We start from the raw sequence: 267,500 nt of genomic DNA, 5'->3' as shown, positions 1-267,500 counted from the left end.
TCTAGCAGGCCCGGCAAGTCCTGCTCCAGACACTCGCGGTAACGGTTGCCGGGGTTACGCATTCACCTACATCCAAAACATGCTCTTTTCTCTCTCTCTCTCTCTCTCTCTCTCTCTCTCTCTCTCTCTCTCTCTCTCTCTCTCTCTCTCTCTCTCTCTCTCTCTCTCTCTCTCTCTCTTCTCTCTCTCTCTCTCTCTCTCTCTCTCTCTCTCTCTCTCGTCATTGGTTGTGGTGTGGTTGGTATTCATTTAGTCCTGTGGTCAATGTTGCTCCATTCCCTCTGGTCTGGTCATTGAGCCATGGCTCCGCCTACCCATGGCTCCGCCCACCCCTCAGAGCTCCGCCTCCTACCCCTCAGAGCGCTCCGCCCCCAAATCCTTAAAGCCACATTTATCCTTTTGGTCGTATCGTCGCAACACTTAGTGACGCGGCCATACAACAAAGAATAAAGAATACGTTTGGCCTTAGCTTTGACCTATACTTAGCCTGATGCAGGCTAACCCATTAAGACCGATAAAGCAACCGCTTTAACCATTATTTTATACTTTGGCGATTCAAAAACAGCAGATATACAAGCTCATAGCTGCCGCGCTATGAGCTTGTAGATCTGCTATTTTTGAAAAATCGTGAACATTTTTGCAAATCTTTGACGTATTTTTAAAGCGAACATTTGTAACTCAAATCTTTGCTTCTGTGGGGGGGTCCCTGGAACAAAACATTTTGAGATGGGGGGGGGGGTCCGCGGCCAAATACATATCTAAAAATGTTTTCTAAATCATAACGGTATGTTTCTATATCAGTGGCGCTCCAACTTTTCCATGACAAGGACCCCCAGAACTATATGTATTTGGCCACGGACCCCCATCTCAAAATATGTTGTTCCAGGGACCCCCAGAAGCACAGATCGGAGTTAAAAACGTTCACTTTAAAACATATATATATTCAAAGATTTGCAAAAAAATCTACAAGCTCATAGCCGCGCTATGAGCTTGTAGATCTGCTATTTTTTGAATAGCCAAAGAAACTTTAAAATGACACAGATGCGTTCCCTGTCTTAATGGATTTAAAGAGCCAATCTACAGGCTAGCTTGTAGGCTGGCTCTTTTTGGTGGGTGACGCTTGTGCCACAACTAAGGAATCAGGCTTTTAAGCACAGATCTATCCAACCCGCACTATGAATAGATCTGTCTGTGTGGGGTCAGTGCTGTGTGTTAGACGTACTGTACGTCCATCATTATTGTGCTGTATGGTACCGTACTGTGTCTGTAGTTTGGGTCAGTAGTGTCTGTCATTACTTAGAGAGGCGGACACTGCGACAGCATTCTTCTTCCAAGCAGATAATATTGGAAAATGTGACTTAACAAGGGAACCAGGGGACCTGGTACTGCCAGACCCCTAGTGGTTGAAATCTGAATGGCCGGAAATCTGAATGGTTTCTAAACTACGTCACGCTAAGCTTGGCCAATCAAAAAGAGGGACATGTAAGAAAACGTTTTCGTCCATATATGGACGTATATGGACGAAAACGATAGCAAAAGGGGACCGACAAAGCCTCATGTAGGCCCGACCCCCTGGGTCTGGCAAAAATCCAGCATTTACCAAGAGATACAGTAGATAGATACAGGTTAAGAGATAGATACAGGTGTAGGTCTTACCGTGCAGTGTAGTGCAAGGGTTCCCAAACTTCTCAGGCCGCAACCCTCCCCCCATATAATCATATTTGAACTGGGGACCCCCCAAAATAATCATATTTGAACTGGGACCCCCCAAAATAATCATATTTGAACTGGGGACCCCCCACCTTGGCAAGCATTTGGAATTACATTTAGTTTGACTCGGTTCCACAGGTAAATATTGTGAAAATAGACGATCTGCAAGCTCGCACTGTGAGGCATTGTGAGCCTGTAGATCGGCTATTTTCACAATGTTTGCCTCTTCCTTACGTAATATATGACAATTTGGTATTAAAAAAGGTCTTAAAAGTCAATAAATTGTAACTTTAGATACCCTGTATACACTTATACTGTATGTTGATTTGTTAACTGTTGAGTGAGAAAACAATGTTGCACATTAAGCTATCATTAAGTCATCAGGGGACCCCCCCAAAATCATTTTGGGAACCACTGCAGTAGATGAATGCTGGTTATTGCCAGACCCAGAGGGTCGGCCCCCTTTCGTCCATACATGGGCGAAAAAGACCGGCTGTATAAAAGGGACCCTTTCTTCTCCATACATGGGCATAAAAGGGACACAGGCTGACACGTAATACGAAGTCCGTCATACAAAGTCCTTATAAAGGACTAGGAATTTATTCTGGGTCTGGCAGAACCAGGTCTCCTGGTCTTGTTTCTGGAGGTTGGCTGTGCTGTTGTTCCTTGGATGATGGTGGTGACAGTAATGTGATGCTTCCCCCCTCATGATGTGACCATGATGTGACCATGATGTGAACATGATGTGACCATGATGTGACGTCATGATGTGACCATGATGTGACCATGATGTGACCTCATGATGTGACTATGACGTGACCATGATGTGACCTCATGATGTGACCATGCTGTGACTATGATGTGACCATAATGTGACCATAATGTGACCATGATGTGACCTCATGATGTGACCTCATGATGTGACCATGATGTGACCTCATGATGTGACCATGATGTGACCATAATGTGACCTCATGATGTGACCTCATGATGTGACCATGATGTAACCTCATGATGTGACCATATGATGTGACCATGATGTGACCATGATGTGACCTCTTGATGTGACCTCATGATGTGACCATGATGTGACCATGCTGCCCCTCGCTTGCGTTGTTGTATACGCTCCTACAAAACACCTGGTGGCCGAGCAATGATCTGCTTTAACTTGATCTTTCTTGACCCCCCCCCCCCCCCCCCCCGTAGGGCCAAGGGCTTCCAGCACCAGAGGATGACCAACGGGGCCATGAACGTTGAGATCGGTAACCCCGCCTACAAGATCTACGAGGGCGAGCCCGACGACGACGCCGGGGAACTGCTGGACGCAGACTTCACGTTAGACCCGGACAAGGTAAGAAATAAATAAATAAATAACACAATTCTATTCAGTTCAACTCAAAGGAGCTTCATTGGCATAAGAAATCATAATTTTGTTTACGTTGCCAAAGCCAGTGTCAAAAGCATAAAATAGTATAGTTTGATGGCTACTTTTGATGTAGTAATAGTCTTACTGTATTACTAGTTTTCTTTATTTATTTTATTTTTAGAGGTATTAAAAAGCTCTGAAAAGTCATTAAAGGGATAGTTCACCCCCAAAATGACTTTTTTTCTATTGATTAGTCACCCCATAGAGACTTGAATTCATGGTTATAGATATAGAAAAAGTATTTTTGGGGGTGAACTATCCCTTTAAATTGTAACTTTATAAATGTGCAGATACTCTGTATACACTTATACTGTATGTTGGTTTGTTTACTGTTGAGTGAGAAAACAATGTTGCACATTAAGCTTTATTAACAAATTCATTAACAAATACAAACACTAGTATGTATAAAAGAGATGGAAAAGCTGATCTAATGCTGTACCAATGTTGAGCCTTTGATCTAATGTTGTGATGTGGCCGTCTCTCTCCTCCTCTCCCAGCCAACCAACTTCACCAACCCGGTATACGCCACTCTGTACATGGGAGGCCAGAACAGCCGCAACTCCCTGGCCAGCACGGACGAAAAGAAGGAGCTTCTGTCGCGGGGGGACGAGGAGCCCCTGGTGGACCCACTGACCTAGACTGTCGACTGGCCCCCTGGGGGTCACTCTACGCCCCCCCAACACATGGCCCCCTCTTTTTTGCCTTTTAAAAAGAAAAGAAAAAGAAAAAAAAAGAGAGAGGTGAAAACTTAAAGAAAAGAATTGACAAAAAAAAGCGCGAACACTGTATAAAATGTACAAAAATGAAGGACTACTTTTGTATGTGATTGCAGTATTATATTTTGTTCTTTTGAGATTTCCTCTGGTCAACGAAAAAAAGAAGAATAACATTTTCTATGAGAGATTTTTAATTTACACTTGTCCTCTTCCCCTTTTACCTAAATAGCCACTACCTCTGTGCAAAATGAAATGGAAACAAGAAAAATTTGAAGAAAAATATGTTAATCATCGGAGCAATTTTAATTTTTTATTTTTGTATGAATTGTATAGAGAAAAGAAAAATACATTGTTCCATTTCACCAGTGCCAACTGTTTGTTGTTTGTGTTGAGACTTTGAGCGGGGAAGGTAATACTCAAAGTTTTATAAAAAAAACGGTACCAATGTTGTCTTGATGACAGTTTGGTTGTGTGAGACAGATTTATTATTGCACCGTTTGTGTATAGCAGCACGTGTTAAAATGTCAATACCAGGTGGCAACTACAGTATTTCCATATAATTTTCTCAGAGAACAATGTTCATGAAATGATTGTGTTTTCTTCCTTGCACAGAATTCATGTTTTGCGGTGTAGCGTATGCACCTATGCCGTAAGATGTAAAGCAGGTCGATGTATGTTTGTTTTTATTACATCCTATATGATGTTGGAGGGGAAACTTTGTCGATTTTCAACCTTAGATCCCATTGTTCTGATGATGTGTGGGGATCAATATTATCCCCTATGTCTTCTGTGTATTTCTCCACAAAATGTTGACGTCGCCAAACGATGACATCAAACGCGTCGCTTCACATCATCAAATCGTATGGAATGTTCGCCCGATGATGGTTTGCGACGTCAACATTTCACAGAGAAATGCACAGAAGACATTTTTGTATTTTCCTTTTGCCACATTATAATATCGATCTCACATCAGAAAAATTAGATTTGGGTTGAAAATGGGCAACGTTTTTCCTTTTAAGGCTCAAGTGTTGTTGAAATGAGAGGATGAGAGGCATTATGTCAGTGTCTGATGGAAGTTGGAGTACGATGAAACGAATGATGTGTAGAAAACATTCCAGACAGAGTGGTTGATAGAGGTGTATCGCCTAAATTATAATCGTCGGCGGGCCGCGTCGCTCAACCGAAATAACTGATTTTCAAGTTGAAAAATCGTGTCCGTTATTTTCGGCGAGTCGAGCATAAATTAGCCATAACAATCAAGAGAATCTGGAATGGTTGGATTTCCAGGCTGGTGGTGAAGGTGAATGCTTCCGCGGGGTGGGCACTTCAGTGATGAGGTGCCCATTATAGGGCCACAGCAGGCCAGCACTAATAATAATGATTAAGGGGACATAACCACAGATACTTTGATGAGTGGTCATGGGAAGAAGTATCAACGTCCTGAACAAGCCTTGAGTTGACTGTTACAGGGGTGTTCCTCCGTTTGTGTTGAACAGAGGAACGCTACAGTTATGGCGACAGTGAAAGGAGAAAGGATTGAGTTGGGTCCTTTTTTTCTTTTTTTTTTTGCGTCTTATAATTTCTTGGGGTTGATTTCTGTGAAGACTAAGATAATGTACGTCTGGTCTTGTCCCGTAGGTGATGTTTCTGCCTTTTTGTCTGTGCTTTAGCGTTTTTTGTAATGGCTCAATTTTAACCACTTACGCCTGTTTTGTTGTACTTTGTCGTACAACAGTGTCGCAAAGCGAAAATAGCTGATCTAAAAGCTCTCAACGCGATGCATTTTGTGACGCGTGGTGAGCTTGTAGATAAGCTATTTATTCGAGGCCATTTTGGAGATTTCTGCCTATAATGATGTACCCAAAATAGGGACGCCAGTTTGAAAATGGTTGAGTACATTTCTCAGTCAGTCCCCCCCCAGCATTCCCCCGTGTTTCTCCTTAGCCGTCCCCCCCAACCCCCCGCTATCCCCCCTATCCTTTGTGCCCTGCTGCTGCTAATGCTAACCGTTCTGGTTGCTCTGACGTGTCTTTTAAGCCTCAGCCTCTGTCCCAAAATGCTGCTTCTGTCAGAAGGTGGTCAGCCATATCTTAATGCATGTGAGAAAAAAAAATAACAATCTTTAATGTAACTAGAATAACAACTCATATTTTTTTTTGTGCTTATCTGTCTGCAAGTGTTGTTTTTTTTATCTATGTTTTGTCTTTTAATTGAGAGAAGAGTACAATCATTTTACCTAAAGAACATTTTTGCAAAATCATATGTGCGTTTTTCTTTTATTGTTTGTTTTTTTGATTAGTCCTTTTTTTTAAATGAAAAATGACACATAGCTTTTATAGTACACAATGCATGGAGGCTCAGACTTTTTTTTTTTTTAAAGAGAATAATGTTTTAATTTTTGCTGGAGTACTTTGCAAACAAAATAACAGATATTGTTATAAATAAAATTTTAAAAACTGTACAGAAAACAAGCACATATCCTTGTCTTCTTTTTACTGGTGTATAAGGGATAATGTACAGCAAGCTGGTCACTATTAGAACATTCAACGCAGACATTCAACTTTACTTTATTCAAAAAAAAATTTTAATTATTATTCAACCTTTTTCAAACACTTTCAAGACCAAGATAAAAAAAATAGCAGATGTACAAGCTCACAGCGCGGCACAAAGTGACACGCTGTGAGCTTGTATATCTGCTATTATTGAAAAGCCTAACGCTAAAATCTAAAATTTCAAAGGAAAAGGTTCAAGCATTTGTGTCCACAGTAAGATGAATTATAAAAAGTGTGAATGGAGTTTCTAGGTGAAAGTGTTTCTTGAGGTGCCAAAACTTTTAAAGGGGTATATTTCTAAAACTATGAAACACTTCAAAGATTCGTTTTCAGGCAAACATGTTCACAGTAAGATGAACCTTTTAAAGTTTGAATGGGGTTTCTAGGTGTAAGTACTGTATGTAGGACTAGTAGCCTGCCAAATTTTTATTTTTCCCCTAATATCTAATATCTACGCAGTGATATTAGTCTGGAATCTCTGTGGTCCCTCACAACTTTGGAGGGAGAGAAGTCCAGTCTGGAACCAGGCTATTGTCAATGGACATTTAAAGGGAAAAAAGTACAAACTTTGGCAGGCTAAAAAGTATGAACCATGGTGGAGCAGTGGTTAAGATACAGGCCTTGCACACAGAAGGTCTGAGTTCAAAACCAACAAGGACATCTTTCCAACTTATACCTGTGGCTTTTACCTTTATCTAATCTTTCAGTTAATAACACAAAAGTTAACAGAGTTAGTAAGAATCTCTGTGGTGCAATGGTTTATATACAGGGCTTGCAACCAGAAGGATCCTGGTTCAAATCCAACCAGAACACTTTTCCAACTTTTACCTGACTCTTGCACCGTTATGTAATCTTTCAGTGAACACTGTGCAAAAATCATGGTGGAGCAGCGGTTAAGATACAGGCCTTGCAACCCCTGGGTTGTTGGTTCTAATCCAACATAATATTTTTCCAAGTTTTATCTGACTCTTGTGGTCTGTATCTTTCACTGAAGATCGTGCAAGAGAACCAAAAGGCATGAACCATGGTGGAGCAGTGGATAAGATACAGTCCTTGCACACAGAGAGTCCGGAGTTCAAAACTAGCGAGGACATCTTTCCAACTTTTACCTGGCGCTTTTACCTTTATCTAATGTTTTAGTAAATACCACGCAACAGAATGAGTAAGAACCACTTTGGTGCAGTGGTTTAGATACAGGGCTTGTAACCAGAAGATTCCCGGTTTAAATCCAACTAGGATATTTTTCCATCTTTTTACTTTGAAAAGTTTTGTAGTTTTTTTTTAACATTTAAAACATACATCTGAAAACTTTGCCACCTCACTGTTCCTTCATACTTTAAACGCTGTTACACTCTGATGAGGCTCCAGGTGAGTCTCACAGTAGGAGGCCAGACACACCAGGGAGGACTTCACGGCCTTGAGCTTTGGTTCAGTACAGAAGTCACAGGAGACTTCATCTGGTTCAGCAGGTTCTTGGTTTGTGCTGGAAGTTTGTTTCAGCTGCTTTGAATTCTTGAACTGATCAGCCATCTCAGAGAGGACTTTATTAACAGAGGATTCTGGTCTACTATAGAAGGTTTTGTTACATAGAGGACACTGACACACCACACTGCTATCCCAGTATTGTGTGATACAGGTTTTGCAGTAGTTGTGTCCACATGGAGTGGTGATTGGATCAGTGAACACATCCAGACAGATGGAACACAGAAACTGCTCTTCAGACAGGAGACTGCTGGTATACGCCATTTTTACGCACTGAGAATAAAAACAACATGCAGTTTTTGAATGATATATGAAAAATGTATACGAAAAACCTAAATTTCATACAATATAGTATACTATACTGTATATAATATGTTTTGTATTGGCTAAAATATCATATTTTTTATCAAAGTAATATCAAATAATCATATTTGATATTTGAACAGGGGGGACCCCCCAAAATATTCATGTTTTAACTAGGGACCCCCCACCCTGTCAAGCGAGCCCTTGGAATTGTAGGAGTTGAGGCATTACATTTAGTTTGACTCAGTTCCACAGAAAACCAACTTCATTATATACTAAGGTATAAATATTGTAAAAATATCCGAAAATAGCCTACAAACAAATTCTAATGTCATTTTAATCTGACGTCTGTCCAGTCTATAGTTTCGTCTATAGTTTGAAAATATATATTTGATTTGCCTCTCCCCTCTCCCCTCCTCTCCTCCCTCCTCTCCTCTACCCCTCCCCGTAGGAGACTCACTCACTGTACCATCCTGTTTTATTTCTCTTTTAAATGGTTCCCCATTTGTAAGAAACATGCATTTGTGGGATGAGCGTCACAGCTGAATATGTGGGTTGGTTGCTAATGAAAAATGTGACAAATCTTCTGTCAATCAATGCCAGACAGCTGTTGAACTTCCTCCTATACCCTCTATGCCTAAACCCCATAAAAGGCTGGTAAACATACAAGAAGACTGGGCACTAAGGAAGAGTGGGCACCTCAATGTAAAATGTGCTATTTTGTCTAAAGTGTTAAAAAATAAAATATTAAAATAATGTAAAGAATACATGATTTGAACATGCACAGTACATCATTATCAGAATGTACCCTTCAACTTCTTGTTTATGCCCAAAATGACTGTATATACAGGTTTTGTAGCAATTGTAGAAATATTACACCTTAATTGTCAAATGTTCAATCATGTTCTAATCATATCGGCTACTTTACATTACACACATATATATATAATTTTTTACATTTTTGACCCAATAGTCAATTTTACATCGAGTGGCTCACTCTTCCTTAGTGCCCACTCTTCCTTAGTGCACTCTCCCTTAGTGCCCACTCTCCCTTAGTGCCCACTCTTCCTTAGTGCCCACTCTTCCTTAGTGCCCACTCTCCCTTAGTGCCCACTCTCCCTTAGTGCCCACTCTTCCTTAGTGCCCAGACTGCCCACTCTTCCTGTTACCAACGAGACGAGGCTACTCAAGCATTGAGGTATGGATGACTATCCGTGCAGGAATGTATACAGTCCACTACGGGGCACTATCACACAGGAGAAACAACACACAGTATGTAGAGCTGATATGAGCTCTGAACACAACAGTAAATAGAAAGCAGGCTTTCTACAGGTTGGCCTTCTGTGGAAAACCACCAAGGTTACTACCAAGATAATCAATAGGTCTAATATCCTTTAAAACCACCAAGGCTACTACCATGATAATCAATAAGTCTGATATCCTTTAAAACCACCAAGGTTACTACCAAGATAATCAATAGGTCTGATATCCTTTAAAACCACCAAGGTTACTACCAAGATAATCAATATGTCTAATATCCTTTACACATCATTGTATGAATTGATGAATCGATGAATTGAGTACACAGGACCCCAATGGAAACAAGCCATAGTGCTTTCTTGGGTTTATCCTTTTAGCATCCTTTTGCATAAAACTGTACTTTGTGTTTTTTAGCACACGGTTAATAAACTATTCAATCAATCAATCAATATATACTTGACCATATTTTCAGGTTATTGGTAAAAACTGATCCAGGGACCAAAGAGAATTCATTTATAAATGAGTTGTAGTAAATTAAAATGTAAATAAGTTCCATAAAATCAGAAAGCATTTTGTGAGAATAAACTAATGTACACAGTCCTGCTAAAAAGAGGTTAAAATGTGTCTATCAACAAACTGACACATTAATATTACATATTTGATATTGAGCTACACATTAACCCTTTCAGACATAGAAAACCATATAATGATAGAAATTGTAATTATAACCCTATTTCATAGCAGTTGTGTGGTGGAAACGTCATGAATCAGACACTTCAGTGAGAGAAGGACAGTGGTGTAAAGTAACTATTGTAAGTACATTTACTTAAGTACAAATTTGAGATATTTGTACTTTACTTGAGTATTTCCAAATTCCAATAATTTTACTTCTAGGCCTACTCCACTACATCTCGGATCCAAATATTGAACTTTTACTCCTCTACATGTATTAGAACACTTTAGTTACTAGTTACTTTGTAGATTTTGATTTTTACAAAACATACATTAACCACTTCAGCCCTGTATAATTTTTCGCCATTTGAAAATGGCCGATCTACATGTGGGCACCTGGACAACTAGGAACTAGGGAAATGTGGGCACAGGAGAGGTGGGCACCTGGACAACTGGGCAGCAAAACCATCTGGGCACTAGGGACATGTGGGCACCTGAACGAGTGGGCACTTAGGGGTGGAGACATCTGGCCACAGAGGCAGAGCCAGTTCATGTTGAAACAAACACAGACTGCCAGATATTTGCCTCTGTGAATAATACCAATAATAATGGCTCAGTTTTAGATTTTCTAAGTACCCAAAGTCTCTTTAGTCATGGGAGAGACTGGATGATGACACTGGATGATGACGACTAAGAAGTCTTTCCAGGAATTCACACATTTTCATCCGTGTCTTTGTTGAGATGACGTGAGATTATGCTTCCATTGTTCCTGTGTGCCTCAGCGAGTATTAAATGATGACTTGATAAGTGATACACAAGATATTCTGAGGTGCGGCTTTTACAAGGAATCGAAAGCTTTTCTCTTTTTAAATATATATATATTTTCAACTGTAATCAGGGTCATCATGAGGGGAAGACCTTTAGGTAGAAGCACACTGGACAACAAGCCCTCGCCATTTGATTCTTTCTCTGTCTTTCAGCTGCTATCAATCCATCTCCTCCTTTGTCCTGTTGCTCCCTTGTCACAACTGACTGTATACACAGGACCACAATGGAAACAAGCCCTCAGGGCTTTTTGTGTTATTCTTTTAGCATCACTGTATAATCGTACCACTGTTCTTTTTGCTATTCTGTTAATAAAAGGTTAAAGGTTAAAGGTTGTGCTTTATTGTTACATCTTGTAAACGTATTTTTGTTCGGCTTCCTTCAGATAATGCAGCAGCATAAATAATAATAATAATACCAATAATAATAAAAAGAAAGAGAGAGCAAAAAAGAGCCAAAAAAAAGGGAGAACATCAGTGTATGTGTAGCCCCCACAGGCAAATTAGCCAGAACAGGCGTGCAACAGACCTGCCAATCGGGCTCAGCCCTATTGGCATGACTGGTAAAACGTCGGACTGGTGAGTGGGAGCTTCGGGTTCAATTCCAGCTCACTGCATTCCACTACATATGTACATGTGCAAATGATCTTGGTATATTATATACACCAACAGCAACAGTATTCAATCAATCAATCAATGCTTGGCCTAATCCCCATTATGTCACGTTAATATCTCTGTATGATCCAGAGATGTAAAACACCCGTTTTATTTCTCCTCAAAATGTATTATGAAACCCCACAAGGAAGTCAATGACTTACAGTAACTAAGTACTTCTCTGTTGCTCTGGGAATTCTGTTGAAATTGCACGTGACGATAACGATCATTTTATCATTTCCAAAGGACTACAGGGAAGCTAGTATACAGTATCCAACACTGTATCCCGGAACAGGTGTTATGTAAGTGAATGTGATAGGCTGTTCCGTGTGTTACTGTATGACAAGGCGAGGCGTTAACAATAGGTCCACACCTGTGCCACCCGTCTCTGCAGCCTCACCGGCTGATTCTGTTTGTCTCTAAGCAATATGAGGTATATAGTGGTTATTTTGTGATTATTATTATTTTTTTAATACTTTATTGAGTCCAAACATGTTAACAATAAATCATTCAGTTTACTTCCATAATAGTACTAATACATTTCACATGTTTATGTCTCTGTTATCAACAGACATTTCGACCCATTTTCTTTTCTTTTTTTTTGCATGTAAAACCCCTTCACCGACATACATAAAGTAAAAATGAAAAGGATAAACTATATTAAGACATTTCAATAAAGATCATTATTTCATCCATGCTCCGCATAAAACCCCATTTATGAGGAGGCATAAGCAACAAAATTGACACCAAGAAATGAAACAATAAAGAAAAAACACACAGAAAATTAAAAATAAAAAAGGGGGGGTGGGGTGTTAGGCTTTGTTGTGTCATTTTGGTAATATATCTTCCATATTTTTATTTCATTTTTAGTTCTGAATACTTGGGTGGTTAAAATAAATAAAAATCTGCAGAAAAAAAAAATATATATATATATTTTTTAAGTATATTGTGATTTTCTAAATTAACAGCTCTTCCAAATATTTATTTGTTATTTTCAGAAGAATCAGAATCAGAATCAGTTTTATTGTGATTAAAGCGCCAAATTTGGTAGAGGTGTTGATTGATATATTGGGAACAAATCTGGATATTGGGCCATCACAAATTCTCACCCTGGTGGGCGTGGCAGCCACTTTTCAAAATGGCCACCAGCGGTTGATCAAATCTTCCTAATTTTTGTCCTAGTAGGCCGAAATGTTGCTCAAGTGTGAGTATGAAGGTGTGTTCATGCTAGTTGCCTAAAAGGGGGCGTTGCAATGGGAGTGGCCTAAATAACAGCACTATTTTGGGAGAATTGTTCAAATGGTGATGCAAGCGGGAAATTTGGTACAAATCATCTTTGGAGATCACGCTTCGATTTAGGAAACCAGGCCAGTCTTAAATCAAAGATGGCAGCCTTTTGTCAAGATGGCCGCCAAAATTTGTTTTTGCATTTTTGCATATCTTTGCCTATAATTATTTGAGGTCAATCACCAGATCACCAAATAGCACTCCCATGGTATGTTTTTGAACATTTTCAAACAGGAGTTACCATTTATAACCATCTAAATTAAAACTTTTCAGAAACACGCCCTACAACTGTGCTCACAGTCAAACTTAGGGATTAAAGCAAAACAATATCTCATGACTGAACCTGTACTACATTTTTTCCCCATCTGGTTCTGTGTCTTCCTCAGTGAATCCAGCCACCTGCATGTCGTCTCTCACCGCATCCTTAAACCTCCACTTTGGCCTTCCTCTTCTCCTCTTACCTGGCAGCTAAATCTTCAGCATCCTTTTACCAATGTACCCCTCATCCCCCCTTTGCACATGTCCAAACCATCTCAACCTTGCCTTGCTCGCTTTATCCCCAAACCTTGTCACCTGGGCTGATCCTCTAATTTAATTAATTTCTGATGATGTCCTTCCTTACTTGTCACTCCTATAATGAGAATCGTAGCATCCTCAATTCTGCCACCTCCAGCTCCTGTCTTTTTGTCAGTGCCACCGTTTCCAAGCCGTACAGCATCATGGCTGGTCCCCCTCCCGTCTTATACATCTTCCCTCTCACTGGTATCCTTCTGTTACAAATAACTCCTGACACTTTCCTCCATCTGTTTCCTCAAAGTGCTCCTTCCATCTTCTCAACACACTGTCTTAGGTTGCTAGAACATTTCCATCCATCCTTTATCACCTTAACCTGTTGCTCATCCTTCCCATCTCAGTGCCTCTGTCTAGCCAAAAGGTGCAGGTCCTTTCCTCCCTCCTTGGTGTCCAACCTGTCATACAATTACTCATACTCTTTTCCTTAATAACACACCCACACACCTTCATACTCACATACTTGAGCAACATTTCGGCCTAGGACAAGAACTAGGAAGATTTGATCAACCGCTGGTGGCCATTTTGAAAAATGTCTGCCACGCCCACCGGGGTGAGAATTTGTGATGGCCCAATATCCAGTTTTGTTCCCAATATATCAATCAACACTTCTGCCAAATTTGGCGCTTTAATCACAAAATTGAACGATTAGGCTGATATATCGTGCTACGCCAACCCACTAATGGCAATCGATGCCATTGTGAGAGCTCCTTGTTGTGTGTGAAAAGACTGACACGTGACGCACACACGTTTCAACGTCAGAACATACACTGCATTTACTTCTTACAGTACAGATCATACTTCCTTGTCCTAGCGCGCTCCACGCGTAATGTCAGCGTCCCATTAAAACCATAGTCTCTTAAAAGGGACCTTAACCACTATATAGCAACATACAGCAAACCCCATGGTCCTTGGTGACAAATAGCTTGAGTTCAGCTCCCCAGACCTATAGGGATCAATAGATCCTGAAGAGACATATTGTTTCCATTTACCTCGCCATTGTCCCATGCAATTATGTTCAGAATATTTGGGAAATTCTGAGTAGGAGAGGGAAGATCATCATTACTATTATTAACCAGATTTAAATTGTTGTCAACATGAACTTAAGCTACAGTAGATATTGTATCTCGACATCCCCCTCAACTTTAGTCACTTCCTTCTTCCACTTTTTCATATTCCATCCTGGCTAATATTGTCTTCCAAAGTTTGCAGGATTGGTTTCTTTTGAACAAATGCCTGAAATCATGAGCACAGCATGCGACTTCCATAAAATTTTGCACGGCCTCATGGTGGCATCAGCCTCATGGTAGCCTAAGCCTCATGGTGGCGCTATAACGGGCCCATTCACGTTTTTACCTATAACTGCACCGATCTGCGTGAAACTTTGCATGCACACTCCCTAGAGGCCAAAGAAATACCTTTGCTCTGCATTTTTCACATCTACCTTTTAGAGCGCCACCAGGAGGCTGACTTTGGTAAAAAAAAATTGCCATTACTCCAGTACACAGTATCTCTATAGTCATGTGATCAAGACGGATATGTCCGATATTTCATATTCCATCCTAATTGGCTAACATTGGCTTCCAAAGTTTTCAGGATAGGTCCATTTTGAACAAAATGCCTCAAATCATGAACACAGCGTGCGAATTTGTTCCCACTAGGCCGAGGAATAAATGCACAGGTTTTTCTCAGTTTTTTGCAATAATTAGAGGACATTTTAGGTCAGTGGGCACTTGCTTACGGTCATACTCATGTCTCAGGAGTATTACTGTCTGACTCATAAGTACAGTGTGAATTAATCCACCATTTAAGAAGTAGTTACACATGCTCTTATAAAGATAATTCACGTTTAATTTTGGCCCGGGAGAGAGAGAAAGAGAGAGAGTGAGAGATAATAGGACCAGTGTGTAACTTATGTTAGCTATAGTCTCGCAGAAGCTCTGATCATGATTAAAATATAAACCGGATGTGAAGCCTCCTCTCCACTTCCGTTTCGTCTTTACAGTCGCGCAAATTTATCCTAATATAAATCAAAATCATCTAAGTATATTTAGCTTGCTGCTTAGCAGAAATAGAAATTAAAAGACAAAATGTAAAGATATTTTAAAATATATTATCGTGAGCGGAAGTGCCAGTTTCCTCTCTCGGATTTCGGGAGGTGTAGTTCCAGATTCTATATAGCATTCGGAGATTGTGGAATAGTTGTCTGGCTACGCGAGACTAGCTATTACCTAACCTGGTTGATACGATGAAAATCTCTAGAATTTTTCCCGGAGAGTTACGATGGAAATGAGATACTTATCCTGACCCGCCCAAATTGATATTCATGAAATTAACTTCTTAGTTCAAAGTTACAATGACAAACTCCTAAAGTTTTTCAGTGAGAGGAATGACTACTTATTTCCCCCTAAATGGACATTTGATATTCATGAAATTAGCTTCTTATGTGAAGTTGACATAGGTATTGTGAGAAAATGTTTGGGATCTTTGTGCTAAAACACCTGACTGACACTTAATGAGCCATACCCTAACCTTACCATCATACTACCTCATTAGCATAACACACAAACCATTACAAAGAGGGCAAGGTATAACCCCGATAACTGTAATAAAATATTCCTATCATGTAACCCTTTCTTTCTTTTTCCTTTATTTATTCAGGGAAGCCCATCTCTTTTTCAATGTGTTTTATAAAAAGACACGTGTCCAAAAAAGACACGATATGCTCGGGTACTTTTTGTAGATTTCTCTTTGGCATTTAACACAATGAGACCTCATATTTTGATGAGGAAATTGTATGATATGGGTGTTAACACCAATATCATCAGATGCACCAAACACCACACAAATCGGTACACATTATCTCTATAGTCATGTGATCATCACAGATCTGTCTGATTTTTCATATTCCATCCTGATTGGCTAAGATTGGCATCTAAAGTTTTCAGGAGTGGCTCGTTTTGAACAAATGCCTCAAATCATAAACACAGTGTCCGATTGCCGTGAAACTTTTCACGCACATTCCCACTAGACAGAGGAAAAATGCAACCCTTTTCACTTTGTCCTGTTATAGCGCCACCAGGAGGACGATTTTATTTCGATTTTATTTATTTATCTTCGATTTTATTTATTTATAAGGCCTTGTGTGGTGAGCTTCCTATCCTCGCTTTTAGAACCAAAGGTTACTGGACATGCACGTTTACAAGCACACATCAGATATACCAGTCCACGTGAGAGCAGTGAACAAGGAAAGACTGCTTTCATTTATTATTCTCCACACAAATGGAGCAAACTTCAGGACTCTCTGAAACTGGTGCGATTTGTCTCAATAGAGACATTTAAGGTGCTTCTTGAGGACACACTACATAGTGACTGCACCTGTTTCATGTAACACTATCATTATTTGCTATATGTGACATTACATTACATTACAGTCATTTAGCAGACGCTTTTATCCAAAGCGACTTACAATAAGTGCATTCAACATAGGTAGGGAACGAAACTACTAATCACCAGAAGTTTTAAGTGCATTTCCTGCAAAAACAAGCAACCAAGAGTATACCTAGCGCTAAGGTAAAAGTGCAATATATCAGCTACCTACTTTCTTAAACAGATGAGACAAAATAGCTAAATCAAATGAGCACGAGCTAAAACAAATAAGTGTATCGACTAAACAAGATCCAATAAAACAATACAACAATAAAACAATAAAACAAGAGTTTGTACAACTAGTTAACAACAAGTAGGCCAGGCAAAGAGGAAGGGTAGTGTTTCCTGAAGAGGTGGGTTTTCAGCCTGCGGCGAAAGATGGGCAGTGACTCTGCTGTCCTGACATCAGTGGGAAGTTCATTCCACCACTGTGGGGCCAGAACAGAAAAAAGTCGTGACCGTGTCGATCGACCAGAAGGACCCTTGAGTGACGAGGCAGTCAGTCGCCCCGAGGTGGCAGACCGAAGTGGTCGGGCAGGGGTGTAAGCATCGACCATAGCCCGGAGGTAAGAAGGAGCTGTTCCTTTCACTGCCCTATAGGCTAGCACCAGGGTTTTAAACTGAATGCGAGCCGCTACGGGGAACCAGTGTAGAGAACGGAGAAGGATAGTTGTGTGGGAGAACTTGGGGCGGTTGAACACCAGACGAGCCGCAGCTTTCTGAACAAGCTACAGAGGTATGATGGCAGATGCCGGAGCACCAGCAAGGAGGGAGTTGCAGTAGTCCAGGCGGGAGATTACAAGAGCCTGGATGAGCACCTGGGCTGCCTTCTCCGTGAGGAAGGGGCGAATCCTCCTGATGTTGTAGAGGAGGAATCTGCAGGACCGTGTCACCGATGCAATGTTTGCCGAGAACGACAGTTGATCGTCCAAGGTCACACCCGGATTCGCAGTCCGAGTTGATGTCACCACAGCATTATCAATGGTGATGGCCATGTCTCGGTGCGGACAGCCCTTCCCCGGGAGGAACATCAGCTCGGTCTTGTCCAGGTTGAGCTTCAGGTGGTTCGTCGACATCCACTCCGAGATGTCAGCCAGACAAGCAGCAATGCGTGCCTCCACTTGTGTGTCAGAGGGGGGGAATGAGAGGATCAGCTGGGTGTCATCGGCATAGCAGTGGTACGAAAAGCCATGGGATGACAGCACCAAGAGATGTAGTGTAGAGAGAGAAAAGAAGAGGACCCAGAACCGAGCCTTGGGGAACCCCAGTAGTGAGCCTGTGTGGTTCTGACACAGACCCTCTCAGCATCACCTGGTAGGAGCGACCCGTCAGGTAGGATGCAAACAGGGAGAGTGCAGAGCCTGAGACACCCATCCCCTCGAGGGTGGAGAGGAGGATCTGATGGTTCACTGTGTCGAACGCTGCAGACAGGTCCAGGAGTATCAGGACGGAGGAGAGAGAGTTCGCTCTAGCGGCATGGAGCGACTCCGTCACTGCCAGGAGGGCAGTCTCTGTCGAGTGACCCACTTTGAACCCAGACTGGTTGGAGTCCAGGAGGTTGTTCTGGTGACATTGTAATGTGATTCAAATGTCAGTTATTGTTTTTCATTATGTACGCGTTTTATATGCTTATAAAAGGGAGCTTAATCGCAATGGGCTTCCCGGAATAAATAAAGGGGGAAAAAAGACAGAAAATAAAGATTGTTTAGCAGACAATAGCATGAATGCGTGTGAACAATGGCTTCAGAGGGGAGGGGCATGTATCTACAGTATGCAATAAGTGTGTGTCCAGGTAAATAGTGAGAGTATAAAAGTGACCAAACCTTATGTCTGGGATGTGAGAGGAACTTGAGCAAGTGTGTGTGCTCTTGTGTGCTCTTGTGTGAATGCATCTCTGTGGGATTTGACCAGCATTAGAAGTGTTTTTTATTTAAATTTTTCAGTTGACTGCTGAGGTAAGGCAACCAATAAGGATTTGTGTTGAATATTGTGTTGTATAGTTTCAATGTACAGGCTGATGATAGGTTCTTGGTTTACGTATGTATTAGTTATTATTAGATTATTGGTTTACTTACAAATTACTTTATTATTAGATTACTATTTCTATGCATTTGATGTATCATTGATGTACTATGATGTATTATCTTGTGTCCTTGCTTACTGTAAATCGCTCTGGATTAAGAGCGTCTGCTAAATGCCTAAATTGTAAATTGAATATCGTCTCTTTCGGGTGGGAAGGCGTCCAAAACTGTTACTTTTCAGGATTCAAAAGCATCAAAAGTAGCAGATCTACAAGCTCGAAATGCAGCACGAAGGGATCTGCTACTTTTGACTTGAGCGATCAGTTAACGACGAGTATAATAATCATATTAATAATATAATCATGAAATGAGAATAGAAATGGTTTGAGATGAGGTTCTCTTGTGTTTCTCTCTTGTTGGTACTGTAGCAATCTTGATAACTATGGCTCAAATCACCTCTCAACTCTCACTACTCCTGGGTCTTCTCCACATCACAGGTAAGGAGGGGTTTTGTTTAAAAAAATATGTTTTGGCTTTTTCTGCCTTTATTTGATAGTATACAGTAGACTGACAGGATATGGGGGAGAGATGGGGAGTGACACGCAGCTAAGGTCGAGCTCGGGATTTGAACCCGCGACGCGCTGTCAGGCTGCATCAGGCCTAGGTGCCCGGACCACTATGCCAGCCGTCAGGGCCAGGAGATTATTTTTCTTCTAACCCTACCATTTTGTATAGAATATATATCGTCTCTGTCGGGTGGAAACCTCATATGTCCAAAACTGGTACTTTTCAGGATTCAAATAGCAAAAGTAGCAGATCTATACAAGCTGAAAGATGCGCTGCTCCGCAGATCTGCTACTTTTGGTGCTTTGATGTGACGCTGTAGTATGAAGTCCTCATGCATGCACAAAAAGCACATGCTTCGATTATGCATCGGTGTCTCAATGAATTGAATAGCCTACACAGGACTAGAATGGAAACAAGCCCTTAGGGCCTTTTGTGTTATCCTTTTAGCACCATTGTATAATAATCGTACCACTAACCTATCAGGAAACGGGCTTAGTAACGCCGCCAGGGGTGAAAGTGGCTGAGAGTTCTTGCCGGAACTGGGAGGCCGCGCGGCGAAGCCGCGCGACCGGGGGAGTGCGTTCGGCCGCGCGGCGAAGCCAACCAGAAACATGTTTTGAACGTTGGTGGGATTTAATTCGTCGTAAAGCCCGCCTTCTTTATCCGGTAATTTGCACACACACACATATGCACGGACAAAGGCCGTTTCCGTATCCGTTTTATACCGGATCTCCAAGCTGCAAAGTGAATTAATCCCAGTCCCAGTTTCGTTTCGCTGGAGAAGAGGAGACGCTTCTCGGCTCCGTAAAATAAATAAACACCGTAAAAATAGCACGGATTAAGCTGACACAAACACACAGTGGAACAATTCAAAAGCACTTTATTAGAAAATGTAATAATTGTGTATGTTAATCTGACGTTTGTAGATTATGTTTTCTTCTTGATCATGGCCATGGGGCTGTGGCAGGTTATTTAATATGGGATTTTCACAACTACCTTCGAATTTTTCTTAACGGTACGGCGTTCCGGCACCTAATCTTTTACCGGAACGCCGTTCCGGACCGTGCCGGCCCACTTTCACCACTGAACGCCGCCCACTTTCAACGCCATTTTCTAGTCTGACCAGTTTGACGCGCTGGAACGTCAGACTGTAGTTCCATTCTTCTTGTCTAGCAAGCAGCAAGTAGTCGTGACGGTGGATACATTTTTTAATTAAGCAATGGGACGACGGTGCTGCGTTGTTGGAAATATAGCAATAGCAAGTGTTCAGTCGTTGGAGTTAAAATGTACACATTTCCAACTTGGAAGCAAAAGTACTGTGATCAGATGTCGGAGATCTCAAATAAATGTCGTATGGCTTGGGTGTCAGCTGACGAAATAACATAACCTTCAACAACATTCCCAAACACATATAAGCTCCCTACTTGTGCTCAAACGAGCATGACAGCAAACAATCAAAATATAAACATCTGTTGTGTTGATCAGACAGAGTCTCGCAGGACCGGCTAGTGGCTACTGCCCAGTGATGGAAGAAGTACTCAAATGTTTTACTTAAGTAAAAGTATCAATACTGCAATGTAGAAATACTCTGTTACAAGTAAAAGTCCGGTAATCAAAATGTACTTGAGTAAGGTACAAAAGTATTGGCATCAAAATATACTTTAAGTACCAAAGTAAAAATACTCATTATGTCAAATAGCCAAAGTTTAAATAGGGCTGAAGTGGCTGTTTTATATTTAAAAAATCTAATCTACAGAGTAACTAGTCGCTAGTTTTCAAATAATTGTAGTGGAGTAAAAGTACCTCAAAATTGTACTTAAGTACAGTACTTGAGTAAATGTACTTATAGACTACAAAATGGCAACCAGAACTATGCCATTCTCTGCGAGTCTCCGTTCCCTATACTATTTGCAAAATGTTAATAAAGTATTCAATCAATCAATCTTCTCTCTCCTTAAACGGTGCAATAAGTGATAAACTCTCCTGTGTTTCCCAGGTGTGTTTGCAGACCAGAATCATACGAGTCAGACCAGAATCATCGGAGGTTACGAGGTGTGGCCGAACTCCATCCCATACCAAGCCTCCCTCCAGTACAAGAGCTACCAAGGATTTCGCGCCTCCTGGGAGCACCGCTGTGGAGGCACCCTCATCCACCCACAGTGGGTGGTGTCTGCCGCCCACTGCTATAAACAGTGAGTAACTGCACTTTTATTCAGTATATGCTATCATTATAGGTTAACAGTGCCATCTGCCTGAATGTTGTCATGGTGTTATCATGAATATTGTCTCTGTCGGGTGGAAACCTCATATGTCCAAAACAGGTACTTTTCAGGATTAAAATTCAAAAATAGCAAAAGTAGCAGATCAACAAGCTCCAAATTTCGAGCATGTGGATCTGCAACTTTTGAGCGTAGTATGATCAAGTAAACACCTCAACAGCTTTTTATTTATTTATTTCACACACTGATAGTTATACTATGTGTAAAAATGTATAAATATCTAATTTGTTATTTCCATCATGGATGTTTTATTTGATGGCATTCCTGCCCTGGCATTTGGCCTTTGTGCCAAGTCAAGTGGCCTTGTCCCTAAAATGATGAAATCACAAGCCTAGTCGACACAGTGGAATGCCGTGCCCAGAAAGACTTAACAAATTTAAGAAAACTATTCTAAAGCTTGATTTATGCCTCAGCCGAACTTTTTTATTGGTGAAAAGAGTTAACAGGACGCAAGTGATATAAATGACTTTTTTTTAAAAATATTTTTAAATAATTCATACATTTCCAAAATCATACAGATATATAAGTGGAATGATACATTCACAACAGGAAAAAATAATAATAAACATAACAATGAAGATGATAGAAACAAAACAAAACCGACAAAACAAGCTATAGGTACTGAATGTTCTATTGTGTTAGTGTCCAGGGATATGTAGTCTGTGATTAGGTTTTTCCAGTGAGCAGTGTTTATGTTTCCCTTTGATTTACAGTTCATAAGGATAGTTTTCGTGGCAACAGTTTGGGCCAGCACAAGGAGTAGTCTATTCTGTGTGGAGTTTGCATGTTCTCCCTGTGTCCCCTAGGGTAGGTAGTGGGTACACTACCCTCACAAAAAAACATTAGCAGTAACAGCAGAAATCCTGGTCTCTATACTGCCTCCCCCTGGGACGTGTTCCTTCCACGCGCTATGTCCTATCGGGGATACTCTCCCCTGTCAGGTGATAAGAAGCGGCCAGCTCACTCCTCACGCATTGAAGGAAGCATGAGCTCAGTTCGGGGCTCCCCCCAGGCTGGCAGAGAGAGAGAGTTGCTTAGGCAATTGACAATGGGATAAAAAATAAGAAGTAGTCTATTGTGTGCATTGTTTTGATACATGTTTGAGTAAACATACTGATGACGTACTGTAGTAATCGGAATGTGGGATGTGACTTGAACTCTTTGTCTTGTGCTGTGGTCTTTGTAGGGGACAGCTGTTCAGAGTGGTCCTCGGTGAACACAGCTTCTCTCATGTCGAGGGTTACGAGCAGGAGTTCCAGATGTCCAGAGCGTCCAGCAGAGTCATTGTCCACCCATTGTACAATTCCAGGACATTTGACAACGATATCATGCTGCTCAAGGTATCTGACCATGGGTCATCTTCTAGCCTACTAGCTGAACATCAGAACAACACAGATTCACACAACAGACAGTGGTGGAAAGTAACTAAATACATTTTTATTACGAAACGACTTCAGACCAATATACTTTTATTGAAAATACTCGTACCACTTATATACTTTAATTTGAAAATAGTTGATCTACAAGCTCACAACGTGTCGCTTTGCAACGCATTGTGAGCTTGTAGATCAGCTATTTTCAAAAGATTTTTATACATCTCGTGAAATGGGACCTTTTTCACAATGAGTACTTTTTCTTTGGTACTTCAAGTGTATTTTGATGGTAATACTTTTGTACTTTTACTCAAGTACATTTTTCAATGAGAGGCGGACTATTATTTGGGACGTGCGGAGAAGTTGAGGGGCGGTGAGGCGAGCGGGCGCTGTCCCGTGAAATTCTCGCGCACGTGCACGTTTGTGCACATGCGCGGAGGCGGCAAAAGCTGGATTGTGGTGGGCTTTTCTTTTCCCCCGCACCGCGCAGGAGGACAAAACAACAATGATCGTGGCGCGATTCCCGCTGATCCGAGTCCGCGTCCACCGCTCCCAGTCTGTTAAGACCTTAAAAGGGTTCAACTGAATTACACCTCTCTTGGTTCACAGCTGGATCGGCCGGCGATCCTCAACAACAGGGTGCAGGTGGCCAGCCTTCCATACACCAACACACCCCGCCTGACCGCTTCCACCGAGTGTAGGGCCAGTGGCTGGGGGCAGACCGAGGTCTCCGACGCGTCCCCCGAACTGAGGGCCGTGGTTGTGAACTCCAGGCCCAGCTGCGGGTCCTGGAATGCCTTACAGATCACCCAGAACATGATCTGTGCCGGACGCACTGGAGGCGCCTGTTTTGTAAGTAAAGGAAAGAGAGTCAGCTGGAAGGATGGGGTCGCATTCATGAGCCAATAATGTGATGACTGGCGGAGTCAAGAGTTTCCATTCAGTCTCCTACCGGAGCCTCCGGCTGTCATCAAATTATCAGCTTAGGAATGCGACAAAAAAAAAAAAGATCTCCATGAATTCAAGGCTTCATGGGGTGTGTAATTGATAGAAAATAAGTAATTTTTGGGTGAACTACTCCTTTAACCACTCGAACCCTTAGCATCCCTATTCCGGGGGCGAACGAACATTCACCAAAGTTGGCCGATCTACAAGCTCTACAATACCCCATCTACAAGTTGTAGATAGGGTATTTTTGGCAAAAGGATTTGGTGTAGAGGGACAAAAAGAGCACACCAAGTACAGAGGCAACTCATGTCCATTTTTACAAAGTATAGAGGGTACATTTTTACTAAGTATCCAAGTCTACATATCAATTTGGGGGTCCTTGGCACAAACTACTGTCCTATGACAGGGGTTCTCAAAGTGGGGTCAAGGGACCCTCAGGGTTCCTTGATGGGGTCCAAATTGGCCAGTCCACTACTGGTCTCTGTACACTTGAAATTAAAACGTTTGAGAACCAACGATACAAAAGTGACCCGCTCAATGACGATGGCACTTTTCCTCTTCTGTCCTGCAGGGGGATTCAGGTGGGCCTCTTGTCTGTAACGGTAACTTGGAGGGCATCGTGTCCTGGGGCAATACACGCTGTGACAACCCTGACTATCCCAGTGTGTTCACCCAGGTCAGGAACTACCTCAGGTGGATCAACTGGTACCTTCAGCACGTCTAGCGAGACGCTAACTACCAGCAACCTCTAAAATGCACTAAGGAGGACTCTCTATTGTTATGGGAGATCACAGTATATGTCTCATTGGACAAATGCTGTAGGCCTACACTGTAACAGAACTAAAGTTTGCCATGTTTTCTTTTTTGAATCCATATAATTTGCTACAGTATAATCAAAAGACATGCAAGCAGGGGCGGATTAACCCTTCGTGGTGCCCGGTGCTTGGGGGGGGGGGGGGGGTGCTCGTTTGGTGCCCCCCCCCCCCAGGTTGGTGCCCTGTGCTTCAGCACCTCAAGCCCGTTGGATAAGCCACCACTGCATGCAAGGAGGATGAATAATGTTTATTCTTAACCCATTGAACTGGGTAAGCATCTGTCATTTCACATTTTTGCATTGGCTATTAAAAAATAGCAGATATACAAGCTCATACGAGCTTGTACATCTGCCATTTTTGAACTACTGATTTAGAAGGCATTTTGTAGAATCGTCCTCGGGTCTTAATGGGATTTATCAATGATCGCAGTTTAAAAAAAATGTGTTTACTTTATTTTTCTTATATTGTCGCTTTCATTGTTATTAGTTCTTGTTTCATTTTATGTGCAAGTTCAAAATAAAGATTATAAAAAAAAAATAAAAAAATCCAGTCATGATGTCACTGCGACAAAATCTATGAATGTGAAAACTACAACCCTTGCATCCTGGTGTTTAGCTGCTAACCTCAATGACCGTGACCTTGTCCTTGTCCTTGCTGTAGAGTAGACCATAGTGCCCCCCCCCCCCCCCCAACCCCATTGATTGTTTGATTGATAGAATACATAATTTAGAAATTTGCAGAAAAAAAGCACATGAAAGAACAGTTTAAATACGGTCAACTAAATAGGATTGAAAAGTCCATGAAAGCCTAATGGTTTGTTTCACAAGGGCCAGTTCTGAATTGCAGCCACCTGAAGCCTGAAGGTACTCTTTTAGGGCAGTTTTGAAGGAGAGTAGGGTTTTACTCTCTTTCACTGCTTTTGGTAGGGCAGTCCACATTTTTGTTGCATAGCAACCAGAGAAAAACAACAACAACAATGATCATCAACAATTAACCACATGAAATCTAGCATCCCTGGGGCTACGATGATACAATACAATACAACGTTGTGAGCTTGTAGATCTGCAAAAATTCGGCAAAGAGAATTGGTGTAGAGGAAGAATGGAGGGGGCCTAGTATACTGTAGTCAGTCTTACTACCAAGATAATCAATAGGTCTAATATCCTTTAAAACCACCAAGGTTACTACCAAGATAATCAATAGGCCTAATATCCATATCATTGTATGAATTGATGAATCGGATGAATTGAGTACACAGGACCCCAATGGAAACAAGCCATAGAGCGGATCCAAATATTGTACCTTTACTCCTCTACATTTATTAGCAAACTTTAGTTACTAGCTACTTTGTAGATTTTTATTATTACCAAACATACATTAATCACTTCAGCCCTGTATAAATTTCCGCCATTTGAAAATAGCCGATCTACATGTGGGCACCTGGACAACTGGGAACTAGGGAAATGTGGGCACCAGGAGAGGTGGGCACCTGGCCAACTGGGAACTAGGGAAATGTGGGCACCAGGAGAGGTGGGCACCTGGACAACTGGGAACTAGAGAAATGTGGGCACCAGGAGAGGTGGGCACCTGGACAACTTGGCAGCAAAACCATCTGGGCACTAGGGACATGTGGGCACCTGGACGAGTGGGCACTTAGGGGTGGAGACATCTGGGCACAGAGGCAGAGCCAGTTCATGTTGAAACAAACACAATGAGATCTCATATTTTGATGAGGAAATTGTATGATATGGGTGTTAACACCAATATCATCAGATGCACCAAACATCACACAAATCGGTACACATTATCTCTATAGTCATGTGATCATCACAGATCTGTCAGATTTTTCATATTCCATCCTGATTGGCTAAGCTTGGCATCTAAAGTTTGCAGGAGTGGCTTGTTTTGGTCAAAATGCCTCAAATCATAAACACAGTGTCCGATTGCCGTGAAACTTTGCACACACATCCCCACTAGACAGAGGAAAAATGCAACCCTTTTCACTTTGTCCTGTTATGGCGCCACCAGGAGTACGATTTTATTTCGATTTTATTTAGATTTTATTTATTTATAAGGCCTTGTGTGGCGAGCTTCCTTTGTACCTATCCTCGCTTTTAGAACCACAGGTTACTGGACATGCACGTTTACAAGCACACATTAGATATACCAGTCCACGTGAGAGCAGTGAACAAGGAAAGACTACTTTCATTTATTATTCTCCACACAAATGGAGCAAACTTCAGGACTCTCTGAAACTGGTGCGATTGGTCTCAATAGAGACATTTAAGGTGCTTCTTGAGGACAGACTACATATAGTCCATGAGCCAGAGCCCCAAAATTGAGCAATTATTATCGAAAGAGTGGGCAAAACCAAACCTATATTAAATTGTTCAGAGGGTCAATACGAGTAAATAAATGTATGATAACCTCACCACAGGAGCAGCTTTTTCATGGTTATCACACATTTTGTAATTTTCCCCATACGTACATGACAGGTGAAAAAATGACAAAATTTAAAAAAGAGTTATCATAATGAAACTTCCTGAGTTGATTACTTACATGAAGACAATGATTTATCGTATTACAAGTTTTCTGAAATTGTATATTTAAATATGCAAATTAGGCATTTAGTCCATGAGCCAGAGCCCCAAAATTGAGCCAGATATTGAATATTCCCACGTTAAAAACCTTTGAATCCAACATCTTAACAAAATGAAATAAGTATGTTGACTCTGGCTTTGTCCAATGTTGATTCTGGAAAGTTATGCAAATTTGGGCATATTTTCCTATGCCTAATTTGCATATTTAAATATACAATTTCAGAAAACTTGTAATACGATAAATCATTGTCTTCATGTAAGTAATCAACTCAGGAAGTTTCATTATGATAACTCTTTTTTAAATGTTGTCATTTTTTCACCTGTCATGTACGTATGGGGAAAATTACAAAATGTGTGATAACCATGAAAAAGCTGCTCCTGTGGTGAGGTTATCATACATTTATTTACTCGTATTGACCCTCTGAACAATTTAATATAGGTTTGGTTTTGCCCACTCTTTCGATAATAATTGCTCAATTTTGGGGCTCTGGCTCATGGACTAATAGTGACTGCACCTGTTTCATGTAACACTATAATTATTTGCAATCTGTGACATTGTAATGTGATTCAAATGTCAGTTATTGTTTTTCATTATGTATGTGTTTTATATGCTTATAAAAAGGGAGCTTAATCGCAATGGGCCGGAATAAATAAAGGGGGAAAAAGACAGAAAAGAAAGATTGGTTAGCAGACAATAGCATGAATGCGTGTGAACAATGGCTTCAGAGGGGAGGGGCCTAATAAAGAGGAAGACGACAGTGGCTTTTGTCATGTGCTGTACTAGGTCAGTCTCCTCGCTTTGTGTGCGTGTGTGTGTGTGTGTGTGTGTGTGTGTGTGTGTGTGTGTGTGTGTGTGTGTGTGTGTGTGTGTGTGTGTGTGTGTGTGTGTGTGTAATGGAGAAAGATGGGGGGAGATCTGGGGTGTGAGAGGAACTTGAGCAAGTGTGTGTGCTCTTGTGTGCTCTTGTGTGAATGCATCTCTGTGGGATTTGACCAGCATTAGAAGTGTTTTTTATTTGAATTTTTCAGTTGACTGCTGAGGTAAGGCAACCAATAAGGATTTGTGTTGAATATTGTGTTGTATAGTTTCAATGTACAGGCTGATGATAGGTTCTTGGTTTACGTATGTATTAGTTATTATTAGTGTAATGGCCTTCCAATGCACATTACTTCACAGGTGTGGGGTGTATGGAGTGATCCTACGAAGCCAAAGTAAAAAACAAACAGTATGGAATGTCCAGTCTTGAAGTCCAGTTTTAGGTGTATTTATTGTTGTTTGCAGTTATGATGAACATACCAGTGAATATTGCAGGGTTAAAAAAAAAAGAAAAGAAAAAAATATATAAAAAATTGAACTGAAAAACGTGAGGGATTGTACCCTGACGTGACGTCACGTCAAGTCAGGGACCAAATCAGTTTGGCCTGTTTTGAGACCAATTTACAGAAAACCCCAGATTTGCTGTGAAAGCCTGAATGTTCAAACTGAGGTATTTTTGGGGATAGAAGAGAGGTAGGGGAGACCAAAAACACAAAAAATAAGAAAAAGTTAAAATTCATGGTGTAGTCCCTTTAATAATATAATCATGAAATGAGAATAGAAATAGAACGGATGACATCATCTGTTGAGGTGACCGCAAAGCCTGACAGTAAACTGTAAACCATTGGATAATAAACTGCAAACTGGATAATAAACTGTAAATCATTGGATAATAGGCCCACAATCTAAAAGGATTTGTAATTAATAATCTTTAGAACGATAATGACATTTAGTTATACAGGATAATAAAGTACCACAGACAGGGTTGCCAGATCTATTTATTATAATTTCCACGCAAGATTTTATTTGAAAATAGCCGATCTACAAGCTCACAACACGTCGCATCGCAACGCGTTGTGAGCTTGTAGATCTGCTATTTTCAAATAGCTGATGTATATGTTAAAGTGCTCATGTGGCCCATAGTCGCTTCTTTTGGGCTGGTTGCTTGTTTCTCTCACAGAATCTGGCAACACTGACCACAGAGTACCAACACTGTTATCATTATATTTCCATGTTGAGTTTTATTGATTGAATGCTAAATGCAACACAAGTGAAGCATTTCTCCAACCGTGATAATTAAGAGTACATGATGTATGAAAATGGGAAGAGGTTGTTTCAAACTGTTTGAGATGAGGTTCTCTTGTGTTTCTCTCTTGTTGGTACAGTAGCAATCTTGATAACTATGGCTCAAATCATCTCTCAACTCTCACTACTCCTGGGTCTTCTCCACATCACAGGTAAGGAGGGGCTTTTGTTTTAAAATATTTGTTTTTGCTTTTTCTGCCTTTAGTTGATAGTATACAGTAGACTGACAGGATATGGGGAGAGAGAGATGGGGAGTGACACGCAGCAAAGGTCGTCGGGATCAGGATTCGAACCCGCGACACGCTGTCAGGCTGCATCAGGCTGCATTAGCAGCCTATGTGCCCGGACCGCTACGCCAGCCGTCCGGGCCAGGAGGGTTTTCATATAGTCTCTGTCGGGTGGAAACCGCATTATGTCCAAAACTGTTACTTTTCAGGATTCAAATAGCAAAAGTAGCAGATCTATACAAGCTAAAGAATGCGCCTCTCCGCAGATCTGCTACTTTTGGTGCTTTGATGTGACGCTGTAGTATGAAGTCCTCATGCATGCACAAAAAGCACATGCTTCGATTATGCATCGATGTCTCATCGATTATGCATTGATGTATCAATGAATTGAATAGCCTACACAGGACCAGAATGGAAACAAGCCCTTAGGGCCTTTTGTGTTATCCTTTTAGCACCATTGTATAATAATCATACCACTAACTTATAAGGGAACAGGCTCAGTGACGTCAGAGTTAAGATTTGTGGTTATAACTCACTTTCAACGCCATTTTCTAGTCTGACCAGTTTGACGCGCTGCAACGTCAGACTGTAGTTCTATGCTTCTTGTCTAGCAAGCAGTGTATAGACTGTGTACATTAACGTCCATCTCTCCATCTATCTCTATCATGTCTGTCGCTCTAATTTAGCAATGGGACGACGGTGCTGTGTTGTCGGATCGCAATAGCAAGTGTTCAGAGACGTTGGAGTTAAATTGTACACATTTTCCACTTGGAAGCAAAACTACTGAGATCATATACGAACGAAATATTCGTTCGATATGAATAGACGAAATATCAAATTAATGTTGTATGGCTTGGGTGTCAGCTGACGAAATAACATAACCTTCAACAACATTCTCAAACACATAAGCTCTCTGCCGTGTGCTCAAACGAGCATGACAGCAAACAATCAAAACAAACATCTGTTGTGTTGATCAGACAGAGTCTCGCAGGACCGGCTAGTGGCTACTGCCCAGTGGTGGAAAAAGTACTCACTTAAGTAAAAGTATCAATACTGCAATGCAGAAATACTCTGTTACAAGTAAAAGTCTGGTAATCAAAATTTACTTAAAGTACCAAAAGTAAAAATACTCATTATGTCAAATAGCCAAAGTTTAAATAGGGCTGAAGTGGTTGTTTTGTATATAATAATTCAAATCTACAAAGTAACTAGTCACTAAAGTTTTCAAAAAATTGGAGTGGAGTAAAAGTACCTCAAAATTGTACTTAACAGTACTTGAGTAAATGTACTTATACACTACAAAATGGCAACCGGAACTACGCCATTCTCTGCGAGTCTCCGTTCCCTATATTATTTGCAAACAGTTAATAAAGTATTCAATCAATCAACATCTCTCTCCTTAAAGGGTAAGACCACTTTGGTAGAGGTTTGGGTTGTGTAGTTACCTTGCCATGATGTAACTCCAAAGGTGGGCAAGAAATAAAAAATTATTGCTCCATTGATTAGAAATTGATAATTCAAAATATGCTCCTCATTGACTTACATTGTACGGTAAAACAGCTCTCAAAGTCACTCTTTTAGCACATACACGAACACAAACAAAGTTGATTCAGACAATATAGAACATCACCAAACCCAGTACTGTTTTTTTTTTTAAATAAAAATGTCAACTTCCTGTTGATTTTGCCATTTTTAATAAGTAGAAAACCTGGACTGGATCCGCGGATCCGGATCCAGATCTTCAAATAGTAAAATCAACAGGAAGTTGACATTTTTATTTTAAAAAAAAAACAGTACTGGGTTTGCTGATGCTCTATATTGCCTGAATCAGCTATGTTTGGGTTCATTTGTGTGCTAAAAGAGTGACTTTGAGAGCTGTTTTACCTTACAATGTAAGTCAATGAGGAGCATATTTTGAATTATCAATTTCTAATCGATGGAGCAATTATTTTTTATTTCTTGCCCACCTTTGGGGTTACATCATGGCAAGGTAACTACACAACCCAAACCTCTACCAAAGTGGTCTTACCCTTTAAACGGTGCAATAAGTGATGCACTCTCCTGTGTTTCCCAGGTGTGTTTGCAGACCAGAATCATACGAGTCAGACCAGAATCATCGGAGGTTACGAGGTGTGGCCGAACTCCATCCCATACCAAGCCTCCCTCCAGTACAAGAGCTACCAAGGATTTCGCGCCTCCTGGGAGCACCACTGTGGAGGCACCCTCATCCACCCGCAGTGGGTGGTGTCTGCCGCCCACTGCTATAAACGGTGAGTAACTGCACTTTTATACAGTATATGCTATCATTATAGGTTAACAGTGCCATCTGCCTGAATGTTGACATGATGTTATCATGAATATTGTCTCTGTCGGGTGGAAACCTCATATGTCCAAAACGGATACTTTTCAGGATTAAAATTCAAAAATAGCAAAAGTAGCAGATCAACAAGCTCCAAATTTCGAGCATGTGGATCTGCAACTTTTGAGCGTAGTATGATCAAGTAAGGCATTCATTTACGAAAAAAACACAAAAACAGCTTTTTATTTATTTATTTCACACACTGATAGATAGTTATACCATGTGTAAAAATGTATAAATATCTAATTTGTTATTTCCATCATGGACTTAAATGTATTGGTTTTATTTGATGGCATTCCAGCGGAGCAGATAAGTGCTACGATCTTTCAATTTATGATACAAGATTGAAAATTGGCATGAGCAGTCTCCATGGGTCACTTGACAAGAAAATTGTCTGAGGCATTTGTAATTTCAAGATGGTGGCCATTTTTCAAGATGGCCGACACCTTAGTGGGCAGTTAAGTGATATGATGGTTTATTTGGTGATACAAGCATGAAAATTGGCATGAGCAGTCTCTGTGGGTCACTTGACAATAGGCCACCCACAGCTACTTGAAATTTCAAGATGGCAGCCATTTTTCAAGATGGCCAACACTTTAGTGGAGCAATTAAGTTATATAATGGTTTATTTGGTGATACAAGCATGAAAGTTGGCATGAGCAGTCTCTGTGGGTCACTTGACAATAGGCCACCCACAGCTACTTGAAATTTCAAGATGGCGGCCATTTTTCAAGATGGCCAACACTTTAGTGGAGCAATTAAGTTATATAGTGGTTTATTTGGTGATACAAGCATTAAAATTGGCATGAGCAGTCTCTAAGGGTTGCTTGACAATAAAACACTCCCAGACACTTTTATTTTCAAGATGGCCGCCCCCTGGATCCTCAAAAGATACATTTTATCATAGAAATGTATGTTTTTTTTTCATTAAGGACAATTATACGATTATTATTATTATTATGCTAAAGAACAACTTTTAACACATCACAATACAGTTGTGTTGATTTGTTGATCATAGATAGATTAGATAAGAGTGAATATCTGCACTACCAGGGCACACTGGTCATATATCACTGCTGTTAATCTCAGAGTCGGGTTCAATGTCAGCTAATTGAAAGTTAGTATCCCAAATGCTGTCTAATTTACCCCCGTTAGACAGCCGCACCTGAATTGACAGGTTGTGCCAGCGCGGGAGAGCCGAGCCAAGGTTAATGGGGTTTTAGTTAACCGGATGGTGTACAGATCGCACAGGATTTAAATGGCATTGGATGAACGATCAGACTAAGTGTAGGGTTAAGGCACGAACTTAGTTGTATCCCATACATCAAAGTGCTTGGTAAAAGGTGGTAAAAGGATAAACCCTCGGCCTCTGCCTATGCTGCAGACATGGCAGAAGCCATCATAACAGTTGAGAAAACTAACTGGGACAGATGTTTCATTTGTCAGCAGGTCACCAAGGAAAAACTCATTCAGCCGAGTTTATTCAACAGAGAGCACGATCGTACTGGTTATGATACCATTGCAAGAAATGTTATTTCATAAGATCAATGCTCTGCCTATCTTACTTAGTCCAACCCGACTAGATGAAGGCATAGAAAGCACATTGACAAGAAACAGAGCAAAATATCATTCAAGCTGTAAACTTTGGTTCAACAACAAAGAGCTGGAAAGGGCCCAAAAGAGAGCATCTACATCTGCTGAAGACACCGAAGATACCAAAGATATCCATGTCAAGAGGCCAAGAAGATCTAATGTATGACAGGTCCAGCGATGTCACAACTGTGAACGAGGCCAGGCTTGATCTCTTTGCCAGAAAGCAAAGACAATATGACTAGATCCCTCCAACTCAAGCTGCACTCAAAGATCATGCCAAACGTGCTTCTTATGAGGCTGGATACGTGTGGGGACAGGCATTGAAGCGACATCCACAAATGCCGAGCCCATCTGACTGGGGATGGGTGGAACAGGACGAGAAGTGGAAAGTCTTCTGGAATCCACTTCCACCTATTGCGGCGAGTTGTTGGGAGTTGACCAAATGTGGGTGCACCAAGGCATGTACTGGAAGGTTTAAGTGCTTCAGATACAGTATGGACTCAGTTTCACATGCCTATGTAGTTGCCCCTGCTAGAACCTATTTGTATGTTTATTTTGCCAGAGTTATTCCCCGTTGTCCTCTGTGTTTTCAAGTGGAGGCCTATGGCTCGGCTTCCCCTCGCCACATCGGCGCATCATGTTTTACTTTTTATCTAGTCTATTACTGTGTAATTTTCAGTTGTTACTTTGTAACATTGCTTCCACTGCCTTCCACTGCCATATCTAACAGTGAAGCACATTTTCAGTTTAGTTCCTTAGTATCGTTTGTCATGGTTCCGTGGCTATTGCCATTCAGTATTAGCCATTGCTCATAATTTTGGAGCACTGTCCGTTCAGCACCACAACTGTGCTTATCAGCACCACAACTGTGCTAATTTATTCATCTTATTTTTTGTTTCCCCATTGTATTTATTTGACACATGTAATGGCTGTTAGTTTTAACAAAAAATATATATATATCCTCCCTTGTGACTGTTACCTTGTCGTGGTAAGGGAGCTTGTGTAGGCCTACCTCAGTGAACCCTGAGGGCTATGCCGGTGGGAGACAACTCCTGACAGGTTTGACCAAACTGGACAGGTCGTGGGCGAGGAGTCAGACAAAACACAGTCAAACAACCTCTCTTGACAGAGCTTCTTGAGGAACCCAATACATTTCTATGAGAAAAGGTATCATTTAAAGATCCACATGGCGGACGAAAGTCATCTTGAAATTTCAAGTGGTGGTTGTGGGGTTTCTTGTCAAATGACCTTTTGAGACGGCTCATGGCAATTTTCATGCTTGTATCACCAACTAAATGATTTCTTAAGCTTAACTGTGGTGGTTTTTCATCTTAAAAAATGGCCGCCATCTTGAAATTTAAAGTAGCTGTGGGTGGCTTATTGTCAAGTGACCCACAGAGACTGCTCATGCCAATTGTCATGCTTGTATCACCAAATGAACCATTATATAACTTTAATGCTCCACTAAAGTGTCGGCCATCTTGAAAAATGGCCACCATCTTGAAATTTCAAGTAGCTGTGGGTGGCATATTGTCAAGTGACCCACAGAGACTGCTCATATCAATTTTCATGCTTGTATCACCAAATAAACCATTATATAACTTAATTGCTCCACTAAAGTGTTGGCCATCTTGAAAAATGGCCGCCATGTTGAAATGTCAAGTAGCTGTGGGTGGCCTATTGTCAAGTGACCCACAGAGACTATTCATGCCAATTTTCATGCTTGTATCACCAAATAAACCATCATATCACTTAACTGCCCACTAAGATGTCGGCCATCTTGAAAAATGGCCACCATCTTGAAATTACAACTGCCTCGGACAATTTTCTTGTCAAGTGACCCATGGAGACTGCTCATGCCAATTTTCACGCTTGTATCATAAATTGAAAGATTCTGCCAGAAAAAAGCATTTAGCCGCTCCGCTATGCCCTGGCATTTGTCATTTGGCCTTTGTGCCAAGTCAAGTGGCCTTGTCCCCAAAATGATGAAATCGCAAGCCTAGTCGACACAGTGGGATGCCGTGCCCAGAAAGACTTAAAAAATTAAAGAAAACGATTCTAGAGCTTGATTTATGCTTCGGCCAAGTTCAGCCGAACTTTTTTATTGGTTAAAAGACATAACAGGACGCAAGTGATATAAATGACGAAAAATGTTTTATTTATTTAAATAATTCATAGATTTCCAAAATCATACAGATATAAGTGGAATGATACATTCACAACAGGAAAAAAATAAAATAAACATAACAATGAAGATGATAGAAACAAAACAAAACCAACAAAACAAGCTATAGGTACTGTATGTTCTATTGTGTTAGTGTCCAGGTATATGTAGTCTGTGATTAGGTTTTTCCAGTGAGCAGTGTTTATGTTTCCCTTTGATTTACAGTTCATGAGGATAGTTTTCGTGGCAACACTTAGGGCTAGCACAAGGAGTAGTCTATTCTGTGTGGAGTTTGCATGTTCTCCCTGTGTCCCCTAGGGTAGGTAGTGGGTACCCTCACAAAAAACATTAGCAGTAACAGCAGAAATCCTGGTCTCTATACTGCCTCCCCCTGGTCAGCCTGATGGAGGGGAAAGGTTGGAATAACGTGTTCTTTCCACACGCTATGTCCTATCGGGGATACTCCCCCCTGTCAGGTGATAAGAAGCGGCCTGCTCACTCCTCACGCATTGAAGGAAGCATTAGCTCAGTTCAGGGCTCTCCCCTGGATGGCAGAGGGAGAGTAGCTTAGGCAATTGACACTGGGTGAAAAAAAATGTTTAAAATAAATCATGGGATTTAAAAAAAAGGAGTAGTCTATTGTGTGCATTGTTTTGATACATGTTTGAGTAAGCATATTGATGACGTACTGTAGTAATCGGAATGTGGGATGTGACTTGAACTCTTGTGCTGTGGTCTTTGTAGGGGACAGCTGTTCAGAGTGGTCCTCGGTGAACACAGCTTCTCTCGTATCGAGGGTTACGAGCAGGAGTTGTCCAGAGTGTCCAGAGTCATTATCCACCACATGTACAATTCCAGGACATTGGACAACGATATCATGCTAATCAAGGTATCTGACCAGGTGGATCATCTTCTAGCCTACTAGCTGAACACCAGAACAACACAGATTCACACAACAGACAGTGGTGGAAAGTAACTAAATACATTTTCTCACATACTGTACTTGAGTATAATTTTGAGATATTTTTTACTTTACTGGTGTATTTCCAATTTTCAATAATTGTAATTCTACTCCACTACATCTCAGAGGCAAATATTGTACTTTTGCTTCACTATAATTATTTGAAAACCTTTGTTTTACTAGTTATTTTGTAGATTTTGATTATTATTACGAAACCACTTCAGACCAATATACTTCTATTGAAAATACTCGTACCACTTATATACTTTAATTTGAAAATAGTTGATCTATCTATCTGTGATCATGCTGAAAGCTGAATAAACATAAACACAGATCTACAAGCTCACAACGTGTCGCTTTGCAATGCATTGTGAGCTTGTAGATCAGCTATTTTCAAAAGTTTTTTATACATCTTGTGAAATGTTTTTCACAATGAGTACTTTTACTTTGGTACTTTGGTAGTGTATTTTGATGGCAATACTTTTGTACTTTTACTCAAGTAAATTTTGAGTACCGGACTTGTACTTGAGTATTTCTACAATAGGGTATTAATACTAAAATATGTGAGTACTTCTTCCATCACTGAACAGAATATGAAGCCATTCTGCCCCTCAATAAATCACATGCCCATGAGTCCACATTGGCCTTAGGAATAAAGTTAGGTTTAGGCATACTTTTACTGAGGCTAAGGTTAGGAATAAGGTTAGGTTTAGGCATAGTTTTACTGAGGCTAAGTTTAGGTTTAGACATAGTTTTACTGAGGCTAAGGTTAGGAATAAGTTTAGGTTTAGGCATAGTTTTACTGAGGCTAAGGTTAGGAATAAGTTTAGGGTTAGGCATAGTTTTTACTGAGGTTACGTTTAGAAAAAAGGTTATGTTTTGGCATAGTTTTTACTGAGGTTACGTTTAGGAATAAGGTTAGGTTTAGGCATAGTTTTTACTGAGGTTACGTTTAGGAATAAGTTTAGGGTTAGGCATAGTTTTTACTGAGGTTACGTTTAGAAAAAAGGTTATGTTTTGGCATAGTTTTAACTGAGGTTACGTTTAGGAATACCTGGTGGCAACCGTTCCGAGGTCGCCGGATTTGACCCGGGGTGAGTGTGTTTTGGGACGAGCGTTCTTGTATTCGCCTTAATGCCCCACCCACACTGCCCCCAGTGTCTTTTGTGGAGAATCTGAATGTTTTAACTCCCACATCCGATCTTCCAATGAATCCAGTGACTCTGACTTGCCCAGGGTTGGGAACTTTTGACTCAGGAGTTTCTAAAATGTTTTTAAAAAATGTGTAAATGCCAATAAATTATTGGTATATAAATAAACAGCATATTTATTTCACTTATACTTATATTATGTCTTTTTTTTTAATATATTAAATTAATAATCTCCATAGACTTGGCCTTTCTGCCCTGGCATTTGGCCTTTCGTGCCTTCCACTAAAGGCCAAGTGGCCTTGTCCCTTAAAATGACAAAATTCCAGGCCTGGTCTTGACCATGTGTAGCCTACATGCCTAAATGTATTTGAGTTGCTGCCATGTATTTGGCTGATTAGAAATGTGTGTTAACGTGCAATTGAACAAGTTTGCCTGATAAAGTGGCCGGTGATTGCATATTCATAATACAATTCATAATACAATTAAAAGACCATTGAAACCGGGAAAGCATCCCTGTCATTTTAGATCTTAGCTATATTTATACTTTGGCTATTCAAACATAGGAGAAATACAAGCTCATAGCGTGTCCCTTTGTGCTGTGCTATGAGCTTGTAGATCTGCTCTTTTTTTTTTAAATCACGATTTTTTCAGCAAATCTTTTAATATATATATATATTTTTAAAGCGAACATCTTTAATCCAAATCTTTGCTTATGGGGGTCCCTGGAATCAAATATTTTGAGATGGAGGTCCGCGGACAAATGCACACAATTTTGGGGGTCCTTGACATGAAAACGTCTGAGCAGCACAGAAGCAACATTAGAAGACATTTTTTAGAATCAGACCCAGTCTTAAGGTCATTTCAGACGGGAAGCGGCCGACGCGCCTATGTAATTAATTTTCAATGAGAGGCGGACTATTATTTGGGACGCGTGGAGAAGTTGAGGGGTGGTGAGGCGAGCGGGCGCGGTCCCGTGAAATTCTCGCGCACGTGCACGTTTGTGCACATGGACGCAGGCGGCAAGAGCTGGATTCTTTTCCGCGCACCGCGCAGGAGGACAAAACGACAATGATCGCGGCGCGATTCCCGCTGATCCAAGTCCGCGTCCACCGCTCCCCGTCTGTTAAGACCTTAAATGGGTTAAACTGAATCGTACCTCTCTTGGTTCACAGCTGGATCGGCCCGCGATCCTCAACAACAGGGTGCAGGTGGCCAGCCTACCAGGCATCAACACACGCCGCCTGACCGCTTCCACTAAGTGTAGGGCCAGTGGCTGGGGGCAGACCGAGGTCTCCGACGCGTCCCCCGAACTGAGGGCCGTGGTTGTGAACTTCAGCCCCAGATGCGGGTCCTGGAATTACTTCCAGATCACCCGGAACATGATCTGTGCCGGACGCTTTGGAGGCGTCTGTTTTGTAAGTAAAGGAAAGAGAGTCAGCTGGAAGGATGGGGTCGCATTCATGAGCCAATAATGTGATGACTGGCGGAGTCAAGAGTTTCCATTCAGTCTCTTACCGGAGTCTCCGGCTGTCATCAAATTATCGGCTTAGGAATGCGAGAAAAAAAAAAGATCTCCATGAATTCAAGGCTTCATGGGGTGTGTAATTGATAGAAAATAAGTCATTTTTGGGTGAACTACTCCTTTAACCACTCGAACCCTTAGCATCCCTATTCCGGGGGCGAACGAACATTCACCAAAGTTGGCCGATTCTACAATACCCCAAAAAGGATTTGGTGTAGAGGGACAAAAAGAGCACACCAAGTACAGAGGCAACTCATGTCCATTTTTACTAAGTATAGAGGGTACATTTTTACTAAGTATCCAAGTCTACATATCAATTTGGGGGTCCTTGGCACAAACTGCTGTCAGGGTTCTCAAAGTGGGGTCAAGGGACCCTCAGGGTTCCTTGATGGGGTCCAAATTGGCCAGTCCACTACTGGTCTCTGTACACTTGAAATTAAAAAGTTTGAGAACCACCGATACAAAAATGACGATGGCACTTTTCCTCTTCTGTCCTGCAGGGGGATTCAGGTGGGCCTCTTGTCTGTAACGGTAACTTGGAGGGCATCGTGTCCTTTGTCAAGACTGAGAACTGTGACAACCCTCACTTCCCTAGTGTGTTCACCGAGGTCAGGAACTACCTCAGGTGGATCAGCTGGTTCCTTCAGCACTAGTAGTTGCTGGTAGTATATTGTTCTGGGTGATCACAGTATATGTCTCATTGAACAAATGATGTACACTGTAGGCCTAAACTGTAACAGAACTAAAGTCTGCCATGTTTTCTTTTGTTTTTAATACATATAATTTACTACAGTACAATCAAAAGTTGTAAAACCGAAAGACACGCAAGGAGGATGAATAATGTTCATTCTTAACCCATTGAACCGGGTAAGCATCTGTCATTTCAGATTTTTGCATTGGCTATTCAAAAATAGCTGATATACAAGCTCATACGAGCTTCTACGTCTGCCATTTTTGAACTACTGATTGAGAAGGCATTTTGTAGAATCGGCCTCGGGTCTTAATGGGATTCATCAATGATCGCAGTTTTTTTTTTAAAGTGTTTACTTCATTTTTATTTTTATTATATTGTGTCTTTCATTGTTATTAGTTCTTGTTTCATTGTACATGCAAGTTCAAAATAAAGATTAACAAATCAAATAAAAAAAACTGTTGGTTCCAGTCATGATGTCACTGCGACAAAATCTATGAATGTGAAAACTACAACCCTTGCATCCTGGTGTTTAGCTGCTAACCTCAATGACCGTGACTTTGTCCTTTTGAGTTTACTGCAAAATGGCAGCTGTAGACCATATTGACCCCCCCCCCCAACCCCATTGATTGTTTGTTTGATTGATAGAATACATAATTTAGAAATTTGCAGAAAGAAAAGCACATGAAAGAACAGTTTAAATACAAGGTCAACTAAATAGGATTGAAAAACCCATGGAAGCCTAATGGTTTGTTTCACAAGGGCCAGTTCTGAATTGCAGCCACCTGAAGACTGAAGGTACTCTTTTAGGGCAGTTTTGAAGGAGAGTAGGGTTTTACTCTCTTTCACTGCTTTTGGTAGGGCAGTCCACATTTTTGTTGCATAGCAACCAAAGAAAAACAACAATAATCATCAACAATTAACCAAATGAACTCTAGCATCCCTGGGGCTACGATGATACAATACAATACAACGTTGTGAGCTTGTAGATCTGCAAAAAAATCGGCAAATAGATTTGGTGTAGAGGGAAAATGGAGGGGGCCTAGTATACTGTAGTTAGACCCCGGATGACTCCGACCAACGAGCACATAAAAGCATGACAGTGACCCTTTTTAAGCCATATCAACTGATTTAATAAAGGAACATTGCCTCCTGGAAATAAACCCTCTCTAGGACCGCTGGAAGACCCCATCCCAGAACTAGTGTTGCCATATTTTGTGAAAGAAACAAGCAAACAGGTCTAGGAAAACGAGCCCAAAAGAAGCAACTTTGGGCCATGCATATAAGCACCTAATCTATCTATACGCTTCGGCTTAAATAATCATGAAATAAAAGGTGATATTTTTAATATTTTTTAAGCATTCAAACAACACAAATCTGGTATGCAGGGCTCCCTGGCACAAAACATTTTCAGATGGGGTTTAAGGACAAATAGTATGTTAATTTGGGGGTCCTTACCATGAAAATGTTTGTGAACCACTGGTTTAAACAACATTCAGGAAACAAGCCCAAATAAGCAACTACACTTTAGAAACAAGCCCCCCAAAAAAACGCCCCAAAAAATTGGTAGTCTCAACTACCAATATTTACAAGCAACTTCACAGAAAAATAAGCCCAAAGTCGCTTATAACAAGCAGACATGGCAACACTGGGCAGTACCCTCCAATGACACGTGATTGTGTTCAGCCAATAAATGAAGCTCAGGCGACTGCTTGCTTTATTCCCATCATGCAAAGCGCTTGTAGTTTGGAGAAACTCATGTAGTTTATACTTTAATTTGATCTGTAGCGTTTCGTTGTAGTATTTAAATGCAGAATTCCATGTGTTCTTTTATTTACTCTCAGTAGAGTGTGCATGTTAAAAGTTCGTTTTTGGTAGAACGTGACCAAAAGTGCTATGTCAAAACATTAAATAGGTTCCAGTATCTTACATCTATAGTACACTCTTGTTTCTCTTCAGATCGTATAAATCTTTCGCCTTTTACTAAAGATTTCCGTGGAGAGGAACATTATGAGTATCAACGAATTTTTTGATGCCCTGCCTCACGGCGGGGCTTCCTCACTTGTTAAAAAGAATTGACATTAAGCCAGACAATTGAGACAAAGTACTCACATACTCTACTGCAGTGGTTCTCAACCAGTGATATAGACCAAATATTTGAATACCAAAATTGAGACTCGATGCACAGCAGGTGATTGTTTCATGCAATCAATTCTCAACCAACCTGTTGTGTGTTGGCTAGTGCTGCGCGCCCTAGCGAGACCTGACAGGATCGGTTCATTTGCAACCAGTATGACGCTTGCAACCAGTGTGACCGTGACCTTGTCTGTTAAGGCCCCACATGGACCACCAGTGGTCCTTGTGGGGGCACCAGGGGGTCCCCAGCAAAATTAGTTAACATAGCGTCACAATCATTAACCACTTAGCTTTGGCCATTCAAAAATAGCAGATATACAAGCCCAGGCGATGAGCTTGTAGATCTGCTATTTTTGAAAAATCTTGAAAATGTGTGCATATCTTTTTAAGCGAACATTTTTAACAAATCTTTGCTTCTGGGGGTCCCTGGCACAAAACATTTTCAGATGGGGGTCCGTGCCGTGGCCAAATGTAGGCTACATCAATTTAGGGGTCCTTGGCATGAAAAAGGTTGAAAACCACTGCTCTACTGTAATTGCTCCTAAACTGTATTGATCTGAGGCAGGATAGACAACGCTCCAACTGCTCCAACTGTTTTATTTACCCAGTGCAAGACACCGTGAAAATTAAAACTGTAAATTAAATGACATGAAACAAATGTTTTTTAACCACAATGCATTATACACGTCCTTGTTAGCAGCCATTTGCTGTCATCTTTTTAAATGTCCATGAATTGACCATGTTTACACATTTTGTACTATCACACACAGAACATACAATGCAATGACAATAACTTGTACGGACAACAAAATAACAGGTGACATACCGTGTGCGCATTCTGCCCAGAATATCCAGGAGTTATGTTCTTTTTATCTGTATTGATCTTGTTTTATAGAGACTCATTTTACATTGAAAGAGATTCTTTCACCTCTGCTTATTCTGACATGTCCAAACTCAACAGGTGATTCCAATGTTACTGTGATTAGGGTCACAAGATATCTATCTGCCCCTTCAACAGACCACAATGCAAAGAACAGTAGATGGCACTATATTACACCATACAAATACAAAATGGCATCCAAAATAAAAAACATATTCACAAATTTCACATTTTCAGAAAGATATTAAAATAAAATACCACAAAATTCAACCCATCTCTACAAAAACTGGTTAAATCGTCAAATAAAATAAGAAAGAGGCAAGAAATTTGACAATAGCTGATCTGCAAATTTCACGATATTTATCTGTGGAACCGAGTCAAACTAAATTGAATGTCTCAACTTCTACAATTCCAAGTGCTTGTCAGGGTGGGGGCCTGGGGGGGTCCTCAGTTCAATTGATTCAATGATTATTTGAGAGACAGCGGGATCCGGATTATTTTGGGGGGGTCACAGCCTGAAAAGGTTGAGAACCACTGCCTAAGTTTATTGGCTGTGGGTAATGGGGAAACGCCTATTTAACAGTGGACTCCTAACTTCTGATAAGTTATGTAATTCTGTTACAGCAGCACAGAGATAAAAGATAGCAGCAGATAGCAGCATATTTACCAATACACATCATAACACCAATCATAGTTTTCTCTCAATCAGTTGAGTTTTGTCATTGTATATGTGACTTTTCCCTCCATGTTGGGTCCGGTCCGCGGACCACTTTGTAACTCTGAGAGTTAAAGGTAGGGTAAGTGATATTTATTTTTTTATTTTTTGTTTTGTTAAAAAGGTTAAAGTACTATTAGTACTGATAGTAATAATTGCTACAGAGTGTTTGTTCGGTCACAGGGGTCTCCAGCTCTTTAGTAAACAGAATATAAATACATTTTCAGGTAGGTGACACATTTTAAGCCAATCAGGAGAGAGTACTGAAAATGCATTTTCTGTTTAATTAAGAGCTGGGGAGACATGGGATACTCCTTTTACTGAATAAACACTATAGCAATGAGTACTATCAGAATATAGAGCTATTTAACACTTATTTTAACCAAAGTAAATCACTTACCCTACCTTTAAATAAACACTGAGGATTTTCCAGAGTAGATTGGAGTCCCAGAGATATTTTTTTTAAATTTCATATCACATGGGAGGTCCGGGTCTTAATGCATATCAAACTGACCGTCCTTGAAATGAAAAAGGAGAGATGATTGAGAATCACTGTCATCATAATAGAAGGGACGTCATTTCCCTAGAAGGGTTTGGCTCAGCCAGCCCCATACCCCCCCCCCCCCCCCCCTCTCCATTCCTCATTTACTCATAAAGCTTGCAGAGGCAGGTCAGACTTATTATCACACACAGAACACACACAGAACAGACACAGAACCCAAACAGCAGCAGTTATGGAAGAAGTCCAGTTGAGAAGGGAGGTGATGGACCAGCACAGCTCAGGGGGGCTGCCAGTGCCAGTGCCTCAGGACAGGATCAAAGGACTGATCCGCCGGTCCCTGGAGGCCAAGGAACACGCTTATTGTCCCTACAGCAAGTTCAGGGTGGGAGCAGCTCTCCTGACCCAAGACGACAGGGTGTTTACAGGTAAGGCATTCTCTAAGAGTCTACTCTACAGCATGATTGATTGTTTTGGATTGATTTTGTTTATTTCGGACACTGTTAAAAGATAAGGAATACATAAAATAAGCATAATAAACATATTACTTAAATGACATTATGAAAACAAATACACGTAGTACTCTAGAGTGCTCGAAAAGGGTATAGGATGAAGTTTAAAACGTATCTGTTCTATACCCCTTATTGCTCATTGTTATTTATCAATCAAATAACATTTAGAAATACAATTAAAGATGCAAAATGTGATGAAAATACTATGGAAACAAGAAACAAACAGAAACAAAAAAACGTATGTTCATCTTCAGAGCTTATTACAATATCCTTTCATGTTTAATGAAGTCATGAAATAGTTTCACAGTACTGCCTCATTCTATAGATATATAGAGAACTATATGTAGGCCTAATATTTAAAGCTTCTAGTTATTTAAATTGGAATATAACTTCTTGCTGCTTGATCTTTCACACCTGTAACATTGTAATACAGAAAACAAGGCAGACTGAATTATTGACAAATAAGAATGATTCATTTAAATGTACTCTGTGTACTCTTTGTGTTAAGTTTCTAGACAAGATGTCCAGAATCATATAAATCTAATCTAATGTAACGTGATCTATATGTGGTAAATACAAATATTTAGCCTGTAATAGTCATATTTTTAAGGTTTTCAGGAAAGAAGAAATGAAAAAATCACTATCTGCATGCCTATAATCATGAGAAAAAAAACTATTTTAGCCTAAGTCATGTTTATCTGCCTTTATTTATTTCTGCCTAACTCTACTCTCCTAACCTGCTGATTCATCCTGCCTTATTGCCTAAGTATGTCCTCAGCCTATCAGAATGCTTGTTACATTCAAAAATAATTTCAGGGTAAGTCAAAAAGTTGACTTACAATCACTTTCTCCATTTTGAAATGTAACAATCATTCTGATAGGCTGAGGACAAAGGCAATATGGCACAATGAAGCAGCAGAGTGTTAGGAGAGTAGAGTTAGGCAGAAATGTTTGCCCTTTTGGCCAAACAACTGACTTAGGCAATTACGCTATGAGGCTAACGAAATGTAAAATATTGTGTGTGCACTTCATGAAGTGCTGCAATGAACAACTTCATATGAAATATGAAAAGAAAAACTTGTCATAGGAAAAGTACAGAGAAGGAAGAAAAGGATGAGATCATATTCATAAGACACAATGGATGTTGTAACTTGAATCATGTCCGTTCCTGGAACACTTGACCAGTGTCTCTAAAAACCCAGCTTGTTATTCTTGCAAAATACACAAGGCCCTAATCATTATCTCGATCAGATCTTCTTTTTGCACAATCGTGTTAATAATTAATGACGGAAGACAAACCAACCATTTCATCTGATTCAACTAAATGAGGAGTGTTCAGAGTTCAGTTTCTAACAAGGCCGTGATAAGTGTATTATTATAACCTCTGTAGAACACTTTGACTCATTTACACCTCTAACAGTGATGTGAAAATAACGTTGATTCTCAAATCTTCTTAAATGAAGTTCGCAAAAATATAAAATGCATTTATTATTATTATTGTTTTGATTTCATTATGTTTTTTATTTAAAGTTAGCTCCTTTGCCACCAGATCAATTATAATCACAAATGAGATAACATATTATTAGCATAGATTCTGGCCTTGAACTATAGTGACATTTTGTCATTGCGTCATTCATTCCCTGTCACAAACATATGTAAATCTGTCACATTGCCAGGTCAAACATTGTCAACAGCAGACCAAATATAAGACTTTCCACACCGTTTCGGCTTGGGTTGACCTGATCACAAAGAGGACAAACGTCTGAGAACATCGGTTGACAAACAGCTGCACGTGCCGAGGGCCACAGCGCAGCTGTTTGTCGACCGATGTTCTTAGACATTTTGTCCCCTTTGTGACATAATAGGTCAAACGTAAAGCTAAACATTGCACAACTCAAGCCAAACAGTCTTGCACCACTGTTACCTGTCCTGGGTGTTTCATACTGTGGTGCTGCCATCACTTCTGAATTTCCCTCATATACGATCAAGGTCTATGTATATCTCAGATAGAATATATCAGATTCTATCTAGATCATATGTAAAGGTTGTGTGACGGAGATTCCATTCAAGGCTGTGAGTGTGTTTGCAATTTCTCCCATGGGAAAGTAAACACTGTTGCAGCGCCCAGGGCTGAATGGCTAATTTGGAAGTTTATTTTATATGTTACAATATTGTGTGTCATCGACAGGTTGCAACGTGGAGAATGCGTGCTACAACTTGGGCGTGTGTGCCGAGAGGAACACCATCTCCAAAGCAGTTTCAGAGGGCTACCGAAGTTTCAAGGCCATCGCAATTTCCAGGTATGTCCCTCTCCGAGTCAGCGTTAAAGGACGACTTCACCCATTTTCACGATCTTCATATAATTTGGTCCAACACTAATGCTCATGATAAAATGTTAAAAAAACAATTATATTCGGTCTGCGTCTCATTGGAGGGCTGTGAACACTTCTGAAACCTGCCTACCAGTGACGTCATCGTTAGGAAGGTTTTTCTTTTCGAACAAGATTTTTATTAACGCAAGAACAATGGCTTCCATTATAGCATGCTAACTTTCCAGGAATATAAAGCCTGCCGTTTCTATTAGCTTCGATTCCCCATCGATGATGTCACTCGTAGGCAGGTTTCTGAACTGTCCACAGCCCTCCTCTGAGACACAGACCAAGTAGACAAAAGTGGTACCATAATATTATAATGAGCATTAGTGACCAATTATATGAAGATTCTTAGTTCTTGGGTGACGTCGTCCTTTAAGAGTGTAAAAGAGAAAAAACAACAGCCGCGCACTCAAACACTGGGCAGGTATCTGGTATGCTTCAGGCATACATTATGCCTGAAGAGTCATACATAATGCATGGAGAAGGTCAAACGACCATAAGCTTGCATTAAACTCAGATACCAGCACAGTGTTTGAGTGTGCGGCTGATGTTTTTTTTTCTCTTTCACACTGATTTTATTCAGCTCCAGCACCTCATGCGGTGGTTTATTTCACAACTCTGAGAGTGTACACTTGAGTTACAAGTGTATGCATTAACACAGAATTTGACTGTTTATACGCCAGAGATGAGCTTATTTTGCGTTCCCTCAACAAGGACAAATATTTGCCCAAAACATAGTATTATTGCCAAGCTTGCCTAACAAGCTATAAGGTTTCCTTTTATAACCACAAGTTGAGACCATTCCAAGATTCCCTCACCTTTTCACATGACCTATAATGGAAAATATGAAATACTAATATGTAATAATCCATTTGCTACCCTTTGATTAAGCTGTACAACAAAGAACAGTAATGATTGAATCAGCTGGAAGGGCCTTTGATCAGGCTGTATCATGTCAAAGAACTCTAGTCCAAACCCCGGATGAAATTGGTGTTCCACCTGAAAATCTATTTTCTGTTCATTAAAGAGCTTTGCTGTAATGTAATTCTTGTCATATTTTTCTTGCAGTGACTTGAATGACCAATTCATTTCCCCATGTGGTGGCTGCAGGCAGTTCATGAGAGAGGTATGGTTTTGTTTGAGCAAAGGTCACCTAAGTCTAAAAACTGATCAAACCGATTAGAGGGAAGATAAACTAGGATTTTCAAAATTAAAGCTGTAATCAATACAGACCAAAGGTAAAAGTACTAAAATGTTTGAAAATAGCAGATCTACAAGCTCCCAACTCGTCACGATGCAAAGATAACATTTTATTCATTAAAAATAGGTTCTGAATTGCAGCTAGTATTGATCACTACACGTAGCAATGAAATGAGTAGCAATAAAAATAATGAATGAGGTCATAAAAGTAAAGATGTTAACTTATGTTTGAATCATGTCTGTTCCCGAAACTCCTCTGTTCCTCAGAAGAAGTGTGATTGTGTCAGACGGTTTCTGTGACAAAAAAACTAAAGTTACTCAATTACTTTTTATGGTGTCATTTTGAAACAGTTTTCTTACAAAACACACAAGGCCCTAATCATTATCTTAATCAGATCTCATTTCTGCACAACAACCCTGTTAATGATTACTGATGGAAGACAAAACAACCATTTCACCTGATTTACCTAAATGAGGAATGTTCAGAGTTCTTCTTTTGCAGTTGGGTCGTTTAAAAAAAAAAAATCTTCTCAGCAAAGGGATCAGTGCTGATATGTAGGCCTGTCACAATTATTACATAATGGCCTAATCGCAATTATTTTAGATAATCACAAGTTTTTTTGCAAATACCGTCATAATCATTTCCATTAAAAAAAATGTATATTTTCAAAAAAATTATAAAAATGGAAATAGCAGATAGCTTGTCGATCTGCTATTTCCACTATTAACGTTCAGTTTTAAGTATAGAGTAATTATGTGTCATATATCTGCCCTGTGCACCTTTTGTTTACGAAGCCTAAAAGCCAAACAGAAATGTAATTTTTCTAATTCATGTTCCAATAATGTTCCAACGACAGAAACACAATGAAATCGTTAATCGCAATTATTTGAGCGACGATTAATAGTAAAAGTTCATAATCGTGACAGGCCTGATGTATATCCTCATTGTGATTGTGTTCCATCTCCCTCCAGTTCGGGTCCAACTGGGAGGTGTATCTCTCCAAGCCTGACGGCTCGTACGTCAAGATGGACGTCAGTGAGCTGCTGCCCGTGTCCTTTGGCCCAGAGGACCTGTCCATGAAGAAAGTCTTCAACATCGCCAATGAATACTGAGGCTATGATGAGCTCCGTCCCCTATTTCTGGGGCAAAGATTCTGCGATCTACAAGCTTGCGGCGCGTTGCAGGGCGAGTCGTTGTGAGCTTGTAGATCGGCGACATTTCGGTGAAGAGAGTATAGTGGAAAAAGGAGGGGGCCTAGCATAGACCCATGGGGTACTCTGGTCAATGAAGGGTTTAAACCTTAAAGGAGTATTAGGTTCACCCCCAAAAAATTACTTTTAAGTGGTCAAAGTGTCATGTGAACATGCATGCTAAAAGGTGCATACTGTACATACTGTATATTTAAAAAGGTATGCCATATGTTTGCTCTCGTGTGACAAGTTGATTGTAAATAATGTTACATATTTAACTTCATTAGGCTGTGTGTAAGTAAATTGTTGAAACTTTGCCCATCCTGTGCCTCGAATTCTTGATCTAATAATGCCATACGAGATTAACTTGAATACCGTGTTGCTGATTTTACATTTTTATTAAGTGTTACAGAGAATGTGGGTAAAATTAAATAAATATCAAAGCTGATGCAAGTCTTTATCGTCATAATTTCATAAATATACTGTAAAACCGTTTCAAAACAGTTCTTTTTCATAACAGTTCAACCTTAGAGAATTTAACGGGGTTATTTACTTTCATAAGTCACACTTCCTCTCCAACAATGAAACAACATTCAAAAAGACACACAAAGGATTCATTACGTTATTGTCTACTGCAGTGGTTCTCAACCTTTTCAGGCCACGACCCCCCCCAAAATAATCATATTTGAACTGGGAAACCCCAAAATAATCATATTTGAACTGGGGATGCCCCCACCCTGATTCCAACACTTGGAATTTGAAGGAGTTGAGGCATTACATTTAGTTCGACTCGGTTCCATAGATGAATATTGTGAAAATAGCAGATCTACAAGCTCACATGAGCTTGTAGATCGGCTATTTTCCAAATGTTTGCCTCTTTCTTATATTGTTTGACAACTTGGCCAATATTGATTACTTTTGATGCAATAATGCCCTTTTTCCTTTTTCTTTCTTTTTGAGGTATTAAAAAAGGTCTGAAAAGTCCTTAAATTGTCACTCCACTGTCATCTGGGGGGTCCCCCAAAACCATGTGGGGTCCCAACCCACAGGTTGAGAACCACTGGTCTACTTGCAAGCATTTCCACTGAGAATCCATTCATTCAGCGAAGGGTCACAATGAGGCGGCATTTTTGCAGCCAATTAAAAAGGAGGGTGATTATGTTACACAAAGCTTACAGTGCAATTAGCCTTTTATTAGTGAGGTTTGATCTACAGTATTTCATGCAGTGAGATTTACAATGGTTTAAGGGCACTCAGAATGAAAAAAAAAACTAAAACAAGAAACAAGAGAAGGATTCATACCGTAAGTTCTCCCTGATTCAGACACAGACAATGAACATTGAAAAACACAAATAAGAATAAAAAATGACAGGGGTGTGCAGGCAGAGTTCTGGATGTTCATTCTCAAAACGCCAATATAGCAACTTTACTTACGGACCAAGTAGAAACTAGAATGTTTAATTCCAAAACTAAACAAAACTAAACAAAACAGATGTTGCAACTTGGCCTGAGTAGCGCAAGAAAATATTACAAAGAACCCTATTCAACTGTAGCTGACAAGACAGCATTTTTAGGACCCAAAAAAAAAAGGGAAAATAAAGAATTAAAAAACATTTATACAGTGATTTCCATGTTTTAAAGTACCGGTATGTAAAAAATACTCTGCTATGATTCATATTTTTAACATGGCTTCCCCATATAAAAAGTAAAAATAATCTCTGGTAAAAAGGAGCTGGAAGCACATCTGCTCTTTCGCCCCCAATGAGAAGAAAAATTCTGGATCTATGAATATTTGAATATGCAAATATTACACCTCACCCTAATGCACCCCTAATGCAAAGTTGGTTTCAAGTTTCAGCCGGTGGCTAATTTACATACTGGACCACAATATTTTTGCTTTCAACTAAAATGACACAGAGGTGTTCCCGGCTTGAAAGGTAAAACAATGTACAGGTGTAACAGGCCTAAATGGGTTAAAGCTCCAATCTGTAATATTGATGTCTTATTGTCTCACTCCCGACAGAGAGAGTTCGTTGCAACGATGTTACAAACTAACAATAAAGATGGCGGCGGACCAAGTGACCGAAGCGCCGTCAGCTTCAATCAACTTTACTGACATTGTCAACCATTCTCTGTCCAAACTGCATACTGTACGTGTTAGTAATACTGCATTACATACTCTACCATACAATTTGGTGAAAATTAACGCATTAGTCATTAAAATAAGTTCCCGGATTATAGCTTTTAAATAAAGCAAAAAGAGGGATGTCTGATCAGTTAAATAACCAGGGCTTGGTTGAATAGGGCTCTTATAAATTGTACAGTAACAACTGATTTTAAATATACGTATATAGTCAGTGCAATGGCTTTGCTTTCTCAAGCCTTAAAGTCTTGAAGTCAGTCAGTAATCTGCTCCCTATGACATTCGATGGCAAGATCAGTGCATGAGAAGCAGATTTAAACCCTAAATACTGTATTAAAAAAAGGCTATGTGGTTAGATGACTCATAAAAGGCTTGCAACTGTTTCATGGGTTTTGGCTAGCAACAAATATCTGTAACAATCAGCTTAATTTCAGCCTTAGATAAGCTCTGCCCCAGCCTTTTTATGAAAGTAATATCACTTGAAAATGTTGTGGCAGCCTCACATCAAAAACTGAAATTAAATGTATGTTATTTCCTTAAACTCCTCCTTTTCAAATGAACACAATATCTTTAAGTTATCTTGAACCAAAATAGAAAACACAGCTGATTATTGAGTATCATCAGCCTGGTGGTGGGAAGTCTTTAGGTCTTAGGGCAGGGGTCTTCAACAGGGGGTGCGGGACCCCTAGGTGGTCCTCAGAGTTAATACAGGGGGGCCACCAAATCTTTGTGTGATACATATATATATATTTTTCATCAACCACTTGAACCCGAGCATCCCTTTTCTCAGGAGAACTTTAGCCAAAAATAGCCGATCTACATGCTCACAACGCCTCGCACTGCGAGGCGTTGTGAGCTTGTAGATCGGCTCGGATAAAAGTTTAATCTGAAACAATTTTATACAATATAGAGGGGGTCCCTGCTTCATCTCTCTCTCAGCTAGGGGGTCCTTGGGCCTGAAAAACGTTGAAGACCCCTGTCTTAGGGCACACGTTAAAATGTTTTTTCACCCATTCTCCATCGATTTAAGTCCGTTCTACAAATAAGTTAAACAGAGAACAAAATGATTAATATCCTGAAATAAACAGGACTTTCTACAATTCAGTGTTGCAAACAAAACGCAAAAAGAAAATAACAAAGAAGGTAGGAAAACCAAAGTGAGCTGCACTTCCAGGATCGCTTACCGAGAATGAAAGATATATAAGACCACACAGCAGCAACAACCCCCTTCCTCCTTCCCTTTTAAGCCCTTTAACCCTTTAAGACCGGGGGACGCATCTGTGTAACCACTTTATCCATATTTTATACTTTTGGCTATTAAAAAATAGCAGATATACAAGCTCATAGCGCGGCACCGAGTGCCGCTTGTAGATCTGCTATTTTCTTTTAAATCGTGTTTTTTTTTGTGCAAATCTTTGAATATATATCTATAAAGCGATTGTTTTTTACTCAAATCTTTGCTTCTGGGGGTCCCTGGATTTTTTTTTTTTGAGATGGGGGTCCGCAGCCAAACACATATCGTTGTGGGGCTCCTTGACACTGACATTAATATTATAGCAACATAAGTGTTTCAGAAAACTGTTTTAAACTGATTTAGAAGACATTTGTAGAATCCCCAGAAGCAATGACATTTTAGCTAGAAATGCTCGCTTTAAATATATATATATTCAAAGATTTGCAAAAAAAAAAATCACGATTAAAAAAAAATAGCAGATCTACAAGCTCATAGCGCGGCACTCGGTGCCGCGCTATGAGCTTGTAGATCTGCTATTTTTGAATAGCCCAACGAAATCTAAAAATGACACACAGATGCGTTCTCAGGTCTTAAAAGAGTTTAAGCCCAGCCTCTCACCCTCAGCTCTCCGGGGAGGTGGAGGAGGTCGTTGTTGTGTCCAGTGACGGCCAGGCGGGGGTGCGTAGCCTGGGCAGGGTGCCCTCCATCAGCCGCTCCATCCACAGGCCCAGGCGGTCCAGCTTGTGATAGACCTCCAGGCTGGTGGCCCGGGTGGAGCCGCCTCTCCTCGAACCTCCCCCCGGACCCCCACGGTCCTCCCTGGAGCTGGAGCGAGAGCGAGAGTGGGACCTGGACCGGGAGCGTGACTTCCTCGAGGAGGAGGAGGAGGAGTTGGAGGAGGAGGGGGAGTCGCCGCTAGGCTCGTCTCCGGTGAAGACCGGTCGGAAGAGGCAAAAGTATTTCTTGTGGCCGTTGAGGGCCAACACGTAGCCGGTGTGGTCGGAGGGGGACTCCTCGTCGTCGTCGTCTTCGGAGAGTCCTCCCCCGACCCCCGGGCCCTGAGCGGCGTCCGGGGTGGACGCCAGGAGGGAGGGCATCCAGTAGCGGTGCTTGTCGGCGTTCAGGAAGGAGAAGTGAAGTGTCTGGCTCCTATTAGGGATGCAAATGATCAATTAATTCATTCATTGATAGTTAATAACCTTATCGATCGATTAACCGATTAACTGATAAACTGGACCACTCTTATGATGAGTTAACAAACTCAAATAAAGGTAAGAGGGCGAAATTCTCCTTTAGGTATTTCTTGCGTGTCCGAGTTCACTTGGTTGAACTGGGGTTCTGTCTGTTAAAGCCTGCAGTGTTGCTGTTGTCGTCTTCAAGCCAGCCAACTGTCGGCAGTTAGAAGAGCAACTGACCTAGTTGTTCTGTTGCTGCTTTCTCATCTCCCACGACCTTGATCGCCACAGCTGGACTTACACACACACTACGGGGGTTTTAACCACTTAAACGCCTCTATACTTACGGACCTCTTCACAGAAGAAAATAGCAGATCTACAAGCTAGCAGAATAGGGATGCTAGGACTTAAGAGGATATTATTAAGATTATTGTGCATGGCAGAGCGTGAAAGCACTAGCCTGGCAGACCACACCCAGGCTATGAAAGAACCACCTCATGTGATCTCATCTCAGGTCGATCACATGTGGAAGCAGATGTAAATAATGGAGCCGGTTAAACTCGCTGTGGTAATGGTTGTTGTGATGTGTCAGGGAAAACACGGTTTATAGGCGGTCGTGTTCTTTCCACATATTAACACTTAGCACTAAACTAAATATCAAACATGTTTGATATTGTCGGGGCGGCCCGAGGCATCTGTGAGCAGATGTGTTAATTTAAGATTTAAGAAGTGAAATTGGAAGTGCTGACACAAAGAAATGAGCAGACAAAATTGGAACTGGAACCCTATGAAAATTTAAGCTGATAAATGGGTACTCTCTCCTGATTGGCTGAAATGTTGCAACCTACCTGAAAATGTATATTCTGTTTATTAAAGAGCTGGAGAGACAGGGGGAGGACTCCTGTTACTAAACAAACACGCTATAGCAATGAGTACTATCAGAATATAGTGCTTTTAACAAAAAAACTTTTGGTTTTAACCCACTTACCCACTTATTTAGTTCCAGGGACCCCCCAGAAGCAAAGATTTGAGTTATAAATGTTCGCTTTAAAAATACATAAATTCAAACATTTGCACACATTTTCAAGATTTTTCAAAAGAATAGCAGATCTACAAGCTCATAGCGCGGCACTTGGTGCCGCGCTATGAGCTTGTATATCTGCTATTTTTGAAGCCCAAAGTATAAAATAATGGTTATGGCTCAAATCTAAAATGACACAGATGCGTTCCCCGATTGAATGGATTAGAGAGAGAGCAATGCGAAAGCGTCAGTGTTTTGGCTTTAAGACTCACTGGAGGCACATCTTACCCGGAGAAAGAGAACACCTCTTTGGCAAACTTCCTGAGCAGGGCGTTCTTGGAGGCGTCGGTGAGCACCAGGACCACGTTGATGTGTCCGGGCCTCAGTTTGACCAGGTTGCTGGTGTACGTGATGTCCGTCAGCTCCGTCACCTCCACAAAGTCCTTCTTGGGAGGCCGACTGCGTGGGAACAGAAAAGGTGGGATATTTTGGAGCATATTAAATACGCCTATTTGCATACTTACAAAACATCGTTAAAAATACACATAAAAGCTGTGTTGATAAGCTTGTGAATGAAAAACATTTCTGCAATCAGTGGTAGGATGTATTCATTAGATTGACAGGTACAGCACATTGCAGGGAAGACGGATGGATGGATGGATGGAAGAATTTACCTTGAAGTACTCTGTCTGCTAGACGCATCGTCCTCATTGGCTGGTGGATCCTTTGGTTTGGGTTTCTGGGGCTTGTCTTCACCCGACTCGCTGGAATGGGAACAAACAGAAAATTATTTTATATGCCCGTTAATGAGTTTCCTTCTCTTTGCTTTCTCCTCATCCCTTTGTGGAGGCATTGCAAAAGGAATACTACTAGAGATGGGACGATGTGAAAATGACATGTCACGATTATAGTGGTAAAAAATTATTGCGATTAACGATATTATCGTGAAATGCCACCATTCTTAACCACTTGAATCTTCAGCATCCCTATTCTGGGGGGGAACGTTCGCCAAAAATAGCCAATCTACAAGCTCACAACGAGAGTTTGTAAAACAGCGTTTTTTTGGGTGTTTGGTGTAGACGTGTTTGGACGGAAAAAATCGGTCCAAGTACAGAGCTAACTCAGGTCCAATTTACTACGTTTAGGGCTTAAGTGGTTAACGTCTGTTATCAAAGAAGGGCCTGGTGGGGCGGTGGGGACATGATACAACGAGAGCAACGTGCCCTTAATCTGAAGCCTTCTGAAACAGCACCAGAGTTGGGTTCAGTTTCGTCTGGAACCCATGGCTGCCAGTGAATAATATCAGAAACAAAAAGACAAACCAGACAGTTGGATGTCTCAGTGAGTATGGATGGTCAGGATTAGGCTCACATAGCCCAGACCATCAGAGATCTACACCTGCTGATAAGCCTGGGGGGAGGAGATCAAGTTCAAATACATCGTCTCTGTATACCTGAAGGCCTGGATGATGACGGTGCCAAAGAGGATGAACAGAGCCGAGAAGATCAGAGACAGGATGGGCATCATCTCCCTCCTGGAAGAGAAGACGTACAGTTAGGGATTAACAACACCTTCACTACACTTTGCTGTTCTGGATCCCCAAGTCTCCAAAAGCCACAGCCAGAGACTGAGAGAGAGTTAACCCATTCAATCCGGGAACGCATCTGTGTCATTTTAGATGTCTTTGGTTATTCAAAAATAGCAGATCTACAAGCTCATAGCGCGGCACCGAGTGCCGCGCTATGAGCTTGTAGATCTACTATTCTTGAAAAATCGTGAAAATTTGTGCAAGTATTTGAATATATATATTTGAAAGGGAACATTTTTGACTCAAATCTTTGCTTCTGGGGGTCCCTATTACAAAATATTTTGAGGTGGGGGTCCGCGGCCAAATACATATAATTTTGGGGGTCCTTGACATGAAAAAGTTTGAGAACCACTGATATAAAAAAAAAACTGTAGAAGCAAAGATTTGAGTTACAAATGTTTGCTTTAAAAATATATTTATACATATTCAACGATTTGCACAAACTTTCACGATTTTTTTCAAAAATAGCTGATCTACAAGCTTGTAGCGTGGAAGATTTTTATATTTTTGAATAATCTAAAAATGACACAGATTCTTTCCCGGTCTAAATGGGTTAAGACACTCCGAACCAAAAGAGTCATGTCTGCCCTGTTAGTCCATTATTATTAAATTAATGACATGTTTCTTACCAGTTGGAGTAGAGGAGGTCATCATACAGCTGGAGGAAGTAATCATACGCCGCGTTCATCCACTGAACCAGAAACATCTTTGCATTGGAAAAACAGAAGGGAGAAAAGATGATTAGTAACAACCACACAAAAAAGTTTGAGACAATGACAGCAGTTTGTGTGTGTGAGCGTGTGCGTGTGTGTGCACGCGCGTGTGCGTGTGGTATTCTATGATGCTGATGATTAAGCAAGCCCCTTGCAGCGTCATATTTTCTGGGCGGTGTAGCCGCCCCTATAAGTGGGGTTGGGACACCTCATTCGTACACCCTTCGCTGTACTGTGATTGGCTCATAATTAGTACACCCCTAGCATTAGTACACCCCTAGCTGTACTGTGATTGGCTGACTCTATTCAGCACTGTGATTGGCTAGCGAGACACATGATGAAATTAATAACCTATAAATAGGACTATGCACTTAAAAAAAACACTTTTTTTAAAGGTGAGCTTCCATCACTGTGATGACCACTGTGATGACCACACCGCCCACTTCACACTGGGTGTGATTTTTTTGAATTTCACCAGGAACCTGGATGGCTCAGTTCCAGGCTTAAAGGTAGGGTAAGTGATATTTTTTGGTTAAAACAAAAAGTATTTTGTTAAAAGGTTAAAGCACTATATTCTGATAGTAATCATTGCTATAGAGTGTTTTTTCAGTAACAGATGTCTCCCTGTCTCTCCAGCTCTTTAATAAACAGAAAATACATTTTTCGGTAGGTGTCAAAATCTCAGCCAATCAGGAGAAAGTACCCATTTTTAAGCTTAATTTGTATAGTGTTCCAGTTCCAATTTTGCCTGCTCATTTCTTAGTGTCATCACTTCCAATTTCACTTGTTTAATCTGTATCCGGATTGAGTTCTCTGTCCTGGTTGGATAAAATTGGAAATGAAACTGAAACTGAATCAAAAATGCATTTTCTGTTTAATAAAGAGGTGGAGAGACAAGGAGACTCCTAATACTGAACAAACACTCTATAGCATTGAGTACTATCAGAATATAGAGCTGTTTAACAATTATTTTAACCAACGCAAATCACTTACCCTACCTTTAAAATAATGAATATAAATATTTTCGGAAATCTCAATGGGAAAAAATGAATGGGCTTTCGATCAAAATGGCCGCCACTCCTATGCATTATTCCAAGTGCTTGTCAGGGTGGGGGGGGGGGGGTCCGTCCCAGTTCAAATATGATTACTTTGGGGGCGGGGTCATTGCCGACCTGAAAAAGTTGAGAACCCCCTTGTACTTACGGGGGCCATCTCGTTGTTGAGGTCGGGCAGCGTGGCGTCCGTGGTCAGGTAGGCGGGGTCTCTCTGGAGGAGCTCCAGGTGCTCATGGAGGCGGTACTTATCCTCTTCACTGCCGTTCCATCCTCCAGGCACCGAGCGGTACACCACCTTACCGCTCTGACTGCGTCTCTCCAGGATCACCACCTGTACATCAATACATGAGGAGGCAAGTGGTTTTCATGGATTAGAGCAGGGGTCCTCAACGTTTTTCAGCCCAAGGACCCCCTAGCTGAGAGAGAGATGAAGCAGGGACCCCTCACCACTACATTGTATTCATGTTAAATGTGTGTTTTCAGACATTAAACCACTCAAACCTTCAATACTTTGTAAACTTGACCCGTGGCTCTGTACTTGGTCTGCTCTTTTTTCCCCCATCTACACCAAAGTCACCAAACCTCTTTGCCGAAAATAGCCGATCTACAAGCTCACAACGCCTCGCAGCGCGAGGCGTTGTGAGCTTGTAGATCGGCTATTTTAATGTTCCCCTCAGAATAGAGATGAGAGGGTTCAAGTGGTTAATGTAAAAAAAAAAGTCCCATTCACACAAAGATTTGGCGGCTCCCCTGTAGTTACTCTGAGGACCCCCTAGGGGTCCCGGACCCCCTGTTGAAGACCCCTGGATTAAAGCAAAAGAAAATGTTTTTAACTCAAATCTTTGCTTCTGGGGGTCCCCCTACAGTGTCAAAAACAACACAAACATTTTTTGTTGATTAACCAGAGGTAGTTTTTTACATCATGTGGACTGTTCTAGTTGTAGAGGAAGTTATCTGAATTGTTTATGTCACTAGAAACCAATTCTCTTTGTATTTGTATTAACCACTTATTTATTAACTCTCCATTTATTTATTAACAAGCCCAGAGTTATCCCGAGTTTTTTCTGAATGCCCTCAGTGCCAGAACGAAAAATCCTGAGTTTTTTTTAAATCTTTTTTTTCTTAATTTTTTTTTTTGTTTAACTTATAACTGAAAAAGGCTGTATCTCGCTTCCTAAGCACTTTTTTTTTACTTTGAAAAAATAAAAATTGCTGGCAGTTTAGAGAACATATTTTTTTATTTAATTGGCACTGAGAGAGTTAAACCTTGTATACTTAGTTGACCAAGTTCCCCCAGGGGTCTGTACTTGGTCCCCTCCTTTTCCCCCCTCCCTCCCCTCATATGCGACACATCCGGAATAAGGACGCTTGGGGTTAATGAAATAACTGACCTCTCCTTATTTTTCACCTATAGGGAAAAAAAAGACTGACATTGAAAGACAACACTAGACTCATTTAACATGTAATCAAATACGTGTTTCAGTAAAGTGATTCTCTCAGCATGTCTGAGAGCATTCTGTCTGAAGGGGCGTGTGTTATCTTCTGACCCTGGTGAAAGACCCTGGTTTTGTGTAAATTGTCTGACCCTGGTACATTGTGTACATACCTGACAGGTTGTGACGAGTGTGTGTTTTAGATCTATTTGTTTGTACTGTTGGTTGGGCATCACTGACCTGTGCAGACAGCGCGGCGTGGTTGGGGAGCAGCGTCTGACAGAGAGGCTGCTGCCGGCGCTGGTAGACGTAGGTGAAACGCAACACCTCTTTGGAGTTGGCCGAGGCAAAGTCCAGGAAGGCCTGGTTCCCCGGGACGAAGCCCGGGTCCTCCCCGGTGATCAGCAGCACACAGTACCTGGGGGGGGGAACAGATGCGTTTTCATGAATTAAAGCAAAATAAAACCCCCACAACTGAAACACGTTGTTAGGCCCAGTCCTAATCTGCGATTTGTGAAACAGCGTGAAAGGAGCCCCCCCCCCACACACCCACACACTAACGCTGTGTTTCATAAACAATTTGCACAATACGTACAATCATAATGTTTTGGCATTCATACAGCCAACCAGTTGAAGAAAATAGGCTAAGTATCTACAAGCCTATTTTCAGTGTGCGTTACTCGCAGACTACTTCTATGGAATCTTTATTTTAAAGTAGAGCAACGGTTCTCAAAGTGGGGGTTCGGGGGAGCCCCAGGGGTCCGTGACGGGGTTCCAGCACGTCCCCAGCAAAATGCAGTTAAGTGTTCAGAACCCAAGATATGATGATTTGAAGATTTGCTGCCCCATTCACTCTTTGTTTAACTTTAACTGAAAAAGGCTGTATCTCGGCTCCTAAGCACTTTTTTTTTTACAATGAATTTTGGCTGTGGCACTCAAGAGCCAAAATTCCATAAATCAGCTGGGCACTGAATGAGTTAATATAGCATCGCAATCAGTTTAACCACTTTAACCTTATTTTATACTTTTTTCTACATCTAGATCTTCTCGGGTTTGAGAAGCACTGACGCAGAGTACTAAGGAACAAACTTGGCAAAACGTTTCATTCGTACTTCCTGCGACGATGGAACTGCTTGACAGGACACAGTTCATCAAACAGCCGCTGGTTCACCAGCCGTGGGACGTTGAGGAACTTGTTGTTGGAGACAAACTCATTCATGACCTGTCGCTTCATCCCTCTGGCCTATGGGAGAGAGAGAGAGGAGCATGTTACAAGAAGTGGTGGAAGAAGTACACACATTTGTTACTTGCGTAAAAGTATCAATACTGAAATGTAGTTACAAGCCCGGTAATAGAAATTTACTTCAGTAAAGTATTGGCATCAGAATAAGTACTTAGTATGCAGAATGTCCCATTTCCCAAGTTTTCATGTCTAAAATGTATAAAAATCTTTTCAAAATAGCCAAAGTTTAAATAGGGTGGAAGTGGTTAATGTACGTTTTGTAATAATAATCAATAGATACAATTGTCTGTCTTACTTTCAACTTGGGTTGCGCTGATTAAAATACAGTGGGAAATTAATCCATCCAAGTTAACATTAATTTTGTGCCTAAGCTTAATTATAACAAGAAAGCCATCGCCTGTAAGTCATTCCAAATGTTTCTTGATAGTGTTACAACAAAACAATATTGAACTTTGAATGGTCAGACTGCCCTCTAGTGGACATAACATGCATAACAACCACATGCTGCAGCTTGGCATTGGCATACGCCTAATCGTTTGAGAATTTGGAAATATATTTGAATATTAAAAATAATAAAGCATAAAAGTCAAATATGATTATGGATGAAGTTTATTCCCGATAATATTTAGGAACACATTTAGATGTTTTTAAATCATAGGCAAATACCTAAATCTCCACAGTTTAGGCACAATGACTGGTTTTGGGAAGCCCCTGTTTGTAGTAGAGTTCTCAACGGGCCTGAAAATTAAGGCCCGGCCATAACTGGGCCGGGCCCTAACTGGGCCTGAACAGTTATCATAATCCTAAACCAGAAAACCCCCCCAAAAAAACAGAAAGAAAGAAAAAAAAACGCCAGTGTCTCAAATTATAGCAGAGTGAGAGAACGGACATATAATAGTTGGTGAAATGGCAACTTCACATGTTCAGTTGGTCATAAAACATGCTAAGTTCTGCACAAAATAGGCTTAAGAAGACTAAAATCCCTGTTGTCACGCATCTCTCATTCTCTCTCTCTCTCATTCTCTGACAGTCAGGGAGACACACTGCTACTGGCTGTGTAATTTATATTTCGTCCTTCAACGGTGGCACGCCAAACACAGCATCAGATCTACAAACCGGACCCAAAACATGTTCATCTGCCTTCAATTCTGATCTGCTCTGACCTGTTGTTAACCTATAGCTGTACACGCCCACCAATTGTATCATCCTCTGCCACTGTCTGATTTATGGCTGCCTGACAGACTGTCACTGTGTGTGGGCCCTGTAGCCCTGACTGAGCCTCCCTCCACTCCAGTCACAGACTAAAAAGGGAAACGCCAGTCAGCACCATCTTCATAATCGATCAATGCACAAACAGACAGAGCAGAATTATTATTTTTATTATTATAAAAATAAAAAGAAGTATGATAAGAAATCATGGAGCCCGAGGCTTGGCCCAGCCCAACTAATTTGCATACATTTCCAGCAAATACATTTCCGGACTGAAAACGCCAGGTCGGGTAGGGTTCGGGCAGAATTTGAGAACTCTAGTATACTGCAGCTAAACCCTCTATATACTTTAATTAAACTGCACATGAGTTGCCTCTCTACACCAGATCTCATTGCAAAAAAATGGGGGGGGGGGGGGGTAGTACCTGGATGATGTCTGCAGGCTTCTCTGTGTTCTCCTTGAACAGCAGCATGGTGGGGGCGTACGTGTTGATGTTGAACTGACGCAGCAGGCGCGTGTTGTACGTCTCGCCCTGGTCCACGTAGCCGAAGCGCACGTGGTCCCTGAAGGCAAACGCCGTCAACTAGGATAGGGACACAACACCGTAAAGTCCTCAGCGTTATTAATTGTTCCATTTGTAGCTTAGAGAGAGAGAGAGTACACAAATACAGGTTTATTTGGTTACATTTGTACTGTACCTTATCAGAATTAAATTAAATTAAACAATCAGGAGTGATGACAGTGAAGAGAGGACGGGGTAAGGGTATCACTAACTAGTCGACTAGTATAACCACTAGCCAACACTGTGGCAGTAGTCGAACTAGTCGAGGATTTAAAATAAATATTATTTTAATTATTATAATTCTTCTTAATAAATCAGGGCAGTATATCTACAGCTGATGTGGCGCTGTGGGACCTGACAACAATTGTTCTCTTAATACATCCATGGGTAATTGTTGTCAAACCAATCATAGTTGTCAAATTATGTTTGTGCCTTCAGTGTGGGGCGCTCAAACAGCAGACGCAACTCCTTAAATTGCACTTATTTAACCCTTTATTGGTTGTATCCAAGATGTTTTTGATGACAATTGTTAATGGATGAAAAACATATGATATGTCTCCACAACTGTCGACTACTTTGTGTCAGCAGTCGACAACTATCAAAATGCAGTAGCCGTGAATGCCCTAGGAGGGGATGGAAGTAATGATGTGATGAACAGTCTACCACAGTGACCTACGTTTTATTACTGGCGATGATCATCACACCCATCACTGTATTTTATATGATAAAGTCGGTTGGCCATCTCTCGCAGTTCGTAGAGAGCAACAATGTATTTTATTGATTTATAAGGCCTTGTGTGGTGAGCTTCCTTTGTACCTATCCTCGCTTTTAGAACCAAAGGTTACTGAACATTCACAAACACACACATAGATATACTGTAGAGCACCGAAGTCTGACATAATTTACGCATCCTACCTGGGTTTTTCCCCCCCCATTATGAATGTGTGTTTAATATCGCGTCAATTAAGAACTGCGTTCCAAAAATAAACAAATGATCCCGGCAGTTTGACTCATATGGATATGAAGCATCAACTGACGGTGAGAAAACGCTAATGTTACTGCCGCCGAATTTGTTACATTTTCGCCAGAAACAGACTGTATCAAATATGAGTGACTGACTATCGCAAACTATACAGAGCCTCCTCCCTGACAATATCGCTGAGACAGTTTGTTTATTTTTGCACCACAAAATGAGACGATTCTAAGATGACCCAATGTTATTCTCCATAGAGAAATTACTTTCGCGACCCAGGGGATGAAGGAGTGACGTTCAGTACTCTATACCAGTCCACGCAAGAGCAGTGAACAAGGAAAGACTACTTTCATTTATTATGCTCCACACAAATGGAGCAAACTTCAGGACCCTCTGAAACTGGTGCGATTGGTCTCAAAAGAGACATTTAAGGTGCTTCTTGAGGATACACTACATAGTGACTGCACCTGTTTCATGTAACACTATATTTATTTGCATCTGTGACGTTGTAATGTGATTCAAATGTTTGTTATTGTTCTTCATTATGTTTGTGTTTTATATGCCGTTATCAGGGCGTCCTTGAAAAAGAGAGAAAAAGAAAATACAGGAAAAAGAAAAGAGAGAGGAGAGGTGACTGCAGACTGTTTGCTTTTATACAGTTTGGACACTGATCTGATCTCACCTTATACAGCAGAGGAACCACAGGCACTTGATCAAACAAGAGAACGCTGGGCTTGTTCTCCACATGCCAGCTATTCAGGAACGGCATGTAGTTTGCGTCCGAGACCTGGAAAAAAAAACACATTAAACCCATTAAGACCTGAGGCCGATTATCGGTATTCTTTACCACACACTATATTGATTATAGTTACATCAGAACAATAGGATTCAGGTTGAAAATCTGCAATGTTTCCCTTTAAAAAAGGAAGCTTTACATTTACATTTAGTTCAATCTGGGAACCCATCTGCAAAAAACGGGTAAATATTCATCTGTCTTGAGAGATTCAGCTATTTTAAAAGTTTTGACCTCTTTCTTATATTATTTGACCATTTGGCCAATGTTTTACCAGTTTTCATAAAATAGTTTATTGATTATTTTTGATGCAGTAAGTAATTTCTGCAGTAAAGTCTTTTTTAGGTATCAAATTGTCACTTTACTGTGCACTAGGGAACCAGACCCACAGGTTGAGAACCACTGTGTTATAAGACAATGCACAGAGCGTGTGTGTTACCTTCTCAACGAGCCTCTGAGGCAGCAGGTCTTCGATGAACTGCCTGAGCTGCTCTCTGACCACGGCCTGGTGGAAGAAGGTCACCCTCCCGTTCACCAGCCCCACGATGGAGGGGGCGCGGTGGGCGCCCATCTGGCTCGCCAGGCGGCGCTCCATGCCCAGGTCCACGATGCCAATGCCAACGCCTGAAAAGAGGGGTTAAAAAAATATATTATTACGGGTGATTACAAGGCAGTGTTGATTTTGACAGCAAATTTTGATTTAGTTTTAGTCATAGTCTTTTGAAAAAAAAAATCCATTTCGTTTTAGTCATATTTCAGTCATCTGAAATGTTTTAGTTTTTGTCTAGTTTTAGTAAACTAAATATCATAAGATTAAATTAGACTAAATCTACAGTTGATTTAGTCGACTAAAATGTATTTTGGCGGTGCCTTGGCGGCGTCGTAATGGCTGATTTTACACTTGGTTGCAGGCTGAAAATAGCCGATATACAAGCTCACAACGCGTCGCAGCGCGACGCGTTGTGAACTTGTAGATCTGCTATTTTCAGAGCGCAACACCCGAGCGCAACCAAACATAAAATGACTTGTCTTTTAGTTCTACTGGATCTCTTCTCCACTCGTCACTCACTAACATTTTGGTCTAGTTTTTATTTGTTGATGAAATTGTCAATATATTTAGTCTTAGTTTTAGTCATCGTAGCTTAGTATTTATTTCGTTTACGTCAGTGAAAAAAGGTAGTCGACAAACATTTTTCATCATAGTTTTAGTCGACGAAATCAACACTGGAGCAAAGGCACAACTCACCACGCAGGTATAAAAAGCCTGATTATTTATACTTTGTCATGCCATGGATTAACACACACGAAAATAGCCGATCTACAAGCTACAGTTTGACTCATTGACTGCCATTGACGAGCATAATCGTCATTTTCAATCCAAGGCTCACACCGCCATTGATGAGTCGTCATGTGGTGTTGTCAGTGGTTTACGATAGAGGGGGCTCTTCCGCAGCCTGTGAATGATGATGATGATGAAGAGTACAGCCAAAGATCACGTGATTTATAAAAATAAAATTTTCTCTGCTTTATGTTGCTTTTTGGCAAAAACAAGCTACATTGAACTGCCAATAACTACAGAACGGATTATCGCGACGGCAGCACGGCACCATTTTCTTCTCCGATTCAACGAAACTCTACTACGTCTTTTAAGGCGATCGGCGGGTGGATAATTTTTCAAAGGTTAGAGAAAACGCTCGGAATCGCTGGCAAGGGCAGCTATAGATGATGTTTTAACTCTGGTAGTCAATGAGTTAACAATGCCCTATTTTCTGTGAGCGACAAAAGTCATTCGACAGGAGTATGAAATTGTGACGCCAACCGGAACCAACCACCACACCAACCACACGAAGCACGAGATTTTTTTCTCTAAACTGGATCACACGGCTAGTTTTAGAACGAATACCAGGCTTTCCTCCGCGGTGGAAAGCCTGGTGACGCGAGGTTAGGGTTTAAGTGGTTAATGAGACACTGGCTGGCCATCATTATCATCATCAGCCTCAGCCTTACTGTACTTACCCAGTGGCTCCAGCTCCAGCACCGTCTCCTTCCACACTGGCTCGATGTGCATGCAGGCGAAGCACCACTCTGAGGTCACCTTGATGAGGTAGGGCCTCCTGTAGCTGTCTGGTAACACCTCGCTGTTGTACTGGACGTGGTGCAGCAGGTACTTGTTGTCTGAGAAGTCCCTGGATCTGGAGAAGGAGGAGGAGGGAGAGAATATTAGCACAGAATCAGAATCAGAATCATCTTTATTGTCACATCACAGGTTCACAGGTGTAAAACAGTGGGTGAAATTCGTTTTTGTGCATGCTCCATCGTTTCTTTTTCAACCCCAACAATCCCTGTTCTGGGTGGGGGCATTCCCTGAAAATTGCCAATGTGATCTACAAGCTCATGACGCAAAAAAAGCATGAATACAAAACACTAACACCCCCCCCCCCCCCCACGCGAGACATTTCTAATGCAGTCCACACTTGACCAGGGGAGATGTTGTGCTTATATGAGCTTCAGACAGTACTATTTATCAACCAGCAGGTGTCCTGGCTACCTGACACCGGGGTCTATATGTCTCAATGTTAAGAGCAGGGGAGACCACCTCCATCCACTGTAGATATAATAGTTATCATTGTTTTAACATACTCTAGCATACAGACAGATTCGATAAAAATAATGCTTTATTCATTAAACTAAGTTCCGGATTGCAGCTAAATCTTTAGTTTATGGAGAACGGCACAGAGGGCAGGGGCCGATATCCAGTTTCCCTGAAAGGGGGCACCATAAGGACATGGCCTGGCTGGCACATAAAGGACTAACAGCTATATTTAACCTCACTGACTGCTCCCCAATATTGTCAACGTTACGTTGCTGTCGGGCAGAAACCTCTTTTTGTGTGATTTATTTTGTGTGCAGATCTGCTACTTTTGCTATTTTATAATTTCAATCCTAAAGAGCAACAGTTTTGGACATTATGAGGTTTACACCCGACAGAGATGATTACCTATTACCCACATGATAGGCCCGATTGGCTGATTGCTGGCCTTGCAATTATTTCAGATAAAAACAATTATTTGGCATAATTGTTAGATTTGTTTACATCCATCTTTATAAACACACAGCTGGATGAAATTAACAGTAATGTCACATGATATTTCCATCATTATACTGCGGGCCTCCCGGGAATTAATGCATTTCTACGCGAAGCATAGAAAAAAGTGAAACAAAATTCAACTCTTGACACGGGCGTGTGTGTGCACTGCATGGGACAAACTCGAACGTGACAATTTCGCCTGTCAGATTGCCTGCAACACAAATCTTGCATTGGCGGTCCCTGGCCACAAAATATGTTTTTGTTTTTATTTGGGGGTTCTTGACATGAAAATGCTTGAGAACCACTGGTTTAAACAACATTTAGGAAGGAAGCCCAAATAAGCAACTACATTTTAGAAACAAGCCCGCAACTACGTACCAATATTTACAAGCAACGTTACAGAAAAACAAGCCCAATCTTATAATAAGCAGACATGGCAACACTGGCGACTGAAAGAGTAACACCACTGCGGGTGTGAGTTCAGCGCTAACTAACGCGTCAACGATGTACAGTGGGTGGCCAGTGACATTTGGCCAGTTTCACTTTCAAAACCTTTGCATCATACACGTCACACAAACAGAATGCGATGCGTTTTGTTGATATAACAAGTTTGTTCATATAGAGTCCTATCCACAAATCCACCATTTAACTTCCACAATCCAATCCACTTCCACAAGCAAAGACTTCATGTAATCCGCAAGTTAAGATCATTATCTGTTGCCCCTCATCTTCTGCTATTACTGTACAAAAGCATCATTCAACCCGTTTTGTTGTATTGTTCCGCATGTTTTTTTTACCATACTGTCCATGCCTAACAGAAACAAACTTTACAGTATCACCCGTATTGCCTCCAAAATCATCGGACTTCCCACACCCACACTTGCTGATATGAACAATAAGGCCATCACACGCTTAGTAGCACTTTCGATAACAAATGACACTGATCATCCCCTGTATTGCTACTTCGACCTCATGCCATCTGGTCGGAGATACAGAACCTTAAAGTGGCAAGAGGTTCGTTTTAGCAGGAGTTTTGTCCCCTCAGCCATCGCGGCATTAAACCAACTGCCCCGTCCATAGGAGGGTTTTCTGTGTACAGTGGGGACCTCATGTTTTTGTCTTTGTGATATGTTGTTTTTGTTGTTATGTTGTTATGTTGTTTTTGTTTTGTATTAACGACCTTGTGAAGACAATTTTCCCCTTGGGGACAATAAACAGTATTATTTAATCCACATTATCAAAACCATTGGTGTTGTGTGCTGGATTTCGAACCAACATCATCTCGGGTCACACGCTCCATGCAGGAGGTGTGGAAGGAAAATGGCCAAAGTCGCTGGCCAGTGGCCACCTACTGTATCAGTATGTTGGCCTGACCTCCACGTAGTACAGTACGTACCGGGGGAAGTGCATGAAGAAGGACTCGTCAAAGTAAAAGCTGTTGTGGAAGCCCTGCTGCTGAGACTGGCCGAACGGCTTGTTATCCTCCATCTGGCCGTAGCGGTCAAAGTTGGCTCTCCTCTCTTCGTTTGACAGAATCTGTACACGACAGACACACACACACACACACACACACACACAGACAGAGAGAGACAGACAGAGACAGAGAGAGACAGACAGAGACAGAGACAGAGAGAGAGAGAGACAGAGAGAGAGAGAGAGAGAGAGAGAGAGAGAGAGAATTTAGTGTCTGTGTACAGAGTAAAATCAATTTATCCATATGTAATTCTGAGACTGAACAGATGTCAACCAAATGCACTTACAGGTCTTTGGTAACATTAGTACATTTGTCTCAGAGTTAGATGGACTGATACCAACCTCATAGGATTTTGTAATCTTGATGAACATGTCCTCCGCGCCTGGGCTCTTGTTTTTATCAGGGTGCCTGTAAAAAAAAAAGGGAAATAATAGTAGAAATACTCTGTTAAATGTTCTATATAAAAGTCCTACATTCAAAATGTTACGTTGAGTAAAAGTACAAAGTTAGTACTGTCTGGCACCAAACTCTTCATGAAGAATGGTCTCTTTCACAATCATATTACAATGCATTAATGCAGAGGTCTTCGACAGGGGGTCCTCAGAGTCACTACAGGGGGGACGCCAAATCTTTGGGTGACAGGACTTTTTTTTCTTTTCTTTTTTTTTACATTAACCAGCTGCACCCTGGGCATCCCGACCCTATATTCCGAGGAGAACTTGGACCTAATATAAGAAAGAGGCATTTTCGAAAATAGCCGATGTACAAGCTCACAACGCCTCGCAGCGTGAGGCGTTGTGAGCTTGTAGATCGGCTATTTTCACAATATTTATCTGTGGAACCGAGTCAAACGTAAATGTAACGCCTCAACTCCTAGTGCTTGTCAGGGTGGGGGGTTCCCAAGTACACAAACACAAATGATTATTTTGGCCTAAAAAAGTTGAGAACCACTTAAGTACATCAACATCATGATGGATGGTGGGGGAATGGGGGCGGCCATAGCTGAGTGGTTAGTTAGCCCGCCTAGGGAGCCAGAGGCCCTGGTTGCCCCAGGTACGATTCCAGGCCAGGTCAGCATATGTGTCGATGAAATGAAATTTGTCCCTGAGCAAGACTCTTAACCCCTAATTGGAAACAAGCCCGCAAGGACTTTCATGAACGTCCTGTTAAAAGGAATTATCCTTATCCTTATGGTGGTGTGGGGGTCAATCAGGTAGGTCAAACTCACCATTCTCTGGCCAGTTTCTCCAACCCTAACAAGGTTTAGAACCACTGTATATAAGATTGTACATCATTCATAATGGTGTGGGGCAGTGGTTTTCAACCTTTTTTGCATCAAGGACCCCTAAATCGACACACATTAGCCCACGGACCCCCATTTGAAAAGATATGCCAGGGACTCAACCATTATGATTTCTTAGGGGTCCCAATCTACACTGTATCATCATCATTAGTGTTCAAAATGACCCTAACAGGTCCATTTGGTTCCATTTGATTTGTACACTCTCAGAGTTACAGACACATAAGGGTCAATTTGGTTGCTAACTATTAATTTGGCTGGGGAACCCCTGGAACCCCCTCAAGGACCACCGGTGGTCCCCGGACCACTGCACTGGTTGAGAACCACTGGTGTGGGCCGGGGTGTGTGGGGGTCAAGTCAGGTAGGTAAAACTCACCATTCTCTAAACCTATCCCTAAAAAGGTTTAGAACCACTGTGTATAACATTGTACACATCATTCATGACGGTGTGGGGGTGGTGTGTGGGGGTCACAATCAGGTAGGTCAAACTCACCATTCTCTGACCAGGTTCTTGTACGCCTTCTTGATCTCTGGCTGACTGGCGCTCCTTCCCACCCCCAGCACGTTGTAAGGGTCCACCTCGGGAGCACTCTGCACCAAAACAACCAGCTGTATATTAATAATAACCACAACAGCAACAACCGTGATCCAAAGTGGAGATGATGCCGACCACCCCCCTCTCCACCACGGCCGTCGACAGGAGGAGACCCCCATCATCATCATAAATGATGTTTCCCTTTTAGCAGCAGCTAATTTAACCTCCTCCTCTGGTTATATGGTGTAGCTAAACGGTCAGATAAGCATGTTCAGTCTCTACTAGGCTTCTATGTTTCAGCTGAAACGGTCACCGTCGTGGCTTTAATGCAGATCTCCTTCGGAAACGTAAACATTATGTGATGATGATGTACTAATGGCTGGACACTGGGGCTAATAGGAGGCTAACGGTGGTGGTGACTGACTGTGAGCAGTGTTGCCAGATTGTCCGAGAGAAATAAGGAAACCAGGTTTAGGAAAACAAGCCCTTTTCATTTACTGTCATTGTACCTTTTTGGGAGAGGGTTGGTGGGGTGGGAGGGTTTGTGTTGGTCTTGTCGCATTTGTTTGTTTTTCTTTCAGAAAACTAGAAGGGTTTCTTTTTATCACTGTTTATCCTTATCCTGTAACTAAGCTAGATGTGACTGACAATCCTTCAATAAAGATTATGTTCAAACACAATAAAAGAAGCAACTCTTATTGGCCACATGAATTCTAACCCGAAGCGACGCATTGTGAACTTGTAGATATGCTATCTTTTCAAAAGAAAAATCTTGGAGAAAAGTGAACATTTAGTAATATTTTAAAATCCAAATAATCTTGTATGGGGGTCTCTGCCACAAAATATTTTCAGAAGGTTGGGTCTACAAATAATACACATTAATTTGGGTTTGGGGGTCCTTGACATGAAACTGTTTGAGAACCACTGGTTTAAGTTCAACAACAACATTAGGAAACAAGCCAAAACAGGCAACTGCACTTTAGAAACAAGCCCCCAAAAAACGCATCCCGCAAAACTACCAATTTTCAAGCAACTTTACAGAAAAACAAGCCCAAAGTCGCTTAAAATGAGCGGACATGGCAACCGTGGTGTTGTGGACAACAGCGCATGCTCCGCAAGTCACCAACCAACAGCCAGCTGACACCTAGGGTTGCCATCTCCGCTTATTATAAGCGACTTTGGGCTTAAATTTTCTGTAAATTTGCCTAGCCTCGTTCCCAGCCTTACTCATCTGCGAAGAATAAATATTTCACTTTTTCTTTTCAAGATCTTTTTTAAAATAGGCGTAGTGAGCTTGGGCTTGTTTTCATAGACCTGGCTGCTTATTTCTCTCACAGAATCTGGCAATAGTAGTACTGACACCCCGGATCAATTCTCTTCTGCATTTCCGCCGTGTGGACAAGGTAAATAAAAAGAAGGTACACTTTTTTACGTAATTTCCACCGTATGGAAAGCACATCCCGGATCCCGCCGTGGCGGCGTTACGGAGAGAGTGGTGCCTGCTGAAATATATGACCATCTCGTGAACTTCACATAACAACGTCTAATGTCCGGATGTAAATCACTGCTGTTTGCCTGTTTCTTTTGTAACCAAGTACTCTGTTGATAAGCAAATAGCAGTGATTTACTTCGGAGTCGGACATTGAAGTTATGTGAATCCACAAGATAGGGTGGTCATATATTTCGGTAGGTCACCACTTTCTCTGTAACCGGTGAACCGAACACGCTGGAGGAGGGAGGAGGCAATTTTGGTCTATTTCAATTCAAAGCCATTATGTGTGTTTTTTTGTACATGATAAATTGTACAATGAAAAGGGGAGAAAGAAAGAAAGAATGTTTTCCAGTTCCTAGACATTCCATCCATGTATAGGCTGCCCTCTCCCTTGTATTTCTAGTTGCTATGGCAATGTCATGACGACTCACGCCCACACTCAACCAGGGGTCAAATTTGGGTCCGGGGCCCCTAGGGACCCTTGAAGGGATCCAGGGGATCCCAGCAAAATTACTTAATGTAGCATCAAATCAGTTTAACCACTTGAAGTCTATAGCTATTTTACATTTGGGATATTCATGAAAAAAAAGACCAGGAGACCTGGTTCTGCCAGACCCAGAATAAATTCCTAGTACTTTATAAGGACTTCGTATGACGGACTTCGTATTCTTCGTATTACGTGTCAGCCTGTGTCCCTTTTATGCCCATGTATGGAGAAGAAAGGGTCCCTTTTATACAGCCGGTCTTTTTCGCCCATGTATGGACGAAAGGGGGCAGAGCCTCATGTAGGCCGACCCTCTGGGTCTGGCAAAAATATGTATGTATATGCTCAACGGCAACGCACATCGCATTGTGCCGCAAAGGGGAAGAACAGAGGGGGACGGGGGTCCATGTCTTCTCAGAAAGGGAAAATTGGGTTGATCTTTGAATTCACAGTAATTAGTCAGGAACAGCAGGTGTTCCACACACTCAAAAAGGCAAACCCATAATCTGTCAATGTTAAACTGAGTAATGACCTAAAGTACAGATGAGGCTTGTAAGTAGGGGATGAAAACATACCAGTCAAAAATATACATAAAATAACAAAGGAATCAACAACAAAAATCAACAACAAAATGTTTTTATTTTTGTAGATATATGTATATTTATTTGGTTTTCTATATTATATTGTATCGATATTGTAGACAGTATATTGTGAATATGTATCTGATGTATTCCATGTATTTGTTCTATATTTGGGTTATGGTTAGATGCCTCTGTCCCTCTGACGGGGGCAGCTCAGTCCCCAGTCGACCTTTTACCTATGGTGGTGGTGGTGATGCCGTTGACCGTCCCCTCCACGTCCGTCTCGTCCTCAGCGTAGCTCATCAGTAGAGCTCTCTGTCTGTCTGTCAGGGTCTTGGGCATTTTGATTTTGACATGGACGTAGTGGTCTCCGAAGCCGTAGCCACTGACACGTGCGATTCCCTTTCCAAAGAGACAAATTCTCTGGCCTGTCTGGATGCCTGCGGGGATCGATACGTTGAATGCTTTGTCGAGGCCCTGAGTTCTCGCTGTGCCTCCTAGAATGGCTTGGGCCACAGAAATGAGCAGGTCAGAGTGGATGTCTGCACCGTCCCTCCTGAACACTGGACTCTTCTGGACCCGGAACGTGATGAACACCTCTTTCTTGCTGACGGGCAACCTGACCATCTGGCCGTCCTCCACCCCTGCAGGCACGGGGACAACCACCGTCTTCCTCTGTTTGGTCTGTCCACTCCCGTGACAGGAGTGGCAGGGGGTGGAGATTACCGTGCCTTTTCCACCACAATGCCAACAGTGCATCACAAAGGGCCCTTTATTCACCGTCTCCATGCCGGAACCGTTGCAGTGGTGGCAGTGCTGGACCTTGGTCCCAGGCTCGCAGCCCTTGCCGTCACAACGTTGACAGGTGTCGTCCAAACTGACAGACATCTCTTTGTTTATTCCCTTTGCCGCCTGAGTGAATGTCAGGTCCATGATGTACCCTTGTGGCTGATCAAATATGGCGCCGAAGTCTTCGAAGCCCCGGGCTCCAGAAAACTCGTCAAATATCTTGCGGAAGAGCTCCTCTGGATCCACGTTTGTGGTCTGTCCCCTCCAGTACTGCTGGCCTCCACCTGCCTGGCTGGCATCAAAGCCTGCTGAGCCATATGTATCATACTGCTTCCTCTTCCCCTCGTCACTCAACACCTCATAAGCTTCAGCCAGCTGAGCAAATTTCTCCTTAGCTGGAGGGTCATCTTTGTTTGTGTCAGGATGATACTTCTTAGCCATCCGATAGTATGCTTTCTTGATCTCCTTCTGGGTGGCTGTTCGAGGAACCCCCAGGATCTGGTAAAAATCCTGCTTGTTGTTGGAAGAGGCACTTGTGTGGAAGGACAGTGTGCTGAGAACATGAGGTGATGTAACCCCTGGAACCGACACTCCTCTCAATGTCACGCCGCCATTCGCCACCCCGCTGCGAAACACACTGCCTCCCTGCCATCCTCTCTGGAATCCCCCTACGGAGCAAACAGTCCGCACTCCTCCGGGAGCAGCGCGGATAAGCCCGCTGTGAGCAGCGCGGTGCACTCCGGACAACACAGCGACTGTTATCCAACGTGTGGAACTGCGAACGGCTGAGTACGCCATCATTCCACCTCCTCCCAGTACCTGTTGCCTGCAAATGCGAAATCTTTTAACAAGACATCTTCTCTTATGGAGGTCCCAGGCATAAGAACCTTTCAGATGGGGTCCGTGACCAAATACATTTATTAGGGTCCCTGACTTGAAAATGTTTGAGAACCATTGATCCAGAAGATACTGCCGATGTCACCTACCTACACTTTACCGTATATAGAGCTTACGTAATTGCAATATCCGTATGGTGTGTTCTGCTCATGACGTCAGCTCAGATGATGTTGACCTCCGCACACTGTCCAAGACGCCAGTCCCGGATTACATCCGTTCTGTCCATGACCTCAGTTTCGGATGACATACAGTAGAGGTGCTCCTTGTATGGGTAATGCTGGCAAGTATGCTCTCCCTTCTTCAACATAGGTTGCGTCAGCCTAACCTTTGGTATAACCAATAACCATGACGATCTAATGTGGTCGTTCCGGTAACTTGGAATCCTCTCTAACAATAGTCTGAAGGCCGTTTCAGATGGAGAGCGATTGACGCGCCTAGTAATAAATTTTCAATGAGAGGCGGGCGATTATTTGGGACGCATGGAAAACTTTAATGGCGCAGAGGCAAGCAAGAGCGCCCTGCATCAATCGCTGTTGTTTTCTCCTCCCCCCATGTAAAGCGTATTTGGGTACTTAGAAAAGCTATATAAATTTGAGATATTATTTTTATGTTAACCATTTACATTCTTTTTTGTTTGTTTTAAATCACTGTCAATTACTGATGGTAGAGGGAGTAAGGGAACGCACTCCATCTTCCTCTCATCTCCTTTCAGATCTGCCTCTATTTGAACTGTTCTTCAACCTTATAGTTCTGCAGTTGTCAGAAAGGTAAGAAGGTGGCAGTTTATACAAATCTGGACTTTTATAATTGTAATGAAATATCTGAATCCAGTACACAAAAAAAAAAACTCTTGAGAATTATTGATTCTGTCACTGTGTCCACTCTGTTATATCGGAAATGTCCAAGAAAGACTAATTGAAAAGTGCTGCTTGTACAAGAAAGATGGTCAATGCAGGTACCAGATAACTAGGAACATGAACACACATGTCAGTAACATGCCTACAATCATAATTAACTTATCCTGAGTGGCCCGCCTCTCTATGAACCTCATGACCGTATTAGATAGCCCCAACATGTTGGCCACGTCCAGCATCTTCTTATGGGTCCCTTTTAGTGTCCCTCTCTGATCTCTGAGGCCGCTGAGGATACTACTGCCACTGCCGAGAAGGTCATCAATGCCTTTGTGTGCGCTGTGCAAGTTGGTGTTCAGCTGTAAGGTCTCGTCCATGGGGATGGAGGTGTATGCATCATTGGTAGTGAAGGTTCGGTTTAAGAGTTCCTCCCGCTCCCTCTCCTGGGTTTCTCTGACGTGTCTCTCCTGGAAGGTTCGTAGGACCCTCTTTTGGTGCTGGGCATTGTACTTGAGCTGGTCAACAAGAAATGTTGCGTTCTGCCGGCGGTTTTGTGGTTCTCTGCTCTTCATGGTTTCAAGACGTTCTAGTTGATAGAAGATAAGGTCGATCCTGGAGTGCAGGTCATTCTCCAGCAAGTGTACTGACTCACAATGTGTTGACTCCAGACTACCCATATGAGACTGCACTTCTTGAATTTGCTTGTTTGTCTGATGGTAGAGTGTCTCCATTTCTGGAGACACTCTACAATGTGTTGACCCCGGACTACCCATATGAGACTGCACTTCTTGAATTTGCTTGTTTGTCTGATGGTAGAGTGTCTCCATTTCTGCTTTTTGATTCAGGCGTTCGCTGTGGCCTGCACTTTGAGGGAAATAACACCTATTAGCTTCACCTCATCACCCTTGTGGCTGTGTTCCTCTCTGATCTCTGTGGCCGCTGAGGATACTACTGCCACTGCCGAGGAGGTCATCAATGCCTTTGTGTGCTGTCATTGTGATGTCATGTGATGTCATTGCGTGATGTCATTACATACAAACTGACTGGCGATCGACTGGCGTTTCTTATTAGGTTGTTGATAATCAAATATTTTAAAATGTTTTTAATGCACACAAAAATGCATCAACACGTAATTCCTAAAATAAAATCTATATCACTCCATCTTGAAAACATCCTTCTTTCTCTCATGAGAAGAACAGCTGTTGACAGAGTTGACGTGTGTCTTCAGGGCAGGAGACTTCATGGCCGATGGTACGCAGGTCAGAGTAGATCTCATGGTCGTTTCCACCAGGTTTGGTCTGGTTTCCAAAGAAGTGAATGGTGGAGAAGTTGTCCTTTTCCACGATCCCCAGACAATATCTCTTATCCCAACCGTCTGGAAACACATCGAAACTAATCTGACCTCCGATTGAGAAAGACAGTCCCTTTCCTTTGAACTCTTCCCTCAGGACGGACACAAACTTCTCCCTGATTCGTTCTGTCTTGTCGAACTCAGAAAACTCGATTCTTTCCTCTTGTGTACAGCTTCGTCCGATGGGTGAAATGTTCAGCATGCCTTTACGAAACTCAATGAACGTCCCCCTTTTCTTGGGGAGTTTAATCTTAGCCAGGTAATTGAGACAGAAATTAGTGAAATCTTGGAGAAACTCTTCTCCCATATGGGCCTCGATGGACTCGACAGAGAGTAGTTCTCCATTCTTTAATGCTACCAGACCATTCTCTGCAAATACATAGTCCATACTCTGGATCACATCGTCTCCTAGTTGCTCTTTGATCTTGTCCAGGTCAGACCCCCCGACCACCCCGATACGAACCCGACTCCCCAACCTCTTCAGGAGCTCTGCCATGTCTGGAGTCACTAACTGTCTTGCTGCGGTGAGCGTCCCATCTACATCGAACAGACAGAGCACACTACTGTCCCACACGGCTTCACCCATTGTTTATCCTTCTCCCAGGTTCTTTTAACGTCTGTTCTTTTATTTTTAAAACGTGGCACTGAAGAGGTCAGCTGTCTTGTATGCATGCATGTATGCCAAATTCTGCCCAAATATGGAGATTACCGATGTCATCATCAGTATGACATGACTCCAGGTCTCCAAAAACTGATGTTCTCTCTTTGTCCAAATATGGAGTTCCATATGGCCATAAGTACTCGATCGGAAATCCATAGCCCAGACACATGTCCTTCACAAATTTACACATTTTGTAACTTGCTATCTATAGACACAATTTGTATAGGGAAGCCACACCCGTTATAAGATGTTCTCATCTTATAAAACACAATACACACAAAATCCGGAGTGTCAATAGAACCATATGGGTCCCTAACACAACATTTTGTTTTAACTCAAGAGCGAAATCAACAGCACAGATTCTACCATTTACCAGCAGCACTGTACAACACCAGTAGCCGGCTAGACTGTTCTGCATTAGTGTGCTACTGCTATCCTAACAATACAACCACACAACACCAAGGTGACAGTAATAAAAAACAAGCATAAAAAATAAAGATAACAAAGACACACAAATATGTCCTGTGTCTTTGCATCATTAGCACTGTCAAATGCACGTTTTGAGCATCTGTTCAGGATTCTTAGTTGTTTAATTTTCTTTTGCAATTTTTTGTTTTTGTGGACAGCCACAGGGAAAAACTATTTTCAAGCCTTGAACCCAGGGCTGTGCAACACCTCAGATGACACCGCTGCCCATACAGAACACTACTTTTAGCTGCAGACCCACATACTGTACGCATATGAGGACAATATGAGCTCCATCAAGCTGAAGGGGGCATAATCTGAGAGGAAAACGGTAACCAAAAAAGGAGACACTCATTTCTTCTTCTTCTCATCTTTCTTGGTGGTATCGCCTTTCTCTTTCTCCTTCTCCTTGTCGTCTTTCTTGTCCTTGTCATCTTTCTTCTCCTTCTTGCTTTCGTCCTTCTCCTGTCCCTCCTTTCTCTCTGCATCTCGGTTGGAGATCTTGTTGTTGATCAGGTTGTGCAGAGCCACCACTGAGCGGATGAGAGAGGCCACGTAGACCACCAGCATCTGATCATTGGTCTTCAGGTAGAAGGCTTTGGTGAAATCCAATAGGTTTACATCTGGCAGCAGGTTGAAGACGTCCTGCAGCTGGTAGACGATCTGATGGTTGATGGGCAGCTTGCCTGCGGCCACTCTCTCCAGATAGGATCTGATGTCCAGCAGCTTTGAGTTAAGCCCCTTCAGGCCATTCACCTGGTTGGTGACGCGCTGGGACAGCGTGCCCACCGTTGTGTCCTTGATGTCTCTGAGTAAGTGCTCGACTCCTACTTCCTCTGCCTCTTCTGCTCCGATCTCACTGGTGATGTGTTCAAATGTCTTTGAAGTTGGAGTTCCATCGTCGTGCACTTCCTCCACTGATATGTATGCTTCTGTGGGCAGGCCCAAGTCTTTAGGCTTCACGTCAATGATGACCAACACTGAATTTGTGCAGTACTGCTTGACCAGCTCATTGATGGCGATGTCATTCTTATGTAGTTTTGGTCCTGTGTGGTACCAACCAACTATTCTTTCTCTGGCGTTGACTTTCTTGAACATGCCGTACATGTTCTCCAGGTAGTCGTGGTCCAAGAACCACACCGAGTCATCCTTGTCGTCCTCGTCGAATGGGACGGCGAAGCTGTTTGAAACGTCGACAATCTTCTTCTGCCAAGACCCAAGAAGAACACCAACGACTCGTTTCTGGTTTCCAACTTTGCCTAATCTGTTAAAATGGTCGACCACGCTGAGCAACACCAGGGGGTGAACAACCACATTTTCTACTGACAACTCTGGCATTCTTGCAGTGAGAATAGAGGCAAAGCACACCAATATATTCAGTACTAAGTCTGTTCCTTCTGTTCTGTTCTGTTCTGCAAATGGGAAGAGAGAACTGACGTGGAAACGGCAATGTCACACCAACAGATGACTTTTCTGCAGTGAGATAGATTTCTTTGCTAAATGACTTTTGTTTATATGACATTTCCTTTTAAAGTAAAATAACTGTACATGGGTGCGATGATGACATTGTGATGTCATACACATTGGCGTTAGTCAAACTGACTGGCCATCTCGGCAAAAGAATATCATTTGAGAAACGTGTTAGTTTAAAGCATGTCCAAAGTCTGGCCCCAGGGGCTTTCTTGTATGTATTATTTCTTTGTGGCCCGCCAATATATTCATGTAAAATTCATACATTCACATTTTGAAATTAACATGGGCAGATAGGCTATTTCTCAGTAGAATTTGTTAGGATTCCCAACTGCTTGTTCCTTGTGTTGTTTCATTCTCAAGATGTGACGGGCATTTTTAATTTGTTATTTTATAATAATAAAAGAATGGGAGACCTTTTCACACCTGGTTACATTTGGCTACACTGCCATTTGAACAAAAGAGCATTTATTGGAGTGTTTGCTATAGTATGCAGTGCATGTGTAAAAAGACAGCATTGTTTTGTTCACAGCAAAAGACTATTGATATTGTGCTGTGGTTTAAAGCCTCACTATGTATGAATAAAATGTGATTGAGATATTATTTTTATGTTAACCATTTACATTTATAATGTGATTTTGTCCAATCTGTATGGTAGAGTATGTTAATACAATATAACGTATACAATTGGGGTGGTTGTATTTTGTGTCCCTGCTCTTCTATTGAGACATTTAGATTGTGTCAAAGGTCCTGTGAAATCCTATGTCTCACCTAGACACAGGATCTGACACGAATTTTGACCTGATGGTCAATATTCAATTTATCCCTCGAGTAAGCAGGCCGGCTCTATTAGCTCGATAGCAAAAATGTCAGCTCTTACGCAGGAAACCGGGTTCAAATCCGGGGTAGAATAGGAAGTTATAGTACTGCTTTAATCAAATTGTTGTTATGCAATGCATTTTTATGAGACCTTCTTGTGGGCCAAAGGTAAAATATGACCGGAGATGTATAGTCGGCCGAGGTATTTTCATAAACATGGCCCCCTTTGAAAAAGGTTTTGACACCCATTAAGGCCAACGTCCACTTTGTTAGCTTATTTCTATAATTGTGAAAAATGTGAGTAGGATAAACATCACTTTTTTTTAACGTTTCCTATATTTACTTTTTCATAATTATTTCAAAAGATTTTTAGAATTTTAAGAAATTAATAAATTAGAAAAACAAAAGTTCTAACCATTTTCAAAACAAATCAGAAATGTTCCCAAAATACTTTGGAGAAATAATGAAAATAGAAGATCTACAAGCTTGCAATGCGTCACATCGTGAAGCATTGGGAGCTTATCTGCTATTTTCACTATCTTTTGTGGTTATTTCATAATGTATTTTTTTAAGTTTGAGACACCAAATATGTCTTTTGGGTCTGAGATGAAAAAGACTGGGAACTACTGATGATTCATGTTACACCTGCAAGAGATTCTTTGAGACTCACGGTGATCGAGAGAAACATGGAGGACTACGGCTGTGCTTCATGTTATTTGGGACATACAGATTAAGAAACCACTGTGCAAAGACACTGTTATGTGGACCCTTTGTTCCCCTTGGTGTTATTGTCTATCATAGACAATATGACAGTTCTTACCAGGGGGTGCACCTGGTAAAAACGACCGAACAACTGTAATCAATTGACCTGTGTTTAAATTTTTTGACCTCAAATTCTTCTGCTCCTACAGCCAGGCAGCGATAGTGATCGCTGCTGCTTTTGCCTGTGCCTGGCTAGGCTACTGAGCTTAGCCTTCACTACCGTTGTTGTCCATCAGAACGCAATGTTGCAGCCGGACAGACAGACCATGTGTTGTTGTGACTGAATGCATGTCAGAGTACATCGTCAGGGGTTGGGTCAAAATAGATGCGGGATCGTGGGGTGCTTCTACGTTGGGGGAGCTATTCTAGCTTCTCGTCTCCCTCCTCCACATCCTTCAGACTGAGCACCTCCAGAGAGCCTCTTCCTTTTGTGTCACAGCGGATCAGCTCGTCAATCTCCCTGTAGCAGCCCGGGTCCACTAAACAAACCATTTCCATCTGCTCATCGAAGGCCTCACTCTCCACCACCTTGATCAGTGGCTTGAGCTTTTCCTTGACCATCTTGCCATCCTTGGCTGGCAGTACCAGCCGCAGCCTCATGTGTGCCCTCTGGATCTGCATTGACTCCTTCAACTGCTTGATCACCTCAAGAGCCTGTTGCTTGGTGCTCCTGTTGGCCTTGACAGAGTAGTGGATGTCCTTCATTGCCCGATCGATGAGTTTGACCGTGTATGGCCTCTTGGTCTGGGGGTTAACACACTTCTCTGCCACGATCGTTGCGATGTCCTGAAACATCGTCTCCAACTGATTGTGCCTCTCCTTCTCTGACACCTGCATCTCTCCTTTAGCTAAGATTAGTTTACAGATTTCTGTTAAGTCGTCTGTTTCAAAGGCTTTGGACAAGTCACCTTTATTAGCCACTTGACCCTTGGACACATTCACAAAAATGGAGTTTGTCTGCAAAACCTCGTCCAGGTCCTTCTCCGCGCCAGATCTCCAGCTCATGACTTTATTTTTGTAGCAGGCGATTTCAAATCGTTTCCCTGCCTTTTTCATCCTCACCACTGCCACATTTGTCAGTCGGATTTGGTTTGTCGGTGTACATATATACTTAGACATGTTCGTCTACTGTCTAGTCAGATGGAGGATATTGTGATGCTGAATCAAGGCTATGTAAAATAACTGTGATCAATCTCACCAAGTTGCCAAGTAAACATCTGAGGAAGTCCTTGAGCCCAAGATAATTATCTTGTTGTTAGCAGTTGCTAAATTAAGTTTTGTTTGTGACAATTCACTTTTAACTACAATGGTTGTGAAGTGAAACTCCATATTTGGGCAAGACTGGCATCATATTGATGACGTCATGATGTCCGTGACATCATTCACAAACTGCACACCTAGTGACTTGCTACCCTTGGCTACAGATTGCACAGGGATGCCACGCCGTTGTGACACTCTTGTTTTGTTATTTATGGCTTGACACCTAAGGAGCGAGCCGTCTAAAACGTTCATCAGGATGTATGTATACAGTATGTCCCCCAATTCTTTGTGTGTCCTTGTGTCCATATGTCCCTCCGTGGCTAATCTTGCAACACCGATCAGTGCCAGATTTCTAGTGCCACATATAGGCCAAGGAAGTCGATGTTAAAATATTTGCATCTTTTGTGTGAATATTTTTGTTAATTCATAATCTCACGATCCACCGTCATGCTGTCCGCCCATATTTGGGCACGGCTAGCATCACTATGGCATCATCAGTGTGACGCCTTGAGATGATGACTTAACGACAGTCCTCGAATAACCAGAGTTTCAGAGATGGCGGCGTTGGTTGTACCTCGTCTGGCATCGTTTGGCTGCTTGTCATCTAGGCCTTTAATTTCACTATTTGCTATCCAACGGAAGAGTCTTCATCTAAACGCTAAGAGCGACAATGCCTCCTCCACAAGTGTAGCTCCAGTCAGGGAGAAGAGCACAGCAGTAGCTGCGGCCAAACCAGGAGCGGCCGTCAGCGGTAAAGGAGAGTACGTCATCACCAAGCTGGACGACCTGATCAACTGGGCTCGCAGGAGCTCCTTGTGGCCCATGACCTTCGGCCTGGCGTGTTGCGCCGTGGAGATGATGCACATGGCGGCCCCTCGATACGACATGGACCGCTTCGGCGTGGTGTTCCGCGCCAGCCCCCGGCAGTCCGACGTGATGATCGTGGCCGGAACCCTGACCAACAAGATGGCCCCGGCGCTCCGGAAGGTGTACGACCAGATGCCGGAACCCAGGTACGTCATTTCCATGGGAAGCTGTGCCAACGGGGGCGGGTATTACCACTACTCCTACTCAGTGGTCAGAGGCTGCGATCGCATCGTGCCAGTGGACATCTACGTTCCGGGCTGCCCGCCAACAGCGGAGGCCCTCCTCTACGGCGTACTGCAGCTCCAGAAGAAGATCAAACGTGAGAAGAAGTTACAGATCTGGTATCGCAAGTGAAAAGCACACACTGCACCTGTGTGTGATGTAACAGTTGTATGTATTGTATTGGTGATGATGATTAGGGGTGCAACAGTTAATCAAACTAATTGTAATCGATAATTTAATAAAATAATCGATGAATATTCAATCCCTATTTTGGGCATGTCCCAAAATTCTAATCATTATGAACATTGCAGATCTACAAGCTCACACAACCTGCCGCAATGCAACGTGTTCTGAGCTTTTAGATCTTTTATGTTCACAATTTTTGCACGACGACCGTTGTGTGACGAAGTATAAAATAATATAATGTATAATATAATTAATATAATGGTTAATCGATTCACGATATACGAAAACATTTAAGACATATATAAGAACATATAAGAAAACACGCTTCTCAATTATTCAAAATAATTGATAGCAGAAGCGCTAATTATGATGAGGGTGATGATGATATAGGTCCGTGAACCCCCAGGGGTCATACTTAGGCTATAAAAAAAAATAGCAGTCTGTAAGATCTAGCCTATACGATTGTTTTTATTTAAAAAAACAAATCTTGAAAATGTTAAAAAAAAATTGGGAATCATCTATAGAATCTTTTTAAAACAAATCCTCTCTTCTGTGGGCCCCTCCACCCCTCGCACAAAATCTTTGTGGGGGTACGAAGCCAAATAAATACATATACATTTTTGGGGGTCCTTGAGATGAAAATGAAAATGTTTGAGAACCACCATACAGCATTAAAATGTCAAATGTCAAATGTTTAAATAGGGTTAGGTGTTTATACATTTTTTACATTTGAAAACTTGACATAGGACATATTCTGCATAATGAGTAGTTTCTACTTTTCGTACTTTAAGTACATTTTGATATCAATACTTTTGTACTTTTACTCAAGTACATTATGAATTCCGGACTTGTACTTGTTACAGAGTGTTTCCATATTATTGCAGTATTGATATTTTTACAACAAAACAAATAATAATGTAATAAAAAATAAAAACAAATGTCTGTACTTTTTCCACCACTGTCCGTCATTTCCGTTTCCTTCTGCACACACATTACGCCATTTCCGTTTCCGCCTGCAGACACAACCGCAGCCGCCACTCCGCCGCCAGCCAGCCAAGAAGAGAACAAAATGAACGCAGCAGACTGCTGATATTTCTGCTGCACTTCATAACATAAGGCTTCTATTTGCCACTATTCGACCAGGATGTGGATGCAACACACATGTCTGGCCTTCAGTGTAGCAGCAACCTCTCAAAGTAAGCTAAAAAATAATCTTAATAATACCACTGTGGTTTGTTTGTTTGTTTGTTTGTTAGACCATCCATTCACATCAATGTCTGTCTGCACAGGGTGGCGTTTTAAAGTGACCGTTACAAACAGCAGCAACTCGTTCTAAAACAAACAGTTGATGATGCAATATTGTATGTTATGAAGCCCAGGCTAATCTACTATTGTTAGATATTAACATCAAGTAGTGATACCGTTCCTCTGTCAATATGTAACGTTACAACGATGTCATGTCTGTGTAGTTCTGCATTGAATGCTTTGTGTGTGTGTGTGTGTGTGTGTGTGTGTGTGTGTGTGTGTGTGTGTGTGTGTGTGTGTGTGTGTGTGTGTGTGTGTGTGTGTGTGTGTGTGTGTGTGTGTGTGTGTGTGTGTGTGTGTGTGTGTGTGTGTGTGTGTGTGTGTGTGTGTGTGTGTGTGTGTGTTAGCCTAGCCACCAGAGTAAGGCAGCCCCTCACTATCTCAATGAAATGTAATAGAACAGGGGTCTTCAACCTTTTTCAAGCCAAGGACCCCCTAGTTGACAGAGAGATGAAGCAGGGACCCCCACTAAATATCGTATAGAATTGTGTTGCAGGCACATAGATTTCATAGATAACATTCATGTTGCTGATATGTATTTTTGGACAGTTAACAGTTAACCACTTAAACCCTCAATATTTGGAAAACTTGGTACTTGGTCTGCCCTTTTCCCTTCTACACCAAGCCTCTTTGCCGAAAATAGCAGATCTACAGAGGCGTTGTGAGCTTGTAGATCTGCTATTTTCGGCTAATGTTCCCCTCAGAATAGAGATGCTAGGGTACAACTGGTTAATGTAAAAAAAAAAAAAATCCTATCACACGAAGATTTGGTGGCCTCCCTGTAGTAACTCTGCGGACCCCCTAGGGGTCCCCGGACCCCCTGTTGAAGATCCTTGTAATAGAAGAAGGGAATAAGGTGCAACATCAATTAATTCTAGTTTGTTTTGTTTATAGGTTCAGCACCATGAACCTGCTACGTCTAGTGTGTCGCCACAAGACGGCCCTGGTCATAGGCGGTGTGTGCGGCTTCGCTACGGTTCTCCTTTTTCTGGCCAAATGTACCTCCGAAACTCTGAAGCAAGGCCAGTTGGACCCTCCGGGGCGAGCCCCCCGCGCCCATGTCCCCCATGAACAACCCCATCCGGATCACCCCGACCCTCCCCCTCCCGGAACAAAGGACCTAGCGGCCTTCCTGGTCGTCCTCATCACGACTGGACCCAAATATACGGAGCGCAGGAGTATCATCCGTAGCACCTGGCTGGCCAAGAGGGATGCTGACGTCCTGGCTATGTTCGTGGTGGGAACCGAGGGTCTCCCCGCCGAGGACCTGCAGAACCTCAACACGGAGCAGGGGCGTCACAAAGATCTGCTGTTGTTGCCCGAGTTGCGGGACTCGTACGAAAACCTGACGCTCAAGCTGATACACATGTACTCGTGGCTCGACCAAAAGGTGGACTTCAAGTTTGTCCTCAAGGCGGACGACGACACGTTCGCCCGTCTGGACATCCTCAAAGAGGAGCTCAAGGCGAAGGAGCCCAGCCGCCTGTACTGGGGCTTCTTCTCGGGCCGAGGGCGGGTGAAGACGGCGGGGAAGTGGCGCGAGAGCGCCTGGGAGCTGTGCGACTACTACCTGCCCTACGCGCTGGGCGGCGGCTACATCCTGTCGGCCGACCTGGTGCGCTACGTGAGCCTCAACGCCGGCTACCTCAAGACGTGGCAGAGCGAGGACGTGTCGCTGGGCGCCTGGCTGGCGCCGGTCGACGTGCGGCGCACGCACGACCCGCGCTTCGACACGGAGTACAAGTCGCGCGGGTGCAGCAACAAGTACGTGGTGACGCACAAGCAGAGTCTGGAGGACATGCTGGAGAAGCACCAGACGCTCCAGCGCGACGGCAGGCTCTGCAAGGAGGAGGTGAAGCTGAGGCTGTCCTACGTGTACGACTGGGGCGTGCCGCCGTCTCAGTGCTGCCAGAGAAAGGAAGGCATACCCTAGCCTTTCTGTCAGAGAAAGGATGGCATACCCCAACCTCTCGTCTCAGTGCTGTCAGAGAAAGGATGGCATACCCTGGCTCCATTTGGAACCTCTCCCTCTGCTATATAGCTCCGAGATAAGGTTCCACAGCGTAGGGGGGCCGGCAGGTGACGACACTGGCGAAAACTGGCCACTATGCATGATTCTTACCTTTTTCCGCACATCGTATCCAAAAATTAAAAGGTCAAGCCCCCTTGCTCCCAGATGTTTTACATTTTAGCGGCCAAGAAAATTTTACCGAAGGGTTGAAACAAGCTTTTTTCCTAATGGAATCTTACGGGAGCAGTACAGCGCATGTGGACGGGGGTTGACTGTCCACAGGCTGACAAAAAAAAGGGATTTAAACGCTTGTTTCAACCCGTCGGCAACATTTTCTTGGCCGCTAAAATTTTCTGACATCTGAGACTGAAAGCAGGGAGCTGACCTTTTACTTTTTGGATACGATGTGGGGGAAAAGGTAAGAATCATGCATAGTGGCCAATTTTCGCCGGTGTCGTCACCTGCCAGCACCCGCCGCTGTGGAACCTCATCTTGGAGCTATATAGCGGAGGGAGAGGTTCCGATTGGAGCTAGGCATACCCTAACCTCTCGTCCGTTGCAACCTTTTGATCCCGTTCTTGTTGTTTTGGACCCGTGGTGAATAATGTCGGTGTTCTGTCCTCCCTATCGTCAAGATTAACACGTTGGTGTTGACCTGATGCTCACCCCTCTTGTTTTTTGTTTTTTTTAAAACTAGCATTACCTCCAGCTAAACATTTTCAGACCTTGTCAATCATAAGAGTACATGCCATTTCAATGAGTTCTGTGCCCTGCACTGTGTGAGATGAGGGAGGCAAACAAGAGTTTCATCAGCCCATGATGACGTGTCCATCAGTTTGTGTTATGTCTTAAGTTTTTATTTGTATTTTATTTATTGTTCATTTATTTATTCTGGACCTGCGGCCGGCAAGCACAGCACACGGGTACTACTGATGTTGAACAGAAGTACTGTGGACCTACAGTTGTTGTAGCCTGAGAGTTCAATTGTAATTTATAATATGTTTTTGAGAAATAATTTTTAGCTTATGGACTGGCTAGAGCTAGACAAAAGAAAAAAAAGGTCATTTTACATGTAAAGTAATTCCTTTGGAACAAAGGTACAGAAGTTCTTAGCATTTGGAGTTACACTGAATGAGTCTTGGGAAAGGGGCTGAATGTGCTACTGTATGTTGTAGCCCTTTTTTTCCCCTTTTGCAGGACATGTGTGTGATGATTACCAAGGCAACTAACTGCCAGACATTAAGAGTTATTGTCATGTTTATGACATAAACTGGGCAATGTCAACACGGTACAGCTTCAACTGGTGGGGCACTTGATATATAGCCTATCATAGCTGGCACTTGGTCACTTTTTTTCCAACAAGCAATTCAATTTCAGTATTCAAAATGTAATCCTGTAATTCAAAATGTTTCAATGTTGAGCTACCCAACCTACATTTAAGTGTCAATAACGGCATTCCAAAACGCTGAGATGTTTACGACAATAGAATATGTTGAAATATTTTTCAAATTTCCCATCTTTGTTATCCACGAATGTTGCCACTTAATCTCTGTTCTCATTAATAGTTCTAACACACTAACTTAAATACCAGTTGTTTGTTTCCAAACAGTGGGCCCCTTGAATGTTTGATTAAATGTTTTTTTTTTAATGTATTCTGATTGACTTGAAGTTTCATTGTCTACATGAGTGTTTTATCAAGATTGCAATTTGCTGAAACACTAAGGTGTTATACATGACTAAATGCTTTATAAAGGTTGCAATTCACTAATATATGACTATCAAATATAACTGTCTTACAATATTACAGTCTTTACCGTTTTGGACAGCAATACAGTATTGTATCAAGATGACAGCCTTGTGATTAAAGCCATCATGTCCCACAGTGTAAATGCCTGACGAAACCTTTTAGAAGAAGCTTTGAAAATAAACTTGTTCATTGCTGTATGTAAAACATTTAAAAAAAATTCTATATGGAACAAAGATAGTTTTTGGTGACGTAAAGAGCAGATATTAGTTTAATCTGATCACTCCATTGTTTTTTTTTGCTTGATTCATTGTTTACACCCCTAAATACATAGTAAATACTATCATGGTAATGATAATGGCTTCATCCTTCCCTCAGTTAAAGCCTCACTATGTAACTTTTTTTTAATGAATAAAATATCATTTTGTCCAATCTGTATGGTAGATTATGTTAATACAATATAACATGTACAATTGGGGTGGTTGTATTTTGTCTCCCTGCTCTTCTATTGAGACATTTAGAATTGTAGATCCTGTCAAAGGTCATGTCTCACCTAGACACAAGATCAGACAAAAAACTTTGATTCAGATTATTCAATTTATCCCCTGAGCAAGCAGGCAGCCTCTATTAGCTCAATGGTAATAAATGTCAGCACTTAAGCAGGAAACCGGGTTCAAATCCAGGGTAGAAGAGGAAAGTTACATAGTGCTGCTGTAAGGTACCACTTAAGATTGGAATGCTATATTGTACTGCAGATGGCAATCAGGTAATGAATCAGGTATTACTCCTAACTGTTTCCAGTCAGGAGTAATGATAGCATGTTCATGTTTTTCATGGAGCAAAGATCTGCATACAGTCAGTGTGCTTCCTTTCTCACTGACAAATTATTATTTTCGGATCCTCCTGCTCATACTGCAACAGAGAAAACATTCGAATCGGGATCTTAAATCTGTGTGCTCTGAAGCGAGGATGTTTCAGATACATTTGGCTTTTCTGTCAATGTGACGCATTGTGAGCTTGTGGATCTGCTATTTTCAAATGGCTGAAATGTATATAGGGCTGAAGTGGTTACTGTATGTTTTGTAATAATGATCAAAATCTACAAAGTAACTAGTAACTAAAGTTTTCAAATAGTCGTAGTGGGGTAAAAGTACGATATTTGCCTTTGAGATGTAGTGGATTAAAAGTACTGAAAATGGGAAATACTCCAGTAAACCAAAAAATACCTCAACATTGTACTTAACTACAGTACTTTAAAAAAGTACTTACAAATACATAGCAGATTTAGTTTGGGTGTAGGGTTGAAATGTAAAAATGTTATGTTATCCTTGACATAATGGCATAATAAGTGATAAAATGCAACACCAGGCGGCGTTTAAACCTGGCATCCCTATTTTGGGAATGGTGAAATAATATGAATAAATAATTATCATTCGAATATAGCAGATCTACAAGCTCACCCACTGTGTTGTGAGCTTGTAGATCTGCAATGTTTGCCACGCGACACCGCCTTACGGCGGAGTATAATAAAACAGTTCTAATAAAAAACAGTAGAGGAAGAATCCATAGCCACCCAAACCAGTGTTGCCATGTCCGCTTATTATAAGCGACTTTGGGCTTATTTTTCTGTAAAGTTGCTTGTTAATATTGGTAGTTGCGGTTTTTTGGGCTTGTTTCTAAAGTGTAGTTGCTTATTTGGGCTTGGGCTTGTTTCTCAGGTGTATTTGGGCTTGTTTCTAAAGTGTAGCTGCTTAATTGGGCTTGTTTCTAAAGTCTAGTTGCTTAATTGGGCTTGTTTCTAAAGTGTAGTTGCTTAATTGGGCTTGGGTTTTAAACCAGTGGTTCTCAAACATTTTGTCAAGGACCCCCAAATTAATATGTAGTTGTGCCGAGTCAGCAGTCAGGGACCCAGATTCAAGATTTGTGTTGTTAAAATGTTTAAAAAAAATATTACACATTTTCTTAAACATCTTTTAATTTAAAAAAAAATAGCAGATCTACACGTGACGCGTTGTGAGCTTGTAGATCTGCTGCTATTTTCAATACGCCAAGAGTTTTCCTCCGGTGGTGGAAAGCCTGGTGACGCAAGGTCTACAGTTGCTTCTTACGGGCTTGTTTTCATAGACCTGGTAGCTTGTTTCTCTCGCAAAACCTGGCAACGCTGGCCCATAGCCGCCCAAACCGGAAACATCATCCTCCACTGTGATTGCTGCGAAACAGAAGCTTTTCACTCATAGCTCCTTCAATAACAACAACAACAACAACATGGACTGTTGCTGATTGGAAACTAAAACTAAACATTCTTCTCATAACGACGATAAAAACGCTCAAGTTGCCAACATGACAAATGGTAGGTTCTCCATGTTGTGGCTTAAACCGAGAAGAACGAGACGTTTATAAGACTGGAGAGAGCTTCACTAGCATGTTAGCTTTGAGGCTAGCTGCTGTAGACGTGGCTCATTTCATTTGATTGATTGAATACTTTATTAACAGTTTGCAAAAAAATGCACAGAAAGTACAGTTCTACAAAATAATCAAAACCCAAGAAAGCACTATGGCTTGTTGTTTCCATTGGGATTGGGGTCCTGCAGTGTATTCATCCATAGAAACATTTAATGACAAATGCTAAAACATCATATAAACGAGTTGTAATCAAAAAGAAAAATATTTACAGTAAACAGTAACATTTGGGGGTGTGGGGGGGGGGCTGATTTCTGGTGATAAGCTTGGACCTTTTACAGGAGCCAGTTCCGAATTGAAAGGCCGACAGTACATTACACTAGTGTTGAATTGATGTTAACTACTGTAGTTTAGTTTACACTACTTTATAACAGTGGCTCTCAAACTTTTTCGTGCCAAAGACCCCCACATATATATGTATGTGGCCGCAAACCCCCCCCCCCCCCTGAAAATATGTTGTGCCAGGGACCCCCAGAAGCAAAGATTTTTGTTAAAAATGTTCGCCTTTAAAAAAAAAGATTTGCACACATTTTCGAGATTTTTCAAACAATAGCAGCTCTACAAGCTACGAGCTTTTAGATCTGCTATTTTTGAATAGCCAAAGGATAAAGGGGTTTAAGTGATTGTGACGCTTTATACTAATTTTGCTGGGGACCCCCTGTGGTACCCCTCCAACAGGTCCCCGGACCCCACTTTGAGAACCAATGCTTTATAATACCTCTTCTAACACGTTAACAACAGGGGGTTTAGTTGAAACGGCCCCTTTTCCATCTTCAGCATGTCTAGTCTAGAACCTAACCCATTACGAACCTCTCACTCTGCTATACAGCTCGAGCTGTATAGTGGAGTGAGAGGTTCGTAATGGGGCTATCAGATGTCATGATGAGTTGAAGTGAATGTACATCTGGTGTCAGTAGTATAACCTGTTCTTTATTTTTGTCTTGGTAACTTCAGCAAGAGTCTTATTATATTTCCTTGTGAAAACCTGTTCATCGAACAGCTGCAGAAAAAAACTAATATGTTCCAAGCAGAAAACTAAATCAGACATGGCTGTGTGTATGATTATGTAATGGTTGGTATGTCATGGAGACACTATGCTTGTGTTTTGGCCCTGTTTGTCTCCTAGCCAGGCTAATAGTTGTCTCCTATAGCCTTGGATCAAGACCAACAGATGTATTTGATTGACTCAATTAGATACATCTATGATAGTCTTGTTCCAAGGCTAGTTGTCTCCTGATCCGAGGCAAAAAGGTCAGCTTGTTCTGACTGTCTGAGAGGGATGTTTAGTTCAGAGTTATACATACAAGCTGTCAAAACCTCTTTTGACTTAAGTCTATTTGCACTGGCAACTAGCTCTTTTCTTTATTTAATTTTTTATAATGACCTTAATATTTAATAGATAAGCTACTGGGGGCTTAAATGAGCAAACATGTTCATCTTGTGTTGGCATAGCTACTAGAGCCAGGTGCTGTAAACACTAAACAGTCTTAATGGGTTTTGCACTCATTCTTGACTGGCACCCTAGGTGAATTTATCAGAATCTTGAAACATTGCCAGATAGGCACTGTAAATAGTTCTTCACAGAAGTCAAGCAGAACAAACATAACCAGAGAGACAGGACCTCATGCAAATAAGTCTGTAATCGGGCAGTGATAATATCTGCAAGGGGTGGAGTGTTTCAGTGATTATTTTCTTTATTTTTGATCATATCAGTGCATGTGCTATGCATAATTGCAATATTTTGTTGCCATGTAGTCATGGCTTGTTGTGGATTTGAAGTATACTGTGTCTGTGTATTAATTGTTATTGAACTAAACCAAGTGGAGGAGTGTCTAGTTTGTGGTCAGTCTCTACATGTGTTTTTCTTGACAACATTTCAACCCTAGTGTCAATATTTTTGGCATGTCATAGGAAAATAAATTACTTAAATAGTGCTCTTAAGTTCTATTCACAAACCCCCTCCCCTACAAAAAGACACTTTTTACCAGGATTAATGTAGTTAAAAAGCACCTGCAGAGACTGATCACAAACTAAATGTGCTGCATTCCAAATGATGCAGACCAAATGGAGACCATTGACTGTGCACTTATTGGCTCTCTGAAATGAATGCACCTGCCACTTACCAGTAACTAACCACTGTATGGCATTATTATCCCAACCCTCTTCTTTCCTAGTGTACTCTTTCGATGGCATCCTGGTTTTCGGGCTGCTTTTCATCTGCACGTGTGCGTACCTCAAAAAGGTCCCGCGGCTGAACAGTTGGCTGCTCTCTGAGAAGAAAGGGGTATGGGGCGTCTTCTACAAAGGTGAGCGTAATGGACCATGTTATTTTCGCTTGCATGTATGTCATCTATCACTGATTTCAACAGAATAATACACCCAACACACTTCACACATAACACTTAAAGCTTTTTTAACATGTTGAATTGGGAATAAAACAGATGGCCAATCAATATATACTTGTATGAGGATGAACATCTGTCAAACCCAGAAAGAAGAGCACTAAGATAGATGTGGTGTCACGAAAATTTGCTTTGTACCGACTGTTTTTGAATGGCTCAGACATGATGAACTGCATTCCATTACATAGGATAATGTCAGTCTCAGTATGCTGAACTTGAAGTTCAGGTGCTAAAATTAGTTGCAAATATGAAGGACTCCCTCCTCTTGTGGTATTAAAAAACAAACCAAAATCCCCCAGGTACAAAGCAGTGAGAGTGGTCAGGTTTGGCATACTCAAAACTGCAATCATCATATGGAATGCATCTAAAAACAACAGTACAAAGCACATGGCCATTGGCCAGCACTACAGCACCACTTTGATTGATTGATTGATTGAATATTTTATTAGGCAAAAAATGTAAAACAGCACAGTTACATTTAAAATACTTTGTCTAACAGGTCCGTTCATAAAAGTCCTTGCGGACTTGTTTCCAATGAGGACCACTGCTTATGCATCTGGCAGGTGCACCAGATTTCACATACAGTATTGATGAGTAGATTAAAGTCTCACTACCCCAGTTTGTGTGTTTTTTGGAAGGAGAGTTGTTTTTCAGATTCTGAATATTTAATGTAGACTCGCATGGATTAAAGTTCTCTGGCGCCACGACTGATTTCAGTCATTTTAGATTCCACAGAAGCCAGCATCTGTTCTATGGAAGCATGTTGCGCAGCGAAAATAGCCGATCTACAAGCTCTCAATGCGTCTGCTTGCTATTTTTGGTTATTAATTTAAGATTGGAGCATTTTGAAGTGGTCAAACTAGCAAAATGTTCAGAAGCATCTTCCATAAAATCTTACTAGTCTCGGAAATTTCATATAAAAGCAAAGGTTGAAGCCTCAATCTGTGGTTTATTCATCTGGTTTGCAGTATGAAGAACAGCAGAATTATGTAGTCCAACGCTGGAAACCTCTACATGACTTATCCAAAACACACTGGTTAAGGAGCTTCTTGGACATGGCCTATCTAGAATTGTCGTCGGCCAGGATTAACCATGCTCAACAGAGGACAATTTCACTGTGGACAAACCTGATATCAGATCTGAAAGATCTACTGACTTGATGCTGTGGATGTGTTGTGTGAATATGTGGAAGGAGGGCGGGGTGGGAAGGGATTGGGGGATGAAGAGTGGGAGAAGGGTAGGGGATACTGAGTTCAATTCTGATGGTTCTGTACTTGAAACGCATATGTCTTTATATATGTAAAAATCAATAATTTTTTTTTTTTTTAAACAGCAGAATTACTAAAACATCATAATTTTACATATTTTGTTAATTTTTTAGGAATCAGCTCTAGCGTGGGGGGCTCCTTTCACACTGTTTCACAGAACGCACATTAGTACTTGGTCATACAAACATTTTCAGTCGTGAGATTTTACTTTAATCCATGAGACTCGTCTGGTGCTGTGGGCTCTGTCATTAGCTTAGCTGTAGTTTTAGTGTTCAACGTTAGTTAAAACCCGCGTTGTCCGGAACAAGTCACAATGATCACTTTTTGTTTTTAATATGAATACATTAAAATTGTTTGTAATGTAATGCGATATGTCACCTTTCCCATGGAAAGAACTACCATATACATGCTGTTGTGCAAATCAAATAAATCAAGCCAAATGCGTGTGCTCAGAAGAACCAGCGGTTTCAAGTCACTCCTGTTGCATTCTTGCCTTACCTGCATTGTGGACTTACCTAGTTGTTGTGTCTTGTAATAATTGGTCACAAGAGGGCGCTATATGAGAGGAATAGGTTAAACCTGCTTAACACACTTGGTATAACTGAGGGGAGATGTTGACTGCTGCTGATGTTATTTTTCATTGTTAACATATATTTAGCCTAATATGGTGTAACAGTGGCTACTCTAGTATGAGTCTAGAGTAAGCCAAATGCATTATTGTGCAGTTGAATACGATTAAAATGTGTCACATCTTCTGTAAAAAATGTTAAAGCCAGAGAGAGGGTTAATGTTTATTGTTTTTCGGAATAGGTCTTATTTACAGCAACCATGTATTAGCAGCAGCAAATGCCCCATGAAGTCTAGGGAACAGGACCCATGTTCTTCTTGCTTTATGGCATGGAGGCAAACGGTAACTGTTGTGATTTCGGTTGACCATACATATGGTCCCTAATAGTCTCCATCTATAAGGGTGGTGGTGAGTGAAGGTTTTTGTTGAGACGCACACATGGAGAACCAGTTGACACCAGGCAGTATCACACGTCAAGCTCTCTGAAGTTTAATAAACACATAGAGAATATAGTATTGCACAGTGGATACATGACGTGATCGGAAGATATGGAGCAAGGACCAGAACAGTATAGATATAATGGAACATACATCTTGTATCTTTGTGCACACACGTCAGTTTGTCTGATAAAGAAGTTGATGGTCATCGTATCACGGATAACATTATGCTAAGCCTTACGTAGATGCACGTGCGTGCTGAGTCAAGCAGATGAAAGTCATAAATCATGACAGTAACATTTGCTGAGATATTAGCGTGTAGCTCACAGTTGTTTGAGGATTTAGTGTTAATTTGTATTAAAAGCATGCTCATGCAAACAAGTAGCCATATCTACTGGTCTGTCTGTGTATGCTTATTGCATGCATTGCAATGCATTTTCCAGAGGAGTCCGAAATTTTTAATTATGGTAAAACAAATGATTTGTGTGTGGCGTCATAATGAATTGGCCATGACAAAGCAAATCACAAATATTTTCTCCTTGGATGGTTTGGGACAGCAAGGGCCACTGTTTTTTTTTTTTCTCCTGAGTGTGCCCTAGGGAGGGTCACGCTCCATTGTATGATTGTGAAATAAAAAATAATTTCAGACATGCTGCTGCACCACCTGCAACGGTCACACTATTGAGGAAAACAAGTATATCAACTTTAGTTGCAGTTTAACCTGGGCTTGTTTGTTTAGACTGAGCGTTCAGTCATTCAATGCCACTTTGACTATGCTTGCACCTAATGGTTCTCCGACATCCCAATGTCACGAGCTCCCAAAACAAACTGTTTGACTACTTCTCGGCCTAAAGCCCATGACCCACCTAATTCCAACACATTTTGATAGTCTGGGATGGCTCAGGGTAGAAGACAGAGTTAAGCAATTAAAAATGTATCTCCATATTTCAACTTTTTATGTTTTTGTTTTTGTAAATGTACAAGACGTGATTTCACACAAGGAGTGTGGGTTTGATAAATATTATTTAGCCAAATTAGGCCAATTAAGAGTATTAACAAAAGCTTGCTAGTCACAAGCTACATTATAATAACTACAGTGGATCTATTTACTGCAGTGGTTTTCAACCAGTGGTCCTTGAGGGGGTTCCAGGTGGTCCCCAGCTGAAAGATGGATAGTTAGGGAACCAAATGGACCCTTATAGATCTGTAACTGATGAGAGTGCATTTTACACTCTCATCAGTTAAATTATTGTTAAACGTCTGCATTACTTAATTAAAAAGTTTATCCAATTAGAGAATATATAGAAGAATCGTAACTTTGATAAACATTTGCCTGTTATCTCTACCACATCAATAAAGCATGGATGGAATTGTGGAGATAATCTTATCCAACATTAACAAAATATACTACGTTTTGGGTCTGAGAAGCTAAATGTCATCAATTAGTGGTCTGTGGCTCAAATGCCAACTAAATAATGGTCCTTGATATGAAAACCACTGATTTACTGGATCATAAAATCAACAATTTTGGAAGTACAAGGACAAGGTGTCTGTCCGACAACGACAACAACGATATTTTCCTGGTAACATTCTTCTAAGTTTGTTTTCTCTTGCTCTCCTCAGCTGCAGTGATCGGGACACGGCTTCACTTCGCCGTGGCACTGTCCTGCGTGGCCATGGGATTCTACCTAGTCTTCTTAAAGTGACTCCTCCTGCCTGGCCATGGGATCCTACCTAGTGTTCATAAAGTGAAAGCCTCGGGACTGGACTGGCCTGGAATGGCTTGGAGGACAATAAAGTCTGGGTGGAATGGACTGAGCTGAACTGTTGTTGTGAGGACACTGCTTGGATTATAGGAAATGAAGGCCTATTATGTATCTCCCCACGGGACCCATTTAGAAGACAAGCTGTTGCCGCCCTCTTCTGGTGAATGGATGAATGACTTTTCATTTCCTCTCCTCATGGGGCAAAACCGGATGATCTTGTGTTGTTTACTGTACAGATATATGATAACAGGAACGCCCTTTGTGTTACTATATTTCTGGGTCACACATCGTTGTTTTCCCTCCATTAAGATTAATGTTGAAGGATGTACAAGAGTTGAGTATGATGGGGATAATTTCTGCATTATCATCTAATTCCCTGTATAGAATCTCAAAGAGTAACATAGCTGTATATTATTAGGAAAAAAATGTATAACAACCAGAAATTGACCGAGATGGGTTTAAAAGGTATCAATACTGTTTCATCCCAACTATGCTGTTTTGTCCCTGTATCGACCAACCCCTTCAATTTATGGGTAGGGGACCAGAAACAAAGTAATATATAAAACTGTTCTTGGGCACACTTTATTCGTTTTCTTCTTCTTTTTTTTTATCTCTTAACTTTTGAAAGCAATTTAAAATCTTGGGGTACCCTATCCTTATCCTAAGTCACATGTTTTCACACTGGCTCACTGAATTGCTCCATCTCAATGCATCCGCTGGTACACTGTGTAATAATATTCTTTTCTTCTAGCCTCATAGATTGGCCAGTGCAATTCCAGTAGAAGAAGATGTTTTGCATTCATGAGAAGACTAATAACATTCATAGAAATAAGTCATATTACATGTATGTGGGAAGGGAACCGCCTGAAGATGTGACCACTTGAACCCTATATAGTTTATACTTTGTTGCCCACAGGGGTCTATACTTGGGCCCCCTAGTTTTTCCCTTTACACCTAATATCTACCATGAAAGTTGGTGTCCGGGTAGCTCCTGCAGTCAGTAGAGCACTCGCCTTTTGACCACAAGGTCATGGGTTCGATCCCGGGCACCGCCAACTTTGCCATATGAGTAGCACGGCTACTTAGTGCTAGTTGTGCGTTAAGTACTGGGAGCTGATAGTAGGTGTTGCCCCAGCAATCCATCTCACACTGGTCTAGCGCATTGTGAAATGGGGATAGCTGATACCGACAATAAGCCTCTCCGACCGACTTACTACCATGAAAATAGCTGATTTTATGTACAAGCTGTCGCATGGTGACATGTGAGCATGTAGATCCGCAATTTTCTGCAAATGTTTGCCTATTTTCCACAAATAATTGGCTACCATCATGACATGCCCAGAAAGGGATGGTAGGGTTTAAGTGGTTTACTGCGATGCCAAATAGGGGTGATTTTATTATGCTGTTGAAATTAAACTATTTTGGTGGATTGAATAATACTACAGAACTAAAAGGATTATAGACAGGTTACTTATCTTCATGGTCACCTTATTTTATTTTATACTGTTTGATGTATATGTGGGGAATTTTCAGTAAAGGGTACATCAGACTTTGTTGTTTGTACTGTCTTTTTTTTATCAGTAAAGCAATAGAGGAATTTATATTAATCAAACATTTTAAGATTTATTTGTCCATTTGTAACTCTGAGGGTGAACAAATGGAACTTGATTTGAAGAGTAAACTAAAGTGCATTTACTCAATTTTGAGGTACTTTACTTGAGTATTTACAGATGATTTAATCCAGATGTATTCAACAGATTTAGTTACAGTGCTTTGCTGGTTTACCTACAAAACAACATACTTATGTAACAGTATGCACATAAAGATATTAAAATAAGCGCTTGAGTGGCGCAGTGGTAAAGTGCCAGTACAACTGGGCTGTGTTCAGGCGAGGGGGGGGGGGGGGGGTGATATCACTACATGTAATCCTACGGGCTGGGGCGGCACCTGTCAGCAGGGAGTATTTGGCAGGATGAGTAGGAAGAAGGCTCTACTACGTCCTCCTGGTGAGGGCTGGCAGATGAGTCAGTAGAATACAACAGCAGTGACAACACACAAAATGTATGTGGGGAGGTAAATGACTAAATAAAAAATATGACTGAAGTATTATAATAAATCCCAACCACCTTTCAAGCTGCAGCAAGTATTGCAGCTGTACTTGTACATACCGCACTGTAAGTATTTAGAACGAGCGACCGCCCCGCCCCGTCCATTGAGTTAAAAAAAAAGAATTGCCCCAAAATAAATTTCTTGGCTGACATGGAAACAGTTCAGGAACATAGATTACAGTTAAATAAATCCTGGGAAAACCCTGTCTATTTCCAAGGAATTCCTGTCTCATTTCCCAACCAATCCCATCAACACCCTCTAGAGGGCAGGCTGCTGCTTCACTTCCCGCGAGAACAACAACGAGTCGCGGGAGCGCGCTGTGTGTGTGTGTGTGTATGGCGAGTGTGACGGAACGACGTACAAAATACACTTGCACGTTTCCGCTCCCACACACACACATACGAATAGGACACACACACACATTTGCATCGGGAAAACCTAACCTTACTGTAAACTGATGTTAGGAGGAAGAAGGAAGAAATAAAGTCAAAGTCCTATCATCTAAGAAGTGAGAACGCATATATTATTACACAAGAAGACACCGTACGTGCACACAACCAAGGCACGCACGGAGCAGCTACTAGCGTGCACGTACATCTGCACAACACACGGCATCAAGCAGCAGCTACAGGAAGACAGCTCCTTGTGTGTGAGAGTGTATGTGTGAGTGTGAGAGTGTGTATGTGTGAGTGTGTTCTTCTTGTTCCTGGTTGTTGTTTTGAATGTAGGACAGACAGGAGGAGAACGACGCAGAGCAGAAGAAGTTAGTTTAACACTGGGCTAGTTCTGGTCTCTGTTGCAACAGAGACAGAGGACAACAACAACAACAACAGAGCTATAGTTTTTGTCGCAGGAATGTCGCAGAAGAAGGAAAGACCCTCTTTCTATCGCCAGGAGCTGAACAAGACCATCTGGGAGGTCCCAGAGAGATACCAGAACCTGTCCCCCGTGGGGTCCGGGGCCTACGGCTCTGTGTGGTAAGAGAGGGTCTTATGTTGCACATTATCACTGTTGTTGTTATTGTGATGCAAATGAAGTGAACTACCGAGAGTTGATACAATGGAGCCAGATGGACAAGAACTGGTTACTATTGGGTTTACATCTCTATCGGTGTTAACAACAGATTGGATACATTGATACAATCCTCTGATCAATGCAGATTTTATGTTAGATATTTTGTCTCCCCCCTTTGTTTACTTTGTATCGAAGTCGTGTGTGTGTGTGTGTGTGTGTGTGCACACACACATCGTGCGTGTTTCGGGACGCTTCGCATTTGTTCGGCGGGTGGGGATTATTTTTTTTGTTTTGTTGTTTTCGTGCACATTTTTGTTTTGTGTCTGTTTGCTGCTTAAGTTACACACGCTATTGTAAACGGTTCGCTTTGTTGACAACAGTGTGTAATCTTGTCATGCAAATATAGCAACTTGAACAGTTAGTTGATGTGGAAAAAAAGGGTCCATCTTTGTGCAGTTCCAGCTTCTTCTTTTTTTAGACCCCAGCAGAAGCCTCGTCAGAACACGTCCTTGCTTGCATTATCTACTAAAAGCAAAGCCCCCCCATGTAAGGGGGATTCATTTGTTAGTCATGTTATTATGCTGGTGATGGTGACGACCATGCTGGTTATGAATGCTGATCATAATATTTGTGTGTGTGTGTGTGTGTGTGTGTCCTATAGTTTGGCTTTTCATAACTCCAGTTGTATGCATGCATGCATTATGGATTTTCCAGTTGGATACAGAGAGAGAGAGAGAGAGGGTCAGTCACATGGTTTCCAGAAACCATAGTGAGCGTTTTCTATGGGCATGCATCGATGCTGCTGATGAGTCTAGAATGATGTCACCCCTTCTCTCCCGTTGTGTGTTGCACCCATGAGTCATAGTCCCGAGATTAGACGCCTCCAAACCGTGACTGCATGTGTTTAGTCACCATATGCGTTCACTTCAAGGACCCTGCGACCAAAAAGGCTTCATCATCTCAGTAATAACATAATTATAACTGTTATTTGCTGCCTGCAGCTGTAGAGTGGTGTGTGGGGCATGACACCTGTCATTTTCTCTGTGTGTAATAAGGACTGACTGTATGTTCTATACAGTGTGTAATCTCTCAAGACGGATCAGATTTCAATTTGCAAAAGATAATCTGGTTAACCAGATTGAGTTGCGGGTGTGAGAGTGACCAGCAAAAGTTTTCCAGTTCCTCATTTTCTGCCGGTGTCCTAGAAGTTGCTTCTAAGGCAGTTCTTCCTTGTTGTCTATTGCAGTGGTTCTCAAACTTTTTCATGTCAAGGACCCCCAAAATGATTTGTATTTGGCTGCGGACCACCCATCTAAAAAATATTTAGTGCCAGGGATAAAAAAAAAATAGCAGATCTACAAGCTCATAGCGCGGCACGAAGTGACACACTATGCGCTTGTATATCTGCTTTTTTGAATAGCCAAAGTATATAATATGGTTAAAATGATTGTGACGCTGATTGTGACCCGCCCCCCCCCCCAAGGACCCCTGGGGGTTCCCGGACCCCACTTTGATAACCAATGGTCTATTGTCTACTACTGAAAAAGCCTGAAGGTTAATTTAATGGACATGCAAATCACGGATTGCAGCTTTTCATTTTAACTCTGAGGACTCTCTGAGTTACACACGGATAAAACAACTCTGAGCACCTGTAATGTCTTTGTAATTTTATTTAGTGTAACCTTCGGCAGTCCAAAGACCGGCCACATGTAAACTTCTCTCCAGTCACAACGCCTTTGGAACATGATACATGTAGCTTACAAGCTAAGTTAACATTTAACGGGCGGGCTGACTGGCTGGCAAGATGTTGTGCCGGCAAAAGTAATGCAAGTGGGAAAGTATTGTTTCAACTCAGTAGCAGGCTGTACTGGTTGCACCAGAGTACAGTTACTACACAGTAAATCATGTTAATGGATCTCTGAGGGTGTAAAACTTGACCCAAATGGACCTGGAAGTAAGTGTCGATTTTTACACTGAGATACATTTTCACACAGAATACGTTTGCAGTGCCATCTCTTTGCCATGTCTTAAGTAACTGTCATGGCTTTCCTCAGGCACGCTGAGAGGGCAAAGTTATGTTATATTAAACTACTTTCTCACAGAACAATGTACCTCTGAGGTATTCTGGAATGTTGAGACAAAAAGGAAAATGCATATTTGTATCCTGTGTGTTGAGCATGATGTCATTTCTGTTAGGACAGCTGTGCAATTTGTGTTGTGAGATCAGAGACAATTTCAGCGATTCTGTTGGTACGCCGACAGAAAATGTCCAACTAGTTATACAGGAGGATTGTTACCAATCTGTCACCAAATAGGCATGGCCTCAGAGAAAACTACCACTCCTTAATTTAATGATCCATCTCTCCATCAGTGAATGTCATTAAACAAAGGACAACCAGATAGTCTTGCACTTCAGGTTCAAGTGAATCTTTGGCTTGGATTAGCCATTCAAACCGTATATCTTCTCTGTCAAGCAGAAACCAGCTATCTCCATTTTTCAACTTTTTTTTAATTCTGTTTAATAAATAATTTCTCTTGAACATCCTTTACGTCTGTGTGTGGGTTTTACAAATATTTAACCAATGAAAAGTATTAAAAAGTGCTTCTGACTAAACCTAACTCCATTGGATCCTCTTTCGGTCAAACCACCTAACTCTCAACTTGTGGAGATAGTTGTTGTGTCAGACGGAAAATCTCCACATTAATGGTCAAAAACCTCCAAAACTCCACTTGAGCTGTATTTGGGTAAATTGATGATAATATAAGGAAAGGACACATTCAAGTATCTGACAATGTACAAACTAGTCACCGTATCAACTTTGATGAGGCAGTGTTGTGTTGTTTTAAAAACATGTTTTGTTTTCTTCATTTCCTGAAAAGTATATTTTGGACATAGCTGGTTTCTACCCGACAGCAGAGATATACTTCTTTTGACCGGGGTCACCCAGGGCTCTAAACTTTCCCCTCTACACCAAATCTCTTCACCAAACGATAAAGAAATAGCTGATCTACATGCTCACACGGCATGCAGTATGCTTGTAGATCTGCTACCTCTGCCGAATATTTGCCTATTATGACATGCAAGAATAAGGGATGCTAGGTTTCCTGTGATTATGTTCTATTCTGTAGGTATAGATAGTGCCTCACATGATTTCACATTAAGGTATTGGGTACCCAGAAAACAAGGGAGGAAAAAGTGCTTGCCTTTGTTGCTCACTCTACCTTTAATAACACAAATGTAAAGTATCTTCTATTTTATTTCATTATGTTATTCTGTCCAGTTAAGGTCCTTACACACCGGCGAATGTGCGAATATACGCAAAATTCGGACTCGTTCAGAATAATTAAAAGACGATTTTTCGCTTCGCTTTTCCGCTTTTTCGCGCCATGTACGCTTGCATTGACTTTATAAGGTTTTAAAAAAAAGCGTATTATTCGCACGAAAAAATCGCCCCGGTGTGTAAGGACCTTTAGTGATCTCCAAGGATCACCCCTCCGCGTCCTTAAAGGTGCATTGGTCTGCACTGGCCCCTGCTGTGTCCAGCAGTACATAAAATCATGTTGCTAGGAGACGAGCCTCAAGCATACACCCGTGGCCTAAAATGATATGTCATGACCCCCAAATGTATATTTATAGGATCGAGGACCCCCATCTGAAAGGATTTTGTGCTGGGAACTGGGAAGACCCCCATAAGAGAAGATTTGTGTTGTTAAAACATTTCTAAATTATTGGAAATAATTTAGATAGCCCCAGATAGCTAAAGGTTTGAATGTTCGTTCAACATCCCAACCCTAATAAATGGCTTCGAGGCCAGCCCGGCTAGCTAAGCTAACAGCTAACCAACAATCGTCGGATAAACTAAACTTAATTTAGTAACTTTTGCCAACGCATCCAGGTGGCTTTAGCATCTTCGTCAACACTGCTGAGACTGCCTGCAGTGACAGTGTAGCCCGGGGGATTCAATTGGCCATGTTAAGAGATCGACAGTAATCAGCTTCCTAGATTGGCCAACCCAACTCATCGGTTTTGTGGATTGGCCAGACGACTATGTGTGACGTTTGTGCCACTGACCCAATAAGTGGAAGCGTGCACATTTAGACTTGCAGATCGCGAGTTTGAGGTCTTGTCTGTGGTGTGGAAAATGTTCTTCTGGGCGGCGCATCAGAGCGGAGTGTCACGTCGATTTATCTATGATGCTGTTGTTGTAGTGGATCATAGGGTTTTCACTTTTGGAAACAACGGTCGTTATAATCCCACAGCTCGGATTGTTGTGAAGGTTTTTAACACAGTGTCTTTATGCTGGTCGAGGTTGTCCCCACAGACAACTGGAAGAGGAGGACGTCAGCTTGTGGTTCCCATCTGGCAAAGGAACCAGACAGCTGTGCTGATAGAAGGCATCGTCTACATCTGGGGACACCTGCTTTATGCATATGACGTCGACATCAACAGATGGTTCAAACCCAGGGTTTCCGGGACTGTTCCTGAGTGGAACAGGGACCACTCAGCCCTCCACTCAGCCTGTGCCTTGGAGAAGTTCATGTATATTATCCATGGAGGATACACCAAGTTGACTGGATTCACCACTTACAGGTTGGACACCACCACAATGCTCTGGTCTTTGATTAACACCAGAGGCACTCCGCCACCTGCTTCAGGACATCACTCTGCCACCATCACCGGGACAAAGATGTTTTGGGGGATATGGGGAGGACCCGTTTGTCCACTTCAACACTAACAGCATTAGAGTGTTTGACACGGAAACCAACTGCTGGCGGAGTGCGCCTTCTGCACCACTTCTTCGGTTTCACGCAGCCTTTGCCTACAATGGAGAGCTGTACGTATTTGGTGGTGACGGGCGGCACGGGCCAGATCTTCAACGATCTGTGGAAATTCAACCCGAACACCTTCACCTGGAAGAAGGTTGTGTGGCCAAGGGGAAAGGCACGTGTCCATCGTGCCAGCACAATGGCATGTGCTGTTGCGTGGTGGGAGATCGTATCATCCTCTTTGGAGGTTTAAACGGAGCACTGTTCTCTATTTTCCTGCAAATCTTAGACTTAAATCCTAGTCTAAAGACGTTATGCAAGCTTGCAGTTATTCAGTATGGTCTGGAACAGTCAGACCTCCCACACAACATCAGGTGGGAACTGGCAACCATTAAAACCAGCAAGAATAGATGGAGCAAGCCCCCAGAGCCACGGTAGAACAGTGAAACGGCCGTCGCCTGGTGGTCAAATCTGGAATACTTCCGCTTTGAAAACGCTACGGCGCATGCTTCTGCCGTTTAAAACCCTAGTGCGCCTGCTCGGTTCTCAAGTTTTCCGCATTTAGGCACAAATTTGGTGCCCAAATGCGGAAGTAGAGAGCTCTTCCGGGTGCTTCAAACGCCAGTGAGCCACTTTCACTTTCATTGAAATGAATTGGTGGGGGGGGCGGTGCAGTCCGCCCTCTAAATATAGTGTATTATAACTCTAATAGACTCTGCAATCTAGACAAGACTGGCACTAAATTACCGGAAGTAGGCTGATAGGCTGACAATGACAATCATAATCTAACAGTCCAGTTTAATGAAAAACATATTTTTTTATTAAACTGGACTGAAAGTCTAGTTTAGATTTAGAAAGTGATGATGTTTTCTAAATCTAAAATATATACGCAACAGAATAATAAACAAGGATTTTCAGATTTAACATTCTTTTTTTTTTTATGGGGGATTTTCTGCCTTTATTCATAGCACAGTGGAGATATGACAGGAAACAGGGAAAGAGTCAGGGTGAGACCCGCAGGAAGGGTTCTGCCGGGAATCAAACACGCGACTCGTTGTCAGGCTCCATCAGAGCCTATGGTACGCACCTTTACCACGAGGCCATCGGCACCCCTGAAGAAACTTGGCTTATAACTGGGTGTGGTGGGAGGCAAGGGACCTGGATATTTGATGGGGGGGGCGGTAAGGGATCAAACTTTTATGGGTCGCGAGTAATTATAATTGTTTCCGTTTCCTACATTAAAAAAAAATATATATATACAGTATATATATTTAAAAAGATTTAAAAAAAACAACTGTTGATCAATTAAAAATGTAAAAATGTAATCAAAATAAATAAAATAATTTCCATAAATGAATAGAAAAACGTTTAAGAAGTAGTGAAAATAGCCGATCTACAAACTCAGAGCAACGTGTTGGGAGCTTGTAGATCTGCTATTTGTACTAGTTTGGGTCCCGTGCAAACGTCTAATTTCTCTTTTGAGTCTCAAGCTAAAAGGTTTGGGAACCACTTGGTCTATAGAGTTAGAATTAATTCCCTCATCCCTCATTTCCTCATCTTTTTTCAAGACGTTTCTCCTTGTTGAATGTCTGCTTTGATCTTAACTAAGTACTCTGTTATGGCCCTCACAGACATGATAATAGGCGACATATGCATTTTTTGCTGTGGTATTGATGAGGTTATTATAGTGACAATGTGACGGTATACTGTGGTGGCGGGTTGACGCACTGGCGGTGTTAACCTCATGCACTTATTATGTCAACTCACCAACCAAGAGGCTAGTAGAGAGAGAGGTTTAAACCTGCAATCCAGCATGACTTCTGTTCTTCAGGTCCAGTTGTTGCCTTAAGTACTAAAATATATAGTCAACATTTTTGACTAAGTACTTGTTTTCAGCACTTTGGGCTCCTAACACATCGTGGCACAGTATAACCACTGATTGTACTTACAAAGATGGTAATGCTTATTGCAACTGCATGAGAACATGCAACGTAACGTTATTTCTGCTCCTGAAGAATGCAGGCTGAATAGGAGTAAGAAATGCTTGGAACAACTGTAATGTAGCCTAGAGCATTATTTTTGACATGCTCATGCACAGGCCGCTGTTTTTCTTTTCTTTTTAGCTCTTTATGCTTTTGATAATGGTGTGACAATGTATATGTATTATTATTATTATCAATAAAGAGCTCAAAGTCAAAGGCATATCATGCATAGAATTATTAGATCGTATCAAATAAAAATATGTTATGTTGGTGATTTCTTAAAAACTGCCTTAAAAAGAAGACAGAGTTGGGTAATCATATTTCCTGATAAATTGGGCCATCCTATATTAAAATGGCCTAGTGGGTGGACTTCCTGTTTATGCCTTCTTCTAGCACACCAGCAGTGCAATTGCTTCCACACTATGCACAAATAATGATGCATGCCATAGGAAATCCAATACACTACATTTCATGCTTGCAACTTTCATATTTACCGTACACTGTGTATTTGTACATTATTTCACAATAATAGCCCTATATAACTACATAATGGTGCAATACTTATTGTGCAATACTTATTAGTTGCTCCTACGCGATATGCGTCACATTTTCCCAGTTACACAGCGCATGCGTGGATATGAATAAAACGACAGCCGTTGCCTCAGCGATGCCCATACATGGCCATATCAGTCGGATTGTGGTGCAACGTACGTAGGTGTGAGGGCCGCATAGCAGCCCGAACTCTAGATGTCGAACCTCTAGTTATTGCAAAATGCCCCTTCACCTTCTGTATTTAACACTTTAAGGCCTGGAACGCATCTGTGTCATATTTTTATTTCTTTAGCTAAAAAGCGTTATTTTACACTTTGGCTATTCAAAAATAGCAGATATACAAGCTCATAGCGCGGCACCGAGTGCTATGAGCTTGTATATCTGCTATTTTTGAGAAATTGTAAAAATGTGTGCAAATCTTTGAATATATATTTTTTTCAAGCGAACATTTGTAACTCAAATCTTTGCTTCTGGTGGTCCCTGGAACAAAATATTTTGAGATGGGGGTCCTTGGCCAAATACATTTTGGGGTCCTTGACATGAAAAAAATTGAGAACCTCTGACATAGTAACATATGTTTTAAACAAAAAGACATTCTAAAAACAGACATTTTGTAGAACTGGGACTCATATCAGGTCTTAATCGGTTAATATACTCTAATATAACAGTCAAAAGAGTTTATCTCTTGTGTTCCAAGGAGGCCTGACCTCGACTAAGTCGACTAGTCGACTGGTTAGTCGCGGGGGGTCCGAGTCGACTAAGTGTCTCTTAGTCGACTCTAGTCGGAAAAAAAAAAAATTTTTTTTTTTTTTTTTTTTTTTTTTAAGGGCCAAAAATGTTTTAAATTGTTTTTTGGCCAAGTCTACACCTGCAACCACACGTAACTTCCACTTTATTCTTCTTATTCCTCGTCTTTGTATTGGTATTGTTTGTGTTGGAGCGCCTCAGTGCGGCTGCAGAGTTCATGTGCAACCTCTTCCAGAGAGAGATAGAGACACTAGAAACTCTGCTGGAGACAAAACAAACTGTGTAGACTTGGCCCTTTGAAATAAAATGTATTTTGGCCCAAAAAAAAAAAAAAAGTTTTTATTTTTTATTTGTATTTATTTTTTATTAGTCGACTGTCAGTCGACTATTGGCAATTAGTCGCCAATTAGAGTCGACTAAACAAATCCTTAGTCGGGGACAGGCCTAGTTCCAAGCTACGCTTCTCTTCAGTCTTAAAGCCATTGAGCTAAACTAGGATGGATATAGCCTATACCTACATAAAGGTGCAGTGCAGTATTCTGATATAAAGGGGTAGAATGGAAGAATGTATGTTTCAACAGCTATGCACTAAGTGGAGGTTTCTTCATTTTCTCAGAATAACATAATTGAGGGACTTGCTTCATAGCCGGATGAAGACAATTTGACTAGCCATTAACACTAATTTACCTTTAGTGCTGAGCTGGCCACTACACATCAGAGTTGTGGCGTTTTATCGGTATGCCGTAGCGGAGCCAGACGAAAAAAAGAGAGGGAAACACCGTCACCTAATAACACCTTAATCATGTGCAGTTATCTATGCACGTAGACGTATGTCTGTAGGCAGTGTTGCCATGTCTGCTTATTATAAGCGACTTTGGGCCTGTCTATCTGTAAAGTCGCTTGTAAATATTGGTAGTTGGTAAGTGTTCGTTGCTTATTTGGGCTTGCTGTCTAATGCTGTGTAAACCACTGTTTCTCAACCCCCCCCCCCCATCTAAAAATATTTTGTGCCAGGGACCCCCGTATCAGATTTGTGTTGTTAAAAGGTTTGAAAATAGCAGATCTACAAGCTCACAACGCGTCGCATATGTGAGCTGAAAATCTGCTTCAAAACAGCCGATGTGTATATATTGGTTTAAAGTGCTCATGTGTTAGTCGCGTCATTTGGGCTTGTTTTCATAGACTCTGGTGGATTATTTCTCTCGCAAAATCTGGCAACACTGTCTGTAGGCTCAATCTGTCGATGCTGGCCTCTGAATTCTCATTTTATGGCCCACATTTTTATGGTCCCCATGTTACTGCACTTACATTCATTACACACTAATTGGATAGTGTGTGTGTGTCCTGAGTAGACGTGTCCATGTTTATACTGCAGATTAGCAACCGGGCGCTACATAGATTGTGTGTGTGTGTGTGTGTGTGTGTGTGTGTGTGTGTGTGTGTGTGTGTGTGTGTGTGTGTGTGTGGTACAGTATGTATGTTTAGAGAAGGAAAGCGTACAAGTTGTTTTCTTTCCTTTTGCAAGGTTGCACAATAAAACTGGGCGTGGGGGCATCATGATCATGATCTCTGGCTCACTGGGTAAAATGTTGCTCTTGTTATTCTTGGTAAGGCTCCATTTCACTTGGTGTTTTGGTTGTCTCTAACAAAAAGGTGTCTATGTAATGAGAAAGACGCCTCCCCCTCCCCCACCACCACCACCACCAGACTGAAAACTGATTTCTTCATCTGATTTAGCAATCACTTTGTCTGGCATTCGGCCAGAGTTATTGACCTGGAAGGAATGTGGTTTATCATAACTGGGGCCTGTGTTGTGTTCCTACACAGAGACAGGAAATCCAGTGATGTCAGCTCCCCCCCCCGTGGGGAGCTGGGGCCCATCTGCCCCATTCTGTACCTATAACTGGTTGGTTGGTTGTCTGGCTGGCTGCTGTGCAGGATCTAGGCCAGTGATTCACAGCCTTTCTTCAATGTCAAAGACTCCCGGGTTTGACGTGCATTAATGGCCAGTACGTGGTTTTCAACCCTTTTCATATCAAAGGTCCATTATTTATTCGGCATTTGAGTCACGGACCACCATGTGATGAGATTTAGCCTCTCAGACCCAAGACTTAGAATAGTTTGTTGGATAGGATTTTGTCCACAATTCCATGCTGTATTGATGTTGGTACCATAGGAGAGATAACAGGCAAACGTTGATCAAAATAACAATTCTTTAATTAAGTAATGCAGATGTTTAACAGTGATTTAACTCTTGAGAGCGTAAAATGAAACCAAATGGACCCGTAAGGGTCCATTTGGTTTCATTTTACACTCTCAAGAGTTAAAGATCTATAAGGGTCCATTTGAATTACCAACTCTCCATCATTTAGCTGGGGACCACCTGGAACCCCCTCAAGGACCACTGGTGGTCCCCGGACCACTGGTTGAGAACCACTGTATTAGGCCACGGACACCCATTTGATTCCATATTTAATCTCTGGAACCCCGATCTGGATCTACACTGTAAAATCTGAGAGGTAGATGGAACCAAATGGTAAGGGTACCATGTCCAGTATCAATGGTATAGCCTACATGTAGTACGTTGATTTGATATCACATCATGTTAAACAACTGAAGCCCATAAACGTTTTGCCTATAATGATGATATGCGAGAGACTGGTTGAAAGTTGAAAATCTATCTATAGCTTTGTGTGTGTGAAGCATCCAGCCCTAAGAACAATATTCACATGGCGAGAGAAGCATGCGTGTGTGTGTAGGATGTGGGTTTTGCCATGATGCCATCTACCTCCCAAAATGGGTATTTTTCTGTGATTTGATCACGACCAGACCAGAGCGAACATGGGTATGCACTATGCATGCTTTCACATGCACTGCTTAGTAGTAGAATTGTAGGCCCAGAGGTGTCTTTTTTTTGTTCACCCAGGATTCACTCTAGTGAGCTTTTTTATTTATTTTTACTGCTGTTTATAGAACTGCTGTGTATTGAATCTTCATGCTCAAAATAATTTTTTTTGTTTGCATGTTTTTCAGTTGAAATGTGTGCCTGGAAGGGGTGTGTTTTTGTTTTTTTGTAAATGTAAAAACTATACTATACTACTTGTTTCACTATTTAAAATGTCCAATTGAAATTCCCTTAATATGGCCTATTTAGTGCCATCCACAGTGATGACAGTGTATATTTATTTATATGCAAAAGTGAGTTTCTGTGCATCCATGTTTCTAGCTGTGTTAGCGGTGGTGGGCTGTCCGTCTGCTAACCAATTAGTTCCCAAACAAGACATCTAGAAAACTACTGTCTAGATTGCCATGGCATTTTCTGTGCACCTCCATGAACCCTGTAGGAGGGCCCTATAAGTCCATGTTTGTGATGTTCAGAAATTAATCTATTACTATGGTGCGGTCATGCAACCTTTCCTCATTAGCAAAATGTACATAAATTATGCAAAACTAAGATAAGAAATCAAGAAAGTGCTGCATTTGTGACTTTTTCAACTTAGAGAGAAGATCTCATACTCTCATAGACTAAGTCTGTTTATTGTTTCCATATCCAGAAATTATTATCTTGACATGGCTAAATCATGCATCCATTTGTAATTACCATAAACAATGTAATCATTTGTCTGAAACAAGGAAATGGATACATTTTTGCAAATAATTGAGATGATCTGAGAGTAGCCTATAGACCATGTTTCCCAAAGCGATTTTGGGTAGCGTTACGCACGTGCGTAAGAGCCTCCTAAGGTAGTGCGTAGAAAACATTTATTGTTTTCATGATTTATTGAAAACAATAAATGATGACCAAGTATAAATATATAAACAAAATAAACACTAATGAAACTAGTCTTGATTGCATCTTCCATTACACAGTTTTGCCTTGGCACTCGGCATCAAGGTTTGGTTTGGAGGAAAGTCCCTGCGACATACTTGCATCATGTCCAGGGGATGTACTTGTACATCATGGCTGGGGGATGTATTTGTACATCAAGCTGACTCACGCTGCCCTATCCCATTGAGACCTGAGGCGATTATTTAAAAAAATCTAAATCCTAACAGTTTTTGGGAAAAAATCTAAAAAATGTTTTTTCAAGATTTTTCAAAAATAGCAGATCTACAAGCTCATAGCGCGGCACTCGGTGCCGCGCTATGAGCTTGTATATCTGCTATTTTTGAATAGCCAAAGAAATCTAAAGAGACACAGATGCGTTCCAGGTCTTAATGGGCTATGGGCCACAGGGCTCGGCAAGGCGTACTGCTACTATGGAGATGTATATAGTTTGAGTGGATATCCTGCCTTGAAGTGACTATGAAAGCTTTGGGTTTCTCTTGAAAGAGTTGGAGGGCTTTCTTGGCGAGATAGACATCTTTGATGCTGTTTGACAGGAAGTAGAGGCTTGAGGCTTGTCAACCTGGAATCTCTTCCGTGTGGCCTACTTGGCAAGATAGAAGTCAGCTCATCTTTGATGCAGTTTGACAGGAACTGTTTTGCTGTAACATTCCCCAATGGTGTGTCCTGTTCCACATGGTAGTTGGAGGCTCGCCACCCTGGAATCTCTTCCGTGTGGCCTCCTTGAGTAAAGATGGGAGATTGTAGTGGTCATATAGTCATACACTACATGGATCTCCCTATACTCTTTGGACTTGCCGTCCAGTGTGGCTGTGAAGTGGTCAGCCTACCGGGCACATGATCCATGATGGCTTTCCAATTCCCTATACCAGTGCCATTCCATCCATGAGAGTAACCTTCTTAGTTTACAGGGGACAACCATCACTGGTAGCATTTTGTGGCTGCTGATCAGCATCGCCATAGTCGACACTAGTCCTTTACTGGTTGGGCGGTTCCTTGAGTATGGTCATGAGCTGCTCTTGTCTGCGCATAGCAGGTCACTCACTGTAAATATTAGTAGGTGGGCGGTGAACTTGTGCTTGGCAATGGCTTTTTTTAAGATTAATCTCTGACCATCCTTCAATTCATACCTGGTCTGCTATCATCTCTCTAAGTTGGGAAAAAGTGAAAAATGCAGTAATTTCCTGATTTGTATCGTATGTTTGCATCATTTATGCAAATTATGCTAATGAGGGAAGGCTGCACGACTGCACCATGGTAATAGATTAATTTCTGGACATCACAAACATGGATTTAGACTCTTGGATTGCCTACTCTTGGATAAGTTAATTAGGAGCAAAATGATAGCGATTTCCAGCGAAGGTCAGCCACTAGTGTGTGCCATCCCAGTCGGACGATTTTTCAGTTAGATAGAATGCGCAACGCGGTCTCTGAGTCTAGGGGCTACTAGTACTGGTGGGTGTTTTTTCCCTAGATTTACTCCTGTGTCAGGCAGTCTTGTCTACGTCAAGATGTTCATTACAAGCTCCAGTGCAACATCTGAATGCCATTAGTCAATTTCTCAACAGAGGAGTTGTTGCAAAGGAGCTGTTGCTAAATCTACCATACTAAATGCATTCAATATCCTACTACAATTTAGACATTTTAGCAGACAACAAGGAACTACAGGGAACCGTACTTACTCACAACAAGGACATATTATGCTAAATCTGAGCCATAGTTAACCCCAAATCAGACCCGAATCAGTTCCGAATTGCAATATTTTGATTAGTTATAGAGTGTTGCCCATTCCTAACTGTGTTGTGCTGCACAATAGAGCTGATAGCCGTCAACATGTCCAGTCTTGTTCAGCAAAGCCAGCCTTGGGCTGCAGTATGTAATGTGAAAATGATACCTGTGTGTGTGTGTATTGTGCAATGTTGTGGCTTGCTTACTGGATTGAGGCCACCCATGAACTCTGACACGTTTCGCTCCAGGTTTATTTAAAGAGCACCATTGATTATGTGATTAGAGTTTTTACCCGATACTGATACCAGTATCGGAAAAGCTTCAGATATACTGCCTAAAATGCTGGTATCGGTATCAACGAGTATGCCAGTCTATGCCATTCCGATACCATGTAATTTATCACATGACGAGATAGATTTCATTTACCGTAATATTTTGAATTGATGTTGGACTACTGTTTTATATTCTATATATGGTACTGTACTATTTACATTATTATTTTACTAACTTGTAGCTGCACTTTAACAATCATTAATGGCATTTCTTTTGATCTATTCCTAGATCTTTACATTCTCAGAGCTACAGACCTGTATGGGTCTGTAAGGGTACTTTGAGAACCACTGTCCTAGATTTGTTTAAATTGGTATCGTTATCGCTATTATTGAAAAAATGTAATCGGTACATCTCTATTATGTAAAATGATGAGAGTCGTCGTTAATGCGGTGTGTCTGCGACTTTCTGCGGCGGGACACAGGCCCCATTTATCTGTTTGTGATGCCTTCTTCTGTGTTTTTGTTGTGACTCTCTCTCAGCTCGGTGTATGACGTGAAGTCGGGCATGAAGATAGCGGTGAAGAAGCTGTCCAGACCCTTCCAGTCCATCATCCACGCCAAGAGGACCTACAGGGAGCTGCGACTGCTGAAACACATGAAGCATGAGAATGTAAGTCACCACCTGTATAGTAGGTCACCATAGGTTAACCCCCTCCTCCCCCATATACATCTGCCCAGACTCAACGGGGGTCAGGCTCCCAACATTGTTTACTTTATCATCAAATGGATGAGTGGCTCTCACACATTTTCATGTCAAGGTCCCCCCCACCCCCCCACCCCCCCGAATTAATATGTAATCGGCCTGCAGACCAGACCCCCATCTTACCCCCCGTAAAGATTGATATGGTGGTGTTAACATTTTTCAAAAGTATTCCAATCAAGGAATCCCCTCAAGGACCCCCACTTTGGGAACATCCGAATTAGACATCAGTCAGCTGCAACATGTGACTCCTTGATTGATTGATTGATTGATTGAATACTTTATTAACAGTTTGCAAATTAGATTAAATTTTAATACAAATACAATGCTAAAAGGATTGAACCCAAGAAAGCACTATGGCTTGTTTACATTGGGGTCCCTATTCAATTCATAGGAACATTTAGTGACAGACAAATATACAATACTATGCAAAAACATCATATAAGCGAGTTGTAATCAAAAATAAAAATATGTACAGTAAACAGTTCTGAGGGAAAGGGGGGGGGGGCATTTCTGGTGATAGGCTTATTTTTTTTTACAGGGGCCAGTTCCGAATGGCAGTTATTACTGTTGTGCTCACGTTGTTATGGTGTCCATTTCTTTGTTGGGCTTTTAGACTCTTGTTTTCTGCAGAAAATTAACCGGGTGGCTAGATCCGCCCCGGGGGAATAAATGGCACTAGAGGTTTTTATGCTGACTCAGACTAAAAGCAATTAACAGGAAGCTCTTAACTGCTACGCCTGAATGGTTGGATTCCTGATCATTCCACGCGTTTGTTTGAGTGTTCCAGCTCAAAGAGGAAATGGCGTTTGACACAAGAACATGAGAAGAATTCAAAGCTATTATTGACTGAGCTGCAGCTCGGGCCCAGGTGTGAGGAAGGCATGCATGCATACATTACATACAGTCAGTGGCTCCATCCAGCGGGAACTCTTGTTAACCTCCATTAGAAGGGGTTTCCCAGGGAAAGGTCATAGTGCTGTATGGGCCGTTGGCTGGTGCTCTGAGTCATCCGTGTGGTATGTCAGATATGTTGTCTTTAGGGGCTGCACAATGTGTCGTTTCAGCATCCACTCTGCAGTGTACACTAACAGTACATGTGCTAACGGTGACATTGCAAAGGATTAGCCAAGACAAACTGGGCCGGTCGGTCACATTGTAATAAAACACTTTTACTTTTTTTAAATACTTTATTAGTCAAAAATGTAAACAGCACGAGGTGCATTAAAGGGATAGTTTTTTTCCTATCGATTAGTCACCCCATGGAGACTCGAATTCATGGATATTTTTGGGATTTTTTTCGCATTCCTAAGCCAATAATTTGATGACCAGCGGAGCGGTAGGCAGCGGTTCCGGTAGGAGACACAAAGGAATCTCTTTGTGTCTCAAATTATTGGCTTAGGAATGCGACAAAAACAAAAACATATCCATGAATTCAAGTCTCCATGGGGTGACTAATCCATAGAAAAAAAGTTATTTTGGGGGTGAACTATCCCTTTAAGGCTAAAAGGATAACACAAAAATGTTTCCATCGTGGTCCTAAGTATTCAATTCATCAGCATAGCATAATAAAACAATAATACGTGTCATCAACAAATACAAAACATTATATTTACAAAGGATAAAAAGAAAAAAAGAGGCGGTGAATGACACCTCCTCTCTATGGGAAAATGCATTTATCCCCCCTTGTGGTCTCCTGATAGATGATTTTTCAGGCCAGTTTAGAAATAATCCAGTGATCTACATGTTTTTATGGATGGTGTCAGGGCATTCCTCCACTAATCTGGAGCTGAGACGGTACAGTCCAGCTGATGAATAACACTGTGATTTAATGATTTCATGGTAGCTGGTCTTGCATGCACATTCTGTGTTTAAAAGAGGTGTCATCATGATGTTGAGTATCGAACGACTTCCTCACCCTAAACATCTTTGCTATAGTGATCAATTATTTCCAAATGAAGCTAGTGGAAGTTTACTCACATGCAGATCATCACCTGCATACAGTGTTGATTTCGTCCACTAAAACTATGACGACTACCTTTTTTCACTGACGAAAACTAAATAAAAACTAAGCTACGATGACTAAAACTAAGACTAAAAATATATTGACAATTCCGTCAACAAATAAAAACTAGACTAAAATGTTAGTGAGTGACTAGTGGAGAAGAGATCCAGTAGAATTAAAAGACAAGTCATTTTATGGTTGCTTGCGCTCGGGTGTTACGCTCTGAAAATAGCAGATCTACAAGTTCACAACGCGTCGCAGCGCGACGCGTTGTGAACTTGTAGATCTGCTATTTTCAGCATGCAACCAAGTGTAAAATCAGCCATAAGACGCCATCAAGGCACCTCCAACATTTTAGTCGACTAAATCAACTGTAGATTTTGTCGACTATAATCTTATGATATTTAGTCGACTAAAACTAGACAAAAACTAAAATATGACTAAAACTAAATGGAATTTTATTCAAAAGACTATGACCGAAACTAAATGAAAATTTGCTGTCAAAATCAACGCTGCATGCATACCAATTTACAATATAGGCATTTAGCGGACGCTCTTTAGCCAGAGCGACTTACAATAAGCAAGGTAAACACACATACACACAGTACAAAAAAAATGACTGTAATGTAATGTACATCAAACGCAGAGAGACAGTGTAGTTGTGCCTCAGTAAACTAGAATCACAGCTAAACCGAGAACCTAGCATCTGTTGAAATGATCTAACTCCTACTCTATTTAAATTGCAAGGTAGCAAAAAACTAAAATATTGCGATGTCAACTTTTTCTAGTACCGTTCAGCCGTAGGTGTCTTGCTTAGCTCTATTGGGTTTTGTGGTGGCTTGTTTCCTTTCTGTTTGGTTGCTGACGTGATTTTATGATATATATGGTATTACTGTAATGCTAGGGAAATAATCCGTCGTTGCTTGATGCATTTACTGCAGATTTTCTCTCATGCCTATGCGAAGGCCTCTGCACAGATATTGGACACGCACGCACGCACGCACGCACGCACGCACGCACGCACGCACGCACGCACGCACGCACGCACGCACGCACGCACGCACGCACGCACGCACACACACCGGTGAATCACCTAAGAAGCACACACGTATATATCCACTGTTCCCTGGCTCTTTTGTTGCAGCTAGAGTACTGTGAATAAAAAGCTGTAAACTTGTGTTGACAGTGTGCTTGGGAGACCCTGATTTCTCTTGAGCCCACCGTGTGTGGTGGTGGATGCACTTTATTACAAAGTGCCTCTGGTTGCTGCTATCTCTCCTAAGCAGCAGCAGATGTAATGGAGCTGCGTGCGTAGAAGTGGATTTATTGCATAAACGGAAGGGAAGTGTTCCATTGTGCTTGTCTGCTATGCATAAACATTTACATTTTATTTGGGAAATAGCAGATCTACAAGCTCACAGCTTGTAGATCGGCTATTTCCACTATTAATATTGTGGGGTTTTTTTTAAGTATAAAAGTTATTAAATATGTCAGTCATTTCTTTGTATATTTAGGTTATTTGTCATATCTGCCCTGTGCAACTTCGAAACCAAAAAGCTTGTTGTTATGTTCCCGGTGTTCCAACGACAAAAACACAATTCAATCGCTATTGGCAATCATTTGTGTGTCATAATCGTGACTGACAGCCCTATGCAAGAGCTGTCCAAAACATGTCCTGGATCCTGTGCTCTACTTAGCCCAATACCCTCTACTCCGCCTGTAAGAGAGTCTCTGTGTGTGTGTATGTCTGTCTCTGTGTATCCGGGAGCTAATCTATCAAACCGCTGAATTGTTCAGCGCCAAATTTATTGTGCAAGCTGCTTTCACCACATGTTTTTTATTTATTTTTGGAATTATTCAACTTACATTTTACAATGGAATACAGTGCACAATAGGGATCCGCCTGAAACCTTGCCCACATTTGGAGTTGTATATCGTCTCTGTCGGGTGGAAACCTCATTATGTCCAAAACTGTGACTTTTCAGGATTCAAATTCAAAAGCATCAAAAGTAGCAGATCTACAAGCTCAGCAGCTTGTGGATTTGCTAATTTTGTGTGACACTGTAATATGATAAAGTAGGGCATTAATTCACAAAAAAATACAAAAAGTGAAAATATGGTGATGAGAGGTCGAGCTTGTAGATCTGCTACTTTTTGCTGTTTTTGAATTTGAATCCTGAAAAGTAACCGTTTTAGACAGCAATTTGCAGAACAATTGAAACCGTGTTGCATTATAAAGCCCACACACACACACACACACACACACACACACACACACACACACACACACACACACACACACACACACACACACACACACACACACACACACACACACACACACACACACACTATGTTAATTGCATTACTTTCTCACTCGTAGTGAGTGTACGTAACATATGAGAAATTGTTTTCTTTTTGTTCTGGCTGTGAGATTGTTATCCGTTCCCTCACTGTTGCCGGGGGACTCCCCAGGAGGGGCTTTCGATTTTTGGAAAAAGGCTGAAAGGGACCAATCAGCAGTTTTGTTTTGGCCCCCGGTCCAACCAATGAGCATTGAGGTTTATGTGTGTCCTGCGTGGGCAGGTTGTTGCTGGCAGTGTTTCTAATCTACTACCTGCCTCCCGCCCAGGCTCTCTCTGAGGGGGAGGCAGAGAGAAATCTGTTGCAAAGGCTAGATTGTCTTCCGAACCCTGGCCATAGTAACTACATTTTAGATACCTAGTATGTGTGTAATATTTATTTATTCTCTATTTTGTGTTTCCAGGAAGTAATTAAAAATAGAATTTTAGGGACTTTTGATATAAAAATACACAAAAGAAAGTGTGTAAAAGTGTGAAAAACTTGAAAAACTGTGAAATAAAAATGTATTTCACGACGTCTTTAGTAGTTTAGTTAAAATAATGTAAAAGATGCACATGCTACTGTCTTTGTTTATTTCTGAAAACCAGTTTATAGGCCAATGCAATGCAGTTATTGTAACCTAGGATGGTCATTTGATGAAAAAACTAAACAAATCCCCAGAACAATTTCACCCAAACAAATCCCCCCAAAACGTTTTTATTTTGGTTGAATATTGGGGGCGTGGTCAAATATTCAAATAATCGTTATTAATGGAAATATAGTAATATCGAATTTCATTTGGGTCACTTATACACATCCCTAGTAATACCCAGTCTCTACATGCATGCAATTGAAACGGAAAACAGCCACTTTAAAACAGAAGAAGGAAGCGCTGCCTGGGTTCAGTCACAGTGGTGTCTGCAAACAAATCCCGAAGTTCTGCCTGTGGTGAGGCAGACTGTATAGGGAAGAAAGGTACTGAGGCACTCCGTTTTCAGCCCAAAAATGTATGATATTTATTTGAGCAAGGCAACAGAAGATGGCCGACGAGTTTCGACACTCGGGTCTTCAACAGTGTCTGACCATCAGGGTGATTAGTCACACTTTAAGTAAAGGCTGTGTTTGGCATTCAAATCATTCTGACCGATGACCTATATCACACATCAGAGGATGCCCTAACATAACACAGCCAGTGTTGCCATGTTCACTTAGTACATTAGTGACTTGAGGCTCGTTTTTTTTCCTGTAAAGTCGCTTGTAAATATTGGTTGTTGCGTGTTGCTGTTTTTTTGGGGGCTGGTTCTTAATGTGTTGGTTGCTTATTTGGGCTTGCTGTCTAATGTTGTTTAAACCAGTGGTTCTCAAACTATTTCATGTCAAGGAACGCCAAATTTATAATGCATTTGGCTACAGACCCCCATCTTAAAATGTTCTGTGCCAGGAACCCCACCCCATGCAAGATTTGTGTCCAAAACATTCCAAATATGTATATTTATATTTTTGAAAATAGCAGATCTACAAGCTCACAACGCGTCACGTTGTGAGCTTGTAGATCAAGTGGTAAACTTGCATCTTTTTGGCTTGTTGTCGTAAACCTGGCTGTTTATTTCTCAAAATCTGGCAACACTGAGCGCAGCATGTGTGTACTAAGTACATGCAGTCTGTGCCGTCTCTCTTCCCTTCTGTCGTCTCTCGGTTCCTCTCTTTGTATCTCTGTGTCTCTGTTTTCCTTTTTTAAATTTCTCCGGTCTCTGTTTCTTTCTGTACTTTCTGCTGTATGTCAACATGGCCCAGCCAGCAGCCACACAACAACAATTGTTACCTTGCAAATAATGCGTGTGCGAAATGCACTGCTGTGACCAGCTGCAGGGTGTTATATATTCTATATTTATCGCTCTTGCACTTGTTTCTGTTGTTCTTTTAGCATGCTCAGCTTCGCGTGGATTTCCTGTTATGTAATCTCTCTCTCTCACACACACACACACACACACACACACACACACACACACACACACACACACACACACACACACACACACACACACACACACACACACTTCCCCTGGGTACTGGAGTACAAGTGAAAAAAAGCAAGAAGAATGTCACAAACAACAAATATGTGTCATAACACAGAGCACACACTCACTGGGCCGAATAGCTTTCACTTCCCAAGGCTTGGATCTGCGTAGAAATCAAGTAGTACAGCTTTACAGGCATGAATAGTATAGTAAACAACTGTCGTCCATGTCAATACTTAACATGGAATCAATCACAAAGTAATCTCATGTGTCTTTTGTGCATCTGCTAATCTAAAAAGTGATTTTTCTATTGATTGATTGATTGAATACTTTATTAACAGTTTGCAAAGACAAGCTCAGGGAAGTACAGTTCAATACAAGGTCTGTTAAGAGGATTTTAAACCCAAGAAAGCACTAAATGGCTTGTTTCCATTGGGGTCCGTTGTACTCAATTCATCGAAACATTTAATGGCAGACAAATATGCACTACTATGCAAAAACATCATATAAACGGGTAGGATTGAAAATAAAAATATGTACAGTAAACGTGAAGATGCTTTTGCCTGTGATTTATAGCGTGTGCAGCTTTCCTCATTTTAAAAGTTCTTGTGTGTTTGTGCATTTTTGCTTTAACCCGTTAAAATCGGGAAAGCATCTGTGTCATGTTAAAAAAATAATATATATATATATATATATATATATATATATATATATATATATATATATATATATAGCAACATATGTTTTTCAGAAAACTCTTAGGATTTAGAACATTTTGTTTAGAACAGAGGTTCTCAAAAATAGCAGATATACAAGCTCATAGCGCGTCACTTCGTGCCGTGCTGCGAGCTTGTACATCTGCTATTTCTGAAACATGTAAAAATAAATCTTGAAAGTGTTTGAATTTTTGTATTCTATATTATATATCATTTTCTATTTTTCTTTACAAATTTTCTCTTCTGGGGGGTCCCTGGTACAAAACATTTTCAGATCGGGTCCGCACGGCAATTTACATATCATTTTGGGGGTCCTTGGCACAAAAACTACTGATTTAGAAGGCATTTGTAGAATCGTTGTCAGGTCTTAATGGGTTAACGCTTGTTAAGGAGGATAAATCAGTGAAAGGACATTCTTCATTTCCTCAGTAACAGAACTACTCAGCTTGTCACTTAAGCAGTTCAAGAAGCTTTGCTCGACCTTGCTCTCTCTCTCTCTCTCTCTCTTTCTGTCTGTCTCTGCTCCCTTTTTAAACTAAGCTGAAGATAAAATTTAGTTTTTTTATTTGTCACTCGCCCACACAAGTAGGGCTGTCACGATTAACACAATTTAAGTTGACGATTAATTGTCATACAAATAATTGCGACTAACGATTTAATTGTGTTTTTGGCATTGAACATGGAACATGAATGACATTTTAATTTGTGCTTGCCATTTAGGTTTCGTAATAAAAATTGGCACAGGGCAGATATGACGAATAACTTGGATATACAAAGAAATGACTGACATTTTATGCATTTTTTTTTTTACAAATAGCGGAAATAGCCGATCTACAAGCATACAGCGCTTTTTTGTAAGCATGTATATGAGCTATTTCTGCTATTATTGGGAAAAGTGTGATTTATTTATGAAAATCTTTCCACATGGAAACAATTATGACGAGGCCTATACATACAAGTATGTGCAGTGAAATGTTGGCGTGACAGTCGGCAGACCGTGCTAACAATAAACAAGATAACGATATGTAACGACTCTAACGAGATAAGAACTAATAAGATGGTGTCCAAACACAGTCGCGCCGTTTTTTGTTATTATGCCATTAGTTTAGCTAAAAGCCATGTTGTTGCTTGTGGGGATACGTCTGAGATTGAGCTGATGTAACTATTTATTTATTTCAGGAATGAACTAACTGGTTACTAAAGTGGAAAAATATAGACGCTGGTTTAGTGTAAGGACCAAGGACCCCCTAGTTGACAGAGAGATGAAGCAGGGACCCCCCCCCCCCCCCACTGCATATTGTATAGAATTGTGTTGCAGATTCAACTTTTTCATAGATTTCGTAGATAACGTAGATTTTACGTAGTTTAGATTTTAGCTACAGTATAAGTATAGCAACATAAGTTTTTCAGAAAACTCCTAGGATTTCGAACAGTAGTTCTCAAAAATAGCAGATATACAAGCTCACAGCGCGTCACTTCATACCGGGCTGTGAGCTTAGACATCTGCTATTTTTTTTTTGGGGGGGGGGGGGAATGTTTTCAAAACAATTTTGAATTTTTTTAACACAAATTTTCTCTTTTGGGGTTCCTTGGCGCAAAACATTTTCAGATGGGGGTCCGCGACCAAATATATGTCAATTTGGGGGTCCTTGACATGAAAAAAAAACGAAACACTGCCATAGTGAATGGGTATTTATTAGGGCCCGGGGTGTGTGATTCATGGAAGAATCGCGATTCTTATTATCAAAGATTCAAAATCGATTCACAATTTCCAAAAATCGATTTAAAATATATTTATGTATATATGTATATATTTTTTTTTTAAATGTTCTGATTAAAGTTACAGTAAACATTATCATGTTCAAGGGCTTTTTTAAAACTAACTCCAGTCACTTTCAGTTCAGCACAGCTGAGGTGCGTGTGTGTCACTGTCCAGCTGACGCTCGTTGACACTCGTTAATGTTACTTGCGTCAAAGCAATTATGTTGTGTTTCTGCATTAAATAGAACCAGAGCCTTATATTAGAGATTTCCGCCACTGAGGGGGCAGAAACAGCGTTGGTCACATGGTTCATGTAAACTGGAAACAGTTACAAACGCCTATGGACTCCAGTGCATTCTGTAAACCTCCGGTTTAGGGCTTTGTCACTATTCACCAATAGAAGGCTGTAGAAGACCTGGCCCGAAGAAGTGGACGGAGGTGACATAACTCTCCTTGAATGGCTCTGAATGGAACTACAACTAATCTAAGATTCCATCAAAGGCCAAGAATGTTTACATGACAGTCTGTGGTATTATATAATTCTTTGTTTGAGCTGTTGGAAATAACTTGGTTTTTAAAGTCTAGATGAAATCAATTTGACGAATCGTGACCCCAAGAATTTGTGTGACGCCTGTTCATCATGTGCATTAGTCTTCTTCTGACGTGTCTGTTCTATTATCTGGTTCCCAGGTGATCGGCCTGTTGGATGTCTTCACGCCGGCGACCAGCTTGGAGGAGTTCAGTGACGTGTAAGTGGCACCTGTTTCTCTCTCTCTCTCTCTCTCTTTTCTTCTCTCCCTCCCTCTCTCCCCTGGGTGTTCGGTTCTAACTCCTTCCCTGCGTCTCCTGTGTCACGCGGCCTCCTCCCTCCTTCACCGAGCTCCTTCCTCCCTCCCTCCCTCCCTCCCTCCCTCTGTACGTATGGAGCGGTTCTCCCCTTCCTTCTCCTCTTGCATAACCAAAGCATTCATCTTGGCCTGTAACTCGAGCACACAAACCCACGACATAAAGAACAGAAATGGAAATACTCCCAGTGTAAGTAAGAATACCTCAAAATTTTACTCAAGTACAGTACTTAGTTATTTTACACCACTGCAAAGCATTCATCTTGGCTGGATAACTCGAGTACAACCCACCACATAAACAACAAAAATTGGAAATACTCCAGTATAATTAAGAATACCTAAAAATTGTGCTTAACGCATTAAAACCGGGAACGCATCTGTGTAACCACTTGAGCCATTATTTTATACTTTGACTGTTCAAAAATAGCAGATTTACAAGCTCATAGTGCAGCACTCGGTTTGAAAATTCGTGAAAATGTGTGCAAATCTTTGAATATATATATTTTAAAGAAAACATTTTTAACTCAAATCTTTGCTTCTGGGGGGGGTCCCTGGAACAAAATATTTTCAGATGGGGGTCCGTGGCCAAAATTTTGGGTGGTCCTTGACATAAAAAAAGTTTGAGAACCATTGACATGTATAGCAACATACGTTTAAAAAAACAACAACTTTAGATTTAGAAGACATTTGAAGAATCTCCAGAAGCAAAGATTTGAGTTACAAATGTTCGCCTTAAAAATATATTTTCACGATTTTTCAAAACGAATAGCAGATTTAGAAGCTCAAGTGCCGCTCTATGAGCTTGTATATCTGCTATTTTTTGAATAGTCAAAGAAATCTAAAAAAATTACACAGATCGGCGTTCCTGGTCTTAATGGGTTATTAAGCACAGTACTCGAGTACATGTACTCAGTTACTTTACACCACTGCAAAGCATTCATCTTGGCCTGTAACTCGAGTACAACACAGCCCACCACATAAACAACAACACTGCAGCTCCAATTTGGCTTTGAAATCATAATCCTTTAGCTCATAACATAAAGGGTGCTTAAGGGCCGGCATGCATGTGACATGGCTTATGAAAAAGAAGTGAATGTAAGGGTGCATGATGAGCACGTGTGCTGTGCACGTTTATAATATGCCAGTCTCCATGGTAACAACAGACACCCTCGTCTTATTCCGGAGGTGACCGGCAGGTGGGTGCACATACTGTACTGTATGTGTGTGTGCACAATATTCAGTCAGTGACCTTGAATTCTTTTATGTTTTTATTTCTTTGTGTTTTTTGTGAGATGACCTGCGTGTGCTGCACAAATGCACAAGCTACAAAAGGTGTGAAGTAACAAGCATACCAATTATACCAAATGCTAACGTGTTAATTTACTAAATGGGCCAGGTACAGGTCCATTTAGTTGCATCGTTTAGTTCCATTTTGTTCTGATTTTAAGTTGTTTTGTTCTGATTTTGTTCTACTTAGTTTAGCATGTAAAGCGACTTTGAGTACTCAGAAAAGCGCCATATAAATTCCAGGTATTATTATTATTATTATTACACTCTAGGACAGTGGGTTTTCAACCCTTTTCATATCAAGGTCCATTATTTATTCGGCAATTGAGCCACGGAACACCGTTTGATGAGAAATAGACTCTCAGACTCAAGTCTTAGAATATTTTGTTATCGTTGGATAAGATTTTGTCCACAATTCCATCCATGCTGTATTGATGTTGGTACCATAGGAGAGACAACAGGCAAACGTTGATCAAAAATAACAATTCTTTAATTAAGTAATGCAGATGTTTAACAATAATTTAACTCTTGAGAGCGTAAGAGTTAAAGATCTATAAGGGTTCATTTGGTTACCAACTCTCCATCATTTAGCTGGGGACCACCTGGAACCCCCTCAAGGACCACTGGTGGTCCCCGGACCACTGGTTGAGAACCACTGCTCGAGGTGTTAAAACACTTTGGATTTTACTGTGTCTCTATAATAGAACTCGGCTAAAGAATAAAGATTATGGCACTTATCTGACGTCTTGCCTGACGCAGCAGAAAGCGTGTGGAGTGGGCTCTCTCTCAAGGCATTCAAAACAAGCACTTCTGCTTGTATATCGTTGCTATCGGGCAGAAAGAACACTCTTATCTCCATACTTTAACTTTTTGTGTTTATCGTAAATGAACGCCCTACTTGATGATACTACAGCATCACACAAAAAGCATCAAAAGTAGCAGATCCTCAAGCTCGTTTTAAGCTTGTAGATCTGCTACTTTAGTTTTGAACATATGTGGTTTCCACCCCGACAGAGACAATATGCAGAAATGCAATGCTGGCCTCTGGATGCATGCACAATTGCAAATCCCTGTAGTGGCTTGCATGCATAGGGAGAGAGACGGAATCCACTTGAAAAGTGCCTTGTTGCTGTGTCGGTAATCCGCACTCATACGCACGTGTTGTGTGTGTGTGCGCACTGCACAACGCACAGCAGCAAATTACCTATACTCAAGCTGATCCATAGACATTCCACTGCCAAGCCACAAGACGGTAACGCCACACAGACAAACCGAGGGACGAATGGAGCAGGTGGAAAACAACACATGGATCAGGTTATTCAGGGCGAGGGCTCCACCCTTCATCATCCTAGTGAGAGCACCACACCCCTGGATTGTTCCTGGTTCATGTGCTGTTGGAGTTCTGCTCCATTCTTTGTCTTTTGTTTAGTGTTGATAACCCCATTAAGACTTTTGAAATGCACAACAGCACTTTGCTAAGACTGTGCAGTGTGCTGGTAAAACATTTGGATTGCACCATCATGGCACTTAACCTATATGTGCTGTGTTGGTAACTTTTTAGATGAATTGCACGTCATACATATTGGGGTTTTAAAAAAAATGTTTGTTTATGCTGTTTTTAGTTTTGGTCTTTTTATGTTTCTTAGATGGGCTTGATGTTTTATGTTGCTCTGCAAGTAACGAAGGGGGAACGGTATTTAATTTTCTGTATGTAAGTACATGGAGAAAGTGACAAATAAAGTGATTCTGATTCTACCCGAGGCCGACTCTACAAATGCCTTCTAAATCCTAACAGTTTGCTGATAAACTCATGTTTCTATATCAGGGACCCCCAGAGTTTAATGTATTTGGCCACCAACCCCCATCTCAAAATATTTTCGTGCAGGGACCCCCAGAAGAAATTATCACGATTCTTCAGAAATAGCTACAAGCTCATAGCGCAGCACAAAGTGACGCGCTATGAGCTTGTTTATCTGCTATTTTTGAATAGCCAACCAATGTGCTAAATTCTAAAATGACACAGATGCTTTCCCGGTTGTAATGGGTTATTTAACAGTGCGGTAATGTCGTTAATTTATATTTGAGTTCATGGTGATTGATGTTGTGGTTTAAAGCTCTTCTTACTTATTTTGCTTATTTCTGTCAAGTTACCAAGTACTTTGACCATTAGAAAATGGATAGAGGAACAGACAGGCAATGATCAAATAATCTAACCTCCCAAATCGTTTGATTTAATTTAATACACTCTCGACCACTTTTGACCCTGGCCTCCCTATTTTGGGTTGTGTCATTATAGGCAAACCTATATACGTTTTTTTTATCTTCAAAAATTGCAGATCCACATGCTCACAACGAGCTCGTAGATCGGCTAGTTAAAGTTTCACTATTTGTTGTACAGCTGTAAGTGGTTAATTGGATAGGTTGTGTGTGTTTTTCAGGTACCTTGTGACCCATCTAATGGGGGCAGATCTCAACAACATCGTCAAGTGTCAGAAGCTTACGGACGACCACGTGCAGTTCCTCATCTACCAAATCCTCAGGGGGTTAAAGGTAAAGCTAAAGTCATTATTGATGGAGTGATGATTACAGTACTGCAGATCTATTACAGATCTACTGTAATAACCGATGCATGTTGTGTACCGTCATTATTTGGGTTGCCAGAGTCACTTTTCTGTTTTAGTCAGGTCAAGTAGTGCTTCTCAAACTCTTTCATGTCAAGGACCCCCAAATTCATATGTACCCCCATTTGAAAATATATATTTGTGCCATGGACCCCCCATACAAGATTTGTGATGTTAAAATATTTTAGAAATAGTGCACATTTTTCAAATATTTTCAAATATTTACAGTACATAGCTGATGTATATAGGTTTAAAATTGTTAAACTCATTTTGATGCTGTATTACATCCATTTTGCTGGGGACCCCCTGGAACCCCCTCAAAGGACCCCTGGGGTTCCCCAGACCCCACTTTGAGAACCACTGACATGAAGGGTATTTCTGATGATACAATCGGCTAGTGATACAAAGTTCAAAATTCAGTTCAAAGGAAGTGGGGAGTTGCAGGGTTAGCAAGCAGAAAGTAGAACAGCCATTAGTAACCCTACTGTATGACAACCATTAGAATTTTTGTCAAATTTAGGGGCAAAAATAAGGGTGAACTGAACTTCATGTATTTAAGCACTTTCAACCTTGGCGTTCCTGTTTTTGGGCATGTCATTACGGGCAAAAGTGTCGTGCTGTGAAAATAGACGATCTACAGTATAAGTATGAGCTATTTTCGCTGCCCGACACCATTGTACGACAAAGTATAAAATAGGTTCAAGGTTGCGCTTTATTGTTACATGTGTACAGGTACATAAGAGTACAACTTATTTTTGTTTTGGCTTGCTTCAGACAATGCAGCAGCATAGGTAATAATAACAATAAGAAAACTGTAAAAAGATTTAAAAAAAAAGAGAGCGAGAGTGCAAAAAAGAACCAAAAAAATAAAGAACATCAGTGTATGTACACGTGCATATGATCTTGGTATATTATATACACCAACAGCATTTGTTGCTGCCACCTAACTTTATGTAAACAACTTCACAGTATCTTCTATATACAGCAGATTAGGTAGGAAAAATAGGGCTTGATTGGTAAAAAAAAACGAATAAAGTGACTTTTAGTGTGTAATCTCCTTTTCAAGTATGTTTACCTTCAAGCTAAATGTAATCTTGTTCTTTGTTTTCCTGCAGTACATCCATTCTGCAGATATCATTCACAGAGTAAGTTACAAGCTTCTTGTACACTATTAGTGCTGCACTGTAGTACAGTATATCCCATTCCACAAACCGTTCCATATTCCACAGAGCCTGTATTGATCAAACCTTCTTGGAGTGGGTTTAGTTTCAACGTCACATCCATTTATTGTGATCTAAAGGCTAGAGTTGAAAGCATTTGATCAATAAAGGCAAAAGCAATGCTTAAAGGAATAGTTCACCCAAGAAATGACTTTATTTCTATCGTTTACCTTTGACTCGCGCATAGTTTTAGTTTGTTAAACATTCCTTAACGGTGAATCCATAATCCAAAAATGAAGAAAAAACTTGATGAATGGAATTGATCAGATACTCCACATAATGACTGCAAAGCAATATAAAAATCATTTTTGGAAGGTTTCTAAGCATACTTCAGTAGACAACAGAATCTAAATGATAATATGAGCGGACTTTATGGACAGATTTTTTAATATAGTTTTTGCTGTGGAGTCTCTGATTGATTCCATTCATCAACGTTTTTTTCTTCATTTTTGGATTCTGGATTCACCGTTTAAGGAATGTTTGACAAACTAAAACTCTGCACGAGTCAAAGACAACACCGGGTGGGTAAACGAAAGAAATAAAGTAATTTCTTGGGTGAACTATAATTCCTTTACAGCATACATTAAATGTCCTGTGACATCATGGATGTGATAAACTTCTAAATTTTTACTGCATAGCTTCTCTTGACTGTGAGTGTTTTCTGTGTGTCTGTCCAGGACCTGAAGCCCAGTAACCTGGCTGTGAATGAGGACTGTGAACTCAAGGTGAGAGAAAGGGCAACCGTCATCTGTAATGATAGCGTGATATATCAGATTGACCAATACATCAGGCTGATATTTGCATTTTGTACCATAGGTATTGGCTGCTGAGGACACCGATATGGCAGATGTTTGTTTTGAAATAGATAATTATTTCCATTGTTGATAAATATGTTAATTATCCGGTGGACAAAAGTCAAATTAGTTTTTAATTTGAATGCATTAAAAATTTACTATTAAATAGTAAGTCCTTGAAAGGTAAAATATGGTAAACATTTCATTGTGGATATCTGAATCTTTGAAAGAGAGAGATACAAATATTTTGGTTGAAACGCGACCTCAATATAGTTTTTTTTTCTCTCTTCTTCCCACGAACGTATATATAATATATATATATAATTAACGTTTGTTCGTTATATCAGCCTTTTTGTTCTCCAAAGTATTATGATGGGAAAATATTAATATTCCAGACAGGGTGAAGTGTACAATTTATAGAATTCGGGCAGAAAAACGTCATTACAGCATCATAGCTCCGGACCCAGCATGGCAAAAGCTCCCAGAGCACCAATTTCAGACAGTTAGTGTTAACAGAGATGCTGTCCTTGAATGGTCATATTCTATGTACAGGCATGGTACACTTATAGACAACATCAATGGTATTGCTGAACCAGCTAGAAAGAGAATAGTGTAGTGGAAAATAGACCTTGGAACAGTTGTTGCCTATGAGATCCTACTGACAGCAACAGGAGCTTGTGACAAGACTCCCTGCTGTGAAGTTAACACTCTATGGTCCAAATACAATTCTAATAATTCTATTATAGTATCGGTATCAGTATCGGACTTGGACAAATCCATATCAGACCTCTACCCCTCTTCTGCTGCCTAGCTCTCACTCACCTGTGTGTCCCCCCTCAGATCCTGGACTTTGGTCTGGCCCGGCACACAGATGATGAGATGACCGGCTATGTGGCCACACGGTGGTACCGAGCACCAGAGATCATGCTCAACTGGATGCACTACAACATGACAGGCACGTGCACTCACACACGTGCACACACACACGCACGCACACGCACGCACACGCACACACACACACACACACACACACACACACACACACACACACACACACACACACACACACACACACACACACACACACACACACACACACACACACACACACACACACACACACACACGTAGATTTAGATTATTATTACATCCCCAATCACTTCAGCCCAATTTAAACGTTGGCTATTTGAAAATAGCAGATCTACAAGCACACAACGCGTCGCAATGCGACGCGTTGTGACCTTGTAGATCTGCTATTTTCAAAAGATTTGTATACATTTTAGACATAATGATAACTTGTGAAATGGGACACTCTGCATAACAAGTACTTTTACTTTTGGTACTTTAAGTATATTTTGATGCCAATGCTTTTGTATTTTACTCAAGTAAATTTTGAATACCTTGTAACAGAGTATTAGTACTTCCTCCATCACTGGCTAATATACACACACACACACACACACACACACACACACACACACACACACACACACACACACACACACACACACACACACACACACACACACACACACACACACACACACACACACACACACACACACACACACACACACACACACACTCACACTCTCTCTCACACACACACACACACACACACACACACACACACACACACACACACACACACACACACACACACACACACACACACACACTGACACCAGCACCACACATAGACATGTTTCTATAAATGTACAGTATATGCATAAATGATGCTAAGCATTGTATGTATAATTGAACATCACAATAATGCATAATTTCTGTCACCCACACATACTGTTCACATTTCTGTTGAGCGTAAAGAATTGACCCTTACAAATGCACTTTTACGTTTAAAGGCATGGTATGTAACTTTGTAATGTGTTTACATAACAAAACAATAAATATATATATATATATATATATATTATTATTATTTTACCAATTATTATCCTCTAGACCTGCAGTTGTCAACCACTGGAGCAGTGTGGTGGTGTTTACCTGCAGAAGCACACTGCCCTCTCCCTGTATTTTGGTATTTCCACTGTTTGTTTTGGTTGCTCAACAAACATCTACCAAAACAAACACTGGAAACACCAAAATACAGCGAGAGCGCAGTGTGTTTCTGCAGGTAAACACCACCACACTACTGCAGTGGATGATGACTGCTGGTAGATAGAGAAATGATGTATAAAACATAAATGTTATTGTTTTGTTATGTAAACACAAGGGGAAAGTTACATAATGTGCCTTTAATTGAACACTCAGGAATGTACCGCACATTCTTATCTGTATAATGTTGTGTGCTTTCAGTGGATATCTGGTCGGTGGGCTGCATCATGGCTGAACTCCTCACTGGAAGAACACTCTTCCCTGGCACGGACCGTATCCTTCCATCGTTGTCACTCACTCATGACCAACACGGAGATGAAAAGAGCTCAAGATTACAACCGTGTTTTATCTCTGGTAGGAGCTATTGAGATATTTAAAGAAAGGATTTCATAGCAGCACAGTGGAACCTTATTGATTTACTCTGCCCCCTCCAGGGGCAGCTTTTCCCATCTGGTTGCTTTCAAAAGAGTTGAGACTCAATACTTTATATTGTTGTTGTCGGGCAGAAACCTCTTTTCTCCATATTCTAACTTATTGTGTTCTTTTTGTAAATTAACGCCCTGCTTGATCATACTAATAGTGGTCACACGAAAGCATAAAAAGTAGCAGATCCACAACCTTGAAACGCGGCGGGAAGCGATGCATTTTGAGCTTGTAGATCTGCTGCTTTTGCCGTTTTTGAATTTGAATCCTGAAAAGTAACAAAAGTTTTGAACATATGAGGTTTCCACCTGAAAGAGATGATATCCATATCAACACAGTTGTTTGAAAAACAAGCACTTTGAGAGAGAGAGAGAGAGATGGGGAATAGGACAATTATACACATGGATACAAATTGCCCCCCATTTCCACTCATTGGGCAATATCAAAAAGTTGGTTTTATAAAGGAACTGTACTGTTTGAGTTAAGTGCCATTGTTGCTGATTATATTCAGATCCAGGGAGTGCATTAGTATCTTTGTGTGTGTGCGTGTGTGCGTGTGTGTGCGTGTGTGTGTGTGTGCGCGTGTGTGTGTGTGCGTGTAAGCCCTGTGGTCTCTGACTCATCGTAGCCCACTGTGGTGCGGCGGTGCTCCCACTGCTTTTGCATAATACCGGAAGAAAAAAACCTTCCTCTTTTCCCACCCCCACACGACCACACACACACACACACACACACACACACACACACTCAAAAGTGACACACAGTATAATGAAATCCACAGTGTTCCATGTTCAAATAATGTGCCTTATTTAAAATGAAACACTCTGGAGTCCGGATCTTACTGTGTAGGAGCGTTGTTGCATAATAATGTGTTTGCGTGCTCTGTGTTCCGTGTTCCTAAGCCAGCTTATCCACTCCTCTGCTCTGCTGCATGCCACTGGCTGTTAGTCCATGTGAGCAAAGCCCTGTATGTTCATATCGTGCATAATGTCTTATTTAAGGCAGCGGTTCCCAAACTGGGGGTAGGGACCTCCAGGGGGGTCCCCAAAGTATATTTTGGGGGGGTCCCCAGATGATTAGCTTAATGTGCAACATTGTTTTCTCACTCAACAGGTGTGAGTGAGAAACCACTTACCTAAGGCAGTGGTTTCCAAACTGGGGGTCGGGACCTCCAGGGGGGCCCCCAAATTATTTTGGGGGGGTCCCCACATGATTAGCTTAATGTGCAACATTGTTTTCTCACTCAACAGTAAACAAACCAACATGCAGTATAAGTTCATACAGGGTATCTGCACATTTCTAAAGTGACAATTTAATGATTTTTAAGACCCTTTTAATACCAAATTGGCCAAATATTACGGAAGAAGGAGGCAAACATTGTGAAATTAGCCGATCTAGCCGAGCTCACAGAGCTTGTTGTTCAGCTATTTTCACAATATTTATCTGTATCTGTAATGCCTACAATTCCAAGTGCTTGTCAGTGGGGGAGGGGGGGTTCTCCAGTTTGAATATGATTATTTAGGGGGGTCGCGGGTGGGTGGAGGATATATGATATAAATTCTTGAAATGACCTCATATCCTTGGATACATTAGAACGGCTCCTATTCTTTTCTCCCAGGCATGTGGGATGTGGGTTAATGCATGCGTATCTGTAATATTCATGACTTTAACCCCGCTGGGAGGAAAATTAAACACAAATTGTAACCACAATATTGCAAACTTTACTAGATAGCATTTTCTGCTGACTGTGTAAATATGCTTTTCCACCTCTTTTCATTTTTGATACTAATCTCTGGACTGGCTTCAAAAAATAACAGATGGTAGAGAATTCTGAGCCTGTGTGAGCCTGGTCCCTGTATGGATCTCACTGACGATGACATGTGAGATCGGGTTTCTGTCTTTGTAGTTTTTTGTTCGTAGACCTTATTAACCCATTAAGACCTGAGGCGATTCTTTAAAAAAAATCTAAATCCTAACAGTTTTTTGAAAAAAAATCTAAACATTTTTTTCAAGATTTTTCAAAAATAGCAGATCTACAAGCTCATAGCGTGGCACTCGGTGCCGCGCTATGAGCTTGTATATCTGCTATTTTTGAATATCCAAAAAATCTAAAGTGACACAGATGCGTTCCAGGTCTTAATGGGTTTTAATCCTAATCAGTTTCAGCTTTATCCAGGTGATGGCTACTCAGATGGTCATGATGCAGGTACTGTAGGGGTTACAGTGAAAGCGTCTTGCTCAGGGACACGTTCAGTATTTACTGGGTGGGCCGGCGGGAGGTGAACCGAGGACCTTCTGATTACCGGCTTCTCTACCCACTAAGTCAGGGGTCTTCAACAGGGGGTCCGGGACCCCTAGGGGGTCCTCAGACTAACAACAGGGGGTCCGCCAAATCTCTGTGTGACGGGGAACATTAGCCGAAAATAGCAGATCCACAAGCTCACAACGCCTCGCGCCGCGAGGCGTTGTGAGCTTGTAGATCTGCTATTTTCTGAGAGTTTGGTGTAGAGGGAAAAAGAGCAGAGCCAATGGTCAAGTTGACTAAATATTGAGGGTTTAAAAGGTTAGCTGTCTGAAAATACACATTAACATGAACACATCAATAGAAAATATAATGTATGTCAAACAAGTCTATGAAGCCATCTATGGAAAAGTTTAATCTGCAACACAGTTTTATACAATATGTAGTGGGGGGTCCCTGCTTCATCTCTATCCTGCTAAGCAGTGGCGTGCACAGACATTTTGAGGGGCAGGTGCTCAAGTAAAAAAAAAGGGGCACCTTGCGCGGCGCGCAGAACCGCCGGCTGCCCCCCTAGTAGTGTGAGATTTATAGAAGAAAATTGCAATGCACATTTTGGGGAATTGTTAATATATTAGAAGCTTTTAATCCAGAATTGATCGATGTCACCATGGGCTACATACTGTAAAAAAAAGAAGAAAAAAGACGTTTTTTATTTATTTATTTTTTAGGGCATTTCTGGTCAAGAGGGCAAAGGGCAGGTGCTCTAGCACCACCTAGAGTCTATCTGTGCACGTCCCTGCTGCTAAGGGGTCCTTGGCCTGAGAAAAACGTTGAAGACCCCTGTACTGTACTTTAAGTTAAGCAGGTTAATAATATCCATCAACTCACAGCTTTGAGGTTGCAGTCACCCAAGACATTGTAGCGTCTATATTTTTCAAAATGATATTCCAGTATGATATCCTGTGTTGTGTTTGAATTACAGTCTGGTCTGAATTGCTTTGGTAGATACTTTCTGCCAATGTGTATGTTAAATTGGAGTCTGTTTGTTTGATATGAAGGAGAGATTCAATAGTCATAGACTTGGCAATCTTTGAGATACTGTTGAACTGATGTTCTATCAGTAACAAACTGATAGAACCGCTATCAGTTTCATGTTTCAGTTTCATGCTATCAGGTCATGTTAAGGACATTGGGTTTGTTGAGGTTAAGGCCATGTTAAGGACAATTGGTTTGTTGAGGTTAAGGCCATAATAAGGACACGGGCGGGAGGGTTAGCCAATGAGATTGCATGACTTCAAACTGCCGGATTGTGTATATTGTGTAGTAGTTCATGAGCCATGACGGTGTATATCGCATTGGTTCTCATAGCGGGGTCCGGGTTTAGGAATGTTTTTGTCACATTCCTAAGCCAATAATTTGATGACCAGCAGAGGAGACTCAATTGAGTCTCCTACTGATGAAGTACATCAGTGCAGTGTTCATTTTAACATCAAGTTTTGATGTAGTTTTAGTCATAGTCTTTTTAATGAAATTCCATTTACTCATATTTCAGTAATCTGAAATGTTTTACTTTTTAGTCTAGTTTTAGTCAACTAAATATCATAACATTTTAGTCTACAGTTGATTTAGCCGTCAGAAAAGATATGTTGGCGGCCCGTGATGGCGTTGTAATGCCTGATTTGTACTTGGCTTGTAGATCTGCTTGTAGATCAGCTATTTCCGGAGCACGACACCCACGCACGACCAAGCATACATTGACTTTGTCTTTTAGTTCTACTGGATCTCTTCTCCACTAGTCCCTCCCTAGCCTTCTGGCATATCATTTTTTTAAATTTGTTGATATATTTAGTCATAATTTTAAGTTTTCATTTAGTTTTTATTTAGTTTTCGTCAGTGAAAAAAGGTAGTCGACCAACGTTTTTTCTTGTCAACGAAATTAACATTTTCAACTGATTGTGAACCAGGGACCACCACCCTGACTAGCAGAATCAACCTGGAGACCACTGTTGTGCTGGGTGGGTGATACTTACAGGGAGCGAGATTCTGTAACTCCCTTTTCTGAGTAATTCTGACTTCTCAGTAACTGACCCATTTTTGCTTTTGCTGTAAGCTCTGGGGGATTGAGCCTGGAGACAAAAACAAGGGATTGTGTTTCATATACAACATGTGCCTCGTCTTGACAGAGTCTGAGGACATGTTGTCATGTTGACCTGGTCTTCTTCTGTTGGAATACTTTTGGTATTGCAAAGCACAAGCCTCCTTCAAACGACCACTGATAATGATTAGGCCTGTCGCAATTATTACATCATCATCTAATCACAATTATTTGAGATAATCACGATTTATTTTGTGGAAAATCGTTTCCATGATGAAAAATGCTTTTTCAAATATAAAAAAACAGAAATGGCAGATCTACAAGCTTACGTGTCAGAACGTTTTTTCAAAGTATAAAAATGATTAAATATGTCAGTAATTTCTTTGTATGTTAAGTTATGTGTCATATCTGCCCTGTGCAATGTTTGATTACGAAGCCGAAAAGCCAAACAGAAATGTAATTTTTATTCATACTGTATGCTCCAGTTTTCAAAGACAGAAACACAATTAAATAAATCAATTATCTGTATGACAATTAATTGTCAACTTACATTTTGTAATCGTGACGTCCCTATAGCCTCCTTCAAATGACCACTGACAATTGGCCATTGACATATTGGCCATTTTTCAACATGGAAAGGATTATGACGATTATAGCGGCTATGCAGAAAATAATTGTGATTATCTCAAATAATTGCGGTTAGGCGATTTATGTAATGATTGTCACAGGGCTACCCATGTAACACACACACACTCGCACACACCAGCTGAGCGTTACATGCTGTCAGTGGTGGAAAGTAACTAAGTACATTTACTTAAGTACTGTACTTAAGTACAATTTTGAGGTATTTGTACTTTACTTGAGTATTTCCAATTTCCACATTTTTTTACTTCTACTCCACTACATCTCAGAGGCAAATATTGTACTTTTACTCCACTACAATTATTTGAAAACTTCAGTTACTAGTTACTTTGCAGATATAAATTATGATATTATAAAACATACATTAACCACTTTAGCCCTGTTTTATACCTAGGCTATTTGAAAATAGCAGATCTACAAGCTCACAACGCGTCGCACCGCGACGCGTTGTGAGCTTGTAGATCGGCTATTTTCAAATATTTAGTACTTTTACTTTTGGTACTTGAAGTACATTTTGATGCCAATACTTTTGTACTTTTACTCGAGTACATTTTTTATTCTGGACTTTTACTTGTAACAGAGTATTTTTATATTGCAGTATTGGTACTTTTACTTAAGTAAAGAATTTGAGTACTTTTTCCACCACTGCATGCTGTGTAATGTTTCTGCCTCCATAATGTCACAACGACAGCCCTTGACCTAAAGGCTACAGATATAAACCAGCTGCAGCAGATAATGCGTCTGACGGGGACGCCACCGGCCTCGCTCATCAGCAGGATGCCCAGCCACGAGGTGAGACGCTCTCAATCTTCACATTTACCCCAGACACGCCTCCCAATCACGGTAGAAGCAAGAACGAGCACACTCAGTCTGTACATAATGCAATTTGCTGGGTGCACGGCTCACAAAGACTCACTCGCTATGCGCGCGACATCATCGTACCCGGAAGTTATGCGGGAACGCCTACTGGAGTGGCAAAAAAAATACTTTCTGGCCTCGACAGCCCCATACATCCAAACAGAAAAGTCCTATCTGATTGTATTAAAGGAGCTACACCATGAATTTAAAAAAAATATTTGATATTTAATATCATATGGTGTATGTCCCTCAAACCTTTTTCAAAAGGTTTGAGCCTAAATCATCACTCAGATATACTCATCCCAAGTCAATTGTCTCTGGCTTATACAGCACTTTCAGCTGCAATACCAAAACGTCCTCTTGTGCAGGGGGGGGCTACTGAGCAATTCTGTCTGTTAATAAAAAAAAATATTTAAAAAAATTATAAAAAATAAAAAAATAAAAGGAAAAATTCTGCATAAAAAGAAGCATCTAAGAAAAATACAAAATCGAAAAAAAAACACTTTGAACATTTTTGAACAATTCCACCAAGTGTTTGAGGTGCCTGTTTCACCCACATCCGGAGCCAAAATCCGAGCCCGAAGTATTTGTTCGTAGACCCCCACTTAGGGGGGGTAGAAAAAGTTTCGGAGCGATTCGGGCACTTTTCATTTAACATTGGGTTTGCCATCATTAATGTTTATGACATCATAAACATTTCCATTCTGAGATCGCCTGTTCAGACACGCCCATTCTGGAAATCCATGAAATGAGAAGGAATGACTGAATTAAAAAAAAAAACATTTTTTGGGGTACAAGAGACACTGGGGACCCCAAAAAATACAAAAAAACAAGAAAAAAGTGATTTTCATGGTGTAGACCCTTTAAACTACGTTAAACTCCCCAACATGGCAGCTGTACGGAAAGCTTGAATTATCCTCTTTCTATCTGCAAAGTTTTTGTTTCATAAAAATTCACCGTAGAGACATGTTATGAGCTACTTCCTGTGAATAAATTCTGTGCAGGTGATTATTTTTCTAAGTGTCAGAGTTTGGAAGCGCTCGTTTTCAATAACGCAACGTCCTGCTGCCTCCTGCATTATGTGACATTTAGAAACAGGTGGTACGCAGGACCGTTGAGTGATTTCCAACGAGCGCTTCCAAACTCCAATACTCCATGCTGCTCAATGTTTTGCCACTCAGTCTAGATGAGGGGGGGGGGGCGTGTCCCGGTGGAAAAGTGACGCATCCGCATACTCTCAATTAAGAAAATAATAGTCTGCACTCCAAAGTCCTTCTGGTACTTTTAATTAATTTAAGGCACAGGCAGCATACGCGGGCGCGTTTTGGCGTCACGCCTTCCTCAGCGTGTCGGGAATAGAACCGGGAACCTTCTCTGTTTCCCGAGCGGCTGCTCTTAACCTCCTGAGCCACTGCTGCAGCATCTCAATCGCTTCCCAGAATGCTTTGCAAGGTGCAGCAGCGTTCCTCATAACACAACAGTATCTGAATCGTAATAGTTTTGGCTGTTAAACACTCAGAATGAGGTATGACCCGCTGACCTGAGACATTTTATAGATTTATAATTCCATTAAACACTTGAACCATAGAGTAGCTTCCCTATTCTGGGGCGAAGAGATGTGTTTTTTTTTGTTTTTTTTTAATAGAGGATTAAAAGAGCAGACCAAGTTCAGAGCCGACCCCGGGCCAAATAAGTATTAGTTTACTAATAGTAGAGGGTTTAAAGGGATAGTTCGCCCCCAAAAAGATTTTTTTGTCATTAGTCAAAGAGTCTCCTACCGGAACTGCTGCCGGTCATCAAATTATTGGCGTAGGAATGCGACAAAAACAAAAAAATATCCATGAATTCAAGTCACTATGGGGTAACTAATCGATAGAAGAAAAGTCCTTAAGTGCAGTAGTTAAGACAAGAAACTATGATATGTCAGACTTGGGTGTTGGAACAACTATTAGCCTATACCTATATAGTTTTTCAACACCTCAAGTGCCTTTCTACATCCTTGACTGGTAAAGGTTTATGTAACTCATGGACCTAGTTCAGTTATTCCATCCTGATCCATCAGATATATACAATCAATAAAATAACTACTTGTATTAATAATACATTTTTACATGAGATGTTCATACATTTTTGTCGTTCATCCCTCTATCACAGGCGAGAAACTACATCAACTCACTCCCCCAGATGCCCAAGAGGAACTTTGCTGACGTGTTTATTGGCGCCAATCCCACTGGTAGGTATTTATTTACTGTTGTTAAAGTCACACATTACTGAGCATGTGCTGCGTTGCTGTCTGGCTCCCTCTAGTGGTCATTGGGTGGTCCTGTCAGCCATATCTGTATGGCTTTCTGTTGCCATGATAGTGTTTAGAGTTTAATTTATGTTTTGATGTTCCTTTAATCAGTGGTGGAAGAAGTAAAAAAAAGGAAATTACAAGTAAAAGGCTTTATTTGAGTAGAAGTACAAAAGTATTGGCCTCAAGATATACTTAAAGTACCATAGTAAAAGTAATTTTTTGAATTGCCTTTTTTTTCTTTTTTAATTAGAAAATAGCCAAAGTAACTAAAGTTTTCATAATAATTGTAGTGAATTAAAAAGTACAATATTTGCCTCTGAGGTGTAGTGGAGTAGAAGTATAAAGTTCTGGAAAAAGCTCAAGCAAAATAAAAGTACCTCAAAATTATACTTAAAGCAGCACTATGTAACTTTCCTATTCTACCCCGGATTTGAACCTGGTTGATGTTGACAGAAACTTTGTTTGTTTGTTTTAGTCATAGTCTTTTTAAAAAATTTTTTTTTAGTTTTAGTCATATTTTAGTCATCTGAAATGTTTTAGTTTTAGTCAACTAAATATAAGATTATAGTCGACTAAATCTACAGTTGATTTCGTCAATATATTTTGGCGGTGCCTTGATGGTGTCACAATGGCTGATTTTACACTTGGTTGCGTGCTGAAAATAGCCGATCTACAAGCTCACAACGCGTCGCGCTGCGACACGTTGTGAGCTTGTAGATCTGCTATTTGCAGAGCGCAACACCCGAGCGCAACCAAACATAAAATGACTTGTCTTTTAGTTCTACTGGATCTCTTCTCCACTAGATCCCTCACTAACATTTTAGTCTAGTTTTTATTTGTTGACGAAATTGTCAATATATTTAGTCTTAGTTTTAGTCATCGTAACATAGTTTTTATTTCGTTATTATTTCGTTTTCATTTAGTTTTCGTCATAGTTTTAGTCGACGAAATCGACACTGCTACTAGCTCTTGTTTTGATCTTCTCTCTCCCTATCTCCCTATGTTGTATAGCGGTGGACCTGCTGGAGAAGATGATGGTGCTGGACACGGACAAGCGGATCACAGCGTCCGAGGCGCTGGCCCATCCTTACTTTGCCCAGTATCACGACCCGGACGACGAGCCGGAAGCAGAACCCTACGACCAGAGCTTTGAGAGCCGCGAGCTGGAGATCGAGGAATGGAAACGTAAGATAAGATGCCCAACCGTAGATTGACGATCAGTGGCGGTCAGATATTAGGGATGGGGACGATAATCGTTATTATCGTTTATCGTGAAAAGACAAAACGCTCACAATAATCGTATCACAGAGATTTGAATTTATTGTGAAATTGTCCTCCGTCATGCACTGGGATGAATTAGCTTTTGTTGGGGCGGCCATAGCTGAGTGGTTAGTGAGCCCGCCTAGGGAGCCAGAGGCCCTGGTTGCCCCAGGTTCGATTCCAGGCCAGGCCAGCATATGTGTCGATGAAATGAAATTTGTCCCTGAGCAAGACTCTTAACCCTTAATTGCTCACAGGTTCTCATTGGAAACAAGACCGCAAGGACTTTCATGAACGACCTGTTAAAAGGAATTATCCTTATCCTTGAGCTGCAAATTCAGCACCACTTAAACCCTCTATACTTGATAAAAACGGACCTGTGAAGAGCGCATTTGGTACGCTCTTATTTCACTCTACACAAATCCATTCGCCAAAAAGCATTGTGAGCTTGTAGATCTGCTATGTTTGGCGAACGTTCCCCCCCAGAATAGGGATGCTGGGGGTTCAAGTGGTTAACACAAGTGGCATTTTAAGTTTTATTAAAACTTTTTCAGATACAGTATACTTACCGTGTACATAGTCGTTGTGTCGGGCAGAAACTTCTTATCTCCATATTTCAATGCCCTACTTCATCATACAACACTGTCTCGCAAAAGTAGAGAAAATGGCCGATCTACAAGCTCACAACACGGCACATCGTGACACGTTGTGAGCTTGAGGATCTGCTATTTTCGCTACTGTTGGACGATTTTGAAAGGGTTAAGTGTACCCATGGGTAGCCTCGATCTCCAGGCTTTTAGTTTTTAGTTTTGCTAAAAAATAAAAGCCTGCACCAACCAGTCGATGTTCCGGGCATAGGAAGTGTTTCATTTCCCCAACCAACCAGAGTGCAGTGGGCGTCGCTCCAAATGTCGTGACGTCAGGGCTCTCAATAGTCCATATTCACACGGCGGCCATTTTTTTATTTAACATTGCGTTGCTGTGGCAACTGGGGTGGCAGCAGGGGTGGCATTTCATTGACTTAATGGCAATATGGCCGCCGTGTGAATATGGTCTATGCTACACATTGGGGAGGAGATGGGGCGGGGGCTGACGGACAGATTGGTGAACCAATAGGATCCAGCGGAATTTTTCTCCGCAGATTTTGAACCCGCCCGTCTAGACATGATATCAGACACGCTAGGGCAGTCTAACCTGTGGGTGACTAAATACAGTTTTTTTTCCATTTCCTGAAAAGTACTGGTTTTTGGACATAATGAGATTTCCACCCGACATCGACTCTTTGTTCTCTGTCTCTCAGGGTTAACCTATGAGGAACTGCTCAGCTTCGTGCCACTGTCAATGGACGAGATGAGAGACGAGATGGAGTCCTGAATGAACATGGAGAGATTTTTGTAAAACGTCCACCTCTCTTCCTCTTGTTTCACACACTGACAACACTCTGTGAGGACTATCAGTCTCATTTGACTACACACACACATACACACACGAACACACTCACGAACACACTCACGAACACACAACATACACAAGTGCCTGCCATTGTTCACGTCTAGGGTGGGGTGGGGGTCACAGCAGTTTCAGGGGTTAAAAATTGATTGATCGATCTCCTTCTTATCTGTTTTTTGTACCATCCTCCAGCTTGTGCATTTGTTGTCATCCTTGCTCGCCATCCATCCATCCATCCATCCGTGGTCCAAGGCACGTTTTATTTTCCTTCTTTATATTGCTGTTTTTTCCCCTCTCAGTCTGCGTTAATTTCCCCTCTTTGTATCGTGGGGAAATTGTAATACACACAGCTATCAGTATTTCAAAAGTAATCCGATTATTTTAGCAACAATAGTTCCTTTTATTTATCATTTTTTTCAAAGCTGCACATCTTAGCCAGGATATATGACTTCCCTTTTTGTAAGAAACGTGATGTTGATGTGAAACGTATGTCTTTCCACACTCTGTAAAAGCTATATGCTGTGTTGTTACTACAAGAACTTAAATAATATTGTAAATGTAAATAAGACTGCACATTTTTGTTGTAAATAGATGGTTATGTGCACCGGTGATCATAACAGTTACCATATTTATGAACGTAGAATTTCCGAGGCACTCTTACTTGAGCCTTTTCACAGTTGAGATGTGCATCCGCTTGATTATTTAGCATACTATAGACACAGTCCGCACTCACAGTCACAAGGTGAATTTTCTTTGAGTTTTTTTTATTTACCGCCGCAGCGGTCATGACAAGCAGACGCGTTTCGGCTACTCAGGCCTTCATCAGCCTGAGTAGGAGAGTACTTACTCAGGCCATAGACCATAGATATATAAAGGTAGATGCCTCCTCCGACTCTGAGGCGTCTGTATCGCGGCCGCCATATTAGAGGGGGCACGCTTCCTGACTACTGGCCAATCACAGCGCCTCTTTTCCGAGACTGACAAGTCCCGTAAAAGACGCGCTGTGATTGGCCAGGAGTCAGGAAGCGTGCCCCCTCTAATATGGCGGCCGCGATACAGGTCGCTCCAATGAACTGCAGCGGCTAATGAGGTATCTAGGTTTCTATATCTATGATTGTAGACCATGCAGAAGGTGATAATTTTTCTACAACAAATACGAAGATTTAACTTTGCTTATATTGTGTTCCTTTTTAGTAGTATGTACTTCCTGAACAGCCATTGGGTTCTACTGCTTCACACCATGTCCTTTCTTTCTTCCTTGAGCACTTCTGGTTCAGATGAATGTGTTAAAAATGATACGCCATTCTTCAGCTGAATGTGTTAAAAATGATCCGCCATTCTTCAGATGAATGTGTTAAAAATGATCCACCATTCTTCAGATGAATGTGTTCAAAATGATCCACCATTCTTCAGATGAATGTATTCAAAATGATCCGCCATTCTTCAGATGAATGTGATAAAAATGATCCACCATTCTTCAGATGAATGTGTTAAAAATTATCCACCATTCTCAGAAATCGAAGAGTACAACCTGTGTTGTTATTGGGCTATCATTTAAAAAAAAAAAAAACTTTCTATCCATTTTATATTGAATGTGGGGATGGGATCCTCCCTGTATTTATGATCTTTTTATTGTGCCATTTGTATATCACTGTATAAGAGAATATCAGAATGTTAAAAAAAAAAACGTTTTATTATTATTTATGGAGAGCTTAGACTTAGATCTGAAACCAAAACTATATCGATGATCTCTCTCTCACGCGTCAATTTGCCTGTGGCAAGAATTTATAGCTCACATTATCCAAACTAATGCTGCTTTTTTATCTACTGAATCTACAGTGTGGAATGGCGATATTTATTTTGATCTTATCGACTCTGTGCACTCTCAACAGTTGCTTGCTAATCGTTTCCGAATATTAACCACTTAAAGCCTGATTAATATTTCATTGTACGGTGGTGTCACACGGCGAACATTTCTGCCCCAAAACACGGACTCAGGTCAAAACTAACTGACCTCTTTCTTTTTACTCTAGACTCAACTCAAGCTATTTGTTCTCTGAAAATACTCCCCCAGTTAGTAATTATCACAAGGCAATAGCTTGAGGAATGTTACCATTCAATTCCAATCCAAATTTCTCAAACAACTTTGCACTTGTTCTGAGTGTAGTTAGGACATGCTGATTGTGAATTAAAGAGCCACAATTGCCAAACATTTATTCTCGTAAAAGAATGTTTTGATCAGATTTACGTCAAAGTAAACATTTTTAGAAATCGACAGAATGAACTTGGGTCAGAAAGTAGCATTAATCTATATTCTACACCTACAGTTGCTGTTACTGTATGTCAACAGAACCATTTCTGTCTCTTTTAAGATTTTGTTGGTTAGTGCTTTTTCTAATGACTTTGTTCTTTGTATGTTAAGCTCAAATATTTATCTCATTCAGTGATTCTATAGTATTTGACTTGAGTAACCCCCAGGGAGCAACCGATTCATTTCCCATTTTTAGTAGGTCAGCAGCATAGGGCTGGGCAATATGGACACAATCTAATATAGCAATTTATCTCACCAATATCTCTATCGATAATATAGTATTGTGTGACGATAACCCTTTTTTATTTTTTCAAAAGATTTCTGAAATAGCAAAAATCTAGAAGCTCACAACCCGTCGTGACGCGGCGCGTTGTGAGCTTGTAGATTGATTTTTATATTTGGGGAGGGGGGAAAAACGGGGGAAAAACAACACATGGCTTATCATGATATCCAAACTCCCAGACGAGATCTAGTCTCATATCACAATATCGATGTAATATCAATATATTGTCCAGCCCTTGTTCAGCAGTAGGATCAATCCTATGGTTTCTTAGTTTGATGGCACATGTGTGTGTGTGTGAGAGGGAGTGTATGTTTACTCACTGGATGCTGAAGGGCAATACTGAAGCCTCATACTTTGTAATATTATCTCAGTGACATAGGTTAGGTAAAAAAAAAAAATCCTGTTGGTTAGGCATTTCCAAATGTCAATGCTATGTGTTATTTTGTTTATTGATTGTGTTTGATTTGAGATTTCTCATTGGAATGGACTATCTTTTTACTGTTTTCTTCTCCACATTATAACCGTTAGAAAAATAAAGGCTACTATTTTCAAAACAAACTCTCAGATGTGACTCCTTTGGTCTACTACTCGGTAATGTAATGCTCAATGTGCACATCACCCCAGTCCTGGCTACTCTTCACTGGCTTCCAGTTGTTTTTAGAATTGATTTTAAAAAAAAATCATTTTTTTTCTTTTAAGGCTCGAAAGGGTCTTGCACCCCAATATGTTGTTGAGCTCCTGCCCCCCTGCAACCCTCCCCGTGTCCTAAGGTCCTCAGATGGGGCTCTCTTAGAGGTCCCCAAACCTCGTAACCAAGGGAGAACGAGCCTTATCCGTTTGAGCTCCAAAAACCTGGGATGCCCATACCCAAGTGTATTCGACAAGCGGATACTATCATATCCTTTAAACGACCTCCCTTTGTTCTCCCTTTCACAGCCTAATCCCCCTCTTTTCATGTTGAATTTCTGTATCAGCTTCAGCCGATAGATTTCTAAGTTGTTAATTATTTTTGAGGGGGTTCCAGGGGGTCCCCAGCTAAATGAATCATTCACTATCAATCATTTAAAACGATTGATAGTTAATCTTCACCGTTATTACATGTACAGTAAGTAAGTACAGTAAGTAAATACAGCTAGAGAATGAACAAGAATGGCTATTTTGATTAGAGTTTCACTGCTATCTCTACATCTACAAATACATACATTTAGACAGTAAACGGCATTCTGAAATGATGGACGATATTGGACCAAATCATGTAAAATATTGAAAAGTCTTATCGAATGGGAGTCCATCTGTGGCCTAATTCATATCAAATTGGGGGTCCTTGAAATTAAAAGGGCTGAGAATCAAAGTGGCTGCATGTGCACACTCTTAACCACTAGGCTGCACCATAAGCACATGTATCATCTATGGCATTCTATACACCAGTGCAATCATGCAGATGCAAATCAGTTAGAATGATTACATTAAAAAAAAGAAAAATTGTTAAAACAATTATCAATTAGTAGGCCTACTTTAACACTGATTCTTAACATGGAGTTCGGGGGCAATCTCTATCCAATGTCTCTATCCGAGGGCAAAGAGCGAAACTGGAGATTTACCTCTGCTGAAGCATAAACTTAATAAGATCAGTGTGATTCTGATTGAATTTGAATGTGTATTTTATTTTCCCTGTCCATTCCCATTCCAAATGATCTGTGTTTATACTGTAAGAAATGCCATTTACTCAACTATTAATAATATGAATTACTTAGAAACCTCACTCTCACCTTTATCTACTGCGTAACGTTTGAAAGTCACACTATGATTTAAGAGCAAGCAGTGGTTACTGGCTAGTGGATTAGAAGATTACTTGATGTCTCAAAGGGTTTGTGAGTTTAAATCCTACTATTACTCAGGAAATGCAGTCTTTAGAGCCAACTCCAGGAGTAAATATTGAAAAAGCTCATTATCAGCCTCATTCTTGTTTATATTAGTAGTGCCTTCTTACTAAGTTCTCCAGAATGTAGAAATGGAAGGTATGAGAATCAAGCAAATTGCTGTGTTCATAGACTGGGACCACTTCAGCACACAGTACCTCCACAGGTTGTAGTGTGTTAACTCTTTAAGACCGGGAACGCATCTGTGTGTCATTTTAAGATTTATTTGGCTATTCAGAAATAGCAGATATACAAGCTCATAGCACTGGTTTTACAGAATTAAGTACAAGACACCAACCTGATGCTTGAGGAAATAGTGCTTATTCTGTTGATAATGTATGAATTCTTATTTAACCACTTGAATCCTCAAATGGCCACTGAGGATTCATAGTGTCCCTATTCTGGGCATGTCATAAATGGCAGACATTCAGCAAACCTAGCATTCTGCGAAAACAGCCGCTCTACAAGCTCACAAGGCGATGCAATGCGATGCGCTGTAATCTTGTAGAGATCTTGTTATAGATCTATTTTAGCCGATCTACAAGCTCACAATGTGATGCATTTGTAAGCTTGTAGACTGGCTTGTAGATCGGCAAAGCGATTTAGTGTAGAGGGAAGAAATTAGGTGGCCAAGGATAGAGCCTTGGGGGACGCCTGTCAAAGTATATATTGTATACTGTAGTCATTAAACAATATTGGGATGAGCATCTGAGTGTTCTTTCTTTGCACAAATATTACCATTTTCATTTTGTTTTTAATTTGATAAATTGTGATTATGATACCCAGTACCTGAATCCTGAACCTTAATAATAATAATAATAATAATAATAACTAGGTTCAAAGAAGGTGCCCTTACAGAGTAGAGTAAACACTTTGTTAAGACTCAAACCAGTGAATTTGAAATCAATATTTAGTGAATATATGCAACACTGTAATGTGACGCTTAGGTCAAATATCTTTAACAGGCATATAGTGAAGAACAAACAATGAATGACATTTTAGAAGTTTTATTTTTCATGTACAAAGTAAGACAATCTGAGTTCAGAAATCACAATGTAAAAAGCATATATATATATTTACGTACATGAGCCAAATACCCTCCCATCCCACTCACCTCTATTATGTACACACTTATTGTACAAATATATAACCTAAACACACTTATTAAAATATAATATATATAACCTCAATTGTATACTGTACACAATGATTGTAAAAATACATACTGTATAAACCTCTATGAACTAACCTATTGTTAAAATCATATAATTTTGTTTATTACATCACAAGGTAGCCTTGAATCTTATATTTGTATTTTATTCACTATTGTAACTTATCTTCCTATACAGGAAGAAAAGTTACAATAGAGAATAAATGTTAAAAAGCACAAGATTTAAAAGACCTCAAATTAATCTGCTATGAGTTGAGACGCCAGTACCCGCAAAGCTATTGCTCCTGCTTTTTAACAGTGCAAGTGCTTTGGGGAGGTGAAGAGAATGTCTCACCTTCAGGGGAGTCATTATATCCTTCATCACCTCCCTAGTGTTCTTAATCCACTCATGTTTTGCTTCCATAGTGGATGCCTTAAGTACAGTCGTCTTGTGAGAGGTAGGGTTCCTTCCTACCAACAGAGCAAACTGACAGGGGTCCCCTTCAATGTGCTCCATCACCTGTAACAACTCTGATGTCAGTAGTCTGTTCTTGTACTGGTACTTCGTTCTGCCAGTGGAGTCTCTGATCTCCTTGCTGAAGACCAGCGATTTCTCAAACAGGAACAGGTGGCGCTTGTGAACCTTCTGAAAGAAAGAGCTGGGGTTCCACACCTGGAAACTGTCGTGGAGCATCAAGTTCCCCTGGACGTCCAGGCTCTCATGGAAACCCTCCAACATGGCGACGTGCATGGCATCGTTGAGTCTCTTAAGAACACTCTGCATCACCTGCACAGCATCCTTAACCTCTTCCTTCTTCCCCTCCTCACAGCAAGATAACAAGTCCTTAAGCAGGAGCTGGTACTTGGTGATTCTCTGTACGGGTTTCATGAGGTGGGATTTGATGGTGTTTGCCCGATCAAGACCGCGTCTCCTCTGGATGTCGTCAAAGAAGGTTACAACATGTTCTGTTATGAGTCGATTAGAGTCAGGTGTGTTCTTGCAGTAGTTCTCGTACACGTGGAACTTCTCAGCCCATGTGACGAAGCAGTGACCCACGTCCTCTGGTAGCTCAGAGTTGACCAAGTCCTCCAGGAAATGATCGCTGTGGAACTCGTAGAGCTCCTGCATGTTTCCAAAGATGATGTGTTCCTTGTTGAGGATGCCTGCAGGTATCTCCTCCTCCTCCGTTCCACCGGTCATCTCCCACAGGTACGTCTCTAGACATTCACGTAGATCTCTGACGTAGTTCTTCTCCGTCTGCAACAACTCAGCCATGATGTACTCTCGTTTCTGGGCTCGCCTACTCCTCTTCTCCTCATCGTTGCTGATGCTGACCTTGTGGTTGTGATCACGCACCTGCGCCGACTCGGCCAAGCCCAAGACGTGCTCTCTCTTCTGGTGGTCATCATGGAGCTTGACATCCGGTTCATCTGTCAGGCTGGTTGGGATGTACCTGATGCAGGGTGGGTGTGGCCGCAGCATCACTCGCTCTCTGCTGATGGCGCTGCACTCTAGCATGGACTGAACACATGCAAGCAACAGCTGGGTGCAGGTGCTGTTGTTCACCTGCAGGCACTGCTGCAGCAGCTCCTCCCAGGCAGGTATCCAGGTTAACGTCCTCCATGCCATGGTTATGGAACCATTGCACTGGTTGTAGGTGGTAGTGATGGTAGTGATGGGACTCATGGTAGACAGTACTGTACAGTTGGACAATAAAGCCTCCTGCACACTTGACTCCTGGACACTCATCTCCATCATTAACATCGTCAATGAGGTTATGGCTTATGACCTGCGCCTTTTAAAGGCCAAATCTATCAACTAAAACCTAAAAACCATGGCAACGCCTCACTAGCAACGCCACGTCAGGGTCAAGTGTAGACACGCCCACGCAGCGTGCACCTGCTGTCTGATCTAAAACAGACACAACGTGACGTCAGCGTTTATCTAAGTAAAAAAAAGGTAGGCCTACAGTCTTTTAAATGATAATAGCCTTTTTTGTGATGGAAATGTATTTAACATGTTTTTTTCTGGGATTATTAATGTATTGACTCAACCTTAATCCAGAAGAACGTTAGTTAGCCGCAAGCTAAGCTAATTGCGGCTAACCGCTGCAGAGCTACCCAGTGACGTCACCACCAGTTAGTTACTTATCGATCATCCGCCACGATGTTGCCGGCTCAACTCACTGTGGTGTAAAGTATAACGAAGTACATTTACTCAAGTACTGTACTTAAGTACAATTTGTAGGTATTTTTACTTTTAGTGGAGTATTTCCGATTTTCAGTACTTTTACTTCTACTCTACATCTCAGAGGCAAATATTGTACTTTTTACTCCACTGCAATTATTTGACAACTTTTAGTTGCTAGTTACTTTGTAGATTTTGATTATTATTAAATGTACATTAACCACTTCAGCTCTGCATTTCGGCCATTTGAAAATAGCAGATCTGATCTACAAGCTCACAAGCCTGCATCGGGCGTTGTGAGCTTGTAGGTCGGCTATTTTCAAAAGATTTTCATACGTTTTATACATTTGAAAACTGTGAAATGGGATATTCTGCATAAATGAGTACTTTTACTTTTGGTACTTTAAGTACATTTTGATACCAATACTTTTGCACGTTTTCTCAAGTAGCCCACATTTTGAATTCCGGACTTTTACTTGTAACAGCTTGTATTTCTACGTTGCACCATTATTGATCAATACAGTAGCCTACTGCAACGTAGAAATACTCGCTTTTTTTTAACTTAAGTAAATTAAAGTATCGATACTTTAATTTACTTAAGTAAAAAATGTTAGTATTTTTTCCACCACTGCATACATAGGGATCAAGGGCAGACTGGTGCTCCTTTCTTGGATATTTTGTGGTTATGTGGATTTATTTATATGCCTGTTTTATGTCAGCCAACTACATTTGCAGACATCAGCCAAGTGTTTCAGCAGGTTATAGCAAAATGTACACTTTGTGGACGTAAAGAATGTCCATTTAAAGACCACCTGACGATGTCTGGACTAATAACCTCAGCCATGGCCATCTCTTGAGTTCAAGAACATTTTCGTTTACCTGATAAGACGTCCTGCATGGTAGTACTGACATTACATTTACTTAATTCCATTTCCAGTGGTGGAAAAAAGTACTCAAATGTTTTACTTAAGTAAAAGTATCAATACTGCAATGTAGAAATACCCTTACAAGAAAAGTCCGGAATTAAACATTTACTTGAGTAAAAGTAGAAAAATACTTGAAGCACCAAAAGTTTTGCAGAATGTCCTGTTTCACAAGTTAAAAAATGTATATAATATTTTTTTGAAAATAGCAGATATCTGAGCTCAACGAACTTTAACAGGCATATAAGTGAAGAACAAACAATGAATGATATTCTAGAAGTTTTATTTTTCATGTACAAAGTAAGAAAATCTGAGAAATCACATTGTAAAAAGTATATATATATTTTTGAAATACAAATAATTCAAACGATTCAAGTACATGAGCCAAATACCCTCCCATCCGCCTCTATTATGTACTTATTGTAAAAAGATATAACCTAAACACACTTATTAAAAAATATGTATAACCTCTTATATGTACACATTGTAAAAATGTAAACTCTAAGAATAACCTATACTATTTGGAACACACACGCATGCGCGCGCGCGCGCGCGCGCGCGCACACACACACACACACACACACACACACACACACACACACACACACACACACACACACACACACACACACACACACACACACACACACACACACACACACACACACACACACACACACACACACACACACACTTTCCACAGCATGAAAGGGAAAGCCTCGAAGCCCTCAATGTGGGAATGGCTGGTTTCTATTCACCGCTCAATTCTCAGATCCGGCTTGGAGCCCGCCTATATCTGGTAATTTTACACATGCGCTACAACGCCATTTCCGTATCCGCCCTAAGACCGGATCTGCAACCTGTGAAATGAATTGACTCCAGTCAGTCTAAACTGCGAACTGCCTTTTTGCATGTAGTTGAAGCGCAAGGGGGCGGGGGGCGGGTGGGGAGAGAGTCAGCGCACTGAAGTCAAGGCACAGACTACTGTGTTGTTGACAGACAACGGATGCACGCTTATGAGAAACAACAAAAATAAAACCTGGCAAAACAGTTGCGTGCATTAGCGCAAGATGAGGATAAATGAAACATTCAGTCTAAATGTCCAGCAACTATACCAATACTTTTGTATTTGAAACTTTACATTTCTCTAAATATTATAAACTCTCAGGACAGCCTAATACAAATATAATTTATGAAAAGGCTACTATAGGCTACAGTGAAGTCGGACTGAATGACTGAAACGTTTCTTCTTTTTTAACTCTCTTGGTGATTATCTGGCACAGTAGTTGTGGATTAGCAAACTGGACATTAATGTTTCCTTTTCGCGTGCGAATTACTGGACATTTAGACTGAATGTTTCCTTCTTTACCCTCATCTTGCGCTAATGCACGCAACTGTTTTGCCAATATCTCAAATATTTTCACGTCAAGGACCCCCTAATTAATATGTATTTGTCTGCAGACCCCCATCTGAAAATATTTTATGCCAGGGACCCCCATACACAAGATTTGTGTTGTTAAAATGTTTCAGAAATATTCCACATTCACATTATCTTCTAGATGTTTTTAACGTGGTAAAACTGGTCTTTTGGGCTTGTTTTTCATAGAACTGGTGTTGAACAGAAAGAAGCAACGAACCACGCGTGTGTTTCAGTAGGGATGCTGGGGATTCAAGTGGTTAACAAAAGTGGCATTTTAAGTTTTAGGCATTTTTTGATTATCGTGATAATATCGTTAAACGCAATTTTCATATCGTCCCATCCCTATCATATATACTTACCGTGTACATAGTCGTTGTGTCGGGCAGAAACTTTCTTTCTCCATATTTCAATGCCCTACTTCATCATACAACACTGTCTCGCAAAAGTAGAGAAAATAGCCAATCTACAATTAAGCTCACAACACGGCACATCGTGGCACGTTTGTGAGCTTGAGGATCTGCTATTTTTGCTACTGTTGAACGATTTTGAAAGGGTTAAGTGAACCTGTGGCTGACTAAATAATAACTACATAGGATCCGTTTTTTCCCGTTTCCTGAAAAGTAATGGTTTTGGACATAATGAGATTTCCACCCGAACTCGACGATCGATAGATAGATAGATAGATGGATGGATAGATGACTAGCCAGACATATGGACAGAAAGATAGATGGGTAAATACTATATTTGTGTGTATACATATATACTGTTGTGTGTGTGTGTGTGTGTGTGTGTATGTGTGTGTGTGTGTGTGTGTGTGCGCGCGCGCAGCATACATAAAATATAGTCAATTTCCTAGGCTTGACGACTCTTTTGTTCTCTGTCTCTCAGGGTTAACCTATGAGGAACTGCTCAGCTTCGTGCCACCGTCATTGGACGACGACGAGATGGAGTCCTGAATGAACATGGAGAGATTTTTGTAAAACGTCCACCTCTCTTCCTCTTGTTTCACACACTGACAACACTCTGTGAGGACTATCAGTCTCATTTGACTACACACACACACACACACTCACACTCACACTCACACTCTCACACACACACACACACACACTCACGAACACACAACATACACAAGTGCCTGCCATTGTTCACGTCTAGGGTGGGGTGGGTTGGGGTCACAGCAGTTTCAGGGGTTAAAAATTGATTGATCGATCTCCTTCTTATCTGTTTTTGTACCATCCTCCAGCTTGTGCTTTTGTTGTCATCCTTGCTCGCCATCCATCCATCCATCCGTGGTCCAAGGCACGTTTTATTTTCCTTCTTTATATTGCTGTTTTTTCCCCTCTCAGTCTGCGTTAATTTCCCTCTTTGTGTCGTGGGGAAATTGTAATACACACAGCTATCAGTATTTCAAAAGTGATCAGATTATTTTAGCAACAATTGTTCCTTTTATTTATAATTTTTTTCAAAGCTGCACATCTTAGCCAGGATATATGACTTCCCTTTTTGTAAGAAACGTGATGTTGAAATTGCAACGGTGTCATATGATGTGAAACATATCGTCTTTCCACACTCTGTAAAAGCTATATGCTGTGTTGTTACTACAAGAACTTAAATAATATTGTAAATGTAAATAAGACTGCACATTTTTGTTGTAAATAGATGGTTATGTGCACCGGTGATCATAACAGTTACCATATTTATGAACGTAGAATTTCCGAGGCACTCTTACTTGAGCCTTTTCACAGTTGATTATTTAGCATACTATAGACACAGTCCGTACTCACAGTCACAAGGTGAATTTTCTTTGAGTTTTTTTTATCTACAGTGTGGAATGGCCATATTTATTTTGATCTTATCGACTCGGTGCGCTCTCGACAGTTGCTTGCAAATCGTTTCCGAATATTAACCACTTAAAGCCTGATTAATATTTCATTGTACGGTGGTTGTCAGACGGCGAACATTTCTGCCCCAAAACACGGACTCAGGTCAAAACTAACTGACCTCTTTTTTTTACTCTAGACTCAACTCAAGCTATTTGTCCTCTAAAAATTCTCCCCCAGTTAGTAATTATCACAAGGCAATAGCTTGAGGAATGTAATTTTGTAGTCCGTTACCACACAATTCCAATCCAAATTTCTCAAACAACTTTGCACTTGTTCTGAGTGTAGTTAGGACATGCTGATTGTGAATAAAAGATCCACAATTGCCAAACATTTATTCTCATAAAATGATGTTTTGATCAGATTTACGTCAAAGTAAACATTTTTAGAAATCGACAGAATGAACTTGGGTCAGAAAGTAGCATTAATCTATATTCTACACCTACAGTTGCTGTTACTGTATGTCAACAGAACCATTTCTGTCTCTTTTAAGATTTTGTTGGTTAGTGCTTTTTCTAATGTAATGATTTTGTTCTTTGTATGTTAAGCTCAAATATTTATCTCATTCAGTGATTCTATAGTATTTGACTTGAGTAACCCCCAGGGAGCAACCGATTCATTTCCCATTTTTAGTAGGTCAGCAGCATAGGGCTGGGCAATATGGACAAAATCTAATATCACAACTCACCAAATATCTCTATCGATAATATAGTATTGTGTGACAATTTTTTTTTCTCCAAAGGTTTCTGAAATAGCAAAAAAAATAACCCCGTCGTGACACGCCGTGTTGTGAACTTGTAGATTGATTTTTATATTTGGGGAGGGGAAAAAAACAACACATGGCATATCATGATATCCAAACTCCCAGACGAGATCTAGTCTCATATCACAATATCGATATAATATCAATATATTGTCCAGCCCTTGTTCAGCAGTAGGATCAATCCTATGGTTTCTTAGTTTGATGGCACGTGTGTGTGTGTGTGTGTGTGTGTGTGTGTGTGTGTGTGTGTGTGTGTGTGTGTGTGTGTGTGTGTGTGTGTGTGTGTGTGTGTGTGTGTGTGTGTGTGTGTGTGTGTGTGTGTGTGTGTGTGTGAGAGGGAGTGTATGTTTACTCACTGGATGCTGAAGGGCAATACTGAAGCCTCATACTTTGTAATATTATCTCAGTGACATAGGTTAGGTAAAAAAAAAAATCCTGTTGGTTAGGCATTTCCAAATGTCAATGCTATGTGTTATTTTGTTTATTGGTTGTGTTTGATTTGAGATTTCTCATTGGAATGGACTATCTTTTTACTGTTTTCTTCTCCACATTATAACCGTTAGAAAAATAAAGGCTACTATTTTCAAAAAAACTCTCAGATGTGACTCTTTGGTCTACTACTCGGTAATGTAATGCTCAATGTGCACATCACCCCAGTCCTGGCTACTCTTCACTGGCTTCCAGTTGTTTTTAGAATTGATTTAAAAAATGTTTCCTTTTTTTTCTTTTAAGGCTCGAAAGGGTCTTGCACCCCAATATCTTGTTGAGCTCCTGCCCCCCTGCAACCCTCCCTGTGTCCTAAGGTCCTCAGATGGGGCTCTCTTAGAGGTACCCAAACCTCGTAACCAAAAACCAAGGGAGACCGAGCCTTATCCGTTTGAGCTCCAAAAACCTGGGATGCCCATACCCAAGTGTATTCGACAAGCGGATACTATCATATCCTTTAAACGACCTCCCTTTGTTCTCCCTTTCACAGCCTAATCCCCCTCTTTTCATGTTGAATTTCTGTATCTGCTTTAGCCGATAGATTTCTAAGTTGTTAATTATTTTTGAGGGGGTTCCAGGGGGTCCCCAGCTAAATGAATCATTCACTATCAATCGTTTAAAACGATTGATAGTTAATCTTCACCGTTATTACATGTACAAGTAAATACAGCTAGAGAACGAACAAGAATGGCTATTTTGATCAGAGTTGCACTGTTATCTCTACATCTACAAATACATACAGTTAGACAGTGAACGGCATTCTGAAATGATAGACGATATTGGACCAAATCATGTAAAAATGCTAGATTGAAAAATATTGAAAAGTCTTATCGAATGGGGGTCCGTCTGTGGCCTAATTCATATCAAATTGGGGGTCCTTGAAATTAAAAGGGCTGAGAATCAAAGTGGCTGTGGCTGTGCACACTCTTAACCACTAGGCGGCACCATAAGCACATCTATATGGCATTCTATCATGCAGATGCAAATCAGAATGATTACATTTAAAAAAAGAGAAAATAATTCAAACAAATAATAATTAGTAGGCCTACTTTAACAATGATTAATTCTTAACATGGAGTTCGGGGGCCCCCAGGGGTCCTTGAGGAGGGGGTTCCAGGGGGTCCCCAGTTAAATGCTAGTTTTAGGAACCAAATGGACCCTTAACGTGTGTGTCTGTACAATTCTGAGAGTGTACAAATCCCAATCCATTTTGGTTCCATTAGTACATTGAATTAGTATTTAACTCTGTCATTATTTAATAGGATTTGACAGTGTAAATTGGGGTCGCAGAGAGGAAAAAGGGAGAAGGAAAAAAATAAAACAACTTTGAGAATCATTGTTCTGAAACATGTGATTCTGATTGAATTTGAAATGTGTATTTTATTTTCCCTGTCCATTCCCATTCCAAATGATCTGTGTTTATACTGTAGGAAGTGCCATTTACTCAACTATTAATAATATGAATTCCTTAGAAACCTCACTCTCACCTTTTATCTACTGCGTAACGTTTGAAAGTCACACTATGATTTAAGAGCAAGCAGTGTACGTTTTAATCCTACTATTACTCAGGAAATGCAGTATTTAGAGCCAACTCCAGGAGTAAATATTAAAAAAGCTCATTATCAGCCTTATTCTTGTTTATATTAGTAGTGCCTTCTTACTAAGTTCTCCAGAATATAGAAATGGAATGTATGAGAATCAAGCAAATTGCTGTGTTCATAGACTGGGACCACTTCAGCACACAGTACCTCCACAGGGTGTAGTGTGTTAACTCTTTAAGACCGGGAACGCATCTGTGTGTCATTTTAAGATTTATTTGGCTATTCGAAAATAGCAGATATACAAGCTCATAGCACTGGTTTTACAGAATTAAGTACAAGACACCAACCTGATGCTTGGGGAAATAGTGCTTATTCTGTTGATAATGTATGAATTCTTATTTAACCACTTGAATCCTCAAATGGCCACTGAGGATTCATAGTGTCCCTATTCTGGGCATGTCATAAATGGCAGACATTCAGCAAACCTATAGCATTCTGCGAAAACAGCCGCTCTACAAGCTCACAAGGCGATGCAATGCGATGCGCTGTAATCTTGTAGAGATCTTGTTATAGATCTATATTAGCCGGTCTACAAGCTCACAATGTGATGCATTTGTAAGCTTGTAGACTGGCTTGTAGATCGGCAAAGCGATTTAGTGTAGAGGGAAGAAATTAAGTGGCCAAGGGTAGAGCCTTGGGGGACCCCGGTCAAAGTATATATTGTATACTGTAGTCATTAAACAATATTGGGATGAGCATCTGAGTGTTCTTTCTTTGCACAAATATTACCATTTTCATTTTGTTTTTAATTTGATAAATTGTGATTATGATACCCAGTACCTGAATCCTGAACCTTATTAATAATAATAATAATAATAATAATAACTAGGTTCAAAGAAGGTGCCCTTACAGAGTAGAGTAAACACTTTGTTAAGACTCAAACCAGTTAATTTGAAATCAATATTTAGTGAATATATGCAACACTGTAATGTGACGCTTTGGTCAAATATCTTTAACAGGCATATAGTGAAGAACAAACAATGAATGACATTTTAGAAGTTTTATTTTTCATGTACAAAGTAAGACAATCTGAGTTCAGAAATCACAATGTAAAAAGCATATATATATATTTACGTACATGAGCCAAATACCCTCCCATCCCACTCACCTCTATTATGTACACACATGACTTATTGTACAAATATATAACCTAAACACACTTATTAAAATATAATATATATAACCTCAATTGTATACAGTACAAAATGATTGTAAAAATACATACTGTATAAATCTCTATGAACTAACCTATTGTTAAAATCATATAATTTTGTTTATTACATCACAAGGTAGCCTTGTGATTTAAAAGACCTCAAATAAATCTGCTATGAGTTGAGACGCCAGTACCCGCAAAGCTATTGCTCCTGCTTTTTAACAGTGCAAGTGCTTTGGGGAGGTGAAGAGAATGTCTCACCTTCAGGGGAGTCATTATATCCTTCATCAACTCCCTAGTGTTCTTAATCCACTCATGTTTTGCTTCCATAGTGGATGCCTTAAGTACAGTCGTCTTGTGAGAGGTGGGGTTCCTTCCTACCAACAGAGCAAATTTACAGGGGTCCCCTTCAATGTGCTCCATCACCTGTAACAACTCTGATGTCAGTAGTCTGTTCTTGTACTGGTACTTCGTTCTGCCAGTGGAGTCTCTGATCTCCTTGCTGAAGACCAGCGATTTCTCAAACAGGAACAGGTGGCGCTTGTGAACCTTCTGAAAGAAATAGTTGGGGTTCCACACCTGGAAACTGTCGTGGAGCATCAAGTTCCCCTGGACGTCCAGGCTCTCATGGAAACCCTCCAACATGGCGACGTGCATGGCATCGTTGAGTCTCTTAAGAACACTCTGCATCACCTGCACAGCATCCTTAACCTCTTCCTTCTTCCCCTCCTCACAGCAAGATAACAAGTCCTTCAGCAGGAGCTGGTACTTGGTGATTCTCTGTACGGGTTTCATGAGGTGGGATTTGATGGTGTTTGCCCGATCAAGACCGCGTCTCCTCTGGATGTCGTCAAAGAAGGTTACAACAGGTTCTGTTATGAGTCGATTAGAGTCAGGTGTGTTCTTGCAGTAGTTCTCGTACACGTGGAACTTCTCAGCCCATGTGACGAAGCAGTGACCCACGTCCTCTGGTAGCTCAGAGTTGACCAAGTCCTCCAGGAAATGATCGCTGTGGAACTCGTAGAGCTCCTGCATGTTTCCAAAGATGATGTGTTCCTTGTTGAGGATGCCTGCAGGTATATCCTCCTCCTCCGTTCCACCGGTCATCTCCCACAGGTACGTCTCTAGACATTCACGTAGATCTCTGACGTAGTTCTTCTCCGTCTGCAACAACTCAGCCATGATGTACTCTCGTTTCTGGGCTCGCCTACTCCTCTTCTCCTCATCGTTGCTGATGCTGACCTTGTGGTTGTGATCACGCACCTGCTGCGACAACTCAGCCAAGCCCAAGACGTGCTCTCTCTCCTGGGCTAACTTCTGGTGGTCGTGGTGGTCATCATGGAGCTTGACATCCTGTTGTTCATCTGTCAGGCTGGTTGAGATGTACCTGATGCAGGGTAGGTGTGGCCGCAGCATCACTCGCTCTCTGCTGATGGCGCTGCGCTCTAGCATGGACTGAACACATGCAAGCAACAGCTGGGTGCAGGTGCTGTTGTTCACCTGCAGGCACTGCTGCAGCAGCTCCTCCCAGGCAGGTATCCAGGTTAACCTCCTCCATGCCATGGTTATGGAACCATTGCACTGGTTGTAGGTGGTAGTGATGGTAGTGATGGGACTCATGGTAGACAGTACTGTACAGTTGGACAATAAAGCCTCCTGCACACTTGACTCCTGGACACTCATCTCCATCATTAACATCGTCAATGACGTTATGGCTTATGACCTGCGCCTTTTAAAGGCCAAATCTATCAACTAAAACCTAAAAACCATGGCAACGCCTCACTAGCGCAACGCCACGTCAGGGTCAAGTGGAGACACGCCCACGCAGCGTGCACCTGCTGAGCTAAAACAGACACAACGTGACGTCAGCGTTTATCTAAGTAAAAAAAAGGTAGGCCTACAGTCTTTTAAATGATAATAGCCTTTTTTGTATGTATTTAATGTATTTAACATGTTTTTTTCTGGGATTATTAATGTATTGACTCAACCTAAATCCAGGAGAACGTTAGTTAGCCGCAAGCTAAGCTAATTGCGGTTAACCGCTGCAGAGCTACCCAGTGACGTCACCACCAGTTAGTTACTTATCGATCATCCGCCACGATGTTGCCGGCTCAACTCACTGTGGTGTAAAGTATAACGAAGTACATTTACTCAAGTACTGTACTTAAGTACAATTTGTAGGTATTTTTTACTTTTACTGGAGTATTTCCGATTTTCAGTACTTTTACTTCTACTCTACATCTAAGAGGCAAGTATTGTACTTTTTACTCCACTGCAATTATTTGACAACTTTTAGTTGCTATTTACTTTGTAGATTTTGATTATTATTAAATGTACATTAACCACTTCAGCTCTGCATTTCGGCCATTTGAAAATAGCAGATCTGATCTATAAGCTCACAAGCCTGCATCGGGCGTTGTGAGCTTGTAGGTCGGCTATTTTCAAAAGATTTTCATACGTTTTATACATTTAAAAACTGTGAAATGGGATATTCTGCATAAATGAGTACTTTAAGTACATTTTGATACCAATACTTTTGCACGTTTTCTCAAGTAGCCCACATTTTGAATTCCGGACTTTTACTTGTAACAGCTTAAATGTATTTCTACGTTGCACCATTATTGATCAATACAGTAGCCTACTGCAACGTAGAAATACTCGCTTTTTTTTTTACTTAAGTAAATTAAAGTATCGATACTTTAATTTACTTAAGTAAAAACATTGTATTACTTTTTTCCACCACTGCATACATAGGGATCAAGGGCAGACTGGTGCTCCTTTCTTGGATATTTTGTGGTTATGTGGATTTATTTATATGCCTGTTTTATGTCAGCCAACTACATTTTGCAGCCAAGTGTTTCAGCAGGTTATAAGCAAAATTTACACTTTGTGGACGTAAAGAATGTCCATTTAAAGACCACCTGACGATGTCTGGACTAATAACCTCAGCCATGGCCATCTCTTGAGTTCAAGAACATTTTCGTTTACCTGATAAGACGTCCTGCATGGTAGTACTGACATTACATTTACTTAATTCCATTTCCAGTGGTGGAAAAAAGTACTCAAATGTTTTACTTAAGTAAAAGTATCAATACTGCAATGTAGAAATACCGTTACAAGAAAAGTCCGGAATTAAACATTTACTTGAGTAAAAGTAGAAAAATGTACTTGAAGCACCAAAAGTAGAAAGTACTCATTTTGCAGAATGTCCCGTTTCACAAGTTAAAAATGTATATAATATTTTTTTGAAAATAGCAGATATAATCTGAGCTCAACGATCTTTAACAGGCATATAAGTGAAGAACAAACAATGAATGATATTCTAGAAGTTTTATTTTTCATGTACAAAGTAAGAAAATCTGAGAAATCACATTGTAAAAAGTATATATATATTCTTGAAATGCAAATAATTCAAACAAGTACATGAGCCAAATACCCTCCCATCCGCCTCTATTATGTACTTATTGTAAAAAGATATAACCTAAACACACTTATTAAAAAATATGTATAACCTCTTATATGTACACATTGTAAAAATGTAAACTCTAAGAATAACCTATACTATTTGGAACACACACACACACACACACACACACACACACACACACACACACACACACACACACACACACACACACACACACACACACACACACACACACACACACACACACACACACACCAGGCTTTCCACAGCATGAAAGGGAAAGCCTCAGAGCCCTCAATGTGGGAATGGCTGGTTTCTATTCACCGCTCAATTCTCAGATCCGGCTTGGAGCCCGCCTATATCTGGTAATTTTACACATACGCTATAACGCCATTTCCGTATCCGCCCTAAGACCGGATCTGCAACCTGTGAAATGAATTGACTCCAGTCAGTCTAAACTCCCCACACAGACAGACGCCTGCGCTGTGAGAACCAAACAACCAGGGTTGCCATGTCTGCTTATCATCAAAGCGACTTTGGGCTTGTTTTTCTGTAAAGTTGCTTTTAAATATTTATTGTAATAATAGCAATTGCAGGTTGTTTTTTTGGGGTTGTTTCTAAAGTTTAGTTGCTTATTTGGCCTTTGTTTCATAATGTTTAAATCAGTGGTTCTCAAACATTTTCATGTCAAGGACCCCCTAATTAATATGTATTTGTCTGCAGACCCCCATCTGAAAATATTTTATGCCAGGGACCCCCATTCACAATAATTTGTGTTGTTAAAATGTTTCAGAAATAATCCACATTCACATTTTCTTCTAGATGTTTTTGAAAATAGCAGATCTACAAGCTTGTAGGTCGGCTATTTTCAAATAGCTGATGTAATAGGGGCTAACGTGGTAAAACTGTTCTTTTGGCCTTGTTTTTCATAGACCTGGTCGCTTGTTTCACTCACACAATCTGGCAACACTGCCCACCACCAGTCCACTCAACCCTGCAAGCGTCCATCCTCTACAACAGCCTCAATATGGACAGAAAAGGTAAGTAACAGCAAAACCACATTAATGGCATTAGAGCCTCCAGAAAACACTGTGCTTCTTTATCCAGCCCTGCCCGGCTTGTCAACATAAACAGCAGCTTTACTGTTGTGTGTGTTCTAAGTGTTGAACAGAAAGAAGCAACGAACCACGCGTGTGTTTCAGTAGGGATGCTGGGGGTTCAAGTGGTTAACAAAAGTGGCATTTTAAGTTTTAGGCATTTTTTGATTATCGTGATAATATCGTTAAACGCAATTTTCATATCGTCCCATCCCTATCAGATATACTTACCGTGTACATAGGCATAGCCGTTGTGTCGGGCAGAAACTTTCTTTCTCCATATTTCAATGCCCTACTTCATCATACAACACTGTCTCGCAAAAGTAGAGAAAATAGCCAATCTACAATTAAGCTCACAACACGGCACATCGTGGCACGTTTGTGAGCTTGAGGATCTGCTATTTTTGCTACTGTTGGACGATTTTGAAAGGGTTAAGTGAACCTGTGGCTGACTAAATAATAACTACATAGGATCCGTTTTTTCCCGTTTCCTGAAAAGTAATGGTTTTGGACATAATGAGATTTCCACCCGAACTTGACGATCGATAGATAGATAGATTAGATAGATGGGTAGATGGATAGATGGATGGATAGATGACTAGCCAGACATATGGACAGAAAGATAGATGGGTAAATACGATAGATAAGATATTTGTGTGTATACATATATACTTTTGTGTGTGTGTGTGTGTGTGTGTGTGTGTGTGTGTGTGTGTGTGTGTGTGTGTGTGTGTGTGTGTGTGTGTGTGTGTGTGTGTGTGTGTGTGTGTGGCATACATATAATATAGCATGTCAATTTCCTAGGCTTGACGACTCTTTTGTTCTCTGTCTCTCAGGGTTAACCTATGAGGAACTGCTCAGCTTCGTGCCACCGTCATTGGACGATGACGAGATGGAGTCCTGAATGAACATGGAGAGATTTTTGTAAAACGTCCACCTCTCTTCCTCTTGTTTCACACACTGACAATACTCTGTGAGGACTATCAGTCTCATTTGACCACACACACACACACACACACACACACACACACACACACACACACACACACACACACACACACACACACACACACACACACGAACACACTCACGAACACACAACATACAAGTGCCTGCCATTGTTCACGTCTAGGGTGGGGTGGGGTGGGGGTCACAGCAGTTTCAGGGGTTAAAAATTGATTGATCGATCTCCTTCTTATCTGTTTTTTGTACCATCCTCCAGCTTGTGCTTTTGTTGTCATCCTTGCTCGCCATCCATCCATCCATCCATCCGTGGTCCAAGGCACGTTTTATTTTCCTTCTTTATATTGCTGTTTTTTCCCCTCTCAGTCTGCGTTAATTTCCCTCTTTGTGTCGTGGGGAAATTGTAATACACACAGCTATCAGTATTTCAAAAGTGATCAGATTATTTTAGCAACAATTGTTCCTTTTATTTATAATTTTTTTCAAAGCTGCACATCTTAGCCAGGATATATGACTTCCCTTTTTGTAAGAAACGTGATGTTGAAATTGCAACGGTGTCATATTATGTGAAACGTATGTCTTTCCACACTCTGTAAAAGCTATATGCTGTGTTGTTACTACAAGAACTTAAATAATATTGTAAATGTAAATAAGACTGCACATTTTTGTTGTAAATAGATGGTTATGTGCACCGGTGATCATAACAGTTACCATATTTATGAACATAGAATTTCCGAGGCACTCTTACTTGAGCCTTTTCACAGTTGATTATTTAGCATACTATAGACACAGTCCGTACTCACAGTCACAAGGTGAATTTTCTTTGAGTTTTTTTTATCTACAGTGTGGAATGGCCATATTTATTTTGATCTTATCGACTCGGTGCGCTCTCGACAGTTGCTTGCAAATCGTTTCCGAATATTAACCACTTAAAGCCTGATTAATATTTCATTGTACGGTGGTTGTCAGACGGCGAACATTTCTGCCCCAAAACACGGACTCAGGTCAAAACTAACTGACCTTTTTTTTTTACTCTAGACTCAACTCAAGCTATTTGTCCTCTGAAAATACTCCCCCAGTAATAATTATCACAAGGCAATAGCTTGAGGAATGTAATTTTGTAGTCCGTTACCACACAATTCCAATCCAAATTTCTCAAACAACTTTGCACTTGTTCTGAGTGTAGTTAGGACATGCTGATTGTGAATTAAAGATCCACAATTGCCAAACATTTATTCTCATAAAAGGATGTTTTGATCAGATTTACGTCAAAGTAAACATTTTTAGAAATCGACAGAATGAACTTGGGTCAGAAAGTAGCATTAATCTATATTCTACAGACCTACAGTTGCTGTTACTGTATGTCAACAGAATTTCTCTTTTAAGATTTTGTTGGTTAGTGCTTTTTCTAATGTAATGATTTTGTTCTTTGTATGTTAAGCTCAAATATTTATCTCATTCAGTGATTCTATTATAGTATTTGACTTGAGTAACCCCCAGGGAGCAACCGATTCATTTCCCATTTTTAGTAGGTCAGCAGCATAGGGCTGGGCAATATGGACAAAATCTAATATCACAACTCACCAAATATCTATAGTATTGTGTGAAAAGGTTTCTGAAATAGCAACAAAAAAAAAACCCTGTCGTGACACGCCGTGTTGTGAACTTGTAGATTGATTTTTATATTTGGGGAGGGGGAAAAAACAACACATGGCATATCATGATATCCAAACTCCCAGACGAGATCTAGTCGTCACAATATCGATATAATATCAATATATTGTCCAGCCCTTGTTCAGCAGTAGGATCAATCCTATGGTTTCTTAGTTTGATGGCACATGTGTGTGTGTGTGTGTGTGTGTGTGTGTGTGTGTGTGTGAGAGAGGGAGTGTATGTTTACTCACTGGATGCTGAAGGGCAATACTGAAGCCTCATACTTTGTAATATTATCTCAGTGACATAGGTTAGGTAAAAAAAAAAAAATCCTGTTGGTTAGGCATTTCCAAATGTCAATGCTGTGTGTTATTTTGTTTGTTGATTGTGTTTGATTTGAGATTTCCCATTGGAATGGACTATCTTTTTACTGTTTTCTTCTCCACATTATAACTGTTAGAAAAATAAAGGCTACTATTTTCAAAAAAACTCAGATGTGACTCTTTGGTCTACTACTCGGTAATGTAATGCTCAATGTGCACATCACCCCAGTCCTGGCTACTCTTCACTGGGTTCCAGTTGTTTTTAGAATTGATTTAAAAAAAAAAATCATTTTTTTTCTTTTAAGGCTCGAAAGGGTCTTGCACCCCAATATCTTGTTGAGCTCCTGCCCCCCTGCAACCCTCCCTGTGTCCTAAGGTCCTCAGATGGGGCTCTCTAAGAGGTCCCCAAACCTCGTAACCAAGGGAGAACGAGCCTTATCCGTTTGAACTCCAAAAACCTGGGATGCCCATACCCAAGTGTATTCGACAAGCGGATACTATCATATCCTTTAAACGACCTCCCTTTGTTCTCCCTTTCACAGCCTAATCCCCCTCTTTTCATGTTGAATTTCTGTATCTGCTTTAGCCGATAGATTTGTAATCTTTTTTTTTTTTTTTTACAGTTAGACAGTGAACGGCATTCTGAAATGACAGACGATATTGGACCAAATCATGTAAAAATGCTAGATTGAAAAATATTGAAAAGTCTTATCGAATGGGAGTCCGTATGTGGCCCAATTCATATCAAATTGGGGGTCCTTGAAATTAAAAGGGCTGAGAATCAAAGTGGCTGTGGCTGTGCACACTCTTAACCACTAGGCGGCACCATAAGCACATCTATATGGCATTCTATCATGCAGATGCAAATCAGTTAGAATGATTACATAAAAAAAAGAGAAAATAATTCAAACAAATAATAATTAGTAGGCCTACTTTAACAATGATTAATTCTTAACATGGAGTTCGGGGGCCCCCAGGGGTCCTTGAGGAGGGGGTTCCAGGGGGTCCCCAGTTAAATGCTAGTTTTAGGAACCAAATGGACCCTTAACGTGTGTGTCTGTACAATTCTGAGAGTGTACAAATCCCAATCCATTTTGGTTCCATTAGTACATTGAATTAGTATTTAACTCTGTCATTATTTAATAGGATTTGACAGTGTAAATTGGGGTCGCAGAGAAGAAAAAGAGAGAAGGAAAAAAATAAAACAACTTTGAGAATCATTGTTCTGAAACATGTGATTCTGATTGAATTTGAAATGTGTATTTTATTTTCCCTGTCCATCCCCATTCCAAATGATCTGTGCTTATACTGTAAGAAGTGCCATTTACTCAACTATTAATAATATGAATTCCTTAGAAACCTCACTCTCACCTTTTATCTACTGTGTAACGTTTGAAAGTCACACTATGATTTAAGAGCAAGCAGTGGTTACTGGCTAGTGGATTAGAAGATTACTTGATGTCTCAAAGGGTTTGTGAGTTTAAATCCTCCTATTACTCAGGAAATGCAGTATTTAGAGACAACTCCAGGAGTAAATATTAAAAAAGCTCATTATCAGCCTTATTCTTGTTTATATTAGTAGTGCCTTCTTACTAAGTTCTCCAGAATGTAGAAATGGAAGGTATGAGAATCAAGCAAATTGCTGTGTTCATAGACTGGGACCACTTCAGCACACAGTACCTCCACAGGGTGTAGTGTGTTAACTCTTTAAGACCGGGAACGCATCTGTGTGTCATTTTAAGATTTATTTGGCTATTCAGAAATAGCAGATATACAAGCTCATAGCACTGGTTTTACAGAATTAAGTACAAGACACCAACCTGATGCTTGGGGAAATAGTGCTTATTCTGTTGATAATGTATGAATTCTTATTTAACCACTTGAATCCTCAAATGGCCACTGAGGATTCATAGTGTCCCTATTCTGGGCATGTCATAAATGGCAGACATTCAGCAAACCTATAGCATTCTGCGAAAACAGCCGCTCTACAAGCTCACAACACAATGCAATGCGATGCGCTGTAATCTTGTAGAGAGCTTATTATAGATCTATATTAGCCGATCTACAAGCTCACAATGTGATGCATTTGTAAGCTTGTAGACTGGCTTGTAGATCGGCAAAGCGATTTAGTGTAGAGGGAAGAAATTAAGTGGCCAAGGGTAGAGCCTTGGGGGACCCCGGTCAAAGTATATATTGTATACTGTAGTCATTAAACAATATTGGGATGAGCATCTGAGTGTTCTTTCTTTGCACAAATATTACTATTTTCATTTTGTTTTTAATTTGATAAATTGTGATTATGATACCCAGTACCTGAATCCTGAACCTTAATAATAATAATAATAATAATAATAATAATAATAATAACAATAACTAGGTTCAAAGAAGGTGCCCTTACAGAGTAGAGTAACACTTTGTTAAGACTCAAACCAGTGAATTTGAAATCAATATTTAGTGAATATATGCAACACTGTAATGTGACGCTTAGGTCAAATATCTTTAACAGGCATATAGTGAAGAACAAACAATGAATGACATTTTAGAAGTTTTATTTTTCATGTACAAAGTAAGACAATCTGAGTTCAGAAATCACAATGTAAAAAGCATATATATATATTTACGTACATGAGCCAAATACCCTCCCATCCCACTCACCTCTATTATGTACACACGTGACTTATTGTACAAATATATAACCTAAACACACTTATTAAAATATAATATATATAACCTCAATTGTATACAGTACACAATGATTGTAAAAATACATACTGTATAAACCTCTATGAACTAACCTATTGTTAAAATCATATAATTTTGTTTATTACATCACAAGGTAGCCTTGTGATTTAAAAGACCTCAAATAAATCTGCTATGAGTTGAGACGCCAGTACCAGCAAAGCTATTGCTCCTGCTTTTTAACAGTGCAAGTGCTTTGGGGAGGTGAAGAGAATGTCTCACCTTCAGGGGAGTCATTATATCCTTCATCAACTCCCTAGTGTTCTTAATCCACTCATGTTTTGCTTCCATAGTGGATGCCTTAAGTACAGTCGTCTTGTGAGAGGTGAGGTTCCTTCCTACCAACAGAGCAAATTTACAGGGGTCCCCTTCAATGTGCTCCATCACCTGTAAAAACTCTGATGTCAGTAGTCTGTTCTTGTACTGGTACTTCGTTCTGCCAGTGGAGTCTCTGATCTCCTTGCTGAAGACTAGCGATTTCTCAAACAGGAACAGGTGGCGCTTGTGAACCTTCTGAAAGAAAGAGTTGGGGTTCCACACCTGGAAACTGTCGTGGAGCATCAAGTTCCCCTGGACGTCCAGGCTCTCATGGAAACCCTCCAACATGGCAATGTGCATGGCATCGTTGAGTCTCTTAAGAACACTCTGCATCACCTGCACAGCATCCTTAACCTCTTCCTTCTTCCCCTCCTCACAGCAAGATAATAAGTCCTTCAGCAGGAGCTGGTACTTGGTGATTCTCTGTACGGGTTTCATGAGGTGGGATTTGATGGTGTTTGCCCGATCAAGACCGCGTCTCCTCTGGATGTCGTCAAAGAAGGTTACAACAGGTTCTGTTATGAGTCGATTAGAGTCAGGTGTGTTCTTGCAGTAGTTCTCGTACACGTGGAACTTCTCAGCCCATGTGACGAAGCAGTGACCCACGTCCTCTGGTAGCTCAGAGTTGACCAAGTCCTCCAGGAAATGATCGCTGTGGAACTCGTAGAGCTCCTGCATGTTTCCAAAGATGATGTGTTCCTTGTTGAGGATGCCTGCAGGTATCTCCTCCTCCTCCGTTCCACCGGTCATCTCCCACAGGTACGTCTCTAGACATTCACGTAGATCTCTGACGTAGTTCTTCTCCGTCTGCAACAACTCAGCCATGATGTACTCTCGTTTCTGGGCTCGCCTACTCCTCTTCTCCTCATCGTTGCTGATGCTGACCTTGTGGTTGTGATCACGCACCTGCTGCGACAACTCAGCCAAGCCCAAGACGTGCTCTCTCTCCTGGGCTAACTTCTGGTGGTCGTGGTGGTCATCATGGAGCTTGACATCCTGTTGTTCATCTGTCAGGCTGGTTGAGATGTACCTGATGCAGGGTGGGTGTGGCCGCAGCATCACTCGCTCTCTGCTGATGGCGCTGCGCTCTAGCATGGACTGAACACATGCAAGCAACAGCTGGGTGCAGGTGCTGTTGTTCACCTGCAGGCACTGCTGCAGCAGCTCCTCCCAGGCAGGTATCCAGGTTAACCTCCTCCATGCCATGGTTATGGAACCATTGCACTGGTTGTAGGTGGTAGTGATGGTAGTGATGGGACTCATGGTAGACAGTACTGTACAGTTGGACAATAAAGCCTCCTGCACACTTGACTCCTGGACACTCATCTCCATCATTAACATCGTCAATGACGTTATGGCTTATGACCTGCGCCTTTTAAAGGCCAAATCTATCAACTAAAACCTAAAAACCATGGCAACGCCTCACTAGCGCAACGCCACGTCAGGGTCAAGTGGAGACACGCCCACGCAGCGTGCACCTGCTGAGCTTAAACAGACACAACGTGACGTCAGCGTTTATCTAAGTAAAAAAAGGTAGGCCTACAGCCTTTTAAATGATAATAGCCTTTTTTGTGATGGAAATGTATTTAACATGTTTTTTTCTGGGATTATTAATGTATTGACTCAACCTAAATCCAGGAGAACGTTAGTTAGCCGCAAGCTAAGCTAATTGCGGCTAACCGCTGCAGAGCTACCCAGTGACGTCACCATCAGTTAGTTACTTATCGATCATCCGCCACGATGTTGCCGGCTCAACTCACTGTGGTGTAAAGTATAACGAAGTACATTTATTCAAGTACTGTACTTAAGTACAATTTGTAGGTATTTTTACTTTTACTGGAGTATTTCCGATTTTCAGTACTTTTACTTCTACTCTACATCTCAGAGGCAAATATTGTACTTTTTTACTCCACTGCAATTATTTGACAACTTTTAGTTGCTAGTTACTTTGTAGATTTTGATTATTATTAAATGTACATTAACCACTTAAGCTCTGCATTTCGGCCATTTGAAAATAGCAGATCTGATCTATAAGCTCACAAGCCTGCATCGGGCGTTGTGAGCTTGTAGGTCGGCTATTTTCAAAAGATTTTCATACGTTTTATACATTTGAAAACTGTGAAATGGGATATTCTGCATAAATGAGTACTTTTACTTTTGGTACTTTAAGTACATTTTGATACCAATACTTTTGCACGTTTTCTCAAGTAGCCCACATTTTGAATTCCGGACTTTTACTTGTAACAGCTTGTATTTCTACGTTGCACCATTATTGATCAATACAGTAGCCTACTGCAACGTAGAAATACTAGCTTTTTTTTTTACTTAAGTAAATTAAAGTATCGATACTTTAATTTACTTAAGTAAAAACATTTTAGTACTTTTTCCACCACTGCATACATAGGGATCGAGGGCAGACTGGTGCTCCTTTCTTGGATATTTTGTGGTTATGTGGATTTATTTATATGCCTGTTTTATGTCAGCCAACTACATTTGCAGACATCAGCCAAGTGTTTCAGCAGGTTATAGCAAAATGTACACTTTGTGGACGTAAAGAATGTCCATAAAGACCACCTGACGATGTCTGGACTAATAACCTCAGCCATAACACCAGAGGCAGCTCCACTGATCATGTTCAACCCAGATTTGGCTCAACTAAGGGTATGAACTCGTTCTCATGCTATTCATCAAAAATGTGGAATGCCCTACCAAAAGGAGTAAAGGAGTGTAAAACCCTACTCACTTTCAAAACTGCCCTAAAGATACACCTTCAGGAGGCTGCAATTCGAAAATGGCCCCTGTCTAAGTCTTAACCTACCCCTCCCCTCCTTCATTTTCCTATTTTGTATATATATATATATATATTTTTTTTTCTCTCGTCATACCAGTAACCTGAAAGCTGATTGTATGACATTCTGTATAGTAGTGTGTATATCTGCCTGCCTCTTATATTTCATCATGATTTGTGTGCATGGGTTTCTTATCTTAAACAAGCGTAATGCTTAATGAGGGTTTCCAGTTTAGTAGACCTTGTATTGTGAATTTGTACTTCCATGTACTGTTATGTACTGTCATGTACTATTCTCATGTCTTTCTAAATAAACTACATCAATCAATGGCCATCTCAGTTCAAGAACATTTTCGTTTACCTGATAAGACGTGGCATGGTAGTACTGACATTACATTTACTTAATTCCATTTCCAGTGGTGGAAAAAAGTACTCAAATGTTTTACTTAAGTAAAAGTATCAATACTGCAATGTGTTACAAGAAAAGTCCGGAATTAAACATTTACTTGAGTAAAAGTAGAAAAATGGACTTGAAGCACCAAAAGTAGAAAGTACTCATTTTGCAGAATGTCCCGTTTCACAAGTTAAAAATGTATATAATATTTTTTTTGAAAATAGCAGATATAATCTGAGCTCAACGATCTTTAACAGGCATATAAGTGAAGAACAAACAATGAATGATATTCTAGAAGTTTTATTTTTCATGTACAAAGTAAGAAAATCTGAGAAATCACATTGTAAAAAGTATATATATATATTTTTGAAATACAAATAATTCAAACAATTCAAGTACATGAGCCAAATACCCTCCCATCCGCCTCTATTACTTATTGTAAAAAGATATAAACACACTTATTAAAAAATATGTATAACCTCTTATATGTACACATTGTAAAAATGTAAACTCTAAGAATAACCTATACTATTTGGAACACACACACACACACACACACACACACACACACACACACACACACACACACACACACACACACACACACACACACACACACACACACACACACACACACACACACACACACACACACACACACACACATGACACCAGGCTTTCCACAGCATGAAATGGAAAGCCTCAGAGTCAGAGCCCTCAATGTGGGAATGGCTGGTTTCTATTCACCGCTCAATTCTCAGATCCGGCTTGGAGCCCGCCTATATCTGGTAACTTTACACATACGCTATAACGCCATTTCCGTATCCGCCCTAAGACCGGATCTCCAACCTGTGAAATGAATTGACTCCAGTCAGTCTAAACTCCACACACAGACAGACGCCTGCGCTGTGAGAACCAAACAACCAGGGTTGCCATGTCTGCTTATCATCAAAGCGACTTTGGGCTTGTTTTTCTGTAAAGTTGCTTTTAAATATTTATTGTAATAATAGCAATTGCAGGTTGTTTTTTTTGGGTTGTTTCTAAAGTTTAGTTGCTTATTTGGCCTTGTTTCATAATAATGTTTAAATCAGTGGTTCTCAAACATTTTCACGTCAAGGACCCCCTAATTAATATGTATTTGTCTGCAGACCCCCATCAGATTTTTTTTTGTTTTGTTGTTGAAAATAGCAGATGTACAAGCTTGTAGGTCGGCTATTTTCAAATAGCTGATGTAATAGGGGCTAACGTGGTAAAACTGGTCTTTTGGGCTTGTTTTTCATAGACCTGGACGCTTGTTTCACTCACACAATCTGGCAACACTGCCCACCACCAGTCCACTCAACTCTGCAAGCGTCCATCCTCTACAACAGCCTCAATATGGACAGAAAAGGTAACAGCAAAACCACATTAATGGCATTAGAGCCTCCAGAAAACACTGTACTTCTTTATCCAGCCCTGCCCGGCTTGTCAACATAAACAGCAGCTTTACTGTCAGGGTTCTAAGTGTTGAACAGAAAGAAGCAACGAACCACGCGTGTGTTTCAAGTGCTGCAACTATGCTAACACTAGCTCGCTAAGCTAGCTAGCTTAGCAGTGTTGCCATGTCTGCTGATTATAAGTGACTTTAGGCTTGGGCTATTTTCTCCTGTTTTTTAGGGTGTTTCTAAATCTAAAGTTTAGTTGCTTATTTGGGATTGTTTCATGTAATATTGTTCAAAACCAGTGGTTCCCAAACATTTTCATGTCTAGGACCCCCCCAAATTATGTATTTTGTGTCCAGGGATCCCCACCATATTTGTGTTAAACTTAAAATGTATTTAAAAAAAATGTAAAAAATGTGAAGCTTTAAAAAAATTTTTTTTAGATTTGTTTGAAAATACCTGATGTGGCTATTTTCAAATGGCCAAAGTACAGTATTATATTGAAGTGGTTCATGTACGTTTCCAAATAATATTCAAAATCTTAAAAGTAACTAATGGAATTAAGTTTTCAAATGATTGTAGTAGAGTAAAAGTACAATATTTGCTCATGATGTAGCCTCGGAAACCCATTCTTCTTTATTTTTGGGTTTACTCATGATGTGGACTTTAATAAAATGTCACTTCTTTTGGAGCTTGTTTTCATGGACCTGGTTGCTTATTTCTCTCGCAGTATCTGGCAACACTGCTAGCTAGCCTGGCACACAGTAGTGCATCCATGCGCCAAAAAACTTCTGGTTGCCTTGATGCCATGAAAATATCAAACATGACACATAATAACATGATGTGATACTGTGCCACTTGACCAGAGTGCAAAGTGTCCCAAGTGTGTCGTGTCGACACTTAAGAAACAACAACTAAATAAACCATCATTCCAACATGCTACAACTTAATGCTAATCTAACTCACCATCCATGGTACTGATATACTGATAGCATAGCTAGCCAGTTAGCATAGCTGTTATAACTGCCACTAACGGCTCACATATGTTACACCTGCAGCGATGCTAGTATGCCTACTATGCCTGCTCCAATTATCAACCATTTTACACTTTTGATTACTTTTATATTTGATATTTCGATTAATTGAATCCACATTGAGCCCAGTGGAAACAAGCCATAGTGCTGTCTGCTGTCTTGGGTTTAATCCCTTTAGCATCCTTTTGTATGGAACTGTGTACCTCTGTTCTTTTTTCTGCAAACTGTTCAATCAATCAAGTATAGCTATTGTTTCCATAATGCATGTAATAACACTGACATTGCCTTGTAATGACATAAACAATGTTCTCTGTTTTTTTTTAGTACTTGTGATGCAGGCGAGAAAGAAGGGAAGGAAGCCTAAGAAAAATGGCAAAAAGTAAGTTAAAGATTGTCATCCAGCTGTCCTGTTGCAGACATTTTCCTTTTGTACACACGCACGCACACACATACAAATCCTTTCATTCCTGTAAAGCTGCTCGGACACACATCCACTAAAAGGTTTTAAACTGTAAGTGAAAGCGGTGCTTACAGTGTACTGTATAGATGTTAGAATATCCCCACCACCACCATGCTGTACTGAATGTGTTGTCCTATGTGTCAAACATGATATACCGGTAGCTACATCAAACTGTTGTGTGTGTGTGTGTGTGTGTGCAGTGAATTCATTTAACCGTGACTTGATGTTTTGGGGAAAACTTTAGTTGGTTGATATTGTTTTTTCAGAGAAGTGTTGCACATTCTGGCTCCAAATGCTGTGTTTTGTTTTATTTTTTATTAATCAACGTTTCTGGGGGTTGGCCTTCCTCAGAATCGATTCTGAGGAAGGCCAACAGGCCGGAATGTCAGTTAATACAAAACCACTGCAGCATCGGTGCCAAGAGTGTTTCCAGGGGGTCAGCACCTTCACTGCAGCCTTTTGGCGTGCGTTACCTTTCCTGCTATGATGTTTAGTTTCAGCCTAAAGTATTTCAGTGGAGAATATTGCCCTTTGCCTGTTTGACTGATCAGATCCAATTTATACTACAGGCTTAACCCATTAAGACCTGAAGCCGATTCTACAAATGTCTTCTAAATCCTAACAGTTTTCTGAAAAACCTATGTTTCTATGTCAGTGGTGCTCAATCCTTTTCATGTCAAGGACCCCCCAAATTATATGAATTTGACCGTGGACCCCCATCTCAAAATATCTTGTTCCAGGGACCCCCAGAAGTAAAGATTTGAGTTAAAAATGTTCGCTTTGAAAGAACATAAATATATTAATTTGCACACATTTTCTCGATTTTTCAAAAATACGAGCTTGTATATCTGCTATTTTTGAATAGCCAAAGTGTAAAATAATGCTTTTTAGCTCAAATCTAAAAATGACACAGATGCGTTCCAGGTCTTAATGGGTTAAATGTTAGCTAGATGTGGACACACAGACGGGAACAAAAATGTATAACTTGAACTTTATTGTGGTGGTTCTATGTGCTCGGTGTGTGAATTGTCACTCGACGTAAATTACCGCCTTAACTATGAGTTCCTCAATTTAATACTTGATGGGTATAACTGATATGCCATCATTCTGAGACAGTCATTTCCACTTCTACGCACAGTCCACCACAAGCGTGACTTTCCTGGTTTAACCCATTAAGACCTGAGGCGATTCTTTAAAAAAAATCGAAATCCTAACAGTTTTTTAAAAAAAATATTTAAAATTTTTTTTCGCGATTTTTCAAAAATAGCAGATCTGCAAGCTCGTAGCGCGGCACTCGGTGCCGCGCTATGAGCTTGTAGATCTGCTATTTTTGAATAGCCAAAGACATCTAAAGTGACACAGAAGCGTTCCAGGTATCAATGGGTTAACAGTGGTGTCATGTTCCAGAGGGACTGATCAAGCTATGAATTGTACTGTCCGTGTTTTAGGGCAGGGTTCCCAAACCCTATTTCAGGCCGTCCGTCACCCCCCCCAAATAATCATATTTGAACTGGGGGCGCCCCACCCTGACGAGCACTACGCATTGTAGGAGTTGAGGCATTTATTTTGACTCGGTTCCACAGATAAATAGTGTGAAAATAGCTGAACTACAAGTTCTAGACGCCATGCGAGGCGTTGTGAGTATGGTTTGTTGTTGGTTACCTTTGACGTAGTAATGGTCTCATCATTAGTTAATCCTTTTCATTTTAGAGGTATTAAAAAGGTATTAAGTCCTTCAATTGTCATTTGTCACTTTGTAAATGTGCAGATACCCTGTATACACTTATACTGTTCGTTGGTTTGTTTACTGTTCAATGAGAAAACAATGTTGCACATTAAGAAAATCATCTGGGGACCCCCCCCCAAAATAATTTGGGGACCCCCCCTGGGGGCGTCTCAATGGTTGAGACCCACAGGTTGAGAACCACTGTGTTAGGGTACACAGTAGACCTTGGGGGTGGGTATACCTACTAGGGGTGTGCCGATACACTAATTTCATGAAACGATACGATACGATATTGGGCTCACGACATCGATACGATATATGGCACTTTTTTATTATGAAAATATATGGGGGGGGGGAAGCAAATGCAAACAAATATTTATGTTTTCTATCTACAATAGCCGTTTTGAATCCAAATAGGGCAATAGTGTGACACCTGACCCAAAAAACATGTTGTCACACTTGTCACCTCGGGGCTGTTTGCATGCCTGATTATCATTATTGTTTTTTTTGTTTTTTTTACGATATATATTTTTTCCAAAACGATACATATCGTCACGAAAACGTATCGTGATATATCGCGGGACGATATATCGACACACCCCTAATACCTACAGTACATGCTGAGAGAGTACAATAGATACACCCTAGGCAGCAATAATGGTGAGCCATTGTTTTTAGAGGCGGATTTGTCTCAAGCTTGCGCTCCCCTCGTGCACATGCGCACACACACTCACACACACACAGATTCAAGGAGACTGCGCTCTTGGCAGAGTCATGCCAATTATTAATGAGCTTGTCGTCTTGATTAGCCTTCTGTTCTCCTTTTCTGTGTGTGTTTAGGTACACATGAGCAAGGATTCAGCTTGAACTCTGCAAAGGCCAATAGCTTAAAGCTATATTATGTGATATTTTTGATGGTCACTCCAAGGCCTGATGCACTGGGCAATAGGCTATGCACTTGATGCTACCAATCTGCCAGTACCATGTTGATGATGGTGATGATAACCCACTTGGAGTTATAAACTTATATACATGTCCTGGTCAGTCCAGTTGTTTAAATGTATGTAATGTGTATAATCAGACAGTGCTGCTGACTAAGGCAGTTCATTAAGAAATGGTGACACCGGTTATCAATTGGATAATATCGGTCCTACCGTAAATCGAAAGATCATGTTGATGAATATTATTATTATTATTTTTAATCACTAACCACGTCATCATGGCAGGATACATACAGCCACAATTATTCGGTACCCCCCCCCAATTACCAGCTGCCCTTTTCACCCATTTGCCCTCATAATAAATGGAGATGTAGAAAACGCGTGGTGTGGACCACTATCACAGAATAAAACAACACATTATCGACATCGAATATAGTCTGTTAAGCCTGGCTGTTACTCATTATGTTATATTTCTGTGAGGTCTCGCACTTGTAAAATATGTTTTTAATCGCAATGTGACTTCTGTGTTTAAATAAAGGTTATATAATGCCTTACCAAGAGATCCAATCACGAGCAACCCTCTCCACTTCTCCACCCTCTACGTAGGCCTGTCACAATTATTACATCATCGTCTAACTGCAATTATTTGAGGTAATCGCAATGATTTTAGCGTAATCGTCATAATAGTTAACATGGTGAAAGATTTTCACACATGTTCAAATATTAAATAAAGCAGAAACAGCAGATCTACAGAAATGGCGTCACTTATAGCCTACAACGCATCAAGATGAGCTATTTCTGCTGTTTTTACATGAATAAAAATTATTAAATATGTCAATTATTTCCTTGTATATTTCAGTTATTTGTCGTATCTGCCCTGTGCAATTTTTGATACCGAAGCTTAAAAGGCTTCATATGTTCCAATGTTCAACAATGGCCAAACACACAATGAAATCGTAATAATCGCAATTATTTGAGTGACGATTAATCGTCAACTTAAATGTGTAATCGTGACAGCCCTACCTCTCTACTTTCTCCACCGCCTGACTGTCCGACTTTTTCCATCTTATCTCCTCCATTCCTGCCCCAGTGTGTCCCGCCTCTCTCTTTCACTAACAATCTCTCTCTCTCTCTCTCTCTCTCTCGCCCCCTCTCACTATCTGGCAGTGGTGAAAAAAGTACTCAATTTTTTTTTACTTGAGTAAAAGTATCAATACTGCAATGTAGAAATACTCTGTTGCAAGTAAAAGTCCGGAATAAAAAATGTACTTGAGTATAAGTACGAAAGTATTGGTATCACTTAAAGTATCAAAAGTAGAAAGTAGTCATTACACAGAATGTCCCATTTCCAAAGTTTTCATATGTATAAAATGTATAAAAATCTGATCTACAAGCTCACAATGTGTCGCATCGCAGATCGGCCATTTTCAAATGGCCGAAATGTACATAGGGAGTGGTTAATGTATGTTTTGTTATAATGATCAAAATCTACAAATTAACTAGTAACTAAAGTTTTCAAATAATTGTAGTAGGGGTGTGCCGATACACTAATTTCACCAAACGATACGATACGATATTTGGCTCACAACTTCGATACGATTTCGATACGATACGATACGCACTTTTTTTATTATGAAAAATATATGGGGGAGAAAAAAAGCAAATGCAAACAAATAATTCTGTTTTTGCATTATTCAGATATGCGAACTTGTAGCTTTTCAGCTACAATAGCCGTTTTGAATCCAAATAGGGCAATAGTGTGACACCTGACCCGAAAAAGAACAACATGTTGTCACCCTTTTCACCTCGGGGCTGTTTGCATGCCTGATTATTATTATTGTAAAAAAACGATACATATCGTCACAAAAACGTATCGCGATATATCGCGGGACGATATATCGGCACACCCCTAAATTGTAGTGGAGTAAAAGTACAATATTTGCCTCTGAAAGGTAGTGGAGTAGAAGTAAAAGTACTGAAAAATGGAAATACTCCAGTAAAGTAAAAAATACATTTTTTGTTGGTACTGAAGTACAGTACTTGTGAGTAAATGTACTTAGTTACTTTACACCACTGTCTTTCAGTAACAATCTCTCTCTCTCTTTCCCTCGCCCCCTCTCACTCTCTGGCTGTGGCTTGCTTGAACTCCCATCATCACATTCCCTCCCTCCCCACTCTCTCTGTCTTGTCTCTCAGTCGTAGTGGGGCTGTACTGTACTGTATCTACTATAGCGGTGCTGCTGGAGAACTGCAGTCAGAGGCAAGCTTAGCCCGTTATTATAGAGCGGAGCAGCAGTCCACCTAGCTCGGTTTTGTCTCGCCAAGCGCAGTGAAGCCTAGTGTGTTTTGTTATAGCCTTGTTTCTTTTTTTCTTGGGCCATGTGGCTGCTGGATTGGATCTTCTCTATCAACACAGCTGTTGTGAAGATAGCCAGCGGGCTCAGGTGCAAGTGAGTGGCACATCGAACCTTGGCAGTGTGTGTATGAGAGAAAGAGACACGGGCAATTGGGGCAAAGAAACAGCGTGGTTTGTTTGTGTCTGTTCTACCTGTTGCATAGGTGGGTGATTCAGGAGGTTTTCAGGACGATGTGTGTGTGTGTGTGTGTGTGTGATTCATCAGCAATGCCAGATGCCAGTCTGTAGTTCGTTTGGCTGACTTACTGATGGTTCAATCCATTTTTAATTAGGCAACAGATGCTGCGTGGCATTGCTCCGCTAGGTGCCTGTGAGTGAGTGACTACCTACCTGGCTGCCCTCGCTTCTTGCGCGCATGCAATGCATTGTGCGAGTGACTTGAGAGAGTGTGAGACTGTGAGTAAGATTGATTAATATGCCCCCCGGTGTGTTTGTGAGTTCCGCTCCCAGAAGGAGACCGACCACACGCTATCATGTTATTTATCTTTTCCAAGACTTTGTTTCTGAACCTTCCAGTGTTGAGGTGTTTTTTCTAAGACTGTCTGTTTACGTAGCTGTGTCTGTGCATTAAACTGTGTTGGGTCTAGGGATGGGACGATGATCGTTATTATAGTTGATCGTGAAAAAAAAGAACACTTGCAATAATCGTATCACGGAGATTTACATTTATCGTGAAATTGTCCTCCGTCATACTCTAGGATGAATTAGCTTTTGTTGAACTGCAAATTCAGTACCACTTAAAACCCTCTATACTTGATAAAACATACCTGCAAAGAGTGAATTTGGTACTTAATTTGCTCTACACAAATCAATTTGGGAAAAATAGCGGATTTTTTGGATGAACTTTCCCCCCAGAATAGGGACTCTGGGTATGTTCAAGTGGTTAAAAAAAGTGTCATTTTAAGTTTTAAGCATATTTTGATTATCGAGATAATATCGTCAATCGCAATTGTTTTGTAATTTTTCATATGGTCCCATCCCTAGTTGGGTCTACATGTGTGCACCCATGTGTGCGTGCAGCACCCACCCAGACAACTGAACAAACCTCTGTTGCAGAGTGTTGTTTTGACCGGTGCAAATTGTTCTCCGCTCCATTTCCCTCTCTCCCTTCTCCTCACACGCCCTCGCCCTGTTCTTTCTCAGCCTCCACAAACTGCAGCTCATTACATAACCCATCATCATATCTCTTTATTATCTGCGGTCAGTTCCTCTTTGTTTTTCTCAACTCACTCCCTCTCTCTCTCGCGCTCAGACAGACATGCACAAACTGAAGGGAAAAGACGATATAAAGTGTATTTAAGACCAAGGGGTCAGCCACTTTCTTTCAAGCCACGGACCCCCTAGTTGACCCAGAGAGATGAAGCAGGGACCCCCCCACTATACATATTGTATAGAATTGTGTTGCAGATTCAACTTTTTCATAGATATAGTTTTTTTTTTCCATAGATTTTTCAATAGATAACATTCATGTTAATGTGTTTTTTTCAGACATTAAACCCTTAAACCCTCAATACTTAAAAAACTTGTACTGGTATGTCTTTTTCCCCCTCTTCACCAAACCTCTTTGCCGAAAATAGCAGATCTACAAGCTCACAACGCTGCGAGGCGTTGTGAGCTTGTAGATCTGCTATTTGCGGCTAATGTTCCTCTCAGAATAGAAATGCTAGGGTTAAAGTGGTTCATGTAAAAGAAAAGAGAGAGAAAAATCCTATCACACAAAGATTTTGCGGCCCTCCCTGTAGTAACTCTGAGGACCCCTTGTTGAAGACGCCCTGATTCAGACCACAACAACTTGGGGGTCTTAAGGCATTGGAGCAAAGGTGTAGCACTGCCACTGCAGTGTTTTAACTTGGTGTTGTAGCCAAGAGAGAGAGAGAGAGAGAGTTCACCGTTTTCTACTTTTCCTCCTCGCTCTGTCTCTGTCTCAATGAGACTGACAGCCAGGCCAATCAATTTCTGCCTCTTTGACCCACTTTATAGACACTAGACACTAAAACTACTTCTTCTAATGAAGAAACCTTCTTCAGTCAGGGGACATTTTCTGACAAAAGCAATTTGACGTCGCGTTGGTAATATGAATATCTTATTAGTACTTAAGCCTGGTATACTTTGTTGCAGTGTAGCGTGCCAAAAACAGCCACTATTGTAGATTGTCTATTTTCTGCCCGCGACTCGGTCATCAGATGGAGTATTAACCCATTAAGACCTGAGGCCGATTCTACAAATGTCTTCTAAATCCCAACAGTGTTCTGAAAAAAAACGCATGTTTCTATATCAGTGGTGCTCAAACTTTTTCATGTCAAGGACCCCCAAAATGATATGTATTTGGCTGCTGACCCAAAGATCTGAGTTACAAATGTTTGCTTTAAAAAATATATATATATTCAAAGATTTGCACAAATATTCTCGATAAAAAAAAAAAAACTTGGAATAGCCAAAGTATAAGATAATGCTTTTTTAGCTCAAATCAAAAAATGACACCCGACGTGTTTCAGGTCTTAATGGGTTAACCCATTAAAAACCGGGAAAGCATCCAATAAAGATCCAATAAAACATATCTTTTGTTTGTTTTTATAACTTCATACATTGTTTTTTGTATTGTCCCTGTCAAATAAACATAAAAATAAATAAAAATCGAATATAAATGTTCATATTCGAATATACATATTTTCAAATATTCGATCAAATATTCGTTTGACAGCCCTAATTTGCTGTTAGGCATTTGTCTCGGCCTCAGGTCTTCATGGGTTAAATTAAACATTATTTGCAAAGTTTAAAGTTTGCACACCGGAGGCCAACACAATGAACCTTTTGAACCACCTCAAAAGAAAGCACAGTCAAACAGTGAGTCAGTGTGTGTGCGAGTGTTTTTATTATATTTTGACACTTGCTTTGCGTGCCCCCTTGGCAACGCAAACGTATGTTTTCTCATGCCAAATAAAGCTCCTTTTGAATTGAATTGAGTGAAGAGTTGCCCACATAATGAGTGCAGCAGCTACGCAGACAGCCGCTACACGGCCAAAACAAACAAGTCTTATGAAGGAATTAAGACTCTTTAATGCCTTCAATACTTTTAATTTAAACCCCTAGTTTCAGGTATGCTAACCCAGTTAATATGCTCTATGCACACAGCAGCAGCCATATTGGAAAGAAATGACTTCCTTCACAGGTGCTACCAATTATACTAAATAATGAAGGCTCTGTTCCATTTACTGTAGCACAGTGGTTCACCCTAACTCTTGTTTGACCAGAATGGAACAGAGCCTTCATTTGTATCATTGGTAACACTATGAAGAAAGTAAGGATGAGGCCCAATTTCTTTTCAATAGACGCCTTAACAGACGACGTCACACTGATAAGAACCAGTATGCGCGTGCAGGTCGGCAGCAAAAGAACCCCACCGCTCATAAGATGCAATGTAAAAGTGGTCACAGCCTCACGTGTAAAAATGCATCCCATCAAACTTTCAGATGCTGTTTTTCTCCCAGTGTGGAGGAAGAATGCTTAGGATTTTTTGCTGTGATCTCACGCTCTTGAAATATATAATCCTTGGTTTCTGTTGTGTGTAAACAATAATAACAATTCAAAGCAGTTGTCCCCCAAACCCCACCTCCAGTGGCTGTCATAAGAACGGAGGGAGCGCTCTATGATCATGCCACCAGAACCTCCTCTTGCTCGCGCAGCTGCAGCCCGTCGAGCCTAATTTATGCTCCATCCCGCAAAGGTGTCCGCGCAGTCTCAATGTTTGTAAACAAATAATTGGTCTATATGGCTAATGTGCATAGAGCGCTCTGTCTGCCTCCCTCTCTCTCTGTCTGTCTGTCTGTCTGTCTGTCTGTCTGTGCAGTCAATAAGTAAGTGAGGCGCAGTTTGTGAATCCATGAACGTTGGTGTATAGTCTTGCGTCTAATGGGTTAATTATGGTAGATGGAAGCACACTAAAATCTCGGGGGTGTTTTGTACAGATGGAAGCATGTCTGGGGACAGCTACTAAAGTCTGGTTTGTTTGTACTCTGTGCTACGACAGTGGTGCTTGCTAAAAAAGACCAGATCTACAAGATCTGTTCTTTTCGGCGAGCCGCATCATCTCTGTCATCAGGTGTTGTGGTATGATTAGTCACCATTAGGGGTGCAACTGTTATTTTCAACTAATTGATTTCATTTAATCAATATTTTGTATTAAATAATAAATAGTTGAGCGTTTCTATTTAATACAATTATCGATTAACCCTTTAAGACCGGGAACGCATCTGTGTCATTTTCAGATTTCTTTGGCTATTGAAAAATAGCAGATATACAAGCTCCGAGTGCCGCACTATGAGCTTGTACATTTGCTATTTTTAGAAAGATCGTGAAAATGTGTGCAAATCTTTTTTTTTTACAGCGAACATTTGTAACTCAAATCTTAGCTTCTGGAGGTCTCTGGAACAAAAATATTTTACAAATGTTCGCATTCAAAAATATATATTCAGAGATTTTGCACGGATTTTCCACGATTAAAACAAAAATAGCAGATCTACAAGCTCATAGCACGGCACTCGGTGCCGTGCTATGAGCTTGTAGATCTGCTATTTTTGAATAGCCCAAAGAAACGCGGATGCGTTCCCGGTTTTAATGGATTAATAATAAACCATCCCTATTTTGGGGGCGGCCATGTCATTAAAGGCGAAAAGAAAATCACGTGCACGATGGAAAACACAACTACATTACAGTATGCCATTAACACAACTACATCGTTGTGTATGTCTTGGCGGTGGGCAAGTGTGTCCAGGTTAAAAAGGTCTGTGGGAATCCCTGCTATTCCACATTCTGTTCAGTTTTTCGTGTTTTTCGTGTTGTTTGGACATCTGCTAAATGCCTAAAAACTTGTTGATTGCAGGTGCTCCTCATTGCTGTATCTTCTGGCTTAATAAGTGCAAAACACACTGCCGGCGAACAGACGCTTAACCCCCAACTGCTCCCCTGTGCGCTCATTTAGAGCAAGCCACTGCTGGGTCAAAGTAGAGAAGTAATTTCCCTTCAGGGAGCACTACAAATACCCTTTTTTAAAGCAGCAGCTCAGACTACGGGATTTAAAAGTAATATATTGGCTAGGGCTGGGACTCTATTTAAAAAAATAATCTAATTAATTCGAGGCTTTGTAATTAATTAATCGCAATTAACTCATTAAGTGCCAATGACGTCGCAGACGTCACGTTTTTCATAAGCCCAGAGTGCCAATGACGTCTGAGACGTCATGAAAAAAAATAAAAAAAATAAATAATAATAATAATCTTTTTTTTTTTTTTTTTTTTTTTTTTAAAAGGTTCAGAACCCAAGATATGATGATTTGAAGATTTGCTGCTCCATTCACTTCTTGTTTAACTTCTTACTGAAAAGGCTGTATCTCGGCTCCAAAGCACATTTTTTTTACAATGTATTTTTGGCCTTGGCACAGGGGTGATATAGCCAGAAATATTTTTGGCACTGAATGAGTTAATCGCATTTTAATCGCATATCAATATTTGACCTGAGAACAGTGAAAAGCATTTTTTTCCAAATGGCTTTTGGCATACGTCTTTAAGTACATGTACTCAAGAACTGTACTTAAGTACAATTTTGAGGTATTTGCACTTGACTCGAGTATTTCCATTTTTCTTCTACTCCACTATATCTCAGAGGCAAATATTGTACTTTTACTCCACTTCAATTATTTGAAAACTTGAGTTACTAGTTACTTTGTAGATTTTGATTATTATTACAAAACATAAAGTAACCACTTAAAGGGGAAGACCACCCATTTTCAATATTTAACTATGTCCTTAATATAGCATAAAGGAGTTGTGTGGAAATAAGAAAAATTTTAAATGTTAAAAATTTTAAATGTTAAACCCAAATTGATTTTGGGTTTAACATTGCAAATTACACCGTGATGACTCATCATGGTGTAATTTGCAATGTTAAACCCAAAATCAATTTGGGTTTAACATTTAAAATTTTTAACATTTAAAATTTTTCTTATTTCCACACAACTCCTTTATGCTATATTAAGGACATAGTTAAATATTGAAAATGGGTGGTCTTCCCCTTTAAGCCCTATATCAGCCATTTGAAAATAGCAGATCTACAAGCGCAACGCATTGTGAGCTTGTAGATCTGCTATTTTCCGCCACTGGAGGCTGGTAGAGTGTGTTGTTACTGTTGTTTTATAGTAGTTTAATTAATTATTATCTCATATGAAAGGGATATTTGTATAACATTTATTTGTAGAGATGATGTGACAAGGTTCTCGGTTGACTTTAAAGGACCTGGACAGGACAGTCATACTGTGTGAATAATATCATTAGCATAACAGTGAAAATAGATTACGTTGCCTTTGAATAATACAGACCAGGAGTAATATGTGATTCTTTGTGTCAAACCACTCATGAATGAACCGGAACATAAAGTCACCACTGGGGGGATGGATTTATCTATTTGATAGATATGATGGAACCCAGTCCCAGACAGTCCCTGAGTTATTAAAGTCGTTTATTTTGTGGTCCATTTGGTTCCACAACCAGTTAGTGCAGTGTTGATTTTGACAGCACATTTTTATTTAGTTTTAGTCAGTCTTTTGAATAAAATTCCATTTAGTTTTAGTCATATTTTAGTCATCTGAAATGTTTTACTGTTAGTCTAGTTTTAGTCGACTAAATATCATAAGATTATAAGTCGACTAAATCTACAGTTGATTTAGTCGACTAAAATGTATTTTGGCGGTGCCTTGATGGCGTCGTAATGGTGCGACGCGTTGTGAGCTTGTAGATCGGCTATTTTCACAGAGCAACACCCGAGCGAAACCAAACATAAAATGACTTGTCTTTTAGTTCTACTGGATCTCTTCTCCACTAGTCCCTCAGTAACATTTTAGTCCTAGTTTTGATTTGTTGACAAAATTGTCAATATATTTAGTCTTAGTTTTAGTCATCATAGCTTAGTTTCTATTTAGTTTTTGTTTAGTTTTCGTCAGTGAAAAAAAGGTAGTCGCCGAACATTTTTCGTCATAGTTTTAGTTGACGAAATCAACACTGGTGCAGTCAGTGGTCCATTTGGTTCCACAACCAGTTAAAGTTGACGGTTACTTGTCATACAAAATTGTAATGAATAATTTAACACATTGAGTGCCAGGGTTTTTTTTAAAACAGGGTACTCACAGTGCCTGGATTTTTAACAATTTTTGAACCTTTTTCAAGTAGTCACAAAATATTTTCAGTGATCACCGTCCTCACGGTGACCCCCTCATTACACACAAAGGGGTCTCGTACAATCGGGGGGAAAAAATTAAAAACATTAGGTAATCCGTTCCATAGTTGCAGCCAGTTAAAAATAGTCGAAAATAGTCAAAAATACATAATAAAAAAAAAATGTACACAGGAGCCGAGATACAGGCTTTTGAAGTCATAAGTTAACCAGGAAGTGGATTGGAGTCTAAATCTTCGAAAAATGATATCTCCTGGTGCTGTGAAGGGAAGAAAAAAAATTTGAAAAAAAAAAAAAAAAATCTCAAAAACGGTCCGGACCGTTTTTGGCACTCAATGTGTTAATAGTGTTTTTGGCATTGAACATTGGAACATATGAATAAAAGATATTGTTTGTTTGCCGGTTAGGCTCTAATAAAAAAAACGCATGAGGCAGATATGACAAATAACTTCAATAAAGAAAGACACATTTAATAATGTTATACTTTATTTAGATTTTAATTTTTTGGTCACTTTGTGACGCATTGTAAGCTTGTAGATCTCCTGAGAAAATGTATGAACATTTTTCAAAAATAGCAGATCTACAAGCCATGAGCTTGTGTATCTGCTATTTTTGAATAGCCAAAGTATAAAATAATGGTTTATATAGCTCTAAATCTAAAGTGACACAGATGCGTTCCCGGTCTTAACCCATTAAGACCTGGAATGCATCTGTGTCACTTTTTGATTTGAGCTAAAAAAAGCATTCATTTACACTTTGGCTATTCAAAAATAGCAGATATACAAGCTCATAGCGCGGCACCGAGTGCCGCGCTACGAGCTTGTAGATCTGCTATTTTTGAAAAATCGTGAAAACGTGTGCAAATCTTTGAATATATATTGTTTTAAAGCGAACATTTTTAACTCAAATCTTTGCTTCTGGGGGGTCCCTGGAACGAAATATTTTGATAAGAGGTCGGCGGCCAAATACATATAATTTTGGGGGTCCCTGACATGAAAAAGTTTGAGAACCACTGATATAGAAACATACGTTTTTTTCATTTGTAGAATCGGAACCTCATGCCTTAACCCATTAAGACCTGGAACGCATTTGTGTCACTTTAGAGTTCTTTGGCTATTCAAAAATAGCAGATATACAAGCTCATAGCGCGGCACCGAGTGCCGCGCTATGAGCTTGTAGATCTGCTATTTCTGAAAAAACGTGAAAAAATATTTTTTTAATTTTTTTGAAAAATCATAAAAAAAAATCATTAAAAAAAAATCAAAAAACTGTTAAATTGTAATTTTTTTGTTAAATTTTTAAGAATCACCTCAGGTCTTAATGGGTTAATGGATTAACGTGGAGAGCAAAGCATGTAGAGGCAACTGGTTTCAACATTTCGTGTGTCAGATATGATGGAGAGAGAGAGAGAGAGAGAGATAGAGTTAGTTCTGAGGAGAGGAGAGAGAGCGCTGTCATCCCTCCTCACCTGCAATGCAGTGCTCGGCCACATCGGCCAATCCCATCCCGCCTAGGCAGAGGAGGGGGGAGGAGCTTGAGGGGACGACGACAGCCAAGGAGAGTTCTCGGTCAGAAGGGAGAGGAGAGGGTTGAATGAGAGTCAATAGTCATGTGAGAGAGAAGAGGAGCGAGAGAGAGAGAGAGAGGGAGCAGTGGCTCCTCCTTGCACTCCGGTACCCAGCCAGCCAGCCTTACTGCAGCCAGCCAGGCTTTTCTGGATCTCTCCCCTACTTCTCTTCTCCTCCTTCACCCCCTCTCCTCCTCCTCTTCTCCATCGTCTCTCCCCTCTGTATCGCTTACTCTCTTTTCCTTTCCTCCTCTTGCTTTAATACTTTTTTTCACTATCTCTGCCAAACACCTGCCCCCCCCCTCTCTCTCTCTCACACACACACACACACACACACACACACACACACACACACACACACACACACACACACACACACACGTATACCATGCAGGCACACACACACACATGCGCGCACAATCTCTGCCGCTCACTCATCATCGGTCGTCATCTCCACTCTTCACTCCCTCTCCCACTCTGTCCTCCTCTTTCTTCCTTTCCTAAAATCCTTTAATCCCCCCCCTCCACACACCCCTCTCCCCCCCTGGTCTCTCTCTCTCTGCTCTGTGGATGGAGTGAGAAGGTCTTTAGTGAGTATACTGGCACTCTCTCTCTCCTCTCACTGTCACATCCCATGGGCATCCGTGCATCTTCCAGGTAGGTGTGTGTGTGTGTGTGTGTGTGTATGCGCACGCTTTGTGCGTGTGTGTGTGTGTGTGTGTGTGTGGAAACGTAGACCAGTGAGGCCAGCAGGGTGTCTTGAGAAGTACCCACAACATGACATGTGTGTCATGTTATGTCCATTGTCCGGTGATTGAAACCACCCAGGCAGTGACACTAGTGGCGCACTTGTCAAAACTGTCTTGTTTCCGTCACAGCAGAATCCGCAGTGTTGTTTATTGGAAGTCTCGAGTCTGTAAAACCTGACCCGCAAGGTACGCAGCAGCGCGAGAGAGATGTCCAAGTTTATATATAATTTTCAGCCTCGACAGCTGTGAATACCCTCCGTTTTCAATGACATCATGTCACTTATCATGACACGTGTTCTGTATTTATCTGTTGCTTGCTGTCGCTTCCTGTGTTGACATTAAACCCTCTCTATTCTTAGTGAAATCGACCTGAGTTGGGAACTGCTGTTGTTTTCCTTCATTGAATCTCCCTCACCAGAAATAACAGATCTACACGCGGACGCGTGGTGAGCTTATAGATTAGCTATTTCTGGCGAATAATAGGGAGAGGACGTTGGGGTTCAAGTGGTTAATCCGGCTCTTAACTGTTACCCACTTACTGAAGCCCTAGCCAGCTCTGTCCTAGCATCATAAGGAAGAGTTGCCTTCAGCCTCCTGATACTGTATGAGTTATTGAGGATACTTGTTGGAGAGATGTTACCTAGAAGTTTTAGAGGGAGGGATGATGAGAACAAAATCCCTCGATTTGACTTGTGCATTTGTGCTGAGTAAAAGTGAACGAACTGTGTGTGTGTGTTTGGGGGGGTGCAGTGTTGTTATGCCTGTGCTACGCATTGTGTGGGCTGGCAACGCTCCCAGCAGTGCTAACATTGCTTTGAATGCGTGTCAATGCCAGAGATAGAAAAGGAACCAATACAGTTGTACAATGGGGGTCCTTGAAATTAAAAGGTCTCCCGTTTTAATAAGTGCATCATAAGGAAGAGTTGCCTTCAGCTGCCTGATAGTGTACGAGTTAGTGAGCCAGAGCAATTCTGAGTCCGTAGGAGGAGGGCTACTTGCAGAGATGAAGTTTTAGAGGGAGGGATGATGAGAGCAAAATCACTCGATTGACTTGTGTGCGTTTGCGCTGAGTAAAAGTGAACAAAAAGTGTGTGTGAGAGTGCGTGGGCGCAGCGTTATGCCTGTGCTACGCATTGTGTGGGCTGTGTGTGGGCTGGCAACGCTCTCAGCAGTGCTAACATTGCTTAGAATGCATCAATGCCAGAGAGAGAGAGAGAAAAGGAAGGGATACTGACAGTATTATTACCATCACCATCTGTCTGACACATACGTAAGTAAGTTAGTTCAAATGCAACCAAAGTGGAAAAAGCGGCACTCCAAAATGAAGGATGCAAGACATATGTGTAAGTTATAAAATAACGTACACATATGTAAGTTTACTAAGTTAGTAATATGATATAAACCATCACTCTCATATTGTACCTGTACCAGCAGCAGACATGTCCCTGGGACCTTTGTGGTGTGTATGGGAGCAGACAGTGTTCATTAGTGCCCAGGCGTATTAACCATTGATTTTAGTTTGAGTTGAAGGCTGCGCTACAATGTAAGCACTTTTTCACTGCGGTGTGCTCTCTCTGGTGTAATTAACTACCACGTGTCAAAAATAACAATCTGGGCATTCAATCGACATACAGGGGTCCTGATTCAATACCTTGTAATACATTATGACCCTACTAATATAGATTGAAAACAATGTAATGGTATCATCGTGTCCTGGAAAAATAATTGGCCCCCTACTTGTTTCCCACTGTACTAAATCTCTTCGCTGAAAATAGCAGATCTTCAACCGTGCATTGCGTTGTGACGTGTTGTGAGCTTGTAGATGTAGATCTGCGATTTTGGCCAAACGTTCACCCTTAGAATAAGAGACACTAGGGCTCATGTGGTTAGTAAAAGCATAAAATGTGTTTTTGTTCTCGTCTCCTTTTATCCTCCAGGCTTAACATCTTGGATACCAAACAGCTTAGGATCTCAAAATACTTTCACACCAGCAGAGTATTTCTCTGCAGAGAAGCAAATCTCAGAGCAGTTGATGTTGTTTTCAGACAGAATGTAGAATGAGCAAATTGTTTTAGATACGTTTAACCACCGACCAACTCGAACCCCAGTGTGCCTATTCTGGGCATGTAGTAATGGGCGAAAACATTGGCTGTTTTTGGTGTTGAGGGAGAAAATGAGGGGCGCCAAGAAGGATAGACCCTTGGGGGAGGAGGTTAACGAATTCTATATGTTTATGTTTATTAAAGGATCCCATTAAAGGCACATGAATGAGCCTCTAGTCTTCCTGGGGTGCTGAACAAAGCAAATACAATTCAAATGTACAAATAAAAATGCAAATAAAAGTAAATACAAAAAAAATGAAAAATTAAAAAAGACAAACTAACATTCTAATATCAAACCCAACACAGTCCAGTCAAATTAAACAAATACACAAATAACAGTTACATACTTGACACGTTACTTGGCAAAATATCTCTTGATGTGCTTTTTTTAAGTAATTTTGTTATGGAAGATGTTTTTGGGCAGAGCATTCCAGAGTACTATTGACATATGGATGTATGTATGGTCATTTGTAACCGTTGAGCCAAGCTAGACGGCTTATTGGTGCTAATAATGTTCGGCAGTAGCCTTAGAAGACTCACCGATAATTTCTGCTCAACCATTACCCATGCCAGATGTTCATTCATACAGCTAATACTTGTGCCAGACGAGCCGCTTTGTTCTGAGCAACCTGTGACTTTGTTCAAATCAGATTTTGTAGCTCACGACCAGATAACAGGGATTACAGATTACTATAGGATTCAAGTGGTTAAAGCAAAAGCACTCATCTGACGTGAATGTAAGAACAGTATTTCCCCTAATGGGTCTTGTGATGTAACTCCATGTTTAACTTAATTGACTAATTACAAAAGCTAATAAAATATGCACATCACTTATTTCAGCTCAGTGGCCTTGTGGGTAGAGTGTCGGCCTTGAGGTTGGGAGGCTGGGTTCGATCCCTATGGGCCGCATGGCTCGGCAAGGCTGGGCTTGCTTACTTATTTCAGGTGCTGGAGTTATAAATGATCATGAAGAGAGAGAATAAACTTGCACACTCATATGCTCCCAGTGTAATGTAATTTATTGACAGCGTCAAGGCTCCTCTTCGTCAGGAGTTTGATCTGACGGAGAGCCTTGGCTCGAAGCGTTGTCAATAAATTACAATGGGAGCAACATACGTGTGTGCAGGTTTGTTCTTTCTCTTCATAGCTTTGATTAATTACATGAATCACTGTATCAAATGTAGCCGTATCGATACCTAACACCCCTTTTATTTGATCAATTGTCTACTCACACAGCTTTGGTCAATGCAATGCGCATAAATCATACATAAACAGGCAATTTTTTTATCATTAATGGCTTAATTTCTTCATTGTAAACATTTATGTTTACATTTTCTCAAGTCATTAAGATGTGACTGAACCTAACTGAATAACTGATATGTATTAAAAAGCAACTTTGACCAAAAACACAGGAATAAACATCAGTAAAGCTCACTGCATAAGATTATTAGCAAGTTTCAATTCTCTGCAAGTATCTTGTAATTTTTACTGCAGCTGTGTGCTGGTATGCTTTTGGAAAATGGTGTGCTGTAATGTCAAGTGTAGCGTGAGTCGTATCCAATGAGCTAAACATGTCGGACCTCTCGTATGAGCTTGTGCTCAATATTGTAATATTGACACTCAATATTAGCACAGTAAAACAAACCTTTTGACGCATCCCAGTAACCTAACCTGTGTCTCACTGTAACACTAGCCCTATAGTACACGTGGAACACAAACACAGTTGGCAGTTTATTTACCACTGCTGTGCGATAGTCAGAAAATCACGGTTAGTCAGTAGTGAGTGACTGTGTTTGTTTGTGTGTGGTGTTGGAGGGCAGTGTTGCCATGTCCGCTTATTATAAGCGACTTTGGGCTTGTTTTATTCTGTTAAGTTGCTTGTAAATATTGGTAGTTTTTCGGGGCTTGTTTCTAAAGCGCAGTTGCTTATTTGGGCTTGTTTCCTAATGTTGTTTAAACCAGTGGTTCTCAAACATTTTCATGTCAAGGACCCCCACAAACTAATATGTATTTGTTTACGGACCCCCCCCCCACCTGAAAATATTTTGTGCAAGGGACCCCCTTACAAGATTTGTGTTAAAATGTTTCAATTTTTTTTTTTCAAGATTTCTTAAAAAATAAAATTTGCAGATCTACAAGCTCACAACACATCGCGATGAGACGCGTTGTTGTTAGCTTGTAGATTAGTTATTTTACAATCTGCATGTCAGCCTCACATCCACACCATGCATGCTATGATCAGCTAATTAGCAGCAACAACAACATCTCTTTAAGCTGATGACAGTCTCAGACAGCCCTCTCTCTCTCTCTCTCTCTCTCTCTCTCTCTCTCTCTCTCTCTCTCTCTCCCCCCCTGTCTGGGTTCAGAAATAATCTTCAAATAGCACTGTGCTGATCTAGCAGTGCGACTGCAAACTAAGCTGGGTATCAAATAAGGCTTAAGGGTGAAAATGTTAATGCAGTAGTGCTCACAGAAATGTGGCTCTCCAAGACATTTAAACCCTTTTTAAAGCAAAGCCATAAAAAAAGCAAGTGGAATAATCTTTCATCTTAACTACCTTTTTTAAGTAATTGACTAAATGGAGCAGATAATATATTATTATTATTATGATGTAAAATGACTGCACAGTGTGTGGGATTTGCATCGCGGTCAACGTGCCTGTTGATCACAGGATGTTAGGAGGAGGAGGAACGTTAAAGGACAACTTTGTTTTTTTACAACCAAGGTTTATGTTTTAGCTTGTAATTAAAGTAAATAAAAGATGAGTGTTAAATTTTTTCCATTTACTGCTTTCTATAGTTTTAGCAATTTTCACGATCTTTTTTACAGTGGGCGGGGGCAGTCGGGCAGGTGGCTAAATATGTATTTTTTTACACAATAACCCGGTGATTTATTTTATTATTATTTACAGTAGCTCTTCTAGCCCCCAATAACTCACGTCTGGCCATCAAAGACCACGGGACCTTTTTTATTGTGTAAAAAAACATCGAGTTCCTTAACCCGATGAGACTATAGTTAAGGGGGGAAAAAAAAAACGATTAGTTTGATTAACTGTTGCACATCTACTTGGCGTGTGCCTGATACACTGTACAGTATATTGAAGCTTATAGATGATGTATACTGCATCATATTTGCATAATATATTCATTAATTTTAGAGTGTTTAATGGGAAAACTTCATCAAACCACAAGTCTATGCAAAGACAGTGTCATCATGTGGATAAAGTAATACGAGTAAGACCATTCTAAGAAGAGACAGCCGTTACAGAATAGATATTGTAGTGGCAAAGAGTAAAACTTTTTTTTGCTGATGCCGAAAGTATTGATCGGAGCTCCCCTAATAGGCTCATATACCGCTATATACTGCAGAATAATCATTTAGTAGGGTTGTCACAATACCGTAATTGCATGGATGCATGGAATTGCATTGTCAGTGTATAGGCCAATGAAATGCTGTTATTGTAACCTAGGATGGTCATTTGATGAAAAAAACTCAACAATATATTCGAATAATCGTTATTAATAGAATTATAGTGATCGGATTTCATTTTGGTAATTTTTTCACATCCCTAATAGAGAGTACAGTGCAGAGGCAACTCATGTCTGGTCTGAGTTTTAGTGGGTTAACTGCTGGCAGTCGTGGCTTGTTTCTCTTCTTTTCAGTTGGGTGATTACATTTCCGCCCCACTGTCATTTATAATGGCTTTTCATTAACCCATTGAGGCCTGAGGTTCCGTTTCTGCAAAATGTTTTCTAAATCCTAAACGGTTTTCTGAAAAACGTATGTTTCTATATCAGTTGTTTTCTAACTTTTTCATGTCAAGGACCCCCAAAATGATATGAATTTGGCCGCAGACCCCCATCTCAAAATATGTTTGTTCCAGGGACCGCCCAGAAGCAAAGATTTTAGTTAATGTTTGCTTTAAAATAATGTATATATATTCAAAGACTTGCACTCATTTTCTAGATTTTTCAAAAATAGCAGATCTACAAGCTCGTAGCGCGAGTGCCGCTCGTAGATCTGCTATTTTTGGATAGCCAAAGTGTAAAATAATGCTTTTTAGCTCAAATCTAAAAATGACACAGATGCGTTCCAGGTCTCAATGGATTAAAGAACACAGGCTATTCTACTCTCCAGTGAACTGTCCTATATGGACAACCAGAGAATTAGATTTTTAATAATTAATATACACCAGCTTCAGATTAGTTCAACACAAGCTATTATTTAAAGCTTTACAGAATCACCACCAGCTACTGTACATTTAATGTTTTATGATGTTAGGGCCTTGGTCGAGGAAGGGCTCTGAAGCCTGATCTACACTTACTTAACACGTGGGTGTTCTTGCACACCGAAAATATCAGATCTACAAGCGCTTGAACTTCAGCTATTTTCAGTGTGCAACACCCCCGTGCACGACTAAATATAAGGCTGGACTGTCAGATTCCCTGGTCATTTCCATCCTACGGGAGAAAACGGGTTGTAGGCGCTGCAGTGTGTAGGCTTGGGATCCGGAACCGATCCAACCTTGAGGTTCCATCACATTTGGAACTGTTTTCGGAACCGTTTTTTTAATCACACTGTCAGAGCTGGTACGTGGACTTAACGTCTGCTATACAATTACCATACCGGTGGTTCTCAAATGTTTTAATTTCAAAGACCATCATAACTCTCAGAGTTACAAATCTGTAAGGGTCCTTTTGGAACCCCCTATAGGAATCATTTAAGGGAACTGTTAAGGCATGTGACCGTTAAGCGGGAATCGTTTAAATCCTAAAGGATCCCAACCCTGACGCACGTGAAGCATTGGGTCAGCGCCAACCAATAGGACAGAAGCGTTGTGTGGCGGTTGACCCCACTTGGCAGCCATTTTGCCTGTAGTTTTATTTCAGTAGCCAACAGTCTCCAAGTTCCAACGTCAATGATGAGTCAAATGAAATGAGTCAAATTAACTGCACACTGGAAAACCAGCACTCTCTGCTGCCGGCCCCGCCCACAGCCGCCCTGCGTAAGACAACATGGGAAATGGATGCGTCTGAGGTCTTGGCTTGCGTTTCAGATGAGTTGTTGTCTGAAGCGAATATCTGGAGCCTAAAGGTCCTTACACACCGGGGGCGATTTTTTTCATGCGAATAATATGTTTAAAAAACCTTATAAAGTCAATATAAGCTTCCACATCCGTTTCGCGGAGCGAAAAAGCGTCTTTTATTTATTCGGACCGCATCCGAATTTTGCGTATATTCGCATAACCGCCGGTGTGTAATGACCTTTACTCAGGCTGGACTCAGGTCAACATGAGATATACGGCATAGAGTGACTTGAATATGTGCCGTATCGGATCGGTATCAATGCTGCCATATCTCTTATCGGATCGGAAGTGAAAAATCGCGATGGCAGCACCTCTAATAATAATGCTGTATTTCAAGCTGCGTTCCTCCTGGAACCATGTTTCATACATTCAGTAATGTGACGCCGCATAATCACTGGCATGATAGTGAGGATTTCACTGTATGCATAATGAGTAGGATTAAAGTATTGTGAAAACCTAATGTTGATAATTATCACCATGCCACGCTCTGGGTTGAGTGCTTTATTTGCCAGAATCGTTGTGGGCCATTAAGAGTTCATGAACTGTAATTAAAAAACCCTACAACTTTAATGCCATTGGGGATCCCAAGTGAACAACAGAGGGGAAAGGATTATTGGACAGGAGACTAAAGAAGGCTGTTCTTTTTGTTATCGTTTCGTTTTTATTAAATGGCCAGCCATGCATCAAGCTCTCCCCCGGCCCAAACCAGGCCATTTAACCTCCCTGAATCATTTCCCCACAGATAGGAGTGTAGTCAGCTTATAATAGATCACAGTCTGCTTCTCCTCCCTGCTTATGCAAGACATGCAATAACATTTTTACACTCCCATATCTCACCTTTTGTTCTTCCCTTTTTTTCAAACACCGACTGCACCGACCTCTAAAAAAAAGTTTCACACCCTCTGTTCTTCTTCTCACTCGACTTCTTCATTCTGCATAACGCTTACTTATGTATTTAGGAGGAACGTAGGCCATTGATGAAACTCCTCCATCATCTTGAGTCTTGTGCCCTCCTTTGCTCCAGTTGTTGCCATAACACTTGACATGGCTTAATCCATTTTAAGACCGGGAACGCATCTGTGTCGCTTTAGATTTCTTTGGCGCGCTATGAGCTTGTAGATCTGCTATTTTTGGGGGGACCCCCAAAATTATATGTATTAGGACACCCCCCCCCCCTCCCAGGAGCAAAAAAAAATCTCTTTTTTTGTTTTGTTAAAAAATATATATAGACCATATTCAAAGAGTTGCACACATTTTCACAATTCTTTTTTCAAAAATGGCAGATCTACAAGACCAGAGGTGACCGAGCCTTTTCAGTCGTAGCCCCCACATTGTGGCCCCTCCCATATGTCAATCCGGCCCCTACCATCGAGACTTTTTAATCTCGCCTGAAGTCCCACCTTCATGAGTTTCTTACGGTCTATGTTTTGTTTCGCTGTCTGCTGACGCTGCTGCGTCTTGTATTTTTCAGTGATGTCTCCTTTTGTTTCTTATTTTGCTGTGTGTTGTTGCTGTTTTTCTTTTGTTTTAGCTTACCCAGTGTATTTGGTTTTAGATTTTCTGTGCAGCACTTTGGAAACCTTGAGTGTGCTAAATAAATAAAGTGGATTGGATTGCATTGGATACAAGCGTAAGCACCGAGTGCCGTGCTACAAGCTTGTAGATCTGCTATTTTTGAATAGCCAAAGTATAAAATATGACTCAAATCTAATATGACACGGATGCGTTCCCGGATTGAGAGGGTTAATCCATGCACTTCATTTGCGTCTCCTTCTTGTCTCTCTCCCACAGACCTGAGCCTGGTCATGGTCGTGGAGGAGGCTCCCAGGCGGGCCAGGCTGACTCCCCTCTCCCAGAGCAGGATGAGGAGATCCTGGGCTCTGACGATGAGGAGCAGGAAGACCCCAACGACTACTGCAGGGGTGAGACCACCAGGGGTTGTGCCATGCCTGGCTATTATAAGTGACTTTGGCCTTGTTTTTCTGTAAAGTCGCTTGTAAATATTGGTGGTGGTTGCTGTTTTTTGGTAGCCTGGTAAACCCTCCCTCCGGAAATCTCATTTGTCATTTATTTCAGGAGTGAGTCTGGCATGATCGCCCATTCTGCAATTTTGGCTGTGGGCTGGAGTTGGGCGGGAGTAATACCGTTGACTGACAACCCCTTCAGCCAATCAGCAGTGTTCCCCTTCAGCCAGTGCATTTTTACCACCTCCAGACTAATGTGACGCAACGGGACTTTTGAGACGGCCATGCCCAAAATAGGTTGCCTTATTCGGTTACATGCGTGTCACTGCCCGCCCCTGCCGGTTCTCTGAATTTTTATTTTTAAAAAGGCTCTGTCATGATTAATTGACCACATATATGAAGTTAAACAACTAAATTCTATCCAAACGATCTTAAAAGTAAATTACGTGCCTCAAAAAATAAGTTTGAGAGCGTTTTAAAACCGAAAGTAAGAAGTAAAGACAACGCACAAAAAACAATGGCTGCCGTTAGTTTTTTGTCGGCTGCACTCAGGCTGCACTCTGCTCCATTCGGGCTCACTCGAACTCGCCACCTGATTGGCCAACTTTCGCTGTCAATCACAGAACGATGAGCGACGACGCTGATAGGCTCGTCCATTTGGTGAACGGGCTAGAAACGCCCAGATAAGCCATCAGGCCAGACTCCTTCCTGAAATCAAATCTAAATGAGATTTTCCGGAGGGAGGGGCTTTACCAGGCTAGTTTTTTGGGGGGGGGCTTGTTTCTAAAGTGTATAGTTGCTTATTTGTGCTTGTTTCCTAATGTTGTTTAAACCTGTGCTTCTCAAACTATTTCATGTCAAGGACCCCCAAATTAATATGCATTTGGCTTTGACCGTGAAATTGTTTGAAAGGCAGCTGGTGTGAGTTCGGCATTAGCCTCAGGAAAATGTAATGCGTGCGGCGTAGCTTAGTTTGGGGATCATTGCAGAAAGAAGGACGATCACAAAGTTTTGTGTACATTTTGTGAAGTTCTCGGCACGTTCTCTCTCCCACTGTCTTTCTCTCCCTCTCACGATCTCTTTCTCCAATTTCTCTCAATTTCTCCCCCCCCCCCTGTTTGTCTGTCTCTCTCTCTTTGTCTGAACAGATTACGTACTACATTGATGCCAGAACGTGTTTACATGTCAATCTTCCATAACAAAAATATGTAGGCTAGCCTACAAGCAGCCAGTTGTCCTTGGAGTTCTCAACGGGCCTGAAAATTAAGGCCCGGCCTTAACTGGTTCGCTGACCCGAAAGGTTACCATAATTCTAGGCCCGAAAACCCCCCACAAAGATCGCCAGTAGGCAGCGCCAGTGGCTCAAATTCTAGCAGAGTGAGAGAACGGACATATAATAGTTGGCGAAATGGGAACTTCACATGTTCAGTTGTTCATAAAACATGCTAATAAGTTCTGCACAAAATAGGCTTAAGTAAACTGTAAAATCCCTGTTGTCACGCATCTCTCATTCTTTCTCTTTCTCTCTCTCTCTCTCTCTCTCTCTCTCTCCCTGACCGTCAGAGAGACTGTAATTTATCTTTCGTCCATCAACGGTGGCGTGACGAACACAGCAGCAGATCTACAAACCCAAAAACGTGTTCATCTGCCTTCTGTTCTGGGCTTTCAGATCTGCCCTGACCTGGTGTTAACCTATAGCTGTATCAATCGCATCGTCCTCTGCCACTGTCTGATTTATGGCTCTGTTAAGTAACCGATCTACAAGTTCTAAACGTGTTAGATCGTGATGCATTGTTGACTTCAGTGGGCTTGTAGATCGAATGGCTATTTGGTGCGCCACACCAGCATGCAATTAAGCATAAATCAGGAGGAAGATCCAATATGATGGCTCCTCCAATACGCTGCTACGCAGCGTAGCAGCAACTTCTCTGCTGCCTGACGGACTGTCACTGAGTGTGTGCCCTATAGCCCTGACTGAGCCTCCCTCAACTCTAGTCACAGACTAAAGGTGAAACGGCAGTCAGCGTCGTCTTCATAATCGATAAATACACAGACAGAGCAGAGTTATAGATTATTTTTTTTTATAGTTTTTTTCATGGAGCCCCGAGGCTCAACCCAGCCCGAACTAATTAGCATACATTTTTGGCCTGGCCCGAAAACGTCGGGTAGGATTGGTTTCGGGCAGAATTTGAGAACTGTAGTTGTCCTGGGTTGGTTGACTCCACTGGGAGTTTAGTTGAGGTGGACATCGTATTTTTCCCCCCTCTAACCAGTTCTGAGTCAAACAATTGTCTTATTGAATCTTTTCACGCCAAATCTGAAGTGTGCTCTGCATTTTTTCTGAAATTCAATTTATTTCAGTTTTTCTATAAGGCTGAAATAATATTGTACACATTTTTGAAATCTTTTCCCCCACTCTGCACAATCTCTGATTTTTAGGTGGATATCACCATGTGAAGATCGGGGACTTGTACAACGGCAGATACCATGTGATACGCAAGCTGGGCTGGGGGCACTTTTCCACCGTGTGGCTGGCCTGGGACATACAGTAAGTTGCCCCCCCCCCCCCCCAAAGGGACCCCTAGAAGAGAAGATCTATGTTAAAAAAAAAACGATATAAAAAATAGCAGATATACAAGCTTGTGGCGCGCTGTGAGCTTGTAGATCTGCTATTTTTTAATTGAATAGCCAATGTATATTGTGATGCTGTGTTAACTGCTTTTGCTGGGGACCCCTGGACCCCCCCCCCCCCCCCCCTCAGGACCCCTAGGGGTCCCCGGACCCCACTTTGAGAACCAATGCATTAGGTCATGGACCCTGATTTGATACGATTTTTATCTCTGGGAACCCAATCTACACTCTGCAAAATCCTCTGAGAGTGTAAACATTTAACAAAATGGTGTACACACTAGGAGTTACAGACCTGTAAGGGTCCATTTGGTTCCTAATGATCAATTATTTAGCTGGGAACCCCCTGGAACCCCCTTAACTCATTCACTGCCACTGACGTAAAAAACGTAATTTGTCCCGTTTACCAATCCTGCCACTGACGTAAAAAACGTTTTTTTTTTTTTAGTTTTTTTTTAGTTTTTTTTTCAAATTTGACCCAAAGACCAAGGAGATATGATTGTTTAAAGATCTACACTCCCATCCACTTCCTTGTTAACTTAAAACTTAAAAATTCTGTATCTCGGCTCCTGAGTACTTTTTTTTTTCAATGAAAAATCTCTGGCAGTGGGCAAACGCGGCCAGCAATAATTGTGGCAGTGAATGAGTTAACGTGTGAACATATGTTGTGCTTTCGTTTACAAGTTGCAGCACATAGGTCTGATTGATTTGATTCTTCCTTAACCCATTGATACCTGGAACGCATCTGTGTCACTTTAGATGTCTTTGGCTATTCAAAAATAGCAGATATACAAGCTCATAGCGCGGCACCGAGTCCCGCGCTACGAGCTTGTAGATCTGCTATTTTTGAAAAATCTTGAATTCTTTTTTTTTAGATTTTTTTTCAAAAAACTGTTAGGATTTAGATTTTTTTAAAGAATCGCCTCAGGTCTTAATGGGCTAATGGGGAAAGGTGTTTGGTGTGTGATGAAATGAATTGTTTTGTCTATGCATGTGTGTTGTTTTTCAAGGGGGAAACGCTTTGTGGCGATGAAGGTGGTGAAGAGCGCCGATCACTACACAGAGACGGCGCTGGACGAGATCAAGCTCCTGAAATCCGTAAGGAGAATGAATGCCGACCGAGCCACTCGTCTTCATCATTTATTTTTCCGGGATTCACTTAAAAGTCCCTTTTAGGCTCTTATTATTTAATGACCAAGCAGCAACAGTAACGTTTCATTTCGACTGGAGCCTTTGTCAGTATTGCAATACAATTATGCTGAGAAAGTCTCGGGGTGTGTGTGTGTGTGTGTGTGTGTGTGTGTACTTGTATTACTAAACTTGTGAGGACCTTAAATGTCCTCATAAGTATAGTAGAATGTGAGAAATTGACATTGTGAGGACAATGGACCCTTCGCTAAGCCCCACCCACTCCACTCTGTGACTGGTGGTGCGAATTTAGTCACACCCAGGCCTGGCAGCGCCTGGCAATCTCTGCTTCTCACCCATTGACTTGCATGTTAAATGATGGCTTTTCCCCTTAAAAATAATCGATCATTTCAGGAGCAAGAGCTTCAAAATCTCTTCTAAATCTAGTCAACAAGGCCTGCAGTAGGCTATGCACTGGACAAATGTGCATGACATTATTTCAATAAACTAAAAACATGGGAAATGTTAGAGGGAGTAATAGCCATGGATACACGACGGTCGACTGTCACGACCGTCATGGATGAACTTCAACCTGGTGTTTGCACTTTCTCCATTTATGGCCCGTACATCTACATAAACGTTCATATTTCAAATATAAAGTGCTTATACCATGGCCACGGATGTTACATGTACATACGGGCTCTCAGAAGTACCTGTATCATCCGTATTGTTCAATAAAAAGCATTTTAATCTGATCGGTGGCCATTTTCTCTATATGCTTTCAACTGAGTGACCCTATCGGTTGGTAGGTGTATTGCACTCGAATACATTATGAGAAAATGGCCACTGATCGGATTAAAATGCTTTTCATTGAACAATACAGAATATACGGGTACTTTTGAGAGTCCCGTGCATAATTGTAACATCCGTGGCCATGGGGTAAGCACTTTATATTTAAAATCTGAACGTTTATATAGATGTACGGACGTAAATGGAGAAAGTGCAAACACCAGGTTGAAGGTGATCCTTGACTGTAACAGGAGTTTTCATGTACCGCAGGGACTGCAGTAGCAGTTAATAAATAGACGAACAAATGAATTAATATACTTTAACGCGCGGAATCCGAAACAGGCAGCGCTGTGATTCTGAATTTTGTTACGATTACGGTGATTAGTAGCCTATTATTGACACCACCTCGGCGAGTGAGTCGTGTAACTTTCCCGACGTTAAGCTGTGTATGTGTTCAACAACACAGCCATGAAGCCTTGCAGTTTAAGTGCAGATTTCAGCTTGGGAAAAGCAGCCTCCAACGGGTTTGGGTACGTGGTTCATAGTCACCATTGCGTTATCGTGGTATTCCTATTCTTGCTATTATGTTGCAAATGATTGTGTGTGCGCGTCCGATGTAACATTGACAGCTATGGCAGGTGACGAAAGCTTGCCAGACCTATGCCAGGCTAACAACGGTTGCTAAGCGGGCATTGGACAATTGCTTTTGGGGTGGGGTTTAGCGAAGGGTCCATTGTCCTGGTCCTGTGGTTTTTTAAATTTATTAAACTTAATGGTTGTTTTATGGTTTAAACATTTTTTTTTTGGAGATCCAGGTTTAAAGTTAAGAGATTCAGGTTGGAGTAATTGGAGTAGGATTAGACATTTGGAGTTTAGTTTTAGAGTTATTCCTTAATAAAATCGGCGTCCTAAAATGTTGTAGCCTGACGACTCTGTCAGTGCAAGAAAAAAAAAATAGCCCTCGGCAGATTAGGTCTGGCCCTGCTCGGTTGTGATTGGATTTCCCTGCCCCCGAAGTTAAGGGGCACCAATCAGGGCCCATGCGTATGCAAATATGGTGCGGGTTTATCACCAGAGGCACTTTTTTTTCATCCGCCCGTTGGAAATGCAGGTTCCACACAGAGATTCCAGACTAATATCTACGCTGTGACATTAGTCTGGCCATGCCAGGCTAAAAATGTTGATGTCCTCACAAGTATAGAATACAAACGTGTCTCTCTCTCTCTCCAGGTGAGAAACACAGACCCTGACGACCCCAGCAGAGAGAAAGTAGTTCAGCTCCTGGACGACTTCAAGATCTCTGGCATGAACGGCACACGTATCCTTCCTCCTAATCCTGTTCTCTCTGCTGTCCTGTCTCTAGGTGACGGCATGGCTGATATAATATGTTAATTACTCTCTTTCTAGGCCAAACAAGCTACTTCATAGTGTTGGAAGCCAGACAATAAGACTGCCTGTCCTTAGGGCAAGATGAGAGAATCAGCTTGTCTGTACTGTTACTACAGAGGGCTGCATTAGTACCGCTTTGTAACAATAAGCACATTTATTCAGCCAAAGTTCTGAACAAACATAAGAAACGGCATGCCAATTAAGTGTTGGGTCATTTTGGACCTAATGGCTCCCTTAGTTAATAATAACACACACACGCAAAACTACCAGCCCACAACGCGTCCCATTGCAACACTTGAGCTTGTAGATCTGATGTTTTTGTTATTTAAAAAACAAATGTGCAAGTCTTTTTCATTTTTGATAATGGATTTTTTTATAATTGATTACATTGTTTAGTTTGATGAACCCCTAATTGAATTTCTCAGTTGGAACAGTAGGATGGTGCCACTGCACATGTAGTTGCTATAAGTTGGGGGCATCCAGGGCTGGAAATGATTAGAGAAGCTCTTGTTTTGTCCTTAACGTTGCCTCCTATCCAGATGTGAGCATGGTGTTTGAGGTGTTGGGTCATCACCTGCTCAAGTGGATCATCAAGTCCAATTACCAAGGCCTACCTCTGCCCTGCGTCAAGAGCATCATAAAACAGGTACATCTGTGCTGACACACTCAACCTCTGCGGTGTTGATTTAGTTTTTAGTCAGTCTTTGGAATAAAATTCAATTTAGCTATGGCTATATCTGCTATTTATTTTTTAAATGATTCTGATAGTGTAAAGAATGTACTGTCATTGTCCTTTCTTTGTATGTGACATTTGTCTATGAAGCCTAAAAGCCAAACAGAAATGTAATTCTTTACTTATTATGTTCCAATGTTCAATGCCAAAAACACAAATAAATTGTTAATTGCAATTATTTGTATGACAATTAACCCATTCAATCCGGGAACACATCTGTGTCATGTTCAATTTTAGCTCTAACCATTATTGTATACTTTTGGCTATTCAAAAATAGCAGATCTACAAGCTCATAGCGCGGCACTCGGTGCCGCGCTATGAGCTTGTAGATCTGCTATTTTTGAATAGCCAAATAAATGTTTTATTGACATGGATGCGTTCCCGGTCTTAATGGGTTAATCGTCAACTCAAATTCCATAATCGTGACATAATGACTTGTAGACCTAATGACATCACACAAAGGGAGTGTCATCAGCGTTGCTGACGTATACGGTTTTCCCATGTCTTCTCTATTTGTGTGTGTCTGCAGGTTCTGCAGGGTCTGGACTACCTCCACACCAAGTGTAAGATCATACACACGGACATCAAGCCAGAGAACATCCTCCTGACCGTCAACGAGCCCTACGTCAAGAAGATGGCCGCCGAGGCGGCTCAGTGGCAGAAGACCGGCGCCCCGCCCCCGTCCGGTTCTGCAGGTCACTTACCCGTCATCTCACTGTACCTAGGACTCTCACAGTTGTTACATAATCACAATTATTTGAGCTTATCGTAATTGTTTCACATTCAAAATTGCGTTGACAAGCTTATACTGTGGCGTGTTGTGAGCTTGTAGATCGGGTTCTTTTTTTTAATCAATTTTTTATGGTCTTGTGAAATTTGTGTTTAAAAAAAGCCTAAAAGGCAAACCCAAATGTAATTTCTATTTCCGTGTTTCAATGTTTAACCCATTAACTGCCAGAGGTATTTTCATATTTTTTTAGCCAGTGCCAGAGTTTTTCATTGAAAAAAAAAAAAGTACTCAGGAGCCGAGATACAGATTTTTTAAGTTTTAAGTTAACAAGGAAGTGGATAGGAGTCTAGATCTTCGGAAAATCATATCTCCTTGGTCTTTGGGTCAATTTTTTTTGGGTCAAAGCTTTTTTTTTTTTTTTTTAGTTCACGTAGATCTACGCAATTGGCACGTGGCGGCTTTAAATAGGTTCGCGTAGATCTACGTGATTGGCAGTGAATCAGTTAATACCAAAATTAAATAATGCATTGCAATTATTGGTACGACAATTCAACTAAAATGCCCTACCTTGTACCCCACTAAGCATGTTTACTTGACTTGCAGAGTTGTCTAAACCACGTGACGCCCTTGTTTGAGTATGTGGCTCACAATCATACCGATTAGTGAGGGAGTAATTTCATTGATAAATATTGTCGATTGTTGTCAGATTTCATTGTCAAAGAGACACTGAAATGATATGTAAGGCATGGGCGAATCAATAGAAGCACATCTGAACAGAAATGTAGTAGAGTTAGTAGGGTAAATAAATTGTCAGAGAAAAAAAGATTGGCACACTTGTTTTCGATGATCCCCAAAGTGAATTTATTAAGGTTACAAGGTTGGTCTTCGTCGGGTATTTATTAAGTGTACAGCGTTTTGATACAAATTGGTCTTTGACGGGTACAAAAAAAACAAGATTAATGTGTACAGTCAAATTCACTTTGGGAACATCTATAAACCGTGTGCGGACTGCGGATTATCCTCTCCTTTCTCAGGGGTGACATAATGAAAAAGGCAATTTTTCCAGCCTGTGCTTTTTGAAGGCTGGAGAATCATAATGTACCTTATTATACAGTATATCATATCTGTCGGGGTGGAAACCTCATATTGTCCAAAATAAAGTGTTACTTTTCAGGATTTAAGAAAATTTAAGAAAAGTAGCAGATCGACAAGCTCATACCGCGGCACCGAGTGCCGCGCTATGAGCTTGTAGATCTGCTATTTTTGAAAAAATCTTTGAATATATATACTGTATTTTTAAAGCTAACATTTTTAACTAAAATCTTTGCTGCTGGGGATTCTACAAATGTCTTCTAAATCCTAACCGCTTTAAAAAAAAACCAAACATATATTGCTATAATATCAGTGGTTCTCAAACGTTTTTCATGTCAAGGAACCCCAAAATGATGTGTATTTCGCCACAGACTCCTATATCCAAATACTTTGTTCCAGGAACCCCCCAGAAGCAAAGATTTGAGTTAACACATTGAGTGCCAGGGCTTTTTTAAAACAGGGTACAGTCGGTGCCTGGATTTTTAACCATTTTTTAATCTTTTTCAAGTAGTCACAAAATATTTTCAGTGATCACCGTCCTCAAGGTGATCCCCTCATTACACACATAGAGGTCTCGTACAATCGGGGGAAAAAATTTAAAAACATTAGGTAATCCGCTCCATAGTTGCAGCCAGTTGAAAATAGTCGAAAATAGTCAAAAATACACATTTTAGAAAAAAAGTACACAGGAGCCGAGATACAGGCTTTTGAAGTCATAAGTTAACCAGGAAGTGGATTGGAGTCTAAATCTTCGAAAAATGATATCTCCTGGTGCTGTGAAGAAAAAAAAATGAAAAAAATTAAAAAAAAACGTTTTTGGCACACAATGCATGGCTTCTCAAAAACGGTCCGGACCGTTTTTGGCACTCAATGTGTAAAAAATATATATATATATATTAAAAGATTTGCACACATTTTCACGATAAAAAAAATAAATAGCAGATCTACAAGCTCGTAGCCGCACCATGACCTTGGCTTGTATATCTGCTATTTTTGAATAGCCAAAGAAATCTTAAAATGACACAGATGCTTATCCCGGTCTTAATGGCGTTTAATTTACGACAAAAACACAAAGCGTTAGAATATGGAGATAGGAGGTTTCTGCATCGACGGCGTTGTTATAATATATTCTGAAAAGCTTTGCAGAGCTCTGGACATAAAAGAAATCCATGTGTAAGTTTCTGCTGAGAGAGGGAGATAAGGGCACCTTGAACTGTGAGTCACTGCTGGATCTGTTATGGAAATTACAGTAGCAGCTCCCTCAGTGCAGACGAGCATGTGACCCCCTGCCACTGCAGACATTATATCCTCGCTGTCGGGGCACAAAACCTCTTTTGTCCATATTTTAACTATTTCGTTTTTTTCCCCCGTAAATGAACCCTAGTTCATAGTTTATTTAGTTACCGTAGTTAGTTTATTTATTTGGGTCATTTATTTTTTTCTAACCCATTAACCCATTAACTGCCAGAGGTATTTTCATATTTTTTTAGCCAGTGCCAGAGATTTTTCATTGAAAAAAAAAATGTACTCAGGAGCCGAGATACAGAATTTTTAAGTTTTAAGTTAACAAGGAAGTGGATAGGAGTCTAGATCTTTTACAAATCATATCTCCTTGGTCTTTGGGTTAAATTGGATTTTTTTTTTCTTCACGTAGATCTACGCGATTGGCACGTGGCGGCTTTAAATAGGTTTGCGTAGATCTACGTGATTGGCAGTGAATCAGTTAAGGCCTGAGGTTTTGTGAAAAAAACGTATGTTTCTATGTCAGTGGTTCTTAAACTTTTTCATGTCAAGGACAGCAAACTTATATGTATTTGGCCTGCGGACCCCCATCTCAAAATGTTTTGTTCCAGGGACCCCCCCCCCAGAAGCAAAGATTTGAGTTACAAATGTTCGCTTTAAAAAATATATATATTCAAAGATTTGCACACATTTTCTCCATTTTTCAAAAATAGCAGATCTACAAGCTCATAGCACTGCCGCGCTATGAGCTTGTAGATGTGCTATTTTTGAATGGCCAAAGTGTAAAATAATGCTTTTTTAGCTCAAATCTAAAAATGACACAGATGCGTTCCAGGTCTTAATGGGTTAAACAAATCAGTTGAACATACAGTACCATTAGTCAACAAGATGACTATTTTGGCCGAAAAGGTATGGGGCTGAAGCCGAAGCTTATTTCGCCTACTTTATTACCATTTAAATTAAAATATCACTGTAGCATAGAGAAAAACGTAAGAGCAAACAGAAGAACATGAACTATCACGAAGCTTCAAATGTTACACTTATATTACACAGAAGAAACGAAGCAAAAAGAAACAACCTTTCGGTTATAACACACTTTCTATATACCGTAATTTTCGCACTATAAGCCGCACCTGAATATAAGCCGCAGCAGCTAAATTGAATGATTTGTACATATATAAGCCGCACTGGACTATAAGCAGCGGGTGTAAAATGGATTTAGGAGGTCCCCTAGTGGCCATTAGCTGTAAAAATCCATAGATAAGCCGCACCGTTATATAAGCCGCAGGGTCGAAAAATGGGAAAAAAGTCGCGGCTTATAGTCCGAAATTTACGGTATATATGAAGTGATTGCCTCATACATACAATATGTGCATTCAAATACACATCCATAAACGTATATCTTCGCATATGTAAGCGTCACACAAAAGCATCAAAATTAGCAGATCCACAAGCTCAAAACGTGGCGCGAAGCGACGCGTTTTGAGCTTGTGGATCTGCTAATTTTGACATTTATTTGTATTTGACTCCTGAAATGTAACAAAATGTGACATATGAGGTTTTTCCACCTGACAGAGAGACTACATTAGCACAGCTGTGCTCTGTGCATCAGCTCAGCCGCCTGAGCAGAATATTAATTCTAGAGAGAGAGGTGGATGTATCCTATCCATTGTGTTGGTTCCGTTTGGATGTGAAACATAATAATTCTCTGATCTTCATATTTCTGTCTCCTTTACAGTGAGCACGGCACCGGTACCCAAACCAGTAAGTCAGGTAGTTTTTTTTTAATACTTTATCTCTACTGGTAGAGGCAACATATGAACCACTTAAGCCCTATTTAACCCATTAAGACCTGAGAAGATTCTAGAAATGTCTTCTAAATCCTAAAAAAAAATTGGAAAATAAAACCAATTTTTTTCCCCTCGATTTTTCAAAAATAGCAGATCTACAAGTTCATAGCGCGGCACTCGGTGCCGCGCTATGAGCTTGTATATCTGCTATTTTTGAATAGCCTAAAGAAATCTAAAGTGACACAGATGCGTTCCAGGTATCAATGGGTTAAAAATAAATTAACTCTATTGAAAAAAGTCAATCTACAAAGCTCACATTGCCACGTATTGAGTATGTAGATCAGCTATTTTTTGAAAGAGTTTTGAAAGTGTTCACCAATAAATCCATGACTTGTCCTACCCGAGATTTGAACCTGGAAACCCCCGAGTGTGCGAGTGCTGCAATTCCTACTGCTGAGCTAATACAGAGAGCCTGTTTGGGCACAGGATAAATAGCATTTTGAGCTTCATGCAGTACCACTTTTCAACCAGTAGTTGTAGATTCTGAATAAAAGAGCAGATAGACCAACTACAACTACTTATTATATTATTGTATTAACATACCATACGGTTTTGTCAAAATGATTAAAGTTATGGAGTGCAGTTTTAAAGTGGTTAATATGTTGTCGTTTAACCGGCAGGCTCCTTGTCTATGGTGTCACATGTATGCAGTGGTGGAAAAAGTACTCAAATTCTTTACTTAAGTAAAAGTATCAATACTGCAATATAAAAATACTCTGTTACAAGTAAAAGTCCAGAATTCAAAATGTACAAAAGTAAAAGTACAAAAGTATTGGCATCAAAATGTACTTAAAGTACCAAAAGTAAAAGTACTAAAATATTTGAAAATAGCAGATCTACAAGCCCACAACGCGTCTTGTAGATCTGCTATTTTCAAATAGCCTAGGTATAAAATAGGGCTAAAGTGTTAATATATGTTTTATAATATATTAATTTATATCTGCAAAGTAACTAGTAACTAACATTTTCAAATAATTGTATTGGAGTAAAAGTACAATATTTGCCTCTGAGATGTAGTGGAGTAGAAGTAAAAGTATTGGAAATTGGAAATACTCAAGTAAAGTACAAATACCTCAAAATTGTACTTAAGTACAGTACTTGAGTAAATGTACTTAGTTACTTTCCACCACTGCGAGCAAGACAACAAGACCGCAGCACTTGCGCGAGCCTTTGACGACCTTGCAGGCTTATGCAAAGGCCAAAATGTCATTTAGATGGCGTGTTATGTAGACAGATGCCAGGTTCATTTGTTGACCTGGTATAGTTAGTATAGTTTCAAGGTAAAAATTACAAATGTTTTTGATGTTTGTTTAGACTGATGATGGGATCCTAGATTACTATTTCTATGCATTTGATGTAATTACCTCGTGTTTATCCTGCATATTGTAAGTACCCATTGAGACCTGAAGCCGGTTCTACATGTCTCCTAAATCTCAACAGTTTTCTGAAAAACGTATGTTTCTATATCAGTGGTGCTGAATCTTTTTCATGTCAAGGACCCCCAAAATTATATGTATTTGGCCGCCGACCCCCATCAAAATATTTTGTTCCAGTGACCACCAGAAGCAAAGATTTGAGTTAAAAATGTTCGCTTTAAAAATATATATATTCAAAGATTTGCACACATTTTCACGATTTTTCAAAAATAGCAGATCTACAAGCTCATAGCGCGGCACTCGGTGCCGCGCTATGAGCTTGTATATCTGCTATTTCTGAATAGCCCAAAGTGTAAAAAAATGCTTTTTAGCTCAAATCGAAAAATGACACAGTTCCAGGTCTTAATGGGTTAAGAGCATCTGCTAAATCAGTGGTTCTCAAACTTTCATGTGAAAGGACCCCCAAATTGACACTTATTAGCCTAATGCGGAACCCCATTTGAAAAGATATGCCTCAGGGACCCCCATAAGAGAAGATTTTTTACGGCTCTAGCAGTGATTTTCAACCATTTTAATTTCAAGCACCCCCAGTTTGACATGCATTAGGGCTACGGACCCCCATTTAATGGCATTTCTACCTCTGGGACCCCAATTTATATTGTAAAATCAATGTTAATTTAACTCTGAGAGTGTACAAATGGAACCAAATGGACCCGTACCACTGTGCTAAATGCCTAAATTGTTATGCAAGACAAAACAAAACGCGTTTGTTTTCTCTCCCCAGGTGGCCAAGATGTCCAAGAACAAGAAGAAGAAGCTGAAGAAGAAGCAGAAGAAACAGGCAGAGCTGCTGGAGAAGAGGATCCAGGAGACGGAGGAGGCGGGAGAGGAGGAGGAAGAGGAGGATGACCAAGAGATGACGGAGACCACAGAAGAGCCCGCCCCCACGTCGGCCGCCACGCTGTCCACGTCCGCTACGCTGCAGGACATCGCTGGCGTCGCTGCAGGTGGAACCCCGACGTACTTTGTTTAACCCATTGAGACCTGGAACTGTCTCATTTTTAGATTTGAGCTAAAAAGCATTATTTTACACTTTGGGCTATTCAAAAATAGCAGATATACAAGCTCATAGCGCGGCACCGAGTGCCGCGCTACGAGCTTGTAGATCTGCTATTTTTGAAAATTCGTGAAAATCTTTGAAAATATATATTTTTAAAGCGAACATTTTTAACTAAAATCTTTGCTTCTGGGGGGTCCCTGGAACAAAATATTTTGATGGGGGTCCGCGGCCAAATACATATCATTTTGGGGGTCCTTGACATTAAAAAGTTTGAGAACCACTGATATAGAAACATACGTTTTTCAGAAAACTGTTGAGATTTAGGAGACATGTAGAATCGGCTTCAGGTCTCAATGGGTTAAGACTGAGGTCCCCTACGGCTGTAGTTCTCAAAACGTTTTCGTGTCAAGGACCCCCAAATTGATATATTTATATTTGGCCGTAGACCCCCATGTGAAAATGTTGCCATGGACCCCCAGAAGAGAAGATTTGTGTAAAAACAAGATTTTCAAACAAGATTTTACAAACATTTAAAATAAATTGCAGATGTACAAGCTCGCAGTGCGGCACAAAGTGACGTGCTATGAGCTTGTATATCTGCTATTTTGGACTTGCCAACGTATACAATATGGATAAAGGGGTTAAAATGATTGTGATGCTGTATGATTTTTTTTGTTGCTGGGGACCCCCTGGAACCCCCTTATTTTATGCTTCATCCCACAACAGTGTCAAACACAGACTGCAAGCTCCACAGCGTGTCGTGAGCTTGTAGATCTGCTATTTTCACCATTTTAGTTTTTTGAAACTTTTCGCCTTCAATGGCAATGTACAAAATAGGGATAGATTCTTTATTGATTTTTTTATGAACCCATTAAAACCAGGAACACATCTGTGTCGTTTGGCTGTTCAAAAATAGCAGATATACAAGCTCACAGCACGTCTCTTCATGCCACGCTGCGAGCTTGTACATTGAAAGTGTTTGAAAAATGTTGAATAATCTTGAATTATTAACTAAAATCTTCTCTTGGGGGGGGTCCCTGGCACAAAGCATTTTCAGATGGGGCCAAATACATGTCACTTTGCGGGTCTTTGGCACAAAAAAGCTTTGAGAACTACTGATTTAGAGGGAATTTGGAGAATCGGCCTCAGGTCTTAACCCATTAACCGCATTATTCACCGCCAAAGTTTTTTCATAATAAAATCACCCACTGCCAGGGTTTTAATCTTTTTTTTATAGAAACAATGTGAATTATTTGTCCGTTTATTTTTTAACATTGAAGTGAATGGATTTTTATTTTATTTTATTTTTTATTTTTTATTGATTAATTCGTTAGGGTTAGGGTTATAACTTTATACTCAAAAATTAGAGAAACGTTTTAGGAATTCAAAAACAGAATAAAAAAAAATAATTAAAAGGGGAGAATTCTCCCCTTTGGCGGTAAAGACCAGTGACTGAAAAGGGGAGAATTCTCCCCTTTGGCGGTGAGTGTGTTAACTGCCAGAGGTATTTTCATATTTTTTTAGCCAGTTTTTCATTGAAAAAAAAAAAGTACTCAGGAGCCGAGATACAGAATTTTGAAGTTTTAAGTTAACAAGGAAGTGGATAGGAGTCTAGATCTTCGAAAAATCATATCTCCTTGGTCTTTGGGTCAAATTGGGAAAAAAAAAAAAAATTGTTCACGATTGGCACGTGGCGGCTTTAAATAGGTTCGTGTAGATCTACGTGATTGGCAGTGAATCAGTTAATGGATTAAATGATGGATTCATCAATACATTTTTCATAATCAATTAGTTTGATTAACTGTTGCAACAATCATGTTTACTGAACCCCCCCCCCCCTTTTAAAGACCCCCCGTTACCCGAGGACCCTCCCCAGCAGAGGCTAGAGGAACAACAACAACAACAGGAGGAGAACACAGAGGAGAAGGAGGAGGTGTCGGAGGAGAGCAGGATGGAGGTGAACTGCAACGGCCACGTCTCCCCCAGACCTGGAGGCGAGGAGGAGGAGGAGGAGGAGAGCCAGGGGACCACCACCACCACCACACAGCAGGACCAGGAGGACCAGCACAACGCCAACCAGGTGGAGGGCAGCGCCAACAAGAGCCAGGACACACCGGGTAAGTACTGTAGGGGTGCCGCGCTACGAGCTTGTAGATCTGCATTTTCTTGAACATCTTTGTTCAAGAAATCTTGAACATTTTGGGCAAATCTTTGAATAATTATAATTTTTTCAAACATTTGTAAATCTTTGCTTCTGGTGGGGGTGGGCAGCCAAAAACATATCATTTTGGGGGTCCTTGACATGAAAAAGGTTTTGTTCCAGGGACCCACAGAATAGAGATGCGCGGATCGCGGTTTTAGCCGCGGTTGCCGCAGTTAACCGCAGTTTGGGTGGATTTGGGTCAATCAAATATAATTATTAATTCATATTGGATAAACCGCGGGTGAAATAATGCGGGAATTAAATTAATGATATCAATCTATAGGCCTATAATAGCTTTTAAAAAGCACTACATTTCACCGTGTGTGCGTTTGTAGTATTTTAATATTACGTCATTTTACACCAGGCACAAAATAGCCGCTCACGACATGTTGCTTTCCAGGCAGCCAGTGTTGCCAGGTTGCGAGAGAAATAAGTAGCCAGGTCTATGAAAACAAGCCCAAAACAAGTGCCAAACAAGCCCAAAAGTCGCAACACAGAGCATTGTTTTTGCTCTGTGTTTTGTTTTCACTTTTTCTTTCTTTTTCTGTAAAGCACTTTGAGCTGCATTTATGTCATGAAAGGTGCTATATAAATAAAGTTTATTATATTAAAAGTCGCTTATAAAAAGCTTATAAAAAGCTGACATGGCAACAAAGTGGTTGAAAGCGAAAGTAACTTAATGAAGACGTGCGCTTGTTGTTACCATGGTTGTGGATTGTATACAGTCACTGCATCGCGACAGTGGTGAGTAACACTGTTTATAAGAAAACTAACGTCAGGAAAATAACAATTATTTGGTGCGGTTGGTGCGGATCTATAAATAGGATGATATAAGTACCGCGGGTGGATGGCGGATGGATAATGAACTTGTTAACGCGGATTTGGGTGACAAAAAAACCCATCCGCGCATCTCTACCACAGAAGCAAAGATTTGACGTAAAAATGTATGTATTCAAAGATTTGCACAACATGTTAAAGATTTTTCGAAAATTATCATGCCTCACTATGTGCTATTTTTGAATAGCCCAAAGTATAAAATAATGGTTATAGGTATAAGAATAAAAAATGACACAGTATGGCGTTCCCGGATTGAATGGGTTAAAGTCTCGATCTGTGATTTCTTCAACTGGTTGGCTGTATGTAGAACATATAAACATCGGTTTAGAATGATAATAATACCTAGCATCGTTTTACTAGCCTGGTTCCAAACCATACACCTCGCCCACTCTCTGAGTGGACTGCCTGTCTCGGTCTGCTGTTGTAAATGTCAACCTAGGATATATTCAGTACTAAAAGTATCGTCCAATGAGAGTCGGAGGTGGGGGTGGGTCTAACGACAAGCCAATCAGCGAATATCTGCTAAAACAAGCCGTGCGATGACGTCAGATGTAGGCGGATCCGTGGATCTCTTGTGATTGGTTTAGGGAAATTCCAATCCCCTCCCCCTTGTAATCGACTACACTGGAGCCAATGTCAGACTGAAGCTCTAGATCGTTTTACAACATGATGTGTTAATTGTTTAGGAAACGGGCTCTTTTCATGCCGTTTCACAAATAATCACAGGTTGGGACTTAACCCATTGAGGCCTGAGGCGATTCTTAAAAATGTTTTCTAAATCTTTTTTTTTTTTGAAAAAAATATAAAAAATATTTTTTCACGATTTTTCAAAAATAGCAGATCTACAAGCTCGTAGCGCGGCACTCGGTGCCGCGCTATGAGCTTGTAGATCTGCTATTTTTGAATAGCCAAAGAAATCTAAAGTGACACAGATGCGTTCCAGGTATTAATGGGTTAGCCTAACAACAAAAAAATGGTTCAGACATGAGATTGAATTTTTGCTTGATTCCATGCAGACCATCAGACCACTTGTAACGGGACGCCCGGGGACCCCGATCGCCCACCTCCTCTTCCTCACTGCGTCGACTCCGTCAGCGGACTGCCAGGGAAGGAGGAGGAGGAGGAGGAGGAGGAGGAGGGGGGGAAGAAGAAAAAGGAGGAGGAGGCGATGGATATGGAAGGAGGAGGGAGCAGAGGAAGTGTTGAAGAGGAGGAGAGCCCGAATGGTAAGAGACAAGAAACGGATGGTTGCCTTCCCTTGCCTTATGGATGATTCACTGCTATTGATTTCGGGAATTGGAACAAATCGATTTATAAAAATAATTGGTTTTTAATCAAAGCTACCCCAATTAACTCATTGAGTGCCATTAACACATTGCATGCCAGTCGCGTAGATCTACGCGAACCTATTTAAAGCCACAGCGTGCCAGTCGCGTAGATCTACGCGAACCGCCGATTCCCATGTTAAGTGCCCCAGGTGCACTTTCCGAATTTTTTTGATCCATTTCCGTTTCCGGTTTCCGGTCGGAAACGGAATTATTCGGGTTCCGGTTTTTTCGATCGTATCCGCTTCCTGTCTGGGATCCTGTTTAAAACTCGATTTTCTCTGGTTGTTGTTTTTCTCCTCGCTGATCACTGTTTACCGTCTATCGGCTGTAGCTTCAAGATGGCGGCACGGATTTGGAAACTGTTTTCGCTGGTTGTTTCTCACGGATCCGCTGTGTGTTTAGAACCAAATGAACGCGCACTTTTAACTTATTTAGCGAGGTCTGTGGCGACATGAAAAAAACTAAAAAACAACAATAAAACGCTGGCACTGGTGAGTACATTATGAGATTAAACTCTGGCATGGAATGTGTTAACACATCGACCGCCAGAGGTTAATCTCATAATGTACTCACCAGTGCCAAGGTGTTTTTGTTGTTTTTTTGTTTTTTTCATGTCGCCATAGATCTTGTTAAAATCCTTAAGATTGAGCTCTACACGGTCTGTTTACATCCGCGAGATCTCCCTGTATCTCCCAGTGAAGATCGCGTGTCAAACGGGGCATCCATGTTGTAGTTAGAGCGGATTACGTTAAACAGTGAAATGCGAGGAGAAAAAACTACAGGAAGAGAATTGAGTTTCAGTTTCGTCTGTAGAATGGGAGCGGGCGTGATCGTCAAAACCGGATCCCAAATAATTCTATTTCCGGTCATCAAACCGGAAACGGAAGTGGATCAAAAAAATTCCGAAAGTGCACCCGGACCGCGCATGCGCGAAAAGACCGCAGCCCGTAGGGCTACGGTCTCGGCGCTTAACAGTTGGATTTAACGGACCGTAGGACTACGTTCTTGGCGGTTAATGTGTTAACGTGTTTCACGTGTTTTAGCGCTATGGTGCAACGTGCCATTAACGTGTTTCACATGTTTTTGAAAAAAATAGAAAAAATAAAAATTGCTTTTGAACCCAAGATATCATTATCTGAAGATTTGCAGCTCCATCCACTCCTTGTTTAACTTATAACTTAAAAAGGCTGTATCTCGCTTCCTAAGCACTTTTTTTTTACTTAAAATCAAAATTGTAATGGCCAGAAATAGATAATAATAATTCTGGCACTCAATGAGTTAAATGACTCGTTATTGCCCCTGTCAAACAGAGTATGCACCCTGTAACTCTTTACAATTTAGTCATTTAGCAGACACGCTTAATCCAGAGTGACTAAAACACAAGGTAATACATCAAATGCATAGAAATAGTCATCTAGGATCATAGGTAAACCAAAAACGTATCATCAGTCTAAACAGTATAATATCAAAAAATTATTTATCTGTACATTGAAACTATACAAACTATAGGTAGACGATTATACGATCGCATAATTTACCGCATAATCAGCCATATTATGCGAGGGTACATTTTATCGCATTTTCCACAACTTCCTGCAATGTCACCGAATAAAATCACATAAAACCCAACATATTTCATCGCAAAATCAAGGATTTTAGCCTGGATAATCAAGGGTTTTTTCTTCTGGAGGGTCTATATAGGATGCCAGCAGGTCAACAAATGAACCTGGCATCTGTCTCTACATAACATGCTATCTAAAATGATCCTTGTCTTCTCTCCGTTTCTCCTCCTCCTCCACCTCTCTCGCTGTGTGTTCATGTCTGTCTTGTCAGGAGGAGCATCAGATTCAGGCAGTCTGCTGGTGAACCCTCTGGATCCTCTCAATGCTGACAAACTGCAGATCAAGATCGCTGACCTGGGCAATGCCTGCTGGGTGGTGAGTAGGCCTAGGGGGAAAAAAACTAATCCAGCCACGAATAATCGCCAACTTTAGGTGGGGGGGGGGGGAATGCACTCGTTGATATATCAGTACTAAACCAGTTTAGACGTTACATGCATTAACCCATTAAGACCTGAAGCCGATTCTACAAATGTCATCTAAATCCCAACAGTTTTCTGAAAAATGTATGTTTCTATGTCAGTGCTGCTCAAACTTTTTCATGTCAAGGACCGACTCCCATATATGTTGTTCCAGGGACCCCAAGAAGCAAAGATTTGAGTTACAAATGTTCTCTTTAAAAATATATATATTCAAAGATTTGCACACATTTTCAAGATTTTTCAAAAATAGCAGATCTACAAGCTCGTAGCGCGGCACTCGGTGCCGTGCTATGAGCTTGTATATCTGCTATTTTTGAATAGCCAAAGTGTAAAATAATGCTTTTTTTTAGCTCAAATCAAAAAGTGACACGGATGCGTTCCAGGTCTTAATGGGTTAATATGTGCATTTTCTATGTAAAATATAAAAATAATAATGATATTTGAATATAACAAAAAATCTGCCAATATTTAAGACCGACATTTCAATGTGATTTTTTTAGCTCAGGTAAAAACAGTCGTAGTGGCGGCAAACGGAAACGGAAAACCAACTCAAAAGATTTTCAGAAAGTTGCTAAATCTTGTAATGTAGGCTAACTGTGTTCCGTACACAACCATGTTCCGTACAGAATTTTACGCAGATCACAAAATAAATACTTACAGGTTTATGGATCAGATTTATATCTGTGTTATCACCATTACCCCCCTCTCTTTCATCCTTGGCCAAACGCAAACGTACTCAAATCTCACGGGGACAAAAGCTGTTGAGTGTTTTGTCAGCTGTGTCCACAATATTACTAAAACATCATATTTTACATATTGTGTTTTTGTTTAGGAAACAGCGCTAGTGTGATGGGGCTCCTTTTACACATGTGCTATCGCATAATAGCACATTAGGAGATTTTATTTTGCTTTAATCCATGCGTTCGCAAGTGGAGAGTAAGAGTGATGGAGCTTCACACATGGGGTGGGGAAAGCAGTCCTCCAGCCAAACCTGCCATTTGCATTTTCGTTTGATCTTCTTCACAGTCCTGTATTCTGTATGAAAGTTATAATAACTTATTAATAAATATCAGCTCAGAATCTGATATTATCACCAGCCAAGCACCACATGTGGGGTAGATTTATCATTTGACGTGTACGTTTCGGAAGCCATGCATCATTTGACGAGAGACTTTTTTTTTCCGTTTGCAACAAAATCTCTAGCATCGATAGTTCAGTGCTTAAAGGGGTAGTTCACCCCCAAAATAACTTTTTTTCTATTGATTACTCACCCCATGGAGCCTTGAATTCATAGATATTTTTTTGTTTTTGTCACATTCCTAAGCCAATAATTTGATTATAATAAATTTAGCCCCATTGATTCCGGTAGGAGACACAAATGCATTTGTGTCTCCTACCGGAATCAATGGGGCTAAATTTATTATTATCAAATAATAAAGGAAAGAATGCGAGAAAAACAAAAAAATATCCATGAATTCAAGGCTCCATGGGGTGAGTAATCAATAGAAAAAAAGTTATTTTGGGGGTGAACTACCCCTTTAAGAAAATATATATCGGCCTTGGGAGCTTAAAGCCCGGATGACTTGTTTGCAATAAAGTACTGCATCAGCAGTCATAACTCAGCGCGAGTGTGATTTGTAACAAAATATCACCCTTGGTTGCTCACAAGCATGAGCAACCTGTTTGCAATAAAGTATCGGCATTGATGGCTCAGCGCGAGTAAGATTTGTAACAAAATCGGCCTTGGTGGCTCATATACTATAGCGCAGGGGTCCTCAGAGTTACTACTGGGGATCCACCAAATCTATGTGAGATAGAACGTCTTCTCTCTTTTTCTTTTTTTTTTACACTAACCACACTAACCCCAGCATCCCTATTCTGGGGGGAACATTCACCTAAAATAGCCGATGAACAAGCTGACAACGTTTTCAGCTTGTAGAACTGCTATTTGTGGTGAAGAAGTTAAGTGTAGAGGCAAAAAAAAGTACAGAGCCAAATGTCAGTACTTATTTATTCTATTTACCTTTTAAAAAGTATGGTAGGATTGTAGGATGTATGTTTTCTCTGTCTTGTCTTTTTTAAATGCTGACCCTGGGAGCTGAGCTCCAAAATGTCCTATGCAAAATGTCCTGCAAATGGCAAATAGTCTATTTTATTCTTCTATTCACCTTGAATACTCTCAGTATGGAAGGCTGCCATGTTGTTTGCTCCTGCTCATCCTTTGTAAAAAAGGGCTGATTTGATGTTTTCTTTCCCTCCCTGGTCCATCCAGCACAAGCACTTTACAGACGACATCCAGACGAGGCAGTATCGCTCTCTGGAGGTGCTGATGGGAGCTGGTTACAGCACGCCAGCTGACATCTGGAGCACAGCATGCATGGTAGAGTACACACACACACGCACACGCACACACACGCACACACCCCCACCCCCGAAGCAAAGATTTGAGTTAAAATGTTCGCTTTAAAAACAAAACAAAACAAAACAAAATCACGATTTTTCATATATATAGCAGAATAAATAGCAGATCTACAAGCTCATAGCGCGGCACTCGGTGCCGCGCTATGAGCTTGCAGATCTGCTATTTTTGAATAGCCAAAGTATAAAATAATGGTTTAACTGGTTACACAGATGCGTTCCCGGTTTGAATGGGTTAAGTTGACGATTAATTGTCATACGAATAATTGCGATTAACGATTTTAGTTGTGTTTTTGGCATTGAACATTGGGAACATACAGTATGAATAAAAGTTACATTTCTGTTGGCCTTTTTAGGCTTCGTAATCACCATAAAATGTGATCAATTTCTCTTGTTGAGGGCCAGGACAAAATATCCTCAGAATGTCTTACTTCACAAATTTTACTGTACTTGGGGAAATTTGTCCCTCACAAGTATAGCACAAGTACACACACACACACACACACGCACGCACGCATAACACAGGAAGAGTAAGAAAATGATGACATAACTGTATGAACAAACACATTCTACAGAATAAGCAAATTGTCACATGATCTGAAGCACACATACTGTACATACATACATACAATGTGGCCTCTGTACTACTCCCATCTTTCAGTGCTGATGTTGGAAGCAAAACACGACCGCTTCCAAGACGGCCTTCACTCAAAACACAAATGTTTTCACTCTCTCAGCCAGCAGTCATTGTTAGAGAGCAAACTCACTCTCTCACACACACACACACACACACACACACACACACACACACACAGTAGAGATCAGATCAGTCGTCTGTAAAAGGGCAGGAGGAGGAGGGAGGCGGTTGACCTTCAGACTCCATCTAAACCATCGAACATCTGAGGAATGTTGAAGCGTCATTAGTTGACGTACAACAACACACACTTTCAGACAGAAGGGGAAGCAGGCAACAACAACAGATGGCATGTTATACACCTCTGCCAGCAAAGTTGGAACAGGGTAATGTTTTTCTCCCCGTTAACGTCTGTGGGGTCTGGGATCTCCAACAGATTTGTTTGAAAAATGTTATAAAGTTGGGTCATCATGGGGCAAAGAAGAACTGATATACATCTCACACGATTGGCCAAGGGGATGTGCGGCATTGGGTGTGGCTAAAGGCCAGACCGCACCAATGCAACTCCTTGCAACAAAACACTTTTAAGGCCATGTCACACCAATGCAACTCCTTGCAACTGCCATTGGGGATAATGGTCGCAAGTAGTTGCGTGCAACGGTTTTGTTGCAAGGAGTTGCGACTAGGAGTTGCGAATAGTTGCGACTATCATATTTTAACTGGGGACCCCCACCCAGACAAGCACTTGGAATTGTAGGCGTTGAGGCATTACATTTAGTTTGACTCAATTTAGTTTGACTCCGCAGATAAATAGTGTGAAAATAGCTACAAGCCTTGTAGATCGGCTATTTTCACAATATTTGCCTCTTTCTTGTGTAATATTTGATGGAGAGTGCTTCGTCAATGACTGTAATCTGCAAAGGTCATGTCAAGTCTTCCATTTATTGTGTGTTCAAGGCATTGAACAGTACCTCACTAAGAGTCCACTTCCTTACAGCTGCTCTTGATCTTGACTGACTACATATTTCTGTGTGTCTCTCTCCTCCTCAGGCCTTTGAACTGGCTACAGGAGACTATCTGTTTGAGCCCCATTCTGGAGAAGACTACTGTAGAGATGAAGGTGTGTGTTTGTGTCTCTCATCTGGCCTTGGCTGCCTTTGAAGTGCCCAGAGCATTAACTCTTTGACTGCCAGAGTATTTTCATAATGTACTCACCCAGTGCCAGCGATTTTCGTGTTTTATAACCTTTTCAACCGGTCACAAAATTGTTATATCCATTTAAATCGCTTGTCTGGCTATGTTTATAAACACACACGACAGATCGACCAGCCGAGATCAGCAGAGAGTGGAGATCGACCTCTGCACTCTCTCTCTCGACCCCCCCCAAACAGGGTCCAAACGTCCAAATGTCATATCCGGCCGCTCTTCCGCAGGCCATCTTAGCTTAGCTTAGCTTATGATCGGGTTTCAGATCGTTGGTATACACAACGACGATAACTGTTTGTCATCCAGACTAAAGAAAATAGAACCGGAGCTCTCCGTTCGTTTTTTATACCGTGTGAAAAAAATGTGTTTTCCCCTATTTTGGCCTAAAATCACATTTTTAAGCTAAAACCGGAAACGGAACCCCAATGAATCTGCATCCGGGTGAGTGTGTCTAACGCGTCGACGGCCAAGTGGACCAAGTAGCAATTGACTCGAAAACGCGTCGGTGGCAGTCAAAGAGTTAAGATGGACATTTATGTTGGAGCCCAGTGGACAAAGATGAAATGGGCACTTATGAAATATTTAGAGGGTGGACTTATTAAAGATAAAAGTATACATTGACTCTTTAACACATCCACCGCCAAGGGCTAATCTCATAATGTACTCACCAGTGCCAAGGTTTTATTGTTGTTTTTTGTTTTTTTCAGGTCGCCATAGGCCCCGTTAAAATCCTTTAGATTGCCCGATCCAATGTTTGTAAACAACGGGCACATGTCCTGGTGTCTACTCGTCGAGACCGCGTGTCAAACGGAGCCGCCATGTTTGAGTTCTGATCGTTTAAGTTAACATGGGAAATGCGAGGATGAAAAACTACATGTCCTGTACAGCTTTTACAGGGGTTTATGTGTACGACTTAGAATGGAGACAGACGGGAAACAAAAAACGTGATCGCACTTCCGGTCCGATCGGGTGGTGTTACACTGAAAATGGTCCCCCTAGAAAATTAAAAAAAAAAAAAAATTCGAAAAAAAGGAAAAAGCACCACAGCCCGTAGGCTACGGGATTGGCGCTTAACCGTTGGATTTAACGGCCCGTAGAACTACGGGCCCGGCGGTAAATGTGTTAAAAATGAACCAATGGCAATTAATTTTGACAGCTCAGGCTTTGTCTGATGTAGTAGTAAATGTTATCCAAATATCATGTGGTCACAGCAGAGTGGTTTGCAAAACCCCACCATTACGTTTAGTTTCAGAACCAGTCAGATTTAGTTTTCAGCCCCTCATCAGTTTGCAAGCTCTGCTTATGTTCAGCCAAGTCGGGTTGGCAGAACATCACTTATTCAGACTAATGGCAAACCAGATGGCTGGCACTACAGTGTAAGATACTTGGTGTGTGTGTGTGTGTGTGTGTGTGTCATGTCTCTTTGCCAAAATGCAGCACTGGCACTACACTCCAGCAAGTATACTCAAAATGTTTAGTAAACAGTTTTTATTCTGTAACTACATTCAACATTGTGTTTCTGTGTGTTTCTCCGTCTCTCTAGACCACATAGCATTGATCATTGAGCTGCTAGGTAAAGTTCCAAGGAAGCTGATATTATCAGGCAAATACTCCAAAGAGTTCTTCACCAAGAAAGGTATGCGCGCACGCACGCACGCACACACACACACACACACACACACACACACACACCCACCCATACTCTCTCTCTCACTCTCTGGCAGCAGATGTCTTCTGCAGCTTACTCCAACACTTAACCCATTAAGACCTGAGACCGATTCTACAAAATACCTTCTAAATCTTTCTAGTTATGTACAGTATTTATGTATTTGAGGGTGTATATGTACCCAGCCCCAGAAGAGAAGATTTGTGTTAAGAATTTCAACATTATTCAACATTTTCCAAACGCTTTCAAGATTTTTCTGAAATATAAAAAGAAATAGCAGATATACAAGCTCGCAGCGAGCTTGTATATCTAAAATGAGACCGATGCTTTCCCGGTATGAATGGGTTAACCCATTAAGACCTGAAGCCAATTCTACAAATGTCTTCTAAATCCCAACAGTATTCTGAAAAAACGTATGTTTCTATGTCATGTCAAGGACCCCCAAAACTATATGTATTTGGGCGTGGACCCCCATCTCAAAATATTTTGTTCCAGGGACCCCCCAGAAGCAAAGATTTGAGTTAATGTGTTTGCTTTAAAAGAATATATATTTAAAGATTTTCACACATGTTCACGGTTTTTCAAAAATAGCAGATCTACAAGTTCGTAGCGCAGCACTCGGTGCCGCGCTATGAGCTTGTATATCTGCTATTTTTGAAAAAAGAGTCCTGGCAACTGTCCCCTCCTGTATCACAGAGTTCTTGATGCAGTGTATTTCTCTGTTCTTGTTTTTCCAAATGTTGTTTGTGTTTCCATTTTGTTACTACATATTTATATGTCTTAGAGCCTCCCAGTAACATGCATTTTTTGCATAGTGTCATTGCACTGTTTAAATACAAATATGAACAATGAAATGATATGTGCACCAGTTTACTGGCACACTTTAGCAGTGTATCGGTCAGTATTGGGTAATTTTCCACTACACCCATATTGATTGGTTGATTGAGGACACGCCCATGTAAAGAGTACACCTTTGTCCCAGTCCCTATATAAGTGATGTATGCACCCATTCCCTGTTAAACCCTGAGGAAGACTGTATAGGTCGAAACGTTGGTTTCATTTCATCCATATTAATACTTTCTGCATCGTGGCTAAGAGCTGTGCGGCCTCTTCCTTGTTAACATTTTTGAATAGCCAACATTTTTGAGTAGCCAAAGTGTAAAATAATGCTTTTTAGCTCAAATCAAGAAGTGACACAGATGCGTTCCAGGTTTGAATGGGTTAACCTGTGTGTGTGATGTTCAGAAAGACTAAATATACTCTGAGGTGTTCTGTGTGCAAATTGGAAAGAAGTTGTTATTCATAGCCGAGCATCTGACTATACCCTCATACTGAACCATCTGTTCAGTTTGAGGGTAGAATAATATGCTACAAAGGAACATTTTTCAACCTTATATTTAAGGGGTTGTATTGTCTGTTAACACATTGAGTGCCAAAACCGTATATATACCTTTTTGCAAATACACCCGTGGAGTGCCAAAAAAGTATATATACGTTTTTTTTGTTGTTTCTTTCCATGCGGGAGGGGCTAGAGCAGCTCTGGAATCACCCTAGGCGATTCTGAGAAGGAAGGGACAGATGGATCACCGTGTCAAAAACATGGCTCCCCATCCGCTTCCTTTCTATTTCCTTCTCTAAAACCCCTATAACACTTTTACGCTGGGGAAAACGACTCATTTTGTATCCGCGATCGCTTTGCCATTGTGACCCGCGTGAAAGATGTTATCGTTCCAGCCGTTAGCCAGGCCCATCGGGCAAAATGGAGGCATGTTTTTTTTGTTGTTCCGTGTAGCATTGGTTCTCAAAGTGGGGTCCGCTCCGGGGACCCCCAGGGGTTCTTGGGGTGGGGTTCCAGGGGATCCCCAGCAAAAGTAGTTAACGTAGCATCACAATCATTTTAACCACTTTATCCTTTTATATGTTGGCCATTAAAAAATGGCAGATGTGCATCTGATGTACAGCAGATGAGAACCTGTACAGCTGATATTTTTTAGAATATTTGAAATGAATTGAATCATTTTGGTAGTTTTTTTTACCTAAATCTTCTCTTCTGGGGGTCCCTGGCAAACCCTTTTCAGATGGGGGTCCGTGGTCAAATACATATCAATTTGAGGATCCTTGACATGAAAACAGTTTGAGAACCACTGCTATGTAGCATTGAGGTTTACTACTGCCCCCCAGTGGTATATTCTGGCATCACTGGGTAAGAGAATAAACTACAGTTTTAACTCGAGAACCAACAATTATCTGGATTAGTTGGATGTTTGCATTCCTTCACGTTCGTTCATCCTCACAATCTGCAACAAACGAGCCCAAATAAGCAACTACACTTTAGAAACAAGCCCCAAAAAACGCAACCCGCAAGTACCAATATTTACAAGCAATTACTGCAAAGTCCCGAGTCAATTGTGTAAAAAAAATTAGGCTACCAATTAAAGGGATATTTCACTTTCAAACCATGATAGATCCATTGAAAACACCCGTCCTTGGTTCAGGTGACTGATTTTGTCTTTCTAATACGTGAGGGGGCCGTGTTAGAGGCTCCTTTCACACTGTTTCACAAATCACACATTAGGACTTGGTCATACAAACATTTTCAGTCGTGAGATTTCATTCAGCTTTAATCCGTGCGCGTGTCTCTCTGCGTCCGTCCAGGTGAGCTGCGACACATCACCAAGCTGAAGCCCTGGGGTCTGACGGACGTCCTGACGGAGAAGTACGAGTGGGCCAAGGAGGAGGCTCAGTGCTTCAGCACCTTCCTGCTGCCCATGCTGGACCTGGTGTCTGAGAGGAGGGCCACGGCGACCCAGTGCCTCTCACACCCCTGGCTCGGCTCCTAAAAAAAAGAAAGAAGAAAGAAAGCCAGCTGTACCAGCCAGCCCTTAACCCCTCGGTTTGTGAAAAGATGACATCGCCGCTGCCCCATGGTCCTGGATGTGTGAAAACCCTTAAAATAAATATAAACAAACAAAAACACGGACAACATGGCCCTGAGAGCCAAGCCAGCCAGCGCTTGTCTCGTGCCTGCAATTAATGCCCGCATCCGCATGGCGCTCAGAAAGCTGCACATGCACACGTACACACACAAACACACATACAAGACACTGGCTGCTGAATGGTGTATCCTGGTTAATGGATAACACTGGTAATAGAAGGATGTTATCAGGGAAGTTCTCCGTTGATTCCTTTTTGTTACTAAAGCGGGATTGGACTTTATTAGCTCTTCTTTTTTTTGTTTTGTCATTTTTGTTATAGCTCTCTTTTCTTTTCTATGCAGGTTAAAGTATGACTTCCCGTTCCTGCTATCTGATTTTAATGTCAGATAGCGTAACTGGGACTTGATTATAGGAATTCAGTCAAAGTGAATTGCGCGATTGATTGATGACATCAAAGCAGCACCACTAACCGAACGTTTTTAGATATTGGTAAATAAAAATGTATTTTTCGTTTCTCCTTGTCATGATGGTACCATGTGGAGCTTATTTGGCTACATCCACTGTTTAATGATGATTGGCTTCAAAGAGAGAACGCCAAGTCGGCGTTTATCCTGCTGGTACGCAAGGTTGGCCCCGTTGTCAGAACTCTCATGCCATCTATATGATAGTATACTTACTTTCTACGCACCAGACTGCACCCATTTTTGTCCAGTATTATGTGTAACGTTATTTTAGGTTTTGCAGAGAGAGACTCGCCAACAATGGGAAAGACTGGGAAGGACACAACAAAGAAATCAAACTCATTTTTTTGGGGGGGGCCGAAACATTACAGAGCTTTTTTCTTTTTTAATGTATAATCAGCATTGTTTCTATCCTGTCTTCAAAGACATACTTGGCACAATGTAATGTGAATAATAGCATCTAAGGGTTGGGATGCAGAACCCGGAGGAATCGGAGGAAACCGGATCCAACATTGAGGAACAAGAATCAGTTCCCGAACCAGGTTCTATAACACAGTCAGAGCTGGTATGTGGACTTCATCACGTCATAACTCCTGAGAGTGTACAAATGGAACCCATTTGGTTCCATTTGTACACTCTCAGAGTTAGTCCTGTAAGGTTTCATTTTGGAACCCCCTTATAGCAGGGGTCTTCAATGTTTTTCAGGCCAAGGACCCCCTAGCTGAGAGAGGTGAAGCAGGGACCCCCCCTCTATATTGTATAAAATTGTGTTTCAGATTAAACTTTTCTTGTTAACTTGGTCTGCTCTTTTTTTCCCTCTACACGAAGCTCTTTGCCAAAAATAGCCGATCTACAAGCTCACAACGCCTCGCAACGCAAGTTGTTGTGAGCTTGTAGAGCGTCTATTTTTGGCTAAAGTTCTCCTCAGAAAAAAGAATGCGAGGGTTCAAGTGGTTAATGTAAAAAAAAAAAAAATCCTATCACAAAGATTTGGTGGCCCCCCTGTAGTAACTCAGAGGACGCCTTAGGGTCCAGGACCCCCTGTTGAAGACCCCTGCCCTATAGGAATCGTTAAAAAGGAAGCGTTAAGGAATCGGGACTGTTAAAAGATCCCAACCCTAATAATATAGTTGTCTCTTCTCCATGCATGCAGTCCCTCGGGGTGACGACTAATAATGCTGTTGAATGAAAAAGGAGAGATGATGTAATGCCTGGAATACTTCAGTAAAGCAACTGGGCTTGTTCAGAAAAACAATCACTACATTTCGCCTGGCAATATGGCTCGGATGATGTATAATTTTTCTATGTAAATAAAACTGCAAACCATTACAGTATATGGATCCATACCGCACTTTGTGTGCTGTATAATAGTGTACCAAAGAGTTGGCTTTTTTTTTGCTGTCTCCGTATGGATGGATCTACAAGCCTAATAGTATACTGGATGATAGACTGGATGAAGCACTTTGCTGAGCTGGGGTTAGTTTTGGGTTCATTAGAACAGTGGTTCTCAACATCTGGGTCGGGACCCCCAGGTGGGTCCCCACATGATTTTATAGGGGTCCCCAGGTGACAGTGAAGTGACAATTTAAGGACTTTTAAGACTTAATACCTAAAAAAATAAGTAATCGACAAACTATATTATAAAAAAAGAGGCAACAATTGTGAAAATAGCAGATCTACAAGCTCACAACGCCTCGCAATGCAATGTATCTGTGGAACCGAGTCAAACTAAATGTAATTCCTACAATTCTAAGTGCTTATCGGGTTGGGGCGTCCCCAGTTCAAATATAATTATTTTGGGGGTCTCCAGTTATGGTTATTTTTGGGGGGTCACGGCCTAAAAAGGTTGAGAACCACTGCGTTAGAAACTAATGATGTGGAGAAGATGCCTTTGATGAATGTTTTGGTGAATTCCTAATGAGTGGGAAGTTGCAGCTTTCAGTTTAAAAGCTTATTTTCATAATGTTGCCCGACACACAGGCAGTGAAGTGTTAAGAACTGCGTTTGTGAAGGATCCAATAGATTGTACTAATAATAACGATGCTGTATTGATGATGCCCCCCCCCGCCCCCAATTCACACTGCTTGCTATTTTTCTATGGTCCCCATCATGTTGTCGCCTTCCCCCCATTTTCACTTGATTGTTAAAAGAAAAGAAAAAACTCTTTCTGTAGTGAACAAAAATAAACATTTTCAAAATATGATTTACAGGCTTTTAACTAGACTCAGTTTGCTCAGCCATAGCCATGGACTATCTCAGAGTTTGTCTGTTTTTTTTTTTTGCTCAAAGTTTCTTTATTGGTATTTTTCAAATTGCATACACGGTCAATAAGACTAAAGCATACAAAAGAGTGTATATTACCCCTCCCACCCCCCAAAGTTCCCGCTTCATGCAACCCTGGTATCTTACTGTACCATTAACAAAAAAAACTATACATACAAATAGATAGTTACATTGACGGTTGAAAGAAAAATACAATAAAGTAAAAACATGGATACAAATAAGTAATTAAAAAGTGAAGTATACACAGGATAATATATGTATCATGGAAATGAAATACAAATATAGTGGTGTCAGTGCGTTCATGCGTTCATTTGAGATAGAGCCAAGTAGAATATCACAAATGCTCAAGTTTAAAATGTTTACTGAGCAGTGTCACCAATTATTACAATTTACAATTTACAATAAATAAATATGTAATAAATCTGTGCAAAAGATAAGTTAAACAGTGAGCAATTAACAATAATACAAAATGCGGTCAACAAAAATATAGCTCTCCCAGCTCACCCTACCTCCAAGGGCAAACAAACCAATAAAGGTGAGCAGGTGAGAGCCACATTTATAGTCACCGGAGGCCACCCACAAAGGCACACCCGTCACCCACCGACAAGGTGCCAATGAGGTGCCTCCAGCAATCACATACCAATAATCCCATCCAGTGCACAAGTACAAATATAATCCTTCTTTTGGCTCCTACAGTGTGTATTAAAATTCAATTCAGAATCAATAATAACCCCCAGGTTCTTTACGGTGGTTAAGATTGAGGTTAAGATTAAAGGAGCAGTTCACCCAAAAAATGACTTACTTTCTATCAATTACACACCCCATGAAGCATTGAATTCATGGAGATTTTTTGTTTTTGGCGCATTCCTAAGCCAATAATTTGATTACCGGCGGAAAGATGCTAATGTATCCGGTAGGAGACACAAAATAGACTCTTTGTGTCTCCTACCGGAAATACACCCGGGCATCAAATTATTGGCTTAGGAATGCGACAAAAACCAAAAAAAATCCTTGAATTCAAGGCTTCATTGGGTGTGTAATTGATAGAAAATAAGTTCATTTTTGGGTGAACTACTCTTTTAAGTTATATTAGTATTAATTCCCCCCCCCTCTTATTTACCATTTCAAGTGCGTTTGTGTTATATATACAGTATGTAACGCCATCGCCGCTATTCCAAAACCCCCTCAGGTACATTTACAAAGTGTTTTCAGCAATGGGATAGTAGTATTTCTGGTTGGTAGATCTTGTTGAGCTGGGCCCTATTCCTCGAAAGGTGAATTAGAGCAAAAGCCTGGCTTTAACCCCTATCCTGGCTTAATTTAGCCAGGATTAGGGCTGAATCGGTTCCATGAAAGCTGAATTATCTTGAAGATTAGTTTAGCCAGTTCACCCTGGCTAAGTTTAGCCATGACCCGATTCCACGAAAGACAATTGAAGCAAGCCTACCTTAGTTACCATGGCAATTTAGCTGTGAAGTTAGCCTGGTCAGGAGCAGGCTAACAGCCAAGCTTACTTAATCCAGGGCCTTGTTCTTCAAGTTTTTCCACAGTTCATTCAAAACATGTGTTTGTATATGGACTCATTTGAATGACATTTGACCCTGCATTCAAATAAAATGAAATAAATACAATAAGATATAATCAAATTAATTATATTACTGAAATAGTGTGTGACCATGAATCATAATTGTTTCACAATGACTCATGTGATATGTCATTGTCACTCTGTTAACACTATAGTTCATATTGTTGTTAGATGTTTGATAATATATTACAGATTTGTTTTAATATTATAAAAAATGTCTGATATTATAAATTATTAGTTACGGGTTTAAAAGAGCCTCTTCACTGAATGTAAGTCAATGCGGAGCATATTTTAAATTATCAATTTCTAGTCAATGGAGAAATATTTTTTTATTTCTTGTCCACCTTTGGAGTTACATCATGATGGCAAGGTAACTACACAACCCAAACCTCTACCAAAGTGGTCTTGCAAATGTGGGGTTATTGCGCGTCAACCGCCCCCTCCCCCCCCCTCCGTGCGTCCCGTCCACCCCCGTCCCCGGCCGTCCCGTTTTACACACACACACACACACACACACACACACACACACACACACACACACACACACACACACACACACACACACACACACACACACACACACACACACACACACACACACACACACACACACACACACACACAGTGTGTGCTTGCCACGCTTTCTCCCTGGATCTATTTATTGTGGTCGCGTTTCCTTTCTTGCTTAAATACATTTTACTTCCTTGTATGATTTCATGAGCTGCTGCAGTGTTGCTATTCAGCCACAGAGAAGAACGCCACTCTGGTTTTGGGCTCCATGATTGGTCAAGTTCAAGGATTCTGCTATCGACTTTCATGGTCTTTTATAGGAATACGTGAAGCCTGGCTTCATTATCCTGGCTCGACACAGCCTGGCATGACAAGGTCTAGCTCGACAAAGTCGCTCCTTTTCAGCCTGGCTTGGCGTTCATGGAACCGAATAAACCAGGCTATACGGACCCGACTTTGTCAAGCCTGGATTTGACTTAAGGCCAGGCTTATTTAATTCACCTTTCGAGGAATAGGGCCCTGGTCATTTTAAAAGTAGTTCTCATGTAAAAAAAAGTGTGGGCACCCCTGTTGTATATGATGTTGGAAGTGAATGTCCACTATTAGGCTAAAATGAGGTGTTTTGGGCATAGGAACATTTGGATGCAGAAATGACTTGTCCTCAGGTCATGGTGTCTTCTAGCTGTCGTCACAGGGTTAGCCTTGCTCTGGATCTGTAATGGGAAGTCATAAAACATTAGATAAAGGGCGCCAATGGCCTAGTGGTTACGGCACATACAGTACCATATAGGCTCCAATGCCTATGGGGTGGCGGGGGGTTATGTTGACCAATACACACCATTAGTGTTAAATTGGAGCTTGAAATGTACAAAATTATTGCCATCAAAATTTCACCCATTTACACACATTCATACACCGATGGTGGAGGAAACCATGCAAGGCACTTGCTTATCGGGAGCAATTAGGGGTTCAGCGTTTTGTACAAGGACCCTTCGACACCAACTCTGGGGGAGCCCGGGATCGAACTAGGAACCTTGCAGTTGCCATCCGGCCGCCCTACCGGCCACTCTACCCCTGAGCCACTGCCGCCCCCTGTACACACTTTCTAAAGACTGTCAAGCTTTTTCCAAAATAGCAGATCTACAAGCTCACAACACATCACATTGTAGATCGGCTTTTTTCTAATAGTCAAAGTATGACAGAGGGAGGGGTATGTCATGTGATGTGGGAGGTGGGGTGGCGGTGGAGTATGGGGTGTGTGTGTGTGGGGGTAGTAGTTTTGGAGCTTAAAATATACAAACGTTTTAGCATCCAAATATACTTTGAGTAAGTAAAAGTACTGTCCTGTAATCTGGTCGTCAGCTACAAAATCTGATTTGAAAAAGTTACAGGTTGCTCAGAACAAAGCGGCTCGTCTGGCATTAGGATGTTCATACAGGACAAGTATCAGCTGTATGAATGAACATCTGGCATGGCTAATGGTTGAACACAAATTATCGGTGAGTCTTCTAATGCTACTGCCGAACATTATTAGCACCAATAACTGGACTTGAGTGTTGGATTTGATTTTATAATGTTAATTTGTCTTTTTGTATTCATGTTTTATATTGTTTTTCATTTTTTATTTATTTACTTTTATTTGTATTTTTTAGTTTACATTTGATTTGTATTTGCTTTGTTCAGGACCCCGGGAAGACTAGAGGTTCATTCATGTGTCTCTAATGGGGACCCTTTAATAAACAAACATAAATAAACATGTCATAATATTCATTTAAACTCCCTGTTGCAGCCATTATGATGGTGGCATATTATTTGTTATGTTGGCAGTATTATTATTGGACACTGGGTGGCGGGCTCTAGATTTGACAGCACTGGGTGTGTATTTAAAGGGTCACATGTGCATTGATGAACTAGGACAGAGGACACAGGTACTGGGGAGCCAAACCGTTCAGCAGACAGAAATACAAATAATCACGAGATTAAAAACCATCCAACTCATGTACAAAATAAAAAATAGTCAATTGCCTAACAGTATCCAGAAATTGTTTGAATGGAGGGATAGTAAATATGAATTAAGAGGAAAGTATATATTTAAAAGGAAAAAGGTTAGAACAAATTCAAAACTTCACTGTATTACAGTTAGAGGGGTTGAATTATGGAACCAGTGGTGAAGATCTTGAAGAAATTGCAGTACAATACTCAAGTTTAAAAAAATGTATAAATGCAACATATTGAAAGGATATTGTAGTAAGCTCTGAAGATGAACACCAGAAGCTGTTTTTTTGTTGTTGTTTGTTCTGTTTTTGTTTCTGTTTTCATAGTATTTTACATAGATTTTAGAAATTGTATTTCTAAATATTATATAATATAATATTATTTGGAAAAGTAATAAGGGATAGGACTAGATAAGTTTTCAACTTCTTCCTATGCCCTTTTCGAACACCCCAGAGTTGTATTTGTTTTCCTATTTTTATATTTCTTATTTTTAAGTGTATTATGTTTATTTTATGTATTTCTTTTGTCTTTTAACAGTGTTCGAAATAAATAAACAATCAATCAAACAATCAATCACTAAGTCACTTCATTAGAGGGCTTAGGCCTACATCTCAACACAAAAAGTAACAAGGTAAAAAAATAAATGAAACGTACATCACTGGTAAATGACGAACACGATGAGCACGAACACGATGACGATCCCCAGGTTGGTTGAGTGTGCCGACTGTATCGGGGTGCGCAGACTGCGCACTCTCTGCTGGGTGTCCTCCACGCTAACCTCAGTCCTGCAGGGGGGGGGGGGTATTTAATGTATGGAGCCATTTGGAAAATCACATAAGAAAACAAACAACTTTTATTCATCTCACTCTCGCTCACCTTTGGATGATCTCTCCATGCACCATGGCCATAGCGGCCATGTCCTGGAGCATAGATCTGATCTCTGCCATGCCAGTCTCCATGTTCTGCATGCTGTCTGTACTCCAACGGGTGTATGAGTCCTGAAATGACACAAAGAGCACAACCATCAACGAAGTATGCACCTTGAATCCAGTAACCCATTAAGACCTGAGGCCCATTCTACTAAGGGCTTCTAAATCCTAACAGTTTTCTGAAAAATGTCTATACAGTATACACCTTTCTATATCAGTGGCACAGTGGTAACTTCAATAACCACCCAAAATTATATGCATTTGGCCGCGGATCCCCATCTCAAAATATTTTGTTCCAGGGACCCCCCAGAAGCAAAGATTTTAGTAAAAAAAAATTGCTTTAAAATAAATGTATATATTCAAAGACTTGCAACAACTTTCATATTTTTTTCAAAAATAGCAGATCTACATAGCATGGCATGAAGTGACGCGCTATGAGCTTGTAGATCTGCTATTTTTGAATAGCCAAAGGTTTCAATGGGTTGAAGAAAAGGCTCCAACTTTCTTCTTACCTGCTCTATGTGCTGCTCTATTTCTCCTGAGATGTGCTGAACCAGGCTGATATTGGCTTGAGGCGCGGTGGAACCTCCCTTAATACAACGAAAACTGGTGTAAGGTATATTGCAGTAAAATAATCTGTTATTAATGCAATGCAGACAAAGATTACAATATTGAACAAATGGCATTGTTGGCCATCTGTGCAGCCGTTCTGTAAAAAACTAAAATCTCTTACTTGGTTGGACAAGACATCAGTGCGTAATGCATCTATACTGGCCTGCATCCTGCAAGGGGGTCAAAGTTCACGATGTGTTTTCAGTACAGGTGGAGCCATTTAAGAAGGCAAAAAAATATGTATACATCATCTCAGTCTCTCACCTTCGGCAGAACTGTATGATGGCTTGCTCGATGTTACGGGTCTGCATGGTCTCTGCACAGTCCTGGATTTAAGAATAGAAGAGAGAGGAGAACCATTAATGATGGTATTTATTGGTGTAACCGTCCACACAATGAATAGTTGAATGTACAGAGACTGTCTGACTGGGAATCTGAATGTCTCTCGTTCTCTCCTGTACTTAGAAGACTATTCTGTATTCATCCCCTAAGTTGAATGCTATGAAGTTTGTTTTGAGGTCAAACCTCATAGCATTCAACTATGCTATTCTACTGATTTAAGTAGGAAGGGGTATACGTCAACATGTTATTAATGTTCATTGCAACCTCAAGATGTTACGTCATAATGTAGAGGGGTCGGCAACCTTTTTGACATGAAGTGCCATGTTTTTATTTTCTAGATAGTCAGTGTGCATTACGTTTAATGACACCACTAAAAAAAACAATAGTTCCAACATATATTTTGATTGTCCATGAAAATAACCATTTTCCTTCTTTTGTAATAATTTCTTTCACATCAGGACATTGTTATAATGCTTTATTGGACTCATCATTAGAGCAATAACCCACCTATCTCCCCGACTCCCTCCCCAGTCAGAGTTCAGAGTTTGAATGAATGTAGAATTATGTGGATATAATTTCCTGCAAATTAGGTGACTTCATTTAATTGACCACATTTAAATTAATGCTTGCGCACAGGGTTGCGCATGGAGGTGACGCAAAACGCGTCACCTCCATGATGCAAAACATCACAGAAGCCCCAAATAAGCCCCGCCCGTCACATTTCCCAACCTGCATCCTGCAAGAAGGGGTGATTTAGGAGTATGCGTTGGGTGACATAGACATATAAAGGTAGACGCCTCCTCCGGCTCTGAGGCGTCTGTATCTCGGGCGCCCACCAGCTTCCGCCCTCCCTCGGGAAGTTTCTGCGTGCGTCACAGAAGGGGACGTTCGGTAGGCCAATCAGAGTCCGCCCCTTCTGTGACGCACGCGAAAACTTCCCGAGGGAGGGCGTAAGCAATACAAGGTATTGCGATACAGGTCGCTCCAATGCACTGCAGAGGCCAATGAGGTATCTAGGTTTCTATATCCATGTTGGGTGAGCAACTCAATGCAAGTGGATGGGTGGGGATTTCCGGTGCCGCCTCTATTATGCCACGTAGGAGGACATATTCACCTGTTTCCTAGGCTGTGTTTTCCACTTCCTGTCGATTTCATTGGATATCATTGGTCATCTGACCAGTGTCATTGGATTTCATTGGATCAAATCGACAGGAAGTGGAAAACACAGCCTAGGAAACAGGGGAATAGGGCAGGTATAAAGAAACCTTGACCATTACAAAGTCTTTGGCCTACAAAATATATAAACTTGGGTCAGTGCAATGAATGGAGGAGTCTGATTTCACCTTCCCAGAGTAAAACTTCTTTGGTACTAAACCCAATATACTTCTGATATTAATATCTAATAATCTGATCCTGATAGCATTATTGCAAACGCATGCGCAGTTGTAACCTCACTCCGTCAAATGGAAGAAGCTTGCGACACACATTTTGTTTCACAGCGTACTTGCATCTGAGACTCCGGGCGCAGAATCGATGACAGACGGAGTTTCATTTTTTCAAGCTACTAGGCAGGTGATTGGATGATCCCGCCCCTAGCAGCCGCTGATTGGTTCGTATGCGCAGCGGTTCGGGCAGCTTTACTCTGTGAGAAATCCCAGACCCTCCTTCCTGAAACCAAATGCAATGCAATGCATGAGATTTCCGGAGGGAGGGGGTGTTTACCAGGCTAGCGCAGTTGCCCACTACAGACGAACACCAAAACTCTCGCCCCAAAACAGTCACCCAGAGAAAAAAAATCTCGCCTGCCCTAAATGTAATTTCTGGGAACGCCACTGCTCTCACATGTACATAAACGTTCAGATTTCAAATATAAAGTGCTTTAGGGGTGTGCCGATATATCGTCCCGCGATATATCGCGATACGTTTTCGTGACGATATGTATCGTTTTGAGAAAAAAAAAATATATATATATTTTTTTACAATAATAATAATCAGGCATGCAAACAGCCCCGAGGTGAAAAGGGTGACAACATGTTTTATTTTTTCGGGTCAGGTGTCACACTATTGCCCTGGGCCTATTTGGATTCAAAACGGCTATTGTAGCTGAAAAGCTACAATAGTCTGAATAATGCAAAAACAGAATTATTTGTTTACATTTGCTTTTTTTCTCCCCCATATATTTTCATAATAAAAAAGTGCGTTTCGTATCGAAATCGTATCGAAGTTGTGAGCCCAATATCGTATCGTATCGTTTCGTGAAATTAGTGTATCGGCACACCCCTAGTGTTTACCCACGAGCCACGGATGTTACAAGTTGATCCGACCCCCGATAAGTACCCGTATCTCCCGTATTGTTGAATAAAAAGCATTTTAATCCGATCGCCGGCCATTTTCTCCAACTTTTCTCCGTTGCTTTCAACTATGCGACACTAATGGTTGGGAGGTGTATTGCACTCTGATACATCACAAAAAATAGAAAATAAAATGGCCGGCGATGGGATTCAAATGCTTTTCATTTAACAATACGGGAGATACGGGTACTTATCGCAGTACGGATCACCTTGTAACATCCGTGGCACTTGGGTAAGGACTTTATATTTGAAACCTGAACATTTATGTACATGTGAGAGTTGGCAATGTCAAAAAATCGAAAACCAGGAACTCTGGCCTCCATGACTGTCATGGTATGACAGTCATGTTTCAGGGCTATGTTGACACAAACACACTGGAGCGATTTAGAAGCGCTTTATAAGAAAACTAACACTTATGTTGATTTAAACTTAGTACATGTGTTTGAATGTTGACATGCGTTCATGGCAGATTATAATATGGGCATTTGACAGCCCCTCTTTTTCCTGGTACAGTGGACTGGCGCTGAATATTTTAACAAGTTTCATTCGTTGTAGTACTGACTGAGTGCACTGACAAAGCATACTCCCTGTGCCATTTTTATAAAGTACAGCCATTTGCATTTCTATGGGTGATGGTCGCTGACTAGCTTCACTGAATGGACTCGGGCGTGGCTGAGTGTCCGTGAGATGGACGTATGCCCGTATCTATTGACGGACGATAGCGCTATTGCTCCCCGGGTGTTGGGTTCACACCTTCGCACGGCCTCACGGTACACCTAGCATTACGTCGCTGCACAATAATGGTCCACCTGCCGCGGTTGGGAAACACTGAACAAAGCAACCAACCCACACCCAGAAGCTAGCTTAGTATCTTTAGCTATACTAGCTAAAGACAGTGGTGGAAAAAGTACTCACATTTTATACTTAAGTAAAAGTATCAATACTGCACTGTAGAAATACTCGGTTACAAGTAAAAGTCCGGAATTCAAAATTCACTTAAGTAAAGGTACAAAAGTATTGGCATCAAAATGTAAAAATACCTCAAATTGTACTTAAGTACAGTACTTGAGTACATGTACTTAGTTACTTTCCACCACTGGCTAAAGATGCTAAGCTAGCTGATGATGAGACATTCTGCCACGTGTACATATGGCAGGCCAGAACCTGGTAGGTTCTATCATGAAAATAATGTGAGCAGCCAATTGTGTAATAATATAATGTAACAATAGTCCTAGGAGTCATAATGGTACAATGCAACGTTTGCTAAAACGTTTACCGTTATAATAAATATGTTAAATGATCGATGCCTATTAATAATAGGCCTGTCCTAATTATAATAATAATAATAATAATAATAATAATAATGGATTTTATTTATAACGCACTTTACATTTGCAAGAAATCTCAAAGTGCTACAGAAGGCAATTGCATAAACTTAACTTAAAAAGTTAAAATTAAATAAGTTTAATTACTACAATGAAAACTAAATAACATATTATTAAAAAAATAAAACAAAGTTAAAAATGAATAGATTCAAGTTATTCGTATATTATTCAAATTATTAATTCAATAATAAATAAATGTACATCGTGATTCAAAATGATTCTTTCATACCCAATGGATGTAGTCTGTACAGCTGAATGGTGACGACGATAAACCGGAGCTCCGCCATGTTCTATATACCAGTCGAGAGTGAAAGGTATACTGCTGGTATGGTAAACCTTATCCAGGTAGAGTCAACAGACTTTCCACTTCGGAGGAAAGGGGAGAATTGAGCGCGTATGGCTCCTCCAACTTAAGGAAAAAATGAATACACCATGTTTAAATAAATAATGCCACATAAAATATGTATTTATTAGAAGCAGACTCCACTTTGTTTTGACACTTTTTTTTGACACATTTGACACATCGCTTTTGTTAACGTTTTGGTTTGTGCTCCCCCAGCCTGCTCAATGGTTTGATCCCTTAAGAAGGTGGGGCGGGGGATGATCTTACTTTGAAGGTAACCGGAAACCTTATTGTTGCTAGCTCAAAAACCGGATGTCCTATCGTTGCTCACGGAACGGAGCTAGGGTACTCTTATTCTGAAGAGATCGTCCACCGGAAGTCTTATCTCCGTTGCTCCGTTATCGTTGCTCACGGAACACAGCTCTTCCGCTTTCCCCTTAAGCATGATCAGAGCTTCCGAGTCCCAGACTGGGTCAGAAGCGATGGAGTCGGAGTCGGAGGTGTCAGGCCGCGAAGTTCAAAAAGAGGAGGATAAGAGAGGCTATGAAAACAAAAGAAAAAGGAAATATGATTCCCCGGCTACCTCAGAAAGGGAAGGATATATGGCTGGAATGAGAGCAGTGACCAAAAAGAATGGGATATTCAGCGATGCACATGCGGTAGGAAGATTCATTTCAGGACAAGTGGGGGAATAAGAGCAATAAGAATAACAAGGAGTGGGACTGTAATAGTAGAATGTAGATCAAGGCGGCAGAGGAGTGAGATGGTGAAGATTGAAGAGTATGAGGACGGGAGCGAAATCATTTGGTTCCCACTTAAAGGAAAGCCCAGGAGGAAGGGAGTGATCAGTGGAGTGCCACTGTCGATTGACATGGACATTATGGATAATGTAGGTAAAGTATACGACGCCAGAAGAATGACGGGGTTCAGAGAAGGGAAGAAGGAATCTAGCAAGTCAGTGTGTTTAACATTTGAAGAGGATCTACCAGAACGAGTGTTCATTGATTATGTGAGCTACAGAGTCAGGCCATATAGTCCATGAGCCAGAGCCCCAAAATTGAGCAATTATTATCGAAAGAGTGGGCAAAACCAAACCTATATTAAATTGTTCAGAGGGTCAATACGAGTAAATAAATGTATGATAACCTCACCACAGGAGCAGCTTTTTCATGGTTATCACACATTTTGTAATTTTCCCCATACGTACATGACAGGTCAAAAAATGACAAAATTTAAAAAAGAGTTATCATAATGAAACTTCCTGAGTTGATTACTTACATGAAGACAATGATTTATCGTATTACAAGTTTTCTGAAATTGTATATTTAAATATGCAAATTAGGCATTTAGTCCATGAGCCAGAGCCCCAAAATTGAGCCAGATATTGAATATTCCCTCGTTAAAAACCTTTGACTCCAACATCTTAACAAAATTAAATAAGAATGTTGATTCTGGCTTTGTCCAATGTTGATTCTGGAAAGTTATGCAAATTCGGGCATATTCCTAATGCCCAATTTGCATATCTAAATATACTATTTCAGAAAACGTGTAATACGATAAATCATTGTCTTCATGTAAGTAATCAACTCAGGAAGTTTCATTATGATAACTCTTTTTTAAATTTTGTCATTTTTTGACCTGTCATGTACGTATGGGGAAAATTACAAAATGTGTGATAACCATGAAAAAGCTGCTCCTGTGGTGAGGTTATCATACATTTATTTACTCGTATTGACCCTCTGAACAATTTAATATAGGTTTGGTTTTGCCCACTCTTTCGATAATAATTGCTCAATTTTGGGGCTCTGGCTCATGGACTAATATGAGGAAGCACCACTCAGGTGCTACTGCTGCCAGGACGGCCATGTTGCTGCAGTCTGCAGAGGAGATCGCAAGTGTGGAAGATGTGGAAAGAAAGAATGTAGGAGAAGACAGTGTGAAGAACAGCAAGTGCCGGCCGGTCAAATGCAGTAACTGTGCAGGAAATCATTATGCAGGAGCAGCACAATGTCCTAAAAAATGCATGGAAGACAATGTGAAAAGGATCAGGAAAGACGAGAGAATCTCGTATGCGGAAGCTGTGAAGAGATTGGAGGGCAAGGAAAACATGACAGTGCAAAATAAAACAGAGGAAAAAGTGAACAATACTGTCCAAAGTATTTGCATTGATAAAAGGTGATTCCTGGCTTTCATAGCCATGGTTATAAATTGTGCAGCAGAAATACAGAGCAAGACAGAAAGAATAAAGATGATACTGGATGCAGCCACAAGGTTTTTGGATGTCGTGGATATTAGTGGAGAGGACCTGGATAACACTCTGAAAGAGGGTTTTCCCTCAACTCAGACAAATAGTGTCTGAGTCATAGAACGGTTAATTGGATGATGGGGACTTTTTGGGTGGGATAATATATTTTCATTATATAGTTTGCATAGAGACACTGAAACATTTTTGTACAGTAGGTGGCGATATGCACCTTTAATTTGGTTGCGAAACGCCATTAAATAAGAGAAGAAGAAGAAGAAGAGTCCCAGACTGTAGGCCGGAAACATTTGTAAATTGTGGGAGGCAACAGTCTGGCTGCGCGAGACTACTCACGGAACGGAGCTGGGCAGGGGGTGGGGTCCCACTCTATGGGCAGTTCATAGTTTTCGAGTAGCGCTTTTCAGACTCAAGCTCACTTTTTTTGCAACACTGGCCAGGCAAGGCAGAGGGACGACAGATGCAGCTTAATAAAGAGAAACAATAGTGTTGTTTTATGTAATCGGCGTTAGTGTTTATCTTATACTCTAAGAAAATAAAGGTATTCACTGGAGCCCGATGCATGCTGCTGCAGTTGGTGTGGTGATGTTGAGGCTATGACATTAGGATGCGATATAATGTTGTTTGAAATTAGTCAAAGGCCTTGGCAAAGCTACAATAAACAAGGCAACATAATTGTTTTCATACCTTTCATGGTTTACCTATTTGTCTAGGAGCAATGGAGAGGCTGGTGGAGTGATGGAGAGACAGACTGGTGTGGTGATGAAGGCGCTGGCAGAAGAATGGAGAGGCTGGCGGAACGAGGGAGAGGCTGGTGTAGCATTGACAGAGCTGGGCACTGCGGCATCTGAAACGGTGGAGTGCTTCAGTTGATGGGGTGATGATGTAGCTGTAATATTAGAATGTTGTGGTAACTGCCACTTGACAATGATTTTCGGACACATTTCCAAAAAGACTCAAATTTCCTGAACCACAGGACGGAGCTTGTACAGTGTATAATCAATGAAACTCAAATAACCATAATAACAAAAAAAAATACCTATACTATACCTGCTGAAGCTGAAGCCATCCTAGGTGCTGGGGCATTTGTAGGAGCTAAGGTCAGACCAAATTCCTGCATAACGACCATCAAGGTTTTTGATGGGGGCCTGCTTGTTATAGGCCTAGATGTTGCTTGGCCTGGCTGGTCCTTCTTTGCCCTCTTTGTCTGGCTTTTACTTACAAGGTGACCGCCACCAGAAGGCACTTTGTTTCTTTCAGCCCTGATGTGCTTTGCCGCGATTTTAAGCTTCAGTCTGATGTATCTGTCGGCAATTTTGTTTTTACATCATTAGTCAGGGGATATTAAAAAGATCTTGGAATAAATTCCTTACCAAGAACTTTCTTCATCAATACATTTGTAAAGGTGTCTAGTAACACATCTCACAAAGACGGAAATGCAGTTTCCCTATGGGAATTTGTGACAGCTGCTGAACGTTTGGGTACCCTTAATTTTTAAATATAAAACCTTAAATAAAAAAACATAAACATAAAAAACATTAAAAAAACTTAAATATAAAACAATAAAATCACACCCTGTGTGAAGTGGGCGGTGTCTTGCTAGCTAATCACAATACTGAATGGAGTCAACCAATCATGTACAAAAAATAAATACATTTATTGAAACACTCTTTATGATGGACGAAACCATAACTTAAAAAAAACCAAATTATGTTTTTTTTAAAGTTATGGTTTCTTATATAGGGCTATGCACATGTGTCATGTGACACTGACCAATCACAGTCCTGAATAGACTGTGATTGGCCAATCACGGTGCAGGGTTAGGCGGGGTACTTTTTGGCCAATCACAGCGCAGGATAATTGTACAAATTTCCAAACCTCACTTATAGGGGCGGTTTCACCGCCCAAAAACACGGACAACACGGCCCTGAGAGCCAAGCCAGCCAGTGCTTGTCTCGTGCCTGCAATTAATGCCCGCATCCGCATGGCGCTCAGAAAGCTGCACATGCACACGTACAGTACACACACACATTGTGTGTGTGTGTTTATTGTGCTCCTTTTCCTCTAAGCACCTTAACGTCCATTGTCTATCATGCACAGTATACAATACATTGCTGCTATGCTCAGGCACCTTAGTTTAGTTTTTTTTAGTTTTTTTTATTATCTCAGGTAATTTGTAAACATGTAGATAACTTGTCTGGCCTTCTGTTGCTCTCTTGTTTTTGATCTCCTTCCCACCTGCCCCCCACCCTCTTCTTCTCCCCCCCCTCTTCTTCTCCCCCCATTCTGATTCTGACACATGCACACACATATACAAGAGACTGGCTGCTGAATGGTGTATCCTGGTTAATGGATAACACTGGTAATAGAAGGATGTTATCAGAGAAGTTCTCTGTTGATTCCTTTTTGTTACTAAAGTGGGATTGGACTTATTAGCTCTTCTTTTTTTGTTTTGTCATTTTAGTTTTTTTTGTTTTCTATGCAGTTAAACGTATGACTTCCGTTCCTGCTATCTGATTTTAATGTCAGATACGTAACTGGGACTTGATTATAGGAATTCAGTGAAAGTGAATTGCACGATCTGATGACATCAAAGCAGCACCACCTCCCGAACGTTTTTAGATATTGGTAAATAAAAATGTATTTTCGTTTCTCCTTGTCCTGGTACCATGTGGAGCTATTTGGCTACATCCACTGTTTAATGATGATTGGCTTCAAAGAGAGAACGCCAAGTCGGCGTTTATCCTGCTGGTACGCAAGGTTGGCCCCACATTGTCAGAACTCTCATGCCATCTATATGATGGACTGAGAGCACCAGACTGCACCCATTTTGTCCAGTATTATGTGTAACATTATTTAGGTTTTGCAGAGAGAGACTCGCCAACAATGGGAAAGACTGGGAAGGACACAACAAAGAAATCAAACTCATTTTTGGGGGGGCAAAAACATTACAGAGCTGTATGTATAATCAGCATTGTTTCTATCCTGTCTTCAAAGACATACTTGGCACAATGTAATGTGAATAAGCATCTAGGGTTGGGATTCGGGAACCCGGAGGAATCGGAGGAACCGGATCCAACATTGAGGAACAAGAATCAGTTCCCGAACCAGGTTCTATAACACAGTCAGAGCTGGTATGTGGACTTCATCACGTCATAACTCCTAAGAGTGTACAAATGGAACCCATTTGGTTCCATTTGTACACTCTCAGAGTTAGTCCTGTAAGGTTTCATTTTGGAACCCCCTATAGCAGGGGTCTTCAATGTTTTTCAGGCCAAGGACCCCCTAGCTGAGAGAGGTGAAGCAGGGACCCCCCCTCTATATTGTATAAAATTGTGTTTCAGATTAAACTTTTTTTGTTAACTTGGTCTGCTCTTTTTTTCCCTCTACACGAAGCTCTTTGCCAAAAAATAGCCGATCTACAAGCTCACAACGCCTCGCAACGCAAGTTGTTGTGAGCTTGTAGAGCGTCTATTTTTGGCTAAAGTTCTCCTCAGAAAAAAGAATGCGAGGGTTCAAGTGGTTAATGTAAAAAAAAAAAAAAAATCCTATCACAAAGATTTGGTGGCCCCCCTGTAGTAACTCTGAGGACGCCTTAGGGTCCAGGACCCCCTGTTGAAGACCCCTGCCCTATAGGAATCGTTAAAAAGGAAGCGTTAAGGAATCGGGACTGTTAAAACATCCCAACCCTACTAATATAGTTGTCTCTTCTCCATGCATGCAGTCCCTCGGGGTGACGACTAATAATGCTGTTGAATGAAAAAGGAGAGATGATGTAATGCCTGGAATACTTCAGTAAAGCAACTGGGCTTGTTCAGAAAAACAATCATTACATTTCGCCTGGCAATATGGCTCGGATGATGTATAATTTTTCTATGTAAATAAAACTGCAAACCATTACAGTATATGGATCCATACCGCACTTTGTGTGCTGTATAATAGTGTACCAAAGAGTTGGCTTTTTTTTTTTGCTTTCTCCCTGTATGGATGGATCTACAAGCCTAATAGTACACTGGATGATAGACTGGATGAAGCACTTTGCTGAGCTGGGGTTAGTTTTGGGTTCATTAGAACAGTGGTTCTCAACATCTGGGTCGGGACCCCCAGGTGGGTCCCCACATGATTTTATAGGGGTCCCCAGGTGACAGTGAATTGACAATTTAAGGACTTTTAAGACTTAATACCTAAAAAAATAAGTAATCGACAAACTATATTATAAAAAAAGAGGCAACAATTGTGAAAATAGCAGATCTACAAGCTCACAACGCCTCGCAATGCAATGTATCTGTGGAACCGAGTCAAACTAAATGTAATTCCTACAATTCCAAGTGCTTATCGGGTTGGGGCGTCCCCAGTTCAAATATAATTATTTTGGGGGTCTCCAGTTATGGTTATTTTTGGGGGGTCACGGCCTAAAAAGGTTGAGAACCACTGCGTTAGAAACTAATGATGTGGAGAAGATGCCTTTGATGAATGTTTTGGTGAATTCCTAATGAGTGGGAAGTTGCAGCTTTCAGTTTAAAAGCTTATTTTCATAATGTTGCCCGACACACAGGCAGTGAAGTGTTAAGAACTGCGTTTGTAAAGGATCCAATAGATTGTACTAATAATAATAACGATGCTGTATTGATGATGCCCCCCCCCCCCGCCCCCAATTCACACTGCTTGCTATTTTTCTATGGTCCCCATCATGTTGTCGCCTTCCCCCCATTTTCACTTGATTGTTAAAAGAAAAGAAAAAACTCTTTCTGTAGTGAACAAAAATAAACATTTTCAAAATATGATTTACAGGCTTTTAACTAGACTCAGTTTGCTCAGAGTTTGTCTGTTTTTTTTTTTGCTCAAAGTTTCTTTATTGGTATTTTTCAAATTGCATACACGGTCAATAAGACTAAAGCATACAAAAGAGTGTATATTACCCCTCCCACCCCCCAAAGTTCCCTCTTCATGCAACCCTGGTATCTTACTGTACCATTAACAAAAAAAAACTGTACATACAAATAGTACATTGACGGTTGAAAGAAAAATACAATAAAGTAAAAACAAGGATAAAAATAAGTAATAAAAAAGTGAAGTATACACAGTATAATAAATGTATCATTGAAATGAAATGAAAATTCAAATACAGTGGGGTCAGTACAGTAATGTCAGCGTGTTCATCCTCTATAAATATGTTAAATGTTTGCCAGATGGTGTAAAATTTCAGAGCACATCCTCTTGTGGAATAACACATTTTATCCAAAGTTAAGTGATGTATAAGATCATTAACTCGTGATTTCGTAGTTTATGGGAATTTTTCTTTCCATTTAAGCAGTATCAGTCGCCTAGCCAAAAGGGATTCTTTTTCTCTACACCATCACATGGTGATGGGTGTGGACACGGTTGCATTCCTTCTGTGATATATATACTCCTCATCTAAAGCAGTTAGTTCTCAAATTGGGGTCCAAAGACACTCAGGGTGACTTGACGGACGTTCCAAATTGATTGGGGCCCTTACAAGTCCAAGTCCCGTTCGGGTCCATTTGTACGCTCCGAGTTAAAGAATTACATTAAAATATTTAATTCAGGTGACCTGCTTCTATTAATAGTAGGCAAACCCACAATGCAATGTTTGTTTTCAAGAGTGTTGCGCATAAACGTTAGTAGCATTATTACGTTATATTAGTATTCATTTCCCCCCCCCTCTTATTTACCATTCCAAGTGCGTTTGTGTTATATGTAACGCCATCGCTGCTAGTCCAAAGCCCCTCAGGTACATTTTCAAAGTATTTTCAGCAATGGGATAGTAGTGTTTCTGGTTGGTAGATCTTGTTGAGCTGGTCATTTTAAAAGTAGTTCTCATGTCAAAGAAGTGTGGGCACCCCTGCTGTATATGATGTTGGCAGTGAATGTCAGTGAATATAGCAGTGGTTTTCAACCTTTTTCATATCAAGGTCCATTATTTATTGGGCATTTGAGCCACGGAACCACCGTTTGAAGAGATTTAGCCTCTAAGACCCAAAACCTGGAATATTTTGTTATCGTTGGATAGGATTTTGTCCACAATTCCATCCATACTGTATCGATGTTAATACTAATAGGACAGATAACTATAATAATGATTGAACTCTTGAGAGTGTAAAATGAAACCAAATGGACCCGTAAGGGTCCATTTGGTTTCATTTTATGCTCTCAATAGTTAAAGATCTATCTATTAAGGGTCCATTTGGTTACCAACTCTCCATTATTTAGCGGGGGGCCACCTGAAACCCCTTCAAGGACCACTGGTGGTCCCCGGGCCACTGGTTGAGGTGCTAAAATGAGGTGTTATGGGCATAGGAACATTTGGACGCAGAAATGACTTCTCCTCAGGTCATCGTGTCTTCAGCTGTTGTCACAGGGTTAGCCTTGCTCTGGATCTGTAATGGGAAGTCATAAAACATTAGATAAAGGGCGCCGATGGCCTAGTGGTTACGGCATGTTCGATTCCCGAGCCCAAGGACGCTGTGTGTCATTCCCCGTGTCTCTCCCTGTGTCCTGTCAATCTACACTGTACTTTCCAATAAAGGCAGAAAAAATATTATTAAAACTGAAAAAATAAATAAATAATCAATCTAGGAAGCCACTCAGTTTTCATAAATGCGTGAAACCGAGGGTTAAAGGTATGTTTATGTCATGTGGGGTCAACTATCCAAAGTTATAGGTTATAACTTGTAACTAATGTCCTCCTCCACATACCTTTGGTGTCCATCTCAAAGTCCTCGGGCGACAGCTGGTCCTGCCGGTTGCCCAGGCTGAAGGCCAGGAAGGAGAGGATGAGAGAGTCCATGATGCTGATGATGGCCAGGATGTAGGCCCAGCGCACCGTGCAGTTGCCCAGCGTGTACTTGTCCGTGCGGCTTCCGCACATGCGCTTCACCGGCTCCGAGTCCCAGCCGTCGGGGTAGATCAAGCAACCGATCACCATGCAGGTGGCTGGGAGAGTGTGGAAGAGAGAGAGAGAGGGACATGTTGGATCATTGACTGGTTGGTTATTACACCAGTGGTCAGGGCTGCCAACACTCCTGGGTCCAGCAGGAGTCTCCTGGTTTTTGACCATATGTCTCCTGACACTCTTCTGGATAGTCATTGTCTCCGCCAGGCCGAAAGGCATGTCGAGAGAGTATGTTTTCGCCCCTGTCCGTCCGTCTGTCCGTCCGTCCGTCCGTGTGTCCTGTCTGTGTGTTACCAGCTAATCTCTGGCACCGTTGGCCCGGTCGCCAGACATGGGCCTGTTATAGCGCCACCAGGAGGCCGATTTGTGCAAAACCTTTTTTTTTACTTTACTCCTACAGATTGTATCCAAACGTCATGCAAATCGGTACACAGTATCTCTATAGTCATGTGATCAACACAAATCTGTCCGATTTCCCATATTCCATCCTCATTGCCTATGGTTGGCTTCCAAAGTTTGCAGGATTGGTCCGTTTTGAACAAAAAGCCTCAAACTATGCACGCAGCTTGCGATTTCCGTGAATTTTCACACGCACATTCCCACTAGGCCGAGGAAGAAATGCCACCCTTTTCACATTGGCCTGTTATAGCGCCACCAGCAGGTCTAATTTAGCAAAACAAATTTTTGGAACAAAATGCCTCAAATCATGAATGCAGTGTCTGATTGCCGTGAAAGACCTAAGAATAAATGGCACGCTTTTCACATTGGCCTATTATAGCGCCACCAGGAGGCCACAATAACGTACTTGACCTGGCGGAGACCTGTGCTCCGAGGAGCACTTTATCTAGTTTCTTCTGGTTTTCTACTGGATTTGGTATCAAACTCCCCAAATTCACCACAACACAAGAAATGACATCTACTATGTTAAAAGGTTTCTGGGGGAGGACCCCCCAGACCCCCCGGTTTGGGAGTGTGGTCAGTGCTTGCCATCATACAGAGATATTAACTTTTAAGTAATGAATGGTTATTATTAAAGATGGGTCTTACATTGCTTCAGTCATCAAATCAATTTCTGTAGGTCTACTTTTTTAATGGATGAAATTGTACCCATTATTTTCCAATGATAGTAAAGCAAGCTTGATAAAAGTATCAAATTACACCCTGTTAAAAAAAAATCGGGGGGAGGACCCAGGACCCCCAGACCCCCCGCTAGCTAGCAACCAATCTCCAGGATTCTGACAGTCCAATGTTGGCAGCCCTGTCAGTGGTTCTCAAACTTTTTCATGTCAAGGACCCCCAAAATGATATGTATCTGGCCGCGGACCCCCAAATATGTTGTTCCAGGAAGCAAAGATTTGAGCAACAAATGTTCGCTTTAAAAATATATATATATTCAAGATTTGCACACATTTTCACGATTTTTCAAAAATAGCAGATCTACAAGCTCATAGCGCGCTATGAGCTTGTAGATCTGAATAGCCAAAGTATAAAAGGTCATCATTATTGTGATGCTATATTAACACATTTTGCTGCGTACCCCCTGGAACCCCCTCAAGTACCCCTGGGGGTCCCCGAACCCCACTTTGAGAACCAATGGGTTACACTGTCAATATACTCTTTGCATAACTGTAGTTCACGCCAAGACAAGGTGGCCGCCTTTTTAGGAGACCGGAATTAGGTTGGAGTCTATTCATTCCAATGGGGAGACGTGAACGTGAACACAGCTTCTTTTTAGCCCCATGGTCACTGAACTAAATATTGGACCCAATCACAAAATATTCCCAAGAGACAAATCAGGAGAAAATCAACATTATTATTGACCTCTCTCTGTTCCAGCAACACACTGGGGTTGCATTGCATCATGGGACGGCCTTGCACGGCGTGCAAGAACCTATTTGACCAGGAGCACGCGCAGGCACACGCATAGAACAACTTTAAATTCACACCTCAACAAAGTTTACAAAGGCTCCCGACTCACACCAGGTGGATTAACATAGGAATGAGCCTAGATGCATATCAATTGTCCATTGTGTGACCTGTAGTGTAGGTGTTAAGCGACGTGCACGTCACGTCATTAAAATAGAGTGCAACCACGTTCCGATTCAGCATTGCAACGCTGCGAGCAGTGGTGGAAGAAGTACTCAAAGTACTCAAAACCAAGTAAAAGTACCAATACTGCAATATAAAAATACTCTGTTACAAGTAAAAGTCCGGAATAAAAAATGTACTTGAGTAAAAGTACAAAAGTATTGGCATCAAAATGTACTTAAAGTACCAAAAGTAAAATTACTAAATATTTGAAAATAGCAGATCTACAAGCTCACAACGCGTCGCATCGCGACGCGTTGTGAGCTTGTAGATCGGCTATTTTCAAATAGCCTAGGTATAAAATAGGGCTAAAGTGGTTAATGTATGTTTCATTATATCATAGTTTATATCTGAAAAGTAACTAGTAACTAAAGTTTTCAAGTATATGTAGTGGAGTAAAAGTACAATATTTGCCTCTGAGATGTAGTGGAGTAGAAGTAAAAGTATTGGAAATTGGAAATACTCAAATAAAGTACAAATACCTCAAAATTGTACTTAAGTACAGTACTTAAGTAAATGTACTTAGTTACTTTCCACCACTGGCTGCGAGTCTCACGGGATCAGTAAACATAGGACGTTCACGAGATCTGCAATCAGATATGTATGCCATTTGTGTACCATTTTGCCTCTAGTGGCTACAATTGGGATGGCCTATCTTTCTACATCCACCATCTTTGGTTACCTTTGCCAGAAGGTGGCGTAAACATTTCCTATTCTGGGTCAGTTCAGCATAGTTTCATTTGATTGGCTCAGCAGCAGAAGGGTTCTGTAGCTTAAATCCTCTGGGGGGGGTCATTCATTATTGACTTTGCAGGTATGCCATCGTACCTCGGCATACCTGCCATGTGAACTATCAGGTTACATACAGTAGCTGAAACATGAACTCTCACTCTCTCTCTCTCTCTTAACAAGGCATGATGCACCTGTCTCACTTTCACCATTTCAGCATCATGCATAATTTATGAAATAAATTATGCCGAAAATAGACGACTTACAAGCTACATGACGTGCATGTGAGCTTATAGATCAGCTATTTCGGCCGCGAGACACGGTAATATAAATCAGTGTCAAGCGCCCCACCCCCACCGTATTTTACTTTCTCTCCTAGACGTCCTCACTCTCACCTTCTCAGGTGTGTTCTGAGATGTCGTAAGAAGGTAAACTTGTCATTTTTCAATACCATAGAATCAGTATGTCATATTTGGAAGTTTTGAACCACCAGACAGTAACGAAGTTCCTGTGTGTGTGTGTGTGTGTGTGTGTGTGTGTGTGTGTGTGTGTGTGTGTGTGTGTGTGTATGTGTGTGCGCGTGCACGTGCGTGTGCATGTGCATGTGCGTGCCTGTGTGAGTGCATGAGCATGCAGGCGAGTGCATTTTTTTTTTACTCATGCCTGACTGTAGAAAAGTGTTGAAAATGATAAAGGAATTGGGGGTAAGGAAGGGATGAAAGGACATAGAGAGAGATTAATCAAATGTAACTGGTATCACATTTTAACCTGGAATTCACTGGCATAGTAAGAACGGGGTGAGATCAGGTTAAGGTATTTGTTTGTTTTCCTTAATGTTGGTCCTTTCACACAGGAGATTAGAATGTATTGTATATTGTTATATATTGCATATTGCATATTGTGTGTGTGTGTGTGTGTGTGTGTGTGTGTGTGTGTGTGTGTGTGTGTGTGTGTGTGTGTGTGTGTGTGTGTGTGTGTGTGTGTGTGTGTGTGTGTGTGTGTGTGTGTGTGTGTGTGTGTGTGTGTGTGTGTGTGTGGATTATATGCCTTGCACTCCCGGGTGAGTCTTCTTGTTTGTTGCCACAGTAACACGCCCTTTCCTCTTTGGTTTGTGTCGCTATTCATGGTGCTGATGCTGAAAGACATTTATGGAACATGCCACTTCACCCAACAGTACAAACAATAAGGCCTCACCACCTCACACGTTACTACTGCTTCTTGCTTCTTATGGTGTGTGTGTGTGAGTGTGTGTTCTGAGTAGCATTACCTATAAAGCACCTTGGGTAACAGGGTGTTTAAAATGCATTAACTTTAACACACACACACACACACACACACACACACACACACACACACACACACACACACACACACACACACACACACACACACACACACACACACACACACACACACAGAGGCATGCAACCACACAAGGGGAAAATAAAGCTTAGAGGGAAAAAAGAACAGAAAAACTTTTGACCAGATTTTGTCCAACTAAACACAAACCAAACATGATCATGGCCACTCTCACCAGAGGCGAGCTGCTGCCAGGCGCAGATCTTGTAGACGCTGCCCGCGTTGGAGAAGAAGAAGAGACTGATGGACACGATGCTGCTCACGATGAGCAGCATGGAGACGCCCACGAACATCATGGCCGTCTTGAAGGCGCCGGACGGGATGGAGCCCGAGTCAAACATGCTCCCTTTGCAGGTCAGCTCGGACGTGAGCGCGTTGCCGATGCAGTAATGGAAGAGGCCGAAGTAGCCGGCCTGCAGCGTGTTGACGCTGTCGCCGAGCCAGTAGGGCTGGATGAAGACCACCGTGGTGATGACGGCGAAGGTGATGGTGAGCACGATCCACATGATGCCCACGGCCCGGGCGTTGCGGACGTAGTTGGTGTGGTAGATCTCGGCGGCTTGCTTAGCCGAAAGCATGGTGGTGGTGATGGGGACTGTCTAGGGAGACTGTGAAGATAAAGTTGAAGAAAACACGAGAAAGACACTAAACCCTTGAGAAATGTCTCTCTCAGACTGCCTGCCACACTTCTTGTTCTAAATGTTTCTCTGCATTGACCTGTGGTAGTTGTTTAAGATATTTCTGATTAAATGTAAGTAGACATCATTTGCTTTACATTCCCTAAACCCTCGAAAGATGGAGCTAGATGGAGCAGAGCTGGTTCTGTAGTGTCTTGCGCAGCGAAACCCTCGACAGCTCCCGGTGCTGAAATGTCACAGTGACGAAAACCCTCTTTTCAATGAGGAGGCAAAAGCACCTGTCATACTTTATAATCTCTCTCTCTCTCTCTCTCTCTCTCTCTCTCTCTCTCTCTCTCTCACACACACACACACACACACACACACACACACACACACACACACACACACACACACACACACACACACACACACACACACACACACACACACACACACACACACACACACACACACACACACACTGGAGCACAGGGCAGGGCTACCTAGTAGTCAATTAGTAGTCCAGTTGGCTCTCTGAATGCTGGCCTGCCTTCAGATAATAAATGATTAATGGAGAATAGAGTGACACAAGCCTTGCCAGATGGTGATCTAGTCAAGTTACACTTTCACTTATTAGTGAAGTGTGTTAAACATCTAACATTCATCTAAGCTCTGGAGACAGTTTTCCATTTGCAAGTTTATTGACTGGAGAATATAATACAATGGGAGAATGAATGGAATGTGTAAAATAATCAAACAAACCTTCACTGTCCAAATGTGGAGTCATACGTCTGTACAGTATATTATGACGTCTGACAACTGACGTCACAGACTGGCCACAAATGGAGCCACGCCGTTCCCATCAGAATCAGCTTTATTGTCACATCTCAGGTTTAAAGAAGTGGGTGAAATTATTTTCGTGCATAGTTCCCATCGTATCGTTACTTCCATAGACGAAAGAAAGGGAAGAAGGGGGGGGGGTCAGCTCATTCGTCAGTATAATCCACAGTGAATCCCATGTGAATTCCACATGATCACAAGTTGTCTTTGTGAATATGATGTTGCCAGTGAAAGTCCACTATAGGCTAAAATGAGGTGTTTTGGGCAAAGGATCATCTGGATGCAGAGATGACTTCTCCTCAGGTCAGTTTCCAGCTGCTGCCACAGGGTTAGCTATAATGGAAAAGTGATATAACATCAGATTAAGAATTAATCTAGGAAGCCAAGCAGTGTTTTCAAAATAAACATGGATGCATCTGACTGAGACGTATAGGTATTAATGTCATGTGAAGAAACCTGACATGATTACGTTTTACCCATAAAACTGAAATGTGAAATATCACTAGTTAACCCTGTCCTCTTTCTTCCTCACTCCTTTCTCCTCTCCTCACCCCTTTCTATCCTTTAAAACTTTGAAGTCTCCCCCCTCCTCCTGCTACTTTCCAGCATGCTTTCCATCTAACCTTTTCTTCCTCTTCCCTTCTCTCATTTGAACCCTTATGTAACTCTGTGCCTCGTCCCTCCCTCTAGGAGGGTCCTGACCCAATAGTGGGTCACGACAAGACTATTTCGAGTGGGTTGTGGATGTGTGCTCTTCCACTCTGTGAAAAAGTGTAACTACTTTGAGTTCTTCAGAGTTTCTGATGCTGCGCTTCCAGCTCTTTATTTTCCATCAGTTTTCCCACTTACTGTAGCTCGTAGAATCCATCCATGGTAGTAGACTGTCAACATTTGTGGTACTGTACATGAGGCCCAACCAGATGAGAACCGCTGCACTAGATTCTATCATTGAATCTGTCCTCCTCCTTCCTCCTACACGTACACTCCTCTCCTTTACTGTCATTCCCTCATTTTCATCTATGGTTCTCCTCTCTTCTCCTCACCTCTCCATGCCCCGTCTCCCTCCTTGAACTCCCCCACCTCCACATACAGATAAGATAGCCAAACTCTTCACCTGATCTTTCCCTGAAAGAGCACAGTTTTCCCCCCTATAGAGCATCGCAGTTCCCGCCCCTTCCGGGTTCCACTGCAAAATACTCAATGCATTTTTCCCATTGACATTTCCAAAAATATTTATATCAATTAATTTAAGCCTAGAATCAAGCCATCCAGGGTCCTGGTGAATCATGACCATAAAACGTTTGATTCTGTGAAAAAAACTTTTTTAAAACGGCAAAACAAAGGGTATTTATTAAATATAGTATATCATATAATTAAATATAAAATAAAATAAATCACAGAAAAAAATGTTTTATGGTCATGATTCACCAGGACCCTGGATGGTTTGATTCTAGGCTTAAATTAATTGATATAAATATTTTTGGAAATGTCAATGGGAAAAATGCATTGAGTATTTTGAAGTGGAACCCGGAAGTGGGCGGGAACTGCGATGCTCTATTTGGGCCTGATTAGTCGTTGTTTGAAATGGCACCATTTCACACCTGGCACAATGTCACACCTGGCGAATGTCACACTTTCTCTATGAAAAGGTGTGGATTTCCCACTGATTTGCCTGTGAATTGCCAATGGCAGGCCCTCAAATGTTGCATCTGTACCCTTTCCCTCCACCTTTCTTTACTTGAGGGCCGGCATATATTAATGAACAAGGCATTGCAACATTGTACAGTGCAGTTTGGAACGCAGTGTAAATATAAAGGTGTTAGCAATAATGCACATTCTCATCATTTAGTCCCTGACATGTAACAATAAAAACAAGACACCACAGAACGAACATAAGACTATAAGAATACAAAACTAAGTACTCGTCTGGAAGTCCTCTGGCACCAGCTGGTCCTGCCGGTTGCCCAGGCTGAAGGCCAGGAAGGAGAGGATGAGACAGTCCATGATGGTGATGATGGCCAGGATGTAGGCCCAGCGCACCGTGCAGTTGCCCAGCGTGTACTTGTCTGTGCGGTTTCCACACATGCGCTTCACCGGCTCCGAGTCCCAGCCGTCGGGGTAGATCCCGCAGCCAATCACCATGCAGGTGGCTTGGAGAGTGGGAGAGAGGGGGACATATTGGCTCATTGACTGGTTGGTTACACTGTCTGTCAATTACTGTTCCTCGTTAAGATTATGATTGTTCCTGCATTTAATATTGGTCCAGGGTGACTTTTCGCAGGAAAAACATTCAAATTTCAAAACTAACATAATTCTTGTTTTTATCTTGAGTCCTTTATTGTCCCTTTCATGGGTAACCGGAACGCTCGCCCCAAAACATACAAGCCCCCATTTCTTTCGTGGACTGAGGTTAAGGTTAGGAATAAGATTAGCTTCAGACATAGTTTTACTGAGGTTACATCTAGGAATAAGGTTAGGTTTAGGCATAGTTTTACTGAGGTTACGTTTAGGAATAAGGTTAGGTTTAGGCGTGGTTTTACTGAGGTTATGTTTAGGAATGAGGTTAGGTTTAGGCATAGTTTTTCTGAGGTTACGTTTAGGAATACCTGGTGGCGACCGTTCCGAGGTCGCCGCATTTGACCCGGGGCAAGCGTATTTTGGGGCGAGAGTTCTTGTATCCCTTTCACACACAGCACAGGTGATTAGAATGTATAATGCTCAGCATTCTAATGCCACAGGTCTACTCAGGATTATATCAAATGCACAGCAGCCATATGCATATGCAATGGACAAAGCACGTACACATGCATGCCTCATAAAGGCCAGAGCACATGGTCGTCAGGGCAGGGGCCCACCCTGAGCATGTCACTTGAGAAATGACAGATGACACATACGATACACGCCACACAACAACTCCACTGTAGCTTAACTCCATAGACAATGATAAAGTGGATCATTCATTATTGACTCGGCAGGGATGCCACCATGTCACATTTGTGAACTATCAGGTTACATAGGTGGCTGAAACATGAACTAAACACTCTCACTCTCCAACTGCTGTTGCAACTTAAAACAAAAACTAAATGACGATCAATCCAGGGCTCAGGCTATATATATATAGGCCTACTCACCCGAGGCAAGCTGCTGCCAGGCGCAGATCTTGTAGACGCTGCCCGCGTTGTAGAAGAAGAAGAGGCCGATGGACGCAATGCTGCTTAGCACAAGCAGCATGGAGACGCCCACCATCATCATGGCCGTCTTGAAGGCGCCGGACGGGATGGAGCTGAAGTCGAACATGCTCCCTTTGCAGGTCAGCTCGGAAGAGATTGCGTTCCCGATGCAGTAATGGAAGAGGCCGAAGTAGCCGGCCTGCAGCGTGTTGACGCTGTCCCCGATCCAGTAGGGCTGGATGTAGCACACCATGATGGCGACGGACAAGTTGACGGTCAACAAGATCCACAGGACGCCCACGGCCCGGGCGTTGCGCACGTAGTTGGTGTGGTAGATGTTAGCGGCGTCCTCGGCCGTAAGCATCGTGGTGGTGGTGGTGGCGACTGTCCAAGGAGACTGTGAAGATAAGAAAACAGGAGAAAGACACTGTACCCTTGAGAAATGTCTCTCTCAGACTGCCTGACACACTTGATCTAAAATGTTTCTCTCAGGTGGGTGGGGATTTTTGAAGGAATCATAGTCTACCTTTTTGCTTGTCTAGAAAAGCTTCCCTCACCTACTGGTTGTTTTAGTTTTTCTCTTTACGGATTAAAACTGTTTTTCTCTTTGTAGAATGACACTATTGTAAGCAGACTTCTTTTGCTTTGCTTTCCTGAAATCCTCTAAAGATGTAGCCAGGTGGAGCAGAACAGGTTCTCTCTCTGTGTGTGTGTGTGTGTGTGTGTGTGTGTGTGTGTGTGTGTGTGTGTGTTGTCTTGCATAACGCTCCAGTGCAATTCAATACCCTGGACAGCTCCTGGTGCTGAAAAGTCACAAGTGATGAAACCCTCTTTCTGTAAGTGAAATGTTTTGTCTTGAATAGATCTGTATTCCGCATTGCTATAGAGTGTAGGCTACAGTGTATTCATTACAAACACTTTATACTAACTATGTCAATGGTCATTGTCAGAATATAGAGCTTTAACTTGAAAAATATAATTGTTGTTTTTGTTTTGTTTTCACCAAATAATATCACAGCAGTTTTAAATATTATATATATATAATAGTGAGGTCACAAATCAACCTCACACACGCACGCACGCACGCACGCACGCACGCACGCACGCACGCACGCACGCACGCACGCACGCACCCACACGCGCACACACACACACACACACACACACACACACACACACACACACACACACACACACACACACACACACTCACAGTCACACACACACATACACACACTCACAGTCACACACACACACTGAATCAGGGGTACCTGTTGAAGTGGGTAGTTGTCTTTCCTTGTTGCAGAGGCTGGTCTGCCTCCAGATAATAAATGATTAATGGAGACACGAGCCTTGCCAGATGGTGATCTAATTTAGTAGTCAACTTCCCCTTTCACTTGTAAGAGTTACTTAATAATTTACGTTCAAATAGTTTCTGATTTATTTTTTATTAGAATACGTAGCTATAAACGTAAACCAGTTATTGTCCGTAAAGTTGAGCACATTTCAATGTATACTATTTCAAAAAAGTGAATTGATTGAGGTCATATAAAAGTCTTGGTAACATCATTTAACAAAGGTTTCATCTTGAGAGTTAGCATTCCAATTGCTGCATTTTAATGTCTCATCAGGTTAATTTATTTGAGGCATAATGTTTCACATTGACTGGAGCCTGGAGGTAAATAATGTGCTACATGGGATTTAAAGATCATTCCTCTTATTCCATAACACATAATATTTATTCATATTTTGACTCTGTTTTGAGAACATTCTGTCATTGCTACATGGTAGCTTCTTTCACAGGATTCAATTAGACTTTTCACATTTAATAATTTTGTATTTGCAACTGTATTTGTTTGTATGTTTTATATGTGGACCCCATGGAAGACTAGCTGGTTGCTATGGCACCAGCTAATGGGGATCCTTAATTAAATCAAAACACTAATGGTATTAGTAATTTAATAAATAACAAGCTTTCACTTTGAATGTTGAACCAACAATGTAACAACAAAACTACTACTTGCATTTAAAACAGTATACCAGTAGAGGGTGCTACAAACTGTCTGAGTCTGACAACAGAGTCTGACAACAGCGTCCCGTTACCATAAGGAATACTATGACCCTGGCCAGTCCAGACAAAGACTTGTGAAGGTCTATTTTCCAGTGGTGTAAAGTAACTAAGTACATTTACTCAAGTACTGTACTTAAGTACAATATTGAGGTATTTTTTACTTTACTGGAGTATTTCCAATTTTCAGTACTTTTCAGTACTTTTACCTCCACTACATATCAGAGGCAAATATTATACTTTTACTCCCCTACAATGATTTGAAAACTGTAGGTACTAGTTACTTTGTAGATTTTGATTATTATTACAAAACATACATTAAACACTTCAGCTATATACATTTCGGCAAATTCGAAAATAGCCGATCTACAAGCTCACAATGCGTCGCGATGCGACGCATTGTGAGCTTGTAGATCTGCTATTTTCAACAGACTTTTGAGCGGTGTAGCCGCTCCTATAAGTGGGGTTGGGACCCATGACCCATCCGTTGTGAAAATTTGTCTTTCGCTGTACTGTGATTGGCTGATAAGTATTCAGACCCTTTGCTCAGTACTGTGATTGGCTAGCGAGACGCATGATGAAAATCATAACCTATAAATAGCACCACGCACTTAAAATAAATACTTTTTTTGGGCGGTGTAGCCGCCCCTATAAGTGGGGTTGGGACACCTCATTAGTACACCCTTCGCTGTACTGTGATTGGCTCATAATTAGTACACCCCTAGCATTAGTACACCCCTAGCTGTACTGTGATTGGCTGACTCTATTGGCTGACTCTATTCAGCACTGTGATTGGCTAGCGAGACACATGATGAAATCAATAACCTATAAATAGGACTATGCACTTCACATCACTGTGATGACCACTGTTCTAAATAACACCGCTCACTTCACACTGGGTGTGATTTTTTATATATTTTATACATTTGAAAACTTACTTTTGGTACTTTAAGTACATTTTGATACCAATACTTTTGTACTTTTACTCAAGTTAATTTTGAATTCCGGACTCTTACTTGTAACAAAGTATTTCTACATTGCAGTATTGGTACTTCTACTGCAAAATCTTCCAAGGACCCTTGAAAGGTTTTGCCACGCAATTGCATTGACTTTGAGCACAAAAGAGAACATTAATTGACTACCAACCTTATGAGTGCATCTGACTCAGATAAGTTTTAGTTAATGGGAAGCTCAAAATTAATGTCTACTACATAAATACACTACACTACACACTACACACTGTGTGTGTGTGTGTGTGTGTGTGTGTGTGTGTGTGTGTGTGTGTGTGTGTGTGTGTGTGTGTGTGTGTGTGTGTGTGTGTGTGTGTGTGTGTGTATCGCTGCTGTATTCTCAGCCTCCATGCCTAAAATCTGTTTTGACGTCACAGGAATGTATTGACATGTTGCTAACTTCCACATGCTAATTAAAGTCCAGTCCACACTAGTTTGTTATTTAATCAAACAAGGGAGAAGACCTCAAGAGGCGGCTGTTCGTAGCTACAGTGGAGTCGGTACTGCTGTATGGGGCCGAGACATGGACCCTCACTGCACAACAGTTAAGGGCCCTGGATGGAGTCTACACACGAATGCTACGAATGTCACTAGGTGTCACATGGACGGACCACATCAGAAATGTGGTTCTCTACGGGGACCTACCACGTGGGTCACAGACAAGGTCAGAGAGAGAAGGATGAGGCTGGCAGGGCACCACTGTGTCAGACACCCGGAACTATAGAGGAAAGCAAACTGACACTATGGGAGCCAACCCAGGGCACAGCCAGGAAAGGCAAGAATTAGAACTGAGAGCATCTTCTTGTGACTCAAGATAAAACACTGCAGAGCAACCAAAGGTATGGCACCCCCATATCTTCAAAGCCTGATCCAACCCTAACAACAACCCCTCCCGCTCACTCAGATCAGCTAACACGGGGAAGCTGTCAGAACCTTCCCTAAAACATCCGGGGCAAACGCTCCACACGTCCCAGACTCTTCTCCCTTCTGGCTCCCAAACTATGAAACAAACTCCACCATTGCAGTTAGAACTGCAGTCTCACTCCCAATCTTCTGCCGTAATCTGAAGCCTCACCTCTTCAGACTCCACCTTAGCCCGTAACACTTGCCCTAGCCTTGACGACCTTGCAGTCTTATGCAAAGGTTAATGTAATTTGAACAGATGCCCGGTTCATTTGTTGGCCTGGCATCCTATAGTTTAGTTTCAATGTACTTTTTTTTGGTACATAATATTATACTGTTTATAGGCTGATAATAGGGTTCTTGGTTTACCTATGATATAGATTACTGAGGCACTACACTGTCTCTATGCATTGCATTTGATGTATTACCTTGTGTTTACCTTGCTTACTCTGCTAAATTGTAAATTGTTTAACTTCTTCCCCATCACACACACACACACACACACACACACACACACACACACACACACACACACACACACACACACACACACACACACACACACACACACACACACACAGAGAAAGAGAGAGAGACACACACACACACACACACACACACACACACACACACACACACACACACACACACGCACACATGCACACATGCACACACGCACACATACACACATGCACACACACACATTCCTCTTTAAGGGCATCCAACACCTTGTTTCTATGGAAACAGCCACGGGCAAGGAGAGATGCTGAGATAGCAAAAAAAAAAGCCTCTTTGTGCGACAGTGGCTCTTAGTACAGCAGCAAAGTGACCATGAAGGGAAGGGTTAACGACAATAGCAACACACACACAGCTTCCAACAGGAGGCAAGATATGATAGTACCACCAGACCCCCCCCAATAAATCCTATTACTCTAAATGTATTCTCCGGACACAGAATGAAAGAGGCCACCTTTGCAATGTCACTGAATTAATGTTTTGTGTGGTTTGGAATAGTGGATCTGAAAGTGGAGTCCAGGGACCCTCAGGGTTCCTTGAGGGGGAACAATTCTCTCTTTGTTTTAGCTATAGTGGAATTACTGCACATTGAAAAAGGTGTTTGTGGTCCAACAAGGTGCTGTATAAACCAGCCTTGTGTTCTGGTGTTTGCTGTTATCATCCATTACGGTTGATGAAGTCCATGAACAACTGGCGCCAACTGAACACTGGGGAATAAGAATGCTGGATCACATCTTATTCGCATAAAAGAAGCATGAATGTACATGCACAATTGCACATACACACGTGCACGCGCACACACACGCGCACACACGCACACACACACACACACACAAACACACACACACACACACACACACACACACACACACACACACACACACACACACACACACACACACACACACACACACACACACACACACACACACACACACACACACACACACACACACACACACACACACGCACACACACACACACGCACACCTGCTCTCTTCTACATGAAATCTCCCTCCATTCTGCGGGAGGAAATTGGATTGCTGTTGCAGCGTAACTTGATTATAAAGGGCCCACCTCTCACACTGTGGGGCGATACCACTTAATAAAGGTAAGTGCATTGACATGCAAAAAGCACACATGCATGAACTCACGTGCACACACACTCGCGTGCGTGCACACACACACACACACACACACACACACACACACACACACACACACACACACACACACACACACACACACACACACACACACA

The 267,500-nt window shown here is 41.0% G+C and overlaps 18 protein-coding genes across 22 annotated transcripts in view; 9 read left to right on the top strand and 9 right to left on the bottom strand.

Moving 5' to 3' along the window:
• Positions 1–6,323, top strand: part of LOC308081788 (low-density lipoprotein receptor-related protein 1-like) — a 285,687-nt gene extending 279,364 nt beyond the window's left edge. Inside the window, exons 88-89 of the mRNA XM_080423412.1 lie at positions 2,917–3,061; positions 3,634–6,323. Coding sequence (XP_080279538.1) covers positions 2,917–3,061; positions 3,634–3,774 — 286 coding nt within the window. The 3' untranslated portion in view covers positions 3,775–6,323. The remainder of the gene's footprint in view (positions 1–2,916; positions 3,062–3,633) is intronic.
• A 13,025-nt stretch (positions 6,324–19,348) lies between these two features.
• Positions 19,349–24,797, top strand: LOC308081787 (trypsin-like; the record flags this gene model as incomplete). The annotated part of the gene is made up of 5 exons (XM_080423411.1): positions 19,349–19,403; positions 21,470–21,665; positions 22,939–23,092; positions 23,735–23,977; positions 24,645–24,797. 5 exons carry the CDS (start codon positions 19,349–19,351, stop codon positions 24,795–24,797), a joined length of 801 nt encoding a protein of 266 aa, XP_080279537.1.
• Positions 24,798–36,398: 11,601 nt separating this feature from the next.
• On the top strand, positions 36,399–40,240 carry LOC308081786 (trypsin-like; the record flags this gene model as incomplete). The annotated part of the gene is made up of 4 exons (XM_080423410.1): positions 36,399–36,424; positions 36,698–36,842; positions 39,238–39,480; positions 40,088–40,240. 4 exons carry the CDS (start codon positions 36,399–36,401, stop codon positions 40,238–40,240), a joined length of 567 nt encoding a protein of 188 aa, XP_080279536.1.
• A 4,441-nt stretch (positions 40,241–44,681) lies between these two features.
• Positions 44,682–52,257, top strand: LOC308082546 (cytidine deaminase-like). Its single transcript, XM_080424364.1, has 4 exons — positions 44,682–44,936; positions 47,209–47,320; positions 48,464–48,521; positions 49,568–52,257. The coding sequence occupies exons 1-4, from the start codon at positions 44,744–44,746 to the stop codon at positions 49,706–49,708; spliced, it is 504 nt and encodes a 167-aa protein (XP_080280490.1). The 5' UTR covers positions 44,682–44,743; the 3' UTR covers positions 49,709–52,257.
• A 1,480-nt stretch (positions 52,258–53,737) lies between these two features.
• Positions 53,738–71,737, bottom strand: LOC308082532 (dnaJ homolog subfamily C member 16-like). The gene is made up of 15 exons (XM_080424340.1): positions 71,285–71,737; positions 69,833–69,899; positions 69,414–69,553; positions 66,946–67,121; positions 65,369–65,553; positions 64,819–64,923; positions 63,026–63,184; positions 61,261–61,391; positions 60,389–60,566; positions 58,864–59,046; positions 57,577–57,653; positions 56,813–56,893; positions 56,034–56,123; positions 55,648–55,818; positions 53,738–54,312 (listed from the first exon to the last, which is right to left on the bottom strand). Exons 1-15 carry the CDS (start codon positions 71,512–71,514, stop codon positions 53,784–53,786), a joined length of 2,502 nt encoding a protein of 833 aa, XP_080280466.1. The 5' UTR covers positions 71,515–71,737; the 3' UTR covers positions 53,738–53,783.
• A 2,349-nt stretch (positions 71,738–74,086) lies between these two features.
• On the bottom strand, positions 74,087–75,473 carry LOC308082538 (dnaJ homolog subfamily A member 3, mitochondrial-like; the record flags this gene model as incomplete). The annotated part of the gene is made up of 1 exon (XM_080424354.1): positions 74,087–75,473. The coding sequence occupies one exon, from the start codon at positions 75,471–75,473 to the stop codon at positions 74,097–74,099; it is 1,377 nt and encodes a 458-aa protein (XP_080280480.1). The 3' UTR covers positions 74,087–74,096.
• A 1,042-nt stretch (positions 75,474–76,515) lies between these two features.
• Positions 76,516–77,151, bottom strand: LOC308081785 (Golgi SNAP receptor complex member 2-like; the record flags this gene model as incomplete). Its single annotated transcript, XM_080423409.1, has 1 exon — positions 76,516–77,151. The coding sequence occupies one exon, from the start codon at positions 77,149–77,151 to the stop codon at positions 76,516–76,518; it is 636 nt and encodes a 211-aa protein (XP_080279535.1).
• A 453-nt stretch (positions 77,152–77,604) lies between these two features.
• Positions 77,605–78,357, bottom strand: LOC308082543 (phosphomannomutase 2-like; the record flags this gene model as incomplete). The annotated part of the gene is made up of 1 exon (XM_080424361.1): positions 77,605–78,357. The coding sequence occupies one exon, from the start codon at positions 78,355–78,357 to the stop codon at positions 77,605–77,607; it is 753 nt and encodes a 250-aa protein (XP_080280487.1).
• An 891-nt stretch (positions 78,358–79,248) lies between these two features.
• On the bottom strand, positions 79,249–80,235 carry LOC308082542 (26S proteasome non-ATPase regulatory subunit 7-like; the record flags this gene model as incomplete). Its single annotated transcript, XM_080424360.1, has 1 exon — positions 79,249–80,235. One exon carries the CDS (start codon positions 80,233–80,235, stop codon positions 79,249–79,251), a length of 987 nt encoding a protein of 328 aa, XP_080280486.1.
• Positions 80,236–82,308: 2,073 nt separating this feature from the next.
• LOC308082549 (ribosome maturation protein SBDS-like) lies at positions 82,309–83,043 on the bottom strand (the record flags this gene model as incomplete). Its single annotated transcript, XM_080424367.1, has 1 exon — positions 82,309–83,043. Exon 1 carries the CDS (start codon positions 83,002–83,004, stop codon positions 82,309–82,311), a length of 696 nt encoding a protein of 231 aa, XP_080280493.1. The 5' UTR covers positions 83,005–83,043.
• A 720-nt stretch (positions 83,044–83,763) lies between these two features.
• On the top strand, positions 83,764–84,429 carry LOC308082544 (NADH-quinone oxidoreductase subunit B 2-like; the record flags this gene model as incomplete). Its single annotated transcript, XM_080424362.1, has 1 exon — positions 83,764–84,429. One exon carries the CDS (start codon positions 83,764–83,766, stop codon positions 84,427–84,429), a length of 666 nt encoding a protein of 221 aa, XP_080280488.1.
• Positions 84,430–85,522: 1,093 nt separating this feature from the next.
• Positions 85,523–88,838, top strand: b3galt6 (UDP-Gal:betaGal beta 1,3-galactosyltransferase polypeptide 6). Its single transcript, XM_080424359.1, has 2 exons — positions 85,523–85,679; positions 86,683–88,838. Exons 1-2 carry the CDS (start codon positions 85,645–85,647, stop codon positions 87,719–87,721), a joined length of 1,074 nt encoding a protein of 357 aa, XP_080280485.1. The 5' UTR covers positions 85,523–85,644; the 3' UTR covers positions 87,722–88,838.
• A 2,912-nt stretch (positions 88,839–91,750) lies between these two features.
• On the top strand, positions 91,751–99,993 carry tmem167b (transmembrane protein 167B). The gene is made up of 3 exons (XM_080424366.1): positions 91,751–91,893; positions 94,178–94,309; positions 98,302–99,993. The coding sequence occupies exons 1-3, from the start codon at positions 91,884–91,886 to the stop codon at positions 98,382–98,384; spliced, it is 225 nt and encodes a 74-aa protein (XP_080280492.1). The 5' UTR covers positions 91,751–91,883; the 3' UTR covers positions 98,385–99,993.
• A 969-nt stretch (positions 99,994–100,962) lies between these two features.
• mapk14b (mitogen-activated protein kinase 14b) lies at positions 100,963–158,644 on the top strand. 2 transcript variants are annotated; one of them, XM_080424358.1, is made up of 12 exons: positions 100,963–101,530; positions 116,003–116,132; positions 125,756–125,814; positions 129,636–129,747; positions 130,934–130,963; positions 131,716–131,763; positions 132,673–132,787; positions 134,149–134,220; positions 140,062–140,141; positions 142,362–142,440; positions 143,515–143,688; positions 156,295–158,644. In XM_080424358.1, exons 1-12 carry the CDS (start codon positions 101,409–101,411, stop codon positions 156,360–156,362), a joined length of 1,089 nt encoding a protein of 362 aa, XP_080280484.1. In that variant the 5' UTR covers positions 100,963–101,408; the 3' UTR covers positions 156,363–158,644. The 2 variants fall into 2 exon arrangements, with proteins under 2 accessions (XP_080280484.1, XP_080280483.1); XM_080424357.1 differs by lacking the exon at positions 156,295–158,644 and adding an exon at positions 145,064–146,144.
• Positions 158,645–176,316: 17,672 nt separating this feature from the next.
• srpk1b (SRSF protein kinase 1b) lies at positions 176,317–233,631 on the top strand. 4 transcript variants are annotated; one of them, XM_080424351.1, is made up of 17 exons: positions 176,317–176,384; positions 177,774–177,828; positions 201,509–201,639; positions 204,121–204,229; positions 205,320–205,407; positions 207,457–207,544; positions 208,155–208,261; positions 208,878–209,043; positions 213,151–213,176; positions 215,423–215,645; positions 217,546–217,815; positions 219,755–219,964; positions 221,900–222,003; positions 224,380–224,487; positions 226,210–226,279; positions 227,909–228,001; positions 230,687–233,631. In XM_080424351.1, exons 1-17 carry the CDS (start codon positions 176,372–176,374, stop codon positions 230,869–230,871), a joined length of 2,046 nt encoding a protein of 681 aa, XP_080280477.1. In that variant the 5' UTR covers positions 176,317–176,371; the 3' UTR covers positions 230,872–233,631. The 4 variants fall into 4 exon arrangements, with proteins under 4 accessions (XP_080280477.1, XP_080280476.1, XP_080280475.1 ...); XM_080424350.1 differs by having other exon boundaries at positions 213,151–213,185; positions 221,906–222,003; XM_080424349.1 differs by having other exon boundaries at positions 213,151–213,185; positions 221,903–222,003.
• A 2,157-nt stretch (positions 233,632–235,788) lies between these two features.
• LOC308082460 (uncharacterized protein) lies at positions 235,789–243,713 on the bottom strand. The gene is made up of 7 exons (XM_080424213.1): positions 243,650–243,713; positions 239,607–239,668; positions 239,464–239,512; positions 239,243–239,320; positions 238,678–238,799; positions 238,456–238,586; positions 235,789–236,519 (listed from the first exon to the last, which is right to left on the bottom strand). Exons 2-6 carry the CDS (start codon positions 239,651–239,653, stop codon positions 238,457–238,459), a joined length of 426 nt encoding a protein of 141 aa, XP_080280339.1. The 5' UTR covers positions 239,654–239,668; positions 243,650–243,713; the 3' UTR covers positions 235,789–236,519; position 238,456.
• Positions 243,714–252,404: 8,691 nt separating this feature from the next.
• Positions 252,405–257,690, bottom strand: LOC308081784 (LHFPL tetraspan subfamily member 5 protein-like; the record flags this gene model as incomplete). Its single annotated transcript, XM_080423408.1, has 3 exons — positions 252,405–252,421; positions 252,741–252,977; positions 257,288–257,690. 3 exons carry the CDS (start codon positions 257,688–257,690, stop codon positions 252,405–252,407), a joined length of 657 nt encoding a protein of 218 aa, XP_080279534.1.
• Positions 257,691–260,486: 2,796 nt separating this feature from the next.
• Positions 260,487–262,106, bottom strand: LOC308081783 (LHFPL tetraspan subfamily member 5 protein-like; the record flags this gene model as incomplete). Its single annotated transcript, XM_080423407.1, has 2 exons — positions 260,487–260,722; positions 261,704–262,106. The coding sequence occupies 2 exons, from the start codon at positions 262,104–262,106 to the stop codon at positions 260,487–260,489; spliced, it is 639 nt and encodes a 212-aa protein (XP_080279533.1).
• Positions 262,107–267,500: the final 5,394 nt, after the last annotated feature.

Source organism: Gymnoscopelus braueri (genome assembly GCF_963280865.1).
Source record: "Gymnoscopelus braueri genome assembly, chromosome: 3".
Lineage (NCBI taxonomy): Eukaryota > Metazoa > Chordata > Actinopteri > Myctophiformes > Myctophidae > Gymnoscopelus > Gymnoscopelus braueri.
Note: the sequence above shows the minus strand (reverse complement) of the source record. Positions and strands in the feature narration are given on the sequence as shown.

Bases quoted from the DNA above. Each gene is read 5' to 3' on its own strand.
- LOC308082460 (XM_080424213.1), bottom strand. From the start codon at position 239,653: ATGCAGACCCGTAACATCGAGCAAGCCATCATACAGTTCTGCCGAAG. The intron at 238,800-239,242 runs GTAAGAAGAAAG...GTGTCATTTCAG, and splicing joins TAGAGCAGCACATAGAGCAG to GACTCATACACCCGTTGGAG. The intron at 238,587-238,677 runs GTGAGCGAGAGT...CCCCCCCTGCAG, and splicing joins CATGGAGAGATCATCCAAAG to GACTGAGGTTAGCGTGGAGG.
- tmem167b (XM_080424366.1), top strand. The intron at 94,310-98,301 runs GTGAGCGTAATG...TGCTCTCCTCAG, and splicing joins ATGGGGCGTCTTCTACAAAG to CTGCAGTGATCGGGACACGG.
- mapk14b (XM_080424357.1), top strand. From the start codon at position 101,409: ATGTCGCAGAAGAAGGAAAGACCCTCTTTCTATCGCCAGGAGCTGAAC. The intron at 130,964-131,715 runs GTAAGTTACAAG...GTGTCTGTCCAG, and splicing joins CTGCAGATATCATTCACAGA to GACCTGAAGCCCAGTAACCT. The intron at 142,441-143,514 runs GTAGGTATTTAT...TATGTTGTATAG, and splicing joins TATTGGCGCCAATCCCACTG to CGGTGGACCTGCTGGAGAAG.
- b3galt6 (XM_080424359.1), top strand. From the start codon at position 85,645: ATGTCTGGCCTTCAGTGTAGCAGCAACCTCTCAAA. The intron at 85,680-86,682 runs GTAAGCTAAAAA...TTTTGTTTATAG, and splicing joins TGTAGCAGCAACCTCTCAAA to GTTCAGCACCATGAACCTGC.
- LOC308082532 (XM_080424340.1), bottom strand. From the start codon at position 71,514: ATGATGATGATGGGGGTCTCCTCCTGTCGACGGCCGTGGTGGAGAGGG. The intron at 59,047-60,388 runs GTCAGTGATGCC...ATTGATGTACAG, and splicing joins ACGCCGCGCTGTCTGCACAG to GTGGTGATCCTGGAGAGACG. The intron at 57,654-58,863 runs GTAAGTACAAGG...TCCAATGCAAAG, and splicing joins TCAACAACGAGATGGCCCCC to ATGTTTCTGGTTCAGTGGAT.
- LOC308082546 (XM_080424364.1), top strand. From the start codon at position 44,744: ATGGAAGAAGTCCAGTTGAGAAGGGAGGTGATGGACCAGCACAGCTCA. The intron at 47,321-48,463 runs GTATGTCCCTCT...TTTTTCTTGCAG, and splicing joins AAGGCCATCGCAATTTCCAG to TGACTTGAATGACCAATTCA. The intron at 48,522-49,567 runs GTATGGTTTTGT...ATCTCCCTCCAG, and splicing joins GCAGGCAGTTCATGAGAGAG to TTCGGGTCCAACTGGGAGGT.
- srpk1b (XM_080424348.1), top strand. The intron at 177,829-201,508 runs GTAAGTTAAAGA...TCTCTCCCACAG, and splicing joins CCTAAGAAAAATGGCAAAAA to ACCTGAGCCTGGTCATGGTC. The intron at 226,280-227,908 runs GTGTGTGTTTGT...CCGTCTCTCTAG, and splicing joins AGACTACTGTAGAGATGAAG to ACCACATAGCATTGATCATT.